This window comes from Dryobates pubescens, chromosome 36 (genome assembly GCF_014839835.1).
Source record: "Dryobates pubescens isolate bDryPub1 chromosome 36, bDryPub1.pri, whole genome shotgun sequence".
Taxonomy (NCBI): domain Eukaryota; kingdom Metazoa; phylum Chordata; class Aves; order Piciformes; family Picidae; genus Dryobates; species Dryobates pubescens.
In genome coordinates this window covers 893,852-1,158,015 of record NC_071647.1, presented here as the reverse complement: position 1 = coordinate 1,158,015, position 264,164 = coordinate 893,852, and the positions used below count along the sequence as shown (strand labels likewise).

Genomic DNA, 264,164 nt, shown 5'->3' with positions numbered 1-264,164 from the left:
CCTATTCAGAATGATCCCAGATCAGCTGATCTCCATTCAGAATGATCCCAGATCAGTTGATCCCTATTCAGAATGATCCCAGCTCAGCTGATCTCCATTCAGAATGAGCCCAGATTAGCTGATCTCCATTCAGAATGATCCCAGATCAGTTGATCCCTATTCAGAATGATCCCAGATCAGCTGATCTCCATTCAGAATGATCCCAGATCAGTTGATCCCTATTCAGAATGATCCCAGATCAGTTGATCTCCATTCAGAATGATCCCAGATCAGTTGATCCCTATTCAGAATGATCCCAGATCAGCTGATCTCCATTCAGAATGATCCCAGATCAGTTGATCCCTATTCAGAATGATCCCAGCTCAGCTGATCTCCATTCAGAATGAGCCCAGATCAGCTGATCCCTATTCAGAATGATCCCAGCTCAGCTGATCTCCATTCAGAATGAGCCCAGATCAGTTGATCTCCATTCAGAATGATCCCAGATGAGTTGATTTCTATTTCTCTCAGGTTCTGGATTTGAGGAGGGGCTTGGGAAGCAGCAGAGGCCTCTGGCCTGTGTGGTTGGTGGTTGTTTTCTTTCCCTCCCCCCAAGCAGCTTGCAGGTACTGAAGCTTAGCCACAGAGGTGCCACAGCTGGGCAGGGTTTTGTTGTTCTTACCAGTGAACTTCTGAGGCATTGAGCTTTTTCTCTTTGCCACGTTGCTTGCTAGCCTGTCCAGCACCAGGGCTCTTTCACTCCCCAGCTCTGCCTTGCTGTGCCTTGCCTCCACGCTGGCTGGGTTGGAAAAAGGTGGAAAAGAAAGGGGAAAAAACCCTAAAGCAAACCAAACCAAAGCAACAGAACAAACAAACAAACACACAGAGGAAGGAGCCAAACACACACAGCACAGCAGGGGGGGGGAGGGGGAGAGAGGGGCAGGGGGGAGGGAATAAAATGAAATTTAAAAGAGGGAATTAAAAACCCAAAAGAAGAAGAGCTGAATGGTTTCCTCCCACACTGAGTGGAAAGGAGCAGTTGGGAGGGCTGCACTCAGCTGCTTTTGCTTTCCCTCCTTGCTGGTTGTGGCTCTGCGCAGCTCGGGCAGGCAGCTGCGGTCAGCAGGAGCCAGCAGAGCGCAGCCCCCTGCTGCTCAAGCCCCGAGCTCGCTGCAAGGGGAGCACAAAAAAACCCCCTCCAAACCCCAGCAAGCTTCAGCAGGCAGAGGAAGTGTGAGACCAACCGGCTGGGAGGTTGGTTACAGAGCGAGGATGGGGACAGAGCCCCTGGGAGCTTTGCTCTCTGCTTCTGACTAAGAGTGTGACACCTGCAGCCCCAGAGGCCTCCGGCACAGGACCCTCCTGCTGTGCTCTTTGGAGATCAGTCACACCAAGGGGGCTCCTTGGGAACCTCTGAGGACCTGCAGTGCTCCACTACAAACCCTAGAGACCAATCCAGGCTGGGGGGTGATGAGAGCAGCCCTGCAGAGAAGGACTTGGGGGTGCTGGTGGAGAAGCTGGGCAGGAGCCAGCAGTGGGTTCCATCTGAGCACCCTTTGGTGTGAGGCTGCTGGAGCCCTGGAGCAGGCTGCCCAGAGAGGTTGTGGAGTCTCCTGCTGTGGAGACCTTCCAACCCCAGCTCCTGGGCAAGCTGCTGTGGGTGCCCTGCTGGAGCAGGAGGGCTTGGACTGGGGGATGCCCAGAGGTCATTTCCAACCCCAGCACGCTGGGATTCTCTCCTTGCCCTTCCTAAGGCAGTAAAGAAAGGTCAGAACTGCCCATGAGAGGCTCCTGACTGCTGTGCTGTTGTGCTCTTGCCCTGATCTCCCCAACACATGAAGCAGAACCCCTCTGAGAGGGAAGCAATGCCAGAGGGGAAGGAGATGAGCACCCTGGGGACCCTTCCAGCCCTGCCAAATGCAGCTTGGTGAAGCTATGGACTTGCAGAGTGCAGCAGGAGCTAAAACCTGCAGCCTCATCCTTCCACAGCTCTGCTCCCCACAGCTCCCTGCCACTCCTGCTTCGGTTCTTGCTGTTATTGATCTCATAAGGAGTTTCAGCCAGCAGCAGCCATGACTCACCAAAACCCCAGCCTCAGCTCAACCCTTTGGCTAAGGTCTGCTCAGCAGTTTGCAGAGGTAAAGCTGTGCTGCCTGAGTGCTCACTGCCACCAAACACCAGCTCTGGGTATGACTCAGGATGGGGTAAGAGGGCTGAGATGGGCAGGCACCTGGTGCCCTGGAGGTAGCACCACAGCTCCTCTAGGCTGCTTTTTGAGTCCCAGGTGACTGCAATAGGTTTAGAGACTCCAGAAATAGACTCAGCAGCTCCTAAAGTGCTTCCAGCAAGAAACACTGTGAGGCAAAACATCAATCAAGAGGGACAGGGAGCTGCTGGAGCAGGGCCAAGGGAGGCCACAGAGATGATGAGAGAGAGCCTCTGCTATGGGGACAGGCTGGGAGAGTTGGGGCTGTTCAGCCTGGAGAAGAGAAGGCTCCAGGGGGACCTTAGAGCTGCATTCCAATACCTGCAAGAGACCTCCAGGCAGGCTGGGGAGGGACTGTTCAGAAGGGGCTGTGGGGATAGGATCAGGGGCAATGGTTTGGAACTGGAGCAGGGCAGGGTCAGGTTGGACATCAGGAGGAAGTTCTGCACCATGAGGGTGAGGAGACACTGGCACAGGCTGCCCAGGGAGGTTGTGGATGCTCCCTCCCTGGAGGTGTTCAAAGCCAGGCTGGATGAGGCCCTGAGCAGCCTGGGCTGGTGGGAGGTGTCCCTGCCCATGGCAGGGGGTTGGAACTGGCTGATCTGGAAGGTCCCTTCCAACCCAAACCCATTCTGTGAATCTAGGACTCTGGCCAGAAGCTGAAGTTGGTTCTTGGGCATAGAGGGATGGGCTCCAAAGCCTGGCCCAGGCTTCCTGAGCTCGTTGGGTAACTGCAGTTCCAGCCTTGCTTTGGCTCCTCAGGAGGATCATTGCTCAGCTCATCAGGAGCAGTCATTTCCATTCTGAGCACCCCAACAACCCTCAGCTGCCCTGGGGAGAGGAGCTCCACAAACACTGCTTGAGAGGATCCCAGGATGGAAGGGCTTGCAAGGGACCTCCAGAGATCATTGAGTCCAACCCCCCCTGCCAGAGCAACAAAAAGACTCAAAGCCCAACTCAGCCCTGCCAGAGGAGCAGCTCCATGCTCCCCTCTGCCTCAGTTTCTTCTTCTAGCTCCTCCTTTCCTCCCTGCCTTGTGCTCATCCTTCCACTCCAACTTCAATTCCACATTTTCAGAGCCTTTTTCTCTCTCCCCTGACTGACCCCAAGAGGAAAGCTCCTGAGCAGCCCCGGGAGCTGCAGGCAGCAGCCCAGCAGCCACTTTACTGCTCCTGCCAAGGTTATTTATGTGCCACCAAGGGGACTTGGCTTCAATTAGTGTCCAGAGGGCAGGCAGGCAGCTTCCTGCAGAGGTCACAATGGCCTTCACTCAGCAGACACAACAACTATTGACCTCCACCACATCTTCTGGGCCACCTCTGAGCATCAATCTGCCAGCTTGAGGCCCCTCAGTGGCTTCGTTTGAAGGCTGAGGGTCTCTCCTCTCACAGGAAGATTTTTCTGCTCCTTGCCAGGGGCCAATTTTCACTTGCCTTTTGCTCCCCACCCCCCGAAAAAGAAGCCCAACCAGAAAACAAACAGACTATTTATGGCCCACAAAAGCTCTTTGGCAACATCTCTGGAAGATAGCCTGAGGGGCACCAGTGTCTGCTGCTACTGAGCCCCAGGTGGTTGTGCTGCTGGCCTCCCACAGTGCTGCTCTCTCTCTGTCTCTGTCTCTCCCTCCACAAAAGCTAACTTGGAATTATCTCATCCACCTCCTTTCTTCTGCAGCAGTTGTTAACTAAGCCAAGAATAATAGTTAGGGTTTAGGAAACAATCACTCAAAAGCCTTCTTCCACCAGAGACAACTGAGCCTGCCCTGGCTCCCTCCTCCCCTGGGGGACTCCACTGCACGTCAGGACAAGAGGTTCAGGAATTAATTATCTCACCCTAAAAGTGGAGCTGGAATAGAAGTCCCAGGCTGGAGGGGCAGGAATGGTCAATGGCTTTGGTTAAATCTAGGGCTGGTTGGGTTGGAAGAGACCTCTGAGGTCCTGGAGTCCGACCTGCAACCTACTCCTGGCCACCAAACCAAGGCAAAAGTTCTGGTGGCAACGAAAATCTTCTCCTCATGGAGTCCTGCAGTGGGTTTGGGTGGGAAGGGACCTGCAAGATCAGCCAGTTCCAGCTCCCTGCTGGGGGCTAGGACAACTCTCACCAGCCCAGGCTGCTCAAGAAGTTCTTCAGTGTGAGGCTGCTGAGCCTCTGGCACAGGCTGCCCAGGGAGGCTGTGGCTGCCTCCTGCCTGGGGATGCTCAAAGCCAGGCTGGATGAGGCCCTGAGCAGCTGAGTCTAGCTGAGAGCTGTCTCTGCCCATGGCAGGTTGGAGCAGATGAGCTCTGAGCTCCCTTCCACCCTGAGCCATTCCAGGCCTCCAGGATTTATCCATCCAGGGTGAACCCTGAGGTTTCCTTGCAATCACTTGCTGACAAGCCACCACCTCCCCAAGCCCTGCTGTCCCCTGCAGCCCTCACCTCACCCTGGGGGTGCAGAGAGAGCAGGCACTGCTCTTCCAGCCCAGGCTGTGACCACACAGAGCTGTTTCCATGCTGTGGTTTCTGCCCCACCAGCAGCCTGGGTTCATTTTTAGAAGGTGTGGGCATCCTTCACAAACCCAAAGCAGGGCTCAGGCTCGAGCCATTGCTTCCTGTAGCATCTCTGTGTGGTCACTAAATGATGGAGAGTGGAACAGGGAGGTGGCTTCTGGTGCAATGAGAACAATGTGGCCAGAGATTGCTATCAGGGACCCTGCAAGGCTCTGACCAAAAAACCTTTCAATGCAGAAATAATTCCACCCTGCTGCAGCTGGAACATGCAAACCCCCTGGGAAGGGGCAGCCAGGACCCCCTGGGAAGGGGCAGCCAGGACCCCCTGGGAAGGGGCAGCCAGGACCTTAAAGATCCTTAAGGCTCAGCCAGTTCCAACCCCCTGCCATGGGCAGGGACACCTCCCACCAGCCCAGGTTGCTCCAAGCCCTCATCCAGCCTGGCCTTGAACAGGACATCCACAGCCTCCCTGGGCAGCCTGCTCCACTGTCTCCCCACCCTCACTCTCAAGAATTTCTTCCTCATCTCCACTCTCAGTCTGCCCTCCTCCAGCTTCCATCCCTTCACTCTCATCCTATCACTCCAAGCCCTTGTAGAGGGTCCCTGTCTATCACAGGGCACCAACCCCCCCCCCCCCAGCCATCCACACCACTAAACCCTCCCCACATTCTAACCCATTCTGCCCAGCAGCTTCTTAGTCTGAAGAAAAGGAAGCAATAAATGGGCAGAGATGTGGCCAGCAGCTGCCCACAGCCAGGGGCAGCCACCCAAGCAGCTAAAGCAAAGCCACATCAGAGCTGTGACCTCCCCAGCCATGCAGGTGACTGAGTGGCACCTGCAGAAGCGCTGCCCACAGGCTGTGCCCCCAGATGCTTTGCTCACAGGGGCTGTGACAGCAGAGGTGGGGGAAATCAAAGCATGGCTGAGGGCTGGGTGAGGCCAGAGCCTGCTCTAAGTGCTGGGCGAAGGGTTGGAGACTCAGTGGTCTCCAAGGTCTCTTCCAGCCAAAGTGGTCCTGTGAGAAGGTGTTAGAGGAAAACAGAGAGCAGTGGAGTTGTTTGGGTTGGAAAAGCCCTCCAAGGATCAGAGAATTGCCAGGGTTGGAAGGGACCTCAAGGCTCAGCCAGTTCCAACCCCCCTGCCATGGGCCAGGGACACCTCACTCTAGATCAGGTTGCCCAGAGCCACATCCAGCCTAGCCTTAAAGAACCAAGCATCAACCCAACCCCACCATGGCCACCAAACCATGGCCCCAGGTGCCACGGCCACAGGGCTCTGGAGCACCTCCAGGGATGGGGACTCCACCACCTCCCTGGAGAGCCTCTGTAGGGACCTCTGATGATCATCCAGCCCAAGCCCCCTGCCAGGGCAGGGTCACCTAGGGCAGAGCACACAGGAACACATCCTGATGGGTCATGAAAGTCTCTAAAGAAGGAAGCTCCAGTACCTCCCTGGGCAGCCTGCTCCAGTCCCTGACCCCCCCCCAGGAAGAAAATTCTTCCTCATGTCCAACCTCAACCTCCCCCAGGTGCAGCCTGAGGCCATTTCCTCTGACACTGGGCAGAAGAGACCAATCCCCTCCTCCCTCCGTGCCTGCAGTAAACACCGAGTCAGCAGCTGAGGGGCACAGCCTGGTTTGCCCCCTGCCAGGCTCCAGACCCCCTCCCCAAGGCCCCCAGGAGGGGAGGGACTCACCAGGCTCAGCCCCGGCGGCGCCCTGCAGGTACGTGCGGCACCGCTCCTTGTGCTCCTCCAGGGAGCTCCTCTGCTTGTAGCTCCTGCCACAGAACTCACACTTGTAGGGCTTCTCCACTGGGGGAAGAACAGGAGGCTGCTGAGAGACAACCCCCGAGAGCCACAGGCTGCAGCAGGGGAGGTTGGGGATGGACAGGAGGGAGAATCTTCTTCCTGCAGCGGTGGTCAGGGCTTGGCACCGGCTGCCCGGGGCTTGGCACCGGCTGCCCGGGGCGGTGGTGGAGTCCCCATCCCTGGAGGGGCTGCACAGCCCCAGGGATGTGGTGCTGAGGGCCATGGCTTTGGCCCCAGCCCTGGTGGGCTTCAGGCTGCTTGGACCCAGGGACGTTTGTTCCAAGCCAAACAAATCTGTGCTCCTCTGAGCCCAGCCCCCTGCGAGGAGCCTTCGGAAGCCACTTACCAGAGTGTGTCCTCAGGTGACCTGTCAGGGCATCCCTCCTCTGGCAGGCATAGCTGCAAAGGTGGCACTTGAAAGGCTTTTCCCCCGTGTGGAGCTTAATGTGGCGCAGGAGGTTTCCCTTCTGGGTGAAGGAGGCTCCGCACTGCGTGCACTGGAAGGGACGCTCACCTTCAAAGGAGACAAGAGGAGGCAGTCAGAGGCTCCCCGAGCGCCCTGCTGGCCTCACAGCCTCCCTGGCTGGAGGAGAAAGAAGGCAGAGATCCATGGAATGGGTTTGGGTTGGAAGGGACCTTCAAGATCCTCCAGTTCCAAGCCCCTGCCGTGGGCAGGGACCCCTCCCACCGGCCCAGGTTGCTTCAGGCCTCATCCAGCCTGGTCCTGAACACCTCCAGGGAGGGGGCAGCCACAATCTTCCTGTGCCAGTCTCTCCCTACCCTCACTGCAAAGCCCCCTCAGCTACTGGAAGGTTGTTCTGAGGTCTCCCTGGAGCCTTCTCTTCTCCTGGGCAACCTGTTCCAGTGTCTCCCCACCCTCAGGCTGCCCTTGGCTTGGTCACAAGGACACATTGCTGGCTCCTGGGCATCCTTCTGGCTGCCAGGACCCCCCCAAATCCCTCTCCTCTGCACTGCCCTCCAAAGAGGAGCTCTCAGAAGAAGCAGAAGCTTCTAGAAGCAGCAGATTGGGATCTCCTTACCAGTGTGGCTCCGTTTGTGGACCATCAAGACATTGAGGCTGATGCAGGCCAGTCCACAGATGTCACAACTCATTTTCCCACTGGCTGGCCTGATGCTGTCATAGGAGCCAGGATGTCTCTCCAGTTTAATGCTTTCATAGTCAGGGTATTCCCTGGGGTAGCTGAAGGGCATCTCAGCTTCCTCTGGAGTCTCCACAGGCTCTGAGTTCAGAGCACTCTCCTCTCTCTCACTGTATTCACCTTTCACCTGAACCACTTCATCTGCAGGGGGAAAGAAACAACAAAGCACAGGAGTGGAAAATGCTCATCCTGGCCACCCCAGCACACAGCTCAGCAGGGCATCAGCAGGCCTCAGAGGTTGCCTTCAACACCCAAAGACTCAGAGACTCCAAGAATGGCTTGGGTTGGAAATGGACCTGAAAGCTCAGCCAGTCCCCAGCCCCTGCCATGGGCAGGGACCCCTCCCAGCAGCCCAGGCTGCTCCAAGGCTTCATCCAGCCTGGCCTTGGACACCTCCAGGCAGGGGGCAGCCACAGCCTCCCTGGGCAGCCTGTGCCAGAGTCTTCCCACCCTTACTGCCAAGAATTGCTTCCTCATCTCCAGCCTTAATCTGCCCTCCTCAAGCCTGAGTGATGCTCTCCTCAAGCTCAAGCCCAGGGAGTACAGCTGAGATGAGCTTGAATGATGCCCTCCTCAAGCTCAAGCTGCTGGAATGCAGCTGAGCTGAATCTCCATGGGTCATGGATGCTCAGAGCCACTCACAGTGAGACAGCTTAAAGGTGCTGAGCTGCCTGTAAAATCCCCTGGCTGGCTGATTGGAGCAGAGCTAGAAGTGGGGAGATTCAGATTGGATGTCAGGAGGAAGTTGTTCCCCAGGAGGGTGGTGAGAGCCTGGCACAGGCTGCCCAGGGAGGGAGGTGGTGGAAGCCTCATCCCTGGAGGTGTTTGCAGCCAGGCTGGAGGTGGCTGTGAGCAACCTGCTGCAGTGTGAGGTGTCCCTGCCCATGGCAGGGGGTTGGAGCTGGCTGAGCCTTGAGGTCCCTTCCAACCCTGACCATTCAGTGACTCTATGATTGCCTTCTCCAGATGCCAGCAGCTCTCAGAGGGTGCAGACTCCCCTTGCAAGTGCAGAGCAGCACCGAGAGAGCTTCCTGTATGAAAGCAGCGTTCCCCTGGCCACCTGCTCCTCTCTCAAAGCAAGGCTCAGAGAGCTCAGTAGGGCACTTGAGCACTTGTCCCTTCTCCAAGGCACAGGAGGTGGACTGCTGAGTACGAATTAGCTCTGGTTCTGAGTAAGGAACCACATCAAACAAGGGCTGAGAGCAGGGGGTGAGGTGGCAACATGAAAGCAGAGCTGGAAAAATAAAGATCTGGTGAGCCAGGCTCTCCTCAACTCAACATCTGCAGCTACACTGCAGTGATAAAATCACCCCTCTGCCCTCAGGGGCTGCACTGAGCCCAGCCAGGCTGTCTGGCTTGGGCTGGGAGGAACAGGTGGGTGATGGTTTCTTCATCCCAGGGAGGAACCCACATCAGTGGGAAAAAATTCCACAGGTCAGAGCATCACAGAATGGGTTGGGTTGGAAGGGACCTTCAAGAGCAGCCAGTTCCAAACCCCCCCTGCCACGGGCATGGACACCTCCCACCAGCCCAGGCTGCTCAAGGCCTCATCCAGCCTCGGCTTGAACACCTCCCTGAGCAGCCAGGTCCTCCTGCTGGTGTCCCTGGATGATGATCTCCACACAGCATCACCTTCCACCCCCACCCCCCATGCTGGGTGTGTTGATGCCCCCACCCCAGACATATTTTGGAGTCTGGGTTTTGGGGCAGGTTTGGAGGTTTGCTCAGGAGGTGGCAACCAGGTCTGGATTCACCTCCAAGTGGAATATTTCCCTCTTCAGCTCTGCCTCACAGCCTGAGGATTCCCTCTGCCACCAAAATGGCTTCTTCTGAGGTACCTTCAGCTGCCACCAGCACTTCAGGGGGCAGGGGACTGACCCTGCTGTTGAGAGCCCTCCAGAATTACTCCACCCACCCATCCATCCATCCATCCATCCACCCATCCATCCATCCATCCACCCATCCATCCATCCATGCCTCCACCCACCCCTCCCTCCCTCCCCACCACTCTGAGGAGCTGCTATTGCCAGTTGCTGGCAGCAGCTTTCAGCAGCAGCTTTTTCCCAAGCTAAAGGAAGGATTTTGGGGGGGCTGTGAGAGGTTGATTTGGGTTTTTCCCCTCCCCAAGAGCAGGCAGCTCCAAGCTGCTGTTCTGCATCCTGCCCAGGAGGGCCAGAGGAAGCCCAGGGCTGCAGCTGCACCTTGGGGCTGCTTTCAGAAGCGATTTCAATTCCCACTTTCTGCTCAACGTCTTCACCTTTGCCTCCCCCCCTGCCCCCCCAGCCGTGGTGGAGGACAAGTTGTAGCCTCCAAGTGAGAAGATTTCTCTGCTGTTTCTCACCACAAGTTCACAGCTCAAAGCTTGCTGCTCAGGCACAGAGCTCTGCCAGCCTGAAGCCGCTTCGAGTCCCCCGCGGCAGGCAGCTGCTGACTGGCACAAACTGGGCACAGCACCCTGTGGTCCCACCGTGGAAAATCAGCACCTCTGCACTTTCCATGGCTGTGCTGCCTGCTTCTTTCCTTGCACAGTAACAGAGAAGGCTGCACCAGGGCTCTGACCAAGGCTTTTCCACTGCTGCCTCCCCCAGAGGCATCACCTCCACTCCAGCTCTCACCAAGAGCCCACCGAAGCCTCGCAGAGTGCAGGCAGGCACTCGAAGAACCTCAAGGGGAAGAGAAAAGTCACCTTCTGTGGACAGAGAGCAGGCAGCAGAAGCCAAAGGGAATCACCAAATGGCAGGGGTTGGAAGGGACCTCTGGAGAGCATCCAGTCCAACCCCTCTGCCAGAGCAGGGCCACCCAGGGTAGGTCACACAGGAACACATCCAGGAAGGCTTTGAGTGACTCCAGAGCTGGAGGCTCCAGCACCTCTCTGGGCAGCCTGCTCCAGGCTCCAGCCCCTTTCAATTCAAGAAGTTCCTCCTCATGTTCAAATGGAACTTCTCAGGTTCCAGTCTGTGCCCACTGCCCCTTGGCCTGGCCCTGGGCACCGCTGAGAAGAGGCTTTTGAGAAGCCACTCAAGGTGAGGGGGGTTGGGATTCTGCTGTCCCAACACACTGGTTGCTGTCTAGGCTCCACTCTGTCTTCCTGCCAGAAGGAAGCTTTGGTGGGAGGGTGCCAGAGCCCTGCAGCAGGCTGCCCAGAGAGGTGCTGGAGCCTCCTTCTTTGGAGACTTTCAACCCCCCCTGGCTGTGTTCCTGTGTGACCTGCCCTGGGTCACCCTGCTCTGGCAGGGGGGCTCTGACTGGATGATCTCCAGAGGTCCCTTCCAACCCCTCCCACGCTGTGGTTCTCTGAAGCAGCCTCAGGCCAGGGCACCCCAAAATTCACCAAGGGCTGGCAGAGGTCTGAAGCAATCAGATTTCCTTTTGCAGCCCCCAACTCCTTGCTCCATGTCCTGGCAGGCAAGGGGAGCTGCATGGAAAGGGTTGGATATAGCACTCAGGGGGGATGGGTTGAAGCTTGAGGAGGGCAGATGGAGAGTGGAGATTAGGAAGAAATTGTTGCCAGTGGGGGTGAGGAGGCACTGGCACAGGCTGCCCAGGGGGGCTGTGGATGCCCCTTCCCTGGAGGTGTTCAGGGCCAGGCTGGATGAGCAGCCTGGGCTGGTGGGAGGGGTCCCTGCCCATGGCAGGGGGTTGGCACTGGCTGAGCTTGGAGGTCCCTTCCAACCTGAGCCCTTCTCTGCACCCATGAACTATTTTTCTCGAGGCAGCTGAAGAGAGGGCTGCAGCACAAAGTGTGGTTGGTTTTACACAAGCCAGTCCCAGGGTGCTGTGTGAAGGCTGATGCAGAGGGTTTCATTTCCTGGGGAGATGATTACCAGATGAAAGACCTGCTCCAGAGTCATATTTTTGTTTCACCTGAAAAACGTTGTAAAAACAAAGAGGTTCTGGAAAGCCTCCAAAACAAAGCTGTGGTGGCAGCTTCAGACTGAGTCACTGCACCAACAGAGCTGGGCATGTCCTGGGAGGTGCAGCACTGGCAGCAAACAACTGGGCACCCCCAGCTCGTCCCAGAGAGACTGGGAGCTGCTGCAGAGAGTCTAACAGAGGCTCCAAAGATGCTGAAGGGGCCTGGAGCAGATCTGTGAGGAGCAAAAGCTGAGAGCCTGGAGCAGAGCAGCCCCAGAGGGGAGCTGAGCAATGCTCAGCAAGAGCTAAAGGCTGGGGGGCAAGAGGCTGGGGCCAGACTCTGCTGAGGGGTGCCCAGGGACAGGACAAGGAGCAATAGGCATAAACTGGACCCCATCTGGGCAGGAGGAGAAAGTTGTTTGGTGTGAGGGTGCTGGAGGCCTGGAGCAGGCTGCCCAGGGAGGTTGTGAAGGCTCCTGCTGTGGAGAGCTCCCAACACCTCCTGGGCACTGTGCCCCTGGGCAAGCTGCTGTGGGGGCCCTGCTGGAGAAGGGGGGGTTGGGCTGGGTGAGCTCCAGAGGTTCCCTTCCAATCCCCTGGGATGCTGTAGCTGGACCAAGGCAGAGCATCATCTTAGCTTTTCTCTTCAGGCAGGAAGGAAAAGAGGGGGAAGGAAAACCCCCCAATCCCTAGGATTTAATCCAAGACCTTGGCAGCAAACCCAGAGGGGAAAGAAGACAACCTGGGAGCTGAATCTTCACTTTAATCCCTGCCAGCCCCAAGCAGCCCCTCCGAGCTGCCCACCTCAGCGACTCCCTTCCTCCCTCCTCCTCCTTCCCCTGCATCCCACCGACAGCTCTCAACCCCCTGCTAAAACTACTGCGCTGCTTTCCCCCTCGCTCCGGCTCTGAAGTTTTCCCACCAGCAGCAGCGCGGCGGAAGCAAAGGCAGAGAGAACAACAAGGAAACAAAAACCTTTCCCCCCTAATCCCCCCCCCCCCCCCCCAAGAAGCTATTAAGCAGAGAACAGCACCGAGGGGTGGATGTCGCTCAAGTGTTTTACAAGGAGCTGAGGTCATAACCATGAAAATCCTCAGCGCAGGCAAAAACAACAACAACGACGACGGCGGCGGCGGCGAAGCAGCCACAAAAGTCAACTGGATAACAAAGAGACTTAATCATCTTAATGTGGCGTTTTAACGACGCCGCTGATTTGCTGTGCCACTTCCAGCATAATGAGGCCCTAATGCTACAGATGTTCAGGCAGACTAAAGAGGGAAGGGAGGGGGGAAGGATAAAGATAAAGAAGAAGAAAACAACACAAGACACAAAAAAAAAAACAGAGGGGGAAAAGCGAAGCTTTTCCTGTCTGCCGTTTCCTAACTACCCAATTAACCACATCGGGAAAGCGTCGCAGGGGGCTGACAGCTGGAGGAGGAGAAGGGAGGGAGGGAGTCGCTGAGGTGGGCAGCTCGGAGGGACTCCCTGGAGCTGGCAGGGGTTAAAGTGAAGATTCGGCACCGGGCAGGGCGCCGCAGGATGCTTGTGGCGGGGGGAGGTCTTTCGGCGTTCCCTGACTCTGCCTCGCTCCAACCCCGCAGCGCCACAGCTCTGCCCCGTCAGCAGCTCCGGGCATGGGGATTCCATCGCCCCAAGGCCTGCTCCAGGCTTCGAGAATCTTTGAAGGGCAGCAATTTCTTCTGATGTCCAACCTAACCCCACCCTGGGGCAGCCTGAGGTCATCTCCCCTCCTCCTAACACTTGTTCCTCGGACATTCAACCCCCACCTGGCTCCAGCCTCCTCTCAGGGAGCTGTAGAGAGCAAGGAGGTCTCCCTCAGCCTCCTCTTCTCCAGGCGGAAGACCCCCAGGTCCCTCAGCTGCTCCTCACCAGATCTGTTCTCCAGACCCTTCACTGGGTTAAGACCAGCTTTGAGTTTATTTTCCCTTTGTGCCTTGCAGCATCTCCTCAGCACTGCTGCTCAGCACCCACTGCACAGAATCCCAGCATGGGAGGGGCTGGCAGGGACCTCTGGAGATCATTGAGTCCAAGCCCCCTGCCAAGGCAGAGTCACCTGGAGAGGGTCACTCAGGAACACATCCAGGTGGGGGTTGAATGTCTCCAGAGATGGAGACTCCACCACCTCAAGCCTTTAGGCACCTTCCAGGGCAACACAGGATGAGAGGGAAAGGATGGAAGCTTGAGGAGAGCAGATTAAGGCTGGAAATGAGGGAGAAATTCTTGCCAGTGAGGGTGGTGAGACTCTGGCACAGGCTGCCCAGCAAGGCTGTGGCTGCCTCCTCCCTCGAGGTGCTCAAGGCCAGGATGGATGAGGCCCTGAGCAACCTGGGCTGGTGGGAGGTGTCCCTGCCCATGACAGGGGCTTGGGACTGGCTGATCCTGAAGGTCCCTTCCAACCTGAGCCACTCTCTGCACCTCTGCACACTTGAGTGGCGATGCCTGAAGGAACCCAAGGCCCAGGTGGAAATTTCACTGCTGAAAAACAGAGGAGAGAGAACCTTTCCTGACTGCCCCTGGTGGTGCTGGGTGCTCTGTGCTAAATGAGGCTGCTCCCTTCCCACTGAAACAGAAATGGAAACAAATCAAATTGAAATGCAACAGAGAACTGGAAATGGAGCTGGGGAGGGTGGGAAGAACAAACCAAACCCCCAGCCCAGCCAGGCAGGCATTCATTTTCCAGGCACTTGGATGTGTATTTTCTACTTCATTAATAGCAGGGTGGCTCTCTCATTAAGGCACTGTGTCATTTGGCTCCTTGTGCAATTAATTACCAATAGCATCAACAGCAACAGAAAACCAGAAAGAAGCAAACAACACAAATCAGCTCCAAGCTGATGAGAGCCAAGAAGCCTGAATTACAGAGCAGCTTCCTCGAGCAGCTAACTCCCAGGCAAAGGTTTTCCTCCTAGAGGTGCTGGGTTCATCTCTCATTTCCTACCTGATATTCCCCCATCTGTTACCAAGCTCCCCAGGAGCCAGCAGTGGCCTCCTGCAGCCCAGCAGGCAGCTGTGTGCTGGGCTGCAGCCAGGGGAGTGTGGGCAGCAGGGCAGGGGGGGGCATCCTGCCCCTTGGCTCTGCTCAGGAGCACATCCAGGTGGGGTTGGAAGCTCTCTAGAGATGGAGGCTCCAGCACCTCCCTGGGCAGCCTGCTCCAGGGCTCTGCCACCCTTCAATTCAAGAAGTTCCTCCTCATCGTGTTCCACTTTGTGCCCATTGCCCCTTGGCCTGGCACTGGGTGCCACTGACAACAGCCTGGCCCCAGCCTCCTACCACCCACCCCTGAAGTATTGATCAGCATTGATCAGATTCCCTCCTGAGGCTTCTCCAGACCAAAGCAGCCCAATTCTCTCAGCCTTTCCTCCTCACACAGAGGTTCCAGGCCCCTCAGCATCCTTCTAGCCTCCACTGGCCACTCTCTGCCACATCCCTGCCCCTCCTCAACTGGGGAGCCCAGAACTGGTCCCAGTACTCCAGATGTGGCCTCCCCTGGGCAGAGCAGAGGGGGAGGAGAACCTCCCTGTGCCTGCTGCCCACACTCTTCTTAATGCCCCCCAGGATGCCATTTGCCTCCTTGGCCACCAGTACACATTGCTGTCCCGTGGAGAACTTATTGTCCACCAGGACTCCAAGCTCCCTCTCCATGGGGCAGGGCAGCCTTGCCTCAGATGCCAGTGGCAGGGGTCCCATGCCAACCAGGCTGCCCAGGGAGGTCCTGGCTGCCCCCTCCCTGGAGGTGTTGAGGTTGGCTGAGGCCTCGAGCAAGCTGGGCTGGTGGGAGGTGTCCCTGCCCGTGGCAGGAAGGGGCTGGAACTGGATGCTCTCACAGCTCCCTTCCAACCCAAACCATCCTCTGCATCTCTGAGCCACTTCCAGGCTGCGGTGCCACAGCCGCTGGCGCTGATGTCACCGAACGTGCTTGGCAGCATTCCTGCTTGTGACAGCACCGCGGCCGCTGCCAAGCAACAGCAAAGCCAGGCAGGATCTGCTGCTGATAAGGACACCACCGCTCCGAGGAGACTTTCAGTTCACCAAGAAGCCACCGAGGCAGAGACAGCCCCAGAGCGGCGGCGGCGCCGGCGGAGCCTCGCCTGGCTTGGAGAGGCTCAGAAATCCCCTCTCAAGTGAAGCTGCTCAGCCTGGCAGCTCTGATGTTGTGAGATAACCTCTGGGTCCCACGAGCAGCAGGGCTCCGAGCTGGGCTTGGGAGATGTAATAGTCTGATAAAAAACGGCACTTCCTCTGGCAGCTGATAAGGACCTGAGCTCGGCGGCAGCGCCGGGACCTCAGCGGAGCTTCCTCAGCCCTCTCCTGTCTCCCCCTCCAGCCTTTTAACCACCCCCTTGCAGACGCCTGAGAGGCAGCAGCAGCAGCAGCAATTAGCATCCATAAACCACCAGGGTGGCTTCGGGTGCTCTTTATTTCACAACCAGGAAAGCAGATCGCTGCCATTCACCACCAGCACCACCCCCTCCCCCGGAACGCTGCCTGCCTCCGGCAGGGCAGGGCAGGGAGAGGTAACCAACCCGGGCAGGGACTGGTGGAGAAGGGCTGCTGGTGAGGGGCAGGGGTTTGAAAGTGGAGCAGGGGAGATTTAGGTTGGACATCAGGAGGAAGTTCTGCACGGTGAGGGTGGTGCCTCCAGAGCCATCCAGGCTGGGGGTGATGAGATTGAGAGCAGCCCTGCAGAGAAGGACTTGGGGGTGCTGGTGGGGGAGAAGCTGGGCAGGAGCCAGCAATGGGCACTGGCAGCACAGAAGGCCAAGGGCAGCCCCAGAAGATGGAGAGAAGGGATCCTGCCCCTCTGCTCTGCCCTGGGGAGACCTCACCTGCACTGCTGGGTGCAGATGTGGAGCCCTCAACACAAGAGAAACAAGGACCTGATGGAGAGGGTCCAGAGGAGGCCACAAAGATGATCAGGGAGCTGGAGCCCCTCCCCTGTAGGGACAGGCTGGAAGAGTTGGTGCTGTTGAGCCTGGAGAAGGGAAGGCTCCAGGGAGACCTCAGATCTGCATTGCAATACCTGCAAGGGACCTCCAGGAAGGCTGAGGAGGAACTGTTCAGAAGGGCTTGGAGTGATAGGCTGAGGGGCAATGGTTTGGAACTGGAGCAGGGCAGAGTTTGGTTGGGCATCAGGAGGAAGCTCTGCACAGTGTGGGAGGGGAGACACCGGCACAGGCTGCCCAGGGAGGTGGCTGAGCTCAGCTCCATCCCTGGAGACATTCAGCCTGGAGGTGTCCCTGGGCAGCCTGCTGCAGCTGGAGGAGTCCCTGCTGAGTGCAGGAGGGTTGGACAAGATGAGCTTTGAGTTTCCCTTCCCACCCAAACCATTCTATGACTCTCTGGAGATGACCTTTGGGAGTCCCTTCAAACCTGCTGCCCTCTGGGAACCAAACTCCTCTGCCTGGCTCTGACTCCTGCAGGCCCAAAGTGGCTTTTATGCTCTTTTTAGTTCCTTTTCCAATGCAGGAGGCTTCACCTCTTGGCCACCAAAGGGCACTGGGGACCCATGCAGACACCAGGGCAGTGTTTGCTGCCCTCTCTGCCTCGCTGCTCAGCCGAGGCACAGGAAGCACCACGGGAGCAGGGGATTGGTATGGCTGCAGGCAAGCACAGCCCATGTGCACCACAGCATGCAGCCTCCATTCCCCTGAGGCAAAAACCAAGGTGGGGGTGAGGGGGAGGGGGAGTTGCTGTCTGTATTTCCCCCCCCCCCCCCCCCCCCCCCCCCCGTTCTCCTCCATCAAGCTTTTAATTAACACATTAACTCCAGCCTGCTGCCTGATGGTTTGCTCCACACATCCCAAACCTGGTGGCTGAAAAGGACTTTGGACAAGGGGTTGGAGTGGTGAGGTGAGAGGGGGTGAGGTGAGGCTGGGAGAGGAGAGATTGAGAGTGGAGATGAGGAAGAAAGTCTTGAGAGTGAGGTTGGGGGAGACCCTGGCACAGCTTGCCCAGGGAGGCTGTGGATGAGGCCAGGCTGGATGAGGCCTTGGAGCAACCTGGGCTGGTGGGAGGTGTCCCTGCCCATGGCAGGGGGTTGGAACTGCCTGACCTTGAAGGTCCCTTCCAACTTAAACCATTCCATGAACCTATGAAACTGGCCAGAAGCTGAGAGCTGTCCCTGGCCTGCGGCAGGGAGTTTGGGGCAGAGGATCTCTGAGGTCCTTTCCCACCTGAGCCATCCTTGGACTCCATGGAAGAAGAGCCATGATCCAGAATAGACTTTTGAATCCCTCTCACAGCATCATCAGTGAATGAAAAGAGAGAACTGAATGATTGCTTTTCAGAGTTAAACTTCACTTTACCTCCTGCTTCCTCACTGGGCTGATTGTGCTCCTTCACATCCTCCCCAGGAGCCACAGTCTCCATTTCCTGGGACTGGTTCAGGTCACCATCAGTCAAAACCTCCTGGCCCTCTGTAAAAAGAACCCAAACATCCCTCATTGACCCTTCATGCCCCGAGAATATTCCCTCAGAGTATCTGCTGCACCCCAGCACTGCTCACAACCCCCATCCAGGTCCTCCTACAGACCCAGCAGCTGCAGCCTGGGGAGGGGATTTGCTTCCCCAAGTCTGATGTAAACCCTCACACACAGCAGCCCAGCGAGGTGAGGGTTGGAAGGGAACCTCTGGAGCTCACCCAGTCCAACCCCCCCTGCTCCAGCAGGGCCCCCACAGCAGCTTGCCCAGCAGCACAATGCCCAGGGGAGGTTCAAAGCTCCACAGAGAAGGAGACTCCACCACCTCTCTGGGCAACCTGCTCCAGGCCTCCAGCACCCTCTCAACAAAGAAATTTCTCCTCCTGCTCAGATGGAGCCTCCTGGGGTCCAGTTTGCATCCCTTGCCTTGTCCCTGGGCACCCCTGAGCAGAGTCTGGCCCCAGCCTCTTTCCCCCCCAGCCTTTAGCCATTTAACAGCATCCTGAAGATCCCCTCTGGGGCTGCTCTGCTCCAGGCTCTCAGCCTTTGCTCCTAGCTCCTCAGCAGCTTTGTAGTCTCTGCTGGACTCCCTCCACCAGTTCCTTGAAGATCATCAGATCCAACCATTCTCCAGCCAAGCCTGGTGCTAAGCCCTGTCCCACAGCACCACATCCCTGCAGCTGCAACCTTTCAGGAGAGGTTGGAAGGACATAACTCAAAGAGCACAGCACCTGCAGCCACTGGCTGGTCCTGAGCACAGCTGAGGTCCATACCTGCCTGGGAACCTGCAAGAGAGAGAAGAGCTGTTGGGAGTCTTTGGAACCATTCACTCTGCAGCTGTTGCAGGATGATCAATTCCAATTTCCCTTGACTGAAAGCCAAGCTGAGAAATAAAAGCCCCAAAGTCTCCAAGGATCCCAGAGTGAGGAACTGCTCTGTGTGGTTGCACAACTTCCCTCTGCAGCTGCCCAAGAGGAGGCTGGAGGGAGACTGGAGGTGGCCTCTTCTCCCAGGCAGTTAACACCAGGACAGGAGGAAATGGCCTCGAGTTCCTCCAAGGGAGATTTCAAATGGGACAGGAGGAACAGTTTGTGCCCTGCCAAGGCAGGGTCAGGTACAGAAGGTCACTCAGGAACACATCCAGCTGGGGTTGGAATGTCTCCAGAGATGGAGACTCCACCACCTCTGTGGGTACCCAAAACTCAAGCACCTCAAGCCTTTAGGCACCTTCCAGAGCAGCACAGGAGGAGGAGAGGGAAGGGAAGCTTGAGGAAAGCAGATTGAGACTGGAGATGAGGAAGAAGTTCTTGCCAGTGAGGGTGGGGAGAGCCTGGCACAGGCTGCCCAGGGAGGCTGTGGCTGCCTTCTGCCTGGAGGTGCTCAGGACCAGGCTGATCTTGAAGGTCCCTTCCACCCCATTCCATGGCCCTGGCTCCCAGGAGCACTCAGCAGCCCTCTCTGAGGATCTCAGATGCTGCAGGGGTTTTCCACTCTCCTCTCCAGTGCCCAAACTCAGGCTGCTGACCCAGCCTGGGGGCACAGACCTGCAGAGTCCAAGTCCAGCCCAGGCTCTACTCCACTCTTTGGTGTCCTGAGACTCCCCCAGGGCAGGGTTGATTTGCTTAACCAGGTCACAGCTCCCTGCTTCCTTCCTCCTTTCTGCCCTCCAGGTTTTTTCCTATTTTTTTTTGTTTAATTCCTCTTTTTTATACTTTTTGGGGGGGGCAATTATTGTAATCTCCATCTGCAAGAAAAATCTTTCTCAATCTATAGATAGAAGGGGGAAAAAAATGCAAACAATAACAGCTCCAGGAGCTGTGAAATTCATTCCTGGCAGTTACATAACAGAACTGCTCCTGCCATGGCTGGGAGGTGTTAACCACCAGTGACATTTCCCCCCCAGCTCTCTCTCTCTCTCTTCACCACCACTGCACATGGAACATTTCTGTGGTCTCTGCAGCAACGTCAGAACACAAAGCTCCATGAACTCTGTGGCAAAGCCTCCAGCCAGACCAGAATCCCCAAATCCCAGCGTGCTGCAGGCTGGAAGGGACCTCTGGAGCTCACCCAGCCCAACCCCCCCCTGCTCCAGCAGGGCTCCCACAGCACCCTGCCCAGCAGCACAGTGCCCAGGGGGGGTTGGAAGCTCTCCACAGCAGGAGACTCCACAACCTCTCTGGGCAGCTCCAGGCCTCCAGCACCTTCACACCAAACTTTCTCCTCCTGCTCAGATGGAACCTTCTGGGGTCCAGTTTGTGTCTGTTTCCCCTTGTCCTGTCCCTGGGCACCACTCAGCAGAGTCTGGCCCCAGCCTCTTGCCCCCCAGCCTTTAGCTCTTGCTGAGCATTGCTCAGCTCCCCTCTGGGGCTGCTCTGCTCCAGGCTCTCAGCCCCAGAGGCTCTCAGCCTTTGCTCCTCACAGCAAAGAAGTTTCTCCTCCTGTTTAGAAAACCACAGAATCATTCAGGCTGGAAAAGACCTTTAAGGCCAAGAGCAAAGTGCAGGAGCAGCTGGGCTGAAGCTGCAGCAAAGGAAAGGCAAACTCTGAGAGAGCAAAACAGCATCAGAGAACCACTGAGGTTGGAAATGCTCTCTGGGGGCATCCAGCCCAACCAGCAACCCAACCCCACCAAACCATGGCCCCAAGTGCCATGGCCACACATTCCTTGAGCCCCTCCAGGGATGGAGACTCCACCAACCCCCTGGGCAGCCTGCTCCAGCCCCTGACCACTCTTGCAGCACAGAAATTCTTCCTAATCTCCAACCTGGACTAAAGCAGCAGAACTATTCCATTCCCCACCCCCAATCCTACAAAAGAGTTTTTTTCCCCGGGGTTTATTTCAAGGTTTGGTTCCTTTGTTCCCTAAAGGGAAAACATTCAGCTCCCATTTCTCACCCGGAGTTCCATTATCCAGGTAGTTGCCACAGCTCTGAGCTGGCTGCGAGCAAAGAGCAGCGAGAAAAAAATCCTCCCTGTTAAGGGCTGAAACCACCCAGGAGCAGCCTGAGCTCCCCCGGGGTGCAGCTCCTGACGGCAGAGTTGTTAAGCTGTCAGCACTTGGGAAATGATTCCTCAAATTAAAGCTGAGCTCCTTTCCCTCCCTGCAAATGCAGCAGGAATTCGAACACTTAAAGTGGCTTTGGTGAGAGCTGGGATGTGGCAAAGTCCCTGAGCTGAAGGGGGGCGAAAAGTGCAGCTGGCTGCGAAGTGAAAGACATCGAGAATCCTCAGGAAAGTAAAGAAAGAAGGGGAGAGAAAAGGAGATCAAGGGAAATAAAAGGGAAAATCAAAATGAAGTGAAAATCAAAACGAAGGAAAAATCAGACTCAAATAAAAATCAGATTAGGTCTCCCTGGAGCCTTCTCTTCTCCAGGCTGAACAACCCCAACCCTCTCAGCCTGTCCCCACAGGGGAGGTGCTCCTGAACACCCCCAGGGAGGGGACAGCCACAACCTCCCTGGGCAACCTGTGCCAGGGTCTCCCTACCCTCACTGCCAAGAATTTCTTCCTCATCTCCAGCCTCCCTCTCCCCTCTCCCATCCCATCTCCAGCCGCCCTCTCCTCTCTCCCATCCCATCTCCAGCCTCCCATCACTACTAACCCTTACAGAAAGTCCCTTCCCAGGCAGGAGAAGGTTTAGGAACCTCCCACCCTTGATTCTGGACAAAGAAAGCCACAATTCCTCCCTCCCCTTCAGGAGAGCAGGATGGGAGAAGTGACTTACAGATGCCCTTGGTCCTCCCAGAGCTGCAGTGCCCAAGCGTGTGGAGGGCCAGGGTCTGCCTGGGTGCCCTGCAGCCGCCACGCGCTGCTGGCTCCCAGAGCAGAAGTGTCACCTTTGGGTGCTTTTGAAGCCAATCCTTCCCCATCCCTTGTTCCACCCCAGCAGTCAAATTGAGAGAAAAAAAACCACCCAAACCCACCCAATATTCAAATCTATTGCTAAAAAAATCTATCCCAAGGGCTGTGGAGCTGCCAGGGCACAACTGCTGCTGCGTGGCCAGGCAGCAGAACCAACCAAGCCACCTCTGCCTTAACCCTCCCTACAGAATCAGAATTGGCAGGGTTGGAAGGGACCTCAAGGATCAGCCATGGGCAGGGACACCTCACACCACAGCAGGTTGCTCACAGCCACCTCCAGCCTGGCTGCAAACACCTCCAGGCAGGAGGCTTCCACCACCTCCCTGGGCAACCTGTGCCAGGCTCTCACCACCCTCATGGGGAGGAACTTCCTTACATCCAATCTCAACCTCCCCACTTCTAGTTTTGCTTCATCCCCCCCAGTCCTATCCCTCCCTGACACCCTCCAAAGTCCCTCCCCAGCTTTCTTGTAGCCCTCTCCAGACACTGGGAGGCCACAAGAAGGTCTCCTCAGAGCCTTCTCTTCTCCAGACTGAACAGCTCCGACTCTCTCAGTCTGTCCTCACAGCAGAGCAGCTCCAGCCCTGTGATGGATGTGCCTCAAATCAGCACTGCCTCTAACACCCTTTTTGCTCTCTGGTAGCCAGCAGGGCAGGAGGAACAACCTGAGTGAGCCACATCTCACCTTTTTGCCCCCAAAGCCAACAGCACAACATCACCTTTCCACTGCCAGCTTCACTTCCCAACCCTCCAGCACCACGACAGGGCTGGTCCCAAACGCTCCCAATCCTCCTGGCCCAGCACCCAGAGGTTGTCTCCTTCTCTCTGCACCTTCTCCAGAGGCACAGAATTACCCCAGAGTAACTCCACAGCAAGTGTGGCTCCTGCCCTTCTCCCTCAGCACTCACAGCACAGGCAGTGACCTTGTGTCCAACTTCTTCCCCCCCAACAGGCTGTCCACCTTCAGCTCTGCGTTGGGTTTGGGCTGAGCTGGAGTTAATTCTCCTCAAGTGATTAGCTCCAGCTGAGCCCAAACTCAATGCAAACTGAACCACAGCACCACAGAATGCCAGCTTGGAAGGGGCCCCAAGGATCCTCTGGGGTCCAACCCATGGAAAAGAAGGAAAGCCCAAATGATTTCCCCATGGAATGACCTCCACCAGCACCTGCAGTGCCAAGAAGAAGGCTGAAGGTACCTGGTCAAAGCCTCTCCGTGCAGGGTCTCAGGCACTCTGCTGCTCTGAAGCACCATGGAACATCTGAAGTGCCAGGGGCTGCTCCCTCCCTTTTGGGGAGGAGATTCTGATCTTGGGGCTCAGATCATAGCCTATGACCTTCTGACACCAGCAGAGCATCTTCCAGTAACTCAGCACCTCCATCCCAGTAGAGCAAATGGAAATGGCAGTGGGAGCTCAGCTCTTGCAAGACCAAACCAGTTAGAGACACAACCCGGGGCTGTCAGCTTTGCCTCCTCAGACATCTCTCAGCAGTGCTCATCTCCCACTCTGTGCCTGTGCTGAGCCTCCTCACACTGGACAGAGAACTGAGGCCAGGAATGTTCCTCTTGTCCTCAAATTCCCCACAGCCTGCAGTGGAACCAAGATTTTCCCATGGAAAGAGAGACTCTTGGCAGCTGCTGTACCCAGGAAAACTCTTCCACACCAACTTCATCCCCAGCCTGCCAAGCTCAGGGCATTAACCCTCAGAGCAATGAGTTAAGCTAAGAATGTTCAGCTCTGGGGTGATGCTCTGCCAGCCTTGCCCAGAACTCTGCTGATTTGGGGTTTCCCTTTCCCACTGAAGCCCAAATCTTGCCTGCAGTTTGCTGGCCCTGGAAGTTCCAAGCCCCTTCTAGGCTCCAGAAGAAGCCAAGGCGCTGCTTAACTCCTTATAGCCCGGGCCAGGAGCAGGTGCTGCCCCCAGCTCCCTGCCACGCGTGGGGATGTGTCAGGAACTGAACTCAGAGCAGGGGGGAAGCTCCGTTCGTTTCCCGTTTAATTGCCGCAGGCGAGTCGGTTCCCGTCGGTAAAACGCGGCCGCGGAAGCCGCCGGGAAGCAAAGGTGCGGAGCGCGGTGCGGGCACCCCGAGGGGCTCAGCGGGGATGGCGATTGAGGCGGAGGGCGACACACGACGGCGGCAGCAGCTTCCCCACCCCGGGCCCGGGGAAGAGCGGGGTCGTTCCTCACCTGCCATGCTCCGGCCGCGGCTCCGGCTCCGCCTGCGAGCCCCGCGGGGATCGTCCCGGAGGGGACCCGGCCCGGCCTCGCCTCCCTCCCGGGCTCCGCCACATCCGGGCCGGCGCTGGGCGGGCGGAGAGCGGCGCCGGGCGGCGGCAAACGGAGCTGACCCGGGGCTCGCCCCGGCCCGGGCACTGGCCGCCCCGGGGCTCGGCGGTGGTGCCCAGCGATGGGCACTCGGCAGAGACAGGGGCACCGACGGGGCCCCGGGGAGGGTACGGGGGGCTAGGGGAGGACAGCCTCTTCCAGGCTCCGAGAACCCTTTCACTGAACAAATTCCTCCTGACATCCAACCTGAGTGGCCAGGTGTCAGCATCCATAACCTGATCGAAACCATCACTGAGCTTTGTAGGGAGCCCTTCACCTTAAAGCCCACAACGAGATGGGAGCACCACGAGCTGGGTTAGCTCCCTCCAGGGTCAACAATGGCTCCCAGGGGGACAGCAACGGCTCCCAGGGTGACACAGAGCTGTTCCACACTGGCAGCCTCTTGACTCATCTCATGTCGTGCTGCAGAGCCAGGCTTGTGTGCCAGGGCTGGGGTGGCAATGGTGGGCTGCGGTGGCAGGTGGGAGGGTGACCTCTCCACACACTGAGTTTCCTTTACACACCACCTAAAGGTGGCCTCAGGGTGGGTTACCCTTTCAATGGTGTGTCCTTGACTACTAATCGCTCTCCTCAGGCTGCTCATTACCATTCAGTGACTAAAACAGGGGTAAAAGAGCAAACTTCAGTCAGCTCTCAGTCTGCTGCTTAGCAGAAAGCCAAGCTGTGAAATTCTTCCCTGAAAATAACTGGGATAGGGCAAGGAACAGCAGCCCCAGGCTGGAAGCCAGGAGGTGCCACCCTCAGCATGAGGAGAAATTCCCTTGAGGTGAGGGTGGCAGAGCCCAGGAGGCTGCCCAGAGAGGCTGTGAAGCCTCCATCTCTGGAGAGCTTCAAACCCCCCCTGGATGTGTTCCTGAGTGACCTGCCCTGGGTGACTGCTCTGGCAGGGGGCTTGGCCTCAGTCCTCAGAGGTCCCTTCCAGCCCCAACCATTCTGGGCAAAATTAAAGCAAATACAGAAGGCAAAGTGCTCAGGGGGGTGGTAAATGAGGATTTCTCTAGCAGAAGCTGGGTGGAGGCTCTGAGCAACCTGCCCAGGTCCAGGATGTCCCTGCCCACAGCAGGGGGGGGGTGGCACCGAGTGACCTTTACAGGTCCCTTCCCACCCAAAGCCTTGCGTGGCTGTTGGGGGGTGGGGGGGGGGAACTGTGAGCTGTGCCAGACCAAGGCAGCCTCAGCTTCATGTGCAAGCTAAGCACAACTCTCAGAGCTTCTGCTTCACCCAAAGCCCAGAGCTCTTTACCAAGAAATGGCCTAAAAAGGTACAAGTTGGCCTAGATCTCAGATCAGCAGAGAACATCAGCACGGAACATCTGTGAGGAGCAGCCTGTACCTGCTGTGCCTCAGAGCACAGAGCTGCTGGCTGCAGCTTCCCAGGCTGGTGAGACAGAGAGAGCAAAGAAACACAACCCCAAAACATCAACCCCACGGTGCTGAAGCTCTCCAGCACCACTGCAGCAGCCAGGAACATCTCCAGAGCCTTGGGGCTGTTGCTGCATCTCTTGAGTGCAGTTTCCTTCTTATTTTTCATCACACTGAGCTTTTGGGTTGGTTTTTTTGTGTCCCCACGACTCAGCAGTGCTGCAATGAGTGAGACATGAATGCTTGGGGGTGAGAGGATTGCTGGAGGCTTAGTGCATCACTGTGAGAGTTGGGGATGTCCAGCCTGGAGAAGAGAAAGTTTCAGGGAGATCTTAGAGCAGGTTTCCAGTACTGAAGGGGCTCCAGAAGAGCTGGGGAGGGACTTTTAGCAAGCTTGAGGAGGGCAGATTGAGGCTGGAGATGAGGAAGAAATTGTTGGCAGTGAGGGTGGGGAGACACTGGCACAGGGGGGCTGTGGATGCCCCCTCCATAGAGGTGTTCAAGGCCAGGCTGGATGAGGCTTTGAGCAGCCTGGGCTGGTGGGAGGGGTCCCTGCCCATGGCAGGGGGGTTGGAGCTGGATGATCTCTAAGGTCCCTTCCAATCCAAACCACAGGCTGTAAACATCCTTAGGAGGAGAATGTTCAGACTGAAACAGGATTGGGTGGCAGCAGCCACGTTACAAACTGAATCATTTTGCCCATGAAATGTTAGCCTTGAGTAAAACTGAAAGCCTGCAGCTCATGGGAGAGGTTGGATCCTCTGAGGTGGTCCTGATGACAAAGCCTCCCTGCAGCTGAAGGGGATGGAAACCCTGAGATGGTTCTGCTCTGCCTTTAAGCCACCACTTGAGAGTTAATAATCCCTCGGTCTGAGGAAGGAGGACGTGTGGCTGCCCCCCTGCGAGGAGGGAGGAGTGAAATGCTGAGGCAGGGCAGACCTGGGGGAGAGCAAGGAGCTCTGCAAGAGGGACACCACTTCGAAATGCCACCAGGCTCGAGGGCAGGCAGCTTCCACCCATGGCTTGAGACCTTCTCTTTCACACTCTATTAAACTCGGGACCTGAGGGCTTCTGAATTCAGCCTTCTACCAAAATAACTCAGCCCTGCGCTGCCTGGGCCCAGATTTGTTATGCAAATCCCACGACGTCACCTCGGGAGGCTGGCAGGGGCTGGGGCTGCACCAGAAAGATGATTTCCCTCACTAGCCCCAGCTCTGATCTCCTGATCTGGGGTCTGGGCAAAGGCAAGTCCTCTCCTGCCCTTCCTTGGCTGTTTCCTGAGCGATTTCTTTCATAGATTCCCAGAATAGGTTGGGGTTGGAAAGGACCTTCAGGATCACCCAGTTCCAACCCCCCTGCCACGGGCAGGGACAGCTCACACCAGCCCAGGGTGCTCAGGGTTTCATCCAGCCTGCCCTTGACCACCCCCAGGGAGGGGACAGCCGCAGCACTCACTCTGGAAACGAAATAGTTCTACTTTTAAGGGTTTAAGAAGGTCACAAAGAGGTCTTCCAGAACATGTAACTGACTTTAAAACCACCGAGGGCTTGGAGCGAGGTCGTGGTGTGCAGCTCTGCTTTTGAGCCAGCAGCTCTCTGAGCCCAGCTCTTGCTTTCAGTCTTTCTCACAGCCATGGCAGGAATGGTTTTGGTTTATAGCTGAGCAGACACATCCCAGAATGAGTCGCTCCAGAAACCTGCAGCTGGAGCACACCCAGGGCTGCCGAGCTGGGAGCCACCTCCCAGCGTGGAGGTGCAGATCCTGCCCTGAGCAGGCAGCTCCCAGCCCTGCTCCCATTCCCTCCTCTCCCAGGAGTTTCCCAGCCCTGCCTGCACACTGGAAATAGAATCCCCAGTCCCCAGAGTGGTCTGGGGGTTGGAAGGGAACCTTTGGAGCTCCCCCAGCCCAACCCCCCTGCTCCAGCAGGGCTCCCCCAGCAGCCTGCCCAGCAGCACAGTGCCCAGGGGGGGTTGGAAGCTCTCCACAGCCTCTCTGGGCAGCCTGCTCCAGGCCTCCAGCAGCCTCACACCAAACAACTTTCTCCTCCTGCCCAGATGGAGCCTCCTGGGCTCCACTTGGTGTCCTTTGCCACTGAGCACCACAGAGAAGAGTCTGGCTTCATCTTCTTGCCCCCCACCCTCTAGCTATTGATCAGCACTGATCAGATCCCCTCTCATCAATGGGGAAACACCATCCTGGAGTGCAGCCCAGCCCTCCCTAGGCTGTGGAAGAGCAGCGTGGTGGCTGCTGAGTGGGTGGCAGCACCAGGGACATCCTTCCCCTCCCAGCACCCCAAAGCTCTTAGGAACAAAGGAAAAAAAGAAGAAACCACAACAAACCAGCAGCAAAAAAATGCTCATTTTAGAGCAGAGAGTGTGGGTGAGGAGGAGCAAGAGGCCCACCTGCCCCCCCCAGGGGAGCCAAGGGCGGGAAGTGGCACTGGTGGCAGCGGCCGTTGGGGTGGTGGCAGGGATGGGGGGGGCAGGGATGGGGGGGGCAGGGTTAGGTGCTCAGCCCCAGGGCACAGCATGGTGCTGGGGGGGGCAGGGTTAAGTGCTCAGCCCCAGGGCACAGCACGGTGCTGGGGGGGGCAGGGTTAGGTGCTCAGCCCCAGGGCACAGCACGGTGCTGGGGGGGGCAGGGTTAGGTGCTCAGCCCCAGGGCACAGCACGGTGCTGGGGGTGGCTGTGGCAGGGCTGGCTGTGTAGGATGGAGGCAGTGGGGTGGGAGCAGCAAGAGGTGGCCCTGGGGCAGGTGAGGGCCCCACAGAGGGCAGCTCTGTGGGGAGCAGTTGGCCATCGGACCACAGAACGCATCGGGCTGGAAGGGTCCCTCGAAAGTCATCCTGTCCAACCCCCTGCAGTGAGCAGGGACAGAAACTGTTCCTCACGTCCAACCCAGACGCCCCCCGGGGCAAGTTCAGGCTCATCCCAAGCCAGCCCAAGCCAGGCTGCTCTGCAGCTCTCTGCTGCTTCACTGTTTCCTCTCTTGTTTGTTTGTTTGAGTCTCTGGGAGCAGAGCCTGGGCCACAAGCACAGAAATTCCTGGACGTTTCAAACCGAAGCATCTCTTCCTCTGAGTCAGCTCTGGCTGAGGGCTCTGTTTGTTCTCTTCGGGGGTAATGAATAACTTTATTTATTTGTTTACTTCTGCAGGGAGCCCTGGGCTCCAGAGACAAAGTGCACCGATGGAGGAGATAAGAGCTCCGTGCTGAGATGCAAGCTGCGATTGCAGCCCAGAGCTCACCCAGCAGCTCTCTGCTCGCAGCCTGCGGGGCAGCTGGCCGCATGCAGCAGGTGGCTGTGCCACAAAGGGATGAAAGGCAGCGGCCGGCAGCCACTTCTCCAGAGGAACTAAAGATCTTCAGCAGCAGCATCACCAGCCTGAGCTGCGGGAGGGTTGGGGCTGTTCAGCCCGGACAAGAGAAGGCTCCAGGGAGACCTCAGAGCAGCCTTCCAGGACCTGAAGAGGGCTGCAGGAGAGCTGGGGAGGGATTTTTTTACGTGGGTGATAGAGGCAATGGCTTTGAGCTGGGAGAGGGCAGATTGAGTCTGGAGGTGAGGAGGAGATTCTTGCCAGTGAGGGTGGGGAGACACTGGAACAGGAAGGTTGTGGATGCCCCTCCATGGAGGTGCTCAAGGCCAGGCTGGATGAGGCTTTGAGCAGCCTGGGCTGGAGGGAGGGGTCCCTGCCCAGGGCAGGGGCTTGGAACTGGAGGATCTTGAAGGTCCTTTCCAACCCAACTCTATGTGGAGTCATCCTGCAGCTCCCTGAGAGGAGGCTGCAGTGAGGTGAGGGTTGGGCTCTTCTCCTTCCTATCAGGTGATAGAGTGAGAGGAAGCAGCCTCAGGTTGCACCAGGGGAGGATTAGTTTGGCAATTAGGGGAGGGGAAATTGCTAAAAGAGTGGTGAGGATCTGGCACAGGCTGCCCAGGGAGGTGGTGGTGGAGTCCCCATCCCTGGAGGGGTTCAAGAAACCTGTGGCCATGGCACTGTGGGACACAGTTTGGTGGCCACAGTGGTGCTGGGTCCATGCTTGGACTGGGTGCTCTCAGAGAGCTTCTTCAGCTGACACAGCTCCACGGTTCTCTGCCACCCCCACTCCCTGCAGACTCCCATCCGAGGCCTCTGCAGTTTGCTAGTTTCAGGTAACAAATCTCAGCCTCTGCTTGGCAAAGGCTTCCTTTGTTTCCTAAACAGCCTGAGCGCTGCAAACAGCTCCTGCAGCCCAGCCGGGGCAGCGCAGCCTCGGCAGCTGCTTCCCTGCTTCCTCTCTCACTTGCCCACAGATGGAGCTAAGAATGCAGTTTTGGGCCGGGCTGGCAGCCTGGTGCCTCTGACAGCCTCAGGAGGAGTCCTCAAGGTGTGCAGGGTGGAGGAGATGATGAGAAAACCTTTTTCAGCTCCATTTTCAACTCTGGTTTTGGACTGTAGTGGAAAAAAAAAGGGAGGGGGGAGGGGGAAGGTTGGATTTGGGTTGAATTCTTTGGGGTTTCTGAGACCTCTGTGCTTTGGTTTAGCTTCATTCTAGGAGACTGCAGAGAGGTTAAAAGCTTCACAGTTCCCTCATGGCTGTGATCTCCTCAGCTTCTAAACCAGGTGCTCTGAACCTTGCTGGCTGCCCCCATTCTGAGATGGTTTATTGCTGAGGAAAGGAAATTGCTCCTGGATGCCCTGACCACATCCTCTCATCACACACCAGAGGGGAATCATCCTCCTGCAGCCCCCTTCAAACACTGGCAGGCAGCTCTAAGGTCTCCCTGGAGCCCTCTCCTCTCCAGGCTGCACAGCCCCAGCTCCCTCAGCAGAGCTGCTCCAGCCCTTGGATCATCTCTGTGGCCTCCTCTGGCCCCGCTCCAGAGGAGCAGCAGGGAGAGGCCAGCTCAGCTTCATCCCCCTGCAGTGTGGGAGAGGCCAAGGTGCTGTCTGAGGGTCCTGGCCAGGGCCAGCTGGCTGACACTGCTCTGCTCTCCTCCCCGTGGTCTGCAAGCCCAGAACTTGCAGTCCCAGCAGCGACCTGAGCTGGCAGCTCTGCAGGAGGCCTCGAGTCAGGGAGCAAGGAGCAGGCTCCTGCTCATGAGCTGACAGCACAACGTGGCAGACCACAGAGCAGCTGCCAGAGCAGGAGAGGCTTTGTGAGGCTCTTCTCATTTCCAACTGCCAGCAGCCACAGAACATCAGCACTCAGGCACCTCTGGAGCCCCTGCAGGCAGGGACCACTTGAACATGCTGCCTGAAGGAAGGTGTTGGGAGGAAAAGCCAAGGCCAAGTTTGTCACCTGGCTGTCAGGGCAAGGAGCCTGCTCCTTGCTGGTGACACCAGAGCCTGCCACAGCCTTGCTCAGGACCTGCAAATGCTTCAGGGATTGTCCTGCTGGAATTCCTGGCCACAGTGACAGGTGACAGAGGCTCTGGGAGCAGTTTCCAGCAGATATTAATGGGAGTGTTTCATCTTGGTGGTTTGAAAGCATTCAGGCTCTGCCCTTTGGGTTTCCCTCTCTCTCTCTGTGTCTGATGTGCTCCAGCCTGCCCTGTGCAAGCCTGCACCACTTAATGGAGCCCAACCAGCCCAGGGCTTCACAGCTGCACAGACTGCACAGGTTGGAAGGGATCCTCAGAGCTCATCTTGTCCAACCTCCCTGCCCTCAGCAGGGACTCCTCCAACCAGAGCAGGCTGCCCAAGGACACAGCCAGGCTGAGCTTAAATGTCTGCAGGGATGGGACCTCAACCACCTCCCTGGGCACCTGTCCCAGTGTCTCCCCAGCCTCCCTGTGCAGAACTTCCTCCTGATGTCCAACCCAACTCTGCCCTGCTCCAGCTTCAAACCATTGCCCCTGGCCCTGTCCCCACAGCCCCTTCTGAACAGTCCCTCCCCAGCCTGCCTGGAGGTCCCCTGCAGATATTGCAATGCAGCTCTGAGGTCTCCCTGGAGCCTTCTCTTCTGCATCCTGAACAGCCCCAACTCTCCCAGCCTGGCCCCACGGCAGAGGTGCTGCAGCCTCTGATCACCCTTGTGGCTTCCTCTGGACCCTCTCCAGCAGCTCTGTGTCCCTCTTGTGTTGGGGGTCCCAGAGCTGGCAGCAGCCCTGCAGGTAAGGTCTCACCAGAGCAGAGTGGCAGCTCTGGGGGGGATCTCGAGACCAGCAGAGGGTTAACAAATGTCACAGCCAGGGGAATTCAGGACCCGGCTCTCCTCTGCCGCTGCTCCCCAGGAAGAGGCTGAGCACATCCCAGGGGGAAGCAGAGAGGCTGCAGAGCTTTCTCCACCCACCTCCTGCTGCAGCTTCTCCTTCAGCTGCCTCAGCTCCTGGCGGCAGAGCCCTGCTGGCCCCAGGTGCTGCGCAGCAGATGAGCTTCTTACACCAGCTGGAGATTTCCCCCCCCGAGTTCAGCGGATGAGGAACAAGTCACGACACAAATTGCCAAAGCTCTGAGCTAATGGGAAAGCTTCCTGCCCAGAAAAGGCTCAGCTCTGAAGGGTAGCTGCTGGATCTGCGGCAGCAGCAGCTCCTTCTGCTCACCAAGCACCCAGCAAATGGCATTTTGCTGCTTTAAGAGCTTCTCAAGTGTCCAAGCTCCTCAGCAGCCCCACAGGGAGCTGGGAGAGCCTGCTGGAGCAGCCAGCCCCGGGTGCCACCACAATGCCAGCTTCCAGGACTTGGCTTCAAGCTGGGGGAGCTGTTCCCTGCCAGGAGCTGCTGCCTTCCAGCCTCACTTCGTGGAGGGACAATGGAGAGCTCTCATCCTCCTTCCCTTCAGAATCACAGAGTGGGAGGGGTTGGAAGGGACCCCCGGAGATCATCCAGTCCAACCCCCCTGCCAAGACAACTGCCTTGGCTGGATGGTGTGCAGAGGAGAGATCACCCAGGGAAGCTCACACAGGAACACATCCAGGTGGGGCTGAATGTCTCTGGAGATGGAGGCTCCAGCACCTCTCTGGGCAGCCTGCTCCAGGCTCCATCCCCCTTCAATGCAAGAAGTTCCTCCTCGTGTTTAGCTGGCACTTCGTGGCCAACGTGGACCCCGTGGAAGCCACAGCAGAGCTGTGACACAGACCCCCCCACCCCCCCGGCTGCCAGCAAAGGAGGCTCTGCTCTGCCCCCTCTGCACCGCGGCTGCCCTGCGCCCAGCCCTTCCTTCCCTCCCTCTCTGCACTCCGGGCACCAAGTCAAGCAAAAGAGCAGCTCCTCCTCAGTGACTGCAACTTCTTCTGGCATCCAGACCTTTCTTGGTGGCCATTCATCCAAAAATCGAGGAGATTCAACCCGGTTTAACTTATCCTTTTTGACAGGAACACAGCAGGAGCCGGCGCGGGCACAGACCCCGCTCCGAGCTCTGCAGGATCAGCACTTGGGAAAGGCTGAGGAGGGAACCACGGCGTAAGGAGCTCGGCAACTGCCCCTGGGCTGGGTGCCTGAGCTGCCAACTGGACACTTGCATGCGTGCAGAGCAAAGCAGAAGGGCTCCAGGAGAGCTCTGCCACGGAGGAACACCACAGGCAGCAATGATCACGGGGTGGAAACGCAGCGAGGAGTCACAGAAGGGGTTGGGGTGGAAGGGATCTTCCAGCTCAGCCACTTCCAACCCCCCCCTGCCACGGGCAGGGATACCTCCTGCTGGACCAGGGTGCTCAAGACCTCACCCAGCCTGGCCTTGAACACCTCCAGGGAGGGGGCAGCCACAACCTGTGCCAGGGTCTCACCACCCTCACTCCAGAGAGAAACGGATCCCTCCGGCAGGGGAGGCTCTGCAGGTCCTCCTCTTTCATTGCCAGGCACAAGCTCACCTTAAAACCATGGCAGTCAGAACAATGCCTGATGCCCAGCAAGGCCTGGGGATGCCCAGGGATGCCCAGGGATGCCCAGCTCACACAGGGGGCAGGGGGGAGAATCGAGAGCTAGTCAAGAGGGGAGCATGGGACCAGCTACACTGCTGAGCTCTTGACCACAGGCATGGGAAGAGGCTTTGTGGTTTTGTAGCTCTGCTTTGGCTTCACAGAATGCATCAGGTTGGAAGGGACACTCCAAGGTCTTCCTGTCCCTGCACTCAGCAGGGACTCCACCAGCCAGAGCAGGTTGCTCAGGGCCACATCAAGTTTGACCTTGAATGTCTCCAGGGATGGAGCCTCCACCACATCCCTGAGCAGCCTGTTCATGGAACCAGAGAAGGGCAGAGGTCGGCAGGGACCTGCAGAGATCATCCAGTCCAACCCTTCTGCCAGAGCAGCATCCCCCAGGGCAGGGCACACAGGAGCACACCCAGCCAGGGCCTGAAAGCCTCTGGAGAGGGAGACTCCAGCACCTCTCTGGGCAACCTTGGGAATGGGAAATGGGAATTTCCTTCCTCCCCAATCCAGTGGCCACATTTTTGGTGCAGCAGCAGCGCTCCCAGCAGCAGCAGCAGCCATGGATTAATGAATCCTTTGCAGCAGTGATTCCTTATGGGCAGCCATGCCCCCAGACGTGGATTTCTTTTGGGGGGGGTGGTTTTGGTGGTGGTTTTTTTTTTGTCGTGGTGAAAATCAATCAGGAAGGTTTCCATAACCCAAGGGCTGCTGCTGAAGGGTGAGGCCAAGCTTTAATCACAGCCCTAATTGCAGCCATCAGTTCTAATTACTGATAAATATTTTTTTCCTAATTGTGGAAATTAAACAATCAGACATCCTTCCTTCCCTCCTCCAAAATCTAATCAGCTCGAACAAAGTTCAGGATGCAGGCTGGGGGCCGCGGCTGCTGCCTTCAGAGCCGGGGAGGACCCAGCTCTGCCTTTCCTCTCCAGCGCAGAGCCCTGCGACAGCAACACAAAGCAAAGCGCTCAGCCCTGCCACGGAGCAGAGCTCCCAGCGCTGCTGCTGCTGCTGCTGGAGAGCCGGACCCGCGTCCAGGTCACCCCTCCCAGGGCAAATCATCTCCCCCGAGCTCGCTGCAGGGTCTTAGGAGGTTTCTTGAGGTCCATCCGTGCGGGCTGGGGGCTGCTCCACAGCCTGGAACGCAGCTCCTCGGCGCTGGCTCCAACGAGCCGCAGCCTGCTGCTTCCCACCCCTCGGGCAGGTCGCTGGGGCAGGCACCAGAGCAGGTGCTGGCCCTGGGGACTCGGCGTCACCCAGCTCCGTGGGGGGACACCGGCAGGCCCCTGAGGAGAGCCACAGCTCCACGGACAGGGTGGCAGCTGGGGCTTTGCCCATCCTGCTGCATCCCTTGGTCCTCCCCAGCTGCTCCTGGGCTGTGGCAGGAGGGTCCCCCGGGAGGCAAGTGGCACGGGGGGGGACAGCGGCCATCTGCTCAGGAGCCTGGGGTCCGGGGGGCTGTCACGGCCCTGCCGCGCCGCGTCTGGAGACAGCCGAGTGACAAAGGAGGTTAATGTCCCGCGAGCGAGAGCTGTCACTGCGCGTTAGGGCCCAGGTGGCATCGCTGCGGCAGGCAGCGTGCGGGCAGAGAGGTGCTGGCAAACCAGGACAGGGCTGCTCGTGGGCACTGGCACCAGGGAGGGATCGTCCCACACAATGCCTGGGTCCGGTCTGGTGGGCAGGAGAGCAGGGGGCAGAGCAGGGCCCCAGCAACCCTCCCAAGAGGGCAGCGGTGCAGCGTGGCTGAGGGACTGGCACGGTGCCAGTGACCTGAGCCCGGCTGGCAGGGGCCGAGCCGCTGGGTGTTCATTTACTGAAGGCAGAGGCAGAGTTACCAAGGGCCCTGGTGTCCTGTTTCTGAGAGCAGCAGCCCAGGAGCACCCAGCAGAGCCAGACCTGGCTCGGGGAAGCCATCGCCTGTCGCGGGCACCCTGTGTCCTCCCCTTGCGGCCAGGGTGTCACTGGGGACCCCTGGCACAGGGCGGGGATGCCACCCGCCTCAGCCCCCCAGGGACACACAGAGTGGGCACAGGCTCCAAAGTAAAAGCCAATTTATTGTTGTATAAAGTGAGAACATAAAAGGTCCCTTAAAGAAAACACAGCTGGGGGCAGGCGGTCCCGGGCACCGCCCCGGGCATGGGAGCGGCCGCCCCGGGGATGCCCACGAGCGGGCAGCACCTGGGGCCACGGTGCAGCCGCTGGCAGTGGCTTGGCCTGGTGCCCCCCAGCCCCTTTCCCTCCACAGCTGGTTGTGATGGTGGGGAGCTGCTGTGGGGCTGTGGGCCCAGGGGATGCCCAGGCCGGAGCTGGGGCGTTTGTGCGTGGCAGAGCCCCTGGTATGCCCTGGCAAAGAGGCACTTGTGGAAGGCCAGCCCTGTCCCACGGCTCCCACTGGCACAGGGGCACGGGGCCAGGGCCCTGCCTGCGCCGAGAGGCGCTGCCCACACCGGGGTCTGAGGCCAGACCTGGCAATAAGCTGTGCCAGGGCAGCCAGAGCCGGTTCTGGCCTGGCACAGAGGATGTTCAAGCAGCTTTGGTTGGTGCTCTTGGTGAATTAAGGCAACTTAGCTTCAGTTGGTTTAAAAACAATGGGCAAGACCCAGAGACCCCAGCGGGACCAGAGCAGCACCCCCAGGTACCACAGTGGGCAGAGGCCTGGTTGGAAGGGTCTGGGTCTGCCCTGGCTTTCCTCTGAGTCACTGCTTGGACCCTGCGTGCCCACAGGTGGGCACCAACCACAGATCCCCCACCAGCACCTGGCACCGCAGCCTTACCTCTACCTACCCACACCGGGAGCCTGCAGCCCGAGACCGGCAGCGCCAGGAAGGGACTTTGGGGCATTTTGGGGGAGATTCAGGCTCCTGCCAGCGGCGTGGGAGGGGGGAGAGGGTGGAGGAGCCCCCCCGGGTCCCTCCATCCCTGCTTCCTGTCACAGTGACCGGTCGGCAGCTTGTGAGTCCTTGGGGGCCAGGTGGGAGCTCTGCTCCGGAGCAGGCTGCAAACAGCCACCCGGGGAGCCCCGGGGGGAAACCTGCTCCCCCCAGCACCCCGGCAGGGCTGGACCCACGGCTGGACCCCCCCTCGGCTCTGCTCCGGCAGCACCGGCACCCACGGGTGGCCCTGGAGGGCTCAGCCCTGCTGGGGAAGGGAGGTGCTGGGGTCTGCCACAAGCTGCCCATCTCCCCCCACCCCTCTCACTTCAGCTGTCCTGGGGGAGCCAGGAAAGGAGCAGGGAGCAGCAGGGGGCTCAGGTGGGAGATGGGGCAGCACCACCTGGCACGAGTGCCAGAGCTGGGCACCCTCAGACCTGCCTCTTGCCTTTCCCAGCTGTGTCCCCACCTCCTGCCCCATCCTTTGGTCCCGGCAGGCTGTGGGCAGAGGCTGTGACCCTCCTGGGGCCGGCGACCCAGCAGGACACTGACCCCGTGGCCTTGCCGCTCCTCCCCACGGCCCAGCGCCGCCCACTGCCCGTCCAGGCAGGATGCCAGTCCCAGGCCGCCCGGGCTGCCGGCAACATCCCCCAGGCACCCGAGGCTGAGGCAGGGAGGGATGAAAACCCTGATGGATGCCCCAGGGGATCTCTGCAAAGGAAATGGAAAAGTTCTAAACCGAGTCTGAATGTCCAGGCCGGGCAGGTGCCAGGGTGGCACTCAGGGTCTCTCCATTACGCCAAGGCGGTGAGCAGCTGCCACAGCTGCTGAAAACCACTCCCCAGCCACAGCCACTTCACCCCTGGCTGCGCCAGAGCCAGGCACCCACCAGCTCCTGCTGCCAGATGCCAGCTCCCAAAGGAGAACAGCACAAACCCAGGACGGTCCCCGCGCAGCGCTCCTGGCAGCTCCCCCCGGGGAGCGGCCGATGCCCAGCGCCGCCGGTGCCCCGCGGGGTGCCGCTGCCTCACACCACGGTGCTGATGGTGGAGGACTCCTCCGACCTGCGCTGCTTGCTGGGCAGGGACTTGAGATACTCCAGGTGGCGCCGGGCGTCCTCCTGGTTCTGGCGCACGTAGTAGACCAGGTAGGAGATCACCATCGCGAACCAGCCGAACATGGTGACCAGCATGGCGATGTCCGTGGTCCTCTTGTAGGCGTTGCAGAAGTCGGTGTCGGCCATCACCTGCAGGAAGGCCTTGCCCACGTGCTCCTCCTGGGCCGAGGAGTGGCACAGGATGCCGGCCGAGGAGCCGGCCGCCAGCTCCACGGCGCGGAGCAGCTCCTGCAGCCGGCAGTCGCAGCGCCAGGGGTTGTCGGAGAGGTTGACCTTGGCCTTGAGGTGGCCGAAGGCCTCCTTGCCGAGCGACACCAACCTGTTGGAGGAGAGGTCCAGGGTGTGCAGGTGGTCTGCCAGGCCGCGGAAGGCTCCGCTCTCCACGCCGGCGATGGAGTTGTGGGACAGGTCCAGCTCCAGCAGCACGGGCAGGTCCCGGAAGGCGTCGCGGGGCAGGAAGGGGATGCGGTTGGAGTCCAGGTAGAGCTTGTTGGTGTCGTTGGGGATGTCCCTGGGCACCTCGGTCAGCCTGGCGTGGCTGCAGCGGAAGGTCTTCAGCCCCTCCTCTTCCGAGGGGTAGCAGCCCTTGGGGAAGGCGGAGGCGGAGCGGAGGCTGGAGGCCAGGAGGAGGCTGTGCAGGAGCAGCCACATGGTGGCCGAGCGGAGCAGGACCTGCTGGGCAGCAGGCATGGTGCCAAGTGGCCTTGGTCACAGGGCAGCCAACCTGGCAGCTCTCACCCTGGGCGGATTCAGCTGGGCTTGGCGCATCTGAGACAGAGACGGCAAAGGGGCAGCGTCAGACCAGGGGTGCCGAGGGGCAGAACCACCACTGTGCCAGCTGCCAGCATCAGACCTACCCCAGCACAGTGGGTTGGGGGCCGGGATGGGACCCAGGCCAACCAGCAGGGCTCTCACACCCCCGTCCCTGCCACCAGCAGCCTGGCTCAGGGCTCCTGCACAGCAGGATCAGGCCCTGAGTGGCCAAACAAAGCCTCAGCTCCTGCGTGGCAGCAGCTGGACCATAACAAACAGAGTCACTGAGGCTGAGCCAGAGGTGGGGGCGAGCTCCAGCCCTGCCAAGGTCACCACTGAAGGCTGAGATCCCACAGCAGCAGGCAGCAGGACACAGCAGCCAGCGAGCCCCAGCTCCGGGTGAGCCCCGGGGACCACAGTGGAGAGCACACAGGAAGAGGCCAAGCAGGCTCCCAGCAGTGCCAGGGGGGCACACGGGCACACACCAGGGATTCCCCTTTGGAGGGAATGGGCACAGGTGGGTGGCTGGGCACCGCTGTCCCCTGCCCGGTGCCATCCCAGCCTTGCCCACCTTGCCCTGTAGCCATGGTCCCCATCCAGCCCTTTTATTCCGGAGGGGAAAAACGTCAGCAGGAAAGAAACAAAAGCAGCCAAAGGAAATTCGCTGGAGCTGAGCGTGCAGAGAGTTCCCAGGGTGGCAGCAGCAGATAAGAGCCATGCCTGAGCCCTCTGAGCTCTGCCCGGCTCTGCCAGCCACAGGTCCCTCCACAGCCATGGGCCACAGCAGGTGCCCAGCAGGGCCACGGTGATGAAGCCACCGAGGCAGGATGCAGGAACTCTGCCACTTCCCCACCACTAAAGATCCCTGCGTCAAAGGGCACCCCCTTGGCACCCCACCAGGGAAAGCCCCATGCCGTGCCAGCCGGGCACCTCCTGGGCAAGACTGGCTGCTGGTCCCATCACCCCCTGCTCCCCAGAGCACCCTGCCCCTGGCAAACGTGCTTCGGGGCTGCCCAGTGAGGGGCAGAGGTGCCCATCCAAGGGTGGCACAGCCTAGACCAGCACCCCCGCTGCTGGGCACCGGAACGCAGCCCACCCGAGCCGCAGCACCCCAAGGTCACCCCGGTGCCGAGGCGACCCCTGCGCCGCCAGCCCCACCCCGGGCTCCGCGGGGTCCCTGAGCGGGGGCCGGGGCTCGGAGCAGCCGAAGGGCTCCGGGAACCCACGTTGGCACCTCCGCAGAGAGGGGGGGACCGCCCCCCAAGTCTGCAAAATGTGACCCGGGAGAACCTTGGGACCCTCTTACCGCCGCCCGCGGGAAATCCACCGGGCTGAGGCGGTAGCCGGTGCTCCGGGACCGGGGGTGCTTCGCCCATGGGACCCGGGGGACCCCCGCGGTTGGGACACTGCTCTCCGCGGTCCCACGGACCGGGGGCTAGGACGATACCCGGCCGCGGTTCTCGGCAGCGAGAACCGGCACTACCCGCCCACACCGCCACAGCGTCCCCCGCCCGCAGCCGAGCGCGGGGGTCCCCGGTCCGGCACCGGGACACGCTGCCAGCCTCGGGGAGGGCGGCTGAGGTGCCCGGGGGGTCGCGGAGCTTGCCCGGTTCTTCTTTACGAGAGAACCGCCATGCAGCCGGAGATGCCCGGGGTTCCCCCCGGCCCCGCTGGGCACCGGGGGCGTTGCGGGCGAGGGAAGCCCCGGTGCTTCCCCGGGGGAAGCTCAGCTCGGTGCTGCCGGGGACCTCCCCCACCGCTGCCTTCCGCCCTGCCCGTTCCCAGCGCCGTTGTCCCAGGGAGGAGGTAGAGGAGGGGGGATCCTGGTGAGGACTCACCTGCCGTGAGCAGCCCCGCGGCGGCGGAGCGGCCCCGCGCCCCGGGCCGGAGCGGCCGCGCCCCGCGCAGCGCGGCGGGCCCGGAGCCGGCGGCGGCGGGGCCAGTGGGCGGGATCCTTCGCCCGGGCCTCCCCGGGGCTCCCCGCCCCCGGACCGCCCCGCCGAGGGGGGGCCGGACAGCTCCGAGCACCCCTGGCCTCGCACCCGGGGCTCTTCCAGCTCCCCCTCCGCCCCGCGGGAGAGAGTCTGCCCCGAGTGCTCAGCACAGGGTTGGGGAAAGGGGGGAAGAACCGGGGAGACCGGAACAGGAGCTGCCGGGACCCCCGATCCCGGAGCAACCGGAGCCAGCTTCTCCCGGAGACCCCCGCCCCGCTGCGTGTCCCCTCCCCGGCCCCGAATCTTCGCGCAAGCATCCCTGGACCTCCGGACCCGCAGGTCCCCCGGTGCTCTGCGCCCCACGGCTCTGTCCCCGTCGCCCCCCAAAGCCCAGAACGCCCCCAGCTCCTCCACAGACCCCGGGGCGAGCAGGACCCCCCCACTCCGGTGGGATCAGGGTCCCCCCGCCCGCAGCCCCCGCCCGACACCGGCATCGCTTACTCGGGGAAACCTGAGATGGAGCAGGGCGGACCGGGGCGGGCGGAGCGGCCCCCCAGCCGAGCCCCGAGCTGCCCGGGACCGGGGGTCGCTGGACCGGGCAGGAGCTCCGTGTTACGTGGGGTCCCGGCGCCCCGGAGCACCGGCGGGGCCGGCTCAGGACCATGGAGAGCAGCCGCCGTTAACGGGCCCCGGTGTGCCCGGGGTCGCCGAGCTGGGCGACCCCCCCCCCGCTCTCGCTGCTGCCTAAGGCATCACCGGGGCTACAGCTCCGCCAGCACCGGGGGTCGACCCGGCGGGACCCCGAGTTACAGGGCCAGGGTCGGGCCCTCGCCGTGCTGCAGCAGCGGCTGCCAGCGCCCCGTCCCCGGTTCTCCCGGAGGGAGGGAGGGAGAGCCCAGCCCTGCGCGGCCACATTCTGCCGCTGCTCGGGGAGCATAACGCGGTTAGGAGGCGCCTGGCCTGGATCTCGGCTCCATTAGGAGAACAAAACCTGACAGGAGAGGTGCAGCCGGGCAGGGCCGGAGCCAGACTCTCCCCCGGGACTCCCCGCGCTCCCCGGGAGACTCCCGGGCTCCAGTCGCGGCCGGTGGAGGGGTCGGGGTCGAGCCGGTAGTGCAGCAGGAGCTGGGTCTGGTGCCATACCTCAGGGTGATGCAGCCAGCAAGGGTTTGTGGGGGGTGATGGTTTGGCACACACCAGGGTAAGCTGTGGGCACGGCTCCGAGGCTGCCAACGGGGCCGTGCCAGCGATGCCTCAATTGGTCACCACCGGGGCTGGGACGTGAGCCAGGCCTGACACCGGGCTGGGGGTCACTGGGGCAGGGCTGGCCTGGGACACGGTGGCTGTCAGGGAGCCACAGTCAATGCCCTGGGGCCCCTTGGCTGGCATCTGCCCATTTGGCAGGGAGCAGAGCAGCCACACACTGCCCATCAGCAGTGCCAGCACCACCGGGAGCTGTGCATAGGTCAGGATTGGAGCTGGGACCCGCTCTGGATCACACAGGGACAAGGCCTGTGGGGATCCGGGGGCCAGGCAGGGCCCTTTGGGGTGCTCAAGCTTTTGGGTCACCATAGCATCGAGCAAACACCCCGGGTCCCACCCCCCTCCCCCCCCTCAATGTGCCAGGACACAGCACCCCAAAGCCCTGCACCTGCAGTGCAGCACCACCCTGCACAGACCCTTCCCTGCTGCAGCTGCAGCAAGGATGGCTAAAAATAGCCACCCCTGGCACCGCGGCGCTAAATATAACCAGCATCGACCGGGCAGCGGCACCGGGGGAGCGGGAGGTGGGCACAGCCCAGCGGCACCAGGAGCAAGCAGGGCCTGGGAATCCGCACGGGCACAGAGCCCCCTCCCCACCCCCATCGAGCAGGGGGAGAACCCAGGGCCAGGCAGCTGGCGGCTGGCAGCTGGTGGCTGAATCCCCCCCGGCTCCCCCCCGCCCCGGGGAACCCCCTGCCCCCGGTGCTGGGGTTCCCTGAGCCCGGTGTGGGGAACCCAGGGAGTGGGTGTCCCCCTCCCGCCCCCGCGCTCTCCCCGGCAGCGAGAGGCTGCCGCTGCCGCTGCCGCTGCTGCATCACCGAGAGGGATTTAATATTGATGGGGGTTTAAAAATAGCTGCCGCATTCCGCTTCCCCCTCACGTGCGGAGCCGGCGGGGGGCAGGGAAGCTGCCAAATGCGATGGCACCGCGCTCGGGGGGGCAGGGAAGCTGCCAAATGCGATGGCACCGCGCTCGGGGGGGCAGGGAAGCTGCCAAATGCGATGGCACCGCGCTCGGGGGGGCAGGGGAAGGGATAAAAATAGAGGCTGCCGGGCGTGCCTGGCTCTCCTGCCGAGCAGGGCTGGATCCCGTGGGATCCCCTACCTTGGTATCTCCTCACCCCACTCACCTCCCCCCCCCACACACACACACTCCCGTGGGATCCCCCCCCTCCCCCGCCTTGGCACGCTGGCATCACCAACACCTCACCCCTCCTGCTCCCTCACCTTGGTACAGCAACATCCCCCACGCCTCACCCTGCCAGCGAGGGCACCCTGGAGAAGCTGGGCAGAGACTTGGTTCTCCTTGGCTGGTGCCCACGGTGCCCATCAGCAGCCCAACAGCTGCTTTAAGCACATGTGTGCCCCATGGTGCCCAGGGCCCACCAGGAACAGTTTACAGAGCTCTGGTTCCTGGAAGCACCCCTGGTGCCCTGCCAGCAGCTCGGTGCCAGCACGTCGCACACAGGCTGCCCCAGCCCTGGCAGCCAGTGGGGTTTCCATGCCCTTGCCATGCCCAGCGGGCACCCAGCCGCCTGCTGAGATGTCCTAAGCCTGCAGCTGGTGCTGGGACCAGGCGGGGACACACGGGGTCGGGATGCCCAGCTCGGCCTGGCACGGCGGCTCAGGGGCACCCGCCTCGGGGAATCCTCCATCTCTTCTGCACCCAGCAGCGCGGTGAACCCATCCTGGGCAAAGGGGCAGGCTGGGAGCAGCCGCGCAGGGCTGGGGGGGTGCTGCGAGCGGCACAGGCTGAGCTGCGGCGCGGGCAGCCGGGGGGGCACCACGCTGTGGGCACCACACCCAGGGCCAGGGACCGTGCCCAGCCCCAGCACCCGGGCACAGCTCCGGGCAGGGGGTTTGCAGCACAAAGCGCCGCAGCCGCTGCCGGCACAAAGCGAGGCACAGATGGCAGAGCGCACCCAGGGGCCGCGGCGGCGCCAGGGATGAGCTCTGATCGTCCTGCAAACAAAAGCCCAGCACAGATGGTGCCCCGCTGCGCCCCAGCACAGGAATCCTGCACCCCCAGACCCCCACCTTCGCCAGCCTGCCCGCGCTGAGCTGCCGACAGCCGGGGGCTGAGCCCCACAGGGTACAAGCCCTGAGCAGGGTGGATGCAGCCAGAGGGCTCAGAGCCCCCCAGGGTGCAGCGTGGGGCGGCCACAGCCCTGGAGAAAGGCGAAGGCGCCCGGAGGGGTCTGAGCCCCGCAGAATGCAGCCCCCGAACAGGCTGGAAGCTCCCGGGGGGGGGGGAATGTGTGAGCCCCCCGACGGTGAGGACTCTCCGGGGGCCGCAGCCCCGGCTCGGGGTTGGCCGAAATGCGGTGCCGTGGGCGGAGGAACCCCCGGCCCCGAGCACCGGACGGTACCGGAGGGACGGAAAGGCCTTCCCCCTCCTCCGCGGGCTTGCCCCGTCCCTAAAGCAGCGCCGTCCCCGGTGAGCGCAGCCTTGTCCCCGCCCCGGGGCCGGCCTCTGCCGCTGCTGCCGGGACTACAGCTCCCGGCGTGCCGCGGCGGAGGGTTGGGTCCTGCCGAGGTGGCCGCCGGGAGCGCACCGGGGCGGCGGGGAGCGCGACGGAGCGAGCCCCGGCCCCGCCGAACCGAGCCGAACCGAGCCGGGCTGGAACCGGACAGAGCAGCGGTGAGTGCGGACCGGGCGCGGCGGCTCCTCCCCGGCCTCTCCCGGGGCTACGGAGCCGGCCTGCAGGTCGGTGGGCCCGGGCTGGAGGCCGAGCCCCGGTCCGGACCCACGGGCGGGGGCGGCGGGAAAAGGAGTCTCGAGTGGGGCTGTCCCGGGAAAGAAAAGTACCCCCCAAGAAACGAACCGCGGCTGGGAGGAGTCCCCGTCGGGGCGGGGGCAGCCCGGGGGGCCGGGGGTGGGGAAGGGTCCTGCTCGGGGCTTTGGGGTGAGGGGCAGCAGGGTCCGGGCCCCCCACGTGCGCCCGGAGACCCCAAGGCGCCGCGCCCCCAAACTTTCCCTGGAAGTTGAGCAGGAAGGGCCCGGGGGGAGGCCAAGCTCCGGCTGCTCCCCCCCAGCCCCGGGGCCGCCTCAGCTTCTCCTCCGCCCCGTGTCCGGCGGCTGGGGCTGCGCAGCCCCCGGGGGCTGCTCGCAGACCTGCGCAGGTTGGAAGAGACCTTGCGGGCCGTGGAGTGCAGCCCTGCTCCCTGCCCTCCTGCCGGCTCCCCCAGCTCCAGGCCTGCTGGCTGGGGCTGCCCCATAGCTCTGCAGCCCCCCACGCTCCGCCTGTGGCGTTCCTGAGGTTGGAGGAGACCCTGAAGATCATCAGGTCCAGCCCTGCCTACTGCTGGGCTGCCAGCTCCAGGCCCTCCTGGCTTCCCAAGGAGGAACCCAGCAGCTTTGGGGTTCAGATGGGAGAAAGTTTAATGGCCAGGGTGGGCTTAGGTTAATGGTTGGACCCCGTGGTCACAGAGGTCTGCTCCCACCTAAACAGCTCCATGGTTCTAAGTCCAAACTCCCAGCAGCGACCAGGATGTGAGGTGGTGGTGCCTGGGCGAGCTCTGGCTCAGCTCTGGCTCCTCTGGCTGCCACCTTTGCCAGGGCCTTTGGTGTGCTCTGGCTGAAGCCATCCTGCAAGGAAGGGGTTGCAGTGTTCACTGGCTGTGGAGGTGGTGATTGCTGTGGTGCCAGAGACAGGGATCTGGGCTCCCCGGGGCAGGAGCACCAGGCTGGCACTCTGGGAACGCTCAGAGCCTGAGTCCTCCTTCCCTCTGCAAAGCTCCTGCCAGGGGATGAGCCAGAACAGGCTGCTGGGCCCAGGCTGTGAGCCTGCAGGAGGGCTGTGGGAACAGCAAGGCCCCTGTGAGGGGCTGGGCACAGACAGAGGGGAAGGGGCTGCCCCCTGGGCTGCTGGTGGCGTGGCTGTGGGTCCTCAGGAGCTGGCAAAGCCAGGGGGAAGCTGCTGGAGTCATTTTGCTCCCCCCTGCCTCACGAGTGGGGAGATGCTGCCAGAGCTCCAAGCCCCAGGATCTGTCCCAGCAGAGCTGTGGGCAGGCAGCAGGATGTGAAGGGTCAGAGGAAGGGCTCAGCTCCACCATCTGCTCGTTGCCTCTGACCACAGCCAGGACTTTTCCCCTCCTTGGATGGACACTGTCCAGTGGCAGCACAGCCCTGACCTTCCCTCTGGGTCTGGTGAATCATTAAAAGCTTTTCTGTCCCCAGCCCCCTGCAGTCCCTGTGGGAAAGCAGAGCCCTGCTGCCAGCCCTGCCAGGGGGGGCAGGGTTCCTCCTGCTGCCACGGTGCCTGCAGGTGAACCTTCCCAGTGGAAAACCAGGAGGCAGACAGGGTGGGATGGGGGCAGGGGGCAGAGCTCTGGGAGCCCCAGGGCCAGGCTTTTGCAACACCCTGTGGTGCTTGCAGCCTGCTGTGGGCACAGAGCTTGGGCAGGGGCTGTACCCCTGCCAGGGCAGATGCCCAGACCAAGGGGTTTAAGGTGGGGAAGGGGAGGACTGGAGGAGCAGAGAATTGTCCCTGCAGGGCTGAATGCTTGGTGTCTCCATGTGGCCCTGCTGCTGTTCCAGCATGGCACCCACCCCCCTCTGCTTTAGGAGAGGAGAGGCAGGAGGAGAATTCCTTCACAAACAGCTTCTGAGGTTGGCCCTTGGCAGCCTGCTGCAGGCTTGCCCCTGCCCAGGCCTGCAGCAGGGGCCAAGGAGCAGCTGCTCTTTACTCTGTGAGAATGCCACTGGTGGGTGTCCTCAGCTGGAAGTGCCACCTCCCTGCCAGGCAGCCCTGGGGCAGGGCTTGCCAGCTGCTGCAGCCTGTTGGTGCCACCACCTCCAAAGAAGAGAGGCCTGAAGAGGCCACCTGGCCAAGCCCCACCGGTGCACAGAGCAACCTTCGTTCTTCACCTTGCTGGGGAAGCCCCCAGGGAGGCTCCCAGTGGCTGCCCAGGAGCCTCCCCCCAACATCAGCCTCCTGCACTGTCCCCTCCGCTCCAAGCCTCAGCCCTGCAGTTGTCTCCCTCCCTCTGGGCAGCTCCCTCCAGGGCTTGAGGGCTTTCCTCAGCCCCTCTCTAGACTAAACAAAGCTCTTCCCTTCAGGCTGTCCTCACAGGTCATGTTTTTTCCTACACCTCTGCTCATTCTCACTGCTCTGCCCTGGATTCCCTCCAGCTCCTCCAGACCTGGACAGGCTCTGGCTGAGGCCTCACCAGTGTCCAGGAGGATTGTTCCCAGGGTCTGGCAGAGAGCACTGCTGTTTACACATTCCACAGGGCTCTTGGCCTTCTTCTCTTTGTTGCTGCAACAACTTGACTCCTTTGGACTCTGTTGTGCTTCACCACAAGCCCTCCACTTCCCTCCTCAAGCCCTTCAGAGCTGCCCCAGGCTCAGGATGGAGCCACTCTCCCTGCTGGGGCTGGAGGGCTGAACCCTGCCTCCAAGTCCTGCTCCCAAACCCAGCTTCAGGCTTCTCCCTGAGGTCCTCAGACCCAGGGGGCAAGAAAAGGAGCACCCTGCAGCCTCTCCTTCTCCAGGTGCAAGCCCTGTGACTGACCCCAGGTAGCCTCTGCTCTGCCCACCCAGCAGCTCTGCCTCACCACAGGCTGGGAAGAGGTTGGGAAGTGCCAGGGAGCATCTCAGGAGCCAGAGCTTGCTTTGTGTCCTGGCCCTGGGCAGGAGGAGGAGTGAGTGCCAGCTCCTGAGGGGAGCCAGGCCCAGAGCTCTGGCAGGACACAGAGTGTGAGGAGGGAGCTGGCTCCCACTCACCCCCTGAGATGGGAGAGCTGGAGAGGACAGCAGCACCTGCTCCCAGCTGTGGGAGCTGTGAGAGCAGGAAACAGCCCTCAGTGTGGGGTCCTCTGGCCAAGGAGGGGCTGACCCTGGGGCCTAGTGAAGCCTCCAGACAGAGATGGGTTTGTGCCAGAACATCTCTGCTCTGGGTGCAAAGATGTGCAGCTTCACAGCAGTTCTGAGCTCTGCTGCTTCCTGGAGCCCCTGGAACACAACAAACCAAAGCTCTCCTCCTCCCAGGAAGCCTCAGAGCTGCCCCAAGCCCTGCTGCTGCTGCTGCTCACAGTGCAGCAGCCCCAGAAGCTGCTCCCACACCTGCAGCATCCACAGGGCACCAGGCCAGAGCTGTCCTGCTTCCTGGTATTGTTCAGCTGCACATCCCTCTGTCCTCCTTGTGTGGCAGATGTTCCTCCCAGGTAGGGGAAAAGCCTCCTCCTGCAGTTCCTGCTGCTGGAACAGCCCAGCTTGGGCAGCTGCTCCAGAGGACTCTCATTCCTTCCCTGCAGGAAATTGGTTTTGTTGCAGGGGAATTATTTTTGTTGCCTTCTTTTTTTACCTCCACACCACCCCCTCCCCCCCCCCTCCCCACCCTCAGTCTTAAATTGGAATCAAACCATCTGAGGCAGCCCAGCAAGCCTCCAGAGCAGAGCCCTGCTAATTGAGCTGAGCTCATTAGGAGATCTGTTGATAGAGAGCTGCCTGCCCTCTGCAAACCCTCCTGCTCTGGGGCTGAGGTCTGGTGGAGCTGGCAGTGGGGAAGAGGCTTCAGGTGCTGTGTCCCAGCGCTGTGGTGGTGGTCTCAGCACTGGGTGTAGACTCATTTGAGCCTTGCCAGGTTGTGGTGGGGATCACACAGGATGTTAGGGGCTGGAAGGGAGCTCCTGAGAGCGAGTCCAACCCCCCCTGCCAGAGCAGGACCACAGAACCTATGGCAGGTGGCACAGGAGTGCACCCAGGTGGCTCTGGGAAGGCTCCAGAGGAGACTCCACAGCCGCTCTGGGCAGCCTGCTCCAGGGCTCTGGGACCCTCACGGTGCAGAAGTTCCTCCTCCTGTGCAGGTGGAACCTCCTGTGCTGCAGTTTCCACCCACTGCCCCTGGTGCTGTCCCAGGGAGCAGAGCCTGTCCCTGTCCCCTGACCCCCAGCCCTCAGCTATTGATAAACATTGATTAAATCCCCTCTCAGTCTTCTCTTTTCCAGGCTCCAGAGCCCCGGGGCTCTCAGCCTCTCCTGATGGGGCAGTGCTCCAGGCCAAGCTTTGGCACCTTGGCAGCTCACAAGGAGCTTCCCACCCCCCATCCCCACATCCCAGCTTCAGCCTCCCCTGGGGAGTGAGGCTGAGGAGGTGCAGGGAGGACTGAGCTCGGCTCAGGGGGGGTTGAAGGCCGCCAGGAGCTCTGCAGCAGGGCAGGGCTGGGGTCCCCCAGCCGGCCTGGAGCAGGGGGGGCTCCAAGCCCTGAGCCAAGTCTGCTTCAGTTGCAGGGGTGCCGGTGGCACGGGAGGAGGCACCATGAACGTGGGCACGGCCCACAGCGAGGTGAACCCCAACACCAGGGTGATGAACAGCAGGGGCATCTGGCTGGCCTACGTGCTGGGCATCGGGCTGCTGCACGTCGTGCTGCTCAGCATCCCCTTCTTCAGCGTCCCGGTGGTCTGGACCCTCACCAACATCATCCACAACATGGTAAGGGCAGGGCCCGGCCCGGGGCACCCCGGGCTCGGCTCAGCTCCCATCTGCTCGGGTCTCTGCTGACACAATTCCCTCCTCTGCCTTCCCACAGCCCGGCAGGGAGTTGCTCAACCTCCTCTCCTCAGCTGGCACCTTTGCCTCGGGGCTGTGCATTTAGCTCCTGCTGAGGCCGCTGGGGGAGGGGGGAAGACCGAAGCTGTTTGCCTGAGGGTTCAGTCCCTTTGTCATGTGCCCCCCCCCGGAGGAGGAGGAGCTGAGAAGGGCCCCGGAGGGAGGCTGCCCCCGGAGGCTGCCCCCGGGGGCTGGCCCCGCAGCTCTCACCCAGTGACGCAACCTGAGTTGGCCTCAGAGTTGAAACCATCCCAGGAGCCAGCCCCAAACTTTGCTCTGATTCAAGTCAAAAGGGACTCCAGGAATGGATCCTCCCCTCCTGTGGATCAGGTCCCTGAGTGAAGGGTGTCAGAGCCCTCTGCTGGGGGGCACGAGGTGGGCACAGCAGGCAGAGGTCCTGGGGGGCACTGGGCTGCCAGTGGGGGCAGAAGCTGCTGTGTTTGACTCCCTGCTGTGCCTCTGCTGCATGGGGCCTCGGGTCCTGGGCAGCCTCAGGCCCAGGGGACAAAGCCTCTCAGAGCTGCAGTGGTCACTGTGGTGTCCTTTATTTCAAGTATCTCAGCCCCAGAATATTGCAGAGCCAAAGCCAAGCCCTTGCTGGGTGCCAACCTCCAAACCCACCTGGAGCTGCAGCTCAGGAGCTGCCCAGGGCTCAGCTCAGGAGCTGCCCAAGCTGCTGCAGCTCCTCCTCAGTGGGCCCCAGTGCCAGCACAAGAGGTCATGGGCACCAGCTGGGGCATGAGAAGCTCCATCTGAGGAGAAACTTCTCTGTGTTGAGGGTGGCAGTGCCCTGGAGCAGGCTGCCCAGTGCTGGAGTCTCCACCTCTGGAGACTTCCAAGGTCCCCCTGGGTGTGTTCCTGTGTGACCTGCCCTGGGTCAACCTGCTCCAGAGCTCCTTTCCAACCCCTACCACGCTGTGATGCTCTGACTCCTTCCCCTTCTCTGGCAGCTCAAACCATTAGGTCCAGGGCACAGAAAGGACCTAAAGGTGGCTGGAGGTAAGGGCTGGGAGGCAGCCAGGCACCTGCTGTTTATCTGTGGCAGGAGGTGAACTCTAATCAGAGCAGGACCAGGCTGCTGCCCACAGCTCCCCCAGCGCTCTCTGGACAGCCTCTGCCCTGTGTTGCCCAGAGCCAGCCCAGCCTAATCTCCTGATCCACAGATCCCAGGGCCCCAATCTCCAACCACCTGCTTGGCTGACACCCAGGAGAGGCCTCACGTGTAGCAGCCGAGCTGAGCCGAGCCGAGCCGGCCGGAGTCCACCCTCCTCTGCCTGCTCTCCAGCAGCGCCCGGGCGTCCCTCTAGCGGAGCTCCAGGCTGCTGCAAGCACCTCTGGGCTGCTCTGCCTGCAGCTCAGCTGTAGAGCATCACAGAATGGTTTGGCTTGGAGGGGACCTCCAAGAGCACTCAGTTCAACATCAACCCAGCACCACCGTGGCCACCAAACCCTGTCCCCAGGGGCCATGGCCACAGGTTCCTTGAACACCTCCAGGGGTGGGGACTCCACCACCTCCCTGGGCAGCCTCTGCCAGTCCCTGACCACTCTTGCAGCAAAGGAATTGTTCCTCATCCCCAACCTAACCTTCCCCTGGGGCAATCTCAGGCCAGTTCCTCTCCATCCCCTGACATGGGGAGCAGAGCCCAACCCCCCCCCGGCTCCAGCCCCCTCCCGGGGAGCCGCAGAGAGCAGTGAGGTCTCCCTCAGCCTCTTCTTCCCCAGGCTGAGCGCCCCCAGCTCCCTCAGCTGTTCTCTGGAGCCCTGTGTGCTTCCTGCTGCCCCTGTCTCTCCCCAGAGCATGTACATCTTCCTCCACACCGTGAAGGGGACTCCTTTTGAGACGCCAGACCAGGGCAGGGCTCGGCTGCTGACGCACTGGGAGCAGATGGACTACGGGGTGCAGTTCACAGCCTCGCGCAAGTTCCTGACCATCATGCCCATCGTCCTGTGAGTGCTCCCCTCCCCCTCAGCTGGCAAAGACCTCCAGGCTGCCACCTGAAAAGCCATTTGAAGGCTGTTGGTGTGGGGGGGGGGGGGGTGAAGCACCTCTTCAGGCTGTGGTGGTGGTGGTGGGTCAGCGGTGAGGCTCAACGGCCACGGAATGGGTTGGGTTGGAAGGGACCTTCAGCGTCAGCCAGTTCCAACCCCCCTGCCCTGGGCAGGGACCCCTCCCACCAGCCCAGGCTGCTCAAGGCCTCATCCAGCCTGGCCTTGAAGACCTCCAGGGAGGGGACATCCACAGCCTCCCTGTGCCAGTGTCTCCCCATCCTCCCTGTCCAGAATGTCTTCCTCACCTCCAGTCTCGATCTGCCCTCTCCCAGCTCAGATCCATTGCCCCTTACCCTCTCACTGCAAATCCTTGCAGCAAGTCCCTCCCCAGCTCTCCTGTAGCCTCCTTGAGGTACTGGAAGGCTGCTCTAAGGTCTCCCTGGAGCCTTCTCCTCCCCAGGCTGAACAACCCCAACCTCTTCGAGGTCTTTTCCAGCCGAAACGCTTCCGATCCCTTTGGGCAGCTGCTGTGCAGCCCTCGCCGCTGCTGCCGTCCCAGCAAGCACAACACCCTGACCATTATTCCCCCCTGTGTCTTTCCCCCCCACCATCCCAGGTATTTCCTCACCAGCTTTTACACCAAGTATGACAGGATACACTTTGTCATCAACACCATCTCCCTGATGAGCGTCCTGATCCCCAAGCTGCCGCAGCTGCACGGCGTCCGCATCTTCGGCATCAACAAGTACTGAACCTGGAGCCCGAGGGAAGAGGAGCAGGGGAAGCTCCTTCTCTTCCCCCCACCCTGCCCTACCATCCTGGCTCCTCCTCAGCCCTGCACACACTGGGATTGAACCTCACAAGCAGCTGTTCCAGGCAGTACCTGACAGCCACACGCCGCATGCTGGCTCCTCCTGCCCAGCCGAGCCACGGCCAGCTCCGGGGTAGAGCTTAGCGCGGAGCAGGATGCGCCACGCTGGGTCTCCTCCTCCTCCCAGCCTCCATCACTAGATGCAGATAGCACTGAGACTTTGAGGTACAGCGAGGGGGAATCCATCTCAGAGCCTGAAGGAAGAGGAGAGGGATTGAGGTTGGGGGGGGGGAAGCTTTTCTTAGTGCTGGTACTATTGCTGTGGTAAATGCACTTTACAGTAGAGCTCCCGTGCCGAAGCTTGGTGCTTTAAAGCAGTTAGGTGAGGGGAAATCCAAAGGGATGCAGCCAGACTTGCCCCAGAACCTTGATTGGTTGGGGGGGAGGCTGAGTTCCTTTTCTTTTTATCCTTGTTTTCTGGGGTTTGGGGGGGGAAGAGAAGGACTGATTTGGACACCACCGAGGGAGGAAGTTCCTCCGCTCCAGGCAGCGCCGACCTGCGGCTGGGCAAAGCTTTCGGCTCCCGACGGTGCCGCTCATGGGGCTCGGGAAGGAGGGGAGCACAGCCCAGGACATCCTCCTCCTCCTTTTCAGCTTGCACCCAGATTTCTGGGGCAAAACCTTGCTCCCCACCCCCAACCCCCTCATTGTTGTGTTGTTTTTTAAGCACACTCCAAGCAGTGCAGTGCTTGGGTTAAGGGCTGCAGGTTGTGTTTGGTGATCGACCACAACCACCACCGAGCTCCTCGGGACGTGGAGCAGGGGAGGCCCTGAAGGCTCAGGGACTGTAACTGAGGGGTTGGGGTTTTTTTTTTCCCCCCCTCCTCAGTCCAGCTCCTTGGTTGCTTCAGTCTGCCTGCATGTTCCTGGCACTTGCCAGTGGGCTTCACTCTGGCTCCAGGCTCCATTGTTTTGGTGCCCCCTGGAGCCTGTCGCTGGGCTCCACGCACAAACCCTGCAGCAGCAGCAGCCCTGAGGGGGGAGCAGCGCCAGGCTGAGCTCCCAAGCAGAGATTCTTTTACTCTAGGAACACAATTCAGCCCTTCCCCACCCCCTGAAATTACCACCTGAATAAAGCAGGTTCAGCTCTCCTGGCTGAGGCAGCTTCCTGCTGTTCCTCCTCATGCCAGCTGTGGCTTTGTTGTCTTAGCGCTTCCATCGTCTTCCTTGGGCAGAGACACCTCCCAGGGGCTGGGGTTTTGGTCCTGCATTAGCCCCTTCTAGCTCTAGAGGCCGCAGGGGGCCGTTGCTGAGTTGCTTTGCTGGTCTGAGCACAGGCCATGGGTGGGGGCAGGTGAGGGCTGTGTGGATCTTGCGCTGCTCCAGGTGTCCTTCCCGGTGAGCTCAGGCTCCCCAGGGGCTGCTGCAGGGCTCAGCACACCTCAGAGGGCTGCTGGAAGGCAGAGAGTCAGAGTAACTGCTGGGAAAAGGGGCAACCCAAACCAGAAAGGGGGAGAAGGCAGCAAGGAGTCTGGCTGGCTGCTGAGGCTGTGCCCAGCAAGGGGCTCTGACAGTTTGCTTGCTGGGTGTGGGGAGGTTAAACCTTGCCAGCACCACACAAGGACTGCTGCTGAGTTCAGGGTCTAGGTGCCCTGAAGCTGAGGCAGCCTTTGGGCTACTGGACAATGACTTTGGCAATAAGTTTCTCTTGTTTTCAGAGCAGAGATACTTCAGCAATCAGCTTGGACAGGGACAGAGTCAGTCCCCAGAGTGCTGCCCTCCCAGGCGGAGCCCTGGGGACAGAGATTGATGTGGGCAGGAGAGGAGGGGGAAGCCAAACCCTGCTGCAAGAGAGAGCTGCTGCTGTGCCTGGAACCATCCCTCCTGCAGAGGCAGAGGCACAGTGCTGATCCCTTGCACTCAGAGCAGCTTTGGTGTTTTCAGTGGGAGCTGAAGGCCAAGGCCAGCTCAGCCCCATGGAGTCCAGCACTTCCCAGCTTCCTCCAAAGCCTGAGCTGGGGGTTGGAGGATGTCTGGGGTTTGGGTTTGGTTTCTCTCTGTGCTGTTAACTGACACTGGGGACACCTGATCCTGCTTGGCTGAATCAGAGAGCAGCTGTAAAGCAGACCAGGACCAGAAATGGCCCCAACAGGGCAGGCTGCAAAGCCTGGAGGGCTCAAAGCTGTTAGGCAAAGCCTTAATTCTAACAGGAAGCTTTTCTGCTGTAGCTTATTCACACTGAAATGATGACACAGAGCCACCAGACAGCTGGGGGTCCCATGGCAGAGGACAAGACTGCAACACAGCTTTGCCACCAGGGCTGAACTCAGAGTCACAAAGGTTCATCCAATCAAGGGAAACCTAAATGAAGAGGGGGAGAAGTTGGGAGAGGAGAGGGAGAGGTGAAGGAAGGTTCTGTGTTAAGGATGGAGGCTGACAGCTCCAGAAGGTTAACAATTACCTGAGCAACTCTGGGGCTGATGGCAATGGCACCTCCCCCCCCCCAGGACCTCCCCTCCCCCTGGGATCCCATCTTTGAGGTCAGCATCAGAACTACTCAAAAGCAGCCAAGAGCCCCCAGATAATGATCCTTAAACCACAGCTGCTGCTTGGGAGGAGGACCTGAGGCAGCTCTGGCTGCTGGGTGCTGCTGCTCTCAGTGTGGGTTTGGTGTCCCAGAGGCTGGGAGGTCTCAGCTCAGTTCCCAGCTGCCTGTGGTGGTGTGGAAGGAGCAGGCAGTGCTGAGTGTCCTGGTTTGGGTTTGTTAAATGCAGGTGGAAGTGAGTTCAGCACTGGAAGGCTGAGCTGGCCCAGAGTGCAGCCACAGCACCCTCCTGGGGTACCTCACTCCTGAGAAGGGCCAGCAGGACACCAGGGGCAGGAGGAGGGGGCCCAGATGTGGGCCTGCAGTGGTGTGAGGGAGATCCTCAGCAGGGAGAGGCAGAGCATGAGCAGAGACTGCTCAGCCCTTCTCTGGGGCTCTGGAAGCTTCTCTGGGTGCCTGTGGGAAGGAGACAGTTGGCTGTCACTGATTTTGGATCACACCTCAGAGGTTTTCCTCTCCAACTGTGAGCAACACCAGGAGGAGAATTAGAGGTGGGCTCCATCCTGGGAGCAAGAAACAATCAGTGGGTGGGGAGGGCACTGAAAAGGCTTTGCTCTATTGTCCTGCCAGGAGTGCTGAGGGAGGAGAAAAGCTTCTGCAAAGCACCACTGGAGCTGCTCACAGGCACTGGCAGAAGCCATCCCTCTGCCCCACACTCTCCTGGGCAAAGCCTCTTCCAAGCCACTGCCAGAGCAGGAAAGCCAGGACAGAGTGGAGCCCTGGCAGCCTGATGCCCCCAAAGCAGGGCTCCTGCCCCTGATCCCTTCCCCAGAGCCAGCAGGATGCCAGCCAGGAAAACAACCAAACCCCAGCAGAAAGCCTTCAAGCAGAGCAGAGCAGAAGGCTGAGGGCTGAGGCTGCTCCACTCCTGGGTACTTCTGGGGTGGGTTTTTATTTAACCATTCTGGAGTGAGTTTGTTTTTAATGGCACCACAGAGCTGGCCCCTTGGAGGGGAGCCAGCAGCTGCTTATCTTCTGTTGACACATTCATATTTCTGAGGGGGGCTCTTGGGTGCCCTTTCTCTTGGGCCTAAAGCCTCTCTGGAGCAGGCAGCAGTGCTGGAGCTGACCTGAGCTGGGGTTTTTGTTTGGGGTATTTGGGTTTGCTGCCCTCTTTTTATTGCCATTATTATCAGTGGGAGGTTCTGAGGGTGTGCAGAGTTTGAGGCTTGCTTGGTTGGTGTTCTGGTTTGGTTCCCCCTCCCCCCAGCAGCCCTTCTTTTGCTGTGTCTGCAGAAGTCTCACCTAGAGAACTTTCTACAAGAGAAGTGTGAATATTTTTATTACTCCTTTGTACAGTATTCTAAGAGAGAACTAATAAAGTATTCATGTACAAACTCTGTGAGGCCTCTGCCTTCCCCCGGGGGCTGCTCCCTGCTGGCAAAAGCAAGCTGCAGAAGGGCTGCACAAGGAGGCTGAGGGGATGGGAGCAGCTCTGGGAGGAGGAGAGGGTGGGAGAGGTGGAATCATGGAATCAAGAAGGCTGGAAAAGACCTCAAAGGTCAGGGGAGGCTAAAGAAGAGCAGCCTGAGGGGGGGGAACTGATCAATACTTCAAGGGTGGGTGGCAGGAGTAGGAGGGGGCCGGGCCTGGGCAAACAAAGTGGCACATGAGAGGCTCCATCTGAAGGTGAGGAGGAGCTTCTTGACCTGAAGGCTGCTGGAGCCTCCATCCCCTCACACAGAAGCAGCTTCTCCTCCTGCCCAGCTGGAAGCTCCTGGGCTGCAGTTTGTGCCCCCGGGCACCACTGAAGGAAAGCGAAACCCAGGGGGCAGGAAGGCCCCGGCTGAAGGCAGCCAGCCCTGCCAGCTCCCCCCTCCCCTGCCACAGGGCAGCGACAGCCACCCCGGGGCGAGCAGAGCTGCGCCAGGCTCTGCCTCCCGCAGCCGCTTCCGGCGGCAGGGGCCGGGCAGAGAGCACCTCCCGGCCGGCGCCGCTCCGAGGCCACCTCCCTGCGGAGCACGGAGCTGCACCGAGCCCTGTGCCGGCGCCCAGGGGAGCCCAGGCACTGCACACAGGCAAGTACAGCCCCAGGAGCTGCTGGGAGGCAATGAGAGGTGGGAGCAGGGGGGCTGCAAGGCGTTCTGGGGGGAGGTTTCTCTCTTTTGGAAGTCTTCCCCCAGAGTGAGTCCTGGAGGTGCTGCTGGCAGGATCCTGCTCCCCCTGCAGCTCTGCTGCCCGCAGCATGCCCTGGGCTGGGGCTGCCCCTGCAAGGGTCAGACCGAGTCAGACTGCTGGGGAGCTTCAGGGAGAGAGGAGATGCTGCCCTGCCTGCTCCTCTGAGCCCAAATGGGGAGCAGGCTGCCCAGAGAGGTTGTGGAGTCTCCTGGTGTGGAGCTTCCACCCCCCTGGGCACTGTGGCCCTGGGCAGGCTGCTGTGGGAGCCCTGCTGGGGCAGGGGTTGGAGTGGCTGAGCTCCAGGGCTCCCTCCCAGCCCCTCCACGCCGCGGGGCTGGGCTCAGCACCTCCTCTGTGGCCAGAGCTGGGGGAGGAGGGTGCAGAGCTGCAGTCTTTCCTCCCCCACAGTTCAGCTCAGGAAGGTTCTTCACCTGCAGCTCCAAGCTCCCCAGCACAGCTCCCAAAGGAGCAGCAAACCTGAGCTGCTGGGGCACAAACAGAGCCACAGGAGGAATCCCAACTGCAGTTTGCTTTCCTCTTCTTCCAGAGCCTGCTCTGCCCTGCAGGGGACACAGGCAGAGCCCACCAGGACACTCCCAGAGCCCAGCTGGGGGTGGGCTTGGGGGAGAAGTCTGTCATGGAATAAACTTTCTCACTTCCTCCCACCACCCACTGCTCAGCCTCAGCAGTTTCACTTCCCTTCAGCAAGGCCTGGACAAAGTCAGCTCCAAGTGAGTCCAAAATGCCCTCCTGCCTGCCAGGGGCAAGGGCACAGGAAGGGAGGGAGCAGCAGAAACCAGCAAGAAGCTGCTCAAGCTGTTTGGGTTTTAAACCTCCACCAGAGCAAGGTGTCCCTGGCAGAGCCTCTCAGCCCAGAGCCTCTCCTCAGCCCAGAGCCTCTCAGCCCAGAGCCTCTCCTCAGCCCAGGGCCTCTCCTCAGCCCAGAGCTGCTCCTGTCCCCCCTCCAGCACTTCCCTGAGGTCCTTCTTGACCTGGGGAGCCCAGAACTGGCCCCAGGACTCCAGATGTGGCCTCACCAGGGCAGAGCAGAGGATCAGGAGAACCTCCTTCAGCCTGCTGCCCACACTCCTCCTGATGCACCCCAGGATGGCCTTGGCCCCCAGGGCACACTGCTGGCTCCTGGGCATCCTGCTGTCCAGAGCTGCTCTCAGCCCCCAGCCTGCACTGAGCCCTGGGGCTGCTCCTCCCCAGATGCAGAAATTTCCACCTGCCCTTAGGGAATTCCCTTAGCTGCAGCCCTGCAGCCTCTCCAGGTCAGGCCTTGTGCTGCTGGGGCCTCTGGGGAGGTCACTCTCCACCTGGACAAGCTCTCCCTCACTCATGCCTCTTGCTCCAACCTTAGGATCATAATGAAGTCATTTTGCTTCTCTCAGCCTCTTTCCCTAAGGCACAGGCAGCCCCAGCAGGATGTTTAAGAAGGTCACCCAGTCCATAGTGAACCAGATGGATCCAGGGGGAGACCTGGTCCCAGTTCGCAGCATCTTGGACCAGGAGCACTTCCAACCCCTCTGCCTGGTGAGGAGAAAAAGGAAAGCCATGTTCCAGCCATCCCCCTGCTACAAACAGACCTGGTACAGGCTGGAGGATGTGCTGCTGCCTGCAGGAGCTGACAACAGCTCAGGTAGAGGCCTCAGGGGCCACCACCTCCCCAGCCACAGCCCTCTCTCTGGGTCACTTGGGCCTCACCTTCCACCACGGGGTCCTGTGCAGCTTGAGCTAACCCAGGGCACTGTTGCAGGGTCCCTGCTCCCCAGTGGAGCTGGTCAGGGCTCCCAGCAGTTCACAGTCCAAAGAACCACCAGTGACAAGGTGGATGGGAGCCTGAACATCAACATTGACTCCACCAACATGGAGATCAGAGGAGCTGCCTCCTCCTCCAAAGGGTGGACCATCAAGCTGCAGAAGAACCACATCCCAGTGCCACAGCTGGAGGCAGTGAAAGCAGAAAGGTAAGGCAGAGCCCCCTGTGCCCCCTGCTGCAGCCCAGGCCAGCTCCATGGCTCCCCAACAGCCAACCTGAGAGTCCAACAACAAGAGGGCAAGGGGCACAAAGCCCAGGGGGCTCCATCTGAGCAGGAGGAGAAAGTAGTTTGGTGTGAGGCTGCTGGAGGCCTGGAGCAGGCTGCCCAGAGAGGCTGTGGAGAGCTCCCAACACCCCCTGGGCACTGTGCTGCTGGGCAGGCTGCTGGGGGAGCCCTGCTGGGGCAGGGGGGGGAAGGACAGGAGAATCACAGCCCATTTTCTGCCCCCTCCCCCCAAAGCCCCTACTGCTGTGGTATTTATTGCTCAGGGCCATGGCTTAGTGGTGACCTTGCAGGGCTGGGTCACAGGTTGGGCTGGGTGAGCCTGGCCACATCCTGGGCTGTACCAGCAGGAAGGACACAAGCAAGAAGCAGCCTCAGGGGTCAGAACTCAGAGCCAGCACACTGCACCCTTCTCCCTTCCAGGAAGGTGAACATGCAGCACTCCTTCATCCAGCAGCTGCAGAGAGCAGGCCAGGACCTGTATGTGGTCCATGAGTCCATAGAGACCTCGGAGGAGGCCAACTGCGAGGAGTCCGCCGCGGCCCAGGGCAGCCTCCTGGCCCAGCTCTACGCCAAGTTCTGTGCCAAGGTTTGCCTCCTCCCCGGGCTCAGTGGTGCCCTCCTGGCACCCAGCCCTGGCAACAGCATCGCTGTCCTTCTGCAGGGCACCTGGGAGAGCAAGCAAAGCATCACCATCCCCAAGGGCTGCACCCTGGCTTTCAAGGCCATCCAGCTGGCCATCGCCGGCGGCCCGTGGAGTGAGTGCCCCGGCGGGGGGAACACATTGTGAGGCCTCCCCCAGGCTCATGGCCACCCTGAGGCCTTCTGCATGCAGTGCCAGGGGACAGGAGGAGAGGAAGTGGCCTGAAAGCACCAGGGGAGGGTCAGGCTGGAGATGAGGAAACCTCTCTTTGCCGCTGGAGTGGTCTGGGGCTGGAACAGGCTGCCCAGGGAGGGGCTGGGGGCTGCACCTCTGTCTGCAGGTGACCCTGCTCTGGCCTTGCTGGGAGATGTCACTGCAGGGGGGCTGGGCATACCTTGGAGGCCCCCTCCCAGCCTGCTGCATTCTGTGAGGTGTCCTTGGTCAGCAGTGCCCTCCTGCTCTCCCTGCAGACCTGAAGTATGTCCCAGGAGGAAAGGCCTCCACGTTTGTGTCTGACAGCACAGGATCAGCTCAGGACCACACCAGGCAGCACTCTCCCAGGAGGACAAAAACACCTTTCAGAGCCATCCCAAGCACCCAGGGCTGTGTGTCTGATGCAGAGCACTGGCTGACACCTGAGGAAGGACAACCATCCTGCCCTGACCTCCACTTTGCTCTTGGTATGCTCCAGAACCTAGGCTGAGAGAGCTCCTCCTGGGGCCACTCAGCCCAGGCTGATGCTTGGACTCCTCCTGCTGTTCAGCTCCAGCAGCAGGAAGATTTGAGGACCTGAAGGCAGAAGTCCAAAGGAGCTGTGGAGCTCTCCTGCCAGTGGCTCCTCATCTGCCTGCCATATTTCTGAAGGCCATCAAAGCTGTGATGAGAGACAGGAAGCTCTTTGAGGAGCTGAGCCACAAGGTAAGTCAGGTTCTCTTTACTGCCAGGAGCTGCAGAGGCATCCCTGCTCCTGCCCAGGGAGTCTCCTCTCCTGTGCCACAGCAGCCCCAGATTCCTCCCCTGGCCACATCTCTCTGGTCTCCAGCACCACACAGAGAAGAAGGTGCCCAGGACAGAGCCCAGCAGATGGACCTGGAGGTCAAAGCCACTTCCATTTGATGCTCTGACTGGAGCTGCTGTGGCTGCCAAAGCCTCCCTGGCAGCCAAAGGAGCACCTGAGGAAGGGGAACCACAGACTCCATGCCCAGAAGGGACCAGCAGCAGCCTCTCCTCTGGAATCCTGACACTTCTTTCTTACCCCCCTAGATGGATGCAGTTCTTGGTGGAGCTGACAGCAGTGTGCTGCAAACAGCAAGCTCAGACTTAGAGGAGCTGCTGAGCATCTTCCAGCACCCCTCAGGACAGCCCAGGCTGGCAGCAGCCCTTGCCTACACTCTGGATGCTTTGGAAGGTAAGGTTGGCCCTGTCCCTTGAGCACAGAACTCCAGCAGGAAGATTCCCACCAACAGGGCTGGCAGAGTAAGGCAGCTTCAGGAGCATGAGGCACTGGCAGAGGAGTGACAGAGATGGGGGGAGGGAAGGGCAGTTCAGTGCTCCCCAGGGGTCAGGACTGGGTCCAGCCTTGTGCAGCAGCATCAGTGACCTGCTGAAGGGACAGAGTGGAGCCTCAGCCAGTCTGCTGATGGTGTGAAGTGGGAGGAGTGGCTGCCAGCCCACCAGGCTGTGCCCTGGGCAGGCTGCAGGGTTGAGAGGGACCACACCAAGCTCAGTGAGGCCAAGGGCAGGGCCCTGCTCCTGGGGGTGGGGAATAACCTCCTGCACCAGGGCAGGGGGGGACTGATCCTCCCCTCAGCCTGCACTGGGCCCTCTGAAGAACTTCTGACCAAGCAGCTGTTCCCTGTGAGTCAGGCAGTGGGCAGCTCTCACATCCCACCAGCTGCCCCTGGGACACTGGAGAGTTCCTCTGGTCCAAAGCTGGTTTCATTTCACAGAGCTCACAGAGGATCAGCTGCTGCTGCTGCTGGAGTCCTTGGACAAGGAGATGGTGTCCCAGCAGCTCGAGATGGTGAGGGAGCACACATCACTGGGGCTCACACTGAGGGGGCAGGGGGGTGGGATGCCAAGTAAAGCAACATTTAGGTGGTGTTGAAGGTAGTGGAAGGGTTCAAGGCCAGGCTGGAGGAGGCCTTGAGCACCCTGTTTGAGTAGGAGGTGTCCCTGCCCATAGCAGGGGGGTTGGACTTGGATGATCTTCTGATCTTCCCTCCAACCCAAACCATTCTGTGACTTCTGGACACACCAAATCCACCAGAAACTGGGAAGAGGATGCACAGGAGCACAATAAGCCTTCAGGGAGAGAAGTCCCACATAGAAGTGTGGACTGTTTGATGCACTTGCAAAGCCACTGAAGCACCTCCCAAGTCCAAGAGGTCATTTCTTTAATGCCTTCCACAGCTGGGAGCATTAAGACACTGACTTGGCTTTGCTTCTTCTTGCTGGGAAGGTTTCAGGCACCCTGGCACAGGAGGGGACGTGGAGGCCTTTCAACATGGCCAACTTCTTGAGCTCCTTCTCCCAGGAGGAACAAGCACTGCTCACAGCCATGGCTGAGAAGAGTGGGGTGGCACTCCAGGAGGATGGCTCTGCTGTCTTGCCAGAAAAAGCCTTCCCAGCTGTGGCAGCCCTGTATGCATCTCTCTCTGTCCTTGACTTCCTGAGCAACTGAGCCCAGGCTGTGGCCTGATTTAAAGGCCACCAGCACAGCTGAAAGCCTCTGACTGCAATCCAGTTTCTCTACTCTTTACCCCTCCCCAGGTGACAGCCTCCTTGCTCGTGCCCAGTGCTGCTTTGTAATGAGTGAGGGAAACAGACTTGAGGCAAGACAGCTCCTTAGGGAAGGCAGAGGATAGAAACCAAACCTGAGTTTTCTCTCCCCCTGTGTGAATGCAGAGTGGCATTCACTCAGCCAGCAGCCCAAAGAGAGTGCAGCTGGCAGGCTGGGGACTGTGTGAGCCTGGATCTGCTCACAAGCATCAGCACAGAGCTGCTCCAGGGCTCAACAGGGCACAAAGAAATCCATCAGCAGGGATGCCCTCGGCCTGCTCCCCTCTGCCACTCACCTGGGGCTCAGGAAGCTGCTGACTGGCAGAAGTCTGAGGGCTCCCAGGAGCCTCTGTGAGGCACAGGGCATCTCCAGCACACACTAACACAGCCCCCGGGGAGGGAGGGACGTGCCACGCCTCAGGGTGAGCTGACAAACACCTCCATGACTGCCCTGTGAATAAAGAGAAGCGTTTCTTACCCAGCACGTTCTCATGTTTAACCAGGCCCTCAGTGCTGCCTGGAGGCCCCAGCGCCCCCTGGGCTCCAGTCCCGGATCCTCTCAGGCCCGAGGCCCCCAGCGCCCCCTTGGCAAGGGGCAGCGCTGCTCAGCTGGCCACTCACCAATGGCTCCGGGGGGCACCGTCAGGACGAGGGCCCTGGCCGTGCTGTGCCCCAGCAGTGAGGGCAGCCCAGAGGCGCTCGGGCCGGGGCCCCCCACAGGCGGCGGGGCCGGGGGCCGGGGCCGGGGCCGGGGCCCGGCGCAGCGCCAGGGCCTAGCGCCAGGGCCTCGCACCTCGGCCGAGCGCGGCGGGCGGGAAGCGACTGCGCATGCGCCACGCGAGGCCGGGCGGGAAGCGACTGCGCATGCGCCACGCGAGGCCGGGCGGGAAGCGCCGAGCGGCGGGCGGAAATCCCTGAGCGCCTGTCGGAAACGCCCGAGAGCCTGACGGAAATACCCGAGCGGGCGCGGCGGGAGGAGCCGACAGGTTGCGGTTCGCTCGGCGCTCGACTGCGCGGGCCTGGCGGCGAGGCCGGCCGGCCGGGCGCGGCTGGTCGTGCCTGCAGTCCCGGCGTGCCCCGCGCTTGTTGCAGTGTCACGGCCGGCCCGGCGCGCCCCGGCCATGAAGCAGGACGGCGCCTCCCGCCGCCGCGGCGACAAGGCCAAGGCTCCCCCCGAGGGGCCGCCGCCGGCACCTCCCGACGTAGAGATGCAGGAGGAGGCGGCGGCGACGACGACGACGGCGGCGGCCGAAACGGCTGGGGAAAAGCAGCCGCAGAGAGAGCTTGACGCCATCACGTTGGAGGGTGAGGAGGGGGGGGGCGGTGGAAGGGAATGGGAGGGCACCGGAGAGGGGTCCCTGTGGTGGGAGGTAGCGGGGAGGGGTCTGTGGGGTGGAGGTGCGAGATGGGGGAGCCCGGAGAGGAGTCTCTGGGACGGGAGGTGGCGAGGATCTGCTGAGGGCTCATGGCGGAGAGCGGGACCCAGACCGGCCCGGGGGGGTCTCCGGGAGAGGTCTCTGTAGGAGAGGGTCTGGGAAACAGGGGAGCCAAGGGAGCCCCGGAGTGTGGGGGGGAGGGGGTCTCTGTAGAGAAAGGGTAGCATGGAGCTGCCTGTTGAGGGGGAATACTGGAATGGGTGTTGGAAGGGGGGAGTTGGAGCTCGCTTTGAGAGAAGGGAGGTTGTGAGCTGCGTGTTTGGGGCAGCCTCTGGAGGGTCCCAGTGAGGGGCAGGGGGAACTGCAGACACCCTCTGGTGGGCCCTGCAGGGGAGGAAGTGACCTCTGGAGGGGGTTTTCTCCAGCCCCTTCCTCTGAGCAGGGCGCTTAGGACGCAGCCCCCCGAGCAGGCGGCAGGAGCAGGCAGCGGCAGGGCAGAGCAGCTGGAGGGATCCCAGCGCCGTGGCGCTGCTGCCGCGGGCAGGCAGCTGCTGATGGCCCCTGCCCTGTGCCGCTGCAGACATCAAGGAGCATGTGAAGCAGCTGGAGAAGGCTGTGGCAGGGAAGGAGCCTCGCTACGTGCTGCGGGCGCTGCGGGCGCTGCCCTCCACCTCGCGCCGCCTCAACTCCAACGTGCTGCACAAGGCCATCAATGGCTTCTTCACCTCCAACACCACCCTGAGGGACTTCCTCCTGGCCTTCCTGGAGGAGGTATGGAGACGAGAGGGTAGGCAGAGCTGGCCAGCTGCCGGGGGGACTCTCCTCCTGCCCCGTGGAGCCTCCAGAGCGCTGCTGTGCAGGGGCTGGGGGACACCCAAGCTGCTCAGGGCTGTGTGTGGCACTGCAGCTCTTGGCAGTGGGGTGCCTGTAGTGCCAGCAGCCTGGGCTGGCTCTGTTGTCACACCTCAAGCAGAGGTGTGGCTGGGGCCGGGCTGGGGGGGGGGCTCCAGCACATCTCTCTCGCCCCCAGGCCATGGACACAGAAGCTGAGCTGCAGTTTCGCCCCCGGACGGGGAAGGCAGCCTCAGCCCCTCTCTTGCCAGAGGTGGAGACCTACCTGCAGCTGCTCCTGGTCATCTACCTGATGAACAGCAAGCGGTACCCGGAGGTGAGGTGCCCTGAGCTGCCAGCTGAGCTCTCCACCTGCTGCTCCTGTGCCAGGCAGGGCGCTGGGGGCCTGCGGCCTCCCCTTGCCTTCGGCTGTCGGCAGCCTGGCTGCCCTCGCTGGGCAGCAGTTTCCTCCTCTGCTCTGAACCCTTTTGCCCCTCTGGCAGGCTCAGAAAGTCTCTGACGACCTGATGCAGAAGATCAGCTCCCAGAACCGCCGGGCCCTCGACCTGGTGGTGGCAAAGTGCTACTACTACCACTCCCGCATCTACGAGTTCCTCAACAAGCTCGACGTGGTCAGGAGGTAGGCTGGGCCCTGGCTCCTGGGCCCTCCCTCAGCTCGACCCTGTGTGCCCCAGCAGGCAGGGCAGGTCCTCTCCCCCTCCCTGATGTGCTAGCATAGAATTCTCAGGGTTGGAAGGGACCTCAAGGCTCAGCCAGCTCCAAGCCCCCTGCCATGGGCAGGGACACCTCACACCACAGCAGGCTGCTCACAGCCACCTCCAGCCTGGCCGCAAACACCTCCAGGCAGGAGGCTTCCACCACCTCCCTGGGCAGCCTGTGCCAGGCTCTCACCACCCTCATGGGGAAGAGCTTCTTCCTAACATCCAATCTCAATCTCCCCACTTCTAGCTTGGCTCCATTCTCCCCCAGTCCTGTCCCTCCCTGACACCCTCCAAAGTCCCTCCCCAGCTTTCTTGGAGCCCCCTTCAGATCCTGGAAGGCCACAAGAAGGTCTCCTGGGTGCCTCCTCTTCCCCATCCTGACCAGCTCCAACTCCCTCAGTCTGTGCTCAGAGCAGAGCAGCTCCAGCCCTCTGCTCCTCCTCGTGGCCCTGCTCTGGACACCTCCCAGCACCTCCAGCTCCTTCCTGGAACAGAGGCTCCAGGACTGGATGCAGTACTCCAGGAGGGGGTCTCAGCAGAGCAGAGGGGGAGCATCCCCTCCCTGCCCTGCTGGCCACACTGCTCCTGCTGCAGCCCTGCCCCTGCCTGTGTCCCTCCCTGGCAGCTTCCTGCACGCCCGGCTCCGCACGGCCACGCTGCGGCACGACGCCGACGGCCAGGCCACCCTCCTGAACCTGCTGCTCAGGAACTATCTCCACTACAACCTCTATGACCAAGCAGAGAAGTTGGTCTCCAAGTCTGTGTTCCCTGAGCAGGCCAACAACAACGAGTGGGCTCGGTACCTCTACTACACAGGTGAGCGCCGGCAGCTTGGCGCAGCGCTCTGGGGCTGCAGGGAGCCCCTGGCAGGCCTTGCAGGCAGGACTTGAAGGCCCAGGGAGGCTTGGCCTGGCTGGGTTCAGCCACCTTCTGCCCCCCCTGTGAGCGCAGGGCGCATCAAGGCCATCCAGCTGGAGTACTCCGAGGCGCGCAGGACCATGACCAACGCCCTGCGCAAGGCCCCGCAGCACACCGCCGTTGGCTTCAAGCAGACGGTGAGCAGGGGCAGCCTGGGGGCTCGGGTGCCCCCCAGGGAAGCTGCTTGGCCCTGGGGCTCGCTGGGGCTCACTGGGGCCCGGTGCTGCCTTTCCTCCCCAGGTGCACAAGCTGCTGATCGTGGTGGAGCTGCTGCTGGGGGAGATCCCGGACCGGCTGCAGTTCCGGCAGCCCTCGCTCAAGCGCTCCCTGATGCCCTACTTCCTCCTGACCCAGGGTAGGAGCCTGCCCCTGCCCAGCACCCCCTGCTGCAGGGCACCCCTGGGGGGGGTGGTGTGTCATGGATCCATTCAGAGGATGGCTTGGAAGGGACCTTCAAGATCAGCCATGGGCAGGGACCCCTCCCAGCAGCCCGGGCTGCTCCAGGCCTCATCCAGCCTGGCCCTGAGCCCCCTCCAGGGAGGTTTTTCCTCTCCCTTGGTGGGGCTGAGCTGCAGGCCCTGCTTGGGGAGGAGGCAGCTGCCAAGAGGAGCCTGGGGCTCAGCCCTGCCCCCCACTGACTCCCCAGTGTGCCGCTGGGAGCTGCAGCAGGGCTGAGGGCCGCTTGCCCCCCGCAGCTGTCAGGACTGGCAACCTGGCCAAGTTCAACCAGGTCCTGGATCAGTTCGGGGACAAGTTCCAGGCGGACGGCACCTACACCCTGATCATCCGCCTGAGGCACAACGTCATCAAGACAGGTGGGAGCCTGCCGCCGCCTGGGGGCCTCCCCACAGCCAGCCCCCGGGGCTGGGCAGCCCCGGGGCCGCCCGTCCCGGGGGGCTGCACACTGCTGCCGCCCCCCAGGTGTGCGCATGATCAGCCTCTCCTACTCCCGCATCTCCCTGGCCGACATCGCCCAGAAGCTGCAGCTGGACAGCCCTGAGGACGCGGAGTTCATCGTGGCCAAGGTAGCTCCCCGGGGGCCACTGCAGCTGGCAGAGCCCTCCCAGCGCCCCCAGCCCAACCCTCCCGGGGCAGGGGCCCGGCCCTGGCCCTCTGCAGCCTTGGAAGGGGCTGGGGGGATTCGGCCACCCCCCCGCAGGTGAAGTGTTGGAGGTTGGGAAGAGACCTTTTGAGGTCAGCTGCTGGGCAGGGCACAGCCCCCTGGCCAGCCTGGCCCTGCCCCCAGCCCGTGCCCCCCGGAGGGGAGTGCTCACAGCCCCAGCTCCCCTTCCTGTGTGCTGAGCCCAGCGCCCCCGGCCCGGGCACGCAGCGGGGGCACCCCGGGCACACAGCAGGGACCCCTGGGCACGCAGGGGGGGGCACCCCGGGCACGCAGCAGGGACCCCCGGGCACGCAGGGGCCGCCCTGAGCCTGCGGCCTGGGGCTTGCAGGCCATCCGGGACGGTGTGATCGAGGCCAGCATCAACCACGAGAAAGGCTACGTCCAGTCCAAGGAGATGATTGACATCTACTCCACGCGGGAGCCCCAGCTGGCCTTCCACCAGCGCATCTCCTTCTGCCTCGACATCCACAACATGTCAGTCAAGGTGAGGCCAGCAGCTGCGCGGGCGGGGCGGAGCCCGCGGCTCCTCCCCCCCGGCCCCGCCCATGGCTCCTGCCCGCGGCTCCGCCCACGCCCCGCCCACCCTCCGCTCCCCTCCCTCCTCACTGTTTTCCCTTCTCTCCTTCCCAGGCCATGAGGTTCCCACCCAAATCTTACAACAAGGACTTGGAGTCTGCCGAGGTGAGGCCTGAGCTGGCTCCAGAGCCTGTGGGGAAGGGCAGGGAGCCACAGCAGGGTTTGGGTTGGAAGGGAGCTTGAAGGTCATCTCGTCCCGGCCATGGGTGGGGGGACACCCTGTACTGCACCAGGACACAGAGCCCCCCCCCTGCTGCAGCCCCTCTGCTGCCCCCTGCCCCCCTGCAGCCCCTTGCCTGTGCCCTCAGGAGCGCCGGGAGCGCGAGCAGCAGGACCTGGAGTTCGCCAAGGAGATGGCAGAGGATGATGATGATGGCTTCCCCTGAGCCCCTGGCCTGCCTCCAGCGGTTTTTATTTGTCCTTAGGGAAGATCCTGCCTGGGGGGGGAGCCTCCCCCAGCCCAGCCCTGGCCTCCCCCAGCCCAGCCCTGGCCTCCCCCACCCTCTGTCTACCTTTCTTTTATAAAGCCTGCATGTCTGTCCTGTGGGAGGGGGAGACATCTGGGGGGCGGGGGGGGGGGAATGTTCCCTGGGCCTGCAGCCACCTGCCCCTCTCTCCTGGCCCCCTCCCCCCGTGCTGGGAACCTCTTTTTCCTCCCCTTCCCCCCCTTCCCCCCGCCCCCAACCACCATTCTTTTAAGGTTTGTTGTGGTCAGGGCTGGCTGAGCCCAGCCGAGGAGCCCCAGGGCCTGGGAGCTGCTGGGGAAGCAGGGCCAGGAGAGGTTGGGGGTGGGGTGGGGGTGGAAAGAAGAGAGGAGCTCAGCTCTGCAGGGCCCCCCAGGGTCCCCCCAGCTCTCACAACAATAATGGGGTCAAATTTTGTTAAGCTTCAATTATGACTTTTAAAATAAAAGTTGGAAAAACACTGCCCTGGCTCTGGGGGCTCGGGGGGGGGTTGGGGCTGGCAGCTCAGGGGGGCTGGGACTGCCTCTGGGGGCACGGGGAGGGGGGTGGGGGGGGTGCTCCAGGCCCTCAGGCATGAGCTGATGGGCACCCAGGGGTGCCCACCCCAGCAGGGCCCAGCTGTGGCTCCTGCCTCAGCCCTGCTGTGTTCTGCAGCCAGAGCTGGGGGCAGCAGGGGAGGGCTGGGGGCAGCCAGCCCGGGGGGGTCCTGCCGGCAGCTGGGAGCAGCTGGGAGCCTTCTCTGGGGCAATGTGGGAATCCCCCGGGCAGGACGGCGTGGGGCTGGGGGGCTGGGGGTCGGGCGTGGGGCTGCCCCATGCCGGCAGCCGCAGCCTGGCCCCGCTCCAGGGGCGTGGAGCAGGGAAGGCGAAAGCGCAGCCAGCCCCCGGGGGCGCCGGATCCGGAGCTGGGGACCCCCCCCCGGCCGCTGGGAGGGGGCCGGGGGCGCCCACTCGCGCCTCGCGCAGGGGAAGGATGCCCACGAGGCACAACCGCAGCGGGTGGGGGCCTGGGGCCGGTCCCGGGGGCCAGCCTGGGCAGCTCCAGCGCCGGGGGGGGGCTGTGCCGGGCCGGCCCCACCGCCCCCACCCCGCAGCCACGAGGTTTCGGCTCAGGTCACCACTTCCTTCCTTGGAAAGCCGGCAGGGGCCGGGGCGCTGATTCACCTCCCCCCGCCCCGACTCTAGAAAGCACCAAGCGGCTGAGGTGGCAGCAGCTGCCCTCCGGGAGCCAGGGACCCCGGACCTGCCCCCTCCCAGCCCCCTCCCAGCCCCCTCCCTGCCCCCTCCCTGCCCACCCGCTCGGGAAGGGCACCAGGGGGAGCGGGGGGCCCACGGTCCACTGCCTAGGACCTTCAGCCAGGCTGGGAGCAGACCCCTGGGCGCCCCCAGGGGCTGGGGAGGAGGCCATCGTTAGGCTTCAGGGTTAACAGCTGCCCGGTGCTGGGCCTGGCCCTGCGCTGCCCAGGGATTGGCCTCAGCTGCCTGCAGGGTTCCTCACCCCGGGGCGAGGGGGAGCAGCTCCTGGGGCTTGCTGCTGGTGCCCCACAGGCTGCATCCCGCTGGCTCCTGGGTCTGCCCTGCTGCGGTGTGCGAGGCTGGGGGGTCCCTGTGCCCACCCCTGTGCCCACCCCTGTGCCCAGGGCCCGCAGGGGGCGGTGCTGGACCCCAGGGGTCAATAGTGCAGCGAGACCCCTGGCTGAGCACCACCCCCAGGGTCCCCCCGCCTGGTCCCCTCCCAGCCCCGGGGGCCGTGGGTCAAGCCGGTGCCTCCTGAGCCGCGGCCAGCCCCGTGCCGGGCAGGAGCTGACCCAGCTGGCACCGGCCCAAGAGAGCCTCCTGGAAGTGCTTGCGGGAAGCAGCCACAGCCAACATTCCCAGCGGCAGTGCCGGGGGGGCAGGGAGCAGCCGGCCCCAGGCCTGGGGCTGCCCTGGCAGCCACTTCCCCGAAGGGCTAGGTGGGGATGGCACCTTGCCATGGGGAGGATGGCACCTTGCCAGGGTGGGGATCAGGCTCCCGATGCTGCCAGGTGCTCAGCGCCGCACACAGGGATGCTGGGCACGACCTGGCCCTCTGGCACCCAGCAGGGCAGGATCTGGCCCCACGGTGCTGAGCCAGGAAGCTGTCGCCCTGGGCAGGTGCCAGGAGAGGCTCTCACCCTGGCCACCTCCAGCTGATCTCACCAGGCTGGAGGTCACCCAGGTGGTGCCTGCCCTGACGCTGGGCTGAGGGGCTTGGGCAGCTGGCACAGGAGATGCCCACAGGGGCTGGGGATGGCAGCGGTGCCAGAGGGACACCACCCGTGAAATGCCACAGTGCCCTTGCCCAGTCCCCCACGGATGACCCTGGGCACCAGCCAGCGAGTGGGTTAATGAGTCACCAGCAGCAGCGACTCAGCACCCACTGCAGTACCAGGGCGCTGCTGGGCACCCAGGGCCACACCAAGGGGCTGCCGGCCCCGGGAAAGCCCCGTGGGCAGCGGGGAGTGGGCAGCGGCCGGAGCGCCCGGGGCTTGCAGGGTGGTGATTAAGACAATGAAGCAATCGGGGGGGGGTTGCCACATCGGTGAGAACCCCGCGGCCGCTATAAATGCCCTGATCGATGAGGCCGCCCCAGAGCCGGGGCAGGAGGGAGCCGAGCCGGGCCGTGCCGGGCCGCGCTTGCCGGGAGCTGGAGACGCCAACCATGTCCTGCCTCACCCGTGAGTACCCTCCCAGTGCCACCCCCAGCACCCACCTGTGGCACCCGCTGGCCCTGGCACCCTGCTGCCGGTGGGACGCGGGCAGCACCCAGTCCCTCTCCCCTCGTCCCGAGGGTCCCTGCCCCTTCCCCAGGCTGTGTTGGTGCCACCACCACAGAGTCATCCCTGGGGGGGGGGCATCCGGTCGCTGAGCCCAGCCCCCAGCGCTGGGTGTCCCCGGAGCGGATGTCCCCGCGGTGGGCACTGAGCCGCTGTCCCCACAGGAGCGCTGGTGCTGCTGCTGGGCACGCTGCTGTGGGCACCGTGGCGGGCACTGCACGGGGCACCGCTGGCAGAGCTCTCCGGGGACCAGGACTTCCAACTCTTCCTGCACAAGAACCTGGAGTTCACTCGCAAGATCAAGGGGGACGTGGCCGCGCTGCAGCGCGTGGTGGTGAGTGCCAGGTGCCCACGGGGGGCGGGGGGGGAGGGGGGATGGTGCCCACGGGCGCTGTGGGGTCGCAGATAAAGTGACCTTCCCCTCCCCAGCCTTAGCAGCAGCACAAGGCCAGGAGCCAGAGGAGTTCCCTCTGCTTCAGCCTCCCACTGCGCTGCTCAGCCCCTGGGGCACCCGTGGGGTCTGGGGGGCACCCGTGGGGTCTGGGGGTACCCGTGGGAGCTGTGACCACGGCCGTGTCCCTTGGTGACCTGTGGGGACCTCTACCGGGCACACCCCAGCCGCGGCTGCCACCCCGCGGGTTGCTGTTGTCACCTCGGCGGCTGGCATCCCGCCCGCGCCCTCCCTCCCCCTGGGTGGGCTGGGGGTGGTGGCACAGCTCGGGGCTGGGGTGGCAGAGGAGGGCAGCGGCCCCGCAGCCCCCCTGAGCCTGTGCCCCCCGCCGCAGTGTGACACATTCCAGCTGTGCGAGGAGGAGGAGCTGCTGCTGGTGCGGCAGCACCTGGGCATCGCGCAGGCAGCGCTGGAGCAGTGCCACGGCCGCACCTTCCAGGCGGTGAGTGCCAAGCCTGCCCCTGCCACCCGCTGCCCGCCCCCGGCCCCGCTCCTCGGGGCGGCCCGAAGCCCACCGCGGCTCGGGGGCCAGGCTGTGCCCAGCTGACCACGCTGTGCCCGCCCGCAGGAAGCCTGCTTCAGCCAGATCCGCGATGGGCTCCGCGTCTACCACGGCTCCCTTGCTGCCATCCTGGAGCTGCTGCCCGGCCATGCCAGCCTGGTGGAGACGCTGCAGCTGGATGCTGCCAACCTCTCCTCCAACATCCAGCAGCAGGTGAGGGAGGGACTGAAAGATATGGGGGGGACAGGGTGGGCACAGGCAGGGTCTGGCACGCACAGGGTCTGCACCCATGGGGAGTGGGGAGGGCACACAGGGGCACCGGGGCCGCACATGTGGGGAGAGGAGAAGGGCACAGGGCGGGCACAGGGCGGGCACAGGGCATCCTTGGCAAGATGAGAAGGGCACACGGGGGCAAGGGGTCCAGCACCTCGGGTAGCTGGGGAGGGCACACGGGGGCAAGGGGAGGACGCACAGGGGCACAGTGGGGAGGGCACAGAGGGGCACAGTGGGGAGGGCACAGAGGGGCACCACCGGGATGCTGCCACCCCCTTGGGGCATCTCTGCGCCTGGCACTGATCTGCTGCCTCTGACCATCCGCAGATGGAGGACCTGGGCCTGGCCACGGTGACATTCCCCACGGAGGCCCAGAGCCCCCTCCCCACCTTCTCCTCCCACTTCCACCACCAAGTTGGCAGCTTCTTCATCCTGGCCAACTTCCAGCGCTTCCTGGAGACAGCCTACCGGGCGCTGCGGCACCTTGCCCGCCTCTGATGCCCGGCCCTGGCACCGCTGCCCCCTATTTATTGATGCCCCCCCAGCAGCCCCCCCGGGAGCTGCCAGCTCTCTGCCTATTTAATATTTATGGCTATTTAATATTTATCTCCGCGGGGGGGGGGGGAGGGGAAATGCCTTCCCCCCCCTCCCCCCACACCTGGGCCCCCCCCACCCCGAGCAGGGTGCCCAGCCCTGCGGTGGCATCGGGGGGGGCGGGCAGCTGCCCGTGGGGCAGCATCAGCCTTGTTTAATATTTAAACAAAAGAGTATCTCTGCTAGGAGGTTTGGGAGCTGGGCACAGCCCCCCCCTGGGCACAGCCCCCCCTTGGGCACAGCCCCCCCTGGGCACAGCCCGCCCTGGGCACCGCCTCTGCCTTGCTTTCCCCTCTCGCCCTAGGCTGGCATTGAGGAGCTGTGGGCACCCCCTGCAGCCAGACCCCCTCCCTGGATGCCCTGCTCCAAGCCGGGGGGGGACCAGAGCAGCACCCCCCGCTGCCGGGGGGGGGTTAATTCCCTCAGGCATAATTACATTAATTAATGTTTATCAGCCAGGAGGGGAGGGAGGAGAGGCCGGGAGGTGCCAGGGGGCTGCAGCAGCCTCCCGGGGTGAGGCCTCAGTGCCAGCGGCTGTGCCACTTCCCCTCTGTACTCCAAGCTATTTATTGCAGTTTAACTTATTCGTGCCCGCTGCCTGCCCCGGGGGGGGGGGGGGGGGGTGCCAGCTGCTGCCCGCCCCCGGGGCTGGGTTGGCACCGCGTTTTGTATTGTATTTATTGCTGCGGCCGGGGCAGCCCCGGGCGCCCCTGGGCAGGGTTTGGGATTGGCCTTCCGAAACGTCGATGGAAATAAAGAAATCCTTCCAATGGGCTCCGGAGTCTCGAGCTGCCTGCGGGGGGGCACAGTTGGGGGGGGGGGGGGGGGCGGGGGGAACGGGCCCGCTGGGGGGGGGCACGGAGGAATGGGTTGGCATCGGCTCAGTGGTGCCCAGCCCCAGTACAAAGCAGCACCCCCCCAGCCCTCTTACCCCTGCGCTGTGGCACAAACCCCCCCCCGAGGGCTGGGAGGCACCCAGGGGGTGCCCGGATGTGGCTCTCTGGGGGTGGCAGCTTCCTCCCGCGCTTGGCATCGCCCCTTGGGCAAGAGCTGATTCCTAGAAAGCGCTGGAGCCTGCCGGGCTCAGCGGCCCTGGCACCAGCACCATGCCAGGACCCCTCCAGCGGCTGGCGTGGTGGGGGCTCGCCCCTGCCCTGGCACTGCAGAGCATCCCCATGCCACGCCGGGAGTGCCAGGGGGGGCAAGCAGAGGCGTGCTGAGGGCTCCACAGTGCTGGAGCTGATCTGGGCACGGTGCCCTCGCTGCGGGCTCCGGGCTTGGTGGCAGCTGTGGCATCTTTTGGGCGTCTGCCCCAGAGCTGCCCGGGGCAGGCCTGGAGCCCTCCCGGTGCCACCCTCCCGGTGCCACCCCCCCGGGGCTGGGGACTTCCAGCAGCGGGCAAAGGGCTGCGCCCAGGGGAAGCTGCAGGGTCAGGAGGCCTGGGCATCTCTCCCCGCCCTTGGCATCTCTCCCCGCCCTTGGCAAGCCCCAGAGCCCACCCGGGGCCTCTCCCCACTCCCTCGTGGGTGCTCGGCCACCCTGGGCTGCCCCAGCGGCTCCCGGCGTTGGGTCCTGCGGCCGCCGGCATCGCCGCTCCGCGCTCAGCCCAGCCGCGGCCGCGCTGCGCCGGGGGCCAGCAGGGTCCTGTCCCTGCCTTCTGCCAACTTGCCAGCCCTGGGCAGGGGCAGGAGCGCCCCAGGGGAGCCCCAGGGGAGCCGCCGGTGAGAGCCAAGGCTCCTTCCTGCCCCGGCGCTTACAGGAAGCCCCTCCGGCCCCAGCCCCTTCCTGGAAGGTGAAGCTCCGGGAGCCAAGCAGGGAGCTGCCGCCGGCAAATATTGACAGAGGGCTGGGTCCTGCTCTTTGCTCCGAGCTAACGGTAAAGAGCTGCCCCGGGCCAGCAGGAGCTGCCCACGGGCCCGGGCAGAGGGCAGTGCCAGCAGGATTCAGGCCCGGGGGGCACTCGGCCCCAGCGGTGGCACAGAGCGGGCACCGAGCCCAGGACCACAGGCAGCACAACACAACTGAAGGGAGGGGGCTGAAGGGGTCCTGGTGCTGCCCTCCCCTCAGGGTCAGGGTCTGGGCACAGATTCAGCCCCCTGGAGCAGCCTCTCCCAGCCTGGCACTGCCAAGGCCCTGCTTCCTCCCTGCTCCCTGGGGTGAACTCGCTCACAGGGAGGAGTTTCCAACAAGATTTTGCTCACAGCTTGCAGCAGGGCAGCAAAATCTCTTCCACAGCCCCAGCCCCACACTGCCAGCAGGAGCAGCAGGGGCAGCCTCCCCCCTCCTGGGCTCCTGCAGGGGCAGGGGGCAGTGTGATTGGCACCCCCTGCCCAGAGCAGCTCTTGGCCACCTGCTCTCCCCTCACCCCCAGCAGCAGCAGAGGCTCTGGGGAGCTCCCAAGCCCTGGGCTGCAGGCAGGAAGGCAAAAAGCAAGGAAGCAGAGCCTGAGGTCTAGGAAAGAGCTGAACTGATGATAGAAAACAAAGCAGGGGCAGGGGCTCAGTCTCTGGCAGCTCAGCAGGAGGGTGATGCCCCCCAGGCAGGGGCAGGCTGAGCCCACAGGGGCATCCAGGCTGTGCCAGGCTGCTCCAGGCTGTGCCAGGCTGCTCCAGGATGCTCCAGGCTGTGCCAGGCTGCTCCAGGCTGCTCCAGGCTGTGCCAGGATGCTCCAGGCTGTGCCAGGCTGTGCCAGGATGCTCCAGGATGCTCCAGGCTGTGCCAGGCTGTGCCAGGCAGCCCAGGCAGCTCAGAGGGCAGCGATGGCCTTGGCAGCCACCCTGCGGCCCAGGGGCAGGCTGAGGTCGGTGATTGCCAGGACGATTCTGGGACTGGACATGGTGGAAACCTTCACCAGCTCTGCAACCTGCCAAGAGAGAGCAGAAGCACAAAGTGAGGCCCAGCAGGGAGCCCCCAGAGCTGGCCCGGGGGGGGCTGCCTGTGCCCGGGGGGCTGCCTGTGCCCCGGGGCCGGCGGCTCAGAGCCACCTCCGGCCGGGGGGCGGCAGGGGTCGGCCTCAGGCCTCACCATGGTGAAGGGCATGAACTGCAGGATGCTGCCACGGCTGCCCTGCTCCAGGCAGTCCACACACTCCTCCATGAACCACTGCACAAACTGGGTGTGGGTGCCAGCAGTCTTGGCCCCCAGGATGGAGGAGATGAGCAGGAAGAGATTTGCTATGGAGGGAGAGAGAGAAATGCCTAAAGCTAGGCCAGGCTGGGGGGTGGGAGGGGGGCTGGGAGGCCCCAGCCTCCCACAGAGGGGACAGATGCCCAGCAGGGTCTCAGCATGGTTGGATCTGCCCCCAGTGCCAAGCCCCTGGTGCCCCCCCTTACCTAGCACCCTGTTGAGAGGGTCTCTCATGCTGACGCTGTGCAGCTGGGAGGCAGAGAGCGAAGTGCTCATGGAGCGGTCTGGGGGGAGGAGAGGAGGAGCCAGGCTGGGGGGGGGGAGGCTCCAACAGCCTCTTGCCCCCCCTGGCAGTGCCAGTGTGCCCACCATGGCCACCAGCAGCCATTCAAGCTTGCCCAGCCCTCGTGCTGCAGGAAGGGCTTTGCCATGAGCTACCCCCCGGAGCAGGAGGGGCTTGGGGCAGGGGCCCTTGGCACCCCCTGTGCCCTCTGTGGGCACATCAGTGCCACACAGCAGGCATCAGCCTCTGCCTCCACCACTGAGCCTCTCTGCCAGGCATGGCCCACACAAGCTTGAGGAGAGCAGACTGGGCACCAGTTAGGGATTGATTCTTGGCAGTGAGGCTGGGGAGAGCCTGGCACAGGCTGCCCAGGGGGGGCTGTGGCTGCCTCCTGCCTGGAGGTGTTCAAAGCCAGGCTGGATGAGGCCTGGGGCAGCCTGGGCTGGGGGGAGGGGGCAGGAGCTGGATGAGCTCTGAGGTCCCTTCCAACCCAACCCATTCCATGATTCCATGCCCCAGGCACGAGGGAGCCTGGGGAGGGCTCCAGATGCTGCTCCCAGGGTGTGACACTTGGCTCCTGCACCAGCCAGAGCTGCTCTGAGCCTGCCCAAGCCTGGTGGCCTCTCCAGAGCACGTGTGGGGCCAGCAGGGTGGCCCTGCCTGGCTGCCACTGGGGCTGTGACCTGTGCCTGCTGCCCAGCCTGGGCACGAGAGGTGTGCCCCCCAGCAGAGCAGCACTGCTCCTGCTGGCTGTGCAGCCAGCCAGATGTTCAGCAGCTGCACAGCAGCCCTCAAACATCACCCTCAGGGTACAATCAGCCCCCAGAGCTGAGGCAGCTCCAAGGGCCCAGCAGCAAAGCCTGGGACAGCCCACAGGGGGTTACAAAGGAGGAGAGGCAATGGCCTCAGGGAGGCTCAGCTTGGACATCAGAAGGAACTTCCTCCCTGGAAGGGTTCCCCAAGCCTGGCCCAGGCTGCCCAGGGAGGTGGCTGGATCCCAGCCCTGCAGGGGCTTCACAGGGGCAGAGCTGTGGTGCTGAGGGCCATGGCTTAGCCCCAGCCTTGGCAGAGGGCTTTGAGGAGCCCTAAGCTCTTCTCCAACCAAAACCCTTCTGTGACCTGACCCCAGCTGAGGCCCCTGCTGGCTGCTCCTGCAGGAGAAGAACTGAGGTCACCTCCAGTCCAACAGGCCAGGGAGCTCCTGGGCAAGGCTCCTGTGGAGCACACAGCCAGTGCCCAAGGCAGGAGCAGCCTCCCTGTGCTCACCAGTGCAAAGAAGATCCCTCCCACACTTTTCTCAGGGCACCACCAGCTCCCTGCCTGCTGCAGGAAGCAGCATTTCCACATCAGCACAGCCCCAGCAAGAAGAGAAACACAAAGTGAGTGTCAGAGTGGGAAGAGGTGGAACTGCCTCCAGGGTTCCAAGAAGATAAGGCAAGGAAGGGGAAAAGCCCAAATTGCACCAGCAGAGAAACAGAAAGCACAGCTGGAGGGGCAGCTGAGAGCTGGGGAGCAGCAGGGGAAGCCACGGCCCAGGGGCTGCCTGAGCCACTGCCCAGGAGCTCAGGCAGCACAGGTGGGGGCTGGGGGGGCACCAGGCCTCAGGCCCCCCCCTGCAGTGTCCTCCCAGAGCCGTCCCTGCCTGCGGCACTGTGCTGCGGGGACAGAGAGAGGGCAGCAGGGACTCAGCAGCTCCACTGGCTGCCTCCTCAGCAGCACTGCGATCCCAGAACGGCTTTGGGTGGGAAGGGACCTCAAAGCTCATCCTGCCCCAACCCCCTGCCATGGGCAGGGTCCCCTCCCCCCAGCCCAGGCTGCTCAGGGCCTCATCCAGCCTGGCCCTGAGCACCCCCAGGGAGGAGGCAGCCACAGCCTCCCCGCTCCAGCGTCTCCTGCCCTCACTGCAGAGCATTTCCTCCTCATCTCCAGCCCCAGGAGAAGCAGAGGGACATGCATTTCCCACCCCAAAAGGAGCAGGGAGCAAGGTGGTGCCTCCCCCAGGAGCCCCCTCCCCCAGGAGCCCCCTCCCCACCCCCACTCACTGGGGCTGGAGAGGATGTTGGCGTCCTCCTCGTTGGAGCTCAGCAGCCGCATCAGCTTGGAGGGCTGAGTGTCATCCAGGGGGAAGAGGCTGATGTAATCCTGGGGGGGAGCAGAAGGGCTGCAGCCCCACTGCTGCCTCTCTGAAAGGGGCAGCCCAGCCCCCTCCCCAAGGCTGAGGCCCACCCTGGGCTCCACACAGCCCCAGACTATGACCTCAGCTCAGCTCCAGCATCTCAGCCTGGGCCAAGCACACTCAGACCACCTCACCAGACCTCCCCTCCCCCAGGCAAGAGAAGGGAAAGGCTCTGGTTTAAGGTCTGAAGAGCTCAGGCAGCCCAGAGGAGGCAAACAGGGCTGGCTCTGGCCTCAGCTGCCCACCCCCCCTGCCACCAGCACCCCCTGCTCCCAAGCCCTCACCTCAATGTCCTCCCGGTGCCTCTTCTTCTGCCTGCTGGAGGCCTGCCCCTTGTTGTGAGAGGAGTAGGAGCTCAAGGCACACCAAACAGAGAGCCTGGGGACGGAGCAGGGACACTGCCAGCGCTGCCAGCCCACTCAGATGGCAGTGAGAGAGCAAGGGAAGCTGGCAGAGCCCAGAGTGTGCCCTGGGATGGGACACAGCAGGGAGCTCCCCAGGGAAAGGCAGCAGGGAACAGGCCCAGGCCAGCAGCCAGGGCCAGAGCAGGCACTGGGGCAGCTGGGACCCCTGGCCCAGCACAGAGCATCTCCCCACCTCCACCAAGAGGCCCCCAAGGAGAGGATGCTCACAGGCCTGGGGTCTTACTTGGCCAGGGCCTTGCCCGGGGGGTCCATCAGGACGTGCCACTTGGAGGAGTCTGTCAGCAGGTTGGGCAGGATGTGGCCCAGCAGGGTCAGTGTCAGCTGCTGCATGTCCAGGCAGAAGATGGCATAGAGCAGCTCCACAGCCCTCAGGGTGTGCTCCTTCCTGGTCTCCTTCAGCAGCTCCTGCCAGGCCACCAGGAGGGATGAGGGAGGCAGGGGGCACGGCCGGGGCCCGCCCCAGTCCCAGCTCCTGGGCACTGCCAGGCCCTCAGCCCCTCCCCTCAGCAGGGGGCTGGCAGCAGTGGGCAGCCCTTACCTTGACCAGGTTGTTGCAGAACCAGTAGACCCCTCCCATGTGCAGCAGGGTGTCGAAGATGTGGATGGAGTGGCTGTCGGCCCAGCCCTTCTCCAGCACCCTGCCGAACACCGTCACCAGCACCTCCTTGATCGGCTTCTTGGGGGGCAGCAGGTTCCAGTAGGGGATGGGGTCCATGCCCGTGGAGGGGAACTTGATCTGGGTGGCTGTCTGCTGCAGCACATCTGCACACATGTGCTCCAGGATGGAGCTCATGATCACCACCCTGCAGCGGGCACAGCAGCCTCGCACCCCGCAAGCCGGGCAGGAGGCCGGGCAGAAGCGAGGGAGGGAGGGAGGGAGGGAGGGAGGAAAGAAGGAAGGGAGGAAGGAAGGAAAGGAGGAAGGAAGGAAGGAAAGAAGGAAGGAAGGAGGGAAGGAAAGAAAGAAGGAAGGAAGGAAGGAAGGAAGGAAGGAAGGAAAGAAGGAAGGAAAGAAGGAAGGAAAGAAGGAAGGAAAGAAGGAAGGAAAGAAGGAAGGAAAGAAGGAAGGAAAGAAGGAAGGAAAGAAGGAAGGAAAGAAGGAAGGAAAGAAGGAAGGAAAGAAGGAAGGAAAGAAGGAAGGAAAGAAGGAAGGAAGCCAGGAAGCCAGGAGGGGGGAAGCAGAGCACCTCCCCTACAGGGACAGGCTGGGAGGGTTGGGGTTGTCCAGCCTAGAGAAGGCTCCAGGGAGACCTTCTGGTGGCCTTCCAGCACCTGAGGGCTCTCCAGGAGAGCTGGGGAGGGACCTTGGCCAAGGGCTGGCAGTGCCAGGCCGAGGGACAATGGCTTTGAGCTGGGAGAGGGGAGGCTGAGGCTGAAGGAAGAAATTCTTGGCAGTGAGGCTGGGGAGGCTCTGGCACAGGCTGCCCAGGGGGGCTGTGGCTGCCTCCTGCCTGGAGGTGCTCAGGACCAGGCTGGATGAGCAGCCTGGGCTGGGGGGAGGGGTCCGTGCCGAGGGCAGGGGGCTGGACGGAGCCGATGGTTGCAGCCCCTCCCCGGGGCCGGGCCGGGGCTCACCGCTCGTTGTAGAACTGCAGAGTGCTCTCCCCGTGCAGGGGGGTCGCCAGCTGCTGGATCATCTGCAGAGACTTCTCCCTCTCGTCCAGGCCCAGCATGCGGACGTGTGCCACCAGCCAGGCCACGGCGCACACGGCCATGCTGCACACCTTGCCCTTGATGCTGTCGGTGATTTTCTGGCGGCACAGGGGGGGGGGGAGGACCCCCGGGATTCACCTCGGTGTCGCCTCCCACCGCCGCAGGCTCCAAGCCCTCCTCTCCTCCAGGAGGTGAAGCTGCCCCTGGCAGCCCCGCGGCCACCAGCGGGGCGGCACCGAGGGGCCAGAGCCCTGCCAGCCCCCCACCCCCCTACCCCGAGCCAGGGAGGGGGCAGCAAGCTCCGCGGCGGCTGCAGGGCAGGGGCAGAGGGCTCCTTGGCCACTCCTCAGGCTCTGCCCCACACCACCCCCCCAGCAGTCTCACCTGGATGGACTCGAAGGTGAGGACTCCGTTCTCCCAGGCGTTGAGGATCTCCAGGATGGCAGCCGAGATGCTCAGGCAGGCCTCATGCCACTTCATCTGCCTGGCAGGGGGCAGAGGAGGGGGCTCAGGGGGGGCAGAAGCCGGGCAGGGTGGGCTGCGTGCTGCCCCCTGCCGGCCCGCCCCAGCTCTTACACCAGCTTCATCTCGGAGGAGTTGTTGAGGAGGGCAACCAGGGACTCCACCTTGGTGGAGTCGGGGCGGAAGCAGGGGTGGTCGGGGTTCAGGATCTTGCCCTCCTCGGGCATGCAGGTCAGCATCCAGGTCTCAAAGAAGGGCACCTCGCCAGGGGGGCTGGACTCCGACAGGATCACCTGCAGGGCAGGCACCGCGGGCTCTGCCAGGCAGCCAGCGCCACACCGAGCGCCTGCTGGGGCCCCCCCGGCAGCGGGGAACTCACCCCGGGGTCTGCTCTGCTCGCTGGGGTCTGCCCCGCACCCTGGGGTCCGCCCCGCACCCCTGGGGTCTGCCCTGCACCCTGGGGTCTGCCCCGCACCCCTGGGGGTCTGCCCCGCACCCCTGGGATCTGCCCCGCACCCCTAGGGTCCGCCCCGCACCCCTGGGGTCTGCCCTGCACCCCTAGGGTCCGCCCCGCACCCCTGGGGTCTGCTCCATTCCCTGGGGTCTGCCCCGCTCCCTGGGGTCTGCCCCGCACCCCTGGGGTCCGCCCCGCACCCCTGGGGTCCGCCCCGCACCCTGGGGTCCGCCCCGCACCCCTGGGGTTTGCTCCATTCCCTGGGGTCTGCCCCGCACCCTGGGGTCCGCCCCGCACCCCTGGGCAGTTCACGGCCACGGCCATGGGAACGGCGCCGCCTTGTGGCCTGCGCGGAGACTGCTCCCAGCCAGGCGCCGCTCAGCCCCCAGCCCGGCTCCGGTCCCAGGCTGTGCCCTGTGGGTTTCCCTCTCTGCCACAGGACTCCCCAGGGGGAACCACAGCAGCTCTTGGGGAGATGCAAGGCCAAGGCCTGTCCCGAGGGGCTGTGAGGTCACTGCAGCCTGCCCAGGGAGGGTCACTCGTCCCCTCCCCACCGAGCCGTGCTCGGGGGCCCCAGTGCCAGCTGGGACAGGGCTCTGCGGGGCTGGGGTGCTCAGCCCAGGCTTGGGGGGTGGGGTACAGCTCAGGATTGGGGCAGAGAGCCTGGGATCAAGGCACAGAATGCAGGATCAGGGTGCTGAGCCCAGGATGGGGGCTGCAGGGCCCAGCTGGCAGCCAGCTGGGAAGGCTCCCAGGCTGGGAGGGGACCCAAGGCTGGGAGGGGACCCAAGGCTGGGACTCCCGGAGCCTGCTCCCCGCTGGCACCCCAGGGACACTATTTTGGGCAAAAAAAGGCCCGTTTGGAGCAGCAGCTGCTCAGCAAAGTCGTCCTGGGCTGGGCTGGGCTGGGGGAATGAGACCTCCTCAGGCAGCGCTGGCCACATCTGCTGCGAGCTGCCTGCAGCCAGCCCCCACCCCCCCGCCCCCTCCCTGCGCCCCGGGGCTGGCCCCTGGCCCCCTGCCGGCCCTGCCGGTGCCGTTCCGGTGCCGTTCCGGTGCCGTTCCTCCTCCCACAGCAGACAAACAGATGGGGAAGCCTGGAACGTTTCTCATGCAACTCAAGCGCTGCTTCCGGAGCAGGGCTGCAAGTTCCTCCTCTCCAGGGGGGGAGGGGGCTGCTGCTGCTCAGCCTGGCTGCGTGTCCCACCCCCACCCCCCACCCCCCCCCGCCACAACCCAAACCGGAGAGGCAAGGCTGGGAAAAGCTCAACGAGCTCAGAGGCAGCCTGGGCAGGAGGCAGCGCTGGCACCGGTGCCAGGGGAGCATGAAGAGCCCAAGCAAAGCCCTCAGGAAGGCTGCAGCCATCCCTGCCCCAGCAGCTGGCACAGACTGCCCCTGCAGGGGCGGCCCCGGGGGCGGGCAGGGAGGGCTCTGGGGGCAGGGATGGCCCCGGGGGCGGGCAGGGGCGGCCCCGGGGGCGGGCAGGGGCGCTTGGCTCGGCCCCAGGTGCCAAGGTGGTTTCAGGGCCGATGGGCACAGGGCCGGCGGCAGCCTGGCCGCTAGAGGAGGCTGTCAGGCTGCAGAGCTGAGCCGGGAGGGACACAGCCCCAGCCCTTACCTCGGAGCCGTAGGTCTGGGCCACATGGCAGAGCATCAGGAAGGAGATGTCAAAGAGCAGGGCCCGGACCGGGGCGGATTTGGCTGAGGGGGGAGAGAGGAGGCGCTGGGAGAGCCCCAGGCTGGGCACGGGGAGGCAGGCAGGAGCTGGGGGAACAGGATCCTGCTTCCTCCAGGCAGCTTTCCTAACCCCCAGCTGCCTGTGTGTGAACCAGGGCTGCCAAGAGCCTCCCTGCAGCCCAGCTGCCTCCTCTCCAGCCCCCAGAGCAGCTTTGCCCCCCCCCGGCAGGCAGCCCCAGCCCTGAGCTCCCCCCAGACGAGGAAGGTCAGAGCACAGTTTCATCACTGCAGTCAGAGTCCTTATCTGGGCTCTGTGCTGACAACATCATCCCTTCCAGGCAGGGCAGGGCTGGCCTGAGGGGCCCCAGGGGCTGGGGAGAAGCAGCTGAGCCCCCCCTGGAGCAGGGAACAGCCCCAGTCAGGATGGCCACATGCGAGGGCAGCAGGTGCCCAGGTGCCCAGGTCCATGCTGGCACCCAGCCATGTTCCCCCTGTGCCAGGCTCCCCAGCTGGGCCTGGCAGGGCTCAGCTGACTCTGGCCCCACAGCTAGGCCCAGATGAAGCCAGCTGGGCCCCACAGCATCCCCCCCAAAGAGGGAGCAGTGTGGGGGGCACAGCTCCAGCCACCCCCCAGACACTCACAGCCTTCGCCGCCGATCTGCTTGGTGAACTCATTCAGCCTGGAGGGAGAGGAGAGGACACAGGGACATGGTGACACCAGGGGAGGTGGCAGGGGGCTGCCCTGACCCTGCAGACCCCCTCCTGCACCCCACCCCCATGGGCAGGGCCCAGCTCTGCAGACAGCCTCGGGGTGCAGCAGGGCCAAGCCACCTCCTCCCTCCCTGCCCCTGCAGCCAAACAGGTCCAGCAGCACTGCCTCTGCCCACAGCTCTGCCTGGCTGTGTGGGGCTCTGAGCCTGCCTCTTGCCAAGCTCCCCTGGCACCAAGGCTCCAAAGGGCCAGGCTGGGGTGGGCTGGAGCTGCCCTGGGCATCCCCCACTGGAGGAAGCTCTCACACTTGCCAGGGCGCTGCTCAGGCAGAGGGATGCCCTGGGTGCCAGGCTGTGCCAGTGCCCTTGGTTCTCTTCACACCCTGAAACCAACCTGCCCTGGTCAGGCAGAGAGGAAGGAGCAGAGGGCCTGGGGGGGGGTGCAGCCCCCCAAGATCAGACAGGTTTGGGTGGGAAGGGACCTTCAAAGGTCCAACCCCCTGCAGCCAGCAGGGACTGCCCCAAAGCAGAGCCCCAACCAACCTGGCCTGGAATGGCTCCAGGGGTGGAGCATCTCCCACCTCTCTGGGGACCCTGGGCCAGGGCCTCACCACCCCCAGCATCAAAAACTTCCTCCTGCTCTCCCTGCTGGAGCTCAAACCATCACCTGTGGCCCTGTCACGACAGGCCCTGCCCAACCCTCTGTCCCCAGCTTGCTCTGAGCACTGAGAGCTCTCCCTGGAGCCTTCTCCTCTCTCTCTCTGGGGCCCTGCTGGCCCGCGGGCTGCACAGCCAGCCCTGTCTGGGGGGGTGGGGAAGTCGTGGGGCTGCCCCCTCTGCCCAGCCCCCCCGTGGGCCAGCAGCACCCCCCGGGGGGGCACTCACTTGATGAACTTCCGCGCGAAGGACTTCAGCTTGCCGGTGGCTGCCGCCGCCGCCAGCAGCAGGTCCAAGCTCTTCCCGGACAGCATGTGACCCAGGACCCCCAGCAGGCCCTCGGGGGACTTGGAGTGATCTGCATCCATGGTCTGCCAACAAAGGGGAGGACAAAGAGGCCGTGGGGAGCAGTCACGGGGCAGGTGTGCTGCAGGGCCACGGGGCCGGGCGGGAGGCTGCCAGGGCTGTCCCGTGAGGCCCAGCAGGGCGCAGGGGGGAGCCCCCCCCGCGACCCCCAGGGCTCAGGGGGGTGGCAGAGCAGCGGGGCCGGCAGCCAGACGTCCTCTGGAGGCAAAGAGAACGATGCAGGGAGGGGAGGAGCCTGTGGGGAGCAGGGCAGATGCACGTGGGGAAGCAGGAGGGGCAGAGCTGGCTGGGCTCAGGCTGCTGGCACTCCGCCGTGTGCCACCTGACAGCTCCTCCAGCCTGCTGGGAGGGAGGGAGGGAGGAGGGAGGAGGGGAGCTCCTGGTCTCCATGGCAGAGCAGCAAGGCTGGGAGTGATTCCCCCATTCTCCACCCCAGTGCAGGGGCAGCTCAGGCACCTCCCGGGCGCCGCTGGCACAGGCTCCGTGCCAGGCCCCTGCCCAGGCTGGCACTCACCTTCAGGATGTTGGTGACCGTGGGCTCAGCCCTCAGGATGAGGCCAGGGTTGGGCTGGATGTTGGCATTCTCTGCTGATTTCAGGTGTGGAGCATGCTCCCTGTCTGCATCCCTGGGGGAGCCACCAGGAAGGGGCAGTGAGCAGGACCTGCCCAGCCTGCCCCCAGCCCCCCAACCACCCCCCCAGGGGAAGGCCACCCCCGGCTCAGGCCACCAGCAGCTGCAGGGGACAGACTTGGGCTGTGCTTGAGCTGCCCCTGACAGCACAGCTTCAGCCCTCCAGGCCACCCTGTGCCAGCTGCAGGGCAGAGGCAGCACAGCTGCCTCCTCACACCCCTGCACCCTTCCCAGAGGGACAAGCAAGAGGAGGGGCTCCAGGCCCCCTTGGCCCCCAGCCTTCTGAGGGGGGGAGCTGTACCTTTTGGCAGTCAGGTTGCTCATGTTGGCCTCTGACAGCAGCCCCTGCTTGTTGCACTCCTGCAGCAGCTGACACATGCAGTTGCAGCTGGAAGAGAGGGGAGAGCACTGCTGCAGGGGGACTCCTGGGCTGTGCTCCCAGCCCTGCTCCCACCCCCCCCAAGGATGCTGCAGGGCCTGAAGCAGCTGCAGGTTTCCCCCAGCCCCACTCAGCCATCAGCCTCTCACTGCCTTGCTCATTTGGCAGCAGCAGGGCCTCGAGGAGGAGGATTTGGCTCAGAAAGCAAACAAGCCTGGCCAGGAGCTGCCCCAGCAGCCCCCAGCACAGCAGCCAGGGGGGGAGATGGGGGTGGTGTGGCCCAGGCTGAGTGCAGGCCAGCCCTGGGCAGGCTGAGCACTCACTTGCATCGCTGATCCACCTTGTCCAGCAGGGGGGTGAGCTTCAGCAGGAACTCGAAGGCACAGTTGACATCCTCGGTGAAATCCTGCTGCTCACAAGGCTCAGAGCTCAGCCCACAGCAGCCTCCCTCTGCCCCTCCCCCACCACCACCCTGTCCATTAGAGGCAGGCTGTGAAGCATTTCCTACCCCCAGGCACCCCCAGCCGAGTGCTGCAGCTGACAGCCCCCCCCCAGGGCTCACCTTGTCCCCCTGGGGATACTTCTTGAGCTTGACCAGGACCTGGGGGATCTGAAAGGCACAAAGCAGGAAGTGAGAGACCAAGGCAGAGCCTGTGCTGCAGGCAGGACCCCCCCAAAGCAGCAGCCCCCACAAGAGACACTTGCAAACTGGCTGGGCCCAAAGGGTGGTGGGAGTGGAGCTGACTCCAGCTGGAGGCCAGGCCCAGGAGCTGCTCCCCAGGGCTCAGTGCTTGGCCACCTCCCTGGGATGTCTTTACCAACGACCTGGGTGAGGGCACCCAGGCACCCCTGGAGCAGCAGTGGTGTGGCCAGCAGCAGCAGGGCAGGGATTGGCCCCCTGGGCTGGGCACTGGTGAGGCCAACACCTTGGATGCTGGGTTCAGCTGTGGGCCCCTCGCTCCAGGAAGGCCACTGAGGGGCTCAGCAGGTCCAGAGAAGGGCAACAGAGCTGGGGAGGAGAGGCCCTGGACAGCAGTGCTGATGCTCAGCAGCTTGCAGAAGAGCCAAGGCAGGAGGGGACAGGAGAGGAAAACAAAGTCTGTGCCAGGAGTCAGGGCTCAGCAGGGGCTGAGCAGGCAGGGAAAAGGCAGCAGCAGTGCCAGGGCTTGGAGCTCTGTGCCCAGGGTGGGGCTGGGCTCCTGCCTTCAGGAAGGTGAAGGCTGTGGGGGGCTCTGTGCCCATGGTGGGGCTGGGCTCCTACCTTCAGGAAGGTGAAGGCTGTGGGGGGCTCTGTGCCCATGGTGGGGCTGGGCTCCTACCTTCAGGAAGGTGAAGGCTGTGGGGGGCTCTGTGCCCATGGTGGGGCTGGGCTCCTGCCTTCAGGAAGGTGAAGGCTGTGGGGCTCTGTGCCCATGGTGGGGCTGGGCTCCTGCCTTCAGGAAGGTGAAGGCTGTGGGGGGCTCTGTGCCCAGGGTGGGGCTGGGCTCCTACCTTCAGGAAGGTGAAGGCTGTCCACTTGAGCTCCTCTGTGCCCTCTGGGGACTCGATCAGGCCCACAAAGCAAGCCTTCCAGATCTCCAGCACGAAGAGGGGGGTGGGGATGCGCTGCAGGGCAGAAGGGAAAACCCACCCAGTGCTGGAAAGGCCACAAAGTGCCTCCCCCCCACCCCCAGCCAAGCCCTGACCCCCTGGGAAGGTGTGGATGAGCTCCTGCTGCTCCCAGCAGCTGCAGCCATGCCCTTGGAGCAGGATAAGCACCGGGAGGTCACACAGCTGAGAGCTGCAGCCAGGTCCTGGTGCCAGAGCCCAGCCCCAGCAGGACAAGATGCCACTTCCCTACCTGCATCCTCTTCACCATCATCAGCTGCTCCACCAGGGGCTGGGTCTCTCCTGTGAGGTTCATGGTGCCCTCCAGCAGCACCACAGCATGCACAGTGGGGAAGCCAGTCTTGTTCAGCTGCTCAGAGTGCACTGACAGCATGGTGGGGATGCTGGGGGGCAGAGGACAGCACAGGGTCACTGCAGCCCTGCAGGGATGGATCCTTGCTCCTCCTGCCACATCCTCCTTTCCCAGCCAGGCCCCTGACCCCTGCTGTGGGCTGTAGCTCCTCTGTCCCCCCACAGCCTGGGCTCTGGGAGCGGCTCCAGGGGGGTCTGGAGCGAGGATGGCAGCCCTGGTGTGGGCAGGGCAGCTGAGGGGCAGTGAGGGCCCCCAGGACCACCGCAGGAGCAGCCTCTGGACAAGACTCTGTCACAGCAAGTCAGCACTAGCCCTGCCCCCACTCCTGCCCCAGGGCCTTCTGTCAGCCCCAGCTCAGTGCTGAGCTGGGAAGGGGCAGGACAGCAGGGAGCCGGCGTGGAGGGGGCCAGGAGGCTCCTAGCCCCCACGCTAAGCAGCTCAGTCCCATTTTACCCTCCAAGCCCCCCGGGGACAGCAGCACAAAGCTACCTCTTGGTGAGGGAGATGCAGTCATCAGCCTGGCCGCGCAGGGGGGAGCCGCTGAGGCCGCTCAGACTCTCCCCCAGCTTGACAAGAGACTGCTCCACCACGCTCCAGGAGGCTGGGGAGGGAGGGCAGGCTGAGAGGCAGGCAGGCAGCACACCTCTGCTAGCCCAGGCCGAGGGCCTGCGTGCCCCCCAGCAGCTCCTGCCCCCGGCCCGGGGAGTGCAGGACGTGCCCCGCGCTCAGCAGGGGCTCCTGCGGCCTGCAGGTTCCCTCTGCTGCTCTGCCAAGGGCAGCAGGGAGGGGAGGGAGGGGGCAGAGGGTGGCACAGAGCCAGGGAGGAGACTGCTACAGCAAGAGGGCTGGAAGATGGATGGGCTTGGAGCTGCAGGGCCAATGCGGCAGGAGCCGGGCAGGGGGAAGGGAGAGGCGGCAGAACCCCCTCCCAGGGCAGGGACGTACAGGCCTCCTCCAGCTTGGCAATGTGGATCAGGGCACGGTTCTTGGTGCTGCTGAGCATCTTCTCCAGCCTCTCCAGGCACATCTTCAGCTGCCCCTCAGCCGCCCCCTGCTCCAGAGGCTCCTTCAGCCTCTCGCCGTAGAAGGTGGCGCAGCGCAGGAGCCAGGCGAGGGCACTGATCAGCGCCCGGCACAGCCCGATGCACTCCTCTGCCTTGCCATGGCAGCTGGGAAGGGGACAGCAACAAGCCTGGGCTGACCCCGAGCTCTGCAGGCACAGACACAGCTCAGGGATCCCAACCCCACACCTCCCAGCCCGGCCCAGCCCCGGCCTGGCAGCTCCTCCGCAGCCCCCTGGGCGTCCCCTGCTGTGCCAGGGGACATCGGAGCCTGCCCAGCGCCGCCTCCCCTCTGGCCACTCTCTGCCAGAGGGAAACCTTCCAAGCCCCTAATGAAATTATCTTGCTAAGAGAGGCTCAGCATCGATCAAGGCTCTGCGAGAGGTGAGCAAAGCCTTCCCCTGCCGGCGCACAAAGCGCCGGGGCCAGGAGTTCTGATCAAATTAAGCAGAGGATCAGATTAGGCAGGGCCTGGATTAAGTGCCTGGCTCTGCAGTTGGCCAGCAGCAGCTCCTTGTCAACATCTGTGACTGATGCATATTCATTGCTGCTGCTTCATTTCACCTCACTGAAGAGCTGCTACCTTCCTCCTCCTCTTTCCCTTCCTCCTCCTCCTCCTCCTCCCGTAGCCCTCCGTCGCTTGCTCTCTGCTCCAGCCTCCCAGCAAAGGCTCTCAGGGGTTAACAGGAAGATTTCTCAGAGCTTACTAAAAAAGTTTGGGGCCTTTTTTTTCCCTCTCCTTTCCTTGTGGCCTGAATTGTCTGCACTCCCCTGGGCCCTGCACCACCAGCGGAAGAGCACGGAGCAAAACAAGGCAGCTGCCTGGGGCAGCGCAGGCAGAGCTGCCAGGCAGGGCCCTGGGAAGCTGCAGAGGCCACACACGGGAAGGGGACAAACCTCTGTGCACCTCAGCTGGGCAGCAATGTGCCAGCAGAGAGGTTTCTTCCAGAGCAGCCTCCCCGAGAGCTGCTGGGCTCTGTTTGGGACTCCCTCTGCTCTCCCCAAGCTGGCAGCCAGAGCGGGGGCAGCAGCTCGGGAATGGAGGTGGAGCTGGAGGGGGCAACCTGCCCCTTGCTGCCAGGGTGAGTGGCCCAGGCTCAGCCAAGCCCCACTGGGGCCTGGGTGCTGCCCACCTGGGGCCAAGGGGAGAGAGCTGGAAGGGGCAGGGGGTACCTGAGGCGGTCACAGAACATGTCCATGATCTCCAGCAGGGACTGCACACACAGGTCCCGGGAGAAGTCATCGAACTAGAGCAGGAGAAGGAGGAAGGAGCTCAGATGGGGGCTGCTGGGCTTCAGCAGCTCCAAACCCTAACTCAGCTCCTTCCTGCAGGGGCTGGGCTGGGCTCTGCCGCCCGCCCTGGCAGCTGCCCAGCAGTCACTCCGACAAGAAGTAGGTCAGAGCCGTCCGACGGCTGGGTCGTGCCCTCCGCGCTGCCGCGGGAGGCAACCCGACCACGGCAGCAGGGTCGAGGCAGGGCTCTCGGCAGCCTCCACAAAGCAGCATCGGGGGCCCGAAGCTCTGACGCGGCAGCGGCTGGACGCCAGCCCGTGTGCCCAGCCCCGGCTCGGCGGGGCTGGCAGCCTGTGCCAGGAGCGCGGCCGCGGGGCTGGGAGGCCGGTGGGCAGCAGAAGCGCAGCTCCCCGCCCCCTCGCCGAGCAGATGGGGCCGCCCCGCCGGGCCGGAGCTAGCCCGCGGCTCTCTGCTCAGCCCATGCTGCTCTGAAGGAGGAGGACTCGGCTCTCAAGGTCAGCGCTGCCCAGCCTGCCGGAACGGGCAGCGACGGACAGCCGGGGCGAGGGCACCGAGCCCGCTACGCTGGGTGCCAGCCGGCCCCGCGCTCCCCGGGGCGGCGCCGGATGGGTGCTGAGCCCCGCTGGGGGGGTCCCCATCCCCACCAGGGCTTTGTGGGACGTTTATGGCACAGCTCTAAGCTGTGGCAGCCCCAAAACCAGGCTGGCATCACAGGGCTGTTAGCAGCTTGCCCCTCCTGTCCCCCACTAATCACAGGGAGGTGGGAGGAAAGAAATTGTTCCCCCCTTGAATTCTTCCTCTTCAAATTATCCTTCCCTCAAGTTCTGCTTCAAATCATCCTCCCCTCAAATCCTGCTTCAAATCATCCCCCCCTCAAATCCTGCTTCAAATCATCCCCCCCTCAAATCCTGCTTCAAATCATCCCCCCCTCAAATCCTGCTTCAAATCATCCCCCCCTCAAATCCTCCTGTAAGTTATTCCCCCTCAAATTCTTCTCCCTCGAATTCTTCCCCCCTGAATTATTCTCCTCCTAAATGACTCTTCCCTTAAATTAATCTCTCTTGAATTATTCTCCCTTCAATTACTCTCCCTTAAATAATTCTCCCTTCAGACCAGAGGTCAGCCTTGACAAAAGCTGCTGCCTGAGGAGGCTGGGGGTGGGGGGCCTGGGGCAGCCCGCAAGGGGCTACCGCTCCCCCCCAGAGCAGCCCCAGCCACCAAGCAGAGGCAACCACAGAGGGCTCATCCCCACCAAAGCATCACAGGGGCCACCAAACCCCCCCGTGGGAAGCCAGCTAGCCTCAGAGCCCGTGGCTGGGCGCTGGCAGCCCTCCCTGGCTGGTTGCTTTCCCATCTCCAGCTCCGGCTGCCCGGGGCAGTGCCAGCGCCGGCGGCGGGCAGGGAGGGCTGCGGCTTCCGGCAGCCCAGGCGTGGTTTGACACGCAGGGCGCTGCGGGGCAGGAGCCTGCCGGGCCCCACACGACGGAGGGAGGGATGCAGGAGGCTTCCACACCCGTGGCTGTGCCCCCTGGAAGCAGAGGAGGTGGCGGCAGCCCTGTGCCCAGCGGGCCCGGGGAGGGCCACGGTGCTGAGCGGCGCTGCTGACTCAGCAGAGGAGGTCCTGTTCCACTTGACCTATATTCGGTGAGAGCGGTGGGGAGGGAAGGGATCCGCGGGGCCAAGGAGAGCAACCTCAAAGGCAGCACCTGCCAGAGCCATACCTTGCTGATGGCCGTCAGGACGGTGGAATACGACACCATCTAGGAACAAAAACAGCGGCGGGCCAGCGGCGGCGCCCCGGCGGCGGAGCCCCGGCGGCGGCGCCCCGGCGGCGGAGCCCTGCCTGCCCGCGCAGCAACGGCAAGGTCGGGGGCACGGCCCCGCTGCCTGTCCCCGCACAGGCAGGGCTGGGGCCGGGCTGCTGACCCGGCACAAATCCGAAGAGACGTTTTTAGGTGACGGCTGATAGCTCTCACACAACCCCCCGGCGACGCTCCGCGGCTCGGGCGCCGGCAGGGCTGCGGGCTCCCACCCCGCCTGCAGCCCGGCGAGGGGCAGAGGCTGCTTCCAGCACCCAGCCCTGCCTGGGGCACACGTTGGGCCCTCTACCACCCGCCCCAGCCCGGGAGAGGCACGGATGGGAGACTGAAGGACTCAACGCCCCCCTCCCCCGTTTCCCCGGGGCGGCTGCCGAGCAGGGCTGGGGGAGGCGGCCGGCAGGGGGTGGGTACCGGGAGCCTGGCAGCCAGGGGCTGGGCGAGTACCTGGGAGCTGATGGCATACTTCAGGTAGGACAAGATGAGTGGGTTTGGCGAGGGCCCGATCATGGCCTGCTCCAGAAGAGCCTCTGCAAGCAAAGGAGAGGGGCCAGGAGGCCCCAGGTCAGCACATCCCCGGTGCAGGGACACTCACACACAGACCTGCTCTGCCCTCACGCCACAGGAGAGGTGGCAAGGACAGACTGTGCCAACCACAGCGCCCCTGTGCCGCCCTTCCCCGGGCTCAGCTGAATCCCACAGCTTCCCAGTCCCCCCCGTGGCAAAAGCCAGTGAACGATGCAGGCAGTGTGAGCAGCCTCCTGCTAACTCAGCTCTGCCCCAGGCACCCCGGCCCCAGAACGCTGCCTGCTGCTCTCCAGGCACGCTCCCCTCCCTCCCACCACCTGCCCAGGAGCTTCTCGCACCCTCCACCGAGTGATGTTTCAGCTCTGGCACCTGGGGCTGAACTCGGGGCAGACAGCGCCCTCCCCCCAGCCCCCCTCCCCCCGCCCCCAGCCAGGACCAGCCCGGCACGTCTGGGCCCTCCCTGCCGCCGGCTGCCTGCCAGCGCCGGGGCCGGCGCAGGCTGGAGGGGCTCTGCCCGTCCTATCTGCTCAGTCAAGCCTTTAATTGACCATTTGAACTATGGCAGAGCACAGGAACCACCTCCGGAAAGCAGGCCCCGGGCTGCTGCACGGCCTCTAAGTAGGTCAAAGCACCCAGATGCAAGAGGGGGCAGGAGCTGTTTGGGAAGTCGTTGCCCCAAAGACAACGAAGAGGAGGAGGAGGAGCTGTCACTGGATGCCAACCACGGGAGCAGGAGACTCCCTGGGTCTTGCTGGAAGGCTGAGGGCTCGGCCAAAAGCATCCCAGCTCGAGGACAGAAGGCTAATGGCAGCCTTCCCCTCCCCAGCCCGTCAGGGAGCGTCAACTCGAGCCAGCCACATGCTGCTCCCCACTGCAGAAGTGTCAGCACAGATTTGCTGGGCACTGCCGTGATCCTGGCAGCCTGTGCCAGCTTCTCCTCCTTTGTGCTTCCCATCTGAAAGGCAGAGCTTGGGAAAGGACAGCTCCAGGGCCTGGGCAGCAGCCTCCCTGCGTGCCCACAGCAAGGCTCCTGCTGCCCAGCGTGGCCTTGGTGCCAGGGTCCCTCCTTGGCCGTTCCCTTCTGCAGCCCCTTCGAGCCACTCTGCCACCTCCATCCCCACAGGGCCAAGCCCCACAGCTCCAGCCCAGCCCCACAGCTCCAGCCCAGCCCCTCCAGCCCCATAGCTCCAGCTCAGCTCCCCCACAGCGCCAGCTCAGCCCCTCCAGCCCCACAGCTCCAGCTCAGCTCACCCACAGCTCCACCTCATCCCCTCCAGCCGCTCAGCTCCTCCAGCCCCACAGCTCCAGCTCAGCCCCTCCAGCCCTATAGCTCCAGCTCAGCCCCTCCAGCCCCATAGCTCCAGCTCAGCCCCTCCAGCCCCACAGCTCCAGCCCAGCCCCTCCATCCCCACAGCTCCAGCTCAGCCCCTCCATCCCCACAGCTCCAGCCCAGCCCCACAGCTCCAGCCCAGCCCCTCCAGCCCCACAAGGCATGGGGCTGGGCACATCTATGCTGACACCAGCACAGGCAGTAGCAGGCAGGGGACAAAGCCAGTCTGAGGATGGAGTTTGACAAAACCCAACAGAGGGAAAAAGCCCTGATGGGATGGAGGGAGGGCAAAACCAAAGCCCCCAGTGGGGAAAGGTCCCTGCCTTGGTGTGGGGTGTGGAGCATCCCTGCCTGCAGCACAGCTGTTTCCCATCCCCTGGTGCAGCAAACCCTCTGCCTGTTTCTCCAGGGCTTGCACACACATGCTTGCTGCACCAGGGTGAGGAACAACAACAACAACAAAAAAGGAAGATTAAATGAAATAAATCCCTCCCCCCCAAACCCAAACCTAGCAACAAGTTTCTATAACTGGCACAGAAGCCCTGGCAGAGCTTTAAACCACAGAGCTCAGCAGGTACCAACGGTTGGCAGCAGCCATCTCGAACGCCCTTGAATAGGGACGGGAAAAGAAAGCTGGGGGTGGGAAGCAGCACCTGGCTCCTTCACAGAGCTCTTCACTCCCTTGGCTGGACACAGTGACAGGGCAGATGGGGTCCTCAGCCCCTCTGGAGGGGGGGAAGAAACTGAGGCAGCAAAGGGAAAGCGTGAGTGGGGAGGGAGCGGAGCAATCCGTTTCGAGGCCAGGCTGAGGGGGTTGGGGTTGTGCTGCCGGGAGGAGAGAAGGCTCCAGGGAGACCTCCTGATGGCCTTTCAGGGATTCAAGGGGGCTACAGGAGAGCTGGGGAGGGAACTTTCTCAGGGGGTGTGGGCACAGGATGAGGGGTGATGGTTTTAAACTGAAAGAGGGGAGATTCAGGTTAGGTGTTAGGAAGGGAATCTTGATGACGAGAGCAGTGAGGCACTGGAACAAAGGGCCCAGGGACGCTGCAGGGCTCTGGAAGTGCTCAAGGCCAAGGCTGGATGAGGCTTTGAGCAGCCTGGTTTAGTGGAAGGTGTCCCTGCCCACGGCAGGAGGGTTGGAACTGGATGATCAAGAAGTTCCCTTCCAACCCAAACCATCCCAACCCAAACTCTGGAAGAAGACACCCAGGGAGGTGGCCGAATCCCCATCCCTGGAGGTGATTCAAAGAGGCAGAGATGAGGTGCTGAGGACCAGGGGTTAGCACCAGACTTGGGAGTCCAACCACTCACAAAGGTCTCTTCCAACCAAACCAATTCCATGACTCTATGACCCCAGGCACCTCAGCAGCAGCACTTCAGCTCCCACCGCTGCACCCCAGCCCCCCGCCACAGGCTGAGCTTTAGGCCCTGCTTAAAGTCCAAGCAACGAGACCACCCTTAGGCAGTCACCCCAACCACCCCACTCCTTCCCACCTGCACTGCCCCCAACCCCACATTCCCTGAGGCTTCTTCCCCCAGCCCCACACCTCCCAGACCTGCCAGGTTGAGGATGTCCCAGGTAGCCCCACGAGGGAAGAACTTCTTCATGTTGATGGCCCACTGATAGTCGCTCCATCTCTCCTTCCAGGCCTGCAGGATGGCCTGCTTCAGGTTCACCACCTTCATGGCTCTGCAGAAGGGTGAGAGGGAGGGGTCAGGACAGGCTTTTTGAGGAGGGGGCTAAAGAGAGAGAGGTCTGGGGGCGGGGGGGGCAGCTCCCGAGGCCGCAGCCAGGCCGCAGCCAGCCCAGCGCGGGGTGAGAGCGCTCCCGAGGGGGTCCCCGCACCACAGGTAGGGAATCCGGCCCCGGAGGCGCCCCCAGCGCCTCCGGTTCGTCCCCTCCCCTCCCCGCCAGCCCTCACCTTGCCCCGGCACCGCAGCGAGCGGCCAAAGCTTCCCTTAGCGCCTGGGCACCGCCATTTTGGCACCCCGCAGCAAGGCGAGCGCTGATTGGACGAGAGCGGCGCGGAGGATGCTGGGAGATGTAGTTTAGGGGTTAGAGCTGCTGGGGCATCAGTATGGAGGGTGAGCTGCTGCGGGGGGGGGGCGGTGCGAGTGTTGGTGGCCAAGGCTGTGACTTTGGTGGCCAAGAGTGGGCTGCGGGAGGTTCCTCTCCCTCTCTGCTCTGCCTCAGCCGCAGCGCTGGGACCAGCTGTGGGTTCCCCAGCTCAAGAAGGAGCTACCAGGCAGAGTCTAGTGGAGGGTTGGGGAGATTGGAGGGGCCTGGAGCAGCTCCGTGAGGCAAAGGCTGAGAGCCCCTGGGGCTGAGAGCCTGGAGAAGAGCAGCCCCAGAGGGGAGCTGAGCAATGCTCGGCAAGAGATAAAGGCTGGGGGGCAAGAGGCTGGGGCCAGACTCTGCTCAGTGGTGTCCAGGGACAGGACAAGGGGCAACAAGAGGGCACAAAGTGGAGCCCAGGAGGTTCCATCTGAGCAGGAGAAGAAAGTTGTTTGGTGTGAGGCTGCTGGAGGCCTGGAGCAGGCTGCCCAGGGAGGTTGTGGAGTCTCCTGCTGCGGAGAGCTCCCAACACCCCCTGAGCACTGTGCTGCTGGGCAAGCTGCTGTGGGAGCCCTGCTGGGGCAGGGGGGGTTGGGCTGGGTGAGCTCTAGAGATCCCTTCCAGCCTCACCACGCTGGGAGGCTGTGAAATGCAGGGGGGGTGCAAAGGTGTGAGTGTGCAAACAAAGGGTGTGGAGGTTCAAAGATGCTGCGTGCAAAGAGCTGGGTGTGCAAACATGGGGGGGACAGGGGGTGTGCAAACACAGGGGGGTGCACACAGGCCATCTGTGCACGCAGCTGGGGGGGTGTGTGCTTGTGTCAGAGCTTGCACGTGGGTGTGCACGTGTGTGTGAGTGCACGTGTGTGTGAGTGTGCATGTATGTGAGTGTGCATGTATGTGAGTGTGCACGTGTGTGTGAGTGTGCATGTATGTGAGTGTGCACGTGTGTGTGAGTGTGCACGTGTGTGTGAGTGTGCACACGCATGGACACAGATGCACCCACGGGCACGTGAGTGTGAGCACGGCAGGCAGCGGCCGTGGGTGCACACGCAGGGGTGAGTGTGGGCAGGGGGGGTGCCCACGTGTGCCAGGCACGGGGGTGCACGGCTGCCTGGGGGCTGCCTGCACACGCGTGTGCCTGCTCCTGCACACGTGTGCGCCTGAGTCATCACCCGGTCACACGTCTGTGTGTGTGTGTGTGTGTGTGTGTGCAGAGACAGGTGCCCACGGGGGGGGCTCTGTGTGTGCAAGGAGCTGCCCGTGGGCGGACACACTCGTGGGTGTGCATGGGTGAGCCGCAGCCAGGCCGTGTGCGTGCACACGTGCAGCCCTGGGGCTGGTCTCCCCCCACCCCACCCCCAGGCAGTAGCAGCAGCTAAAAATACCCCCACGGCTGCTGCCAGCCATCACCATGGCAACGGGAGGATGGGGAGCAGGGACCCCCCCCCCCTTTCCTCCAGCACCCCCCACCCACGGGCAGGGGGTGAGCCCCACCAAGCTCAGGAAGGGGGTGAAAAGCGGAGTTGCTGCTGCGCAGTGGGGACCGCGGCGGGGGGAGGGGGCGGGGGGGTGGGGGTCTGCTGTCCCTCAGCCCTCTCGGGGGGGCCCCGAGGCCCCTTAATCTCCCCCCTGTGAATCATTCATGGGGCCGGGGCGCTGCAAATCCCCCCGCGCCGGGGCCGGGATTAGGCAGCAGCGGCTGCCTGGGTGCGGGGGGCCCTGGGGCCGGAGGTGGGGGGGGGGCTATTCATCAGGAGGGATTTCCTGTGCCGGGCGGGGGGGGGGATCCCGCTCCCCACAGATGGTGGGGGAGGACCCACCAGTCCCTGTCCTTTGGGTGACCGGAGGAGCCCCTCCAAACTCCCCCCTCCTCCGTGGCGAAGCACCCCCATGGGGGGAGGGGGGGCGTGGGATGCGCTAAGGGGGTCGCAGCCCCTCAGGCCAAGGCGGAGGGGGCCAGGGTCGGGGGGAAGGCTTCCAGACCTGGGCTCCGCGCCCCGGCCGTGGCCTTGGCCTTGGCTGGACGCCCCAGCCCAGCTGCCTCCAGCCGGGGAGGGGGGGGGCGCCGGAAGGGGCCGGGGGCAGGCGGGGGGCGGGCGGGGGCCAGCGCGGGGGGTTTCGCCTTCCCACGGGGGGGAACCGGCGCAGCCCGACCCCCAGTGCCAGTGGCTGCTGGGGTGGGGGGCGCAGGGCTGGTTCCCAGCCGCCTGTGCTGGTGGCTGGTGCGGTGTGAAGGGTTTGGTTCCCAGGAGGGGAGGGTGGGGGGGACACCCCCCCAAGCCTAAGGGGTGGGGGGAGACACAATCCACGGCGGGTGGGAGCACACAGCCTGCGGTTGGAAGATCCTTCCGCGGGGGCCAGCCAGACCCCCAGCCAGCAGCCAGCGCCGCCCCACGGGGACCTGCAGGGATGGGGGTGCAGTCAGTCGGCATCACCCCCTTTCCAGGGGGCCCCTGGGGGGCTCGGGGGGGCTCGGCTCGGCCGCGGCACTGCGCTCAGGCTATATATAGCTGCTCGGTGGAGCGGAGCGCTGGGATGAATTTTAATGAGCCTGTTCCGGCCGACCGCGCTGCGCCCCGAGAGTAGCGCAGCCCCTCCGCGGCCCTCGCCTCCCGACCCCCCCTCCCCCCCCCCCAGTCTGGGGGCTGCTGCAGAGCGTGGGGTCCCCACCCTGCAATGGGCGGGGGGCAGAAAGGCATTGGGGTGGCACTGGGGGGCAGCTGGCAGGCTCGGGGGGGTGGGAAAGGAGGCTGGCGATGGGTGGGAGAGGTGCCCGGGCGGTGACCCCCCAGCCCTGCCTCAGTTTCCCCCTCGGGGTGCAGGCGGCTGGTGGCCGCGGGTGGGGGGATTTGGGGACATGGTGTGGTGTGGAGGTGGCCGAGCCCGGTGGGCCAGGCCCGGCCACAGCCTTATCGCGGGCAGACGGCGCTGGGGGGGGGGGGCGGGGGGTGGCCGCAGACGTGCAGTGTTTGCCGAGGATAAAGTGTACGGTTCAGGCGGGGACCAGCCCGGGGGGGCCGCCACCCTGCCACGCTGGCACCCCCGCTGCCACCGGCCCCTGAGGATGGGGGGCCCTGGGGTGCCACAGGGACCGGGAGGGTCACGGGAATCTAGGGGACAGTGAGAAGCACAGGGCTCAGGGGAGCAGGGGGTGATGGGGACCTGGGGGCTAAGGGGACCATGGGGACCAAGGGGGCCGTGGGGATCATGAGGCCACCCACCAGCACCCGAGGCTGTCACTTTGCCCCTAGGCCTGGAGCAGAGCCTGGGGTCTCCCCTGTGCCACAGGGGTCCCTATCCCCCAGACACCTGCATCCCTCCGGGTGCCCCCATCCCCCGGTGCCCCCCTCCCCCGGGTAGCGCTGTCCCCTTGCTGTCCCCATCCTCCGAGCACCACCGTGCCCTGACAGTCGCTGTCCCCGGAGGATCTTCCTCCCCTGGGTGCTGCCGTGCCCCACTCATGCCCATCCCCTGGGTACCCCTTCTGGAAACACTCCTCTGGGGACCTCCCCCACCCCCCCGTGTCCTTGTCCCCGGCGGATCTCCGTCCCCCCGGGTGCCACCGCACCGCCTGTACAGCCCAGGAAGGGCTGAGCCCCCTCGAGGGTCGTAGAGCCGAGGCACAATGCCCAGGGCGTGGGGGGCACAGGACACGGAGCGGCCCTTTAAGGCCGGGCATGATGGGATGTGTAGTCCGGGGGGGGCTGCACGCACGGACTGCTGGGATGGTGGTGGGGTGGGACGGGAGGCTTGAGAGGACTCTTGGGGGGACCCCCAAGCTCCTCCCCAGCGCCCCGTCCCCGTCTCCGCTCCCCAGTGCACGCTGCTACCCCCATGGGGGGGGCCGGCCCCCCACCCTCCCGGGGCAGGGCCCACCGCCCGTGTGGGTGCCCCGTGGGGCGGGACCGTACCCGGGGAGGGGCCGGGTGGGGGAGGTGGGCACTCTTGTACCAGGCGTGTGCCATCCCGGAGTGCTGAGCTGCCCCCCGCCCCGTGGGCATCATCCTCGCTCGCTACGGGTGCCGACCTCAGCCCCCCGTGGGCACTGTCTCCACCCCACCATGGGCACTGTCCCAGCTGCCCTGTGAGCACCGTCCCCAGCTCCCCCTGGGTGCTGTCCCCAACCCCTGTGGGCATCGTCCTTTTCCATCCTTGGCACTGTCATGGCATCCTTGTGGGCGCTGTAGCCAGCTCCCTGTGGGCATCATTCTCACCCTGTGATGGGCACCATCCCCAGGCCTCTGTGGGCATCGTCTCCAGTTCAACTCAGATCCTGGGTACTGCCCTCCATCCTTGTGGGCACCATCCCCTGTCGCTGTTGTCACTGCCAAAGCACCCCTGTGGGCACCATCCCCACCCTCTGGTGGGCACCATCCTTGGGGCCCTGTGGATGTCTTCCCCAGGGTGCCATCCCCAGCCCTTGTGGGCACTCTGCTGTCACTGGCACGGAATCCCCGTGGGCATTGTTCCCTGTCCCCACTGCCACAGCATCCCTGTGGGTAGCATCTTCTGTCCCTGTGGGCACCACCTCCACTGTGCCATGGGAACCATTCCTGGGCCCCTGTGGGCACCATCCCCAACCGCCCTTGGGTACTGACCCCAACCCCGTGGGCATCGTCCCTACTGTCAGTTCTACGGCATCCCCGTGGGCACCCTGCCTTGTCCCCATTGTCACTGCCATGGCATCCCCGTGGGCACCATCCCGGTGTCTCTACACGTGCCATCCACCACCCAACCACGGGCACCGTCCCCAGGCCCTCACCCCCCCCGGTCCCGTGGGTGTGTCCGTCCCCTTTCTCCCGGTCCCCTCCGCTGCTTCCCGCGGGTCCCCCCACGCGGGTCCACGGGGCGGGCGCGGCGGGTGCAGGGAGCGGCAGCGGCCGGCGGAGGGGGCTGCGGCCGCGGCGGAGCGGGCGGGCGGGCGGCGCGGCGGGGCCGGGGGAGGAGCCACGCACCGTCCGCCGCCGCCGCCGCCGCTGCGCCCCGCTCCGGTCCCCGCTCCCGTGCCCGCTCCGGTTCCCGCTCCGCGCCCACCGCCCTCCAGGTACGGCCCGAGAAGGTCTCACCGTCGCCCCCCTCCCCTGCTCCCGGTCCCGCCGCCGCCCGGTTGTTTACCGACGGCCGCGGTTCCCCAACCCCCACCCCAAACCCCGGGCGCCCGCGGGCTGAGCCCGGGCGCAGCTCGGTGCGTGCAATGGGAGGGGGGTTGGGGCGGGGGGGGTGTCGGGGCGGGGGTCCGGGACAGGCGGGGAACGGCGTCGTTGGGGGGGGCCCGGCCCGAGCGCACCGGGAGGAAAAACCACGGGTAAATATTTTCCTTGAAAAATCCGGGCGCTGGGCGGGGGGGGCCGCGGCCCCCGGCGGGGCGGGAACCGGGGGGGCGCCGGGGGGGAGCCTTGTCCCTCGGTGGGGCGCTGGTGTGTGAGGGGAACCGGGTGAAAGTGTGTGTGTGTGTCCCCCCCCCCCCCGCCTTTCCCTCTCCGCCTCCGGTGCTGCAGCGCGGGGCCCGGCCGCTGCCCACCGCCAGCCACGGCACGGCACGGCACGGCACGGCACGGCCCGGCCCGTGGGGGAGTGTGTGTGTGTGGGGGGGGGGGCATTGCACGGCGGCCAGCTTCCCTCTCCCCCCCCCCCCCCTCCGCTTCCCCAACCCCAGGCCGGCCCCGCGTCGGCTGCGTGGCCGTGGCGGCGTGGCGGGGCCCGTGGGCCCGGCGTGGCTCTGCGGTGACGGGCGCGGGGCCGTGCCGTGGGCAGGCCGTGGTCGCGGTGCGGGGCGGGGGGGACACGCACGGACGGGACGCGGGAGCGGGGGGGGGGCCCGGGGCCGTTCCCGCCCGCTGCCGCTCGCGGCAGGAATGTCGGCGATTTTTTTTGTTAATTTTTTAATGATTATTATTTTTTTCCGCGCTGGAGCAGCCGGGGGGAGGCGCGGGGGGGGGGGGCGGTTCGGCCGCTCCCGGTTGGGGCGGGGGCAGCGCGGGGAGGGTATGGGGGGAGGGAGACGTCCTCGTTGTGGGGCGGGTCGGGGGGTCAGGTCCCGCACCCCCGGGCTGAGCGGGGCGTGGCGTCCCCCTCTCCCCACGGTCCTTCGTGTGAGGGGGGGACACACACACACGAGTCGTGTGTTCCCCCTCCCCCAGCTCAAGCCCGGGAGGGAAGGATTCTGCCCGGGCTGTGCGGCCGTCCCGGTGCCACCGCGCGGTGCGAGGGCTGCGGTCCCGGGCGGGCTCCGGTGCGAAGCGGGGAAACTGAGGCAGAGCGAGCGGGCACCGCGGCCAAGGTCACCCCGGGACCGACCGGCCCTGCCCGGGCCTCCGACTCGACCTCCTCGCCGCCACCGGCCGAGGCGGCGGCCCCGCGCCGACCTTCAGCCGCCGTGACCCCCCCCCCCAGCCCCCCGCGGGGCTGACACGGCTGGCACCGGTCACGGAGTGGGGGCCCAGGACCGCGCCTCACCCCGCCTGACCCCCGCCGGCACCGTGGACCCCCGGGGCTCCAGCGGGATGGGAGGGGGCCGGGGCAGGTCCCGGTGGAACCGGTTTGGGGGGGACTCTCCCGCCCGGGGGGTCTTGGCGCAGGGTGGGGGCGCGGCGCATCCCCCCCCTCCCCCGCGGCTGCCGTGCGGCTGCGTGAGCCCCCCCCGTGATGCCCGTGCAGCCCCGCACCCACGGGAGGATCCCGGGTGGGGATCCCCGCGTGACACCCCTAGGCTGGCTGCGGCCGTGACCTTCGGGGGCAGCTCCGCGGGCGGGGGTCCCGGTAGGGCGTGCTAAGGGCCTTGCCCCCCTGGTGCCTCGCACCCCCATCCTCGTTCCCTGCGGGGGGAGGCGCCTCCAGGAAGCGAGACCCCCACCCCCACCCCCGCTCCGCTCCTCGCCCCATAGGCAGAGGCTGGAGCAGGGGCCAGACCCACCCCGGGGCTCCCACCCCGTGTCCCCCGCCCCGGTCCCCCCGGACCCTGCGCAGCCGCCGGTGCTCGGTGAAGGGCGGGGTCGGGGCCGGACGCCCGGGACCCCTCTTCCAAGCCGGAGGAGAGCAGGAGAAGGGGGGCAGGGGGCTGCCGTGAAAGCGAAGGTGGGCGTGGGCAGGACGCCCGGGGACCCCGCGCAGGCTGGGTGCGACTGGCAGGGCGCGGCTGGCATCAGGGACCCCCAAGGGCAGGGTCACACGGAGGTGACCCTGGCACCGTGGAGCCCCGGCCAGGCAGGGGTCAGGTGGTCGTGGGGGCACCACTACGACTGTCCTCTGAATCCCTTTCCCGGGTGGAATGGGCACCCCCAGGCCAGGCTCGGGGCCGGGTTCAGCGTCCTGCCACCGGTGCCAACTGCGGGCACCTCGTGGCGAGGTGGAACCCAAGAGCCTCCCCCAGCCCCGGCGCACGTGAACCAGAGCCCCCGATTTAGAAACGTCGCCGTCCCCATGCCAGGCTCCAAGGGCTGAGAATAGCTTCCCAGCACCGTGGCACAGCAACAGGGGCACCCGCGGGGCTGGGCACCCACAGCTGCCCCGGTGAGCGGCACCCGTGGGCTCTCGGCGCACACCAGGTGCCCGCAGGTCGCCGTGGGGTGACCTCCACGGCCAGGAGGAGCCAGGCACAGGGACTGGCCACATCCTGGCGTGAGTGGCACGGTGCTGGGGAAGTGGCACTGGGGCTCTTCCTCTGCCAAGCAGCCGGTGGCCCCGGTGGGATGGCAAAACGCTGGCATGCCTGAAAGTAGTCAAGAGAGGGTGTGGGCAGCGGAGCTGAGGCTGCCACCTTGTCCTGGCTGCGTGCTTGGGCACCGTGGCCTTGCAGGTTGTGGTAGCCGCGGGGCCGTGGCACGGCTGGGGGCACGGCGCAGGTGCCTGCGGCGGTGGTGATGCAGGGCCGGGCCGGGCAGAGGCCGCAGCGGCCTGCAGGTGCCCGGTCAGTGCCAGGGCAGGTCAGTGTCCCCGCGGCCGCCTGCCCTCCCTGGGGTGGTGGCCCTGCCCGAGCTGCTGAGCTCCAGGGTGGACGTGGACTTGGGCTCAGCCAGCCTGTAGCGTGGCACAGACCCCGTGTGGGTAGCAAGGGGGCACCACACGGGTCCCCCGTGGCACAGGGTGGGCTGATGTCAGGCCCATGGCATCCCCCCGGCTTGGGCTGCCCAGCTGCTGCGCATGCCTGGGATTCCTGCAGCCTGCCGGCCCCACCGCAGGCTGCCAGGCGTGCCCCACAGCACCGGGCACTGCGCGGCACTGAGTGCGGGGTGCCATGCTCCAGCAGAGGTGTGAGCCGAGCATATGGCACCGGGCAGGGCCACACGTGTGGCACCGGGCGCAGCCGCACACATGGACGCCAGCGTGCTCCAGGTGCTGCCAGCTGTGCCACAGCAGGTGACCCCACGCCTGGCAGTGTTCCCGTGGCACAGCCATGCCAGCCGCTGCAGACAGAGTTTCTCTGGCTGGGGCAGAGCCGCCGCCGCTGCCCTGGTGCCCGCCGTGCTGCCGCTCTGGCCGTGCCAGCGCCCAGCCTGGCATCTCGTGCTGGTGTCCGCGGGTCTGCCCGCGGCGCCCTGCCCCCAGCCCGCACTAATCGCACTAATTGGCACCCTGGCTAAAGCGCTTAGGCCCTCACCTCCCTGACCCGGCTGGCAGCTGGGTGGGGGGAGGGGGCACCCGGGACCCCCGGAGCCCATCTGTCCCGGGGGGCAGGGACACTGAGCGCCGTCCCTGTAGGGCGCCACCGGTACCCAGCATCCGTCTCTGGCTCAATGGATGCAACCAGTGCCTGCGTGTGGGGGGAGGGGGTGTGTCCCTCGTGCCGTGGGCCCCATCCCAGGGGGGTCCCTGGCGGTGGCATCCACGGGGAGTGGGGTACTGGGTGCCCCCCGCGGGGCGTACGTGGCTCCCGCCGCCGGCCCAGCCCTGGACTTTGCCCCCAGGTTGTTTTCCCTCGGCTGCAACCACCGACTCAGCAGAAACGCTCCCCTGGGCGTGGGGCTGGGCTGGGGGGGGCTGCTGGGGGGGGGCACCCCCTGGCTGCCACCCAATTCCCACCCAGCCCCGGCACCTGGCCCCGCAGGGTGGGGATGCAGGGGGTGAGGTGCCACCGGGCACAGGGGAGGGCTGAGACCTGGCTGCGCTCATCACACGCGGGACACGCAGCAGGAGCAGCAGGAGGAGGAGGAGGAGGAGAGCCGCCTCCCGTGTCTGTCTGTCTGTCTGTCTGGGCCGCCCCAGCACACCCGGGATTCCTCGAGTGACGGTTCCTGGAGCGGCACCGCGGGCTCAGCCGGGCACCGGGTGCCGGCGGGGCCGGGGGTGTCTGCGGGGGCTGCCGGGGACGCTCCCTGGCGCGGCCGAGCCCCGACTTAGCGGCGCTGAGCCCTGGCTTTAGCCCTAAGCCCCTCTAATGCGGCAGCGCCCGCCGGCCCTGCTGCCCCGCCGGGGAAACTGAGGCAGCGGCGGCAGAGCCCACCCCGTGCCAGGCTTCAGAGCACGCCCCTGGCCTGGCCGATGCCAGCTTTGCCATGGTGGCGATGCAGCCACCCATGCACCGCGCGTGTCGGGGCTCGGCTGGCGCACGGGGTCCCGGGGAAGGGGGGTGGGGGGCTGCGGGGGGGCCGGTGCCCGGCGGGGCTGCACAGCCCTGGCACGCTGCCAGTGCCTATACTTGGAAGTCTCCGAGCGCCGTTCCCATATGGAACAAACATTTGCTGCAGCCCCCGGCCGCGCCGCCCCGGCTCGATGGGTCCCCGCTGGCAGCCGGCCCCCAAAAGCTCGGCCTGGAGCTGCAGTGGGGACCCCTCCCCTTCTCTGAGCCCCCTCCCCAAGGTGGGGAGCGGGACCGAAGGATGCTGAGTGCCCCTGTGGCGCTTTGGTTTCCCTCCGCACCGACCAGCCCCCGCACCTCACCAGGCATGTGGCTGGGGGAGGGGGGTGTCTGTGAGGACCCCTGCTCCAATTCCCCCCTCCCCGTGCATCACAGATGCTCACCCCCCAGCGGGGGGTGGGATGCCCGCAGGGTGTTGCCGGGCACCCATGGGTGCAGCATCTAGGCGGTGCCTGGGGATCCCCAGCTGGAGGGGGGCCAGGGGGCCGGGCTGGGGTGCCCCGTGGCGTGGCTGTGGGGGTGGGTGGGTGCCGGGGATGTGTGTGTGGAGGAGGGGGGGTGGGGTGGGGGGGGGGGCAGGCAGAGCCAAGCCTCGTCCGCTGCGTTTTAAATCCGCCGGAGGAATTTCTGCGGCGGCCAAGACAAACGTGACCTACTTTCTGCCTGTCCCCGCACGGAGCGGAGGAGCCCGAGGCCCCGGGCATGGCGCCCAGCGCAGCCCCCCCCGCTGCGTGTCCCACCCCCCCCCATCACCACCCTGCCCCCCGCTGCGGGCTGGGGGCCTCCCGCACCCCCATGCTGCGGCGGTTCACTGGGGGTTCACAATGGAGGAGGGGTGTGGCTTGGGATTGGGGGTGTGTCCCCCCCCAGTCCTACTCTGTGTGCTGGGCACCCGTGGGGGATGTAGAGCATGTTGGGGGGGGGTAGTTGCTGGGGGGGAGGGGGGTGTTGCAGCGGAGGGGGGCGCTAGGTGCCCCCAACCAATGCTGCCATGTTTTTGCTGCAGGAGAGCTCACAGGAGAGGCATCGCCCAGGCCCCCCCACCCCGGTGCCCCCAACCCCGTAAGTGTCGCCCCCTCCCTCCCCCCCCCCCCGGCACCTGTGGTGAATGCACTGGGACGGGCTCAGTCCCCCGGGGGTGGTGTCCCTGCGGGGGGCGCTCTCCACCCCTCCTGCTTCCCCCCAGCTCTTGGGGTCTCTCCCAGCCCTGCAGGCTGTGCTTCCCCACACACTCTTCCACACTCATGCTTGGTCCTGCACGCCTCACACACTCCCTCCTGCACAGCCTTGCACACCTGTGCACGCCCCCACCCAGCCCTGCCTGCTCTTGCACACCTGTGCACACCCCCACCCAGCCCTGCCTGCTCTTGCACACCTGTGCACGCCCCCACCCAGCCCTGCCTGCTCTTGCACACCTGTGCACACCCCCACCCAGCCCTGCCTGCTCTTGCACACCTGTGCACGCCCCCACCCAGCCCTGCCTGCTCGTGCACCCTCGGTCCAAGCCTTTGCTCGCTCCGTGTGCTCTTGCACGTCCCTCGTGCTCAGCCCTGTGTGCTCTGCACGGCATTGCACACTCCCCACAGCCTCACACTCGCCTGGCTCTGCTCACTCCTGCACCTTCTTGCACGCTCCTCCACACTCCATGTGTTCTTGCACCCCCAGCCTGTTCTCACCAGCCCCACTCCCTCCTGCATGCTCTGGCACACTCCACATGGCCTTGCACCCCCCTTGCACTCTTGCCAGCCCTGCTCACTGCCGCTCTCTGCCACACTCCAGGCGTTCTTCTGTGCCCTCACCCAGCCCCACTCTGTCCTGCACACCCCTGCCTGCTCCACACCTCCTTGCACACCCTGCCCCAGCGCTGCTCGCTCTTGCACACTCCAGGTGGTTTTGCCTCCCCCCCGAGCTCGCTCTTGCCCAGCCCTGCTGGCTGCGCCGTGCCCTCGCCCAGCCCCGCACCGCTGGGTGCCAGCTGCCCCGGGAGGTCTCCGAAGGGCTGCACCCCCAGGGGTGGTGCCCCTCGCCCGGGCTGTGGGCTCAGGCAGGGTTTGCCTCGGCAGGGTGCAGCCCGGGATGCTGCGCGGAGCTGGGCACTGAGGCGGGCGCCATGGGGCACGCGTCGTAGCCCCCCCCCCGCCGTGGCCCTCCCGCGCGTGGCACCGGTGGCGGAGCCCACTGGGTCGGTGCTGAGCCCACTGGGTCGGTGCTGAGCGCTCCTTGATGGAATTGCGGTGAATGGAACAGAAGCCCAGCACCCTGGACCCGCTGTCGGAGCCAGAGGACACCCGGTGAGCCCCCGCCCCGTGCCCACCCTGGCGCTGGCACCGCCGCGGCTCCCTCCGTGCCCCCCCGTGTCCCCTCATGCCCTTTGTGACCTGCTGCCTCCCTGCGTGGTCATGGCTGTGCCCTGTGCGTCCTGATGCCTCCTGTGTCCCCATGCCCTGTCTGTGCCCGTGCCCAGTGCGTGCCCCCGCCTCCCTGCCTTGCCATGTCTGTGTCCGTGCCCCCTGTGGCCCCGTGCCCCCATGCCCTGTGAATCCCAATGTCTTTTGTGTCCCCAAGTGTCCCCGTGCCCTCTGTGGCCTGGTGCCCAGTGTGTCCCCGTCCATCCCTGTGTGCCCATCCGCCCCGGGTGCCCCCATGCCCCAGGGGTCCCCATGCTTCGGGGGTGCCCGTGCGTGCCTGTGCCCAGCATGTCCCCGTGGGCTTTTGTGTAGCTGTGAACCTGTGTGCCACGTGTCCTTGTGCCCTGCGTGTCCCGTGTGTCCCCGTGCCCCGGCTGTGCCCGTGCCCTGCGTGTCCGTCCCCCTGTCCCGGGTGTCCCTATGCCCCGTGTGTCTCCTTGCCCTCGCCGTGTCCCCACTCGTGCCCGTGCGTGCCCCTCTCCTCCCCGCCCCCCCCCCTTCCCCAGCTGGGGCCCCTGGGGCCACCCTGTCCCGGGGCTATTTCGGGAGGGCCGCCCGCGCTCACGTGCCCCGGGGGGGAGCCAGCCCCGGGGGGGAGAGCCAGCCCCGGGGTCACCTTGCGCTGGAGCCCAGGACCACCACCCCCTTCCCCCTCCGGCTGCGCCGCGCCCCTGGGTGCGGGGACTCCCCGCTCCCCCCCGCAGCGGCCGCAGGTGCCCATCCCCGTGGCGCTCGGTGCCCTCCGCGGCCGTGCCAGGCGGCGCCGCCAATGCGCTGGAGCGGTGCGGGCGAGGCGCGGACCCCCGGCGCTCGCCATTGGCTCAGCCGCTCTGATGTCACTTCCCCGCTGAGCCAAAAGGACATTTTGTCTTTGACTGTAAATGAGCCCCTCCCCCCCTCCCCCCCCCAACCCCCTCCCCCAGCCTTTTCCCGCCCCTCCCCCCCTTTTCCCTTCCCTTCCCCCCCCCAACCTTTCCCTTCCCAACTTCCCCCCAGTCCTTAACTCGGCCCCACCCTGAGCGATGCCCCTGTCCCGACTTGGGGCTCCCCAGGGTCCCCACCCCTCCATGCACCCCTGGGGCTCTTGTGCCCTGGCACCCCAGTGCCAGACCCCAAATGTGGCATTTCCCTTGCCTGGACACTGCCCCCCCCCCCGCCCAGGACCCCGGAGTGAACGATGCCCACATGCCAGCCGCGAGCAAGTTGGGGGCCAGGGCGTGTGGTGGGGGGCTGTGGGGGGTCTTGGGGGGAGCATGGGGCTCTGTCCCAGCCTGCCCCCCTCCCGCAGGTGGCTGGATGGGAAGCGCAAAAGAAAGAGCAGCCAATGTTTGGTGAAGAGCAGCATGTCAGGTACGGGCACCCCCTGGCACCCCCTGGCACTGCAGGGCACCCCTGGGTACCCCACATCCTCACTGGGTTCCAAGGCCACCCTCTGCCCTGCCTGCATCCCACAGGATCCTCGTGTCCATGCTGAGTATCCTGGGGTCCACTGGGCACCCCATATCCCTACCGGGCATCCCTGGGCACCCCATATCCCTGCTGGGCACCTCTGGGCACCTCACGTCCTGCCTGCATCCCAGGGCCTCCCCACATCCCTGCTGAGCATCTTAGGGTTCACTGGGCACCCCATATCCCTGCTGGGCACCTCTGGGGCTCTTGGGCACCCCATGCCCTTGCTGGGTTCAGCGGGCACCACATCGTCCTGCTGGGCACCCCTGAGTGCCCCAGGCACCTCATGTCCTTTGCTGGGCACCTCAGTGTCCCCTGGACACCACAGGGTCCCCTCGGAACCCCTCTCTCCACCCCCAGCGCCCCAAATCCCCTCCGAGTTCCCCAGGGTCCTCAGCACCCGCGGTGCCCCCGCAGCCCCCCGGTGCCCCCGCACAGCCCCCGTCCCCGCGGCGTGCCCATCCCTCTGCGTGCCCCGGGCCGGTGCTATCGGGGCCGGCAGCGCCCTGGGGTGGGAGATAAGGGGGGCCCGGCCGGGCGCTGCCCCCCCAGCCCTGCCCCATTCCCCAGCGGGGAGCGGCCGGGCCGGCAGGATCCGGCCGGGCGGGAGGAGGGGCCGCTGCGGGGGCTCAGCCCAACCCCTGCCTTGGGAGGGGGGCAGCATCCGGGGCCCCCTGGCATCCCGCACCCGCAGGGCAGCAGGGTGGGCCCCTGGGGTCCCCCACGCCTGGGTTCCCTCCATTCCTGGGGGGCTGTGGGGATCGCGGGGTGCTGCGGGCCCCCTCCCCGCTCCGTGCCTCAGTTTCCCTGCGAGGCCACTGACTGGGGGAGGGGTCTCGGAGGGGCTTTTCCCCGGGGCTGCCGGGCTGGGGGACCCCGGACAATGGTGGGGACAGTGGTCCATTGTGTGCTGGGGGGACAGGGACACCCCCCCGCAGCCGGCGGGATAATGAGAGCTTTATTGCTGCGGGGGGCTCGGGCAGCCCCCCAGACCCCCTCCTCCCAGCCTTTAACCCTTCCCCTGCTGGGGCAGGAGGCAGTGACTGGGCAGGGGAAACTGAGGCACAGGGGAGGGGGCCCCTGAAGCGGGGGGAGGGGGGGGTGTCCCTGACAAGGGGCATGGCAGGGGTCCCCAGTGCAGTGTGTGGCAGGGGGGTCCTGATGCGGGGTGGGGGTCCCTGGTTTGGGCCGTGGTGAGGTCCCTAAGGCAGAATGGGGACACAGGATGTGAGAGGGGTCCTCGGATTTCAGGCATGGGGGGGGGGTGTCCTGATGCAGGCTGTGCCAGGGACACTAACTCTTGACTGCAGCAGAGGTCCCTGGGGGGGTGCAGGCTGTGGTGGGGGTCCCTGGGAGGGGGGCAGGGTGCAGTGGGGGTCCCTGGGGCGGTGCAGGGCGCGGTGTGGGTCCCTGGGGTAGTGCAGAGCGTGGTGTGGGTCCGCAGGGCAGGGCAGGGCCGGGGGGGTTGTCCGTGGGGCAGGGCAGGGTGTGTGGTGGGGGGGTCCCTGGGGCAGGGCAGGGTGTGGTGGGGGTCCCTGACGCCCCCCTCCCCGCAGGGTACATCCCTAGTTACCTGGACAAAGATGAGCAGTGCGTGGTGTGCGGGGACAAGGCCACCGGCTACCACTATCGCTGCATCACCTGCGAGGGCTGCAAGGTGAGAGGGCGGCAGGCGGGCAGGGGGTGCGGGCACGGGGCCGGCCGGGGGGGTCAGGGGCTCACCCACCCCTCCCTGCCCCTCCCCTCCCCCCTCCCCCCCCAGGGCTTCTTCCGTCGGACCATCCAGAAGAACCTGCACCCCACCTACTCCTGCAAGTACGATGGGTGCTGCGTCATCGACAAGATCACTCGCAACCAGTGCCAGCTGTGCCGCTTCAAGAAGTGCATCTCCGTGGGCATGGCCATGGACCGTGAGTGCTGGGGGGTGGGCACGGGCTGGGGGGCACCTTCTGGCTGCTGCGGGGGCAGGTGTGGGTCCCGGCGTGTTGGGGCGCTTGGGGTATCTGCGGTGTGCCATACGGGTAAGGGGTGCCTGGCACCTTGGGGGGGTTGGCAGCTGATTTGCAGCTGACTTTGGGGGGAAGTTGGCAGCTGACTTTGGGGGGGGTTGGCAGCTGATTTTGGGGGGGGTTGGAAGCTGATTTTGGGGGGGGTTGGAAGCTGATTTGCAGCTGGTTTGGGGAGGGCTGGCAGCTGAGTTTGGGGGGGTTGGCAGCTGATTTTTGGGGAGTGTGGCAGCTGATTTGCAGCTGGTTTTGGGGGGGTTGGCAGCTGATTTTGGGGGGGTTGGCAGCTGATTTTGGGGGGGTTAGCAGCTGATTTGCAGATGACTTTGGGAGGATGGCAGCTGATTTGCAGCTGATTTGCAGCTGGTTTTGGGGGGTCTGGCAGCTGATTTTGGGGGGGTTGGCAGCTGATTTTGGGGGTTTAGCAGCTGATTTGCAGATGACTTTGGGAGGACGGCAGCTGATTTGCAGCTGGTTTGGGGGGGTCTGGCAGCTGATTTTGGGGGGGTTAGCAGCCGATTTTGGGGAGTGTGGCAGCTGATTCGCAGCTGGTTTTGGGGGGTCTGGCAGCTGATCTGGGGGAGTGTGGGAGCTGAGCCGGGGGGGTCCCTGCTGGCAGTGGTGCTGGATGACTCCAAGCGGGTAGCGAAGCGGAAGCTGATCGAGGAGAACCGCGAGCGGCGGCGCAAGGAGGAGATGATCAAGTCCCTGCAGCACCGTCCCAACCCCAGCGCCGAGGAGTGGGAGCTGATCCACGTGGTGACCGAGGCTCACCGCAGCACCAACGCCCAGGGCAGCCACTGGAAGCAGAAGCGGAAATTCCTGGTGAGGGCAGAGGGGCAGCCCTGGCACCGCCACCGCGTCCCCCCGGGGTTACGGCGGAGTCGGCCGGGCTGGGAGAGACCTCTGAGATCGTCAAGCCCAACTGATCGCCCAGCCCTGACTGATCGCCCAGCCCTGACTGATCGCCCAGCCCTGACTGATCGCCCAGCCCTGACTGATCGCTCAGCCCTGACTGATCGCCCAGCCCTGACTGATCGCCCAGCCCTGTGGCACCAAGTGCCTGCTCCAGGCCTTGCTTAAACACCTCCGGGGACCTGGAGCCCACCCCCTGCCTGGGCAGCCCATCCCGGGGGGCAATCTCTCTGTCCCTGGGCGGTGTTGGCCGAGCTCCCCCGAGCTCGGTGCTGGTGTGGCAGGCGGTGTCGCTAGCACCGTGGGGGCCGGGGGGTTGAGATGTCACCCAGTGTCCTTGTCACCCCTCCCGGAGAGGTTAAAGGGATGAGTGGTGACCGAAGGGGACAGCTGTGCCCTGCGGCAGGGTGGCTCTGGCCCTGGCACACAGCTCCCTCTCCTGGCTGCTGCCCCGCGCCCGGCCCCGCCGCTGCTTCCCTTCGCCGCAGGGGGCAGGGCTGGGAGGTGGCTGGGGGGGGGGGGTCCCGGCGCGGCGAGGGCGGTGACACCACACCCCCCCGACGCCGCCGTGTGTCGCCGCAGCCCGAGGACATCGGCCAGTCGCCCATGGCCTCCATGCCTGACGGGGACAAAGTCGACCTGGAGGCGTTCAGCGAGTTTACAAAGATCATCACCCCGGCGATCACCCGCGTGGTCGACTTTGCCAAAAAACTGCCCATGTTCTCGGAGGTAGGAGGGGGCCCCGGGCGGGGGGCGGCAGGGAGGGGGGCACGGGGGTCCCCCCCAGCACCGGCAGCAGCAGCAGCATGTGCCCAAGAGGGCAGGTGGTGTCCTGGGCTGCGGGCAGAGGAGTGTGGCCGAGCAGGTCAAGGGAGGTTCTGCTTCACCTCTGCCCTTGCCCTGCTGAGGCCACATCTGGAGTGCTGGGACCAGTGTGGGGCTCCCCAGTTCCAGAGGGACAGCGAAGTGCTGGGGAGAGTCCAACAGAGGCTCTGAGGATGATGAAGGGACTGGAAGAGCTCTGCTGGGAAGAAAGGCCGAGAGCCCTGGGGCTGCTGAGCCTGGAGAAGAGCAGCCTGAGGGAGAACCTGATCAATGCCTATCAATAGCTGAGGGGTGGGGGTCAGGAGGCAGGGGCCAGGCTCTGTTTGGTGGTGCCCAGTGACAGGACAGGGCACAGTGGGTACAAGCTGGAACCCAGGAGGTTCCACTTCAACAGGAGGAGAAACTTCCTCGCTGTGAGGGTGGCAGAGCCCTGGAGCAGGCTGCCCAGGGAGGCTGTGGAGAGCTTCCAACCCCCCCTGGATGCGCCCTCGGGTGCCCTGCTCTGGCCGCGGGGCTCGGACCGGGGGTGCCTTAACCAGCTGTGGCCGTGCCCACAGCTGCCTTGCGAGGATCAGATCATCCTGCTGAAGGGCTGCTGCATGGAGATCATGTCCCTGCGGGCGGCCGTGCGCTACGACCCCGAGAGCGAGACGCTGACGCTGAGCGGGGAGATGGCCGTCAAGCGCGAGCAGCTCAAGAACGGCGGCCTGGGCGTCGTCTCCGATGCCATCTTCGACCTGGGCAAGTCCCTCTCTGCCTTCAACCTGGATGACACCGAGGTGGCCCTGCTCCAGGCCGTGCTGCTCATGTCCTCAGGTACTGCCGCCCTCGGGGGACGCTGAGGGAGGGGCAACGGGCTGGGCACAGAGGGGAGGGGAGGGGAGGGTGCAGGAGGTGGGCATCCCGGTGCCCAGAGTCCTCAGTGTCCTGTGGGGGTGTGTGTTGGGTGGGCACCTCAGTGCCCAGAGGCCTCACAGAATCACAGAGCTGTCAGGGTTGGAAGGAAGCTCCAAGCCCCTGCCATGGGCAGGGACACCTCACACCGCAGCAGGTTGCTCACAGCCACCTCCAGCCTGGCTGCAAACACCTCCAGGGATGAGGCTGCCACCACCTCCCTGGGCAACCTGTGCCAGGCTCTCACCACCCTCCTGGGGAAGAGCTTCTTCCTGACATCTAATCTAAACCTGTCCTCCTGTAGCTTGGATCCATGGGCACCTTGATGCCCAGAGCCCTCATGTGCTGGGGGTGTGTTGGGTGGGCACCTCGATGCCCAGAGCCCTTATGTGCTGGGGGTGTATTGGTTGGGCACCTCGATGCCCAGAGCCCTCATGTGCTGGGGGTGTGTTGGGTGGGCACCTCAATGCCCAGAGCTCTCATGTGCTGGGGGTGTGTTGGGTGGGCACCTCAATGCCCAGAGCCCTCATGTGCTGGGGGTGTGTTGGGTGGGCATCTCGATGCCCAGAGCCCTCATGTGCTGGGGGTGTGTTGGGTGGGCACCTCGATGCCCAGAGCCTTCACAGAATCACAGCAGCAAAGGGTGCATGGGGTGAAGACCTCCATGTCCTAGGGAGCTGTGCCAGGCTGAAGGGACTCTCTAGAGTGGGCATCCTAATCTATAGTGCCCAGCAGTGCAGGGTGCATGGGGTGAAGACTTGGATGCCCTGTGAAGCTGTGCCAGGCTGGAGGAGCTATGCCAGGCTGAAGGGGGTCTGCAGGGTGGGCACTGTAATCCCTAGTGCCCGGCAGTGCAGGGTGCATGGGGTGAAGGCTTGGATGTCCTGAGGAGCTGTGCCAGGCTGGAGGGGGCCTGCAGGGTGGGCACTGTAATCCCTAGTGCCCAGCAGTGCAGGGTGTGTGGGGTGAAGACTTGGATGTCCTGAGGAGCTGTGCCAGGCTGGAGGGGGCCTGCAGGGTGGGCACTGTAATCCCTAGTGCCCAGCAGTGCAGGGTGTGTGGGGTGAAGACTTGGATGTCCTGGGGAGCTGTGCCAGGCTGGAGGGGGCCTGCAGGGTGGGCACCCTGCTCCCCGCTGCAGCTCCCATGCAGCGCACCCCCGGGGCAGCCTCCTTAGGCCGCAGAGGGTCTCTGCGCGCAGCTCGGCGCCGCGGGGCGGGGCGGGGCGGGGGGCGTGGCAAGGCGGGGCACGCCCTCTCTGGACGCCCTCCCGGCTGTGCCCACAGACCGGACGGGGCTGATCTGCGTGGAGAAGATCGAGAAGTGCCAGGAGACCTACCTGCTGGCCTTCGAGCACTACATCAACTACCGCAAACACAACATTCCCCACTTCTGGCCCAAGCTGCTGATGAAGGTCACAGACCTGCGGATGATCGGCGCCTGCCACGCCAGCCGCTTCCTGCACATGAAGGTGGAGTGTCCCACCGAGCTCTTCCCCCCCCTCTTCCTCGAGGTCTTCGAGGACCAGGAGGTGTAGGGCTGCCACCTCTCCCCGCCCCGCGCCCGCCCCTCTCCCCACCCCCATCTCCTCCTCCTCCTCCTCCTCCTCCTCTTTGCTCTGCCCTCCCCTCCCTCCCCGGCTCCACCTTCCCCCTTCCTCCCCGCCTTCAATTTTTATCTTCTCCCCCGCCGAGGGTGAGGGCAAAGGGGATGCTGCGCCCAGGGCAGGAGGGGGCGATGGTGGTGGTGGTGGTGTGGGGGGTGTCCCACCGCGCCCCCCCACACGCATACCCCCAAAATGGCTGCCCGCCCCCCATTCCCCGCTCCCCAAACCCCCCCAGAGCCCCCCAGGACTTGATGACTTTTGTTTGTTTGCACAGGGAAGGGCCCCGACGGTCGAACGTTTCCTTTATTGTCCTTCTCTTCTTAGATTATTATTTTTTAAGCATTTATTTCCCTCCCTGAGAGGCTAAAATATTAAACTAACTGCACTTTGGAAGGAGAGGAGGAGGAGGAGGAGGAGGAGGAGGAAGAGCAGAGGAGAGGAGGGGGCTCTTGGGCTGCACAGGGAGAGGTTTGCCCCAGCCAGGGTTAGGGGGAGGCCACCAGGGCCACCATGCACTTTGGGCCAGGCAGCAACGCAGGGGCTGGGGCTGGGGAGTGGTCACAACCCCTCCCCCCCCCCCAGACCCACCACCACCACCCTGGGGTGCAGGGGGGAGTGGGTGGGCACTGCGGTGGGGAGGGGGCAGCCCCAGCCCGTGGTGTGGGGCCGCAGGGCTTTTGGGCTTGCCCCGGAGGGGGTTAAGCCCCTCCCTCCCTGCCACCCCCCCCCCAGCCCTGCGCTCCCCCCCCCGGCTCGGGGCCAGGTTCGGGGCTTTGGGTTTTCCCTTTGGTGTTTTTTGGGCTGAGGATCTTGTGCCAAGCGCCGGCGGGGGGCGGGGGGGCGCTGCGGGATGCCATTGGAGGGGGGAGGGGGGGCCGTAAGGACCTGCTGCGGCCGCCCCCTACCCCCCTCACCACCACACGACCCCCCCCCGACCCCCCTTGTTCTTTTTTTGGTTGTTTCCCCCACACCCCCCCTGTCCTCGTGGGTTTCTGTCTGTCTGTCAGGAGTTGCAATGGCCCCGGAGGTGCTGGCGAGGGGAGGGGGCGCACAGCAGGTGCCCCCACCCCCTAACCCCCCCCCAGCCCCCACTGCACTACTGCCCCAACCCCCCCACCTCCCCCAGCAGCAGCACTTCGGGGCGCGGGGGGGGGGGGGGTGGGGAGGGGAGCTGCACCCCACCTCCCCCCACCCCAACCACCCCCTTCACCCCCCCCCACCTCCCTGCTCCTGGAGCTGGGGGGGGGCTAAGCTGCAGCAGGGGCTGGTGGGGGCCTAGGGGGGAGCCCGAGCAAGCCGGGGTGGGGGGCGGGGAGCGGGGGGGGCAGGGCTGTGGCAGGGGGCACCTGGGAATGGTTTTTTTTTCCACCTTCCCCCCCCCCCCCCCCCCCAGCCCCCAGTTAGGGTTTGTGAATTTTTTCTTACCTCAGGCAGAGGCCGAGGGGGGGGGGGGGGGGGTGTGCGGGGGGCACGGGGCGGGGGAGGGGGCGGGGCGGGGAGGAGGGGGGGGCAGCGGGCGAGGCGGGCAGCCCGCCGTGCCCCCCCAAGCTAATATATATATATATATATAAATATCTATAAAATATATAATTTTTGTAATTAAAAACAAAAAAAACTCTTTTTACGGGTCCTTGGCAAGCAGCAACCCCCCCGGACACGCCCCCCCCCCGCCCCGGGCACAGAGGGCCGGGCTGGGCACCCTGGCACCCCTCGGCACCACCCCCCTCCCCACCACCACCCCCCTGCTCAGCACGGGGGGGGTCGGTGCCTGGGGGGGCTCTGCCGGGCCCCCTGCAGCCGGGGCCGGGGGTGCGGTGGGGCCCCGGCCTGGGCAGGGCTGTGCCGCTCGAGGGTGCCCCTTGTGGCCGGGGGGGGGTAGTGCCCGCAGCCCTCTGCCCCCCCCCGAGCAGGGCCAGCGCTGGTGCAAAAATGTCTTAAACTCTCACCCCGGGTGCCTGGCACGGGGGGGGTGGTCCTGGCGTGGCACCAGCCCTGGGTTGTGCAATAGGAGCCGGTGCCAGGAAACACTAATGCCCGTGCTGGGGGGGGCACGGGGCTTGGGCGTTCGGCCCCCTGGCAGCACTGGTCCCCGCTGAGCCCTGCCCTGTGTGTGCCACCCAGTGCCAGCCTTTACATGTGCCTTCGGGCTGCAGGCAGGGAGGGTGGCACCGCACGCGGGCAGTGCCTGTGCCATGCCACACCAGTGCGGTGCCCATGGTATGGCCATACGGTGCCAGTACCGGTGCCATGGCCATGCCATGCTGGAGCAGCACCCACGCTATGGCCATATCGTGCTGTGCCAGTACCGGTGCCATGGCCATGCCATGCTGGAGCAGTGCCCACGCTATGGCCATACCGTGCTGTGCCAGTACCGGTGCCATGGCCATGCCATGCTGGAGCAGTGCCCACGCTATGGCCATATCGTGCTGTGCCAGTACCGGTGCCATGGCCATGCCATGCTGGAGCAGTGCCCACGCTATGGCCATACCGTGCTGTGCCAGTACCGGTGCCACGGCCATGCCATGCTGGAGCAGTGCCCACGCTATGGCCATATCGTGCTGTGCTAGTACCGGTGCCATGGCCATGCCATGCTGGAGCAGTGCCCACGCTATGGCCATATCGTGCTGTGCCAGTACCGGTGCCATGGCCATGCCATGCTGGAGCAGTGCCCACGCTATGGCCATATCGTGCTGTGCCAGTACTGGTGCCATGGCCATGCCATGCTGGAGCAGTGTCTGTGCCGTGCCCACATGGTGGCCATGCTGTTGCCAGTGCCGTGGCCACGCACGGTGGCACAGCGCTGGTGCCATGGCCATGCCCCCGTGTCCCTAGGCACAGTGTGTGGTGCCAGGTGCTGCCCGCTCCCTGCCCCCCCGCCAGGGCAGAGCTGTTGCAGGATGTGTCTCAAGCAGCAAACGTGACCCCCACCCCACCCCCAAACTCTGTAGCCAGGGCATGTGCCCCCCCAGCTGGCAGCACGATGCCCTGGGGTGGCACAGCCCCTGTCCCCCTGCCCCATGGCCAGCACCCCCTTGCCCTCACACTGCCCTGTGCCCCCCGGGCCGTGCCCTCCTGTCTCGCGTCGCCATCGCACGTCCAGCGTCGGCCCCAGCTTCACCTAGAGGTGGCACAACCGGTGCCCCCCTGCCCCCCTCTCTCTGCCACCTCCCCCGGGCCACCCCCCTGTCGCCCATCCCCACATACCCTCTCTCCTCACCCCCCCCCCCCTCCCAGCCCCCTCCCCCCCCAAGCACATACCTCATGGCTCCCGGAGCTGCCCCTGCTTGGGGCCGCGTCGAGCCCAGCTGGCACAGCTTGGCACGCCCTGGCACGGCCTGGCGCGGGGTCCCCCCGACTATGCATGGTGCCGCGGGGGGGTGGGGTGGTGGTGGGGGCAAGGGGGGGGGTGGGGATAGGGGGGAGGGGGAGTTGGATGGGGGTAAAGGGGGCGGGGGGATGTCCGCGGCCGGCGTCGCTGAATGTAGGGCGCGGGATGGGGAGGGAGCGGTGCGGGGAGGGGGCCGGGGGGGGATGCGGGGGGAGGGGGGGGGGGTGCGGGGGGGTGGGGGTGGGGGGTCGGGGCGGGGGGGGAGCCGCTGAGCTCCGTGACAATCACAAGTCTGTGACGTGCGAATTTCAACCCTTTTGTGTTTTGGTCAGGATTTTAAAGAAAGATATTTTTATGGTAATTGTTGCTGGTCTATTTTACTACATATTTATGTAATAAATATATGATGAAAAAAAAATAATCATCATCCTCATCCGGACCCCCCCCCGGCCCCCCCACACCCCCCCCCGCCCCTCACCCCCCACCCCCAGCTGGGCTGGAGCCGGCCTCTTGCCTTCCTCTGCTGGCTGCCGGAGTCGGGGGGAGGGGGGGGCGGGGAGAGGAGGGGGGCAGGGCACTGCCAGCGGAGCCACGGGGGCTGGCACCCCACTTGGGAAGGGAGGTCCTGGCATCTCGGTGCCCACTTTTGGGGGGGTGCAGGTGTCCCCCCACTATCTATCCCCCCCGCTGCAGGAGTCCGGTGGGCACCGTGGGGTTCGTGCTGTCCCTTGGATTTGGTGGGGGTGGGGGGGGTCGTGTGTGTCCCCCACCCGCGGTGCTATGTACAGGGGTGGCGGTGGGTGCGGGGCGGGCGGGAGGGGGGGGTGGGCTGGGGTCCGTGGGGGCCCTACTGGGCGTCGATGCGGAAGGAGAGCAACTTCTCGGAGTGGAGGTTGTTGAGGGTGCGCAGGTCCGGCAGCTTCAGCAGCAGCTTGGTGAACCTGGAGGTCTCGGCCGGGTGAGTCTTCAGCACCAGCGCCCGCAGGGCACGGATCAGGGTCTCCTGCAGCTGCTCCACCGACGCCGTGTCCTCCATCCCCGAGCGGTCTGCGGGCACCGGGGGGAGGGCATCAGCAGGCAGGTCGTAACCCACCCCCCAGCCCCCAGAGTCAGCCTCTGCTCCTCAGCGCCTTCGATCTCCACATCGGCGCCGATCTCCACCCCGACTCTCCACATCCCCCCGCCTAGTCTCCAGCCCCAACCTCCACATCCCCCCCAGCCTCCAGCCCCAACCTCCACCCCCGGCCCGACCCCGGCTCCCACCTGCCGACACCAGCACGACGGCGGTGAAGAGCCCCAGCTCCTCGTCGCTGAGCTGCAGGGCGCTGAGCTTCTCGCTGAACTCGAACATGGAGCTGAGCAGGTCGCCCATGCCCATGCCCCACAGCTCCTCCAGGCTGTACTTCGTCCTGCTCATGAAGGTCACTGTCTGCTCCTTCACGTCGAAGAGCGAAGCGAAGCGAACCATCAGCACCTGTGGCACAGGTGGCATCAGTGCCACGCCGAGGGGCACCGTGCCACGGGGGGCATCCTGCAACGCTGAGCTCCCATGCAAAGCCAAGGGGCACCGTGCCACGGGGGGCATCCTGCAACGCTGAGCTCCCATGCAAAGCCAAGGGGCACAGTGCCACGGGGGGCATCCTGCAATGCTGCTGGCCACTGTACCATGCCAAGGGTCATCCTGCAACCCTGTGTTCTACAGTGTGATGCCAAAGGGCACTGTGCCACGAGGGGCATCCTGCAACGCTGAGGTACCACACAAAGCCAAGGGGCACTGTGCCACGAGGGGCATCCTGCAATGCCGTGGGCTACCATGCCATGCCAAGGGGCATTCTGTAACGCTGTGGGCTACCATGCCATGGGGCACAGTGCTGAGCCATGCAGCGCCCTGCAATGCCATTCTCGTTGCCATGCCTCCTCTGCTGTGGGGCACTGCAATGCCATGATGCACCACACAGTGCCACGCTCTATGCCACAGCTCCATGCCATGGGTCACTGTGCAATGCCATGGGGCTCTATGTCAGACCAGGGGGCACTGTGCCAGGCTGCAGGGCGTTACGCAGCGCTGTTGGTCACTGTACAATGCCCCTGGGGCTCCATGTTGTGCTCTGGGGCACTGTGCAATGCCACCAGGAAGGGTGCAGTGCTGAAGGGGCACCGTGCCCATGCTCTGGGGCTCCATGCCAGCAGCCAGGAATCGCACAGCGTTACAAAGCTCCACACTGATCCGTGGGGCACCAGGCAATGCCGTGGGGGTTTGTGCCGGCCCGCAGGGCCCTCTGTTGAGCCTTTGCTGGCCCAGGACATACCTCGAAGGTGCCAGCCTTGAGCAGGGTGACCTGGTCGTGCTGGGAGAGGGCCTGGAAGCCGGGAATGTGCTTGGCGAACTCAACGACCTCTCGGACGGCAGGGGTGAAGCTGAGGGAGAAATCCTCCCAGATCTCCTGCACCGAGCGCCCGCTGCGGCCGGGCAGGTGGCTGTTCATGGGGCAGGCCTGCGGGCGATGGCACGGCTCAGCCGGGCACCGCGGGGCTCCCCCGGCCCCGCCACCGCGGCACGGCCAAGGCGATTACTGCGATTAGCGGCTAAAAATAGCCGGGAACGGGGAGCGGGAGCCCCCGGGGCGCTCACCGGCAGGACGTCCTTGCTGCCGCGGGGCCAGGGGCAGCCCCGCACCGGGGGCTCGGGGTAGGTGGGGGGACAGAGCCGGGGTTCAGGGGGGCCGGGGGCCCAAGCGGGGGTCGCGTCCCAGCGCAGGAGGCCGCCGTCGCAGGCCGGGGGGGGTCCCAGCTTGTCGTGCGCGTAGACGAAGATCTCCTTGTGCGCCTTGGCCACCTGCGCGATGACGTCCTCGGTGGCCCCCCCGGGGCTGGGCGAGCGGGGGGGCGTCAGCTGCTGGGGGAACTGCGAGAAGCAGGCAGCGGGGGCGAGCGGTGCGGGGCCGGGGGGCGGTGGCGGTGCGCGGCCCCCGCCCGGGGCTGGACCTTCGCCGGGGCTGGGCATGGCCGGTGGGACGCTGCCCATGCTCATGGCGCTCTGCATCTCCGCCAGCATTCGCTGCTTCTCCCGCTTGGGGATGCGCCCGAAGCGCACCGCTGTGGGGACACTGCTGTTAGTGGGGAGCCTGGGGGCAAGCTGACAGCCCCCTCCTCCCCCCAGTCGTGCAGGATGAGGGGCTGGGGGCCGCGGGGAACGTGGCTGCATCCCTACGACCCCTGCTGGGAGGGGATTACAGCCCTGAGCACGGGGAGACTGCGTCCTAGGAGGGGACAACGAGCACGGAGGGGACCCAGACCTGGAGGGGACAAAACGCCTCAAGCATCAAGGGGGGATCCATACCAGGAAGGGACAGTGAGCCCTGAGCATGGGCGGGGGGACACAGTCCTGGATGCGAAAAAGATCCCTGAGCGCCGAGGGACCAATCCCGAGAGGGCACAAAGAGCCCTGAGCAAGAGGGGGACCCATCCCAGGAGGGAACATCAGAGCTTCGAGCGCGGCCGGGGACCTGTCCCGGGGGAGCTGGGCGCAGGATCGCGCCCCCTGAGGGGCTGCAGAGCACTGGAGGCGCGTTCCCTGGCTCTGGGGGGGTCGGCGGGGTGCGTGGCCGGGCTCACCGTCGCGGGACATGCCAACCAGCAGGCACTTCTTGAAGCGGCACTGCTGGCAGCGGTTGCGGTTGATGCGGACGATGGAGCAGTTCTCGTTCTTGAGGCACTTCTTGTACTGAATGTTCTGCTGGATGCTGCGGCGGAAGAAGCCCTGCAGGGGTGGGATAGGAGGCGTCACTTGGGTGTGTCCCCCCCACACACACACAAATGCACTTGCGGGGAGGGGCTCAGGGTCACCCCAGCCCCCGGTACCTTGCAGCCTTCGCACGCGTGGACGCCGTAGTGGAAGCCGGAGGCGACGTCCCCGCAGACCTTGCAGAGCAGCACCATCCCGTTCAGCTCTGCGGAGGGACAGGGCTGAGCAGGGCCCTGGGGTGCCCCCCACCAGAGGCAAGGGACCACCTGCCGCCCCCTCGCCCACCCCACTCACTGGTGACGGTGCTGCCGGCTTTGCTGGGAGAGGTGCGGCGCCGCTCATCTGCGGGGACCTGCTGCACCCCAGGGAAGTTCACTGAGGCGCCGTATGACGACGAGGAGGAGGAGGAGGAGGAAGAAGGGGAAGCATCCTCATGGGGGGCCAGCGAGCCCCCGCCGTAGGCACGGGAATCCTGAAGGGAGCCGGTGGGCGATGGGGGAAAGTAGGTAGGGAAGGGCTGGGAGCCGGACTGGGAGCTGCTGTTGGAGCTGTCGCTGCAGAGCGAGACAGGGCTGGTGCGGCTGGGCGAGGTGCCACTGGAGCCCACGTAGCTGATCACACCGCCTGTGGGCACAGCAGCGAGGCCACGCATGCACCGAGCTGCACGGGGCTCGGCTCCCCCTGCCAGAGAGGGCACCCCTGGGGTTGGCACAGCGGCCCCGGGTGCGGTGTGCTCAGGGAAGCAGCCCGGATGCATCCCGCACCCAGGGGTGTCCCGCGGCCGTGGCCACACATGCACCCTGAGTCAGGCGCCACACCCCGCCGGCTGCCACGGGTGCCAGCTCCACGTGGGACAGGGACAGGCGGGTTGCTGGGGTGCGTGCCGGCTGGGGACACGGGCACAGCACCCCGGAAACACCCGTGGGAGGAATGTGGGCTGGGAACGCACCGGAGGCGTAAGCAGGAGGTCACGGCAGCTACACCTGCCGGCTCCAGCCCCGTGCCCGTGGCACGGCCCCGCTCCCAGCCCCACAAATCCGGACGGAACCCCACAGCCCTCCCGCCCCCAGCACTAGGCGGAGTCACAGTGCAGCCCCCTCAGTTAGGGGGATCTGGAGCAAAGAGCAGAGCCTGGGGGAGCTCTGTGCGTAGGAACCCCACAAAAATGGGGAGCACCCCCCGGTGCTGAGCCCACAGGCAGCGCTGTCAGAGGTCACAGCCCCCTCCCCCAGTTGCCCCCCGCCTTCACCACACGGGGCAGCAGCAGCGGGACACGTGGGAGGGGAGGCTGGGGACACACAGGATCGCCGGGGCCATGTGTCTCCCGCCGCACACGGTACCGCTGGCACAGATGCTGCGCGCCGGAGCCAGCCTGCTGCCAACCCCCCCTCACCCAGCCACCGCCAAAGGGGGTCACCGAATCGGGGACAGTGGGCCTGGGATCTCCAGCTGTTGAGATACCATAACGCTGGGAGGCTCCCCCCTGCCCAAGCCCCATCTTGGAGGGGGAGATCTGGAGATACCAAGAGGGACACTAAGAGGTCTGGGAGGGTTTTGGGGGGGGTTTGAGGTGGATCTAGAGGGGGGCCGAGCAGTTTTAGTAATGATCTGGGGAGGGGGGGAGGGGGGGGCTGAGGGACCTGAAGGGTCCAGAGATTAGAGGCATCCTACAGGGGATACCCCACAGTGGGTCTGAAGCTCCTGAGTGGGAGTCTGGCGGTTCGGGTCTGGAGGGTCCTAGAGGGAGGATGGGTTTCTTGGGGGGGGGCTTGGGGTACCCTGGGGTTAGTCTGGGGGCCCAGTGGGGGTCCTGGGAGTTTTGAGGGGGTGGGAATCCCCCCAGGGGATTGCACCAAGACACAGGGACCAGCCTCGACCGCACAGCACCCGAAATCCTGGAGGGGAACCCCCTCAAAACAGCCGCCCGGCAGCTCCCCCCCTCCCAACAACAAGCTCAGGCGGCCTCACGCCGCCGCCCCACGTGCTCCATCCGCACGTGGCCTGGCTCGGCCCCGCCCCTTCACGCTTTGCTCCGCCCCCTTGGCAGCCCATTGGTTCTCCCACGAGGCTCCGCCCCTTCGCGTTACCCCGGAGATAGCGCGCGCTGCGCCCCCCCGACCACCCTCCCCACCCGTTAGACAGGAGCGCGCGCGCTTCCGGGTGTGACGTCACAAGGGGGGGAACGATGACGTCATCTGGCGGCCAATGGGCGGGGGCGGGGCGGGGCTGCGGGGAAAACAAACCCCGCACGTGGCAGCGGCGGGGAGGGGGACACGTGCCGGGGGGGACACGGGGACACCGCCCCCGTTCACACACACCCCCCCCCCCCGGCCCTGCCCGGTGCGCGTCCCCGCGCGGGGCGCCCCGGAATGCGCGTTCCCGCCCCTGCCGCCCACGGAATGCCCGGTCCCCGCTGCGCCGCTCCTGGTGCGCGTCCCTCCCGTCCCGCTGCCCCGGGACACCCCGGGACAGGGGCGTTCCGCTCCGGTGCTGGTGCCCGGGACACCCCAGGGCGCCGATACCAGTTCTCCCCCTTCGTCCCCCCGGGGACACCCCGGTGCCCGTGTCCAGGACATTCCGGTGCACCGATCTCGGTCCCCATTCTTCTTCGCCCCATGAACATCCCGGTTACGGTGTCTCGGACACTCCGGTCCCAGTGCTGAGGACATTTCGGTGCACCGATCTCTGTCCTCATCCTTCCTACCCCTAGGGACACTCCGGTCCCGGTGTCTCTGACACTGCAGTCCCTCCGTCCCGGCCGCCCCGGTGCACTGCTCCCAATCCTCACTCTTTCTACTCCCGGGGACAACTCGGTCTCGCCGTCCGGGACACCGCGGTGCAGCGCCCCCGGTTCCTACTCCCGGCGTTCAGGACTCCCCGGTTCCCCATTTCCATCCTTCCCACCCCGGCGACCGGAGCTCCCCGGTACCGGTGTCGAGGTCGCCCCGATGCCAGCGCGTATCCCACCCCGGCCCCGCTGCCCGGTCCTTACCCCGCTATGCAGGACCGCCCGGTCCCGGTAGGAAGGAGCCCCGTTCCGGGATGCGGTCCCGGCGCGCATCCTGCCCGGTGGGGTGTGCAGGACCCTCCGGTCCCGATGTCCGGACCCCTCCAACTCGCGGTCTCTGCGCGCAGCCCCCTTCGCTGCTGTCCCCGGTGCACTGACCCCCGTCTCCGGTCGCTCGGGATCGCTCCCGGTGCCGCGGGGATTGGGAAGGGAGGGGTGTCTCCAGCGGGGCACTGACCTGTGCTGCCGGTCTCGGGGGCGGCCATCCTTTGGGGGGACCGGGGAGGGGGGGGGGGTTACGGGAAACGGCTCCACCGAGCCTCCCGCAGCCAGAGCCGGAGCCGCGCCGAGCCGTGCCGCGCCGCCGCCCGGTGAGTGCTGTTGTGCGTCCGCCGCCCGCCCCGCCGCCCGCCCGGCACCGGCCGCGGCTGCGCACTGGGCCGCACGCGGCGCCGCCGCCTCCCCCATGTGATTCCCGGGGAGAGCCTCGTGCCCCAGTGACACACTTTCCGCCGGCGGAGAGTCCGGGCACAACGGGGACCCCCGCGGCGGGGCCGCCTGGCACCCGCGGGAACCGGCGCTGGGACCTGCCGCTGCAGCGGGACCAGTCCCCGCGCTGCGGACCCCCTGCACGGGCAGCTGTCACCCAACTCGGTGCCATCCCTTAGGGACGCTTGGGCACCGCTGGCACCCAGCACGGCATCGTCCCTGCGGGTGGCACAGCGAAGCAGGGCACTGTCCCCTGAGCTGGGGGCACTGGGGGGCATCTGTCACCCGGCTCAGCGTGGTCCCTGCGCTGGGAACACTTCAGCAGGGCACTGTCCCCTGCGCTGGGGACGACCCGGCACGACAGCTGGCACCCCAACCACCCGCGTGGCACTGTCCCCTGTGCCAGCGACACTGGGCACCCCTGTCACCTTGCACAGCGGAGTCTCTGCACCGGGAGCACCCAAGTATAGCACTGTCCCCTGGGTGCAGTGCTTGGCATCCCTGGCACCTTTCACAGCTCTGTCTCCTGCCCTAGGGATACTTGGGTGCAGCCCTGGCATCACTGTCACCCTGCACTGTCCCTTGCGCTAGGGACTCCTGAGCATGGCACTGTCTCCTGCCCTGGGGACACCCAGGCACAGCCCTGGCATGCCTGGCATGCTGCACAACACTGTTCCCTGGGGACATCTTGTCACCCATGCCACCCAGCACAGCACGGTCCCCAAGTACCCCTGGCACCCTGCATGGCACTACCCCTTCCCCGGGGGACACCCAGACACAGCGTGGCACCAGCACCACAAGCCCCTCAGGGATGCCCGCGCACAGCACAGCCCCAGCACACAGCATGGCACAGCCAGACCACCTGCACACCCCCGTGCCCCCTGTCCCTAGTGCCACCGTGGAAACGAGCTGCCCATGGCGGGTACCCGGAGTGGCACGTGCCTGGCAGCCACTGCCAGCCTGGCCCCGCTCCCGGCTGCCGCAGGGGCTGCGGTGATGTGCTGTGCCCGGTGTCGTGGTGCCAGGGCAGAGCTAGCGAGCAGATCTGGGTCGCGGCAGCGGGGCAGGAGAGGAAGGTTTCTGGGGTGCCAGCACCCTCCTGGGTGCCACGTGCCGGATGCTGCCCTGGCTCCCCGCCAGGAGAAGGTGCAGAGCACGGAGATGCCAGCGCCGGGAAACCCTGGCAGCTAATCCCACGGGAGGGGAGATCTCGGGCATCGCGATCGTGTCAGGAGCCTGCGGGGTGCCCGGCGGGGGGGCACACTGCAGCTCTGCACCCTGAACACTCCCCAGTGCCAGCCCCCGCGGGTATGTGAGGCTGTCCCTCAGCTGGGACCCCCCCAGAGAGCCCTGCTGGGTGCTGTTTGTGGGATGCCCTATGGCACTGGGGTAGGCACCCCGCAGGATGTGCCCCCAGCCTGAGTCACCGTGTGGTTGAGCAGTGCCATGGCCATGCTGCAGCTGGCACCTCCAGCAGGGAGAAACCCCAGAGGCTCCCGGAAGGATGTGTGGGGCCAGGCTGGCATCGGAGCCAGGGGATCCGTGGAGATGATGGCCCCGGGGCAAGGGGCCCTCGCTGATGCCACTTGCCAGCAGCGCAGCCGTGCCCAGCCGTGCCCAGGCTGTCCCAAGTGTGCAGGTGGCACCAGCCCCTGGTGGTGCCTCGTTCCACTGCTGGCACGTTCCTGGGCAGCAGCAATTTGCTGTGACTCAATCACTCATCTTGGTACGGAAAACAACCCCGCACCTGGCACACGGCAGGCAGCTGGCACCGCACAGGGATGCTCAGCTGGACCCTGCTGCTCCAAGATGCCCGGGGAGGGCACAGGGCTGGGAGAGGCACTGCAAATCCTGTGGCATCCCACCACGGGCTCCTGCTGTGGGACTGGGACCCTGGCACAGCAGGTTGTTCTGAGGGGGCTGTGAACAGGGTCCCCAGGCTGGGCACTGCCAGGACACCCTGGCATCAGGATGGTAACACTGTCTGGGGACAGTCTGTGGGCAGAGGGTTGGGGGTGAGGGTGCCACCAAAGCCACTAGGACAGTGGGGTGCTGAAGCTGGGCATGTACCCACTGTGCCCAGTGCAGGACCCTCACAGCCCCGTGACTGTGCCCTGGGGGACACCCCGTGGTTCCCTATGCCCCCCAGACATGGCAGTCCCCATGCCAACCAGTCCATGGCACAGATGGGACACCTCGACACTCCCCCCAAGGTCATCAAGTGCCAGGCGAACCCTGCCCGGCAGCAGTGGGGGCACACTCGTGTCCTGTCACCAGCGCCGCCCCTGCAACCCGCTGCGCCCACGCCCTGTGCCATACCCCCCCCGACCGCCCCCTCCCTTTGCCATCCCCTGGCCCCCCCTACTTCCACGCCGACCCAGAGGGGGCTGTGCCCCGGCAGCGGCGACCCTGCCGCCCGCGGGGGGTCAAGGGGGCAGCCGAAGCCTCAGCTCGGCGGTGCCAGGCGAGGGCCGGCGGCCGCGTGCCCCGGTGCCCGGGGTGCCAGCGGCGCTGTGCGGCGGTGCCACGTGATGGGCGCTCCGCTGCCACCGAGCGCCTGCGTGAGAGGATTTATTTTTACCCGGGGCTGGCAGCGCTGTTTACCTTGCTGCACCTTTTCCAGGAAAAAAAGGGGGGGCTGGGGGTTTGCTCCTGCCTGGCACCCACCCCCACCCCGCCCCTCCTCAAACTCAGGCTGGGCACGGGGGGCTCCGGCAGGGCACAGACCCCCACCCCAGCAGTGCAACCCCGGCACCCCCCACCCTCTCCCCGGCTCGGCCGCCCCCCCAGAACCCTCTGTGGGGCTGCAGCATCCCCGCGGGGTGAGGACGCTGGCACAGGGTCCCGGTGCCACCCCGGGGGGGACATCGTGCCTCAGTTTCTCCACCCACTGATGTGATGCTTTTGGGGGAGCAACCAGAGATGCCACCCTGCTTGGGGGGGGTTAGACACCCCCGAGTCCCCTTTGTACCCCCAGTGGGTTGTAGTGATGGTGGGTCGGGGGGAGGGTCGGGGGGCAGGAGCCCCGGGGTGGGTTCGGGGATGATTCCCTGATCCGCGCTGAAGCGCCAGGAGCAGCCTTGGCTCACCCGCGGCTCCCGGCCCGGGCTGGGCGCTGCCAGGGCCTGGCCTCGCCTTGGCCCTCCCCACGGAACGGGAGGAAAATGAAAAACCAGGTAAACAAGAGAGGCTTTGGGGGGGGCCGGGGGCACCCCACGCGGCGTGGGGGCTGCCCACAATCCCCCCTGCACCCTGGGATGGGCTGGACTTTGGCTGGGGGTAGGAGATGCCAGGGAGGCGCAGGGTCTGGGGAGCAGGGGGAGGATGCAGGGGAGCAGGGAAGAGCAGGATCTGGGGGTGCAGAGATCTGGGGGGGTGCAGGGCATAAAGAATTTAGGGGTGAATGCACCTCGGGAGGGGGCAAGGTGCTCACAGGGGGCAAGAGTGCAAGGTATAGGGGTGCTGGGACCCCAGGAGAGTGCAGGGGTGCAGGGTCTTGGGGTGCAAGGACCCCAAGGGAGCTGCAGGGTCTGGAGGTTCAGGGACCCCAAGGAGGGGGCAGGGACCCAGAGCTCAGGGGTGCAGGAGGGGTGCAGGGGAGCCCTGGGGCGCCCACCGCGGGGGGTGGTCTGGGAAACCCCAGGACGGGTGAGGCTGCAGGGTGGGGCTGCAGCAGCTCTGCCCCCCACCTCGCTGCACCCCACTTGGCCGCAGCCCCACAGCCCTCAGGGGCCGCTGTTTGTGTTCCTGCTGCAGCGTCACGGCCCCCCCCCCGGCCCCTCCCTCCCCCCGGATTCCTGGAGCACGCAGCGGGCAGGGGCACCCCCGGGGGGGTCACAGAGCTTCCTTCAGCCCCTCCAGCCGCCCTACCCCAGCCATGCCCAGCGGGGATCCCCCTCCCCTCCCGCACATCTCCCCACTCCCAGATTTCAACCTCCCCAAACCGCAGCTGGGGAGGGACGCGGGACCCCACCCCCCCCCCGCGGCCCCGACCCACTGCACCCGAAAAAACCTCTACAAGGGGCACACAGGGCGGGCTAGGGGGCACGGGGCAGGTTGGCCTCTGCGTTAACCCATGTGAGGGGTGCCCCCCGCCCCCCCAACTGCTGCAGGCTGCTGGGCTGGGTGCAGGGAGCCCTTCCTGCATCCCGGGAGCTGGCAGCGGCGTCACGTGGCGCTGGCATGTGAGCGCTGCTCCATTTTTAGCCCTGGCAGCCTCCGTGCCCTGCTGCAGAGCCATGTGCGGGCGGCCGCCCGGCTGGCACGTGGGCCCTGCCGCAGCGGGGACGCGCCACCGGGAACCCCCCCCCCCTCCCCGAGACCCCGACACCCCCCTCTCTACCCCCCCTCCCCCCCCCTTGCTGCCCGCCCAGCCCACCCGTGGCCGAGCGTCCGTTCTTTCCCACGCCTGTCCCGGGTGGCGTGGGAAGGTTGTCCCCCTAAGGCTCGGCGTGAACAAACGGCGCGGAGGGGCTTCCCCCCTCCCCTCCACCCGTGCCACGCTGGCAGTGCTACCACCCCACAGCGCGGGGGAGCCTGCCACTCGTGGGTGCAGGGGTGTTTCCCTTCCCTCCCCTCCCCTCCCCCCCCCAGTGCGGGCTCTGCGCTGAGGCACGTCCCCCACGTGTCCCCTGCGCGGCCCCGGCACGTGCCACGCGTGAACCCTCTGTGGCCCCGTGTGCTGCGGGGGGGGTGGGGAGCAATGCTGCGAGCAGGGCTGCAGGGGGGGTGGTCATACATGTGCATGCATGTGCATGTTGTGTGCATGCATGGGCATGTGTGTGCGCCGGGGCTGCAGGAAGCGGGGGGGGGGCATGCAGGGGTCGCAATAGTTCGCTGCAGGGGGATGTTCACGTGTGCATGTGTGTGCATGCATTGCATACATGTGTGCTCGCGTGCCTGCGTGCCTGCATGTGCTTATGTGTGCATTAAGGCTGCAGCACAGGCAAGCATATGCAGGGCTGCTGCAGTGCCTTGCTGCAGGGGGTGTGTGTTCGTGCATGTGCACGCAGGTGTGCACCAGGGGCTTGTGTGCAGGGCTGCTGCAGTGCCTTGCTGCAGGGGGTGTGTGTTCATGTGTGTTTGTGCATGTGCACTTATACATGTGTGTGTGCATGCTGAAGCTGCAGCAGGGTGGGGATGTGCACGGGGGAGGGGCTGCAGTGCCTTGCTGCAGGGGTGTGTGTGCATGCGCGGGTGTGTCCACATGTACATGCATGTCCGTATGCATACATGTCCGTGTGCATGCATGTGCATGCTGCAGCTGAAGCACAGGGCAGGGGTGTGCAGCGGGGCTGCAGTGCCTTGCTGCAGGGATGTGTACACGCGTGTGCATTGCATGCGTGTGCATTGCATGCGTGTGCATGCTGGGGCTGCAGCCCCGGGGGAGGCCCCACGCGAGGGCTGTGTGCAAGGGCTTGCAGGAACTGCAGAACTCTGTCAGTATGGGGGGGGCTATGGCCCCCGTGGGAAGGGCGTACACACGGGAAAGGGGTGCAGACCCCACGGGGGGTGTGCCTGTACGCGGGTGGGGGGCTGCAGCCCCGCGGGAGCACTGCCGAAGCCAGGCCCACGAAGGACAAACCCGCCCCGCGGCCTCCCCACAGCGTGGGGGCATCGTGGCCGTGGGTCACAGCTCTGCCTTCCTTCGGGGCAGGGGCTCCCGGCTGGGTTCCCCGCAAAGCGTGGGGCAGGGCCGAGACCAGAGCGACCCCGGAGGGCGGCGGGACGCGGCGTGGGGCGTGGGGGACACCACGGGACCCGGGCGCGCTCCGGGCGGAGCCGCCGCGCTCGGGAGCCACCGGGCGGCTGCGCCTCGGTACTGCCGGCGCGGGAGCGGCCTCGGCCTCGGCTCCACGCAGGACCGGCGTGTCCAGCTCACCCCACGTCCCGGGTGGGTAAGCTACCCCCCGGTGCGTCCCGTCCGCAGACCGGCCCCGCCGCTCACCCCCGGGGTCCCGGCTCCCCCACCAGACGCCGCTGCCGGCGCATGCGCACCGAGCCCGGTTTAAAGGTAACCGGGGGCCGCCGCGCGGCCTCGGCCTCGACCTGCCCCCGGTACCGACCCCGCACCCCCCGCGTGGATCGGTCCCGCGTGGGTCCCGTCTCGGGGGCGGCGGGAGGGGAGGGGGTAGCCCCTGCCCGGCGTGTCCCGGGGCGGGGGGATGCGCGGCGCTGATGGCGGCGAGGCCCCACCGCCGCTCCCCCCCCCGCCCTCCGCCTCCCCTCCCGCTCCGCGCAGCCGGTGGCGGCGGCCGCCGCCGCTGCGGTAACGGTGCGGTAACGGTGCGGCGCGGTAACGGTGGGCCGCGGCCATGAGGTCTACCGCCTTCCGGGCGGCCGAACCGCCACGGGGGGGGGTGCAGGAGGAAGAGGAGGAGGAGGAGGAGGAGGAGGGCACCACCGCCCCGCACCGCCCGCCGCCCCGCCGGCCCCGGGAGCCGCCGCCGCTGGGGGCACACAAGGGCCGCGGCGGCGGCGGGGTGGTGGCGGCGGCGGCGGCCCCGGAGCAGCAGCAGCAGCAGCACCGGCAGCAACAACAGCAGCAGCAGCAGCGCTGGGCCGGGCCGGTGCCGGTGCCGCTGGCCGGGGGCAAGCAGGCTGGGCCGGGGGATGCCGGCGCTCGGCCGCGCTTCCAAACGGGGCTACCCCTGCGAGGCGGCGGGGAAGGAGCGGCGGGGCCGCGGCACACCGAAGCGGGGCCGCGGCACACCGAAGCGGGGCCTCCTCTCCCTCTTCTTCCTCCTCCGCCGGTGTCCGCCGAGAGCAAGTGGAAGAGCGGCCCGCGGCGAGGCGGCATGGGGGCCGGCGGCGGCTCGCCGGGGCAGGCGGCCTGCCTGCGGCAGATCCTGCTGCTGCAGCTGGACCTCATCGAGCAGCAGCAGCAGCAGCTGCAGGCCAAGGAGCGGCAGATCGAGGAGCTCAAGGCCGAGCGGGACACGGTACGGCGGGGGGCAGCGGGGAGGGTGGGGGGAAGGAAGGCGGCACGGAAGGGGTTAACCTCCCGCCCCGGGACCGTGTGTGGTTCCCTACCCCACTCGGGGGCTAGGTCCCACCCCCCTCTCCCCCATCAGGGGGGAGTGCCCCCACCGTGGGCAGTGTGCCCCCCCTCAACCCAACCCATGGGGTTACCCCCCCCAAGTGCTGGTGACACCCCCTAGGGTCAGAGTGTGGTACCCTACCCCCCCCCTTGGGGTTGGTCCCCCCCATCAAGACCGGTGACCCCCACACACAAACCATGGGGTTCCCCCCCCCCCAGTGCTGGTGACACCCCCCTAGGGTCAGAGTGTGTCCCCCCCCGCGGTTACCTCCACCCAGGGTCAGTGCGCCCCACGCACACATCCAGGGGTCCCCCCCCGCGGTGTTTCTGACCCCCAACAGGTAAGCAGTGCCCTCCACCCACCCCCCAGCTTCCCCATGGCACCCAAGGGGTTAACGACCCCCCGTGTAGGGGTTAACGCCCCCCCGCCACGTGGGTTCCCCCCTCCTTGTGGCTAACGGCCTCCCCCCGTGGCACCCCAGGGGTTAATGCTTCTCCTTGGCGGTTAATTCCCCCCCCCAGCACCCCAGAAGTTAATGCTCCCCCCCCCAGCTCTGGGGGGCTGTAAAGATCCCCTTGAGGGGGCATCGGTGCCCTTCCCAAGACACTCAGGGGCTTTATACTCCCCCCCCCCTCCCCAGATTAACTTCTTAGGGGGGGCAATAACTGCCCCCCCCCCCCCCCCCGACACCGCAGGGGGGTTTGATACCCCCCAGGCAGTGATGCCCGGGAGGGGGCTTGGTGGTCGGTGCCTCCCCCCCCAGACAAAGGCCGGCGGGGGGCAGGGTGCCTGGCGGGGGCACAAAGCCCCGGGGCGGGGCGGGCCGGTGGGGGTTAACGGGCCGCCGCCCGTCGCCATGGCAGCCGGCCCGGGGGGGGCCCTTAAAGAGCCCGCGGCCCCTGCGCGCCCCGACGCGCGGGGGTTAACTTAAAGGGGCCGCGGCCCCGGCAGGGCGGGGGTGGGCACGGCCACGCGTGGGGACCCTCCCCGCGCCCCCCCGAGAGGGGACTGTCCCTCCTGCCGGAGTTGGGGCTTCCCCCCCCCCCCCCCCCGGCCAGCGAACCCCAGGTCTGCCTGCCCTGCACCCCCTGAGTTTTGGGGCCCCCACTCCCCATAGCCGCTCCAAGGCTGCTTCCCTTCAGCTTTGGGGGACTCCCCCCCCCCCAGTCCCACCTAGCCCCCCCACGGTTGACTCCTTTGCCCCATGCATATCGGGGGGGCCCAGCCCGGGCACCGCATTGTGCCCCTCGGGCATGGGGCAGTGCCCTGCCTGCGCTGCAGCCTCTCCGTGCCCTGCCTGCATTGTGACCCAGTGCCGTGCCCGCGCTGCCCCACGCCCTGGCACACGCTTGCCTGCCAGCCTGTGTGCCCGCCGTCCCCACAGAGCGTGCCAAGGGCCGCGCTGGCACTGCCCAGCGGTGGTCCCGGGGGCAGCCCCGGGGGGCGGCCCCGGTAGTGGCCCCGGTAGTGGCCCCGGTGGCGGAGGGCAGGCCTGGCCCACGTGGTGCCGCCAGCGGGGCTGCGTCCCTGCGGTGTGCGGAGGCCTCCAACAGGGAGGAGCTGCAGCGGGGAAGCTGCAACCCTGCTGCACCCCCCCGGCGCCCTCCCGGGCGGCTGCAGCTGCAGGGCTGCACCAGGGACCAGCCGGGACCCCAGGCAGGCAAACAGGGAGTGGGAGCTGCTCCCAGCTCTTGTGTGTGCCCCCCCCCCCCCCGCCTCCAGCCATGTCCCTGGGTGCTGCTGGGACCCCCCCCCCGTGGCTCTTTGCCAAGCAGACCCCCCCCAAACGGCTGCAGCTCACCGGTGCTGGGGACGGCAGGGGGGGCACCGAGGGCAGGAGTCACTGAGCTGGGGGCTGGATCCCAACCCTGATTACAAACCCTCCCTGCCCCCTCTCCCTGCATGTCTGGGGACGATGCAGCAGAGGTGGAGACCCCCAGACTGCTCCCCAGAACGTGGAGCTTGCAGCTGGCTGCAGCCCTGCAGCCGTGGGGCCAAGTGGCCATTTTGTGCTGCTTGGACATCTTGGCTCCTGCCTGCTGCTGCTGTGCTTCAGGTGTCCAGGCTGTGATGCCCACAGCGCCCAGCGCTGGCTCCTGGCCCTGCCCTCACTCTCCTGTCCCCTCTGGGAGGGCTGGCATCAGCCATGGCACTGCTGGCATGAGCCATGGCACCCTGGCATGCCAGCAAGCCTGCTGAGCTGGAGTGTCAACAGCTCAGGCACTGTTTGAGGGCTCCTCACAAACCTTCTCCTGCACCCCAAGCCAAGAGGTTGCCAGCTTAATGCCAGGATGGGCACAGTTTGCTGCAGGCAGGGCACTGTAGCAGGGTGGCACTGATCCTGCACCTTGTGTGACAGCTGTGCCACAGTGCTTGTGCCAGTGGGTGGTGGCTCAGCTGTGGGTGCTGCCAGTCAGCTCTTTCCTGGGGTGTAGCCTTGCTGCCAAAGGGATGTGCAGGCTGGGCACCATGAGGGCACTGCACAGGCAGGGCAGTGCATGGGCTGGGCACCATGAGGGCACTGCACAGGCAGGGCAGTGCATGGGCTGGGCACCATGAGGGCACTGCACAGGCAGGGCAGTGCACGGGCTGGGCACCATGAGGGCACTGCACAGGCAGGGCACCATGCAGGCAGGGCAGTGCATGGGCTGGGCACCATGAGGGCACTGCACAGGCAGGGCAGTGCACAGGCTGGGCACCATGAGGGCACTGCACAGGCAGGGCAGTGCATGGGCTGGGCACCATGAGGGCACTGCACAGGCAGGGCACCATGCAGGCAGGGCAGTGCACGGGCTGGGCACCATGAGGGCACTGCACAGGCAGGGCACCATGCAGGCAGGGCAGTGCACGGGCTGGGCACCATGAGGGCACTGCACAGGCAGGGCACCATGCAGGCAGGGCAGTGCACGGGCTGGGCACCATGAGGGCACTGCACAGGCAGGGCAGTGCACAGGCTGGGCACCATGAGGGCACTGCACAGGCAGGGCAGTGCACAGGCTGGGCACCATGAGGGCACTGCACAGGCAGGGCACTGCACAGGCTGGGCACCATGAGGGCACTGCACAGGCAGGGCACTGCACAGGCTGGGCACCATGAGGGCACTGCACAGGCAGGGCAGTGCACGGGCTGGGCACCATGCAGGCAGCTGCCCATGGAGCAGGGGTGCCTGTGGGGGTTGCCCCCCAGGGGCGTACCCCAGGGGTGAGCCCTGCCCGCTGGGTTGGCAGCTGCTGGCACGCATCGAGCGCATGGAGAGGAGAGTGCAGCTGGTGAAGAAGGACAGCGAGCGGGAGAAGCACCGAATCTACCAGGCCTTCGAGGTGGACGAGAAGCCAGAGGTGGAGGCCTGCGAGAAGCTGCCCCTGGAGTGCCCCCAGGACCTGCTGGAGCCCCCCCCGACCCTGCAGCCCAAGCACTTCCCCTACGGCAGGAACGGCAAAGGGCATAAAAGGTAGGGAGGGTGCCCGGGGGGTGAGGAGGGCACTGCGCCCATGGCTTCAGCTCCTCCATCCATGGGGCTGCCAGGGCCATGGGGCTGCCAGGGCCATGGGGCTGCCAGGGCCATAGGGCTGCCAGGGCCAGGGGCACAGAGCTGCCAGGGCCATAGGGCTGTCAGGGCCAGGGGCTGCCAGGGCCATGGGGCTGCCAGGGCCAGGGGCACAGAGCTGCCAGCTCAACCCAGTGAGCCTTGAGCTGCTTGGAGAGGCTGCCTGGCACTGGCAGCACATCCTCTGGGGCACTGTTCTGGGGAGGCCTTGTGGAAGCCTGGCTGAGCAGGGAGGGGGTCCCCAGGATGCCAGGGAGCCCTTCTGTCCGCCTGCCCTGCGGCCGGGCCCCGGCGCTGGCAGCCAGCAGCCGCAGGGCAGGGTGAGGGCTCAGCTCCTCGTCCTCCCGCAGGAAGCCAACGTTTGGGAGCGGGGAGAGGAAGACTCCTGTCAAGAAGTTGGTCTCTGAGTTCTCCAAAGTGAAGAGCAAAACCCCAAAGCACTCCCCGGGGAAGGAGGACTCCGGCGGCTCCCTGGCCGACAGCGTCTGCAAGCGAGAGCTGCGCAGCCAGGAGCCCCCCGAGAAGCCCAGGCCGCTGCTGGAGACCCCCCTGCGAGCCTCGGCCCTGCCCAAGGGCCCCGGTGCCCACCCCAAGGAGAAAGGCTTCTTGGGCAGCAGCGAGGCGGACGACCTGCCCTACCTGGCCACCACCGAGATGTACCTCTGCCGCTGGCACCAGCCGCCCCCCTCGCCCCTGCCCCTGCGGGAGCCCTCCCCCAAGAAGGAGGAGACTGTAGCAAGTGAGTGATGGAGAGACTCCCCCCACGGTGTGCCAGGGGAGTGCCCCCCACGGTGTGCCAGGGGAGCCCCTTGCAGTGTGCCAGGCACTGGGGCACAGCTGGAAGGGGGCTCCCGCAGCTAGGGAAGGAGGTTTGGCAGCCTCCCCCCAGAGCTGGCAGCGTGGTGGTGGGAGAGGTGCAGCCGGTTGTGCCATGCTGGAGCCTCCTCTCCTGACGGGGGGCAGCAGCTCTGGTGCCCGCCGTGGGCTGTCCCAAAGCACATCGCTGGCTTAACCCTGCTCTGGCATGTGCCAGGCTGCCACACTGGGCAAGGCTACCGGTTGTGCCCTGCTTTAGCCACCTGTTTTGCCCAGCAGCCTGCAGACCCAACCCAGCAGGGGGTGAAGCAACTTCCTGTTGGCAGTTGGGAAATGTGCCCTCGGTCTGTGCCGCCATGGCACAGCACAGCTTCCTCTGGGGGCTCACCCACTGCCCCAGGCCTGGTGCCCTTCCTGCTGGCCACCCAATGCTGGGCAGTCTGCTGGGGTCCTGCAGCGTGGGGAGCGGCAGCAGTGGGTGTGCCAATCACTGGTGCCACTGCTGGAGGCTGTGCTGGGCCCAGAGGGATCCTGGCACATCCCTCAGAGTGGCTCAGGTTTGCTGGGCTGGGTGGTGATGAGCTCTGTGCCCCCTGAGGCCCCCTCCTCACCACCTCCCACTGCCCTCAGCTGGCAGCATTGCCCAGCCTGGCTCAGGATGGGGCTTTGAGGGGGCTGAGCTGTGCTGCCCAGGGCAGGGCTGGGCTGGCAGGGAGCTGGCAGGGCTGGGGCAGATGCCACCGTGGGGTAACAGCTTGGCCTCTGCTCCTGCAGTTCCATCTTGGAGGGACCATGTCGTGGAGCCCCTGAGAGACCCCAACCCCTCAGACATCCTGGAGGTAGGTTTGGCATCCTGGTGGGCACAGCAGCTGTGCCCAGGGCTGGTGGTGGTGGTGCTGGCACCGTCCTGGCTGCTTTGCTGCCGCAGGAGTGCAGCTCCCGGCGTCGGCTGTGCCGTGAGGCTGCCGCAGGCCTTCAACACAGACAGCCTGGCACAGCCTGGCCGTGGGTGGGGAGGGCTAGGGTGGGGGTGAAGGACCAACCCCTCTGCGCCACGGGGGCTCTGGGTGCCAGGGCAGGGCCATGCCAGTGCCAGGTGGGCGACGCTCAACCCTCTGTGTCCTTGCAGAACCTGGATGACAGCGTCTTTGCCAAGCGGCATGCCAAGCTGGAGCTGGATGAGAAACGAAGGAAAAGGTGGGAGCAGAGGGGGTGCTGGTGGCATGGGGTGCCTGGCAGAGGGGGACCTGCACCCCACTCCCCCAGGGAAGGGCCCTGGGGTGCCACCCGTGGGGGATACACACACACACACAACGAGTTCTGATCATCCGAGGCACAGAAACGCTGCTGGAGGAGGGATGCTCTGGCACCGCTGCCAGCCTGGTGCCACCGGCACGGGCACAGCCCCCTGAGCTGCCCAGCAGGCTCCAGGCTCTGCCTGCTGCTCCTCACTGCCTGCATCTCCTCTTTCCCAGGTGGGACATCCAGCGGATCAGGGAGCAGAGAATCCTGCAGCGGCTGCAGCTCCGAATGTACAAAAGGAAAGGGATTCAGGAGTCGGAGCCTGAAGTTACCTCATTCTTCCCTGAGCCAGATGATGGTGAGGGGCTGGGGGGGCGGGCAGGGGGGCTGGGGGGGCGGGCAGGGTGCTGGGGGGTCGGGGGTCGGCAGGAGGGGTGCTGGGGGGTCGGGCAGGGGTCGTGTAACCCTCTGGTGTCTGCCTGCAGTGGAAAGTTTGCTCATCACCCCCTACCTGCCTGTGGTTGCCTTCGGCAGGCCCTTACCAAAACTGACCCCGCAGTGAGTACCGCGGGCAGGGGGGGCACAGGGCGGGGCGGTGCCAGGCGCCGCTCCCCTCGCTGGCACCCTCGGTGCCGCCCAGCGGGGCGGTGCCGGGCGCTGATGCCGGCTGTGCCCGCAGGAACTTCGAGCTGCCCTGGCTGGACGAGCGCAGCCGCTGCCGGCTGGAGATGCAGAAGAAGCAGACCCCGCACCGGACCTGCCGGAAGTAGCTGCGGCTGGCACCGGGCGGCGCCGACGGCCGCGGCCCTCCCCTGCCTTCTCCAGGGGTGGTTTCGTTCCCCTGCGCCCCTGGTTTGGTTCCGTTGGGTTTTGCCACACGTTACTCGGACTCGCCCCCTGCCCGTGCCGGCAGCCGTGCCCGCGGCGGGCGCCGGGCAGCTGCCGCCGGAGGCTTCCCACCGGTGGGCACGGGGGGAGGGGGGGGGGGCAGCGGGCAGACCTCAGCCTGCCTGCCCATCCTGCCACTCCCTCGCTGCCCCCTGCCCCTCCAGCAGCCACCCTTGGGTTCGGTTTGGACATTTGGCTCGGAGCCAGGAGCGGGAGGGAGGAGAGCAGCAGAGCCAGGGCTGCGGAGTGCCACATTTGCCAGCCAAGGAGGCTGCGTCCTGCCAGGACTCTGCCAGCTGCTGCCACCTCATTGAGTAGGAAAGGAGGACAAAGAGTTTGTGTCTGAGCAGCGTGGGAGGTGCCAGCGGGCACTGCCAGCCGGCCCCCCCTGTGGCTGGTGCCCTTGCTGCAGTGGGGAGCGGAGCAGGGCCCCAGAAAGTGCCAGGAAGCCTCTTTTGGGTTGTGGAGGTTTTTTTGCCCCTCTTGGGTTGGCTGCGAAGGAGGCAGAGGAGAGCCCGAACACAAACCTCTTTATTTTGTGAACTAGAAATGCTGAACGCACAACGGGGGGGGAGGGGGGGCGGGGGAGGAGCTTTGGTTCTCTTTTCTTCCTTGTTTTTTTAAAATAATTTAAATATTCTGGGGATGGCAAATTGTGCCCTAAGCAGTTGAGGTGGTGAGAGAGAGCTGGCCGCGCCTCTGCTTCCCTCTGCTGTCCCTCGCCTGCCTCTGGGTGCCCCCAGCCTTGCCCCCCGGGTGCCCCCCAGCCTCACCCTGCTGCAGTCGGTGCTGGATGTGGACGCCGATGGTGCTGGTGCTGCCGGACGGGTGGGGAGGGAGCTCCCTGGGGTTAGAGGGACCCCACTCCAGCTAGGTTCTCCTCGGCCTGCCCTTCTGCCGGGATTAAAGGGGGAGATGGCCACAGGAAACGCTTTTTTGGTTTTATTTTGTATTTTACCCCCCTCCCCCCCCCCCGTCCCTGCCCGCGGCCTGCGCCCTCCTCACGGCTCCGTTTCCCTGTTCCTGCTGCTTCCCCCAGCTGCTCTCTGGCACCAGGGTTAAGGAGCGGGAGGAAACTCGGGGTTAGAGAGTTAAAACTCAAGGAACTTGGTTTAAACAAGAACCGAGGGCGGGAGCAGGCCGGCGGCAGGGCCTGCCCGGGGCGGGGGGGGGGGTTGGTGTGGGCGCCGCCGGGGAGGGCGCCGGGCGCGGGCGAGCCGCCGTTCCCTTTTGTTTCGGTGTGGGGGGGGGGGAGGGGGTGTGTGTTTGGTTTGTTTATTGGTTTGGTTTTGGTTTTGTTTCTCTTTCTGTTGGTTTGGTTTCGGTTGGTCGGGTGTTTTTTTTACAATAAAGGAAGCTAAACGGCCGCTGCCTCCCGCCCGCTGCCCGCCCGCCCCGCGCGTGACGTCACTTCCGCCGGCGCGACGCCGCCCGCCTTGTGACGTCAGGCGCGGTGCCCTTCCGCGCGCCTGCCCTCTGCCGGTGGAGAGGCAGAGAGAGAGAGGGAGGGAGGGAGGGAAGCAGGGCGAGGCCCTGCCGCAAGGGCTGCCGGGACGGTGGCGGCGCCGCGAGGCGCCGCGGGGGCCGCCGGGAGGTGTAGTCTGTCCCGTCGTGCCCCGCGCCGCCGCCTGCCCCTGCGCCTGGCCAAGATGGCGGACCGGCGGCGGCAGCGCGCCTCGCAGGACAGCGAGGACGACTCGGACTCGGCCGCCTCTGATAGCGCCGACTCGGCCGCCAGCGCTGCCCGCTCCCGCTCCGCATCCGGCTCCGCATCGGGATCCGGCTCACCCCGCCCGTCGCACCGCACGTCCCGGGGGGCCACCGGGGCCCTCAGCGCTGGGCCGCGGGGCCGCGGAGCCGAAAGCGCTGCCGGGGGTGCGGCCAAGAGCGCTCCGGAGTCGGAGTGTGTGAGTGCGGGGGGGGGGGCTCGGGAGTGGGAGGTGCAAGGGGGTGAAGGAGCTGGGGGTCTGGCGTCGGGGGGGGCCCGGGGGGGGGCGGTCTGGAGTGTTGCTGGGACCCGGGGACAGTCCCAGGGCTCGGAGCCGGGGTGGCGGTGAGACCCGGGGGGGTTGGGAGGGACTTCTGGGGGGCACCAGGCTGTGGGGGTACCAGGGCTGGAAAGCTGAGGGGGCAGCAGGCTGAGGAATTGGACTGGGACCCCAAGGCCAGCGGGGGAGCAGGGCCGGGGGCTGCTGGGCTCTGCGGCCCCCCAGCACCCAGGGCCTCGCTTCTGTCCCTTGTCCTGGCTCCTCCCTGGGGAGTCAGGGGGGGGTCTCTGTCTGGTCAGGCTCTCTTTGATCTGTGTCGACTTTGAGCAGCTTCAGTTGATGTGAGTGAGAGCATTCAAAGCCTTTAGGAGGGGTTTGGGGTGCTGCAGCCCTCCACCTTTGCAGGGTCGCTCTGCTGTGGGGTGCTGGTGCATCCTCCTCCTTCAGGGCACAGCTGGCTGTGCTGTTGTCCTGTCCTGGTTAGTTCAGGATCCTCTGCAGCTGCAGTGTCTCTGCTGGGCTGTTTGGGTGCTTGGCCTTATCTCACTAACACTGCTTTTGGGGTTTTAGTTTGGATCTGAGCTTGTTTCACTGCCCAGCTGGATCAGCTTGCTCCTTTCCCAGAAGCTTGCTGTGCTCTGAGCTGTTCAGCTTCATCCAGCATCTTCTCCCAGGCACAGGGTTGTGCTTCTGTCACCAGAGGCTCTAGCAGATGGCTGCATGAGCTTGGTTCTGCTCAGCTTCTGTTCATGAGCCCTGGGCCTCTGCTTTAAGTAACCCTCTTGCCCTTCCCCACTGAGCTGCCTGGCTCTGTCTGATCAAGGGAAGGCAGCCTGGCTTCTCCCTTTGCTCTTTTCCCTCCACCCCACAGCACTTAAGGCCATTTGTGCCTTTTCCCCTCGTGCTTCATTCCCCCAGCTCTGGAATGATGCCAGGAGTTTGTTTCTTGAGTCACTGAAGCTGAGCATCCCAGGGTGGATGTGATGGGGCTGGTGCCAGTGTGGTGCCCAGCCTTGCCAGTGTGGTGCCCAGCCTTGCCAGTGTGGTGCCCAGCCTTGCCAGTGTGGTGCCCAGCCTTGTCACTGTGTCTGGGGCTGCAGGGGGCTGCAGGGAGCCGGTGACCTCCCTGCTGCTAACTCCCTTTCTGCTTCTCTCTGCAGGAGAGTGAGGATGGCATTGAAGGAGATGGTGAGTGACAACCCCCTGGCACTGCAGGTGCTGTCTGTGTGCCAAAAACACCTGGGCAGAATGGTTTGGTAGCCACAGTGGTCTTGGGCTGGTGGTTGGCCTGGGTGATCTGGGAGGTGTGTTCCAAGCCCCCCCTGCTGCAGGCTGGGAATGGGCTCTGTGTAACCCCCTGATGCCCCCAGCAAGGGCAGGGCAGGGAAATGGCCTGAAATGGATGGGAGCATCAAAATACTCCCTGAGAGATGGGTTCCTGATGTAGTGCAGGGCAGGTTTGTCCTGTGTGCCCTTGGAAGGTAAAAGCTGCTCTGCAAATGCCTCCTGCAGCAGCCCTGCCCTTGCTGGCACCCCAAGTCCTCACGCAGAGGGGGCGCAGGGACAGCACCCCCCAAACCCACGCTGGTTTCCTCCTGTGTGTGCTGGCAGCGGTGCCAGGCAGGGTGCTGGCCTCCAGGCTGCCCTCAGAGGGGGGGTAGGGGGCGGGGGGGGCTGCCAGGGGAGCTGCTGCCCTGACCCCAGGCTGCTCTCTGCCCCCAGCCGTGCTCTCGGACTACGAAAGCGCCGAAGACTCGGAGGTAAGGGCAGCCCCTGGCTGCTGGCAGCTGCTGCCTGCTGCCTGCCCCCCGTGGAATCTTAGCACAGAAACCCAGTTTGTGTCCTTGCTTCTGTGCCCTGCCCCTGCCTGCAGGCTGCTGCCAGCCCCCAGGCACCAGCTCACGTGCCAGCCCCCGGCGAGCCGCAGGGGGGATGTGGCCTGGGCCAGGCTGGGCCCCACGCTGCCCAGCCCCCCTCCTGCCCAGCCCCCCTCCTGCCCAGCCCCCCTCCTGCCCAGCTCCCCCCCTGCCCAGCTCCCCCCCTGCCCAGCCCCCCCCTCCTGCCCAGCCCCCCCCCCCGCCCTGCCCCCCCCCCCGCCCTGCCCCCCCCCCCGCCCTGCCCCCCCCCCCCGCCCTGCCCCCCTCCTGCCCAGCCCCCCTCCTGCCCAGCCCCCCCCCTGCCCAGCCCCCCCCCTGCCCAGCCCCCCCCCTGCCCGGCCCCCCCCCTGCCCAGCCCCCGGGTGTAGGAGCAGGTCCTGGGTGTAGGAGCAGGGTGCAAGGGGAGGGGAGGACTCCTGGAGCCCAGAGTGGGGGTCCTGGGAGCAGGGTTTGCCCTGGCCAGCCAGGCTGTGCAGGCTGCTCCTCAGCTTTCCAGCAGCTGGAGTTAAAAGCCTAAATGCTGGCTTGGGAGCATCCCAGGCAGCTTCTGGAGCTGGAGGGGTGACCCAGCCCTTGGGTGCTGGCAGCTCTGCACTGGGGCTGTGAGGTGAAGCCCCCAGCCCTTGGGTGGGCTGAGACACTCTGCCTGGCCTGGGCAGCAGCTCCTGGCTGTGGCTTTCCCTGGGTTCTCAGTTGAGGAATGGAAGCTGAGGGAGGTTCTGGTTTCTAATGATAGCTGCAAAGGTTTTCCTAGTGGAAACTCTTCACTGGAGGCAGCTGCTGGGGGAGCTTCAGCAGGGGGGCAGTGGGAGAAAGCCCAGAACAATGAGGCAGATGAGCTGGAAGCTCCTAGGGGCTGTGAATTGGTGACTTAGAGCAGGCCCAGAGGAGGCCAAGAAGATGATCTGAGGGCTGGAGCAGCTCTGCAGTGAGGCCAGGCTGAGAGAGTTGCCTTAGAGCAGCCTTCCAGGGGCTGCAGGGGAGCTGGGGAGGGCCTTGTTAGAGAGGCTTGCAGTGGCAGGAGGAGGGCTGGTGGCTTGAGAGTAGCAGAAGATGGATTTAGGGTGGACATTAGGAACAAATTCTTCTCCAGGAGGCTGCTGAGGCACTGGGAGAGTTTGCCCAGAGAAGCTGTGGAGGCTCCAAGCCTGGGAGTGCTCCAAGCCAGGCTGGATGGGGCCTTGAGCAAGCTGATGCCACAGGAGGTGTCCCAGGAGATGTCACAGGAGGGTTTGCAGCTGGATGATCATAGAATCTTTGGGGCTGGAGAAGACCTTTAAGAGCATCTGGTCCAGCCTTCTGCCCAGCTCCCCCCTGACCAGCTGATCCTTAGCCAGGTCCCTTGCAAGCCAAACCAGCTTAGGCTTCGATGAGTGAATGAAAGCAAAGCTCCCAGGAGCTGTGAGCTGCCTCAGCTTCTCCTCACTGCCAGGAGCCAGGAAGGAGCAGAGCAGCAGGCAGGTGAGAGGCAGCTCCTCACCTTCCCCGCGGCTGGCAGGCTGCAGGGCAGGGCCCGGAGCCGCAGGGCAGGGCCCGGAGCCGCAGGGCAGGGCCCGGAGCCGCAGGGCAGGGCCCGGAGCCGCAGGGCAGGGCCCGGAGCCGCAGGGCCATTGCATCACTGCCCTGCCGGGATGACTCTTCCCGTGCCTAAAAATAATGCCCGGCTGGGCTTCCCCGGCGGCAACAAAGGCAGCAGTTGATGTGCAAATGGGCTGCGTTGAAAGGCAGCAAGGGAGCAGCGTTTTGTTAATCACCCACAGCTATTTTTAGGGCCGGTCCCGAGGCTTGCAGGCTCCTGGAGGGTGAAACGAGGTCAGGCTCCTGCGGGCAGAGTGCTGCGAGTGAGTCAGCCCAGGCGCTGCGGGGAGCCTGCAGCCCGGCCCTCGCTGGGGCAAGGAGCTGAGGGCTCTTCGCTGCTCCAGCTGAGCTTGTGCTGAGCTCTGTGCTTGGGGAGCAGGCAGAGGGGAGCTGGGGCTGGCTCTGCAGAGCCTCAGCGTTGGAGCTGCTGTCGCCGGTGGGGAGAGCTGCTGGGCTTGGGCTTTATCTCTGTGTTTTTGTGGACCTTGAGAGCTAAGGCTCTGCCTGGAGAGATTCAGGCCCAGCAGCTGGGACAGGGATCTGCCTCCAGGGCTGCTTGGATGAGATAGGATGAGAGGGAGTGGATGGAAGCTCGGGGAGGGCAGATTGAGAGTGGAGATGAGGAAGGAATTCTTGGCAGGGAGGGTTGGGAGACTCTGGCACAGGCTGCCCAGGGAGGCTGTGGCTGCCCCCTCCCTGGAGGCGTTCAAGGCCAGGCTGGATGAGGCCTGGAGCAGCCTGGGCTGGGGGGAGGGGTCCCTGCCCCTGGCAGGGGCTCGGAGCCGGCTGGTCCCCGAGGTCCCTTCCCACCCAACCCCTTCCCCGGGTCCGGGGAGCGGTGTGGGGAGGTCCCCGGGGGAGCTGCTGCTAAGGCCGCGGGGCTCCTCCAGGCAGAGGAGGAGGATTACAGCGAGGAAGAGAGCGCCAAGGCGGAGCTGAAGCAGGACAGCAACGGCTCCTGCGAGTCAGCCGCGAAGGCAGGGAAGGCAGAGGAGAAAGCCGAGCCCCGGGGGGCGGTGACCGGCGAGCGGCAGAGCGGCGACGGGCAGGTAGGAGCCGGAGCTGCGCCGCGCGGGCGGGGGCCGGCGGCAGGGGGCGCTGCCGCAGGGGGCACAGCTGCCTGATGCCCACAGGAGAGCACCGAGCCCCTGGAGAACAAGGCCGGCAAGAAGGTGCCCAGGCACCTGGACGACGACGAGGACAGGAAGAACCCGGCCTACATCCCCCGCAAGGGGCTCTTCTTCGAGCACGACCTGCGGGGGCAGACGCAGGAGGAGGAGGTCAGGTAGGTGCCCAGCCCCCTGCCCGGCCCCCTGCCCCCTGCCCGGCCCCCTGCCCGGCCCCCAGCCCCTGCCCAGCCCCTGCCCGCCAGGGGCAGGCTGAGCCCCAGGCCCCTCTCTGCTCTCTCGCTCCCGGTGCCCTCCCAGGGCATCGCAGCTGTTCCGTAGGAGAGGCTGTGGGGAGTGCAGGCCCAGAGCCTGCCCTTGCTGAGCTCTGAGCTGTGAAGCAGGGCTGAGGGTGGTGCAGGCCAAGCCTGCTGCTGCTGCCTCTCTTTGCTGCCTTTCAGAGGCTGCTGTGGGCAGAGCAGCAGCTGCGGGGCAGGGGCGGCCGGGGGGGAGGGGGAGATGCTGCCTGCCCTGGGGCCTCTGGGCTTTGCCTCCAGCCCCCTGGTCCCTGTGGCAGGCCCAAGGGGCGCCAGAGGAAGCTGTGGAAGGATGAAGGGCGCTGGGAGCACGACAAGTTCCGGGAGGACGAGCAGGCCCCCAAGACCAGGCAGGAGCTGATCGCTCTCTACGGCTACGACATCCGAGCCGCCCACAGCCCCGAGGACATCAAGCCCCGGAGGATGCGCAAGCCCAGGTGGGCAGCAGGGCCCCAGCCTGGCCCAGGGACCCCCAGAGAGCAGGCCCCACCCCCTGCCAGAGCAGGGGCACCCAGGGGCGCATCCAGGTGGGGCTGGAAGGGCTCCACAGAAGGAGGCTCCGCAGCCCCTGCCCCAGGCCCCCAGCAGCCTCCCACCACAGCTTCTGCTCACGTTGGAGTGGAGCTTCCTGTGCCCCAGTTTGTGTCTGCTGCTCCTTGCCCTGTGCCAGGACCCACAGGGAGGAGCCTGGCCCCTTGCCCCCCACCCCCCAGCTGTTCACAAACATCCCAGAGGGAGAGGGCTCCGAGGGGAAAAGCTCTGAGCTCTGGGGTTGGCTTTGGCCCTGGGCTGGGACCTTGGTGCTGGCAGCCGGGGGTGCAGTGCCCCCTGGCACAGCAGCACCTCTCTCTCTCTCTCTCCCTCAGGGAGCTCCTTGCAGCCTTTGCTCTGCTTCCCTCCCTCAGGTTCGGGAGCCCTCCCCAGCGAGACCCAAACTGGGCCGGCGAGAGGCCCAGCAAGCCCCCGAGGCACCAAGGTGCAGACAGCACTTCAGCTCCCCCCAGAACCTTCACCAGCAGGAGCTCTGCAGGCACAGGGAGGATGCCCCCTCCTAGGAGCTACCCAAGGCTGGGGGGCTACAAGGAGAGCCGCGGCAGCCACCGCGCCGCCGAGGCGCCGGCGCAGGACGGCAGCGCCCGGGCCCAGCGCGGCCGGCAGAGCCCGGCCAGGGACAAGTCCCCCGAGGCGCAGGCAGCCCACGGCCAGGGCAGCCCTGGCAAGGAGGAGGCTGCTTTGGACAGCCAGGCAGCAGCTGCTGAGGCTGCGCAGCCCCCCCCAGACAGGCCAGTGGAGAAGAAGTCCTACTCCCGGGCGAGGAGGACCAGGGCCAAGGCCGGGGACGCGGGGAAGCCGGCGGACGACGCGGCCGCCCCCGAGGCGCCGGCTCCTGCGCCCCCAAAGCCGCTGCAGGCCGAGGCGGCCTCCCCACCAGCCAAGAGCAACAGCTGGGAGGCTCCAGAGGAAGCCAGCCTGGATGGACTGGAGCCAGAGATGAGCCAAATGAACCTGGCTGAGCAGAACTGGGCCCCGGGGCAGTCGCAGTTCATCCAGCCCCGGGAGCTGAGGGGTAAGTGGCTGCAGCAGCTCAGGGCAGCCCCCAGGCTCTGAGTGCTTGGCCAGGCCTCAGCTGCCTCAGGCCAGGCTCAGGCTGGCAGTGGTGGGTGCTGCTGGGGAGGCACAGTGGAGGCAGGCACAAAACAGAGGAGAAAAGGGAAGAGGAAACATCCTGGATCAGAGCTGGGGAGGAGCTAAGAGGAGATCCTTTCCCCCTCTCTCTGCCCTGTGGTGAGGGTGAGGAAGCTTCACTGGAGCTGAAGTCCTCTGTGTGGGGTGACTCAGGGTGAGACAAGGGCTTGGACTGATGAGGGGGAATGGACTGAGGCTTGAGGAGGGCAGGTTCAGACTGGAGAGGAGGAAGAAGGTCTTGGCAGTGAGGCTGGGGAGAGCCTGGCACAGGCTGCCCAGGGAGGCTGTGGCTGCCCCCTCCCTGGAGGTGTTCAGGACCAGGCTGGATGAGGCCTGGAGCAGCCTGGGCTGGGGGGAGGGGTCCCTGCCCATGGCAGGGGCTTGGAACTGGCTGATCCTGAAGGTCCCTTCCAACCCAGCCCATTCTGTGCTGCTTTGAGCTGGAGTCTGGGTGCTCAGCTGGCAGGGCAGGGAGCAAGGGCAGGGCAGGGAGTGAGTAATGCAGCTCCTGCTGGGGAGGGAGGCAGCTTCCCTGTGGTTATCAGCTCCCAGCACTGAGGTTTGCCACTGGCTAAGGCCTGGCTGAGACTGGAGGATCCTTTTGTGGCTGGCTGAAGGAAGCTGCTGTGCTGGCAGCTGAGGGAGGGGGCAGTGGCTCAGCTGCCCCCTGCCAGCAGGGGCCTGAGCTCCAGCTGAGCATCCATGTGAGAGGTCCTTGGGGGGCAATTATCTCTTGGCAGCACCAGAGGCTTTTCTGGGGAGTGTCAGACTTCTTCCTGAGGGAAATGGAAGTGGAGCAAGGAGAAGGCAGAGACTGAGCTGCTTTCTGAAGTGTCTCTGGAGGCTTAGGTCATGAAAGCAGAAAGTCATCTTGAGTGGGAAAGTCTCTGTGAGCAGAGCCTGGGGCTGGGCTGGGAGGGGGCAGCAGGAGGGGAGGGAGAGTCCAGAGGTGCTGTGGTTGGCAGCTGAGGTTAGGAACTCCTTTGGGTTTGGTTTGGGGGTTTAATAAAGCAGCTTCCTGAAGTTAGCCTGAGGGAGCTCTGGGCTGCAGGCAGGAGGGCACTGGGTGGCTGTGGGAGGGATGTGGCACTGCCCTGGCACACAGGCACAGTGTGGCAGGGCTTGGAGGGCACCTCTGGGGATCAGCAAGTCCAGCCCTGTGCCAGGGCAGGGCACACAGGAACAGCTCCAGAGGGGCCTTGAATGCCTCCAGAGGTGGAGGCTGCAGCACCTCCCTGGGCTGCCTGCTCCAGGGCTCTGCCACCCTCAAAGCAAGGAAGTTCCTCCTCAGGTGGAACAACTTCTGCTCCACTTTCCCCCCCTGGCAGGAGTGGATTCTGGGTGAGCCACCAGGCTGTGCATCAGTGAGCCATGGGCTGGCTGCTTTGCCCCCTGGCAGTGCCCTGCAGCCCTTGGCCCCCTGTGCCCTGCAGCCCTTGGCCCCCTGTGCCCTGCTGCCCTTGGCCCCCTGTGCCCTGCTGCCCTTGGCCCCCTGTGCCCTGCAGCCCTTGGCCCCCTGTGCCCTGCTGCCCTTGGCCCCCTGTGCCCTGCAGCCCTTGGCCCCCTGTGCCCTGCAGCCCTTGGCCCCCTGTGCCCTGCAGCCCTTGGCCCCCTGTGCCCTGCTGCCCTTGGCCCCCTGTGCCCTGCAGCCCTTGGCCCCCTGTGCCCTGCTGCCCTTGGCCCCCTGTGCCCTGCAGCCCTTGGCCCCCTGTGCCCTGCAGCCCTTGGCCCCCTGTGCCCTGCAGCCCTTGGCCCCCTGTGCCCTGCAGCCCTTGGCCCCCTGTGCCCTGCTGCCCTTGGCACCCTGCTGTTGTAGGTTGATGGCATGGATTGGCTTGGCAGGGACCTGCAGGGTCACCCATTGCAAGCCCCTGCCCTGGGCAGGGACCCCTCCTGCAGCTGGGCCTTGAGCAGCTGCAGGCCGAGGGCAGCCGCAGCCTCCCTGGCAGCCTGGGCCAGGCCCTCCCTGCCCAGGACTTCCTCACCTGCAGCCTGAGTTGTGCACCATGGCTGTGGAGCCTGAGTTGAAGGAGCCTGTGCCAGGGGCAGCCCCACCCCAGAGAGGGCTCAGAGTGCAGCCTGCCCATGCCCAGCCCATGCCCTGCTGTGGGCAGATGCTGTGCCAGGGGGCAGGGCCTGGCTTCCCGGCGGGGGGCTGGGGCTGGCGTTGAGCAAAGGTGGAAGGTGTGGAGCAGCCTGGATGGTTGCAGGGGCACAGCAGCTCCTGAGCCTTGTCTCCAGACCTCTCAGATTGCAGGCTGGGAGGTGGAGCTGCCAGCTCCCTGCTCCCAAAAGGCAGAGCTGAGCCTGTTGGCAGCTGCCAGCCCCCAGGCTGCCAGGCTCGCGCTCGCCCACCGCCTCCTGCCGGTGCCCTGGGGGGGGCTGAGGGGGCTCCCTGCCCAGGATGCAGCCCATAATAAGCAGTTGGTTTCTTCCACAGGTATTCCTAACCATATGCACGTGGGAACTGGGCCACCACCTCAGTTCAACAGGATGGAGGAGATGGTAAAGCTCTGTGTGTGTGTGCAGGGCAGCAGCTGCTGCCGGCCCGGCCCTGCCTCGGGGCTGCCTGGCACGCCCCAGCCTTTCCCTTTCCTGGCTGCTGGGGCTGCCTGACCCACATAAGAGGATTTAGGGGCTGGTGTGGGGGCAGAGGGAGGGCCCCTGCCCCACCCCCTGCCCCTTCCTGACCTCCCTGGGCTCTTGCAGGCGGTGCAGGGCGGCCGAGTCAAGCGCTACTCGTCGCAGCGCCAGAGAGCGCCGGTGCCGGAGCCTGCGCCCCCCATGCACATCAGCATCGTGGAGGGGCACTACTATGACCCATGTGAGTGCTGCCCTCCTGCTCCCCCAGGGCTCACCCCCCAGCAGCTGCAGCAGGAGGCCTCCCCCAGCTCCTCTTGCTGGGGAGGAGCTTTGTTTGCTCCTTCCCTTCGCCGGCGGCGTCGCTGCCTGCCCCTGGGAGAAGCCAAAGGCTGCTCTGAGCCTCCCTGGGGTGGTGGTGAAGCCACTGCAGGGACAGCAGAGCTCCCAGCACCCCTCCCTGGGCCCCTTAGGCCACTGCTGCTCTGGGAGAGCTGGGGCTGGAATGAGCTGGAAATCAGAGCAATGTCTTTGACATTCACAGGCAGAGAAGATGGCAGAACAAGGCAGAGGGATGGGCCAGGAGCTGGGGCCAGGGTGGGCCAGGAGCTGGGGCCAGGGTGGGCCAGGAGCTGGGGCCAGGAGCTGGGGCCAGGGTGGGCCAGGAGCTGGGGCCAGGGTGGGCCAGGAGCTGGGGCCAGGGTGGGCCAGGAGCTGGCGCCAGGGTGGGCCAGGAGCTGGGGCCAGAGTGGGCCAGGAGCTGGCCCCAGGGTGGGCCAGGAGCTGGCCCCAGGGTGGGCCAGGAGCTGGCCCCAGGAGGGGTCAGGATTTCACTGCAGCACTTGAAGAGTTGGAGCAGCAATTCCCCAAGCAGCCTCCTGCCTCACCCAGCAGTGGGAGGCTCTGCAGTGGCATCTGGGAGCCTGGCAGACTCTGCTGGTGGGAGCAGTGCTGCCAGCTCCCTGCTCCTCTCGTGGAGCTGTGTGCTGGCTGCAGCAGGAGGGGGAAACCAACCCCTTGGAGCCTCTCCTGACCAGGTCTTGTCTCTTGCAGTACAATTCCAGGGACCAATCTACACCCACAGTGAGAACCCAGCCCCAATGCCCCCCCAGGGGATGATTGTCCAGCCAGAAATGCATCTCCCTCCTCATCCAGGTGAGGATCCAGCTGCCTGCTGGGCACTGATGCTGTGGTGGTGCCCTGGGGCAGCTCAGCCTGTGCTGGGGAGCAGACAGCTCTGGGTTTGCACAGCCTCCTCCCTGGGGGGATCCATTTCCCTTCTTGCTGCAGCATGGGAGAGATGAGGAAACCCTTGGCAGTGAGGGTGGGGAGGCTCTGGCACAGGCTGCCCAGGGAGGCTGCAGGTGGTCCAGGCCAGGCTGGATGAGGCCTGGAGCAGCCTGGGCTGGTGGGAGGGGTCCCATGGCTGTGTGGAGCAGCTCTGCTTCCCTCAGCTCCCCTCAGGCAGGAGCCTGCCCCAGGGTGGATTTCAGGGGAGGGAGGAAGGACTCTCCTGGCCTCTGCAGCCAGCACAGCACCAAGGGGAGGGGAAGGGTTTGGCAGCCTGCAGCTGGATGTCTGCAGGTCCTGCACAGCCCCTCCTGGCTGAGTCACTTCCCCTTCAGTGGGGTGCTTGGCTCTGCCAGCTGCTGTGCCAGGCTGGCTCTGCAGCCCCTGCTGCTCCTGGATCAGAGGCAGGGCTGAGAGCTGTGGCACTGGCACAGCCTCCATCTTCCCCACCAGGAGGCATTGCCTGGAGGGGGTGTGCTGGGCAGGGCAGTGTCTGGTCCCAGGGAACAGAGCCCAGCCCTGGGCAGGGGCTGAGGGCTGGGGGCTGCCTCTGAGCCCAGCCCTGCTTCTCCCTGCTGCCATCACAGCTGCCCCAGCAGCCCCCAGGACACCCTGGCCTCACTCAGCTGCTTCCCAGCTCCCCCCCAGATGTCAAACTCAGCTTCTCCCTCTCTCTCCCCCAGGTTTGCATCCCCACCAGCCCCCAGCCCCCCTGGCAAACCCTGGCCTCTACCCTCCACCAGTCTCCATGCCCCCAGGCCAGCCCCCCCCGCAGCAGCTGCTGGCTCCAACTTACTTCTCCCCTCCTGGAGTGATGAATTTTGGCAATCCTGGCTACCCCTACCCCCCAGGAGCTCTTCCTCCTCCACCCCCTCCTCATCTCTATTCCAACACACAGGTGAGCTGCAGCAGATGGCTCCTGGGCTGGGGGGAGGCTGGGGAGCTCTGCAGGGGGAGGGCAACAGCAAAGGGACTGCTCCCATGGCTGCTGGGGGTAGGGTCTGTGCTGGTGGAGATCTTCCCCTGCAGAGCAGGGAGGCAGCCCAGCAGCAGCCTGTGAGCTGTGGCATCCCCTGCAGCTCCATGCTGAGCCCAGGACACCTCAGAAATGGCTTTGGAAGCCCCTGGGGAGGGAGGGAGGGAGGCTGGGAAGTGGCTGGGGCTGTGCTCTGGCCAGGGGGTCCATGAGCAGCACTGGGCTGGGAGGGGGCAGGGGGCAGAGGGAGGGAGGGAGGGGGCAGGAGGCAGTTCTCTGTGGGTGCCCTGCTGGGGAAGCCTCCTGGCCTGGGTTGGAGCAGCCCACGGCTGACACGCAGCGGCAGGCAGGAGCTGTGCACACTGCCTGAGCCCTGCAGCCTCCCTGCCCTGCCCTGCAGCCTCCCTGCCCTGCCCAGCAGCCTCCCTGCCCTGCCCTGCAGCCTCCCTGCCCATCCCAGCAAGCACTCAGCCTGCTCCTGGGGCAGACCCTGAGCCCCTGGGCAGCTGGAGGGCCTCTTGGTGCCGAGGGAAGCTCTCTGCTGCCTTGCTGCTGCTGCTGCAGGGCACAGCTCTTCTGTGGGGGTTGGGAACTGCTGGGGGCTGAAGGAAGCTCTCCTGCTGGGAGCTGCAGAGCTTCTGTCTGGGCAGGAGGAGAAGCTTCTTTGCTGTGAGGGTGGCAGGGCCCTGGAGCAGGCTGCCCAGAGAGGCTGTGGAGCCTGCCCTGGAGAGCTTCCAGCCCCCCCCCCCAGGCCGTCGTGCTGCTGGGCAAGCTGCTGTGGGTGCCCTGCTGGGGCAGGGAGGTTGGGGGTGGACTGGGTGAGCTGCAGGGGTCCCTGCCAGCAGCCTGGAACTGTGGGATGCTGACCTCCTGCTCTCTGGGGACCGCAGGCCCAGTCCCAGGTGTATGGAGGGGTCACCTACTACAACACTGTCCAGCAGCAAGTGCAGCCCAAGCCGTCGCCGCCCCGCCGCGCCTCCCAGCCGGTCACCATCAAGCCTCCACCTCCCGAGGTACTGTCCCCTCCCCCCCCCGAGCCTCTGCTGTGCCCTGGGGGGGGCTTGGTGCTGCTCCCTCCCCTCCAGCCCACAAAGCAAATCCCCAGCTTGAACCTGTCTGACCTGTGCCAAACCTCAGCTTCTCGTTGCAGGTGGGGAGCAGGGCTCCACTGAGCCTGAGTTGCCAGACACCTGTAAGCTAAACCCTCAGAAGGAAGTGCAGAGCTGGCTCTCACTTTGTCCTGCTGTGGTGGTCACTCAGGGCAGGGACCAGAGGAGTGTGGAGAGCAGAGAGAGGAAAGTCCCCTCCTGAGCCCCCGGGAGGCAGTGACTGCCCTGCAGGAAGAGCTGTGCAGACCCCAGCAGGTGATCAGCCCCAGCAGCCTTCGAGGCTCTCCAGAGCTGGGAGCTGTTCCTCTGGGCTGGGTTTGCTTCCCCTGCCCCTCGCCTGGAGCAGTGCCCCCTGTGCCCACGCTGCAGTGCCCACGCTGCAGTGCCCCCTGTGCCCACACTGCAGTGCCCCCTGTGCCCACACTGCAGTGCCCCCTGTGCCCACACTGCAGTGCCCACGCTGCAGTGCCCCTGCTGTGCCCCCCCTGTGCCTCTGGGTTCCTTTGCCACGAGTGAGGCTGAGCCGTGGCAGGCCCAGGCCCAGGCCCAGGCTGCTGCTCCCCCTCTGTGTGCTGAGGGCTGGGAGCCTGCATTTGGAGGGAGGGGGCCCAGGGTGAGGGGCCCTGTGGAAGGGGCTGATCCAGGAGCAGAGTTGGGCTGCAGGGAGCTGGTTGTGCCTAGAGTGGGCACAGAGGCAGCCAGAGGCAGGGGTGGGAGCTGGTTGTGTTTGGCACCCAAGCAGCACCTCTGGGCACAGGCTGGGAGACCTCAGAGCAGCCTTCCAGTACCTGAAGAGGCTCCAGGAGAGCTGGGGGGGGACTGGTGACAAGGGCTGGGGGTGCCAGGGTGAGGACAATGACTTTGAGCTGGCAGAGGAGAGATTGGGACTGGAGAGGAGGAAGAAATTGTTGGCAGTGAGGGTGGGGAGAGCCTGGCACAGGCTGCCCAGGGAGGCTGTGGCTGCCCCCTGCCTGGAGGTGCTCAGGGCCAGGCTGGATGAGGCCCTGAGCAGCCTGGGCTGGGGGGAGGGGTCCCTGCCCACGGCAGGGGGCTGGCACTGGCTGAGCTTCAGGGTCCCTCCCAACCCCTCCCAGGACATCCCAGGGGACAGCAGCACGACCCCCACAGGGTGCTGGCAGCAGGGCAGCCTCAACCTCTGCTTCTCTCTGCTCTTCCCCAGCAGGACAGCAAAGGGGAGAAGGCCAAGGAGAGGACCAACACGTAGGGCAGTGCCAGTGCCAGTGCCAGTGCCAGACTCAGCTCCTCAGCAGGGAGGAAGCTCCTCGGGAGAGGCTGCTGCCCTGCGCCTGGGGGAGGCAGCAGGATGCCACCGGCTGCACCGTCCTGTGCCCAGGGCTGGGCACTTCCCTCCCTGGCTTTCCTGGTGCCCTCCCAAAGACCACCTGGCTGCTGCTGCTCTGCCCTCCCCCCTCCTGCACTGGGGCACTGAGGTCACCGAGGAACCAGCCCCCAGCGTCGGCCCTCTGGCCACGACCTCCCTCAGCGTCTCCCCCTGCGCCGCTGCCCTCTCCCCTCCCCCGGCTTGGTTGTGCTCTCTCCCCCTTTGTATTTAAGAGCTGGAGCAGCTCCCTCAGTAAAGCTGATTTGTTTCTTTTGGGTACTTCTGGACTCGTTTGTCTGGTGGAGAGCTGTCAGGGACCCCCTGTGCCCCCTGCAGCCAGCTGGGCGGTTCGCTCCTGGTCCCAAGGCTGGCTTGGAATGAGCCAGGCTCAGGTCTGCTGTGCCTGGAGCTCAGGAGGGGCAGCTGAGGGACAGGACGGGCAGGAGGAAGCTGCTGGCTCTGCAGGCTCCACTTGGACTTAGCAGCTCCTCCTGCTTGGTTGTTTCTCCCCTCCAAACAAGCCCTGCTGGCCCCTGGTGCCCTTGGCAGTGTCTGCCCCTGCCTGGGAGCTCTCTGCTCCCCTCAGATGGGAATCTGGGGACCCCCTCCCCTGCTGCCCCCAGCACGCCCTGCAGGGCAGGGCCAGACCTCCCCCTCTGCCCGACCTGTGGTGGAGAGGAGGGAGGTTTGTGGGCGTCTGGGCACCTCGGTGCTGCCGCAGCAGCCGAACCAGCTCGGCAGGGCGAGCAGAGGAGGGGTTTGCTCCTGGGGCTGGGCTGTTGCTGCCGCGGAAGTGGCAGAGGCGGAGGGAGGTGTTGCGGCCAGCCCGGGCTGCGGCCTCGGCCCCGCGCCTGGCACCTTGGCACCTTGGCAGCCCTGCTGCCCGCGCAGGGATCGGCAGCCTGCCGCGCCGCGGTGCCGTGCCGTGCCGTGCCGCGCCGGGGTGCCGTGCCGTGCCGCGCCGGGGTGCCGTGCCGGGGTGCCGTGCCGTGCCGCGCCGTGCCGTGCCGTGCCGTGCCGTGCCGGGGTGCCGTGCCGGGGTGCTGTGCCGTGCCGGGGTGCCGTGCCGTGCCGTGCCGTGCCGTGCCGTGCCGCAGCGCTGCAGCACTCCTCCCGCCGGCCCCGCGGCTCCGGCTCGGTCGCTGCGGCCCCGCGGCCCTTGGCTTGGCAAACCTGGCAGGGCAGGAGCTGGGCGGCGCGGGGCTGGTGCCAGCTGCTGGCACAGGCTGCTCGGCCAGGCAGGGAACGTCGCTGCTGCTCCCAGCAAGCTGCAGCTCAGCGCCACCCCCTCCTCCCCGCCCCCCCCGGTCCCCATCTGCGGGGGGGGGGGGGGGGGGGCTGCCCAGCAGCCACCTGCCCGCCCTGGGGGAGCTCTCCCCACGCGTGCCCAGCCCCTGGGCGCCTGCTTGTGACTCGATGCTGACCTCTTTGTACCCAGGTTCAGGGGGCCTGGGATGTTTCAGAGCAGAGTTCTTCCGTCGGCCCTGTAGCTGTTCCTCTGCCTTAAGGCTCTCCCCTCCTCCCCTCCCCTCCTCCCCTTCTCTCCCCTCCCCTCTCCCCGCAGCCTCTCGCTGGCACTGGGAGGCACAACTGCTGTGGAGGTGGTGTGGGAGCTGCCTCCTGCACGCTTCTGTGCCACTCTGCCTCCCTCCACCTCAGCTCTGCCTCCTCTGGCCCAGGGCCCAGCTTCCCACAGCCAGCTGGGGTGTGGGGGCTGTGCCCCCTGCTCCTGCACCCTCCCTGGGCACCCTGGTGCCAGAGGTGTCACACGATGAGCACCTGGGGTGAGGGCTGCCCCGTGGCTGGGGGAACCAGCAGGCAGGGCCTGGCAGTGCCATGGGGGTTGGGGGGCTTGGAGGGCAGCAGCCCTTCAGCTGCCCACCTTTGGCACCTCCCCCAGCCCCTTTCCAGCAGTCCCTCAGCAGCAGGGTCGGGGGCCCAGAGCCCACCCAGCAGCCAGGGCAGGAGCCTCCCACCCCCTGCTCCCTCTGCCACGCTGCTCCTTCCCTCGCCAGCAGCCTGCCTCAGTTTCCCTCCCTGGCAGGGGGCTGAGGGCAGAGCCAGCTCCCGGGGCCAGCTCAGACCTGGCTGAGAAGCTGCCAGCTGCAAAGCCACCGGCTCGGGGTGGGGGGGACACAGCAGCTCCCCTCCCCCCAGCGCCGCAGCTGGGAAGTGGGTTAAGGCTCTGGCTCCAGGAGGGATTTTTCTCGCGGTAGAATTTTTCCCTCCTACTCAAGGTCTGTTTTGAGCAGAGCCTGGAGGCTTCGCCCCCCCCGAGCCCTCCCCCCGCTCGCTGCCGGGGCGGGGGAAGGCGAGGCTGGAGCAGGATGGAGGCGCAGCTTTGGGAGGGAAGAGCCTCCCAGCTCCGGCTCCCGGCTCGTTAGCGGCGATAACAGCATCGTTAATTAAGCTAACAGCCCCCCCCGCGGTGCCCCCCCTGCCCCCGCGGTGCCCCCTCTGCCCCCGCGGTGCCCTGTCCACGCCGAGCTGGGGGACTGGAGCTGGGCTGAGCCCCCTGGCATGGATCTGGGACATCTTTTTGGCCCTCGCTGCTCTGGGTCCCTCCTGCCTCTGTAACCCCACTGCCACGCGTGAGCGTGGCCTCTCCGTGCCTCAGTTTCCCTTCCTGACTCTGTGCCCAAGATCTGGCCCTTGGGCACCACTGACACCCAAACCTGGGCACCCCTGTCCTGCCAGCCTGGGCGGAGGGGATGGAGGGAGGAGCTCAGCTGGGTGGGAGCACTTGGGGGTCCTGGGGGGGGGTGGGGTGGGTGTGAGCCCTGGGCCCGGGGGGGGGCAGGTGGAAGTGCCGCGGGGCGTGCTGTGCCAGGCTGTGCCAACCCCTGGTCCCCGTGCCGCCAGGGATGGGACTCGTTCGCCGCTTTCCCTCGGCTGCGCGGATGGAGTTGCCAAGCAACTGCCGGGCGGAGGCGAAGCTGGAACAAAGCAGGAGCGCCCGGGACCCCCCCAGCCCCCTCCCCAAAACCCGGGCACGGCAGCGGCTGTGGAGCCACCCACGGCGTCCCCCTGGCCGATGGCACTGTGCCACCCTGGGGCTGCCACAGAGCCGGTAGGGAGTGACCCCTGGAAGGTGGTGACCGGGGGGCACCAGGGCAGTGCCCATGCTGCTGTCACCACCGCTGCCGTGCCCGGAGTGGTGCAGAGATGCAGCCCTGGCACCTCCCCAGCCACTCACGGCGGGGCCGGGAGCAGCGGGGCCCGGGGCAGGGCGGGTGCTGGGTACCCAGCGGGCAGGGGGCACGACGGCTCTGCCCCGGGCAGGCGCCAGGTCCCACCCTGCCCTGCCCCAGCGCCTGCCCCAGCTTGCCAGCCTGGCAGGGCCTGTTCCTGGCCTGGCAGGCGGCACGGGGTGGAGGGGCAAGCAGCTGCCCCAACCTGCCCGGCCCTGCCCGCGGGGCAGCCCCAGAGGGTGCCTGTGCCAGGGTGGGGGGTCCCGCACCCACCCCCGTCCCGTTCCCACGCTGCGACAGGGGGCAGAGAGCTGGGTCGGGGAGGGGCAAAGGCGGGGGACGGGGACACCGCAGAGGGCACACCAGGGAGGGAGACAATGAATGGGGGGCACAGACCCTGTGCCCCGGGGCTGGCACGGAGGACTGGGATGGCACGGGGAGGGGAGGTGTCGGTGTGCCAGGGAGAGAGTCTCCGGTTGTGCCAGGGGTGTGAGACAGACCGGGGGGGGTGACACTGTGCCACTCGTTCCGGGTGTGCGACGCTGCGGTGGCGCGGGGGGGGGGGGGGTGTGACAAAGGGTTCGCTGTGCGCCCCCCCGCCAGCACCGGGGGGGCTCTGCTGCTGTGTCCCCCGCGTGTGACTGAGCACGCGTGGGTGCGCGGCCGCGTCCGGTGCTGCGGGGGGCGGCGATGGGGGGGGTGTGAACCGCATCACCTGCGCGGGGCTGCGGCGGGGACGGGGCGGGGGCAGCGACACGACCGTGCCCCGGTGTGTGCCCGTCCCGGCCGCACGCCGCTGGCACCGCATCCCCGCTGCCGCTCCGGCTCCGGTGCCGTTCCCGGTGCGGCGGGCGGAGGCGGGCAGGTGCCGGTGGCGGAGCCGGGGGCGGCGGCGGGGCGGGGCGGCGGGGCGGGCGCTGGCGGCGGCTCCGTGAGCCGCGCAGCGCGGGGCGGGCCGGTGAACGGCGCAGGGGCCCGAGCCCAACCGGAGCCGAGCGGAGCCGCCGGCCGCCGCCGCCGCCCATGGCCCCCTAAGCCGCCGCCGCCGCCGCGCCCGGGCGGCCATGAAGCCGCTGGAGAAGTTGCTGAAGAAGCCGGGCTCGCACCTGCCCGCCCGCCCCACCGCCGCGCCGGGACCGGGACCGGGGCAGGGATCAGGACCGGGACAGCGGCGGCAGAGCCTGTCGCGTCCGCCCGCCTCCCCCGAGGAACCGGCGGGGCCGGCGGGGCCGCAGCCGGGGGGCGAGGGCCGCTGGCTGGAACTGCGGCCGCCTGAGCTGCCGCTCCGCTCCCCGGAGGATCCATCCCCGGGTGGCGACCGGGACCGGGAGCCACCGAGCCCCGAGCCGCCGCCCGCCGCCCGGTGCTGCTGCGGCTGCGGCCCCGCCGCGCCCGTTCCCCCGGAGCGGCTCCTGGCCGCGCTCCTGGAGCGGCTGCCTGCGGGCGGCGGGCACGGCCGCGGCTGCGGAGCAGGTACCGGCGCTTGGGGCTGGCGAGGCGGCCGCGGCGGGACCCGCGAGGGGGTGGAGGGGCTGCGGGGGGCAGCCGGTGGCGGAGAGCTTCGGCGGGGGGTGCTGGGAGGGGGATGCGGCAATCAGGGGGGCGGGTTGGAGGGGTCTGATGGGCACCGGATCGTTGCCAGGAGGGTGCGCTGGTGGATGCCGGAGTGGGAGATGCCGCACAGGTGGGAGACGCCAGGTGCCCGGTGGTGCGGGTGGCACCGCGGGTGCCCGGTTGGGTTGGCAAGGTCAACGCTGGGTCCTCAGCGAGCCGGGTCGTCCGTGCCAGCGGGGTGGGCAGAGGTGTTGTGCCGTGGGCAGGGATCCCACGGGCATCGCTGCCGGGCACGATGCTGCGGTGAGGGACCTGGCAGGGGCACGGCAGGGGCTTGGCCTGGCAGCGAGCTCGGTGGCGGTGCCAGGCCTGGTGGGGGCCGGGCCGGCCGGGCACCGGCTGCCGCCGCACCGCACGGAGCTGGCAGCCTCCTGGTTTGTTAATCTTTAACATTTTCGTGGAGCTAAAATTAGCCCTGACAGGAGCTGCAGTGGGGGGGAGGGGGCTGAGCAGAGCCCCCCCCCCCCGCTCTGGAACGGGCATCCCAGTGCCCTGGTGCCATCCAACCGCGGTTCTCGAGGTTCTTGTTGTGCCAGGGTGGGTTTGGGTGCAAGGAGCTGGGTGGAAGCCAAGCTGGGTTCTGCAGCCAGCCCCATGCTGGGACATAGGGCAGGGGGGGCACCTGGGGGGGCATCAAGCAGCCCCAGCTCGCTGCCAGCCTCTCACTCCAGGGATGCCCAGAGCCAGGGTGGTGTCGCCCACAGGGACGAGGGAGCCCTTTGGGTAGGAGCAAGATGGAACTGGCAGCACCAGGCCCTGCCTGCACCAACACGCTGCCAGGCCTGGCTCTGCAGTGCCCTGGCTGGCAGGGAAGGGGGGGGTCAGGATCCAGCGTGGGGGGCTGGGGGATCCCCCCAGCCACCCTCTGCCGGTGTGGGAAGCTCTCCCCGCGGTGCCAGGGGTGATGTGGGTGCTGCAGAGGGATGGGAAACTGAGGCAGAGCTGCAGGGGGCTGCAGGGGAGGGGGCGTGAGCAGCTCTGCCGCCTCTGCCCTTCAGGTAGAGCCGGGGGGGGCTGCACCCAGGCCGGGGGGGGGGTCGTGGGGGGCTCGCGGGGCCAGCCTGCGTGCCAGGCTGCTGTGTCCTGCTTTTGGTGGCAGTGTGTCCCCTGTGGGTGCTGTGCCCTGGCACGGTGGTGCCAAGGGAGCCTCAGCCCTCACTTGGCACAGATCCATGGCCGAGTTTATGGCCGGGGCTGGGGGGGTGCTCTGCGAGACCCCTCCCACAGGGGCAGTCCTTGTGCCTCACAAGGGCCCTGTGGGGGCGCTGGGATCCTGCCAGGGTATCCCCGGGGCACGTGGGCACAGCCTGCAGGGCAACCCCCTGGCCGGGGACCAGCTCAGGCTGCAGGGTCGAGGGTTGCCGCGGGGCTGGGCGAGGGAGCGGTGCCCGGACCAAAGGTCGTGGCAGTGCTGGGTGCTGGCACCGCCGGGAACTGCTGCCTGTATCGGCCCCTCGGCTCGCCAGGCCGTGCCAAAACGGCCTCCCCAGAGCTGGTGCCATCTGTACCGACCCAGAGAGTCCAGTCGCGGGCACCAGCTCCCCTGGCACCACGTGCCCCGCGCACGCCTGCCCAGACAGTTGCTGCTGCCACCTGCCCTGGCTGCCAGCCTCGGGGTTTCCCCCTTGTCCCGACCGTGTCCCGGTTTGCCCCCAGCCGGGCACTCACCGGGGTGCCGTGGGCGTGCCAAGGTGTCCCGGGCGTGCCAAGGTGTCCCGGGTGTGCCAAGGTGTCCCGGGTGTGCCGAGGCGTCGCGGCTCAGGTCCCGCCCTGCTGGCGCCGCTGCCCCCGCGCCGGGACCCGGCGGCCCCGCGGGGCTGGGAGCAGGTCCCTGAGTCAGCACCGAGCTCAGCACCAGGCTCAGCACCAGGCTGGGCGTGGGGCTCAGCCCCGGGCTCAGCACAGGTTTGGTGCAGGGCTCAGCACCGGGCTAGGTGTGGGGCTCAGCCCCGGGCTCAGCACAGGTTTGGTGTAGGGCTCAGCACCGGGCTGGGTGTGGGGCTCAGCACCAGGCTCAGCACCGGGCTGGGTGTGGGGCTCAGCACCAGGCTCAGCACCGGGCTGGGTGTGGGGCTCAGCACCGGGCTCAGCGTGGGGCTTGGCACGGTCTGTTCAGTGTGGTGCCAGTGCCACCCCAAGAACTAGCATGGCTCCCATCAGCTGCCCGCTCCACCTGGCACGGGGCCCCTGGGGGTGCTGGCAGGAGCTGCGTGGGGCTCCGTGCCCACGTGTGCCCCTCCTCCTCTCCCCAGAGTCGCTGCTGGACGATGTGGTCCTCACCCACTCACTCTTCCTGCCCACCGAGCGCTTCCTGCAGCAGCTGCACCAGCAATATCCTTGGGGGGCACGGAGGGGCAGCGGGGGGGGGTCCGGGGCGGGCATTGGGGTGCCGTGAGGGTGTGCAGCGAGGAGGGGTGCAACGCTGGGCATGAGGAGGGCACGGGGGTGCAATGAAGGTGGGCACAAGGGTACCGTGAAGGAGGCAGGAGAAGGAGCACGGTAGGGAGGGGTCTGAGGTTGGGCACAGGGAGAGCATGAGGGTGGTACTTGGGTGAACGTGAGGGTGCCACCGGGAGGGCATCAGGGCGGGCATGAGGCTGCCCAAAGCGTGGGCCTGAGGGTGGCACAAGATGGGTATGGGACTGGAAAGAGGATAGACCGTGAGGGGTCAGCGAGGTGCCACGGGATGGGCACATGGGAGCAGGAAGGAGGGAACTGGGGTGCCCGGCGGAGGGGCATGTGGGTGCCACAGGAATGGGGATGTAGGCTGGGTGCAAGGCAGGCAGCGGGGTGCCACCAGGGTGGGGACAAAGACACAAGGGGTGCTGGTGGGTGGCGAGGATCCCTTCTTGCTGTGGCACCTCCTTGACGGTGCCACCTTCGTGCTGGCAGTGGGCAGCCCCCCGGCGCGCTGGGAGGAGGGGGCTGGGCTGCGGCGCAAGCGAGCGGTGCTGGCCGTGCTGCTGCACTTCCTGGAGACCTACAAGGGGCTGCTGCAGGAGGAGGAGAGCGCGGGGAAGGTGATCAAGGTTGGTGTCACCACCCCATGGCCCCCCCCAGGCCCCCGCAGCCCCTCACGCGGAGCCCCTCTCTCCCACCCCCAGGAGCTCTACCTGCTCATCATGAAGGACACTTCGCTCTACCACGACCTGGAGGATGAGATCCTCAAGCTGCACCAGCTCGTGGAGACCGTGGAGCTCAAGTGAGTGGGGGGCCAGGGGGGCCCTGGGGGCCAGGGGACCCTTGGAGTTTCGATGCTCGGAGCGGGGGGGAGGTCTTTAGCAGCCCGCTGGGAGTGGGCAAGGACCCAGCGCGGGGCTCCGGTAGCGCTGCAGGGTGAGGCAGCCAGGGGCACGCCGAGAGCCCTCTGCCTGACCCCGGGCTGGTGCTGCAGGGTGGCCGACGAGACCCCCCCCCCGAACAAGCAGGTGAAGCCTCTCTTCAGGCACTTCCGACGCATCGACTCCTGCCTGCAGACCCGGGTGGCCTTCCGGGGCTCGGACGAGAGTGAGTGCCCTCGGCTGGGGGCTGGGCTGGGTGCCAGGACGCCTTCCGAGTCCGGGAATAGCTGCTGGGTGCCAGGATGGGCGCTGGGTGCCAGAGTCCCCTCCCCGTCCCCCCAGCGGCTGCCCGTTGCTGTGCCAGCTCTGTGCCTCAGTTTCCCCCGCTGGGGAAGGGGGGAGGGGAGTCTGGAGCGCCCCGGGAAGGTGTGAGGGGTGCAGAGCGCCCCTGACGCCCCCCTCCTGCCCCCAGTTTTCTGCCGTGTCTACATGCCCGACCACTCCTACGTCACCATCCGGAGCCGGCTCTCGGCCTCGGTGCAGGACATCCTGGCCTCGGTCACCGAGAAGCTGCAGTACTCGGAGGAGCAGAGCGCCCGGGAGGATGCCCTCATCCTGGTCACCATGGCATCCTCGGGAGGTGCCCGCGGGGCCACGGGGGCGTCGCGGGGGGGGCTTGGTGGGGGGCAGGGTGGGCTCCGCCCAGCGCTGACCCCCCGCCCGCGCTGTGCCCGCAGAGAAAGCTGTGCTGCAGCCCAGCGAGGAGTGCGTCTTCACCACCCTGGGCATCAACAGCCACCTCTTCGCCTGCACCAGGGACACCTTCGACTCGCTGGTGGGCACCACGGAGGGCACATATCCCCCCCCCCCCCCGCTCCTTCCCCGGGGGCTGCGCTGACCCCCGGGGGCGGGAGAGAGAGGCCCCCCCGGGTCGGTCCCCGCGCTGCGGCCCCCTCCTCAGTGCCGCCGCATCCCCGCGCAGGTCCCGCTGCCCGAGGAGATCCAGGTGGTCCCCGGGGACACCGAGATCCACCGCGCCGAGCCGGAGGAGATCGCCAACCACCTCACTGCCTTCCACTGGGAGCTCTTCCGCTGCATCCACGAGGTGGGGGAGGGCCGCGGGGGGGGGGGGGGTCCGAGGGGCTGTGCCGCGGCGGAGGGACCCTGACCCGTCCGCGCGTGTCTGTGTGCCGCCCCCCGCAGCTGGAATTCGTGGATTATGTGTTCCACGGGGAGCGCGGCCGGCGGGAGACAGCCAACCTGGAGCTGCTGCTGCAGCGCTGCAGCGAGGTGCAGCACTGGGTGGGCACCGAGCTGCTGCTCTGCGAGTCGCTGGGCAAGCGTGCCCACCTGCTCAAGAAGCTCATCAAGATCGCTGCCATGTGAGCGCGGGGAGGGGCGGGGGGCTGGCCCCTGCTCGAGGTGGGGGTCCCCTGCTCGAGGTTGGGGTCCCCTGCTCAAGGTGGGGTCCCCTGCTCGAGGTGGGGGTCCCCTGCTCAAGATTAGGGTCCCCTGCTCAAGGTGGGGTCCCCTGCTCGAGGTTGGGGTCCCCTGCTCAAGGTGGGGGTCCCCTGCTCAAGTTTGGGGTCCCCTGCTCGAGGTTGGGGTCCCCTGCTCAAGGTGGGAGTTCCCTTCTCGAAGCTGGGGTCCCCTGCTCGAGGTTGGGGTCCCCTGCCAGCCCCTCACCCTCTGCTCCCTGCAGCTGCAAGCAGAACCAGGACCTGCTCTCCTTCTACGCCATCATCATCGGGCTCAACAACGCTGCCATCAGCCGCCTGCGCCTCACCTGGGAGGTAAGGGGCTCTGGGGTGCTCCTGGACCCCCCCCCGGGTGGCTCTTGGATCCCCCTCAGCTGCTCCTGGCCGCCCCCACCCCCCCTGCGTGTGCTCACCCCGGGCTTGCCTTGCAGAAGCTGCCAGGGAAGTTCAAGAATCTGTTTCGGAAGTTTGAGAACCTGACGGTGAGAGATGCCCTGGCACCCCCTGGGCACCCCCTGGGCACCCCTGGGCCCCCCCTGGGCCCCCCCTGGGCACCCCCTGGGCCCCCCCTGGGCACTGGTGGGCAGGAGGAGTTCTTGTGCCGTCCCAGGGTGTCCTTGCCTCCTCACTCCTGCGGTGGGCACAGTCCCTGTGCCCGTGGCAGCCAGCGTGGTGGGAGGGTCTCCAGGGCAGGCTGGGCAGAGTGCTGGCTCCCATGGGAAGCTGACCCCCACCCCCTGCCCCCTCTGCCCCTCCCCCCCCTCCAGGACCCCTGCAGGAACCACAAAACCTACCGGGAGGTGCTGGCCAAGATGAAGCCTCCTCTCATCCCTTTTGTGCCACTCATCCTCAAAGGTGAGGGGGGGCTGGGGGCTGCCCATACCCCACGTGGGCTGGGGTCTTTCTGCTGCCCCATGGGGGCTCCCCTCACCCCCTGCTCGCCCCCAGATCTGACCTTCCTGCACGAAGGCAGCAAGACCCTCCTGGATGGGCTGGTCAACGTGGAGAAACTGGTGGGTGCCTCTCACAGGGGGGGGAAATGGCCAAGGGACCCCCAGGGGGAGGCCAGGGAGGGGGCTGGGGCCCTCCTGTCCCTGCGGTGAGCTGGGGCAGCCTGGGGTGTGAAGGGTCCCCGGGATGCATTAGAGCCCTAGGGGAGGTCTGTGGTGGTGGAGGTGCAGCAGGGTCCCAGAGGGGACAGTCTTTGGGGCACTGTGGGTCAGGGGGTGCCTGGGGGGCTGGGCAGGGTTTGGGGGGGCTGGGGCTGACATGGAGCTGCTCTGTGCCCCAGCACTGCATCGCTGAGAAGGTGAGGACCATCCGCAAGTACCGGAGCCGCCCCCTCTGTGAGTACCCCGGGGGCTGGGGCAGCTGAGCTCCTGGCTGGGCTGCATCCCTGCACCCCCATCCCCGCACCCCCATCCCCATCCCTGCACCCCCATCCCCATCCCTGCACCCCCACCCCCATCCCTGCATCCCTGCATCCCCACCCCCATCCCTGCACCCCCATCCCCGCACCCCCATCCCCATCCCTGCACCCCCATCCCCATCCCTGCACCCCCATCCCCATCCCTGCATCCCTGCAACCCTGCACCCCCATCCCTGCACCCCCATCCCTGCACCCCCATCCCTGCACCCCCATCCCCATCCCTGCACCCCCATCCCCATCCCTGCATCCCTGCACCCCCAGCCCCATCCCTGCATCTCTGCATCCCTGCATCCCTGCATCCCTTCATCACTCATTCCATTTACCACTGGATCCCTGTTCCTCCATCCCCACATCCCCATCCCTGCATCCCTCCATCTTCATCCCTGCATCATTCCATCCTTTCATCCCTGCATCCCCCTCCCCATAATCCCTTCCTCCATCTCTCGATTCATTGCTGCATCCCCATCTCCCTATCCCTCCATCCCCATCTCCCTATCCCTCCCCCCCCATCTCCCTATCCCTCCATCCCCATCTCCCTATCCCTCCATCCCCATCTCCCTATCCCTCCCCCCCCCCATCCCTCCATCCTCATCCCCATCCCGGGGTCTCGGTGCTGCTGCCCCCCCGGCTGTGCCCCCCAGGCCTGGAGCTGGAGGCGTCCCCGAGCCAGCTGCAGACCAAGGCCTACGTGCGGCAGCTGCGAGTCATCGACAACCAGAACCTGCTCTTTGAGCTCTCCTACAAACTGGAGCCTGGGGGCCAGTGAGGGCCGGGGGGGCCCCCGCCCTGGGGACCCCCAACTCTGCCCGGGGGGCCCGGCCCCCCCCAGCACTGACGCACTTTGGCCAGGGGTCCTGGCCCCCGGGGGGGGGGAGGGTTTGAGGACCCCGGGCACATCACCCTCCCCACCCCCCCCCCCCCCCAGTTCCCCCCTGGCACCCCATTGCCCCCCCCCCAGTCCCTACCCCTGGCTGGGGTGCAGGGACCCCCCCGCCGGGGGTCCATCCCTCTCTTCGCCCCTTCTCTATTTTTGTATGTGCCCCTCTGCCCGCCCCCCTCGCCCCCCGCCCCAGACGTGTATATTTTGTACCGCGCCGTGGCCAGAATTGTACATTTATTTTTTAAGAAAAAGGAGGGAAAAAGGACAAAAAAAAAAGAAAAAAAGAAAGAAATCCCCAAAGAGCTCCAAAAATGCGCGCGGGGGGCGCGGGGGGCGCCGACCCCCAATAAAAGGCTGTCCTGTCGCCGGTGTCCTGCCTGGGAGTGATGTCAGAGCCCTGCGGCTGAGCTCACGGCGGGGCGGGGGGCGGAGGCTCGGGGACCCCCGCGTCCGACCGCGGCGGCGGAGGGTTCGACCCTCCCAAGGTGGCGGCAGAGCGGGCTCACGCCTTGGACCTCTTCAACATGGCGGCCGCCAGGCTTCCACCCGACCTTCCCAACATGGCGACGGGGTGTGGAGCTGGCGACGGCAGCCGGGCTCGGCCGCGGCACTTCCCGCCCGCCGCGGCTGCTTGGCTTTCATCGGGGAATGCCTCCTCGGTAACTCCGCGGTCCCTGCACCCCTCGGGGCGGCCGCCGAGCCGGGCCTTCCCATCGCAGCCGTGACCTTCCCAAAATGGCGGTCCCGCGCCGCTCCTCCCCATTATGGCCGCTCGACCTCCTCAACATGGCGCCGTGCCCGGCCCACATCCGGCCGGGGCGGCGCAGGCGCAGCAGGGGCGGCGGCCGCCATTTTGTTTGGCGGCGGCTGGAGGCCGGACGGGGCCGCGGGGCCGCGCTTCCGGGTGCGGCGGGAGGAGGCCGCGGGCGGCGGTGAGCGCGGGGGCGCCGGGCCGGGGGCTGCGGGGCCAGGGAGGCCTGGGGCGCTGACGCCGGGGCCTCTGCGTGCGGTACGGGGGGACGAGGTGGGCGTGGAGGGCGCAGGGGGCTGCGCGGGGCCCGTGGGCAGCCCGGGGCACGGCGGGGCCAGGGGCCCGGAGCCGCTCCGGGGTCCGTGTGAGGCCTTCGTGGGGAAGGAAGGTCTGTGCTGGGCTCCTGCGGGGTGCGGGAGGGCGGCCGGGCGTGCGCCGGGCTCCGTGCGGGCCGAGGCAGGGTCTGCGGGGCCGGGGGTCCCGGGCCGCGGGGGGGGGGGTCCCGGGCCGCGGCGGGGAGGGGGCCCGGGCCGCGGGGGGCGGCCGCACCGGTGCTGGCAGAGGGCCCTGCGGCAGGCCCGGGCGGAGCCGCTCTCCCCTCTGCTCCTGGCCGCGTCCCGGGACGGTGCCGGTCGCGTTCCGCCCGCGCCCCGCTGCGGCGGCGCCGCCCGGGGGGAGCAGGGAGGGCTCCGGTGGGCGGCTCCGGGGGCGGCCCGGGCCGGGCGGCGGCATCCGGCCGGGCGGCGAAGCGCTGCGGGGGCCGCCGAGCCCTGCCGCCCGCTCCCGGTGAGCGCCGCGGCGGCTGCGCTCCGGGGCCCTCCCCGCTCCGGCGCCGCCTGCCCCGCGCCGCCCCGGCCCTGGGCTCCCGCCTGCCGCGGCGGATCGCTGGGCACGGCCCCGCCGAGCCCCCCCGAGCCGCCCCGAGCCCCGCCGAGCCCCGGGGGGGGCAGGGGCAGAGCTGGGCGCCGCCAGCCGCAGCCTTCGCCGCCCCCCCGGGAGGAGTCAGCAGAACCGGAGCGGCTCAGGGCCTGCCCTTGGAGCCGCTGGGGAGCAGCTCTGTGCCCCCCCCCGCAGCTTGGTGCCCCCAGCTGTGCCCTGAGCTGCCCCCCCCGGCCCTGCCCAGCTGGCACTTGCTGCGGTGCTTGCCCCGGGGGGGTTGGGGCTCTGCAGAGCAAAGCTCAGAGCCAGCCCAGGGTCCCCTGGCAGGGTTCAGCCTGGGAGGCCTCTGCCCTGAGCTGCTCCCTGGGGGGGTCCAGGCCGTGTTGTGCTCCCCCCTCCCCCCCCATCGCCTGCCTGGGCTTGGACCCCGGGGGGGTCTGTGGCTGCCTCCTGCCTGCCCTGCTGCAGGCTGCCCAGCCCCGGGGGCTGCTGTGCAGGGGAGGCACTGGGGTGGCAGCATCCCCAGCCCAGCCAGGGAGGAGGCTTGGCATGGAAGCCACCGTGCTGGGTGCCAGGCTGGGCACAGGCACACCTTTGGCACACTTGGCTGAGGGCAGGACCCTGCCCAGGCCTGGCCTCGGCCCTGCTCTGTCCCTGCCAGGGGGCAGCTGATCCCAGCTGGCTCTGGGCATGCAGCTGAGTGCCCCCAGCTGGCACCTGCCCTGCAGGGCACAGCCAGCCCTGCCCTCCACAGCTCCCTGCTGTGCCCCCCAGGGCTTTGGGCACTGCTGCTGTGGCTGAGCCCTCCCCTCCCCCACCCTGAGAGGCTCTGCAGCCCTGTGTGGCAGTGGCTGTGGGCAGGGGGCTGGCACAGGGCTGGCACAGCCACATTCCCCTGCTGGAAGGCAGAGGCAGAGCCTTCCCCCATGGCTGCTGTGGGGCTGGCAGCAGAGGCTGCTGTGTGTGCCCTGGGGGTGAGGGGGGGCTGGGTGCAGCAGGTGGCAGTGCCCTGCCCGGTGCCCTCCGGAGCCAGCCTGGCTGCCACCTGTGCCACCCTCCCCCCACCCCCTCTGCTGCCCTCCTCAGTGGGTTGGCTCCAGCTGAGTGCCACAGGCAGCAGCCCTGCGCTGTGCCAGGCTGCCAGGGCCCTGCAGAGTGCCACCCTGCAGAGTGCCACCCTGCTGCTGGTGGCTTTGCTGCCCTGGCTGAGCCAGGTGATGCATGCCAGCCCCCCCCCCATGAGCAGTGCCAAGGTGCCAGGCCATGTGCCAGGGCAGGGTTTGTTTTCAGGGGGTGCTGCTGAGCAGTTGTGGTCCTTGCCTGCCCTGGCACCTGGCTGCTGGGCAGGCAGGGAGGGAGGCAGAGCTGCTGTGCCAGGGCAGTGGAAGCAGAGGTGGCAGGAGGGAAGGGGCAAGGTGCCCTCCTCAGCAGGGGCAGCCCCAGGGGGTGCCAGGAGCTCGGCTGGGGCCTTGCTGCCAGTGCTGAGATGGTTTCCTCATGCCTGGGTTTGAGGAGGGGGAAGCTGAAGCCTGGTGTGGGGATGGGGCAAAGGCAGCAGGAGGGCACCTGGGCCTTGGCATGGTGCTGGGGCTCAGCTGCCACCCTGCTTCCTTGGCTGGGTGCTTGGGGGGGAGGCCTCAGCCTGGGCCCCTGCCTCCCCCCTGCCCAGCTGCCTCCTGCTGCCCAGCCTGGCTCTGCCCTTCCCCTCCCCAGCCATCCCCTGCATGCCCACAGCTCCCTTCAGGGGCTGCAGAGCTGCCCTGGAGCCTTCTGCAGCTGAGCAGCCTCAGCTGCTGCTCCCAGGGAGAGGCTCTGCAGCCCTCTGCTCATCCTCTGTGGCCTCCTCTGGACCCACAGCTGGGCCCAGGGCTGCAGCTGAGGCCTCAGCAGAGCAGAGGGGGCTGGGGGGAGGCTGGTGCCTGGAGGCTGGCAGTGCCAGAGGCCCTCTGCAAGGCTGCTGAGCCTCTGTGCCAGCTCCCATCTGAGGCAGCTGCTCCTGGCCCTCTGTGCCAGCTGGGGCTCTGCAGCCAGCCCTTGGCACCTCCCCACCTGAGAGCAGCTGAGTGTGGATCTGACCCTGCAGAGAGCTCACCCTGCCTGGGCTGGGCTTGGCTGCCTTCCCCCTGGCACTGCCTTGGGCACTTCCCTGGGGCTCTGCCCCCTCCCACGGCTGTGGCTGCCACCAGGCCCTTGCCACCTGCTGCCCCAGGAGGCCTCTGCTGGCCCTGGGCTGTGCCAGGCAGCCTGCAGCTGGCTCAGGGAGGCTTCTGCAGCTTTAGGCTCTAGCAGGAGCCCCAGGGGGAGATGCCCCCCAGGGGGAGATGCCCCCCAGGTGCTGGGCATCCTGTGGCAGCTTGGGACCCTGAGCAGGCAGGGCAGGCAGGGCAGCAGGCAGGGCAGGCTGGGCAGCAGGCAGGGCAGGCAGGGCAGCAGGCTGGGCAGCAGGCAGGGCAGCAGGCTGGGCAGGCAGGGCAGCAGGCAGGGCAGCAGGGCTGGGCAGCAGGGCTGGGCAGGCAGGGCAGCAGGCAGGGCAGCAGGCTGGGCAGCAGGGCTGGGCAGGCAGGGCAGCAGGCAGGGCAGCAGGCAGGGCAGGCAGAGCCCTGCTGCCAGCAGCAGAGGGGTGGCAAAGGGCAGCAGGCAGGGCAGGCAGGGCAGCAGGCAGGGCAGCAGGCAGGGCAGCAGGCAGGGGGGCAGGCAGGGCGGCAGGCAGGGCAGGCTGGGCAGCAGGCAGGGCAGGCAGGGCAGCAGGCTGGGCAGCAGGCTGGGCAGGCAGGGCAGCAGGCAGGGCAGCAGGCAGGGGGGCAGGCAGGGCGGCAGGCAGGGCAGGCTGGGCAGCAGGCAGGGCAGCAGGCAGGGCAGCAGGGCTGGGCAGGCTGGGCAGCAGGCAGGGCAGCAGGCAGGGCAGCAGGGCTGGGCAGGCTGGGCAGCAGGCAGGGCAGCAGGCAGGGGGGCAGGCTGGGCAGCAGGCAGGGCAGGCAGGGCAGCAGGGCTGGGCAGCCTCAGCAGCACAGGGAGGATTCCTGCCAGGAGCCATGGAATGATTTGGGCCGGGAAGGGCCTTGGAAGGTCCAAGCCCCCTGCAGCCAGCAGGCACAGCCCCGACCAGAGCAGGCTGCTCAGAGCCCCAAACCCCCTGGGCTGGGCTGGGGCAGCCCTGGGGCAGCTCCTGCCCCTCGGGGCAGCCTGGGCCGGGCTCTCCCCACCCTCGGTGTCAGAAGTTCCTTCCTCACCTGCCCTGGGTCTCTGCGGCTCAGCCTCCCCGAGGCCCTGCTGGGAAGTGTCCCCAGCTGCCTGCTTGGCCTCCAGGCCCTGGGGGGCCCCCAGAGGGTCTCCCCGGAGCCCTCTCCTCTGCAGGCAGAGGGGGCAGACCCCAGCCGCGGGCAGGGCAGACCCCAGCCGCGGGCAGGGCAGACCCCAGCCGCGGGCAGGGCAGACCCCAGCCGCGGGCAGGGCTGACCCTCCTGGAGGCCCCTGGCCCGGGCAGCGCAGCAGGGGCTCAGGGACCTTAGAGCTGAGCGTTTAGGCCCAGGCAGAGGCTGGCACTGGGTTTAAGCTGGAGCTGGGCCCACAGCCCCTTAAAGGCACAGTCCTCAGGCTGCAGAGCTGCGGGCAGGGGCCGTGGGGCTCCGCCAAGGCTCCGGGTGGGGGCTGGGGGACCCTCGGAGTGTTCTCAAGCACCAACCCCGCCCCCGGAGAGCCCCCGAGGCTGGGGAGAGCCTCCGAGGTCATCGAGGACTTGGAGACCTCTGGTGGCGCCGCCGCCCGTGGGTCCCAGGCAGCAGGGCAGGGAGTGGGCAGAGGAGGAAGAGCCAGAGATGCTCAACCTTCCTCCCCTCCGCCGGCAGGGTCGGGGCCGGCTGCCGGCCGAGCCCTCGGGCTGGCTCTGGGCGAGCAGGGTCGGGCTTGGGAGCCCGGCCTGGGCCCCCTCCGGCTCCGGAGGTTTGTTCCTTGGCAGAGCTCCCTCGGGAAGGCTCTGTCCCGGCCCCGGGACTCGGAGCTGCTCCTGCGGCAGCCGCCGCTGCCGGCCGCGGGTGGCAGCGTGGAGCTGGGCACCGGTGCCCTGCGGAGCCGCGGGCCGGGGCTGGGCACCGCTGCCCCTCTGCAGCCCCGGGCCGGGGCCGGGCACCGCTGCCCTGCGGAGCCCCGGGCCGGGGCCGGGCACCGCTGCCCCTGCGGAACCCCAGGCCGGGGCTGGGCACCGCTGCCCCTCTGCAGCCCCGGGCCGGGGCTGGGCACCGCTGCCCTGCGGAGCCCCGGGCCGGGCACCGCTGCCCTGCGGAGCTGCAGGCTGGAGCTGGGGACCGGCCCCGGCCTCCTGCCCTGCCCCTGGCAGCATCCCGGCTGCAGCCGCCCCGGTTCGCTGTGCGCAGCCTCGGATGTGGCTTGCCGGTGCCTGCCCCTGGGCGAGCCTGGTGTGAGCGCTGCTGGGGAGGGGCTTGCAGAGGCTCCTGGAGCCCTTTCCTGCTCCCCATCCTGCTCAGGGCACCCTGAGCCCCGCCGCAGTTCCTGCGCTTGCCCCCGGGGCAGCTCCCGGCTGGGCTGGCTGCGGTGTGCAGCGCAGCGCCTGGGCTGCGGGGCCGGGGCGCCGCCGGGGGGGTCCTGAGAGGGGCTTTAAGCGGAGCGCTGACCCCAGCGGGCTCAGGAGCTGCTTCCCCTCAGTGCTGCATTGTTCCCTGCCAGGCGGGGGCCGTGCTCTGCCTTGTGCCCGGCGCTGGAAGCAGCTCCTGCGCCTCCCGCCGCAGCCAGCGGGAGGTGTCCGTCCGAGAGCGGCTCGGAGCTGTTCCTGCCCCCTCCCCTCCCTCTGCCACCTCTCCCTTCCCAGCTTCCTTTCCCTCCTGGCTCGGCACGGGGGGAGGCAGGGAAGCCTGGGGGCTCTCCTGGGATGAGCTCTTCCTCGCTGCTGAGGGAAAGGTCTCCTCCGGCCCGAAGCTGCTGAAGGCTGCAGTGGCTCTGGGGCTCCCGTGTCGGGGGGGGGTTGTGTGTGTGTGTGTGTGGAGCTCATCCCCGGGGCGCTCTGGTGTTCCAACTGCATTGTCGGTGCCCGTGGGTCGTGAATAATGCAGAGTGAACGCCTGAGTCCCGCGGGGCTGCGCCGTGGCTGTCTGTCTGTCTGTCTGTCTGCACGCAGGGCTGCACCGGCTCCCCCAGACGCTGCAAATGGAGCTGGCAGCTTCCTTCTCCTAAAGCATGCTGATATGATTTTAAAAGCCTGAGTGACCTTAAATCCTGCCCCGGCTGTCTCGCAGCATAAATTATTGATGTGGCCTCTTCGGCGCTGCCGAAAGCTCCTCGGGAGGGCAGCGCGAACGGCAGGCTCGGCGGGGCCGGGGCCGAGCCGAGCCGAGCCGAGCCGGCAGCGGCGGCCGAGGGCTCGGATGGGAAGAGGTTGGGGAGATAAAGGCAGCCTGCGAGGCGGGGGCGGGAGGGGAGGGCGTTCGAGAGGTCCGGCCTTGGGAAGCCGTCCCCAAACCGGTGCGGCCGCATTCTGCAGCCGACATCAGAGGGCTGGAAATTCCTCTTGATCTGCAGTTCAAAGCCGCTGCCTCCCCGAGGACTGAAGCTCTTCATCTCGGGCTTGCAAATGCGGGCTCGCCGCGGCAGCCCCAGCCCGGCGACGCGCAGGTCCCCCCCCGGCAGCCAGGCAGCCGCGGGCGCTGAAGGTCACTGCTGCCTGTCCTGCTCAGCAGCCAGCAAACCAAGGGCAGAGCCCGGGCAGGGCTGAGCAGAGCCCGGGGAGGGCTGAGCAGAGCCCGGGGAGGGCTGAGCAGGACCCCGGGCAGGGCTGAGCAGGACCCCGGGCAGGGCTGAGCAGGGCCCGGGCAGGGCTGAGCAGGACCCCGGGCAGGGCTGAGCAGGGCCCGGGGAGGGCTGAGCAGAGCTCGGGGAGGGCTGAGCAGAGCCCGGGCAGGGCTGAGCAGGACCCCGGGCAGGGCTGAGCAGGACCCGGGCAGGGCTGAGCAGGACCCCGGGCAGGGCTGAGCAGGGCCCGGGGAGGGCTGAGCAGGACCCCGGGCAGGGCTGAGCAGGACCCGGGGAGGGCTGAGCAGAGCCCGGGGAGGGCTGAGCAGGACCCCGGGCAGGGCTGAGCAGAGCCCGGGGAGGGCTGAGCAGGACCCCGGGCAGGGCTGCGCAGAGCCCGGGGAGGGCTGAGCAGGACCCCGGGGAGGGCTGAGCAGGACCCGGGGAGGGCTGAGCAGGACCCCGGGGAGGGCTGAGCAGGACCCCGGGCAGGGCTGAGCAGGACCCGGGGAGGGCTGAGCAGGACCCCGGGCAGGGCTGGGCAGAGCCCGGGGAGGGCTGAGCAGAGCCCCGGGGAGGGCTGAGCAGGACCCCGGGCAGGGCTGAGCAGAGCCCGGGCAGGGCTGAGCAGGACCCCGGGCAGGGCTGAGCAGGACCCCGGGCAGGGCTGAGCAGAGCCCGGGGAGGGCTGAGCAGGACCCGGGGAGGGCTGAGCAGGACCCGGGCAGGGCTGAGCAGAGCCCGGGGAGGGCTGAGCAGGACCCCGGGCAGGGCTGAGCAGAGCCCGGGCAGGGCTGAGCAGACCCCGAGCAGGGCTGAGCAGGACCCCGGGCAGGGCTGAGCAGGACCCGGGCAGGGCTGAGCAGACCCCGGGCAGGGCTGAGCAGACCCCGGGCTGCTGGCTGGCTGCAGCAGGCTTCTCGTTTCCCCTTGTGGCAAACGGGGACTTGAGAAATGCCTGGAAAAGGGGGGAGGGGGTGCGTGTAGCTGTGTCCTGGCTGACTCGGGTGGCTTGTGGCAGAGCTGGGGGTGCTGAGTGGGACGGCCTCGGGGCTGCACAGGGTTTGCAGCCCGGGACCGGCAGCGCCGGCTGGAAGGGCCGCAGGAGCGCCCCGCGGTGCTGCGGAGCTGGTGGAGCAGCAGCAGCTTCCCGCAGCATCACCTCGGCTCCAGTGACCTCTATCTCTCGCTCTCTCTCCCCTCCAGAGCGAGAGCTTTTCACACGTTGCCTTCCTCCCGGGTTTCTCACAGCTTCCTCGGGGCTTGGTTTGGGTTTCTCAGGGCGCGGAGCAGCCGCGGTGCGGAGCTGCCCCTGCCGGCGCCGCCGCCGCTTTGATCCGGCCAGGGCGGCTCCGGCGGCTCCGCTCAGCTCTTCCCGAGCCCTCCTCCCTGTGCCGCGGCCCGGGGAGCTCCCCGGGGCTCAGATCCGGCTGGGTGGAAGGATCCCTGGTAACCAGGCACAAAGGGGAGGGAGCCGGGGGGGGGGAGCAGCGTTGTTTCCACGGGCAGGGTTTCCGCCAGGCATGCCCCAGACACCAGGGGCTGGGAGAGCCCTCCGGGGGGGTTACTTCCTGGAGGATTTAGTTTGTGTCTCCCTAACCTCTCTCAGCAGCATGAAAGATGTGGGCTGTGAGCTTTGTTGCAGGGACAGCCTTGGAGCCCTCCCAGCCGGGGCTCCCCCAGCTGCCCTGCTGCTGGGAGCTGCTCAGCAGGCACCGTGTGCTGGCTTGGCTGCTCCTCCACTTGGGTTGGGGTTTTCTGTTTCCCCCCTTCTTTCAATGTGACCTTTGCTGTTAATCCCCACCCTGAGCAGGGCCCTGTGCCTGCAAGGCAGTGAGCTGTTTGTGGGGAGTTCAGCTCTGCTTTATCCCCAAGCTGCTTTAGCTTAAACTCTTCTCTCCCCTCCTCTTGGCTCTTCTAGGTCAGAGCCTTCCCCTGGCTGCAGGTCTGGGTGCAGTGCTGGCTGGAGTGCAGTGTGAGCTGTGGGCAGAGGGTGGCTCATGGCTTGCTTGGTAGCAGTGCCCCTCTCCTGCCCTGCTCTGCTGGCAGCAGGGAGGGTTGGCAGCGCTGCCAGGGGACTGTCCCAGGCTGCTCTGCCTGGTGCAGGGCTTACGTGGGGGGGGGGACACCCAGGGACCTGCTTGCCCTGCACATGGCACTGACTCCTTGCTGGCAGCCTGCAACCCTCTGTCTGACTGTCTGTCTGTCTGTGTGCCAGCCAGGCAGCAGGACCCTGTGGGAGGATGAAAAAGGGCTCCTCTGACCCCCCCCCCAAGTGCTGTCGAGGTGCAGAGCTGGGTGAGAAGCATCCCCCAAGGAGTGAGCAGCTGGAGCAGCAGGGTGGCAGGGAGGTGAAGTGGCAGGGAGCAGAGGTGGTGCCAGGGAGGTGAGGGGGTGGCAGGGAGCAGAGGGGGTGGCAGGGAGGTGATGTGGGTGGCAGGGAGCAGAGGGGGTGGCAGGGAGGTGATGTAGGTGGCAGGGAGCAGAGGGGGTGGCAGGGAGCAGAGGGGGTGGCAGGGAGGCGATGTGGGTGCCAGGGAGCAGAGGGGGTGCCAGGGAGCAGAGGGGGTGCCAGGGAGGCGATGTGAGTGGCAGGGAGCAGAGGGGGTGGCAGGGAGGTGATGTGGGTGCCAGGGAGCAGAGGGGGTGGCAGGGAGCAGAGGGGGTGGCAGGGAGCAGAGGGGGTGCCAGGGAGCAGAGGGGGTGCCAGGGAGGCGATGTGAGTGGCAGGGAGCAGAGGGGGTGGCAGGGAGGCGATATGGGTGGCAGGGAGCAGAGGGGGTGGCAGGGAGCAGAGGGGGTGCCAGGGAGCAGAGGGGGTGGCAGGGAGCAGAGGGGGTGGCAGGGAGGTGATGTGGGTGCCAGGGAGCAGAGGGGGTGGCAGGGAGCAGAGGGGGTGCCAGGGACGCGATGTGAGTGGCAGGGAGCAGAGGTGGCAGCGCTGGCACCGCTCCTGTGCTGGCTCAGGCTGTGACAGGAGAGCCAGGCTGGAGTCTCATTACCTGGCACGTTTCTGGGCTCTCTCTCTGCTAATTCCCTCCTGCTGCTGCTGTTGAGACAGGGTCAGGGCTGTCCTGCCAGGACAGCCTCACGCCGCCCCCCGCGCTGCCCCGGCCCCGCTGCGGGGTGGGAAGGAGTGCAGGGAGCCAGGCTCCTGCTCCAGCAGGTCCTGGCAGCCCAGCCCCTCAGCAGCCCTCTCTGATCTGCCTTTGGTGGGAAGGCTGCAGGCCAGATGGGTTTGCTGGGCTGGGTTCCAGGCTGCAGAGCGTCCTGGGCTGGTGGGGCTGGAGGAGAAGCCGCCAGGCCCTGGCTCTGCTGTGAGGGGGCCCCGAGCTCCATCCGGAGCCAAGCAGCACCACAGGTGTCGGGGGAGGGTGCAGGTGGCACCAGGGGGCTGGAGGTCTCCAGTGGCTTGGAGGACACCAGAGGAGAGAGGAGGGGGCTGCCTTCCCCACCAGGCTGTCTGCAGCTGAGGAGTTTCTTGCTGGGGAGCAGAGCTGCTTTTAATTAAAAGGAGCTGAGCTCTTTCTTCTGCTGAGCCACAGAGGGCTGTGGGTTGCTGGAGGGCAGAGGAGCTGCTGGCACGGCAGGGATGCTGCTGGTCCACTTGTCCTGTTCTCACACCTCTGCCCTGGCTGGCAGGGGGATGGCTGACACCTGGGGACAGACCTGGCCTTGTGCTGGCCTCCACGGGCCACAGCTCAGGAGGTTGTAGCTGGGCCTGCAGGAGGGGGGAGGCCCAGAGGGGGTCTGGGGGTCAGTGCCTGGCACAAACGGTTTCAGAGGCTGTGGGCACCTGGGGGCCAGGGCTGGGTCACAGAGGGACTTTCCCTGCCCTGGTGGGTGGCTCTGTGACCTCTCTGGTCGCCTGCCCTGGAGCTCAGGGATGGGAAGCTGGAAGCTTGAGGTGTGAGGCTGCCCTCTTGGTGTCTTCACCTCTTGGGTGGGGAAGGAAAAGGTTTTCCTGGGGGAGAAGCCCTCCGTGGCCTGCCCCACAGCTGAGCGAGGCCTGCAGTCACCACATTGCTATCCCCTGAGCCAGGAGGGCTCTACCTGTGCTGTCAGAGCCACGAGCCGGCCAGGGCCCTGTGCTGTCCCCTCCCAGTGATTCAGGTTCCTCTTCCTGTCCCTGCTTCCTCTGGGCTCAGTCTCCGGTGCCAGCCGGTGCCAGCCGGTGCTGCCAGGCTCTGCCGAGCCCCACTGGGAGCTGTTGTAGGTGAGCCCTGCCGTGGGGAGCCCTGCCGAGGGGAGCCCTGCCGAGGGGAGCCCTGCCGGGGGGAGCCCTGCCGTGGGGAGCCCTGCCGGGGCTGAGCCCTGCCGAGGCTGAGCCCTGCCGAGGGGAGCCCTGCCGGGGGGAGCCCTGCCGTGGGGAGCCCTGCCGGGGCTGAGCCCTGCCGAGGGGAGCCCTGCCGAGGGGAGCCCTGCCGGGGGGAGCCCTGCCGTGGGGAGCCCTGCCGGGGCTGAGCCCTGCCGAGGGGAGCCCTGCCGAGGGGGAGCCCTGCCGAGGCTGAGCCCTGCCGGGGGGAGCCCTGCCGAGGGGGAGCCCTGCCGAGGGGGAGCCCTGCCGAGGGGGAGCCCTGCCGAGGGGAGCCCTGCCGAGGGGGAGCCCTGCCGAGGGGAGCCCTGCCGGGGCTGAGCCCTGCCGGGGGGAGCCCTGCCGGGGCTGAGCCCTGCCGAGGGGAGCCCTGCCGGGGCTGAGCCCTGCCGGGGCTGAGCCCTGCCGAGGCTGAGCCCTGCCGGGGCTGAGCCCTGCCGAGGCTGAGCCCTGCCGGGGCTGAGCCCTGCCGTGGGGGAGCCCTGCCGGGGCTGAGCCCTGCCGTGGGGAGCCCTGCCGAGGGGAGCCCTGCCGAGGGGAGCCCTGCCGGGGCTGAGCCCTGCCGGGGGGAGCCCTGCCGTGGGGAGCCCTGCCGGGGCTGAGCCCTGCCGTGGGGAGCCCTGCCGGGGCTGAGCCCTGCCGAGGCTGAGCCCTGCCGAGGGGGAGCCCTGCCGGGGGGAGCCCTGCCGTGGGGAGCCCTGCCGGGGCTGAGCCCTGCCGTGGGCTGAGCCCTGCCGAGGGGAGCCCTGCCGGGGCTGAGCCCTGCCGGGGGGAGCCCTGCCGAGGCTGAGCCCTGCCGGGGGGAGCCCTGCCGAGGCTGAGCCCTGCCGAGGGGAGCCCTGCCGGGGCTGAGCCCTGCCGGGGGGAGCCCTGCCGAGGCTGAGCCCTGCCGGGGGGAGCCCTGCCGAGGCTGAGCCCTGCCGAGGGGAGCCCTGCCGAGGGGAGCCCTGCCGGGGCTGAGCCCTGCCGAGGGGAGCCCTGCCGAGGCTGAGCCCTGCCGGGGCTGAGCCCTGCCGAGGCTGAGCCCTGCCGGGGGGAGCCCTGCCGAGGCTGAGCCCTGCCGAGGGGAGCCCTGCCGGGGCTGAGCCCTGCCGGGGCTGAGCCCTGCCGGGGGGAGCCCTGCCGGGGCTGAGCCCTGCCGAGGCTGAGCCCTGCCGAGGGGAGCCCTTCCGGGGCTGAGCCCTGCCGGGGGGAGCCCTGCCGGGGCTGAGCGCTGCCGAGGCTGAGCCCTGCCGGGGCTGAGCCCTGCCGGGGGGAGCCCTGCCGAGGGGGAGCCCTGCCGAGGGGAGCCCTGCCGGGGCTGAGCCCTGCCGAGGGTGAGCCCTGCCGAGGGGGAGCCCTGCCGAGGGGGAGCCCTGCCGAGGGGAGCCCTGCCGGGGCTGAGCCCTGCCGAGGCTGAGCCCTGCCGAGGCTGAGCCCTGCCGGGGGGAGCCCTGCCGTGGGGGAGCCCTGCCGGGGCTGAGCCCTGCCGAGGGGGAGCCCTGCCGTGGGGGAGCCCTGCCGAGGCTGAGCCCTGCCGTGGGGGAGCCCTGCCGAGGCTGAGCCCTGCCGGGGCTGAGCCCTGCCGTGGGGGAGCCCTGCCGAGGCTGAGCCCTGCCGTGGGGGAGCCCTGCCGTGGGGGAGCCCTGCCGTGGGGGAGCCCTGCCGGGGCTGAGCCCTGCCGAGGCTGAGCCCTGCCGAGGCTGAGCCCTGCCGTGGGCCACGATTCCTTCTGGCTTTGTGCTGTGGGGGGTGGAGATCAGTGGTGGGAAACCTTGGTGGGTGCCTGCTTGGACAGCTTCCAGGGGGGCTCTGGGGCTGTGGAGCGGGGCATGGGCATCCTGCAGCGTGTCAGGAGCTGGAGGCAGGACCCCAGTGGCTGGGGGAATCCGCTCCCTGCGCGGCAGGGCTGCTGCAGGGCTGCTGCAGGGCTGCTGCAGGGCAGGAGCCACCCCTGCTGGTGCCAGCCGCAGGGCAGCTCCCTGCCGCCCAGGCTGCCTCCCCTCGGCCGTGGCCTGGCAGGTTCCGCGGGGTGGTGGCAGGAGGGGCCTGCCAGGGCTGCGTGCCAGGGCTGGCCGCGGTGCCTGCTGGCAGGCTGCGGGCTCCTGTCGCACTTCCACGTGAGCAGCCCCTGGCTGCAGCTGGAGGAAGCTGGATTGATGGTGCGGGATTAGCCGGGCCGGGCGGCGCCGCCAGAGCGGCCTCGGCTCCGGCTGCTGGGGGGGAGCCCTGCCGGCTGGGGGCAGGGGGCAGGGGGCTCCCCTTGGCTCCCACCGCAGCCTCCTGCCGCTCTGGGGTGTGGAGAGAACCTGGCAGCCCTTCCCAGGGACCTGCAGGCGCAGGGCGGCAGCGCAGTAGCCCGGGGCCGAGTTTCTCTGTGGTCAGCTTTCCCCTGCAGTCCCTGACCGCTTCCTTCCTTCCCACAGGCAATGAGTGACCAGGCCTGCACCCAGCACTGAGCACTGGAGCCACCAGGAGCTGGGCCAGGATGCCAATCCCTCCTCCCCCGCCGCCGCCGCCAGGCCCCCCGCCGCCTCCCACCCTCAGCCAGGTAGGGGCTGCCCGCTGCCCTGGATGGTTGCCCGAGGGGGAGGTGGCCTCTCTGCACGTGGGGCTGCTTGCCAGGGCCCCTGTGCTGTCTCTGGACCTCCTTGGGTGCAGCCTGGGAGGGCTTCAGGTGACCCATGGGCCTCAGAGAGCAGCAGAGCCTGGATGTGGTGGGGGCAGAAGTGGCTTCTTTGCATTGGTGTCCTCTGCCCCACCGTGGCCTGGGAGGGGGAGCAGGGGATCTTGGCTGTGGCTGGAACTGAGCTGTGCCTTGGGTCTAGGTAGGACAGGGTCTGAGCCTTGCCCAAAGGAACAGCAGCAGGGTCACCTGGGCCAGCCTGGTCACTGCAGATGGATGAGAGCCCAGGAGAGGGCTGTGCCTGCCATGGGGCTGTGCCTGCCGCAGGGCTGTGCCTGTGGGGCTGTGCCCACCGCAGGGCTGTCCCTGTGGGGCTGTGCCTGCCGCAGGGCTGTGCCTGTGGGGCTGTGCCTGTGGGGCTGTGCCCACCGCAGGGCTGTGCCTGTGGGGCTGTGCCTGTGGGGCTGTGCCCACCGCAGGGCTGTGCCTGTGGGGCTGTGCCTGTGGGGCTGTGCCCACCGCAGGGCTGTGCCTGTGGGGCTGTGCCTGTGGGGCTGTGCCCTCCGCAGGGCTGTGCCTGTGGGGCTCTGCCTGCCGCGGGGCTGTGCCTGCGGGGCTGTGCCTGCGGGGCTGTCCCTGTGGGGCTGTGCCTGTGGGGCTGTGCCCACCGCAGGGCTGTGCCTGTGGGGCTGTCCCTGTGGGGCTGTGCCTGTGGGGCTGTCCCTGTGGGGCTGTGCCCACCGCAGGGCTGTCCCTATGGGGCTGTGCCTGTGGGGCTGTGCCTGTGGGGCTGTACCTGTGGGGCTGTGCCTGTGGGGCTGTGCCTGTGGGGCTGTGCCCACCGCAGGGCTGTCCCTGTGGGGCTGTGCCTGTGGGGCTGTGCCTGTGGGGCTGTCCCCGTGCTGCTGCTGAGCTGTTCCTGGCCTGCAGGCGAACACTGAGCCGCCCAAGCTGAGCCGGGAGGAGCAGCGAGGCCGCGGAGCGCTCCTGCAGGACATCTGCAAAGGCACCAAGCTGAGGAAGGTGACACAGATCAACGACCGCAGCGCACCCGTGCTGGAGAGTGAGTTCCCTCCCTGGGCACAGCTCCCGGGCTCCCCCCAGCCTGCTTCCCAGCAGCTCCTGGTTGGAGCCGCTGCTGAGCCCTCCCTGCCTCTCTCCTTGCAGAGCCCAAGGGCGGCGGCGGCTACGGCTGCGGCTCCGCCGCCCTGCAGCCCAAGGGTGGCCTCTTCCAGGGCGGTGTGCCCAAGCTCAGGCCCGTGGGAGCCAAGGAGAGCTCAGGTAATGGCTGCCTGCCCGTGGCTTCGGTGGGGCTTCCCTGGGGAGGGCCCCAGCGGGAGGCAGCTGAGGATCTTGGCCGGGGGGATTCCAGCTGGTTAGAGGCAGCGACCCCAAGTCAGCACCCCGCGTGTGGCCGCAGCGTCCCCCTGCGCAGAGCTGCTCCTGGGGCTGGGAGCTGAGGGCTCCTCTGGTGTTTTCCGTGGCAGGCTGCCTTCAGCAGGCCAGAGAGCGGGGAGCTGTGTGGCTGAGCGCGGTGCCAGCGCCCTGCCCGTGCCAGACAGGCTGCTCCTGTGCCACACAGGCTCAGGGACCGGGCAGGTCGCTCCCGCTGCCTCCTGGCCCTCTCCGTGCCTGGCTGCTCACTCAGCCTTCCCTGCCCACAGACAGCGCCGGTAAGCAAACCCTGCAAGTGCCCGGTGCCAGAGGAGCCGCCCCCAGGCCCCCGGTGCCGGCCAGCAACAGCCGACCTCAGGATGACGCCGACGGCAGCCGGGGCTCTCCGCCGGAGCTGCCGCGCACGCAGAGGCCTTCCCTGCCGGACCTCTCCCGGCCCAACACGGCCGGCGGCACCGGCATGAAGCACAGCTCCTCCGCGCCGCCGCCGCCCGGCCGCCGAGCCGCCGCCCCTCCCGCACCCCCTCCGGCGCACGGCGCCAAGGTCGCCGCCTACAACCGGGAGAAGCCCCTGCCGCCCACCCCGGGACAGCGACCGCCCGCCGGCAGGGACGGGCCCCCCGCCCCGCCCCCCATCAAACCCCCTCCCTCCCCAGTCAGTATCCGAACGGCGTCGGGAGCTCAGGGCCAGTCTCTCGCCCCCCCGCCCCCCCCCTTATCGGCAACCCCCCGGTGTCCCCAACGGCCCTTCCAGCCCCATCAACGAGTCGGCCCCGGAGCTGCCGCAGAGACACAACTCCCTGCACAGGAAGACGCCGGGCCCCCTGCGGGGGCTGGCCCCGCCGCCGCCCGCCGCCTCCCCCTCCCTGCAGAGCAGCCGCCCACCGCCGCCGGCCAGAGACCCCCCGAGCCGCGGAGCAGGTGAGAGCCCTCCCCTCTGCCGGGCCCCGGGAGCAGCCCTGCTGGCTCAGGATGCGGCCACCTGCCCGGGGGGTGCTGGGGGAGATGCCAGGGGCAGAGTCGGCGCCGGGGCACAGGGAGGCTTCGCCCAGTCCTGGCGGTCGGGGTTGAGCCAGGGGCAGGGGCTGCACTGTGCCCTTCAGTCCCTGTCCCTGGCCTCCCCCTCCCCAGCTCCTTCCACGCCTGATGGTGCTGGGCTGTGGCTGCCTGTGAGGTGGTTGTGTCCTGGGGTGGGAGGTGAGAACATGGTGGAGCCAGAGCTGTGGGCACTGCGGTTGCTTCCCAAATGTCACCGGGGAGAGGTGACCGAAAGCAGCGGCAGAGCAGGGAGAAGCCTTCCCCTGGGCACCATCCTGCCCCTCCCCGGGCTGCTGCTGGCGCTGTGTGGCTCAGAGTGCAGCTCTGTGGCTGCGGGTGCAGGGTGTTGGTGTCAGACCCCCTCTGGAGGGGGTGGCTGGGTGGAAGCTGCTGGCCCTTCCCACCCTTCCCTCGCTGGGTGTGAGGCTGCCCCGGCCTGGCAGCGGTGGCTGTGCCCTCCCCGCGCGCTCCTGGGCTCCGCGTCCAGACCGCAGCTCCCGCCTGGGCCCCTGCCAAGCCGCTCTGTCCTTCCGGCCCTGCCAGAATCCCTCCTTTGAGTTATGGCTGGGGATCTGCTCTGTTAAGTCTGGCTGTAATTAGCCTAATGAGGAGCATGAGCTGCCACTGTGCGTCCGTGGGAGGCTGGGCGAGAGCCAGAGGTGGGTCGGAGGGGACCTGGCTCCTGTCACCGCCTCGGCGGCGCTGCGGACGTGGCTGCCCAGCCCCGGCAGGCAGCGTCCTGCCTCCACCTGCAGCTGCTGCCCTCAAGCCCTGGAGCGTGCAAGCTCAGGGCTGCTCCTTGGGTCCCCTCTTGCGCAGAGGGTGACCTCAGCCCGGCTGTGTGGGGGTCTGGAGCAGCGCCGGGGGGGCGGGCAGCGAGCGGCGGGGGCGCAGGCTGGGCCGTCCCCGCAGCTGGCAGCAGGAACGAGCTGTGAGCAGCCAGCAGGAAATCTCCTCTGGGTGTGTGCAGGAGCATCCCCGGGCCGGCTGCGCTGGCCGCCGGCCTGGCCTGGCTCAGCAGCCGGCCTGGCTCAGCAGCCGGCCTGGAAAGCTCCCTCGGAGCACGTCCCTGGCCCCGCTGCCGAGGGGAGGGTTTGCCCCGGGGACGCCGGGCCCCGGCGGGCAGCGGCGCTGAGCCAGCTTCCCTTGCAGCCCCTCCGCCCCCGCCGCCGATGCTGCGCAACGGGGGGCGTGACGCCCCCCCGCCCCCGCCCCCCTACAGGCTGCACCCCTCTGCCGAGCCCCCCAGCCGAGGGAAGCCTCCCCCGCCGCCCACCAGGACCCCGGCCGGGCCGCCGCCGCCGCCGCCTCCCGTGCGCAACGGGCACCGGGACTCCATCTCCACTGTCAGAGCGTTCCTGGGTGAGTGGGTGCCAGGCTGCCAGGCCAGGCTCCTGGGGCAGGCCGGAGCTGGGGTGCAGAAGGTCCTGGTGCAGAACCAAGGCCTTCAGCTGCGCTCGTCCAGAGCTGCCCACCCTGACCTGCCCCTTCTCCCCCCTCCCTGCAGATGACTTCGAATCCAAGTACTCCTTCCATCCTGTCGAGGACTTCCCAGCCCCTGAGGAATTCAAGTACTTCCAGAGAATCTACCCCAGCAAAACAAACAGAGGTAAGGGGGGAGGGGGAGGAGGAGGAGGAGGAGGAGGAGGAAGAGGAGGAGGAGGAGGTGTTTTGCTGTCCTGCATGGCCTGGCCTGGTAGCTGCCAGGAGGTGCCAGCAGTGTAGCCATGGCCACCCACTGTCCTGTTTGTCCCTGAGCAGAGGCTGGTGTGAGCCACCCTGAGTCCCAGGCTCCCAATCCCTGTCCCTCCCTCTGCAGCAGCATCGCCCTGGGGTCTGCACATGCTCCCTGTGCTGCTGGGCTCGGGGTGGGGGCTGAGGCTTTGGGCCGTGGGGGTGTCCCAACCCCACCTGTCCCCTCTTTTGCCCCCTGGCCTGTGGCAGAGAAGCAGCACAGGGCCTGTTCCTTCCTGCCCTAAGGGGCTGGGGTGGTTAGACAGCGACCCGAGGCGTGAGGCAGGAGCCCCGGGGGGTGCCAGGAGGGGCCCTGAGCGGTGGCACCGGGGCCCGGGGCCGCCCAGAGCGCCCCTGCCCGGCGCGGTGCCGCGGCAGCCCTGCGGCTCCCGGAGGAGACTCCGGGGAGCAGGGGAAGCTTCGTTTATTTTTAGAGCCATGAATGTTTAATGTGGATTTGAAAGGCCCTGAGCCCCCGGTGCCTGCTGCAGCGGCTGCTGCGCCGCGCAGCTCCCCGGCTCTGCGGGGAGCATGCGGTGGGGGGGGGGCGGCTGCTGTGGGGGTGTGGAGGAGGGAAAGGAGCTGGAGCCAGCGCTGCAGAGCAGCAGGGCTGGCAGGGCTGGCAGGGCTGGCAGGGCTGGCAGCGCTGGCAGCGCAGGGCACCCTGTGCCAGCCCTCCCCGTGCCGCTGCTGCTCTCTCTAATGGGTTTTCTTCTCTCGCAGCTATGCGTGGAGCCCCCCCCCTGCCCCCCATCCCCAGGTGAGAGCAGGCCACAGGGGCAGCTTGTTCCTGAGCAGAGAGATGAGCTCCTTCCCCTTCCTGCGCCGGGGCCTTCCCCACCTCCCAGCCCCCCAGGACCCTGCATGAGACGCTCCCAGCAGCCTCGGCTCTCCCAGCGGCGCCAGGACGAGCAGATCCCCCCCGGCCCAGCTCTCTCCACCAGCCCACCCTCACCTGCAGGTCTCCCCCGGGGACTCCTTGACCTCGCTGCTGAGCCTGGCTGGGTCCTTCCCTCCTCACCGATCCCAGGCCCAGCCGCAGCGCCAGGACTTGAGGCAGAGGCCGAGCTGTGCCCAGCTGGTTGATGGGACCAGAAGTGGTGGCTCAGGGCCCAGTTCCTTGGGCATGGAGAGGAGCTGGGGTAGGTCAGGACAGAGATGCTCTGCGTGACCACCGGCGGCGGAGCCAGGGGGGCCAGGAGGGGCTGGCAGAGCCCTGCTGCCCCGCCCCAGCCCATTGCTATTTTGCACAGGAGCCAGTGGAGGAGTGGGGGGTGGGGGAGTTGGACCATCTGGGGAGACCCCAACAATGCTGGGGGTGGGCTGGGGACATCCTCAGTGCCACCCAGCGCTGGGGTAAGAGCATTGCTGGTGGTGGCCTCCTGGCTTTTAACACTAAGTTACCAAACCCCAGCATTTTAAGGGGGGGAACACTAATGCTCCATGGAGGAGGCCGGGGGGGGAGGGGGGCTTTGGTTGTTCCGGTTCTTCGGTGGTGGGGGGCACGGGGAGGGAGCTGGGGCCGCGGCCCCCGTGCCGGGGGGGTGGGCTGACGCGTTGCCTTACACTGCCCTGTCCGGCTGCCGGTACCGGGCGGCTGTCTCTGTACTCACGGTTCGGGGGGGGCTGGACATTAACTGTAGTTACTGATCTCTTTTGTACGTTGTAAACTGCTTGTACTGTAGGAGGGCAGTGGGCTCGCTGTGGGGGGTGCTGACCCCCTCCCCTCCCTGACTGTTGTGGGGGTTGGGTTTGGGTTGGGTTTGTTCTCTTTTGTTGTTTTGGTTTGGTTTTCTTTTCTATGAAGATGGAAAACTCTCCCAGTTTGGACTGGAGCGCAGCAGTGCAGGGCAAAGGCTGCTCATGGAGGAGGGGAGGGGGTCCCTGGAGGATGAGGACCCCTCAGCCCCACCAGTGCTGCTGTTTGGTTCAAATAAAGGTCAAAAAAGGTTCTCCCCAAGCGCTGGGTGCCCCCCCCGGGGAGTGGGGGCTGTTTTAAGAGGGAACAATAAAAACCCAGGAGCTTGAAACTGCATTTAAATAAAAGTAATAAAGATACCGAGTGATGCTGGCTCCTGTCTGGGGGGTGGGCAAAGGGAAGAGGGACACTGCAGGGGGGCTCTGGACCTCCCTGGGGACCCCTCCTCTCCTCTGGCGGGAGGGGGCTGTTGTTCCAGGGCCTGTCAGGGCTGTGGGAGAAACTAGGAAGGGAGGATGGGGGAAGTGCTGGGGAGGTGGGAATGGAGGTACTGAAAGCATGGGAAGGCAGGGCTGGGGATGCTGGGGGCACTGGCGAGTCAGGACTGGGGACGCTGGGAAGGCTGAGCTGGGGGCGCGATAGGGTCCCGCTCCGGCAGACCACAGCTCCCAGCATGCCCTGCGCACCTTCGCTGATTGGCTGCTGGGCGACCGCCCCTCCCCTCGGCCGCGGCTCTTTGGCGCGATACTTTGCGATTGGCGGAGGTAGCCGGCGGAGCAGCCAATGGGGCGGTGGGGGCGGGCCCGGGCCGGCCTGGTGGCGGGAAGTGCGGAGCCGGAGCTGAATTGGCGCGAGAAGGTCGGTGGCAGCGGAGCGGGGTCAGGGACGGGAGCGGGGAGATGGGGGGCTCCGGGGGCACGGGAGGCTTGGGGGAACTCCGGAGAGAGCAGGGAGCTCAGGCGGGTAGGGCTGCGCCGGTGTGGCGGTGATTGGGAGCGGAGGTTCGGAGTGGGGCTGGGGCGAGCGAGCAGGACGATATGGCAGGGGAGAAGCAGAGGCGGGTGGGAGCTGCGGCCTGGGGGACTTCTCTTCTGACCTACGTCTCACCTCTGTCCGCAGACCCCCACTATGGCCAGCAAGAGCCCGCAGCAGCAGCAACCCACCATCGGCTTTCCCCGCAGGAGGAGCTCCCGCTGCCTCGCCACCCCCACGGCCAAGAGCGGCCCTGGCTCCTCCACCCCGCGGCTGTCGCCATGCCCCGCAGCTTCGGGTCCTGCGGAGCCCGGCCGGGCGGCCTCCAGCACATGCTCGGCTAGGCCCAACCTGCTTCCCCTGAGCCCCCGCAAGCGCCTGGGTAAGCCTCACTTCTACTGCTCCCTCCCCTGGGACCCCCTAAGAAAGGTTTTTTTCCGGGGGCCACCCTTTTCCTGAGAGCTGCTGTGGGGCGAAGACTTCACCCTGCTGGTGCTGGGGCAGGTGAACCGACCCAGCTCCATCCTGTCCCTTGCACAGCTGCGTTTGTGGCTTCCATTCAGTTTCAGGAGGATAAAGCTGCTCCTGGGGGGCTGAAGCGTGAAGCCTCCTCTGGGGAGAGCCACACCGGGTTGCAGACCTCTCTTTGCACACAAGCTCACCGGGAGGGCACCGGGCTCTGGCCCCGGGCTCTTGGCCACTCCACTGACCCTTCTGCTTCCTCCCCAGGCGATGACAACCTCTGCAACATCCCCCACGCCCAGCCCTGCTCCCCGGCCAAGCGCAGCAAGGAGAACCAGGGGCGCCGCCTGCTCTTCGGGGACCCCTCAGCCTCCCCTGAGAAGCTCAGCAGCCCGGGGCCAGCCCTGCGGCGTGGAGGGCAGGAGACCCCCGAGAGCTCGGGGCCCGGGGGGCAGCCTGCCCGCAGCCAGCTCTTCAGGCAGGAAGGTGACTGTGGTTGGGAAGGGGCACAGGGTCCTGGGGGGTGGCACAGCCCCCACTGAGCCTTCTCTGTCCTCGACACAGGCACCTGCTACCAGCAGGCCAAGCGGGCGCTGCACGCGGCGGTGCCCGAGCGCCTCCATGCCAGGGAGAGGGAGACTGGCATCATCCGGCAGTTCCTGCGGGACCACCTCTGCGGGCGCCGGCCAGGCAGCCTCTACATCAGCGGTGCCCCTGGCACGGGGAAGACAGCCTGCCTGAGCCGGGTGCTGCTCGACTGCAAGGTGGGCTGGGGGGGTCCCCTCCTGGGGTGCTGGTGGCGCAGGCTGGTTGGCAAGGAGAGGGGGTGGCAAGTGGCCGGGGGGCAGGGATGCCGCGGGGGCAGCGGGCGGCGCGTGGTGTAACGCTCACCCCCCTGGCAGGCTGAGCTCACCGGCAGCAAAACCATCGTCCTGAACTGCATGGCACTGAGCGGCCCAGCGGGCATCTTCCCTGCCCTGGCACAGGAGCTGGGCCTGCCCGGTGCCACCGGCCGGGAGGGCGTGCGGCGGCTGGAGAAGCAGCTGACAGCCCAGGGGCCCATGGTGTGAGTTGCCTGCCCTGGGGGAGGGGGGGGGGGGGGGGGGGGTCCCTCCTCGGCAGCCTGGCAGCAGCTCTCCCTGCTCAGGGTGGTGCAAGCAGGCTGGGGGGCGCTGGGCAGAGCCAGGCTGACTTGGGCTCCCCCTCTGCCTGCAGCCTGCTGGTGCTGGACGAGCTGGACCAGCTGGAGAGCAAAGGGCAGGATGTGCTCTATACCCTCTTCGAGTGGCCACGGCTGCCAGGCTCCAGGCTCGTCCTCGTGGGTGAGTGCGTGGCAGCGTGGTGCTGCCCACCCTGGGGACCTTCTCTGTTCTGGGGGCTCGAGGTGGGGGGTTTGTCTTTGGACAACTCCATCCTCAGGATACAAATCCACTTCCCCTCCCTTCCCTCCTCACCCTGCTGTGCCCACAGGCTTGGCCAACGCCTTGGACCTGACTGACCGCAGCCTGGCCAGGCTCAGTGCCCACCCAGCTGGCAGCCCTCAGCTGCTGCACTTCCCGCCCTACACCCGGGAGCAGCTCACTGCCATCCTGACAGAGCGGCTGGGACAGGTGGGGACACGGAAGGGACACGCAGAGGGTGGCCTGGGCTCTGTGCCCATGGCAGCAGTGCTGATGGGCACTGTGTGGTGCCTTGGCAGGTGCCCGGTGCCCCTGTCCTGGATGCTGCTGCGCTCCAGTTCTGTGCCCGCAAGGTCTCCGCCGTCTCCGGTGACGCTCGCAAGGCCCTGGACGTCTGCAGGTCAGTGCCAGCTGCAAAACCCCACGGTGCCAGGACTGGTGTGAGCCCTGCCCGGCTCCCTGGCACTGGGGGTGCCCGCAGCAGGGTGGCAGCTCTGCCTGGCACTTAAGGCTGTCCCTCCCCAGGCGCGCAGTGGAGGTGCTGGAGCTGGAGGTGCGGAGCCAGACCCTGCTCAAGCCTCTGCCTGGTGGTGAGTGGCTGCTGGAGCAGACCCCAAACCCCACAAGGGGCTGCCTCATGGAGGGGTCTGGGGTCCCTCTCTGGGGTCCCAGCTCTGTGCTTCCCCCCTCCCCCTGTCTCCTTTCCCTGATGTCCCCTCCTGCCCCACAGGAGCCTCCTCGCCGCCCCCAGCCCCACGGCGTGTGGGGCTCCTGCACGTCTCCCGCGTCCTCTCGGAGGTGTTTGGGGACCGGCTGGCAGGGGGGGGCCGGGGGGCCCAGGACAGCTTCCCCCTGCAGCAGAAGCTGCTGCTCTGCTCCATGCTGCTGCTCGCCCGGCGCCTGCACACCCGGGAGGTGACGCTGGGGAAGGTGAGGGACTGAGAGACCACCTTGGAGCGGGTGGGGGTGGGGAGTGGGTGGGTGTTGTGGGGGGGTGTGGTGCGTCTCCCTTGGGTGCAGTGCAGTGATGTGACCCCCACCCTGCCTTCCCCAGCTGCATGACACCTACAGCCAGGTCTGCCGGCAGCAGCAGCTCCCCGCCGTGGACCAGGCCGAGTGCCTGTCCCTGGTCACCCTGCTGGAGTCCCGCGGCGTCCTCGAGCTGAAGAAGGCCAAGGAGGTTCGGCTGGCCAAGGTACCTGGTGGGGCTGGGGGCTGGCAGCGGGGCTGGGGGCTGGCAGCGTGGTGCTGAGCACCTCTCCTCTCCCCCTTCCCCCCCAGGTGTCTCTGAAGATGGAGGAGGCAGCAGTGGAGCACACGCTGCGGGACGTGACGCTGGTGGGCAGCATCCTGGCCCAGGGCCTGCACTAGCCCCTTGGCAGCCCCCTGGCAGCCCCCTCCCCGTGTGTGAGCCTGGCAGGCTCTGCTCTGGGGCATGGTTTGGGCTGCTCTGGGGGCTGGGGGCACGTTTTGGCCAGGCAGGAGCAGGGGAATGGCTCCTGCAGGCTCCTGTGTCGGTTGAGTCCTGCCCTGTTTTAAGCGTTGTTAATATCAAGTTTGTTGTTACTTCTGTGTGGCTTTAGCAGAGGCAGGAGCCTGGCACCCACAAGAGCCAGGGGCTGTGGGTGCCCCTGGCCCCACTCCACCCCTGGCACACTCAACCCTGGTGTCACTCCTGCTGTCACCCAGGGATGTGTCCCCTCCTGGCTCCTTCAGAACCTCTGGGGTCCCCTTCCCCAGACTCTGCCTGCACTGCTCCTGGTGCCAGCCCCCCTCTGCCTGCTGCTGCTGCCAGGGGGGTGCCCAATGTGCCTGGCTCCAGGCTGTGCCCAGCTGGAGGGCAGGGGGGCAGTGGGGCTCTATCTTCTCCTTCAATAAAATGGTACCAGTGCAGCCCTGGCTCTTGGTTCTGCCTCTCCCCAGGGTGGGGGGTCCCAGCCCTTCTCCCCCAAGCCTGCAGTGCCCCCCCCAGCCCTGGCCCCAGCTCCTCTGCTCCTGACACAGAATGGAAGCTTTGACCTAATTTTGCAGCTTCCCTGGCTGGGGCTGGGGGGGGCAGGCGGGGAGGGGGCTGGGGCTGCCCCACATCCACTCATTGCCACTCAGCTCCTGGCCACAGGGGAGGCCACCACTGAACTGGGTGTCCTGGGGTGGCCTCTCCTTCCTACCCCCTGCTTTGGCACACTGGCACTGCCCATCAGTGCTGTGCCAGGGGGCACCTTGGGGCCAGGTCAGGCCCTGGCTGCTGCGTCCTATCCTCTTCGCCATGGGAAACTGAGGCAGGGGCAGCGTGGCAGGGCTGGGGGCGGCAGGGCTGGGGGCAGGTGCTGGCACCGGCTGGGCCCCAAGCGTGGCTCAGCCGCTGGCTGCCGTGGGGCTATTTATAGCCAGGGCTGCCATGTGGCAGACGTGCGGTGGCACAGGGAGGGGGCAGCGGGTTCGAGCCAGGCTCTGCCCGCCCTGCTCCACGTCCCTGTCCCCACCTCCCCGTGCCAGGGAGCAAGGGGGGGTCCCTGTCCCCACACCCCAGGGCTGAGTGGGGATTGGCATTCCCAAACCCATGGGCAGCTGTGTAGGAGGGCACAGACAGGGCACTGGGGCCATCCGCCACGCCTGGGCAGGTCTGGGTTGTGCTGGGCACCCCGGGGTGAGGTTAGAGGTTCCCTGCTCCTGGCACTGCCCCCTGGGTGTCCTGGCGAGGTGGACAGCAGGGTGACAGGGAGGGTGTGGCGACAGATGTCCTCGCCGTGCCAGGCTGCCGCTGTGCCCGCGGCTGTGCCGGGCCTGGCTCTGCTCTCTGCCGCAGTGGATGAAAAATCGATGGCGCAGACGGCTCCAGCCGCGCGGGGCCGGGGCCGGGGCCGGGGCCGGGGCCGGGGCCGGGGCCGTTCGTCAGCGCTCGGCGAGGGGCAGGGGCAGCGCCGGGGCAGGGGCAGCGCAGCTCGGGGGCATCTCTGCTGCCACCAGGACACGCCGGAGCCCGCGCCGTGCCCAGGGCAGCAGCAGCAGCGTCAGGGAGAGACCGAGGTGCCACCGGGACCCTGTCCCCCCCCGCCCGACGCTGGCACACGTGTGCCCACGTCGCCTGGCTCCCGCACGCACGTGCCGTGCCCACGGGGCCGGGCAGTGCCCAGCCGTGCCGCGGCCGGCCTCGGGTGTGCGTGTCCGGCTGCGCGGCCGCCCGCCTGTGCGTGGCGGGGCCCGGTGCCCCCTCGGCGGTGTCCCCGGTGCCCCCTCGGCGGTGTCCCCGGTGCCCCCTCGGCGGTGTCCCCGGTGCCCCGGCCGTCTCCCTGTCCTCCCTTGCACTCTCCTTACATAAGCGGCCACGTGGCGGGCACGGCCCCCTCCTGCCGCTCCGTCACCGCCGGCACCCAGATTCCATCTGACAGCCCCGTTCCGCTCGGCTGCGCTCCTGCCGGGCACCGGGGCCGGGGGTGCGGGGCAGGACCCCGCGCAACCCCGCCACGCTGGCACCGGGCCCCGCGAGGGCTGCAGGCCTCGGTGGGATGGGGACGGCGGGCGCCCAGCCCTGCCCCGGCGGCACCTCCTCTGCGCACCCTGGCACCCCAACAATCCTGCCGCTGCCCTGCCGGCCTTCGGCATCGCCAGGCTGCAGGACAGGCTGGGGATGGGCACCAGGCAGCCAGGCAGGATCCGGCCGGGGATGGGTCTGGGGTGGGGAAGGGTCCCCGGTGCCCAGCGGCCACCCCGGTGGGCCGCAGAGGGGGCGGTGGGTTGGCCTCGGTGCACATCTGGGAGTGATTTGGCACATTCCTCTGGGCTGAGCACATGCCGGCGGCTGGGCCTCGCCAGCCCTGGCGCTGCCGAGGGGACCGCGGCCGCCGCAGGCCGCCTGTGCCAGGCCTGGCTGCCCGCGGCTGGGCCCTCCTGCTGGGCGCCCAGGGGAAACTGAGGCACAGGAGCGGCCTGGTGGGCGCCCAGCCCTCCTGGTAGAGGGTGCTGCAGGGTCCGGGGGCGGCGAAGGAAGCAATGCACCCCAGAACGCTCCTGGCTTGCTTGAATGAATGAATGAATGAACGAACTGATGGTGTATTGAGGAGGGGGCAGTCAGCAGGTCAGGGGAGGGTCTCAAGGGAGGTTGCTCTGCTGCTGCTATGCTTTGCCCAAGGGAGGCCACGGTTGGGAGGCCAGAGTTCAGAGCTGAGATCCCCAGTGCAAGAGACAAGGAGCGACTGGAGAGAGGCCAGCGGAGGCCAGGAGGGCCTGGAGCCTCTCCACGAGGAGCAAAGGCTGAGAGCCTGGAGCAGAGCAGCCCCAGAGGGGATCTGAGCAATGCTCAGCAAGAGCTAAATGGTGGGGGGCAAGAGGCTGGGGCCAGGCTCTGCTGAGTGGTGCCCAGGGACAGGACAAGGGGCACAAAGTGGTACCCAGGAGGCTCCATCTGAGCAGGAGGAGAAAGTTGTTTGTTGTGAGGCTGCTGGAGGCCTGGAGCAGGCTGCCCAGAGAGGTGGTGGAGTCTCCTGCTGTGGAGAGCTTCCAGCCTTCCCCGGCCATTGTGCTGCTGGGCAAGCTGCTGTGGGTGCCCTGCTGGGGCGGGGGGGGGTTGGGCTGGGTGAGCTCCAGCCAAAAAAACCCCCCGCAACCCAAGCGCTTGCGCGGCCCCTTTAAGAGCCCCCTCCCCAGCCTCCCCGCGGCGCGCGCACCCGCTCGCGCTCCTTCCGCCTTCTCGAGACTTCAAAGAGTTGCTGGCCCCGCCCGCGCTCCGCCCCGCCAGCCGCAGGGGCACCGCCCCTGGGGGCGTGCTATTGGCTGGCGGGACGGAGCGTGGGCGGGGCCTGCACAAGGAGGGGCGGAGCTTCCTCGCCTCTCTCCCCCCTCCCACCTCCGCCGCCGCTGCCGCCGCCGCCGCCCCGCCCGGCCCAGCCCCGGGTAAAGTTTCCCCGCGAGCACATGACTCGCAATGGCCGCGGCCGCCGCTCGTTAAGCCCCCCCCTCCTTCTCTTTCTCCTCCTCCCTCCGTTAACCCCCCCTCCCCACCTTCCTCCTCCTTCTCTCTCCTTAGGCCGGGTTGTTTCCCACCCCCACCCCACCCCCCTCCAGCCCCCCCTCCGTTTCCCGATCCCCGCCGCCGCCATGCAACCGCCACCGGGAGCTTCCCGGTTTTAAGGATCTCGGTGTGAAGTCGCCGTGATCAGGTAATGAGTGGGGCCTGTGGTCTCCCGTGGGTCCGATTTTGGGGGGGGGCGGGGGAATTAGTCGTTGTTTCGGTGAAACGGTTGCGGGGGGTGATCGCCGTGATTTGATTACGGGAGTGCCGGGACCGGGTGAGGGTGGTGGGTGCTTGTCCTGCAGTGTATCCAGGAACTCCCGCACTTCGCCCCCGGTGGGGTGTCCTCGAATTGGGAGGGGCTGTTGGGGGTCTTGTTTGGCGGGGGGGTGGTCCCAGGAAGTTGGGGACCCCCTCTCCGGGAGGCGGCGCTGGGGTTTCCCCCCGGTAAGACGGGATCCTGGGGATCCCCCCCTCGCTCCGTCCGATCCCCGCGGCGGGTTGAGGGCCCCTGCCTGGCGGAGGCTGCCGTGAGCCCCAGAGGGGCAACGTTCCTCCCCGCCCCAGTTCCGGATCCAGGCTTTTCCTCGGGCTTGGCGGTGCTGGGCCCCCCCACCTCTGCCGTTTACCGGTGCTGGAGTCCCCCCTCCCGGGATCGGTTGGCTGGACGCTCCCGAGCGGCAGCGCTGCCCCCCTTCACCACCTCCGGGGCACCTCCAACGCTCTGGTTTCCCCCCCGGCCGTCTCCGGAGGGCCGGGACACCGCTACGGAGCACGGTACTGGGGGTGCCCCCCCCCGGAATGACCGGGCCCCTCGGCTCCGAGCCTCCGGTGCGCACAGACCCGTTCGCCCACCCCCGGCGGGGGGGGCGAAGTGGAGGGTGGGGGGGAGCCGGGGCCGCTTCCCTTTTTCGGGGTGCGGAGCTGGCGGGGGCCGGGGCACAGGCGGTGAGGCTCGGCGGGGGAGCGGGGCCGGGGGCGCGGGGGGCGGCGGGGGCCGGGGCCGGGGTCCGGGGGGGCGGGAGCGGCGTCTGCGCCGTTTCCTGGCCGGCGGGCGGAGGAAGCCATCGCTCTCCGCGGCTGACAGGGCGCTGGCGCGGCGGCGGGGCCGGGCAGGGGGGGAGCCGGGCCGGGGCCGCCGGTCGCCGCCTTTCCCTTCGCCGCAGCAGATGCCCAGGGGCTGCGGAGCGCCCGCGGGGTCCTGGCAGCAGTGGAGGGGTGGGGAAAAGCTTCCCCGGTGAGGGCTCCCCCGGTGGGTGGTGGTGGGGAACCCCTGGGGGCGGGCAGCAGCACCTCAGGCTGAGAGGGGGCCGAGGCACAGCCCCCCTGGCGCTGGAGCTGGGATGTCCCCAAATCCGTGCCGCTGACCTTTGACCCCGTTGGGTGGCAGGGATTGTCCCGGTGGGTGCGGGGGGGAGCGTGGGAGCTTCCCTGTGGTGCCCACGCGGGTCCCCACTGTGGGGGTGCCCGCCCTGGCTCGAGGGGTGCTGGGCAGCACCGGCCGGCGGCTGTGGGTGCAGCACCCTGAGCACCGGCCCCGTGCCGGGATTAGCGGCTGACGGCTCGGTGGCTTAGCGGCCCCGCGGGCTGCTCCCGGGCCATATGTCACCCGTGGGCCCCACACCCTGCCCTTGGGGGTGACCTTGCTGCGGTGCGGGGATACGAGCGGCCCCAGGAGTGCTTGTGCTGGGGATGCCGATGGGTGCCCAGCCCCCTTCATCCAACACCCACGGACCCCCGGGGTGGCACGGCTGGCGCCAGTGGGCACCAGGACATTGTGGCAGAGGGCAGCGTGCTCCATCCCTCACTGGCCGCTGGTACCCGATGCCAGGCAGGCTGCCTGGCTTTGCCTGGTTGTCCTTGCGCACCGGACGTGTCCCCGGTGCTCCGTCGCCGTGCCGGGAGCTGCGTCGCAGCGGCCGAGCCTGGGGAGGGCCCTTGCCGCCGCCTGCCCTGCGGCGCTGGGATTCACCAGCTCGGCGACTCCGGCTCTATTTATAACCGGGAGGCTCTGGCGTGCCAACGTGCCACACTCTGCTGCGCTGGCCATGGGCAGAGCGTGTCCTGGGCCACCCGCGCTGATGCCAGCGCTGCCACCAAGGAGGTAGCTGAGCTGTGGGGGTCCCCCAGCCCTTTTTGGGATCCCCCGGCCCCTTTTGTGGGGGGTTGCTGCAGCACCGTGTGGGTGTCCTCGGCTGGCAGAGCTGCGGATCCCTCACAACGTGTCCCCAGAGGCCCCCGGGCGCTCGGTGCCACGAGATGCCCCTATGGTGCAGGGCCCCCCATGGCGGTGCCAGGCTCGGGGGGGGGAGGACTGCGGTGCCGGCAGGCGCGGGGGGGGGGGGCTGCGATCATATCTGCGGTGCCACATGTGCTGATCACGGAAAATAGGTTAATCTCCCTGCGGCTGGAGCCGGCTTAGCGGGGGGCGGCTCATGGCAGGGCCCGGCGAGGGGCCGCGTGCGCCCGGTCCGGCCTCCGCTGGCCCCGGCAGAGCCACGGCTGCCAGCCTGCCACGGGGGACGTGACGGTGGCAGGGGGCTGCGCCGGCCGGCTTGCGAACGCGGTGGTGCCCACATCCCCCATGTGGGTTTTGGCCCTCCCCAAGGTGTGCCAGACCCGCCCCCCCCCCGCGTAGCTTGATTCCGGGGCTCTAAAATCCAAGCCAGGGGCACGGTGCCACCGAATCCCAGCGTCTGGGGGGGGGGTGTCGTGCAGCTGCCCGCCCGCTGCCGTCCACCCACGCCGGCCGCGGGCGCCGTGTCCCGAGCGGCCCTGTGCGGCGGCCGTCGGTGCAAGCCAGCTGCACTTGTCCGCCGGCTGTCGCCGAGCCAGAAAGGGCTGTCTGGGGCTGTGCTGTTCCCGGCACGGCGTTCCCAGGGCGCCGGCTGCGCGCCACAACCAGGGCTAAAAACAACCTAGCGGCTGCCATCCCGCTGCTTCCCGGGAGCCCGCAGGGAACCGGCTGCGGGGGTACCCCGGCACCGGGACGTTCCCCAGCAGCGGGCAGGGCTGCGGGACCTGCTGTTCTCTGCGCTCATCCTGAGAGTCAGGCTGGGTCTGGGGTCCCCTCCGGGAGCCGGCAGTGCCGGGGTGTGGGTGGGGGTCCCCAGAGCGCTGTGGGGCTGGCGGGTACCCAGGCATGGCTGGGTTGGGCTGCTCCTGCCGGGGTCCATCTGACTGGAACCCATGGCGTAGCCAGGCTGGGGCAGTGCTGGCGGTAGTGGCGGCGTGGCACAGCCGTGCCCGTGGCGGGGGCCGTGGCGGGGGCCGGGGCACCTGTTCCCGCAGAAGAATGGCGTTGTCTGGCGGCGGGTGCGGGAGGTGTAACCGGAGCGGCGCCTTCCCGGCGTAACCGGAGCTGGCCCGGCCACGACAGGTGGAATTTCAGTTTGTGGCTCCCACCCGGCAGGGGGATGCGGAGGTGCCGGAGTGAGGACCCACCCGGTGGGGTTGACAGCCGCTCCCTGGGCTGTCCTTGTGCCCCTGCGGGGTGGGGAGGCCTGCGTGGGCACCATCCCCACCAGCAAGGACGCTGTACCCGCTGGGCACTGGGGCGTCACTGGCCCCAGGTCCGTGCTGGGGGTAGTGGCAGCGGCCAGGTGTGAGTTGGTGCTAGGGCGCAGGGACACTGGTGCTGCCCAGGGGCCTGCGGTGGGGCTGAGCAAGCCCCTGGGTGTGCCACTGGCCCCTGGGAGCAGGGTGAAGGTTCTGGGGTCCACATCAGTCCCCGCACCCCCAGATTCCCTCGAAGAGGGGCTGTGGGCAGCCTTGGCTCTGGCACATGCAGCCTGTGCCAAACGTGTGCCGCCGGCCCCGGCCGTGCTGCCGGGGCTGGGCCGTGATTCACGGCTGCCCGGGGACGTGAGAAACGTGACGGTGACTCACGGCCGAGATGCTTCGGGGGTACGGGGAGGGGGTCTCGCTCGGTGGCTCTGCCAGGGGGGCACTTCACACCTCCTGTGCAGTGCTGGCCAGCCCGGGGAGAGCCAAGGCTGCCGGGAGGGGAATAAAGGGGGGGGCTGGTGGCATCGAGGGGCAGCCGAGCACTTGGCCTCGCGTGTGAGGCTGCTCCGGGTCGGGCGCTGACAGCAGCGAGGAAACCGCAGGCTGTGACCGCAGCGGCTCCGCGGGCGCTTCCTGCCCTGCCCGGGAGGCTGCCAGCGGAGCGGGGCCACCCTGCTGCCCCCGCACCGGGGGGCATGGCACTGCCTCCGGCTGCACACATGCTGTGCGGGTGGCCTGGCACCGGGGTGTCCCCAGGACCGCGGGCAGTGAGGTGTGGGCAGCAGCCCCCCGTGCCGGATTGGAGAGCAGAGTCAGATGGAAGAGCATTGGGGCAGTGGGCATTGGGGTGGCAGTGGTGCCAGGGCAGGCAACTGACGTGATAGGGGAGCAGGGTGGCAGGGTCTAGGGTGGTAGGGGAGCAAGGTGAGAGGGTCCTGGGTGGCAGGGGCCCATGGCAGCGGGGCTGGTGCTGAACTGAAACCCAGCTGCCCGGGAATCGAGAGCGGAGAGGGGAAGCTGCGGCCAGGAGCGTGGTGCCCGCAGGCATGACAGGAAGGGCTCGGTCACTGCCCGCCTCCCCCCTGGGCACCCCAGAGCAACCCTGGCCCTGCTTGCCCCTGTGGTGCCAGGAGGGGGGCCAGGGCGGTGCCCCCACTCACCGGCGTGTCACATCCGGGCGCTGGCACTGCCATCGCTGTGTGCCCCGGCAGGAAGCACAGCTGGCTTTGGTGGTACGGCAGCGGGCACGGGGGCTGGGGGTACTGCTTGCACTGGGGACTTGGGGGGAGCCCACGGGGTGCTGCCTGCTCCCCTTGGTGGGGAGGCTGGGGCTGGCTGCTGGGGGGAGGTGGGTGTCGTGGTGCCACCATGCCGGTGCAGTCCCTGCCACTCTGCGGTTAGCCTTGGCTGTGCCAGGCACGGGGAGCAGGATGTGACCCTGCAGGGGTGTAGGCAGTGAACCCAGCCTGGGGTCACGGCTGGGGGCTGGTTTTGGGAGGGATCTTTGAGGCTGGGGGCTGGTGCCAGTGCTGGCTGCGTGGAGTGGGCTTCGTGCCCCGGGTTGGGGTCGTGGGTGGGCAGGGCGGCCCGGGCCCCTCCCCAGCCACACTGCCGTCAGCCCTGGGCACGGCTCCGGGCTGCGTGTCCGTGCGTCTGTCCGCTCCCGGGGGCCACCCCTGGCTCGGGCGGGAGGTTCCTCGTGGCTGGGGTTTGGCCCGGGCCCCGTGGCTGTGTTTTCTGCGGGGCTGGAACGAGGAGCTGGATTCCAGGAAGCTCCAGGCCTCGGCCAGCTCCTGCCCTGCGCTGGAGGAAACGGCGCCGGCAGGGCGAGCGTGGACCCCCCCGAGGGGCTGCGTGGCCCCCAGCTGGCATAGGCTGCTCTGGGAGCAGGGTCTGCCCGGGACATCCGGGACCCCGATTTGGGAGGCTCAGGGCTCCCGTTTGAGATGCCAGAGACCCTCGTTTGGATGCCCAGAGCTCCTTGGTGAGGAAGCAGCCATGTGCCAGGGGCTGTGCTGGCACAGGATGCCCATCAGGACTCCTCTGGGCCGTAGCTGCTTCTGCTCGTGGGCACCCGTGGGAGTGGAGCTGAGTGGAGTCCCTGGAGCCTCCTGGCTGCTGCTGGTCCCATGGGCGTTGGAAGGGGCATTGGGAAGGGTCTGGCTGCTGCCTGGCAGGATTGGGGTGCCCGGTGGCCTGGGTGGCAGTGCTGGCCTCACTCGGTCCCAGGCCTTGTGGGGAGGGGGGGCAGAAGTGGGTTGAGTAATTGGGCCCCAGTGTGGCTGGCACAGTGCCCAGCGTGCACTTGGCACAAGCAAACATAAACAGTTCTCCCCTTGCCTCTGTCCCCTCTGCTCCCCCTGGCCAGGGTGACTCGGGGGGGGCTGTGGCTTGGCTGAGGGCCCCACAAGCAGCCCCCCGCCCTGGGCAGTGCCACACCCATGCAAGCGCCATCAGCTGCCTGGTGCTGAGCCCTGGCCCCTGTGCCCGGGCGGACGCTGACCTGGCATCCGGCACCGTGCCCAGGCGGTGCCCATGGGAATCCTGCACGTGCTGCAGCGCCCAGCAGCGTGCCCTGTGCCAGGGAGGGGTGTGACCTCCCACCCCAGCCATTGCTGGGTGCCCACCTCAGGGGGCAGCTTGACCACGGCTCTCTCTGTGGGTGCTCCTGGGGGTCCCCGTAGGCTGGGGGGGGGGGGGGCAGCGCTGCAGCTGGGGGTGCTGGTGTGAGCTGGGGGTCCTGCTTCGGGAGGGTGCACCCAGCTGGGCGCTGGGGGGAGCGGGCAGGGCTCTGCCCAGCCCAGCCCCTCCCCAGTGCCTCGCCGGGCGGCCCAGCCTTGTTCCTCTGGATCCTTTTCCGCCTCCGCGGGGCCGGGAGCCAGCACTCGGCAAATAAACAGCCCCCGCCGGGCACGGTGCCAGCACTTAAATAAACAGCCAGCCCGGGATTGTGAAAGCCCCGTGCCCCCCTTCCCACCGCTGCCCCCCGCCCCGGCCCGGCCTGCAGGGCCTGTGCCCCGCTGGGTTGGCATGGGAGCTGCCAGCGCAGCCCAGCACATGGCATGGGGCGGGGGCTGCGTCCCGACGGGCACAGCCCAGCCCTGCGGCGGGCAGCCAGGCTGAGCCCCTGGGTGCTGGGCTCGGGTGGGGGTGAGCCCCTCCTGCCCCGGGCCGGGTGGCTGAGCCCCTCTGAGTGTGGGCACGGGGCGGGCACGGCGGGTGAGGGCGCGCGGCCGTGACGGCAGAGCCAGGCTGGAACAGAGCTGCTGTCCTCAGGGGACCCTGCTGTGCCAGTCTCCCCTGCCAGCTGCCTCACAGGCCCCCGGGCTGGAGCAGGGGGTGCTGCCCCCCTGGCACCCCTGGGGCCCCCCGAGGCCAGGGTGAGCCTGGGGGAGCAGGTTTGGGGCTGTCTCATGGCCGCTGTCCCGGGTGGGTGCCCCCTGGGGCTGTGCTGTCCCCATGCCACGGCCACGCCGTGCCCTGCCCCCCCGCCGCTAAGCCAGGATCTGTGCCCCGCGCCTGCCGGCCCCGGTGGTGTTAATCTGGGGGATTGGCATTAATCTGGCCGGGGGGCACCAGGCCTGGCCGGCTGCGCCCTCCCGGGGCCGGCAGGGGATGTGCCCTTGGGCTGGGGGCGGGGGGAGGGGGTTTGGGGAAGCTGAGGCGCAGCTGGTGGGTGCCACATTGGGGTGGGGGCCAGGCCAGTAACCCCCTCCACTAACCCCTATCTCTGCTCCCCCCACAGGAGCCAGCGTCGGCAGCCAGGACAGTGCCGGGCATCGGGGTGCCCGCGGGCCCCATGCTCTGCTCGGCCCCCGCGCCCCGCGCCTGAGAGCCCCCTCCCCCCCTGCACTGGAGACCCCCCCCACCATGGCCAGCAACAGCAGCTCCTGCCCCACGCCTGGAGGTGGGCACCTCAATGGCTACCCCGTGCCCCCCTATGCCTTCTTCTTCCCCCACATGCTGGGGGGGCTCTCGCCGCCCAGCACCCTGGCTGGCATCCAGCACCAGCTGCCCGTCAGCGGATACAGCACCCCCTCACCTGCCAGTGAGTACCACAGCGCCGTGGGGGGGGTGGGGAGGGGGACCCCTCTGTGCCAGGGTCGGTGCCCAGCGTGGGATGCAGGTGCCAGCCTCAGCCTGCTGCTCTGGCACAGCTCTGTAACGTGCCCTGGGGCGGTGGCACCGATGGGGGGGAGGCTTCTCTCTGTCCCCAGCCACCATGTAGCCCACCCTTGGGGAACTGGTTTTTGGGGGGCACCAACTCCTTGCCCGGTGGGAGGTGAATGCCAGGCACTTCCCCCCAGTGTCTCTGTTAGCGCTGCTGGGGAAACCGAGGCTGGGAGCGGGCAGCGGTGCCCGGGGGGGGGGGGGGGGGGTGGTGCCACTTCATTGCCGTGCCTTAGTGGTTGTCTTTGTGCCCGGCTGTGAAGGGCCCGGCCGGCCCTGCTTAGGTGCCGTTGGCTGGCACCGACACTGGCACCAACGCCGGCACCCACCGGGGGCCGGTACCGCGCCGCGTCCCCGCGGCAGCTCTTTGTTCACCGGCGGCGTGGGGGAGGCGATGAAGGCAATCATCGCGTCTGCTCCTGATTCAATTTCCCCCTGACAGCATCGTCCATCACGGCCCCGGTAATCACCACCCCTCCGCCGCGGCAGCTGGGAGCCCGCGGGAGGTGGGCGACCGGCCGCGGGCCTGCCTGCCGCGGTACCGGCAGCGGCGCCCCAGCCCTGGGCTCGGGGCGTGCCTCAGTTTCCCCACGCCCTGGCTGGCTGCCGTGGGGGTCGTCCGCCAGGCCCCTTTCCCATCCCCGGCACGGCCGCGGATGTGTGCCCTTGCCCGTTCCCGTGCCGTGCTGGCACGGGTGCCCCGTGGCAGTTGCCGTCGGGAAGTCCCCTGTGGGTTGGGGTGTGGCGGGACCCCCTCCTGTCCCGTCCCTGGCCCCGGGGGCCGGTGCAGGTCCGGGCAGGGCCGGCCCCGGGCGCTGTCCCCCGCCGGAGCCGCCCCGGCGGCGGTGGGACCCAGCGGGACCAGTTCAGCGGCTGGGTGGCGGCGGGCGGGGCCCCTCCCCCGCGCGGGCTCCGGGGCCATTCCCGGCGCGCGGGGTTGTGGGAACGGGCTGGGGGGGGGGGGTCGGGGGAGGACCCTATCCTGTGCCCCCCCATCTGGGACGCTGGGGCTGGTAATAGCCGGGGAGACCGTCCCTCAGTTGCCCCTTCCCCTGGGGAGCGCAGGGGGGCGCTGGGGGCACGCAGAGGGTGGGGGCACCATGTCTGCCCCCCCCCCCAGCCCCGGTGCAGCCCCGGTGGGTGCCCTGTTCGTGGGGGTCCGGCAGTGTTGGGTGTGTGCCCATGGGGGAGCCCCCTGCCCTCCCCATGGCGCTGCGGCTGGCAGGGACCCGCTGGGGGCCGTCGCCTCGCTCGGGGGGACTTGGGGCTGGGGGGCCACGGAGGGGCCCGGTGCAGCCCCCCCACCCCCGCAGCTGCTCACGCACGTCTGGCCCCGCCGCCAGCCCTCCCGCGCCAGATGTGCCGCAGCTGCGCGGCCCCGGGGCCGATCCGGCTGGGACCTCCTGGGGCTGCAGATGCCTCCCCCCGGGGTTCAGCTGGGCCGGGGGTGTTGGCACCGGGGGTCTGGTGGTGTGGCAGCTGCCCTGCAGCTGCCCTGCAGCGGTGCCAGCTCTGGACCCGGGGGTGCTGTGTGCTTTGCCCCTCCAGATGCGGGGAGATGAGATGAGCCCTATCCTGTGCATGGTGCTGGGGGCTGCTTTGGGTACAGAGGGGGCCTGTGGCACCTCTGGCACGAGGAGGGTGTCCCTGAGTGCCCTGGGAGCCACTGTCCTGCCAAAGCCCTGTGCCAGGGCCCTTTGTGCCATGAGGTGAATGCGCTTGGCAAAGGGGAAGTGAGTGGAGGTGCTGGGCACAGCTCTGGGGACCCTGGCACGGCCCCCTGGTACAAGCCCTGCAGCCTGGGAGGAGGGCACAGGATCCCCTGCCCCACGCTGGCACCCTGGGGTGTGCAAGGGACAGTGGAGGTGGGGGGCACCTAGGGCTGGATTGAGTCCTGCCCACACTTAGAGCTGCATGTGGGCACACGTGTGCCTGCACAGTGCCCGTGTGTGCCCGCTGCAGGGGGCAGGGGGGGTGTGTGCACATCTGTGTGTGCGTGGGGCCAGCTGCCTGGGGGTGCCCATGCCCCTGTGTGCTGCCAGCTATGCACGTGTGTGCCCTCCTGCCTGCTCACAGCTGTGCACGCGTGTGGCAAGCATGTGCAGGGCCGGGAGGCCCTGTGCCCGGTGCCCACCCTGCTGTGCATGTGCCCATGCCTGTGTGTGCATGTGGAACGTGCTGTGGGGCCGCCTGTGTCCCCGTGCCAGGTGTGTGCACGCATGGCAATGTGTGTGGCAGTGCCAGGGCTGTGCCTCTGCCCCTCCTCCCCCCTCCCCAGGAGCTCCGCGGTGGCCCTTGTGCCACGGGGCTTGGCTGTCCCTGGGGGACCCCTCGCCCAGTGCAGGGTCTTAGCGGGGGGGGGGGGAGCACAAGGGATTCCCGCCCACCCCTCGGGGGGGGCTCTCTGGGCTGCCGCCCCCACGGGGACCCTCCCTCCGCCCTGGTTCCCAGGCTGCTGGAAATGGGACCCTCCGCGGCCCCCTCCCCCTGCAGGCGGGGCCCCCCTTGGCCCCTCTGCGGGCTGCCGGGCCGGGGGGCCCTGGCCCTGTCACCCTACCCTCTGGCTCTGGTTTCCTCCGCGCCGCAGCCTCTCCCCCGCAGCGCTCCCTAATTAATTAATTTTTAAAAATTAATGAGCAAAACGTGCTCCCTGCAGGCCGGGAGCGGGGGGGCTTGGGGGGGGAGGTGACGGGGCGGGGGGGGGGCCGAGGGGGGAGTGGTGTGATGGGGCTGGGGGGCCCTGCTTGGGGCAGAGAAGCTGGGGGGAGAGCTCATGGGGTGCGGTGTTGGGGGGGGGGGGGGACACCCCCAGCCCCCCTCTCCTCGGCCGGGGAAGATTGATGAGGCTGGGCCCCCGCGCCTGGGAAAGGCCATTAGGGAGGAGGTTTTCTATCACTGTCACGGGGGGCCGGGGGGGAGCCGCCCGCGCCCGGCCCGGAATTCGCTGCGCTGAAAAGCCGCTGAAGGGGATAAATGGGGGATCAATGGGGGCTTTAGAAGTGGGCGGGCGGGCGCGGGGGGCTGCGGGGCCCCCGAGGTGCCAGGATGAGGGGCTGGGGGGAAGGGGCTGGGGACAAGCACCCACCCACCCCAGACCCCACGGCTTGGCGTGGGGGGGGGGGTGGGGGGTGGTCTCTGCCCGCGTCCCGTTGTCTGTCCCTGGCTTTGCGCTCCCCAAGCAGCCTGCTCCGGGCATAGCAGGGTCCCCCCCGTGGCGTCCCCCTGAGTGTGTGGGCTGCGTCTCCTTCATGCTTTTGGGGTCACCTTGTGTCCCCCCGCCCCCGGCAACAGCCACCCCCGAGAAATGAGGCCAGGAGGAAGCAGGGAGGCGGGAGGCTGGGGGGGGCCCTTCTGGTGTCTCCAGAGGTGACCGGGGGGGGGGGGGGCGTGGGACGTGTCGCGTCGGCGGACCACGGCCCATGGCAGGGTACCCCCACGGCAAGCTGCCCCCCATGACCCTCACGCCGCGGGGGCTGCGGGGGGGGGGGGCGCTCCCCTCGCCCAGTTCCTCTTGGCTGCAGCATTAAAGCTTTGGGGTTGTTGGGGTTTGGTTTTCAACCTCTCTGGTTCCTTCCTTGTTGCTGCTGGGGGGGGAAGGGGGGGGGGCGGGGGGGTGGCAGCGGTGCCCCAACGGGGGCCAGGCAGCGTGTGCCACGGCTCGGCCCTGCCACGGCCCAGCCGCGCGGTGCCACCGGCCCGCGTCCCCTCTTGTTGTCGCCGCCGTCACAGCCACATTCTTTCCAGCGCTGGTAAATGACTCAGAGCAGACATTTGTCATGTTCGCTGCAGGAAGTTGGAGCAGCGCTGGGGCTTTTGTTCGGAAACCTGCTGGCTAAGCAAAGCCTTTGACTTTCTATTATTATTTAAACAGGCGCTGCCGAGCGGCCGGGCGCGCGCGCGCACGCCCGGGGAACGCGCGGGCGCGCGCACACGTGCTCACGCGCGGGCGCGCGCACACGCACACACACATACATGCGTGCACACGCATGCACGCACACGTGCACACACATGCACACACACACGCACACACACACGTGCACACACATGCACACACACACATGCACACGCACACGTGCACACACATGCACACACACACATGCACACGCACACGTGCACACACATGCACACACACACATGCACACGCACACGTGCACACACATGCACACACACACATGCACACGCACACGTGCACACACATGCACACACACACATGCACACGCACACGTGCACACACATGCACACACACACATGCACACGCACACGTGCACACACATGCACACACACACATGCACACACACGTACACAACATGCACACACATGCACGCACACGTGCTCACATGCACGAACACACGCATGCACGCACACACACGCACACAGCATGCACACACATGCACGCACACGTGCACACACACATGCACACACACATGCACACACACACATACATGCGTGCACACGCATGCACGCACACGTGCTCACATGCACGAACACACGCATGCACACACACGTGCTCACTGACATGCATGCATATATGCACACACACATGCACACACGTGCACACACGTGCACACACACATGTACACGCACGTACTCACATGCATGCACATATGGATACACATGCACACACAAACACATACACGTGCACACAACCATGCACACACACACATGCACACCCCCATGCACACCCCCCCATGCCCCCCCCCCACATGCACACACACACCCCTGTGCACACACACACGTGCACACACATGCACACACACACACGTGCACACACACACGTGCTCCTCTTGGCCTTTTTCTTCCCTGTTGCTTTTCCCTCCCCTTTCAGCTGTCTCTGGGGAGGGCAGGTTGGAAATCCAGGCAGGCTGCTTCGCCCTGGCTCTCACTCCGGGGGTGGGTGCAGGGGCTGGAGTGTGGGGTGGCTGTGAGGAGGGTGCCCATGCCAGCGGGAGGGTGCCCACAGCCTTGGGGGGGTGTGTGTGTGCACGCTGCCATGCGTGTGCATGCTGCCATGCATGTGCACATAGGCACACCCAGCAGCTCATGCAGCCTCCCTGCACGCTCCATGTGCCCACCCAGCGCTGGCATCGGTGGCAGTGCCTGCATCTTCCCACCAGTGTCCAGCTGTGCACACTGTGCTGCTCCAGCCCTTGCCAGGAGCTGGGCAGGGGCTTTGGGTGGGCCCTGCAGCACCCTGAGCTCTCCCTCTGCGGGCACCTCTGTGGTGGGCAGTGCAGAGGCCATCGTGTGCCAGAGTCTGTGTGCTCACTGTGGCTGTGCCAGCGGTGCCATGCTGCAGGAAGCGAGGGCTGGTGGGTGAGACTGTGTGGCAAGGAGGTTACCTGCGTGTCTGGGCAGTGGCACTGCTGGAGCCCAGCCTGTGGCCACCATCCTTGTCGTGGGTCCACCCCTGTCTGGGTGCAGGCAGCAAGGCTGATGCCAGTCTGTGTGGGCAGTGCTGTCACCACAGAAAGGGCCTGTGGCTGGGGATGCCACCTGCCGTGGGGGTACAGTGGGGAGGGGCAGTGTGCTGTGTACTACGTGGGACACACGTGTGCAGAGGGGGTGTGCACACCGAGGACATGCGCCCACACGTGTGCCCTGCTGCTCCCGTGCCAGCTGGGCACATGCCACACGCGTGGAGGTGTGTGCAGGAGGGGTGCACACGCGTGTGCATGCACACGGCCTGCCCCCTCCCCACGCGCGGGTGCAGTGGGGATGCAAACAAGCACATAGTCTGCCATGCAGCGGGGACACGCGTGAACACACGCGCGCGTGTGCACACGCGCACGCATACACCCCTTGTGCGGTGGCACCCGCACCCCCGGGGGGGCAGCCGGGGGTCAGGCCGAGGTGAGCCCTTCCCCGCCGGGTTCAGCCGCAGTTCACCCGCATCCCATTAGGCAAATGAGCCACGGCCCCGGGCAGCCCCCGGCCGCCGGTAGACCCCGGCTCAGGGCACCCCTGGGCATCCCCCCCGGCCTTGGGCACCCCCTGGCCTCGGGCACTCCCCCCCGGCAGCCCCTCGGTCCCCTAGCAGCACCTCCAACGCCTTCCCGCTTGGCGCTGGCCCCGCGTGTTGCTGTGCCCTCCGCGCGTCCGTGTCCGGTGCCGTCCCGGGGAGGGGAGGAGGCAGGGGGCGGCCCCGCGGCGCGGAGCGGGTTAAGGCTGTGGGGAGGCGGCTGGTGTCGGGAGGGACCGGGGCTGCCGGAGCCGCAGAGCCGGCGGGGCTGCGCCTTCCTCCCCTCCCCCCGTCCTCCTCCTCCTCCTCCGCCTTCTCCTGCCGCCGCCGCCTGCCCGGGCGCGGAGCGGAGCGGCGGGGCCCCGCTCCCCCGGCTGAGCCGCGGCGGGGCCATGGCAGCGCGGCGCGGGGCGCCCCGGTGACCCGGTTCCCGGGGGGGGGGGCACTGACCGCCTCGGGGCCGGCCCCCCCCACGACGAACCGGGGAGAGCCGCCCCCGAGGGGAAGGGGGGACTCCCGGGCCATGTACGAGGGAGCGGCGGTGGCGGGGCTGCCCCCCGGCCCCTTCCTCCGGATGGATTTCTACGGGCCGGGCCCGGGCTGTTTGCTACCGGAGCGTGGCCCCCCCGCGCCCCGCGGGGCTCCCCGGCGCCCCCCGCCCTGGAGCAGCTCCGGCCGCTGTAGGTACCGCGTCCCGGGGCCGGCCGAGCCTCTCACCGCGGCCTCAGGCCGGTGCAAGAGCCTCGGTCCGGCGAGGGGAGGGGGAGAGCGGCCAAAAAAAACCCGGGGCGGGGGCGGGGGGTGCGGGGATGGTGCGGAGCGGTGGGTGTGGGGTGCTGGGTGCTGCGCTGGTTGCAGGCGGTGGGTGCTGGCGGCTTGGCTACGGGCGGGGGGGGGGAGTGGGATCGGGGTGGGTGCTGATCCCCGGGGGGGTATCAGGCTCTATTCACCCCTCCCGCTCCCGGCCCCGCACCCTCCCCGCGGGCTCCATCGCTCCCTCCGCTCTCCTTGCGCAGAAGCCGCGGGCTCGGCCATGAGCAACCCTTGTCCTATTTCGGCAAGAGCCGGGCCGGGGCCGGGGCTGGGGCCGGGGCTGGGGCCGGGGCCGGGGCTGAGGCTGAGTCTGGCGGCCCCCCACCCCCTTCCGCACCCTCTTCCCGCCCGCGGGGTCGGCGGCAGCTCCAGCCCCGCCGGGAATTTCGCTCGCTCCCGATAAGGGCTCCGAGAAAATCCCATTAAGTGCGGAGCGGCTGCGGCCGCTGCTGCTGCGCGGGGGGGGAGCCGGCGTGGAGCACCCCCCGCAGGCCCTGCCGGGGAGCAGGGGGTCCCCCTGTGCTGGGGTGTCCCCTGGCTTGCGCTGCCCCCCTCATCCAGGGGGTCCCTGGTGCCGATGTGGAGGTCCCGCTGGTGGGATCCTGCCCTGTGGCCCTGGGAGGGTCACAGCCTGGGTGCCCCCCGTGGGTCCTTGGGCACGGGCAGGCCCCGTGCCCCATGCAAACGCGGGGGGGCACGGAGGCTGTGTGGACACCTCTGTGCCAGGGTGGGCAGTGGGAGCAGGGCATGGGCAGTGCACTGCCAGCTGCCCCCCAACCCTGAGGGCTGCCACCCCATGGGAGACGCGAGGACCTGCTGTGCTTTGTGCCCAGGGCCTGGGTGGGCTGGAGGGGGTCCTGTGCCACCCACCCCCCTCAGCAGGCAGCTGTCCTGCCTGGCATGGTGCCCAGGGGCCACGGGCAGCGATAACAGCCCGGGGAAAGTCCTGCCGGGCTCCGTAGGACTTTCACCTCGATAAGAGCTGTGGGGCCCTTTCGTGGGGCGCAGCCGGGCTGGGGGGGCCGTTCCTTCCCGGGGGGCTGGCGAGCCCCTCTCCCGGTTTGCCCTTGCCGCGGTGATGCCCGCTGCAGCGCCCGTGGCCGGTGCTGTCCCGGGGGCGTGTGGCCGTGGCCCCCGCGGTCTCGCTCCCCTTATTGTCTCGACCTTTCCGCTGGCACCGAGCGCGGCGCCAGGGCCCTTTGTCTGCAGCCGGGGACGGTGCGGGGCTGGGGGCTGCCTGGGGAGCCATGCAGCAGGCGGGGGCCGCCTGTGCCAGGCTGCAGTGCCATCCCCTTAGCGCAGAACACCCCAGACCCCCACGGAGGCCATGCTGTCCCGAGTGGGGTGGCTGGGGGCTGTCATAGCCACCCTGTACCCCCAGTCCTGCAGGAGAGGGAGCTCCTGGCCAGGGCCCCCTCCCTGTGGGCTGCAGCTCTGGCTGCACTGTGGCAGTGGTGCTGCCCGTGGCCCCTGCTCAGGCCAGGGGCACCTCTGGGCTCTGGTCACTGTGACCATGACCCAGCAGCGGGTGTGTGGGCAGCGGGTGCTGGCAGGGCTCCCTGGCACGGTGCCCTGTTCCCTACGTCATGCCGAGGTGCTGTGTCTCCCCAGGCCAGGGGTGCCAGCCCAGGGGTGTCAGCCCATGGCACGCCTCAGTACTGCTGGTGTTGGAGCTGCCGTGCCTCAGTTTCCCCAGAGACAGCTCTGGCTGTGACTGTGCCCAGCAGGGCTGGCCCCAAGGTGCTGGCTGCTGGCCCAGTACTGGCACTGCCTTGCCTGGCAGGACATCATCTCGCTGGCACAGGGGTGGGGGAAAGAGCTCAGGGTTTGGGGAGGCTTCCCTGGAGCCTGGGCATGTCCCACGCTGCCGATGGGGAAACTGAGGCACGAGTGCACTCCCGGGGGCGGCTTGCAGAAGCTCACCGAGGCAGTTGGCATTCCGTGCCGGTGTGGGTCCGTGTGCTGCAGGGGGTTTTGCGGGGGGTCTCGGAGGGTCGGTGGGGTTGGGTTGTGCACAAGCACCGCCCCAGTGAGCTCGGGGGGGGGCCCTGCCGTCGCCTCGCGTTAGCTGTGCTCTGTCACCCCGGGCCGGCCGGGGACGTGCAGCCGGCGCAGCGCTGCGGCACGGGGTGGTGGCGGCGGCGCGGCGGGTGGCAGATGGGTGAGTCGGGGTGCTGAGGACCCCAGGCTCCGGCGCTGGCGGCGGGCAGGACCTGTGGGTCCACTGGGCAGGGTGTCCTGTGGGGAACAGGCGGGGTGGAGGTGCCCAGCGGGCTGAGCACCGTGCCCAGTGGCACATGGGCAGGACTCCTTGTCCTGGGGCACCTCAGGTCTCCCGGGACCCTCCTTCCTGCCCCTCCCTGGCCCCCTCCGAGGTGCAGGAATTTGGGGCACGTGGGATCCTCATCCTCAGGAAAGCTCTGGGTTGGGCCCCCTGGCACAGGTGTGGGGCTGTCCTGCCTGGCACCACGCTGCCTGGCACACCAGCCCTGCCCCGTCAGAGCCGCTGGCTGCCCAACACCAGAGGCCTGAGTGCTGGCCCCGGCTGCGGCCCGGGAGCCATGCCCGGCGTGGGTGCCGGCAGCGCGGACTCTCGCTTGTGCCGCGGGCCCTGGCGCACGGCGTGGCCCCGCGGGCGCTTTCCCACGGCGGGGCGGGGGTGCCGGGTGTCGGGGTGCCCTGGGGTCCCCTCGGTGCGAGCAGGAAGCGGGCGGCGGGGCCGCGGGCGGGGGCGTTCGCCCGGGGACGCTGCTGGAGCCGCAGCATCTGGTCTGCAGCTGGGCCCCGCTCCCGGCGAACGGGGGTGGGGGCAGGACGAGGCCCCTCCCGCTCCAGGGGGAGGTGTGGCTGAAGGAGGGAGCCCCACACCGTGGATCCCGGGTGTCCCCAGCTGCCCCCTCCTGCCCCCAGCCCTGCGGGAGCGAGGGAGCTTTGCACCCATCCTGCGCGCTCGGCACCGCCGGGCGCTGCTCTGTGCCCTCCCCTCGCTCTGCAGGGGCACCCCCGGCCCGGTGCCACCGCCATGTGCTGCTGTGGGGGCCGGCCGCGCCGCTGCCCCGGCGGTGCCCTCCTCGGTGGCACAGCGGTCCCTGCGGTGGCAGGGGATTCCCGCGGCACTGGCACAGCCGTCCCTGCCTGGGGATGGAGCGTCGGGGCGGGGGAGAGAGGGAGCCGGCTCCCCTCCCCCTCCTTCCGCACCCAGCACATCAAAATCTTGTCAAATCTGCATTTTGTGAGTGCAGCTCTCCACGAGGAAGTTCTTAAATTATATAAAAGAGGAGATAAATTATAGACGACGTCGGCTCCGGCGCTTTAATGGCTCCGCTCCCGCGAGTGCCAGCGGAGATTTATTCACTGCCGCCCGGGAAGCTCTGCCCGGCGCTCGCCCCCGCGCCCTGCGCGCTCCCCTCCCACCCTGCCGCCGCGGAGCCCGCCCCACACCGCCCCCATCTCCCACCCTGCCCCCTCACAGCCCGCTCCTCGTGCTCGGAGCCCACCCTGCATATTCCCTTCCTACCCTGTATCCTCCTACCCCACCCCCACCCTCCCACCCCACCCCCCACGCTCCAACCCCACCCCTCACCCTCCTACCCCGTCCCTCACTCTCCCCTCTCCTCGCTGCCTCCTCGCTGTCCCTCTCCCTTCCCACTCACCCATCCCCCCCTATGTGTTGGGGGTGACCTTGTCCCCATTGTCCCCCTCCCTGGCCTCGTCTGCACCCCAGACCTTCGGCAAGTGGCAGAAGGCGCAGCCAGGCTGGGGACCCCCTCCTCCCCCCCCAGCCCTCATCCATCCCCACCAGCAGCGGGACCCCTCCTCAGCTCAGCTGAGCTGCAGGGTGGATGCCCCTGAGCAGGGTCTCCTTGCGGCACTGCCGACTCCAGAGCCGTTTCTGGGGGCCCTTTTCTGGGGTGCAGGGGCCCGGGGGGTGAGGGGGGGCTGTGCTCCCCCCGCGTCGGGCCGGGCCTTTCATATCCTGCTCGACTGGTTCTGGCTCCTGCAGAAAACATTCACAAACATCCCGGGGCCGGGGAGCACTTAACCCCTGCCTGCCTGCACCCCACTGCTCTGCCCCCCCGGGGGACGCAAACCTTGCCCGGGGCGGGGGGCTCAGGCACCTCCCGGACGGTCCAGTGGGCAGTGGGAGTCAGGGGAGGTGGGAGGCATCCCGTGGGATTTTGGGGTGCAGGAGGGGAGCAGGCACATCCCACGAGGTTTTGGGGTGTGGGGGACACCCTGGGGCGTGTCTGCCCCCGGGCTGGTGAGGCTGTGCCAGCAGGGGGTGGCAGGGGGCTGCCTGCTGCGGGCAGGGGGCTGCTGGGGTCCTGCCTTTGCTTCTTTCCTGCTGGTTGGTGTTTGGGTGGTTTTTGTCTGCCTGCATTCTGCGGCGGCTCCGTGGCCTGGAAATGTCAACTTGCATCTTCCCAGCTCGGGTCCCCTCCCCACCGGCCGGCAGGGCCCCGGGGCCGGGCAGGGCTCGGGGTGGGCAGCACAAGGAGGGGCCGGGCAGGGCCGCCGGGAGCGGCAGGACCACCGGGACTGGGCACCACCAGCCCTGGTGGCAGCGTCAGGAGTGCGTGTGTGTGTGTGTGGGGGGGGTGGTCCTGCCCGGGGGTCTCCGTGCCCTGAGTGCCCTCCTGCCGTCCCCGCAGCCGTCGAGACGCAGAGCACCAGCTCGGAGGAGATTGTGCCCAGCCCACCCTCGCCCCCGCCCCTGCCCCGCATCTACAAGCCCTGCTTCGTGTGCCAGGACAAGTCCTCCGGGTACCACTACGGGGTGAGCGCCTGCGAGGGCTGCAAGGTGAGAGCTGCCAGCGCCCCCTGCCAGGGCCAGCGGCCCCCGTGGCTTCAGGGGCTGGGGGAGGGGGTGGGGGCGCCCCGGCCGGGCGCTGACCGGCCCGGGGGGGGTCCGCAGGGCTTCTTCCGGCGCAGCATCCAGAAGAACATGGTGTACACCTGCCACCGCGACAAGAACTGCATCATCAACAAGGTGACCCGCAACCGCTGCCAGTACTGCCGCCTCCAGAAGTGCTTCGAAGTTGGCATGTCCAAGGAGTGTGAGTGTGGGCACAGGGCTGGGGCACGGACAAAGGAGGGCACGGCGATGGGGCTGGGATGAAGGTGGGCACAGGGATGGGCCTGGACAAAAGTGGGCACAGGGATGAGGCAGGGATGGAGGAGGGCACAGGGATGGGCCTGGGATGAAGGTGGGCACAGGGATGGGCCTGGACAAAAGTGGGCACAGGGATGAGGCAGGGATGAAAGTGGGCACAGGCATGGGGCTGAGATGAAGGTGGGCATAGGGATGGGGCTGGGACAAAGGTGGTCAGGGGATGGGACAAAGATGGGCACAGGGATGGGGCAGGGATGAAGGTGGGCACAGGGATGAGGCAGGGATGAAAGTGGGCACAGGGCTGGGGCAGGGGCAAAGGTGGGCACAGGGATGAGGCAGAGACGAAGTTGGGCACAGAGATGAGGCCGAAACAAATGTGGGCACAGGGCTGGGATGGTAACAGGGACAGAAATGGGTGATGAGGACACCCTGCCCAGGTGCAGCCAAGGGGCCCAGGCGTGGGGGCCCCATCCCAGCAGCCCCTAGGACATGCCCAGTGAGGCCCTGGAGGGGGGGGGGGGAGGTGGAGAGGGGGCCCCCAGGGTTTGTGTCACAGCTTGGCCGTTGCCAGGGCAACACGTGATTGATGATGTCAGAGATAAATGACGCTGAGGAGGCCTCCTGGTGCCAGTTGTCATGGTGCCCAGGCTGTACCCCCCGCGCCGGGCGGCATCGCGGGGGTGGGTGCCGGGGGGCGATGGCTGCTGGGGCGCAGCTGCCTCCCTCAGCCCTGCCCCATCTGCTGCCCCCGTGGGGGCTGTGACCCCCCCCCACCCCGGGAGGGGGCTGGCAGATGCTTGGGGTGGGGGTGCAGGGCATGGTTCAGCATCCCAGGGGCTCAGCCTGCACCCAAAGGGGGTCCTGCCCCCCACCCCAGCCCGCAGAGGCTGAGCCTTGTGAGGTGTGGGGCTGTGCCCAGCTGGTCCCCCGGGGCTGCTGCCTGTCCCCACGGTGGCTCAGCTGCCATTTCCTCCCTGCCTGGGGTCTCTCTGCACGCTGCTGGCTTTGCAGGGCGCAGCTGAGCGCTGCCCCCGCGGCCGGGGGGGTGCTGTGTCCCCCCCCAGGCTCTGAGGTCACCTCCTGACTGCCTCCCAGCGGCCCGGGGGGGCTCGGTGGCAGGAAAGCCGCCCGGGGCCGGGGGCTCCCCTGGCCGTGCGTCACCGCAGCCGGTGCCGTCGGCGGGGCCGGAGGGCAGAGCGTGGCGGTGCCAAGCCCCAGCCTGGGCAGGGTGGGGGTGGCAGGAGGAGGGGGCGGCACCGACCCTGCTGTGCCCGCAGCCGTCCGCAACGACCGGAACAAGAAGAAGAAGGACGTGCCCAAGCCGGAGTGCTCGGAGAGCTACATCATCACCCCCGAGGTGGAGGAGCTCATCGAGAAGGTGCGGAAAGCACACCAGGAGACCTTCCCTGCCCTCTGCCAGCTGGGCAAATACACTACGGTGAGTGCCAGGGGGGTGCCCGGGGGGCGCCCGGGGAGCCTGGCAGCCTTGCGCCCTTACACCGCCCCCCGCCCCCCCGGCTCCCCCTGCAGAACAACAGCTCGGAGCAGAGGGTGTCCCTGGACATCGACCTGTGGGACAAGTTCAGCGAGCTCTCCACCAAGTGCATCATCAAGACCGTGGAGTTCGCCAAGCAGCTGCCCGGCTTCACCACGCTCACCATCGCCGACCAGATCACGCTGCTGAAAGCCGCCTGCCTCGACATCCTGGTGAGGGGCACGGGGCAAGGGGAGGGGCGGGGGGCAGCGGGGGGCACGGTGCTGAGCGCCCCGGCCTGGCCCCCCGCCCAGATCCTGCGGATCTGCACTCGCTACACGCCGGAGCAGGACACGATGACCTTCTCGGACGGGCTGACCCTCAACCGCACCCAGATGCACAACGCCGGCTTCGGGCCCCTCACCGACCTGGTGTTCGCCTTCGCCAACCAGCTGCTGCCGCTGGAGATGGACGACGCCGAGACCGGGCTGCTCAGTGCCATCTGCCTCATCTGCGGAGGTGTGTGCTGCCACGGGCACCCTGCCCAGCGCCCGGGCACCTGTGCAGCACCCGGGCTCCTGCCCAGCACCTGGGCACCTGGGCAGCACCCGGGCTCCTGCCCAGCACCCGGGCTCCTGCCCAGCACCTGGGCACCTGGGCAGCACCCAGGCTCCTGCCCAGCACCCAGGCTCCTGCCCAGCACCTGGGCACCTGGGCAGCACCTGGGCACCTGGGCAGCACCCGGGCACCTGCCCAGCACCTGGGCACCTGGGCAGCACCCGGGCTCCTGCCCAGCACCCAGGCTCCTGCCCAGCACCTGGGCACCTGGGCAACACCTGGGCACCTGTGCAGCACCCGGGCTCCTGCCCAGCACCTGGGCACCTGGGCAGCACCTGGGCACCTGTGCAGCACCCGGGCTCCTGCCCAGCACCTGGGCACCTGTGCAGCACCCGGGCTCCTGCCCAGCACCTGGGCACCTGGGCAGCACCTAGGCACCTGCCCAGCACCCAGGCTCCTGCCCAGCACCTAGGCACCTGCCCAGCACCCAGGCTCCTGCCCAGCACTGGGCACCTGGGCAGCATTTGGGCACCTGCCCAGCGCCCGGGCACCTGTGCAGCATTCAGGCACCTGTGCAGCACCCGGGCACCTAGGCAGCATTTGGGCACCTGCTCAGCATTTGGGCACCTGCCCAGCACCCAGGCTCCTGCCCAGTGCCCGGGCACCTGTGCAGCACCTGGGCAGCACCCAGGCACCTGTGCAGCATTCGGGCACCTGCCCAGCACCTGGGCACCTGCCCAGCTCTCCTCCCATGGCTGACCAAGGAGACCCCGACCGGTGCCCTTGGCTGTGGCACAGCCATGCTGGTGTCACCCCACGGGGCCCTGTGCAGGGAGCTGGGCTGTATCTGCACCCACAGAGGGCAAGGGGGGTGGACAGGATGTGTGTGACCCCCGCTTTGACCCCTGTGTGCCCCCTGCCCAGACCGCCAGGACCTGGAGCAGCCGGACCGCGTGGATAAGCTGCAGGAGCCACTGCTGGAGGCGCTGAAGATCTACGTGAGGAAGAGGAGGCCCAACAGGCCCCACATGTTCCCCAAGATGCTGATGAAGATCACAGACCTCCGCAGCATCAGCGCCAAGGGTGAGCCCTGGGGAGGGGGCAGCTGCCCTCCTGCGGCACCCCGTGTGCCAGGGCGGGGGCCCAGGGCACAGCTTCCTCCGGAGGGCACAGGGAGAGGATGCCCTCAGCACTGCACCCTCCAGGGATGCTGGGAGCATGGCTGTGCCCCTTGTCCTTGGCACCCAGGGATAAGCAGGGCCAGGGGTGCTGGTTCGGGGTGCCAGTTTAAATGTGCCAGTTTAGGTGTGCCAGTTTAGGGGTGCTGGTTTGGAGGTGCCATTTCGGGGGTGCCAGTTCAGGGGTGCCAGTCTGGGGGTACCAGTTCAGGGGTGCCATTTGGGGGTGCCATTCCGGGGTGCCATTCGGGGGTGCCATTCCGGGGTGCCATTCTGGGGTGCCATTTGGGGGTGCCATTCCGGGGTGCCATTCGGGGGTGCCAGTCTGGGGGTGCCATTCGGGGGTGCCAGTTCAGGGGTGCCATTCAGGGGTGCCATTCAGGGGTGCCAGTTCAGGGGTGCCATTCGGGGGTGCCATTCTGGGGTGCCATTCCGGGGTGCCATTCGGGGGTGCCAGTCTGGGGGTGCCATTCGGGGCTGCCATTCGGGGGTGCCAGTCTGGGGGTGCCATTCGGGGGTGCCAGTTCAGGGGTGCCAGTTCGGGGGTGCCATTCGGGGGTGCCATTCGGGGGTGCCAGTTCGGGGGTGCCATTTGGGGGTGCCATTCGGGGGTGCCAGTTCAGGGGTGCCAGTTCGGGGGTGCCATTCGGGGGTGCCATTCGGGGGTGCCAGTCTCGGGGTGCCATTCCGGGGTGCCATTCGGGGGTGCCAGTCTCGGGGTGCCAGTCTGGGGGTGCCATTCGGGGGTGCTGACCCCGGCCCTTCCTGCAGGCGCCGAGAGGGTGATCACGCTGAAGATGGAGATCCCAGGCTCGATGCCGCCTCTCATCCAGGAGATGCTGGAGAACTCGGAGGGCATGGACACGCTGGGGGGGCAGCCAGGGGGTCCCCGCGCCGGCAGCCTGGGCCCCCCCCCGGGCAGCTGCAGCCCCAGCCTCTCGCCCAGCTCCAACCGCAGCAGCCCTGCCACGCACTCGCCGTGAGCCGCGCCCGGCCCGCACCAGGACGGAGCCCCGCGCGCCCCGGGGGGGGGCGCTCACGGGACACGACCCCCGGGCCTCGGCCCCGGCTGCAGCCCCCTCCCGGGGCGGACTCCTCGCAGCCCTTCGCCGGGACCCCCGCGGGGAGCCCCCCCCGGCCGGAGCGAGTCGGTTGAGTCACATTTCAGGGGCGTGGGGGCCCTGGGCCGCCCCCCCCCCAGCCCCACCAGCACCAGCACACGCGGGACCGACACCACCGAGCCCCCTCCCCCTCCCCTGCCCCGGCCCCAGCCGCCTGGCGGGGGGGAGGGGGAGGAGGGGGGGGGGTAACCCGGGCAGCCCCCCCCCCGCCCGCCGAGGGAGCAGCAGAGTCCTTTAGAGAGCAGAGAAAGCAAAGTTATATATATATAAATATCTATAAATATCTATAAATACCTTTTAAAACCTTTGTAAAAGTTTGGAGGGGTTTTTAGGCCTGTGCAGGTGGAGGGGGGGGCACGGAGGGTGCTGCCAGGGGGTGGGGGTGGGGGGAAGGGAGGCAGGGGGAGGGCGGGGGGGGGGGGGGGAGGAGGGGTTGGGGGCCACACAGTTTATTATTATTATTATTATTATTATTATTATTAAATTGTTTTGGTTTTGTTTTGGGTTTGGTTTTTTTTTGTTTGGTTTTTTTTTTGGGGGGGGGGGAGGAGGATTTTGGATTTTTTGTTGTTGTTGGGTGGTTTTTTGTTTTGTTTTGTTTTCTGTTGTTGTTGAGATTTTAGTGGGGTTAGAGTCGGGGGGCACTGGGCAGGCCCTGCCCTGGCTCCCCCCCCCACCCCCCCAAGCGGGGTAGGGGCTGCAGGGGGGGTGCCCGGCGGTGCCAGCCCTGGCTTCGTGGGGCCAGGCCCTGCGGCTGGGGGGGGTGGGGGGAGGGGGGGGACCGGGGGGGGGCTGGCTCCAGAATAAAGTTTATTTATTCTAGTGCCTGACTCGTTCTTGCTGGGGGGCAGGGGGCATGGGGAGGGGGGGGGTGCATGGGCAGTGTCCTGGGGGGCTCTTTGCTGCAGGGGGGAGCACCCCAAGGCTTCCCAGTCTGCCCTCGTGGCTCTGGCCGCCCCCAAGGGCTGGGGCAGAATCCTGTGGGGGTGTTCCCTGCCCAGCACCTCCAAAGCTTTGCCCTTGCTGGCACCGCTGTGCTCATGTCCCTAACCCCCATCCGGGGCCAGCCCTGGCCTGCAGAGCCCTGGCCCACTCGTGACACGCCCGGCACAGGATGCGGGGGCAGCCCTGGGCCCTCCTGTTGCACCGGGGGGCAGTGGGGAGGGGCCGGGGCGGCCCTGCTGCAGCGCAGGGCTGGGACCTGTTTGCTTTCCTTTTGTCCACAGTTTTTTCCCAGCAGCTGCGGGGTGAGGTTCGGACACCGCCCACAACAGGAACCGGGGGGCACCGGGGCGCAGCCCGGCCCTGCGCCCCCCGGCGCGGCGAGGGGCAGGGCAGGGAGAGCTTCAATTCCGCCCCCCCGCGCTGGGCACCGGCCAGGCTGAGCCCGGCCACGGCTCCTGGCAGCAGTGCCAGCCCCAGGCCAGCTACACGGTGAGGTCCCCACGCGGCGGGGAGGCACCGGCGTGGCACAGCGGCTCCTCCACGGGCCCCGACGGCTGCCCGGGGGCCGGCGCCCGCTCCTGCGGCCGGTGGCAGCAGCCGGCCCGGGGCCGGGGGCCCTTGCGCAGCAGGTGGGCGAGTTCCGCCAGGCTGAGCAGCGCCGAGACCAGCCCCACCACGAAGTAGAAGTGGATGAAGATGGTTTTCTCCGTGGGGCGGGACACGAAGCAGTCGACGCGGTGCGGGCAAGGCCGGCGGCGGCAGACGAAGAGAGGCTGCACCCTGAAGCCGTAGAGCAGCGCCTGGCCCAGCAGGAAGCCCAGCTCGGCCGCGATGCGAGCCACCACGCTGCCCACGTAGAAGGGCTGCAGGCGGCGGGCACGCTGCCCGGGGGCACCCCCGCGCCCCGGTTTGGCCGCCTGGTGCACGGCGAAGATGACGAAGAGGGCGGCGGGAGCCGAGAGGACGACGATGTGGAAGACGAGGAAGCGGTAGTGGGAGATGGGGAAGGCGGCGTCGTAGCAGACAGGTTTGCAGCCTGGCTGCTGCGTGTTGCAGACGAACTCCTCCTGCTCGTCCTCGAAGACGTCGCTGCCCACCGTGGCCAGGACCAGGATGCGGAAGAGCAGCATCACCACCAGCCAGAACCTGCCCACCATGGGCGAGTGCTCCTGCACGGCGTCCAGCAGCGAGCTGAGGAATCCCCACTCGCCCATGGCCACGCTGTGGGAGTGGGGTCAGTGCATCGTGCCCACGAGGATGGACCCCAGCGGGCCAGCACGGCCCCTCCAGCTCATCATCCGTGCCAGTCCCCAGCGTGCTGTGCCATCCCCATTCACAGGAGGGTGTCCCGGCAGTGCCAGCCCAGTTTGTCCCCGTCTTGAGCGTCCCCAGGCATCTGCTGTGCCCTAGGACTTGCTCCCTCAGAGGTGGGTGCGGGGCCACCAGCTGGGGCAGGACTAGCAGGTTCCCCAGCCACAGTCACCCCCCGACCCCTCCAGCCACCCCCAACCCCAGCCCAGGGGGTTCAGCCCCGGTACCTGCGGCGGCTGCGGTCCACGGTGTGCCAGCACGGCTGGCGCCGGCGGTCCGGGGCTGTCCGGGGCTGTCCGGGGCTGTCCGGTCCCTTGTCCGGCCGGGCTGGGCTGACAGCCCCACAGCCACGCCTGGAGTGCTTTTAAAGAGACAGAGCAGCCCCGGGGGGCCGGGAGGGGAGGGAAGGGCTCAGCCCTGCTGGGGCGGGGGGTGTCAGGGACAAAAGCTGCCCCTGCCCCTGGCCCAGCAGCTGCCCAGGGGACAGGTTGGGACAGGGGGCAGCTGCCCTTGCCATGCAGAAATGCCCCTGTGCCTCAGCCCCCCCCAAATCCTCAGGGCCTCTGGGCACCAAGCCACAGCACTCAGCCCCCCAAAGGGCCCCCCCCAGCGCTGGCATTGCCTCCCGGGCCCAGGAAGAGCCTGAGGACATCAGCTGCACTCAGCCGTGCAGAGACAGCTCCTGCCCTGCAGCCCTGCCTGGGGCCAGGCTCCCCCATGGGCACGGGCACGGGCATGGTGCCCGGGGGAATGCTCAGGACTTCAGCCTGGGCTGCTGGGGCCATGGAGGGTCCCAAGGACCACCCTGAGCTGCCCCTGGCTCCAGCAGGGGCTGGCAGATGGAGCTGCAGGAGGTTGCTGCCAGGCAGCTGCTTTCCAAAGCTCTGTGATGTTCTGCAAGACTCCTCCATGGCACTGCCAGGGCTCCTGCCAGTCCCTGCCAGGTCAGGACAAGTGCCAACAGCCTTTGCCTGAGCCTCAGCTTCCCTTCTGATGAGGGAGCAGAGCCCTGGCCAGTGCTGGTCACCCTCAGACCCTCCTCGCCCCTTGGGGGACCTGCGGTGCCCACAGTGGGTTGCTGCCCGATGCCCCACAGCTCAGCTGCCCCTGCGGGGGGGGGAACCCCTGGTGCTGAGCCTGGGCTGCACCCCCTGAGTGTCTGTGCACACAGCTCTGTGCATCCAGCTGGGGGGGTGCCAGGGCTGTGGCAGCAGCTACAGAACCAGCCTGGAGCAGCCTGGGCACCGCGTCCTGGCCATTTGCTGTGCCAGCGGTGCCAAGCGACCCTTGCAGCAGGGAGAGCTGTAAATAGCTCAGCCCCTCGGCAGGGACGCGCCGGAGACGATCTCCAGAGCCCAGCAGCGGAAAATCTGACAGCGCCCTCCAGAGCTGGCTGGCTGCCAGCCCAGCACCTCGGTGGCACCGATAGTGCCCGCGCCCGGCCGCCACGCCACGGCTGCTGCGACGGGGAGGCCCCGGGGGTTGCCAGCCGGTCCTGCAGTTCCCTGTCGGGTGGCACAGCTGGGTTCTGCTTGTCCCCCAGTGCCGGCCCAGGAGCCGCCAACGTCTCCTTGTGCCTGCCAGCAGGATGGCAGCCCCGTGCCAACCCTGCACGGTGTGGTTCAGCCGCGGGCACGGTGCTTTGGGGTGCTGAGCACCCAGAGGTGGGGGCGTGAGACACCACAGCTCATCCCCCATGGCTTAAGCAGTGACCTCGGACCCTCCCCGCTGCAGGGACCTCTCACGACCCCTCCCCATTTCTGCCAGGAGCAGCCCCCCCCGGGCTGTGCCTCCAGCCCAGCAGCACCACCCGAGCGGAGTTCCCCAGCCTGGCACTGCGGGCACGTTGGCAGCTTCAGCCCCTGCCCACCTGTGGGCACGGAAGCAGAAGCTGGGGCAGCTGGGCTGCAGCGGGCAGGCAGCGGGGGCCGCAGGAGCCTTCAGAGGAATTCGGAAGCCTCTGGCCGCGGCAGAGCTTCTCGAAGGCCATTTCCATAACAATGGCACCGAAGCAGCGCTGGAAGCGCCCCGGGAGCTGAGCAGCCCCCGGCCAAGGGCTGTGACCCATTTAGCCCGGGCTGGGGGGGCGCCGATGGCCTCCCGCTCCCGAGAACGGCAGAGCTCGGCCTGAACAAAGCCAAGCCCTGGGGAGGCGGCGTGAGGGGGAGAGCAAGAAACAGGCAGCTGAGGCTAACCTCTTTTATTGAAGAAACTCGAGTGAAAACACTTTTCTTGCATAAATATTTAAAAGGACAGAAACTGAGGACAAGAGGAAACAGAAAACACTTAAACCAAGGACAGGCAAGAGGCAGAGCTGGAGGGGAGGCTCCCGGGGCACAGCGAGACAAAGAGCCCAGGGAAGGACCTCCAAAGGGATGACCACAGCTCCCTGCTCCTGCTGAGGCACCTGAGCGCTGGGAGCTCTGCCCAGCAGGGGCAGCAGCCGGGGGGAAGCTCTTGGTCTGCAGGAACAGGCAGGCAGGAGGAGGCCGAGGCTGCCGAGGAGCCACAGGGGCAGGGTGATGAAGGTCTGTCCTGCTGTCCTCTCCTCTCCCTCAGCCAGCTGCAGAGGCTCTGCAGCACCAGGCATGGCAGCCACAAGTGGCTCTTAGCCAGAGGTGACCCCTGGGCTGCAGCAGCTCAGCCTGGGTTGCTTGGCAGGCAGACAGGAGATAAAGCTGCCAGCGCCGTCAGGAGACATCTGCACAGCCCTGCCCTGGAACCTGGGGTCAGCAACCAGAGGGGAAGCTCAGAGGCTGAGGGAGAGGGCCTGAGGGAAGCAAACCTCCAAGGTGGAGTCCTGGGAAGCTGGGGGCCTAAGAGCTGCTTCTTTCTTTCTCTATTGCTTTGAAAGCTGACTAAAAGGGGAAGGCACCACCCGGGGGGGGTCAATGAACTGGGCTTGCTGTAAACCTTGCCTGAACGTTAAAATGACCACAAAGTGTCAGAAGAGCTCAGCTGGCTGGGGCTGAGGGCAGCCCAGCAGCAGCAGCTGGGCACAGGGCTCAGGGAGCTGCAGGGATTCTTCCTACTTCACCAAATCTGAAGTGGTTTCCAGCCTTGGCTGTGCTCAACAAGGGATTCCTGGACTAAGCTAAACTCAACAAAAGGATTTGCCCAGCCTGAGAATTTGGTGAGAGCTCCTGGAGAGCTCTGCTGGAGGCCCTGGTGAGGGCAGGCTGGATGCAGCAGGCTGAGCTCAGCCTCGAGGCTCAGAAGAAGTCATCCTCGTCGGACTCCTCCAGGTACTGGACAGGCTTCTTGGTGCGGCCAGGCCTGGCGCGGGCAGTGCTGACCACGGGCTGGCTGCCACCACCCGAGCTGCTGCTGTCCTCATCTGGCCTGGACTTCTGGAGGAGAAGCAGAGGCAGGAGGTGAGCTGTGAACCTGAGCCCTCTCTTAGGAGCACAAAACACCAGCAGGTCCCCCAGGAGCTCTGGCCTTGATGAGACCAAAGCAGCAGCGGGGGGTCAGGAGGTGTGCCCAGCCCCCTGCCCACAGCCAGCTCTGCTCCAGGCTGGGGCACAGTGGCTGCAAACTGCCCAGCAGAAAGACCTGAGGGTGCTGGTCAGCAGCAGGTGAAGATGAGCCAGGGGTGCCCAGGTGGCCAAGGCCAACCAGTGTCCTGGTTTGGAGCAGCAATGGTGTGGGCAGCAGGGCAGGGCAGGGATGGTGCCCCTGGACTGGGCACTGGGGAGGCCACACCTTGAGTGCTGGGTTTGGTTTTGGGCCACCAAGGACACTGAGGGGCTGGAAGGGGTCCAGAGAAGGGCAATGAAGCTGGGGAAGGGTCTGGAGAAGAGGTCTGGGGAGGATCAGCTGAGGGAGCTGGGGGCACTGAGGCTGGAGGAGGCTGAGGGAGACCTCCTTGCTCTCTGCAGCTCCCTGGAAGGAGGCTGGAGCCAGGTGGGGCTCTGCTCCCAAGGAACAAGGGAGAGGGTGAGAGGAAATGGCCTCAAGCTGCCCCAGGGGAGGTTTAGGTTGGACATGAGCAGAATTTTCCTCTCTGGAGGGGAGATGTGGTGCTGAGGGCTGTGGTGCTGAGGGCTGTGGTTCAGCCCCAGCCTTGGCACAGTTAGATACTGGTTGGACTCAAAGATCCTGAAGGTCTTTTCCAACCAAAACAATTCCATGATCCTTCCTCCTGCCAGAACCAGCACCAGGAGCAGCAGGAGCAGAGCACAAACCTTTACTGCAGTGGGAGCTGAAGGCCCAAAGTCTGAGTCTGAGTCTGAGTGGCAGCCCTTGGGCTGCCTCTTGGTGACCTTGCGGCCCCTGCTCGGCCCAGGCCTCTCGTCACCCTGTGGGCCCAGCTCCAAGGGCTCAGACTTCTCCTTTGCTGAGGTCTTGCCAGCCTTGGGCACCTTCCTCCTGGCCAGGATCTCCATGATGGATGGCTGGTGCTCTGCAACAGAACCTGCTGTCAGGCCCTGGCTGCACTGCCTCTCCTCACCCAGGCAGCAGCACTGCCAGGGCAGCACCCAGGGCCTCTCTCTCTCAGCACCCAGGGCCTCTCTCTCTCAGCACCCAGGGCCTCTCTCTCCCCTTCCCAAGCCTGGGCTGTCCTCAGCAGCTGATGAGAAATGAGGTTGTTCATCTGCTTAGTTCCACTGCTCTGAGAGGATCAAATTAAACTGTACCCAAAGCAATCTGCAGACTATTTCAGAGCTGAGCTCTCAAGGCCAGGTAACCCATCTGACACCTCCCCAGCTGCTCCTGGGGAAGGATTGACCATGGCTGCTGAGCAGGGACCTGGGCAGCTCCTCAGCTCCATTCTGACTTTCTGTGGTGCTGGCTTTTCATCCAACAGCTTCTTGGAGCACCTCTCCAGGTGAAGCTTCAGCTCACTCCAGAATGCTAAGAGGCTTTCTCCCTTCAGGAGTGGAGGGAGCAGGAGCAGAGCACTGCAGAGCTGGGCTCAGCCCCCCCAGCAGAGCTGGGCTCAGCCCCCCAGCAGAGCTGGGCTCAGCCCCCCCAGCAGAGCTGGGCTCAGCCCCCCCAGCAGAGCTGGGCTCAGCCCCCCAGCAGAGCTGGGCTCAGCCCCCCAGCAGAGCTGGGCTCAGCCCCCCAGCAGAGCTGGGCTCAGCCCCCCCAGCAGAGCCTGACTCTAGGCAGTGAAGTTGCAAACCAGCCTGAGGCTGCTGTTGGACATTCACAAGGTTGAGGCAGCAGTAAATAGCTCCAAGTGCCCCGAGAGCAGCTCTCCTCCTTGCTGGGAAGCAGCCACCAAGGGCTTTCTTCCCAAGGAGATGTGAAGTGGAACAAGGCACAAATTCCACTCAGACTGCTCCTGCCAAGGATCACAGAGCCCTGCAGGAAGCTTTCACTTCTCCTGTTCCCCAGTGAAAATTCCCTCCCTGCAAACATGTCTGAGATGAAGTCCAACACAATCTGCTTGGACACAGACTGCCTCCAACCAGGCAGCCTCTGCCACAAGCCTCAGACCTCTGCTGCACTGCAGGCTTCATTCCCTGAGTGCCCAGCAGCAACCCTCAGCTGCTCTCCCACAGGAATAACAACTGTGAGCTAAAACTGCTCCTGCTGCAGCTCCCTCACCCTTGGTGGCTGCAACCTTCTCAGCTGCTGCAGGTTTTTTGGACACAGTCTTCTTCTTCTGAGGCACAAAGGGAGGAGGATCTGCAGCAGCTTCACTCAGGCTCTGCTCAGCAGCATCTTGGGCTGCATGAAGAAAGCAGGAAGTGAGTCTGGAATAGTGCAGTGATCTGCTCTGGCTGCAGGCAGCAGGGCAGGAAGCAATCCTCTGGGTCCACTTGGGAGGATCTCCTCAAGCTGGGATCATGGCAGACCCAACTCAGGCAGAAAGCCTGGGGAGCACTGGAGCCTGCTCCTGCCCCAGCAGAGCAGATCAAAGGGGCAGGATCCCCTCCTGGCCCCATGGCAGTGTTAGACACAGATCAAGAGCCCAGGGCACTGCTGTGGGCTTTGGGGAACACCAACCAGCTTCTTGTACTCACCAGGGGCTGCACTTGGCAGGGCCTTCTGCTTGGGAGCTTTGGCTGCTTTCTCAGTGGTCTCCCTGGAACACAAACCCCAGGTGCCAGGTGAGCTCAGGAGGCACTCAGGAGGTGCAGTGAGGAGGGTGAGCTGCCAGCTCCCACAGCAGCAGCACAGCCCCCTGCCAGTGGAGGGAAACTCACTTTGGAGCAGCTCTGGGCTTGGGCAAAGGTTTTGCTTTGGTGCCTGAGTCTGATTCGGTGCTGCCATCGCTGCTGGCCTGGAATTCTGACTCCTCATCCGAGCTGGAGAGATCTTCATCCGAGTCCAGGCTGCTGATGGGCTTGGCTTTGGCTGGGGAAGGAGGCAGATGCAGCACTTTACACACTTGGCAGGGAGCAGCTGGCTTTGTTGTCAAATATTGTGGCTGCAGTTATTAGAAACTAAAGATGGGAACAAACCCCAAGCAGACACTGAGGCTGCCAGGCACAGGGCTCCAGACTGTGGAGCAGCCTGAGCTCCCCAAGGCAGAGAGGTCACAAAGCTCCTCCCTCCCCCCTCCTGCTGTGCTCTTCCTCCCAAAGCCTGCTGAGAATCTGCTCAGCTGGTACCAAGATTTGGTTGTCACAAACTGTCAGCCCTGCCCAGGAGCTGCCTCAAGAGTCATGGAATGGGTTGGGTAGGAAGGGACCTTCAGGATCAGCCAGTTCCAGCCCCCTGCCACAGGCAGAGACCCCTCCCACCAGCACAGGCTGCTCAGGGCCTCATCCAGCCTGGCCCTGAACACCTCCAGGGAGGAAGCAGCCACAGCCTCCCTGGGCAACCTGTGCCAGGCTCTCCCCAGCTTCACTGGCAAGAATTTCCTCCTTATCTCCAGACTCAATCTGCCCTCTCCCAGCTCCAAGCCATCACCTCTCATCCTGTCACTCCCAGCCCTTGTCACAAGGCCCTCCCCAGCTCTCCTGAAGCTCCTTCAGGTACTGGAAGGTTGCTGTAAGGCCACCCTGCAGCCTCCTCCAAGCCAAACAGCCCCAGCTCCCTCAGCCTGTCCCCACAGGGGAGGTTCTCCAGCCCTCTGCTCATCTCTGTGGCCTCCTCTGGCCCCACCCCAGCAGCTCCACATGCCTCTGCTGCTGGGGGCTCCAGGCAGAGCCTGTGGAAGGTTGTGCCCCAGGAGCTGTGCCTGCTGCTGTGGCTGTGCTGCCACTCACCTGCTGCCTGGCGAACGACTTTCTCTCTCTGAGGAAGAGCTTCAAAGTCAGGCTCAGAATCAGACTCTGAGTCAGACCAAGGGTTTCTTTTCTTCTTCTTCAGGGGCCTGAATGGCAGGGTGGCCTGCCTCTTCACACCTGAAACACACCAGCAGGCAGCTGAGCCCCAGGCTCAGCACCTCAGGCTCAGCACAGAACTGCAGCACTGAACTCAGAGGATTCTGCCTTCAAGCCTCCAGCTGGCTTCTGCCTGCCAGCCAGGAGCACTTCCACTTTGGGTTTGGATCCTGGATGTTTCTCCTCCCCTTCAGGAAGAGGTCAGCTAACTTCTTTACACCATTCCCCTCCCTTCCCAGCCATGGAATAAATCTTCTCAGCCTTTTTACCTTTCTCAGTGTTAAGCTTCTTTGCCAGCCTCTGCTTCAGGCCTGAAGGTTCTTTGTCTCCTTCTTGATTCTCATCAGATTCGTTTTTCTCACTCTGCAGAGAGGAGCAGAAGGCTCTGCTGAGCCAGCTGGGCCATGGGGCACAAGGAGTGACCCAGGAGGGAGCTGCTTGCCTCAGAGGTATGGAAGTCAGTGAGGGGAGAGCTCTGTTTGTGAAAGCAGCTGCCCGTGGAAAGGAGCAGCCAGGGCAACCAGGCAGGACCCAGCCCCAGGGCAGCTGCTGTGGGATGCAAAATCCAACCTGAACCACAACAGGAACTTTGCCCCTGCTGCTAGGAGCCCTTTGGTGCAGCCTTTGTGTGCTGATGGGCTGGCCCTGGGGGTGTGGAGGATGCTGAACTCAACAGGGTGGGTTAAAAAACAACAGGGCCAGGTTGCTCTGACAGGAAAGAGACTCAGCTGGAACCACCTGCAGGAAAGGAGCCCCAGCTCTGCCCCACAGCTCCCAGCAGCTGAGGGCAGAGTTGGGTTTCCTGTGCTGCAAATGGCTGAAAGGCATCACTGCAACCACAGAAAGAGTTAACTCTTCTTCATCTCCTCGAGATCAAGAGCAATCATTGCATGGAGTGGCTGAGAGCATGACTGGAAATGCCAAGGCTGCTCTGGAGAAGGGAATTTACTGCCTGTGCCTCCTGCCTGCTGGATGCATAAAATCCCCAGGACATCCACAGCAACCTTCTGCCTTTTCACTCCTGAGCCAGCAGCCCAGCCCTGCCACTGTGATCTGTGCTGTGCCAGAAGATTTCCCTCCAAGCCATCTCCTGCTACACTCAGACTCTGCTCTTGAGCCTCAGCAACATCCACTGCCAGCGCTCCCCAGGCCCTCTCCCTGAGCAGCTGCCTCAGCAGGACAGCTTCAGCCAGCACCACCTTGGATGGCTTCAGCACTGCACTGAAGGGGTTGTGAAGGAAGACTTGGAATGGTCCTTGCTTACCTTCACTTTCTTTCTGGTTTTCTTCTCTGCCTCTGCCTTCATCTCTGCAGTGATCTGAGGCACAACCCTTACACCATGAGGGGATGGCATCACTTCTGCTACCTGCAGCTTCTTCACCTTGGTTTTCCCTCCTTTCACCTTCAGGGGTTTCCCCACACAGCCTTCCAGCTCATCCTGCCTCTGCTTGGCTTCCACCACCTGCACAGCAGAGCAGAGAGCACAGCCATGAGAGTCCCTCTGCTGGAAGCCCACCACACAGCCCCTGGCCCTGCTGAGCCCACCAGCTGTCCCCCCTCTGGCACACATCTGCAGGTCTGCAAGCACTGAGGGAAGGCACAGCTGCAGTTTGGTGGCCTGGGGAGCAGGAGCAGACACAGGCAGTGCCCAGGGGTGATGGTGCCCAGGGGTGATGGTGCCCACAGGCTGGGCTCTGTTCAGCACAGCCCAGCTCTTCCCTCAGCTCTTCAGTGTCCCCAGAGCCCTCTGATCTACATCCCAGCACTGCTTTTCTCTCCAGCCCCCCTCTTCACTCCTCAGACTGGCAACTGACCACCTCCCAGAGGCCACTTTGGTGTTGGGCCTCCCTGGCCCCAAGCTAGGAGGGAGCAGAAAGCTTTTGCTCTCCTCAGGCAGGAGTTAGCTTTTGCAGTTCCCTTGCTACAGCAACCAAGAGCTGCTGGCTAAGCCAACCCAAGAGCCAATCCTCTGCACTGAGCACTGCCATACATCAAGCTCCTCCACAAAGACAGCCAGGTCCTCCTTCCACAGGTCAGAGGCACTCTTGCTCTTCAGGTTTTCCAGCTCCTTTACCTAGGGGAAGGAGAGGGAGAGTGCTGAGGGCCTGTCTGGAGCCAGGGAGCTGCCCCAGCCTGGCTAAGGAGAGGGAGGCACAAACTTTGTTGTTTTTCTGCTTGCAGAGCTCCTCTTTCTTCTCCTTGGTCAGGTACCACAGGGGCATGTTCAGCAGGTAGTTGAAGTCTGGGCCAGCAGCAGCTTCCTTGTCACCCTCCTCTTCCTCCCCTTTCTCTTCTTCCTGAGTGTGGATTTAAAGCAAACTTTGTCAACAGATTCCCTGCAGGGTGAGGCCAGTGATGCAATCAGCTCAGGGTGTCCCAGACCCCTCTAGCACAGCCATGGGAGTTCTGCAGGCCTCAGCTGGTAGCACAGAGAGGGATCCAGCTGCAGCAACAGTCCCCAAGTCTCTTCTGCTGAGTTCTCTTTGGCCTCTCTGGCTTCATAGCCCAGATTCTCTCCTCAAGTTTTGCCACCTTCCCCAGAGCCCTCCCCAGAGCTGTGCCCCACAGCTGGGAGCAGACCCTGAGGGAAGAGCAGGAATTGCTGAGCCACCAGCCTCAAGCCCCAGTGTCTGGGGCTCAGCACCTTCTGCACAGGAGGTGTTTTGTGTTCCTGAGCACAGCCACAGCAGACACAGCTCCTGAACCCTACCAAAGCAGCTTGGGCTGCTCCATCCACATGGAGCTTCAGAGAGAGAGAGGGCAGCCTGGATCTGCCTGGAGGGGATGACCCCAGCATTACCTCATTCTGTGACTCCTTCCAGGCCTTCACTGGGTCTGATTCATATCCCCTCTGCACCAGCAGCTGAATCAGCTCCTTCTTGGGTTTGTTTTCTGGAAGAAGACATTTCAGGGTTGGTGCTGGTGCCCACTACCAGCTGAGCTTTAAATGCTGGACCCATGGTTGCAGCAGCTCAGCATCCTGCCAGCCTCTGGAGCAGCTGTGCCTCACCAGAGGGACACAAGGAGGAGCCTGAAGCTCAAATGTTTCTGTTTCAGGGGTGGTTTGTCAGGGCAGCATCACTCCTACAGCCAGCAGCAGCAGCTGCCAGAGCCCTGCCAGGGTTTCCCTTCTTCCTTTCCACACTTCCCCTGCCACAGGGAGTTTGGGGTAAAGGGAATTAAAGGTGTGATGGCATCAAAAGGGCTCAGTGACAATAGGCAAGCAGGTGGGTGGAGGAAAACCCCTGCCAGCACTCAGAGGGCTTGGTACTGCTGGCACCTCTGTGGGCATCACCTGGGAAATCCACACTGAGTGCCCCAGCCAGAGGAAATGCTGCAGCTGGGATCTGCTGCTTTGGAGATTATCAGAGGCAACCAACCATGAGACACAAACAGATCCCAGCCTGTCAGCCTTGCAGCTGCTTAGCACAAGCAGGCAAGCAAAGGCCTTCCAGGGGCATGCTCTCTTCCTGAGCCCAGTCAGATGGACACAGGCTGCTGGCAGTGCTGGGCTGCCCCTCAGACACAAACCACAGAGCAGCTCACAGCCCTCTGCTGAGCTGTGTCCTCTGGGAGCGCAGTGCAGCACAGGCTGCCTTGGAGAGGGAGGTGGGAAAGCTGCCTGGAAAATGCCAGAGCTGGGAACAAAGATCTGCTGCTCTCTTCCCCAGCTCATGATCCTCAGATGCTGCTAACTTGAGGATCTTCTGTGCTGGAAGCCTCAGGCCTCTGAGGACATGATCTGGAACAGTTCTTTCAGGGGCTCACAAAGAGAGCAGAGGTTTGAGCGCCTCAGAAGTGTGCACTCGACAGAAACCACTCCCCCCACGTTGCAGCCCCGCTGCAGGCTTGTCCCTGCAGTCAGGGCCAGAGAGGAGTTGGTGCTAGAGTGGCAAAAACCCCACCTGTGCCCTCAAGAGGCTGCCAGGCAGACAGCAGGAGGGCTGTGGGCTCCCTGCCTCGCTCTGGGCATCGTGCTGGGCAGCAGGGAAGCTCTGCTGGAGCAGGAAGCTAAGCTCCAGAGCAGATTGCCGAGAGGCAGGCTGAGGCTGAGGGGCTGCTGGCAGGCCTGCAGGGCACAGCTCCTCCCCCCAGCAGCGCCCCCTACCGATGACGAGCTGGCCATCGATCTTCTCCAGGATGAAGCGAGCCTGGTTGCTGAGCTTGCTGGCCTCGGCAGTCAGCAGCCCCCGCAGCCACTCCTTCCGCAGGCCGTAGTAGCGCAGCCGCAGCTCGAAGAACTCCTTCAGGATGTCCTGGGGGGAGTCGTACTTCTTGAGAAAGCCAACGTGGTCAAACAGGACCTGGGGGCAAGGAGGAAGCCAGGCATTAGGGTGGCAGAAGCGGTCTGCAGAGCCACTGAGGTGCCCCCAGAGCACAGGTGAGAGTGCAGCTGCAGTGGTGGCCAGCAGGTGACCAGCGCTCAGTGGTGGTTCAGAAGTGGCTTCAGTTGGGGCAGAGGCTTCTGGACTCCCAGAGCCGGCTGCAGGACGTCTGGCATCAAGCTTCCCACCCTGTCAGAGCACTGGATGCTGCTGCTGCTGCTGTCACAACAGAGGCCTCTGAACTGTGATTTCAGACCACTCTGACTCCTTCAGGCAAAACCACCCCACTCAGGCCCACTCCCAAGCTGCTCTCTTGACCTTCTGAAGGCTGTTCAGGAAGGAGCTCTAACTCCAACCACAGCAGAACCACCCAAGCTGAACAGATCACTGCCCCATGCTAAACCAAGGGCTCTGCTCAGCAGCCCCTCTCACATACCATGGAGTTGCAAGTTAAGCTGGTTTGGAGTTTGAAGACCTTGTGCAGCCCCACTGCTTGAGCCTCAGCCAGTTTGGATTCAGTCATCTTCACCACAAACCTGACTGTGGTGTCAGTGTGGTACTCCTTGTAGTCTGTGATCAGGGGGGGAGTCTTCTCAGTCCCATTCAGCATGGGCTCCAGAACTTGCTCTTTGTAAGTCTGAGAAGAGAATCAGAGTCAGAGCCACGGAGGTGCAAAGCTCCCAAGGCCACTGAGCCTTCCTGAGGGCAGAGGAGCTGCTTGTTACCTGTGTCCAGGTCCTGACAGGCAGCTCTGTGATCTCAATGGTTGTAGAGTCAATGATGGACACCTCCCCACTGATGATGTACTGGTTAGGCCCCAGCTCATCTATGGTGCCTTTGAAATTCTTGTAGCTGGGCAGCTAAGGAGAAAGCAGAGGGTCAGCTCCTGGGTTTAAGCACTTGCACGAAATGCTCCAACACTGTGCTGAATAAACCAAGGAGCAAGATGGAGCAGCTCTGCTGTGAGCACAGGCTGGGGGAGCTGGGGGTGCTCAGCCTGGAGAAGGCTCCAGGGGGACCTCAGAGCTGCCCTCCAGCACCTGAAGGGATCCTGCAGGAAGGCTGCAGAGAGACTTTTCCTGAGGTTATCTAGAGACAGCCCAAGGGGGAAGGGTTTGGAGCTGAGGCAGAGCAGGGTTAGAGTGGAGCTGAGGAAGAAGCTGTTGAGTGTGAGGCTGCTGAGGCTCTGGCCCAGGCTGCCCAGGGAGGCTGTGGCTGAGGCCCTGAGCAGCTGAGTGCAGCTGGGAGCTGTCCCTGCCCGGGTGGGGAGGCTGGAGCTCCCTTCCTCCCCCCTGAGGGCTGTGCTGGTACCATGGGCAGGGGCTCCTCTCCGTCCAGCAGCCGCCGGATGTTGTTCACCACCTCGCGGACGTCGAAGTTGGGGATCTTGCAGGACCAGCCGGTGCCGATGCCCTCGGCGCCGTTCAGCAGCACCATGGGCACGATGGGGATGTACCACTCGGGCTCCACCCGCTGGTTGTCGTCGTACAGGAAGTTGAGGACGCTGTCATCCACGGCTGGGAACAGCAGCCGCGCCAGGGGGCTGCGGGGGGGGCACGGGGCCGGCCCAGGCTCTTACCGCGGGGCTGGGAGAGCCCTCCCAGCGCCACCCGCCGGCCCCGCGCCCCCGGCCTCGCACTGCAGCTGCTGCTGCCTCCCAGTACTCCCAAGGTGTAGAAGGGAGAAGTGAACTCGCTCTGCCCTCCAGCCTCTCCCTGCACCCCTCTGAGGTGCCACCAGAAGCCTTCAGTGCTGACCTGAGCATGGTGAAGATGTATCGAGGGCTGGCGGAGTCCTTCCCACCGTGCAGCCTGGTGCCGAACTGCCCAATGGGCTGCAGCAAGTTGAGGTTGTTGCTGCCCACGAAGTTCTGAGCCAAGTTGATGATGGTCATCATCAGTGAGGCCTGCAAGGCAAGCAAGGGTCAGGGCTGCAGGGGCAGAGCTCTGCGCCAGAAGCACAAAGTTTAAGGCAAAGGAGGTTGGAGCAGATGAGCTCTGAGCTCCCTTCCAGCCTGAGCTGTTCCAGGGTTCTAGGAAAAGCCTTGGGCAGGGCAGGGCAGGGCAGGGCAGGGCAGGGCAGGGCAGGGCAGGGCAGGGCAGGGCAGGGCCTCACCTCCCCATGGTGGTAAGAGGACATCTCAGCCACAGAGCCAGCCAGCTGAGCAACCTTCACCTCCCGCTTGTCGTTCCGCTTGAAGCAAGTGAACAGAACCTTCCTCTGCCCTGGCTTCAAACCTGAGCAGCACAGACAGGACCTTGGGGTCAGAGTGCACAGAGTGGCTCTGCTCTCTCTGTGTGCACCTCCAGGCTGCCCCAGGGGCCTGGTACTTGCAGTGATACAACACAAAATTCAGCTTGAGGAGGGGAGATTGAGACTGGAGACGAGGAAGAAAGTCTTAGCAGTGAGGGTGGTGAGACTCTGGCACAGGCTGCCCAGGGAGGCTGTGGCTGTCCCCTCCCTGGAGGTGTTCAAGGCCAGGCTGGATGAGGCCCTGAGCAGCCTGGGCTGGTGGGAGGTGTCCCTGCCCATGGCAGGGGCTTGGGACTGGCTGATCCTGAAGGTCCCTTCCAACCCAGCCCATTCCATGAAAATGGAGCAGACATTTGATGCCAAGAGTGAAAAGCCTGGGAGCAGAGAAGAGGCTTCAGGAGCCTGCCCCTGCAGGCAGCAGGTTCCCTGGTGGTGCTGAGCTGGCAAACACTGATTTTATCGTGGGCAGTGCTCTGAGCAGGATCAGGCCCTTGCAGTAACTCACCATCAACCAGGGATGGGATGGACCTCTCGTTGTCTGAGTTGGAGAACAGCACCAGCTCCTTGTTGATGAAGTCATTGTAGGTCAGGAAATCCCTGTCCTTCCCATACAGGTATTCCTAAGGAAGAGAGGTGCAAGGCTGCCTTAGTTTTAACAGGGTCTGACCTGTTCCTTACCCAGGTTGGATGAAGCCTTGAGCAGCCAAGTCTAGCTGAGAGGTGGTCCCTGCCCAGAGCAGGGAGGTTAGATCTGGGTGATCTTGAAGGTCCCTTCCAGCCCAACCCATTCTATCAGTCAGTGAAAAGGGAAGAGAGAAATGCAAGGAGCTGCTGGGGACCTGCCAGTGAGGCTCCACTGGTGAGAGAGCAAAGCCTCCCCTGCCAAATCCTGAGCTGTCCTGTCAGGAGGTGAGTGCCTGGCTGACTGGGAGCTGGGTGCAGCCCTGGCATGGCAGAGAGCAGCTGAGCAGAGCCCTGGGGCAGCAGGGAACCCTTGGCCTCAGCTGCAGAGAGCTTACCTCGGGCAGGCCGTGGAGCTTCCGTTCCCGTCTGTCCTGCATGAAGTTAGTCAGCCACTCCTTCCTCTCATCTACCTTCTTCTTGCTAAAGGCCTGGGTGTTACAAAGTGAACAGGTCAGGGATGCTCTAGGGGGGCTGTGGGCCTGGTGGATCACACCAGCAAAACAAAGCTTGCAGCAGGCTGCCTGCAGGAGACTCCCCCACTGAGCAGGGTGGCTGAACAGCCCGGGGAGGGCAGTCACAGCTTCCAGCAGCTCAACACTGAGAGCTTCATTACCCCCCCAGGCTTTAGGAGCTGTGGAAGGTTTAAATGTGAGGATTTTGAACACAATACCAGAAAAGTAAAGTAGGGTTTTTGGGGGGAAGTTAACATTTTGAGGAAAAAACAACCCTTGGGGCTTTTGGCCTTGCCCAAGAGCTCAGAATGCTGAAGTTCACAGAGGGCTGTTCCAACCCACTGCTGAAGCACTTTGCAAGGGGAAGATCTGGGGGGGGGGAGAAAGGGGAAGGTCTGACCTGGGGGAAAGTGCAGCAGAACATGCAGAAACATGTGAAGGAATATTTCCTATTGTGGCTGCAAATGTCAATTGGGTTGCAGGGATTAGTTTGTTCCCAGCCACATCTCAAAGCCATCATTAAAAGGGTACTCTTGGCCTGAGGTCCAGGGGCAGGTTTGCTCCTACTGGTCAGACTGAAGCTGTAGCCTTGGTAACCAGGAGATTGTCTCAAGCCCAAAGGCCTTTAAGAGCATTTTAAGAGAAAACACAAAGCACTCCAAGCAGTGGAGTAGCAAAGGTACCAGGTCAGCAATTAAATCAAGGGTGAGTTACCAGGGTGATCGCAGCATCGTCTGCAGGCCCGGAGTATTTGAAGCCGATTCGATGCTTTGCCATATCTGCAAAGTACTCCTTGGCCTCCTTGGATGTGCTGGTACCCAGACCTGCAGAGACAGTGCCAGCCAGCCTCACTCACCTCTGCCTGCCTGCCAGCTCCTCTGCTCTGCCTGCTTGGGATGCATCATCTCAGTGTCCAGCACCGAGACTGACTTCCTGCAGACGCTCTGAAAGGCATCACCAAAGCCCAGCAGGGTCAGAGGAGTGAGCAGCTGCTGGCTGTGCTGGTCTGAGGAAAGGATTCCTCCTTCATCCAGCCCTTGTCCTGCAGGGGGCAACTCTCTGACCTGCGAGTAAGTGCTCAGTGCTAGGAGTAAACACTTAGTGCTAAGTACTTAGCATTAAGAGCAAGTACTCGGCGCCAGCACAGGAGGAGCTGTGGGAGCAGCTCACAGCTGAGCAGAGCTGCTCCTGAGCTGCCACTTTGTAGCCTGGGCTGCAGCCAGAGGGCTGAGGCCAGCAGGGCAGGAGAGAGGATTCTGCACCTTTGCTCAGCTCTGCTGAGAGCCAACCTCTGTGGCCAGGCTCAGGGAGCTGGGGAGGTTTTGTTTAGTCTGGAGAGAAGGCTCCAGGGGGACTTCAGAGCTGCCTGCCAGGACTGGAAGGATCCTGCAGGGAGGCTGCAGAGAGACTTTTGCTAAGGGTGTCTGGAGCCAGGCCCAGGGGGAATGGTTTGGAGCTGAGGCAGAGCAGGGTCAGAGTGGAGCTGAGGCAGAAGTTGCTGAGTGTGAGGCTGCTGAGGCTCTGGCCCAGGCTGCCCAGGCAGGCTGTGGCTGCCTCCTGCCTGGGGGTGCTCCAGGCCAGGCTGGATGAGGCCTTGAGCAGCTGAGTCTAGCTGAGAGGTGTCCCTGGGCATGGAGGGAAGATTGGAGGAGATGAGCTCTGAGCTCCCTTCCACCCTGAGCCATTCTGTGATGGTGAATATTGGAGTTGCATGTGGGCAGAGTTTACTGAGGTTATTGTTTCCTTGTTTCCTTGTTTCTGTCACATGCATTTGTAATCAGAATCTCCTGGGAGGGAAGAGGCTTGGGATCACCTGCTCCTAGCCTCTTCTGCAGAAGCAGGCCTCACTGATTTCAGCCACAGATGCTCTTCCTTGCACCATTTCATTTCAGACAAACCTTTGTAGTACTTGATTTTCCAGGAGTTGTAGTTCCTTGTGTTGCTTTTCCATTCCTCAAACTCAGGGATGCTGTAGAAGGCAATTTCCTCTTTGTTTTTAGAGGCCTGCAGCAAACAGACATTGCAAGTGTGAAATGAGAGGCAGGCTGGGACCAGTGGGTCTCTGCTTGTTCATCTTTCCCAACCCTTCTCCCCTTGTTCACCCTCCCAACCCTTACCTTTATGATGGGGGTAATGAACTCCTCCAAGAAGTTGTGTTTCAGAAGAGATGGCCAGTTGTGATGGATGAAGTTAATCAGCAAACCTTTGATGTGGGATCCATCCTGGTCCTGATTGAGAAAGCCATTTCATCAGGGACATGATGGAACTGACCACTGCTGGGTCACAGCAACTGCCTAATCCCAGCTACCTGACCTTATTGACTCCCACATCTAAACATGGTGATCCTGTGGTGTTTGAACTACTGGAAATGAACCAGAAAAGGCAGACCCTTGGTGCAAAGGTAGCAAGGACAGGTCAGGAAGCTTGGAGCAGCAAGCAGACAGCATTCAGGTGGTGCTGCTGCTCCCCCCTCTACCTGCTGTGCTTTGTGGCTGGAAGTTCTGGGGCTCACTAAAATACAGGAATGAACAGAGCACTGGGCAGAAGAAGGGCAGTGGGAGGAAGGTATTTTCTTCTATCCTTTGTGGTCAGATGTCATTTTGCCCCCCTCTCCCTGCCTGCAGTGGGAGCTGAGTGACCCTCACCTGATCTGTCATGATCATAATCTTCCCGTAGCGAAGAGTCTTCAGCGACTCCTGGTCCTCGTAGGCCTTCTTGTACTGCAGCCCCACAATCTTGATGATGTTGTTGATCTCAGCGTTCTCCATGATCTGGAAGAGGTCACAGCTTGTCAAGCCCTTGTCTTGCAGACCTGAAGTGCAGCTCAGCAGAGCCTCAAACGATCCAGAAGCGTCATGCTGACCGAGTTTGCCTTCTCAGTGCTTGGGGTTGGTTAGGAGCAGCACTTCCAACCTGCAGCCTGCTGCTGCCATGGCTCTGGAGCATCCTAAACACTCATGGCCCACTCAACACAAACTGAGCCATCCCTGCAGGCTGCTGCTGCCATGGCTCTGGAGCATCCTAAACACTCATGGCCCACTCAACACAAACTCAGCCATCCCTGCAGGCTGCTGCTGCCATGGCTCTGGAGCATCCTCAACACTCATGGCCCACTCAACACAAACTGAGCCATCCCTGCAGCCTGCTGCTGCCATGGCTCTGGAGCATCCTAAACACTCATGGCCCACTCAACACAAACTGAGCCATCCCTGCAGGCTGCTGCTGCCATGGCTCTGGAGCATCCTAAACACTCATGGCCCACTCAACACAAACTGAGCCATCCCTGCAGGCTGCTGCTGCCATGGCTCTGGAGCATCCTAAACACTCATGGCCCACTCAACACAAACTCAGCCATCCCTGCAGGCTGCTGCTGCCATGGCTCTGGAGCATCCTCAACACTCATGGCCCACTCAACACAAACTCAGCCATCCCTGCAGGCAGAACACCCAACAGGGCTTAACCAAGCAACATTCCCACTGCACCAGCAGGGCAGACTGGGGCACTGAAGACACTCTGCTCAGCTGTCCCAGCCCAGTCAGAGCATCACAGGAAGCATTCCTCACCTCCTACCAGGCAGCCCAGGAGCAGTTCCCAACTCACCTGCTTGTGAGAAGCTTCCCTGACGTTGAGGATTTTCCCCCGCAGAGGGAAAACTCCAAACTTGTCTCTCCCAACCACTCCCAGGCCAGACACAGCCAAAGTCTTGGCTGAGTCCCCCTCAGTCAGGATCAGAGTACAGTCTAGAGAATTCTTGCTGCCTACAGAGGGGAGGAAAATCAAATCAGTTTCCTAACTCACAAGTGAAATCAAAGGCTGCTCAGGAAGAAGGGGAGAAGGGCAGGAGAAGGGCAGACCTCTGCTACAAGGGCAGGCTGAGGGAGCTGGGAGAAGACTCCAGCGGAACCTTGGAGCTGAAGGGATCCTACAGGAAGGCTGCAGAGAGACTTCCTGAGGGTGTGTAGGGACAGGGCAAGGGGCAATGGTTTGAAGCTGAGGAAGAAGTTGTTCAGTGTGAGGGAGCTGAGGCTCTGGCCCAGGCTGCCCAGGGAGGCTGTGGCTGCCTCCTGCCTGGGGGTGCTGAAGGCCAGGCTGGATGAGGCCCTGAGCAGCTGAGTCCAGCTGAGAGGAGTCCCTGGGCATGGAGGGGGGGTTGGAGCAGCTGAGCTCTGAGCTCCTTCCACCCTGAGCCATGCCAGGATTCTCTGACTCAGTGCAGTATCCTTCAGCACATGCAGGGTTTGTTGCACTGCACAGGGGAAATGGATGGCAAAGGAGGCTAAGCTCTGACTAGAGGTTTCCTCATCTTTCCAGAGGAGACTTCTTGGCTTTGCCTAACACCAGTGTTGTCTGTGCATGGATTGGCTCCAGAAGGATGCCAGCCACTCACCAGCATCGTTGGCATCATCCAGTTTAGGAACACCTTTAATCTTGGTGTGTTTGACAGCTGAACATTTCTTATTCAGCTGGCTCTGAGCTTTGAATTTCACCCAGTTTAGGATACTTTCCACAATGCCACAGGAAACTGCCTGCAACACAAACCAAACCCAGCCCCAAATCAGCCATGGTGACAGGATTGAAGTTGCCTCTGCTTTGGCTCGTGACAAGACTTCAAAGAGAAAGGCTCTGCCGGGGTAAGCAGCAGCAGCCTCCCAGCTCTGGGGCTCATCACTTACCCCCTTGATGAATTTTTCACTCAGTTTGCAGGTTGAGCCAAAGCTCTTGGCCTGCAGGGTCATGTTCTCCTTCGTCTGAGAGTCAAAGGTTGGGTTTTCAATCAAGCAGTTCACAAAGATCCACATGTGGTTCTTCACCTGGAGTCAGAGACAAGCAGCAGCACACATGAAAAGCCTCAGCCTGGTGGCAGCTGCCTGCTGGAGGCACACAGCAGGGGAAAGGTCTCTGCTGGCTCCTGAAGGAATCTGGGAGCAATGTGCTGTGAGGTTGGCTGTCAGGGCCTCAGCAGCTCTCAGCATAAAGAGCTTTTATCTGAGAGACTGAGCTGGAGTGCACCTGGAGTGGCTTCTGGTGTCTGATCACAAAATCAGAGGGGGTTGGGTTGGAAGAGACCTCCTGAGGGCCTTTAGTCCAACCCCCTGCACTCAGCAGGGACATCTCCACCAGGGCAGGTTGCTCAGAACCTTGTGGCCTTGAACATTTCCAGGGATGGGACCTCAACCCCCTCCCTGGGCAACCTGGTGCAGAGCTTGTTCCTCACACCCAATCTCAGTCTGCTCTGCTCTCAGATCAAACCATTGCCCCTGGTCCTCTCCCTGCAGGCCTCTGGGAACAGTCCCTCTGCAGCCTTCTTGTAGCCCCTTCAGGTTTTAGAAGGCTGCTCTAAGGTCTGCCTGGAGCCTTCTCTTCTCCAGGCTGACCAACCCCAGCTCCCTCAGCTGAAGCAAGAGATGGTTATTGGGTTAGCCTGGCCAAGGAGACTTCTTTAATTAGCAGTTTCATATCTGTGGCCTACAGAATGGAAGCCTCTGTTCTGAATTGCTGTAGGAATGCAGGAAGCTGTAGTGAGCCTGCAGCAGAGCTTGAGTTGCATTTGCCCCTGGGGAATCCTGACACTTTACCTGGAAAGGCTTCACTCCAACTCCATTTTTGTTCTTCTTTTTCACCACATCAATGAGTTTTGTCACCAGCTGGTCAGCTACATAATCAACATGTCTGCCACCCTGAGGAAGAGAGCAGAGAGCTGGGGGTGACTCCATGCCTGGGGATCCCCTGCAGGCTGCAAGCATGAAGCAGTGTGAAGCAACTGAGGGTTTGCCACTGGCATCTGAAAACAGCTAAGGGTACCAAGGATGGAGAACAGAGCTCCTGGAAGAGTTAAGCAATTTGCCAGAGCAGTGGGATGTGATTTTAGCTGAAACATGCTTGCAACAAAGCTTAGGAATAGCCCTAGGTAGGGTAGGGATGGAATGGGGCAGGATCCCCTCTGCTGCCCACCCTGCTCTGGCTGCAGCCCAGCACCCAGCTGCCTGAGGGCTGCAGGAGGCACTGCTGGCTCCTGGGGAGCTGCTCAGCACCCAGCACCCCCAAGGCTCTTTCTTCAGGGCTGCTCCCAGCCCACTCTGCACCCAGCCTGGATTTGTGCCTGGACACAAAAGCCCAAAGCCCCAGGGGCTGACTGCTTAGAGCAAGCTGACATTTCCTTTGGGTGGTTTTTTTTTTTGCCTCTGTTCTCCAATTCAGACTTTAAATGTTCCCTTCCTTGATTCCTGCCTCATCAGGTTCTGAATTCTGCATTTCAGTGATGAAATTGAGGAGGTTTTAGCTGTGCTTTGTAAAACTCAAGGCTAGAAGTAGTCCAGAAGAGTTAAGCAACAGAGCAGCACAGGAATGGGTGATTTAGCCAAGTGCTGGCTCCACTGAGGCAAGCCAGGAGTTACCTTGGTGGTGGCAATGCTGTTGACAAAGCTGACTTGCTGGAAGCCTTTTTCACTCAAAGTCAAACACACTTCCCATCGAGAATTCACCTCCTCATGGATGACCTTAAGTGCATTCCCAGTCTCATCTACTTTGTCCTTCAGGTAGAGGTCCACATAGCTGCGGAATCCCTTCACCTGCAGGCAGAGAGCAGACAGCAGCCTCAGAGCAGCTCCCATGAGCAATTCCCCACCCTGAGGAGGCACTCAGGCAGAGTTTTCTCTTTCCTGTCTGCAGTGACAGCAATGGCTCTGACAAGGGCTGGCTGTGTGCAGGGGGGAGGTGAGCAAGCCAGGGGGGTGCCTGCTGCTTTGCCAGCCTGACTCACAGGCAGCCTCTGCCCGTTGAGGAACACTCTGACATCCCTGGTGGAGCCGGCAATGTCGTAGGCCCTGCGAGACATCAGGGCCACGATGTCCTTGTCCAGAATCTTCATCTTGAACTTGGACAGATCAGGCTGGAAGGTGACACAGGTGAAATCTTCTCCATCATAGTGCTTCAGCTTCATCTCACCAGCGTTCCCCATGTTGTTTGTCCAGGTCTGGGGGAAAGGAAGGGTGGTTGGGAGTTGCAGGAGCTTTGGGGGGTTGAGTTGTGAACACTTTCAGAGGTGGCATTAGCTTGGAAGGGACCCTCAGAGGTCATCTTGGCCAGCCCCCTGCAGGCAGCAGGGACACCTCCAACTAGAGCAGGCTGCCCAGGGCCACCTAAAGACTCATCTTGAATGTCTCCAGGGATGGGTCCTCAACCACATCCCTGGACAGCCTGGGTCCAGTGTCACCACCCTCACAACACAGAACTTCCTCCTGGTGTCCAACCTAAACCTCCCCTGCTCCAGCTCCAACCACTGCCCCCCAGCCTACCCCCACAGTCCCTCCCCAGCCTGCCTGCAGGATCCCTCCAGATATGGAAAGCAGCTCTAAGGTGCAAAAGCTCAGAGTTTCACCTGAAGGTCTCAGGTACGCCCTGGCTGACCTGGGCAGTGCCCATACCTGCTTGAACAGCTTCTTGTATTCACGACATGCAGTCTCCACAGTGAACTTGGTGCTAAATATGTTGCACAGTTTGGCTCCATAACCATTTCGCCCACCTGGAATTAGGAGGAGAGCAGCCTGGGGTCAATTCCCTTTGTCCACTTGAGTGCCACCAAAGCACAACTGTCAACAAGCAACAAGCTCTGCCCCCCTCAGCACGTGGCTGCAAAGCCAGGGCTGCCTGCGATTCGAGGAGGATTATTTCCTCCTCCTCTCTGAACCATTGTCACTGCAAACCAGAGCATGGAGACTTCTCTCTGCTGGACTCAGATGCTGTGCTGCATCAAGGAGCACCTTCCCCTCTCTCTCACTCCAGGCTGCTCAGCAATGTTAGTGAACATCTGAGTGTTTCCTACCTGTGACTTTCTTCTCGTTGTCGTCATAGTTGCTGGATGTGAGCAGCTGCCCGAAGATGAGAGCAGGCACGTAGACCTTCTCCACTTTGTGCTCCACCACTGGAATACCTTTGCCATTGTTCCACACGCTGATGGTGTTGTTCTCTCTGGGGGGGGAAACATCAAAAGAAGGCTGTTCTGAAGGCTGCAAAGCCAGTGAGCTGTGAAGCAAGGCTCAGACAAAAGCTCTGGGGAGAGGCCATTTCCTCAGCAGCGGAGCTCTGCTGGGCGAGTGCAGCAGCAGCCGGCAGAGGGAGGACAAGGCAACAGCAAAAGGCTCAGCCCTGCGGAGAGGGAAAGAGACCACCACAGGGAAAAGTCCTCCCTCTGTGCTCAGCTACACCATCAGGAGGTCGGCAGGGAGAAAAGAGGGAAGTGGCCCCAACGGCAAGCAGCTGTTTCACAGGGCAGCACTCGGTAAGACACCAGGGCACGGCAGAGAGCTTTCACAACTGCTTCAAGCTGGACTGGCCATGAGCCCCCTCCAGCACTGCAGCAGCTGAGGGAACAGCTCAAGCAGGGACATCTAAGCTGGGAAAGCAAGGAGCCAAAACATAATCCACTTACACATCAATGGTGACCCTGATGCAGGACATGTTTTTATCCCTCTGCTTGTTGTCTGCAGCGTTGACTGGAAGGGAAGGATCACTGCTGTTAGGGCAGGGTCTCAAGCAAGACCAAGCTATTAGCTGTGAAGTGTCTTCCAGCAGAATGAATGCCAAATGTCCACGAGTTGCTAACAACCACCCTGGGGTGCAAATACCTTGCAAGCTACAAAGGGGAGCCCCACAGTTTAACACAAAAGGGAGAGTGTGGGGCTGCATGAAACTGGGTTTGTAACAGAGTGTTGCCAGCATGCCGTGGCTGGGTATTAAATAGAGCTACTGGAAGGCCAGCAGCAGCCAAGATGTCCAAGCCCACATGCTGTGTGAGCACTCATCCACTGTTTGATGGGTGATGATGATGAAGGTGCATGCAGGGGACCTTACTTGGCCAGCAGTGCAGCTGGATATCAGCGCACCTGGGAGGTTCTTGCACCGAGTTTACATTTCTTAAGACATTCTTAGAGCCATTGTTAACCTCCTCGACTCAGCAGGGGTCTCCTTACCTAGAATCTCATCAAAGATTTTGTACAAGCCAGGCACAAAGGTCACATCCCTGCAGTTCAGCCCCACGTCCTCGTCAAAGACCCACATTTGCTGGAGACAAAAAGCCAGGCAGGATACACATCAGGCCCCAGGTCCACCTCCTCCTCTGGGCCATCTGCTTGTACGGCAGATGTTCTGTGCGTTAGAACCAGATGTTCACAACCCCCCCGGCTGCTTGCTCCCGTACCTGGGTGACCAGCTCCACGGAGCCGATGTAGGTGTCGGGCCGGAGCAGGATGTGCTCCAGCTGCGTCTTCTTCTGGTAGATGTGCTCCACCGAGAGCTGCTTCTTGGGGCCATCGCCCTTGGGCAACCGGAGGTTCTCATCCGCCGGCTGCTCGGGGAGGGGACAGCGGCAGTGAGGGACCGGGAGGGGAGCCGGGACGGGAGCCGGGAGCGGAGCTGGCAGGGGAACCGGGACAGGGGCCGGGAGCGGAGCCGGGAAGGGAACCGGGACGGGAGCCGGGAGCGGAGCCGGCAGGCCCCAGAGGGATCAAGCCAGGGAGGGAGGAATCGGAGTGGGCCTGGGCGACACGGGGGCCAGCGGAGAGGGGATCAGTCCCGGGGTAGGTCAAGAAGGTGCATGGAGAAAGCCCCCGGGGAACGGAGGAGGCTGGGGGCGCACACTGGGGGCCATCCCAGAGGATCAGGGCACCAGAGGCCGTGGGGAGGACCACGGGAGGAGGCCTTGAGGGTCTTGGGGAGACCCCGAAGGGGCCCGGAGCAGCGAGGGGAGGGGGCGGCGGAACCGAAGCCCTGCAGGGACGGAGTGGACGCACTCGGAGGGGCGCGGGGGTCTCCTGGAGCTCCATGGCGGCGACGTGAGGGCTGCTGAGAGAAGCGATGGCGGCGGCAACGGCGCGGGGCCTTTCAAACCTCTGCTCAGCCCGCCGAAACCCTCCGCCAATCGCAGCGGGAGGGCGGGGACACGCCCGCCCCCTGCCCTCCGTCCCGCCACTCAGGAGCTGCTCACATTCAAACCAGCCACTCAGAAGGGGCGCTTGCGGGACGGGCAGCGAAATTGACCAATAGAAGAGCGAAGAGGGAGGGCGCTGGGAGGCGGAGCCCAACGCCTGGCCGGGGGCCGTTTGTGTGCTTGGGTAGGCTGGGCAGTGCCCGGGGTACACTGGGTGGGTTTAGGGGGCACGCTGGGGACACTAAGGCACAGTTCTACCTCTTCAACAGGTGCCAGCCCCCGGGGTGTGCCCGGATTCCAACCCTAGAGCCACCACCTGAGCAGGGGGCTGCTGCCTTGGCAGGCAGAGCCCCAAACTCTGCTGCTGCCCAGACCCCTCTGCAGTGCCCAACCCCCGTGCCCAACCCCCGTGCCCGTGCCCTGCCCTTGCCTTCCCACTGCCCGCGGAGGAGGAGGATGGGTTCCACGCCTTGTACATTCTGCCTCTGTCTGCTGTCTGTGCACCAGGAGAGGCAAATTCTGCTGCCTGCACTCTGGAAGGGGCAACCCCCCCGCTGCCTGCAGCCCGAGAGGAGCGAAGCCCTGCCCGGTCTCCAGCCGAAGCAAACCCTGCCGCTGGCACTCTGGCACAGGCTGCTGTGGTGCCTGGCTGCCTGGCAACGGTGGCATCGCCCTGGCTCCGTGGTATCCCCTCTCCACCCAGCCCCACTGTTAGCAGCGAGCCCAACCGGGCTGAAGCCCACCGAGGCTCCAGACCCTCTCCCAGTCCCTGGGCTGGCTGCAGTGTGTCCCCCGCTGTGCCCCTTGCTGCCCAGGCAGGGCCAGCCGTAACTGAGCACCGAGGGGCATCCAAAATACCAACTTTTTAGTGTCTTTATTTGTTGGGCAGTGACATTTACTTTGATGAAAACACAGGGAGGCAGCTGTGCACAGCCTGGCATCACCCTGCTGCCCCGTGGCATGGGCATCGGTGGGGATGGCACAGGGGCAAGCACAGGGCAGCCTGGCTGCAGGGTCGGCATCCTCTCGGTGCTCTCACATGGCTGCCACGCTGCAGCTGTTGCCTTCGTGCTGCTCCTGGGCTCCCAGGGCTGTTTCCCCAGCTCTGCAGGACCGGGGGTGCTGCCTGGGGCATGCAGCTGGGGGGCACTGCTGCCGAGGTCACCACATGTGCCGGTAGGGGAAGGCCACCTCCACGCAGAGCACTGCCAGCGCCTCGGAGCAGTTGTGCCGGTGCCCAGCCAGCAGCCTGCCCTCTCCCAGGGGGGTGGCCAGGCCCTCCCCGGGGCCGGAGCTGCGCCAGCCCTGGCAATCCCTCCTGCGGGCATGGCTGCCCCGTGGGGTGGATCCGTGCCAGGCCAGCCGTCGTGGCCTGCAGATGGGGATGGGACTGAGAGGGGCTGGGGGACACCATCCAGGGCACCTCCAGCTCTTTGCACCAGTTCCTGTGTCCGTGCAAGTGCCAGGGGCGGGGGGGCCCCGCTGCAGCCCCCCACCCTGGTTCCCAGAGAGGGTGAATTGTTCAGGTATGCCCTGCCAGTGCCCACCCCGTGGCCAGACTCACCAGAGGGCATCTGCCAGGACGTTGCGCCCGTTGAAGGAATAGATGGGGGCCCGTGGGGTGGCACCGGCTGAGCCCTCGAAGAGGGAGCTCCAGGACTTGGCCAGCAGCTGGCCCTGTGGGGCAAGCACTGGTGCTGAGCTGGAGGCTGGGGAGATGCCCTTGTGCCCCCTACCTGTGAGCTGTGACTGCCTCTGGGTTCCTCTCTGCTGCCCAGAACACCAGCGAGGAGCACAGCCGGGGTGCAGCAGCCCCAGCACAGGACTGGGCAAGGATCCTCCTGCCGAGGCTCACCGGGGGCTGCAGGGCATTGCCACCGGCGGCCCCCACGGGGGGCGGGGGGGTACCTGCCTTCAGGTTGACGATGGGGAGGTTTCTGTCTGTCCTCTTGACGATGGAGGCCAGGTCCTGGGTGGGGGCCGAGAGGAATGCCCGGAAGGTGCCATAGAGCTGAGCCTCCTGGGACTGCCGGTAGCACTGCAGGTCGGCCCCGCGGATCCCGCTGGTGTCGCCGGCCAGGGGCACGTTGAGGGCGGCCAGGCGGAGCTGGGGAGGGCGGGCAGGGCAGCAGGGAGGTTTGGGCATGGCCAGGTGTGGAGGGCTCTGCCTCCTCCTTCCCAGGAGGGTGTGAGCCTCCGGCAGTGCCAGCCGGGCATGGGGAGGTTCCCTGGGCACCTCTCCCCTGTCTCCCGTGGCTGGGCCACTCATCTCCCACCCCCGGGGCTGGGCATTGCTTACTGATGGGATCCGTGGGGCGATGGTGGTTGGCAGGAGCTGGGGCAGCCCTTGTCCTTCCTTCTGGACCTGGAGTAATGTGACCCAGGTCAGCCATGGGCACCCATCCCTGTGCCATGAGTGCTACTGGTGCAGCACCCACTCCAGCCCCAGGATCTGTGTGTGCCAGGCTGGTGCTGCCCTGCCAACCTCTCCTCTCCACAGCATGTCCCTCCTGGCACGGCCAGAGCCACGGCAAAGCTCACCATTGAGTCTGTCAGGGCTGGCATGGGCTGTGCCATATCAGGACCTCTGGTCTGCACCCTCTTTGCCTCCTGGATGGACAGGAGAGGACAGTCCTGTGGGGTCTGCCTCCCTCCAGCTGGCAGAGGGCTCTGTCCCCTGGCTGGGACATGAGAGGACCCGGTAGGTGCCCGCCCCCCTCACCTGGTACTGGGGGGTGGAGGCAGAGGGGTCGTCACCGGCCAAGAAGGACTCTGAGCCCTCCACCTGCACAAGGCAAGGAGCAGAGGATGGCTTAGGGGGAAACCAGCTCCTTCCCAGGGCTACATCCGGCCCGGGGCCAGCTGCCAGGGCTGGAGCCTGGTGCCCTGCTCTGTGCAAGGCACCCCGAGGGGCATCCTCGGTGCGCGGTACCAGGAGGCGGCTCCAGCCGGCGGGGGTCCGGAGGTAGGCGCTGCCCCCTTGCCGCACGTAGCCCAAGCTGCCCTCGGGCATGGCGCTGCCCAGCTTCAGCATCTCCTCCTTGGAGCTGAAGACCCACGTCTGGCGCTGGGGGGGAGGCAGAGGTTCGCGGCCTGGCTGTGGGGCGCGGGGGGGGCGGGCAGCCTGGGGGGCTCGCCCCTGGCCACAGCCAGGACGCACCCGGGGGTCAGAGTCGGGGTCTGGCAGCTCCGTCCGAGGGGTGTCAGCATCTGGAGAGCCTGAAGGGGGGTGGGGGGAGGTGTCACGAGGTGCCCTGCTGCAGGGGCTTGGTGCTCCCGTGGGAACCGGCCCCGCAGGGATGTGGTGGTGGCAGTGCCAGGGGACCCGTGCAGGGTGGCACAGCCCCGGTGCCCACGAAGGGATGTGGCATGGGCACAGGCAGGAAGCTGGAGCTCAGAACGCCTGGGACCTGCCCTTACCTGCGGCCCAGCCTGCGCTGCTGGCTGCCTGTGAAGGCAAAGGGGAGCCCCTTACTGCCACCGGGCACAGGGACCCCCTCCCTGGCACACAGGGAGGGCACAGGTCCCTCCGGGGGGCAGTGTGGCCATGGCTTACCGGCTGCTTGCAGGGGGGCTGGGCACGGACTGGGTAAACCCTCTGGAAGCACAGATGGGGGGGTGTGGGCAGCCCCTCGTGCCATGCACTCACACACGTGGGTGCCCTGGCACGGGTGGGTGCCCTGGCACGGGTGGGTGCACAGCCTCTGCTGGGACTTACATTGAGGTAGAGGAAACCTGGTGCTCCAGGGGGGCCAGGGAGCCCGGGGGGGCCGGGGGGGCCAGGGGGACCTCGAGGGCCCTGCAGTAGAACAGTGTGGAGATTGGACTGGGGTACTTTGATGCTGCCTTTTGGGGGGGCAGCTGTAAGACACCCCATCATTGTCCCCTCCCCCTGCCACTCCATTCCCCTCCTGGGGCTCAACCCCCCAGGACAGGGCAGAGCGTGGGGGGCAGCCTGGTGCCAGGTCTCACGTGGGGGATGATTGCTCCATAGATCTCTGCATCCTCTTTGCTGCCCTGCAGAGAAGGTTGAGGCTGATCTCCATCCTCCTGCTCTCCATCCTCCATCCACCCCTCCATCCTTCATCCCTCCATCCTCCCCCTCTCCATCCTCCCCCTCTCCATCCTCCCCCTCTCCATCCTCCCCCTCTCCATCCTCCCCCCTCCATCCTTCATCCCTCCATCCTCCCCCTCTCCATCCTCCCCCTCTCCATCCTCCCCCTCTCCATCCTCCCCCTCTCCATCCTTCATCCCTCCATCCTCCCCCTCTCCATCCTTCATCCCTCCATCCTCCCCCTCTCCATTCTTCATCCCTCCATCCTCCCCCTCTCCATCCTTCACCCCACATGCCATCTGGGGCCCCACGAGCTCTGAGCACTCACGGTTTGGTACCCACTGATGGGCACCCAGGAGCTGGGCTGGCTGCCAGTGCTGGGGAAGGGCTTCTGGCCTGGTTTGCACTCCTGTTCCCCATAGCAGCACCCCTGGGGGAGGCAGGGTTAGAGCCTGGGGGGGGTGGGGGGCACGGGGTGTGCCCTGTGTGTGTGCATGGGGGCTCACACACAGGGCACTGTGTAGGAAGGGCACCCCCCAGCCAGCTCCCCCCGTGCCAGTGCAGTGCCCGTGGCTACCAACCCTCTCTCCAGGGTCTCCCTTTTCTCCCTGGAAGGGAAGCAGAGAGGTTCCTGTCAGTGCCATGGCTCCGGGGGTCCCTGGGCACAGCACTGTGGCAGCTGCCGTGGGGCTGTTTGGTTCTGGGGCGCAGCCATGGGTGGTGCTGCCCCCCATGCCCTCGCTGCCAGCGCCTGGTGCCCGCAGTGCCCCTGCCCTGGCTCACCTTGGGGCCGGGGGGCCCGGCCGGCCCGCGGTGCCCTGCGTGGCGTGAGTCACACTGCGAGGAGAGGATGTCTGGGGTGAGCGTGGGACTGCCCCCCAGCCCTCACCACCCCCAGCCCGGAGACCCCTACTCACCCTGTAGTCCCCCGGTGGCCCTGGTGGCCCCACGGGCCCGGGCATGCCCGGGGATCCTGTCTCTCCTGTCCTGCCAGGGCTCCCTGGCATGCCTGGCAGTCCATGTTCACCCTTCTCGCCCTGCCAGACCACACGTGTGGGTGGTGAGCTCGGGGGCTCAGCCCCCCACGACCCCCAGGTCCTGCAGCAGCAGGGCTGGGGCAGCCCTGGAGCCCTGCAATGGGCTGGGCTGGCACCCCCTTACCTTCGGTCCGGGGTACCCTGGCTCCCCCCGGAGCCCTGGTTTGCCAGGCAGTGATGCAGGTCCTGTGGCACCAGGGGGTCCTTCGTGCCCAGGCAGCCCGGGGGGACCTTGTGGCCCTGGGAGCCCTGGTGGCCCTGGGGGTCCGTCTGGCCCGGCCGAGCCTGGAGATCCTTGAGGTCCTTCGGTCCCCGGGAACCCAGGTGGTCCCAGAGCCCCGGGTGGGCCGGGGGGTCCTGGCTGCCCATCCCGCCCAGGGACCCCCGGGGGGCCATCGTGTCCTGGGTATCCTGGGGGTCCGGGCAGGCCGGGAACGCCGGGGGGGCCTGGGGGTCCTGGGTTCCTTGCAGACCCTCCCAGCTGCTTCTTGAGTTGAAGGGAGAGAGGAAGCAGAGAGCAGAGTCAGTGAAATGTTCCTGACCCATCTCCTGCCCCTCCCCCGAGCTGCCCCCTCCCATGGCCCCACGCCCCAGCCCTCCCCATCCCAGACCCTGCAGCCAGCACTGGCATCATCCACGTGCCCTGGCATTGCCAGCCTGTGCCCCCCATGCCATCACTCACCTCGTTCTCCAACCCCCTGGGGAGTGCAGAGAGTGCAGCTGGGCTCCTGGCTCCCCAGGTTCCTGGGGGTCCTGGGGGTCCTGGTGGTCCTGGAGGACCTGGAGGGCCGCGGGGCCCCTGGTGACCTGGCTGCCCCGGGCTGCCGGACTTCCCTCTGTCCCCGGAGGATCCGGGCTGGCCTCTCTCCCCCGGGAACCCTCGGTCACCTTTCTCTCCCTGCGAGGCAAAGACAGAGCCTGGCTCCTGGCTCTTTCCTCGGCCGTGCCCCCTGCGGGGGACTCCCTGCCCCCCTGCCCGGGGACGCCTCAGCCTCCCCCAGCCCTGATCCCGGACTGAGAGTTCCAACTCTGAGCAGAAAAGGCTTTGCCTGGCCAGCAAAGCTGCAGCATTTCTCCCCCTGAGACCTTGTGCCCCCGTGGGTCCCCGTGCCCCCGAGCCTCTGCCCACCTCACCTTCGGGCCAGGGGGGCCAGGGGGGCCAGGACGTGCGGGGCAGACGCAGCTGGAGCTGTTGTGCACCTGGAGGAGACAGAGAGGAGCTGTGGGGATGGCAGCCCTGGCTGCAGGGTCTGGCACGGCTGTCCTGTGCCCACCTCGCACCTGGGGAGCAGGGTCCACCTCCGGGGGCGGGGGCACCCTTCGGGGCAGCTCCTTCGCTGTTGTCTGTGCAGAGGAGAGGAGAGGCTGAGTGTGAGACCCCTGAATCCCCTTCCCATCTCACCCACCCTGCCAGCCCACATGCCCCAGAGCCCCTCAGGTGGGTGCCCATCGCAGGCTGCCCCTTGCAGCCCCCGTGGGGAGCAGGACCCCTGCACCACCTTGATCTGCAGGAACTCCTCTTCCTCAGCACTGCCCTCGAAGATCTCCGGGGTGGCCGTGGGTTGGTGCTGCTGGGGTGGACAGGAGAGCTCAGTGCAGGGCATGGCAGTGGGGGGGGGGGGTCCCGGGGGGCACGTGGGACCCTCCCGCAGCCATTGCTGCCCACAGAGCTGCTCTGTGTCGGGGGGGACACTGAGAGCTGCTGTGGCACCGTTCCGAGGGGGCAGAGGCAGCTGAGCCAGGGCTTGGGGCCAGAGCAGGGCACAGGTACAGGGGGGAGGTGAGGAGGAGCCCAGCAGCAGCTGGGGAGTTTTGGGAGGGCACGGGGGGGGCAGGGAGGGGATGCTGCCCAGGGAATGGCACCTGGCCTCGTGTGCGTGGTGGGGCATGGCCCGGGCCCCTCACTGCCCCCCTGGCGAGGGGCTCCCGGCGCCTGGGGGCTGTGGCCAGGGGAGGTTTGTTCAGTGGCACCTTCCGCATGGGCTCCACACCGAGAGGGTCTCCGTCTGCAGGAGCAAAGGGGCGATGGGGCAGGAGGTGCCAGGGCTGGGGGGGGGGGGGGGGGCGCGGGGTGGCACAGCACTGCCAGTCCCAGCACTCTCTGTGGCTGCAGTGGTGCCACCAAGCTGCCCCACACCCTGGCGCCCCGTGAGTCACCCTCCAGCCTTACGCTGGAGATGCCTCCTCCCTGCCGGGGTGCAGGAGCTGGGGGTGCCAGGGAAGCTGTGCCCCCGACCCACCGTGCCTACCTTCATCGCTGTCCTGTCCGGGGGCCGCGGGGGCCGCGGGGCTGGTGCCCGGGTCCGCTGTGGTATCCTCCGAGACCAGGTTAAACCACTGGGCCGTGGCGGGGGGCAGGTGCCCGGCCAGCACCAAGAGGATGCAGAGCGTGCAGAGGAGGTGCTGGGGGCTGCTGGACCCCATGGCACTGCCCCGGGGCCGGGCTGCCCAGGGCAGGGGTGTTTGGCTCCTGCCACTCGCCCGCCCTCTGCTCCTCTGGCCCTGGTCCGGCTCCCGCTGTTATCACCGCGGCCCCCGCACCGCCCGACACGCCCCCCGGGCCGCATCCGGCGGGGGCTGAGCACCCATACAGCCAAGTCACCCTCTGCCCTGCTGGCGAGGGGCGAGGAGGGCAGCCGGGAAGGGTCGGGAGGGAGCCAAGGCCAGGAGGAGCTACTGGGACTGAGGCGTGGGAGGGCAGGGGAGAGATGCTGCCTGGAAATGGGGAATAAAAGCAGGGAGGAGGGCAGGGGAGGAAGGGGCTGGCTGCCAGCAGGGGTGGTCGGCTGCGGTGACAGCAGCTGGGTGCCCTGAAGGGTCTGCCCGGCCGCCAGTGCCCAGTGCCAGGAGAGGACAGAGCCTGGGGAGGGGGCTGTGAGACCCTGGGCGACGTCCTGCAGTGGGTGCCACGCCTGTGCCCTGTGCACTCACCGTGTGCCACTGTGGGTACAGACCACCCTGAGTATCCCCAGCTCCTCAGGGACACCCTTGGCTGGGGGTCTGCAGCCATCTCTAGCCCCCAGCCCCAGTTCTGTCCCTGCCCTGTGTGACCTGAAGCCTCTCCCCAGGGCTGGGGATTACCTCAGAGCCTGCTGGGGGAGTTTCAGGGAAACATCCTGAGCCCCCCCCCGTCCCTCCCCCCTGCCATCAGCCTCAGGAGGTTCAGAAGGAGGTGCTGGGGGCCCACAGAGCCCCGGGCTGGGGGCACAGGTCTGCCCTGTCACAGGGCACCGAGAACTGAGCTCTGTGTGCCAAGCACTGAACCCCATGCCAGAGGATGGGGGTGGCACAGCTGTGGGGTGCAGCAGCCCAGCCCCTCCCCATGGTGCAGGATGGTGCTGGGACAGGGAGCTGGGGCTGTGTGCCCTGCAGGCCTCGCCAGCCGCTGGCACTGCCCTGCTGCCTCTGCCTGCAGACACAACAGCCTCCCCGGCGGGCACGCGGCGCTGCCAAGGCCTGATAAGGAGCTGCCACCCGGGCAGGGCTGGGCACCTGTTTGGGTTTGGTCCCCCCTTGGACGCCATGCCAAGGCTGGCGCCTCTGCCCCAAGTCATGGCCACTCTGTGCAGCAGTGCCAGGCGGGGCAGGGGCTCCCGAGCAGCGCTGGGTGCTGATGCCTTGCTGGGCCCTGTGCCAGCTGGGAGGGGAGCTGTGGACCACAGGGCACATGGACTCTGCCTGCCTGTGTCCTGCCTGCATGCTTGGCACTGCCCGGCTCACTGGCACAGGAGAGAGGTTGCTGGGAGCCCCTGCAGCCAGTGCTGGCACCTGAGACTCAAACTGCCACTCGAGCACTAGATGCACTCACCCATGAGATGAGTTTGGGGTTCTCAGACCAGCACCTGGATGTGCCAGGGCCTGTGGGACAAAGTTCCTCATCCCATGGCACGAGATCGTTGTGCCAGTCCTGCTGCAGCCTGTCCTGCCCTTGGGTAGCATGAGGGAGTCTCTGCCCCCCTGCCACTCCCAGCAGTGAGCCTGGTGCGTGTGGCACAGGCCTGCCAGGGCACCGTGGCAGCTCACACAGGGCAGGGGTAGTGAGGCCGTGCTGGTGCATCCGGGCAGGTCCCCCCTGGCTGCCCCCTGCCTGGCGCTGGCTGAGATGCCCCTGGGGGTAGCTCAGGGCTCATCAGGCCCCCGGGGGATGCTCGGCAAAATGTCGCCCATCGGGCACAGAGCCTGGTCCCTGCCCTCTGCCGAGCCTGCCACCTCCCGCCGTGGTGCCCGGTAGCCCTTGCCCAGGCGCTGCGGGGACCGGCGGGGCCGGCGTGCCGGGGAAGGCAGCTCGGGCTCCCAGCCCGCTCCCGGTTTTCCTGAATAGCCACTAGATGCCGGCACCTTTCAACTTATCCCGGGACAGTGCGGGGCCGGGCAGGGCAAGCGGGGAGCCAGCGGCCGCGGGGCCGGGGTGGGGCGGCTCAGGGAAACGGAGGGTGCCCTGGAGCGTCGCTGGCAGCCGGGGCTGAGCTGCCAGGGATGCTGCTGCCGGCAGCGCTTTTGCTCCTGCCGGGGACCCCGAAGCCCCCAGCCCACCCCGAGGCTGCCCAACGCTGGGGGGCTCGGGCACAGTCCCCGCCGTGTGTCCCCGTGCGGTGTGTCCCCTCTCCCAGGTCATCCCAGTTGCTCTCAGAACCGGGATGGGCGTCGGTGCGGCCGCCGGTCTGCGGGGCAGGGGGCTCAGGAGGACGCAGGGCCGGGGGTCTCCGCGCTCTCCGGCATCGGAGCTGCCCCGCCGGCAGCCCCGGTACTGAATCCTCCCTCCCCGGTGCCGAAGCCGCCGTCGGCGGGCAGCGTCTCTCCCCTATGGCTTCCCGGTGGCGGCGGGGGCGGCCCCGCCGGTGGCCCCGGTGCCGGCGGCGGGAGGTGTGGCCAGGGGCCGCATAAAGCCGCCGCCGCCGCTGCCGCCGCCCCGCGCCCGCCGCCAGCCCAGCGCCGCCCGCAGCGGGCCCGGAGCGGGGGCCGGGGAAGCGGTGGCCGCCGCCATGCGCGGGGGCACCGGTCGGGCTCTGCCGCTGCTGCTGCTGTTGCTGGCGGCGGCGGCGGGGCCGGGAGGCGGGGAGGAGGCGATTCAGTGCCCGCCGTGCTCGGAGGAGCGGCTGGCTCGCTGCAAAGCACCGCAGGGCTGCGCGGAGCTGGTGCGGGAACCGGGCTGCGGCTGCTGCGCGACCTGCGCCCTCGGCCGCGGCACCGCCTGCGGGGTCTACACCGCCCGCTGCGGGGCCGGGCTGCGCTGCTACCCCCCCCGCGGCGTGCCGCGGCCCCTCCACACTCTCATGCACGGCCAGGGCGTCTGCACCGACCTGGCCGACGTCGAGGCCATCCAGGAGAGCCTCCACCCACCAGGTAAGGCCGGTCCCGGGGCGCTGGGTGGGTGCCCGTGGGGCCTCGACCCCCGCCGGGTTGGTGGCATTGCTCCCCCGTTGGCACCAACCTGCCCTCTGCTTGCTTGGCAAGAGGTAGGGATGTGGGGCTGGGAGTGGGGTGGGGGTTCGAGAGGGATCCAGCGGCAGGCTGGGATGGAGTGGGACAGCCAGGGATGGGCATATGTGTCCTGGGGAGAGCGGTGATGAGCTGTGTGGGTCACACTTGTGCCATCCTTACCCACTGTGGGCACAGGCAGTGGCATGGCACATGCTGGAGTGGTTCACAGGGACTTGTCACCCGCCATGGCCTGGCTGCAGAGTGCCCCTGGATGGCAGAACAGCCCAGGGTCCCTGGGGACAGGTTTCAGCTGCTGGGGAAACTCTTGGTGACCTCTGTGCTGCCCCTTCCCTGGGATGCTCCTGGCTGCTGCTGGGAGGAAATGGGAGGGAGGCCTCAGGGCACCTGCGTCCCTCGCAGACAGCTTGGCCTGGGCGCTGCTCTGGGTGCTGCCAAGGGCTCTGTCCTGCCTGCAGCTGGACAGGGCAGCAGGGTGCCAGCAGCCAGCAGGGCCAGGCCAGAGAAACCAGGCTCTGCCTGCAAGTATCTGCCCCAGGAACCTCTTGTAGGTGTTGACTGTGGTCCCAGTGCCACCCTCATGATACTCCAACAGGGTCTAAGGGCCAGGAACTGAGCTGGTGGAGGGAGCCCAGCCCCAGAGCTGTGCAGGTCTCACCATGACTTTGGCAGTGGGAGTGGAGCTGCTCACAGGGGTTGAATGTGAGACCCGTCCTGTGGGACTGGATGCTGTGCTCCCCCTTCCCTGTCCTGCAGGATGTGATGGGGACCATGTCCCCTGGAGCTGGGGAGCAGCATCCCACCATGGGACAGTCCAGAGCTGGCCTGGCCCCGTGTCCACGCAGCCACCTGGGGCAGACGGGGCTGGAGCAGGGTCTGTCCCTGTCTGCCTGAGGGCTGGATCCCAGCTCCATTCCCTCCTCCACGGCTGCTCCCTGGCGGCTCTGCTGATGTCCCCGTGGTGAGGAGGACCCTTTGAGGCTGGGCCCCTCTGCCTGCCCCTCTCCATGGGCAGGAGTTGGCTGGGAGTGCTCAGCGTGGGCTCTGCCGCGGAGCCCCCTGCCCTGCCTGTCTCTCCTTATCCCACATCCTGCAGGAGCTGTCTGGGCTGCCTGGCCCGGGGCTGTGTGGAGCTGCCAAGGGCTGTTGGTTTTGGCTGTGCCCTGTAACGCAGCATTTTTTCCCAGAGCCTTTAGGAAACAGAGTTGCAGTTTTTTCCCTTCCTTCCCGCTGTGTTTTGGCCTTGCTGGGGTTGGGTGGGTGGCCGTGGGAGCCGGGCTTGCCCGCTGGGCACTGTGCCCACCTGTAGCATCACAGGTGGCAGGACAGGGGAGCAGGCAGCAGGGAGCCTCTTCACCTGGGACAGCCCAGCAGGACACAGCACTCACTGCTCCGTGCAGCCCTGCTGGGATGTCCAAGCTGCAGGTTCCTGCTCTGGCAGCCTGGAGCCAGTGGGAATGTGGAGCTGAGTTCCATCTCTGTCAGCATAGCCATGCCTGGCACAGCCAGGGCACCCTGGCATGGGCACTGCATCTGTTGTGTGCCCTCTGCATAAGCAGAAGGGAATTAGATGCCTGGTTAGGGGCAGGGGTGTATGGAGGAGTTGCCCTTGGGGCTCAGTGGGTGTCCAGTGGGAGAGGGCTGGGATCAGCAGGGGCTGGATGATGCCTCCTTGCCCCAGGTCAGGGCAAACCCTCTCTGCTTGCTGCCTGGACCCTCTCGAAGCGAGGCAGTGGCTGCCCACTCTCCTGACTCAAGACCCTCTCCTGTGGCTGGGGGTCTGCGTACCTTGAGCAGGACCCTGCCAGCCGTGCCAGCTCTGGGCTGGCTCCTGGGTCATCCCAGTGCTCAACTGGAGCCCTGCAACAGGAGCCTCCAGCCCGCGAGTGCCCCGGGGAGGCGGTGTCTGAAGCCCGGCGTGGCGGCCGGGAAGAGGTGAGGACACTTCCCCCCAGCACGCATGATGAGTGATTTAATGCTGGGTAATTAATTATGTCTGGGAAGGACTGACCCCGCGGGAGTTGCGCTCATCCCTCCTGCCTGCCGTAGCAGGAACGGATCCTGTTACAGCGCTGCGCAGCGGCTGGCAGGCACTGCGCTGTCCCGGCCCCAGCTGCGCAGGCAGCAGCGACAGGCTGGCTTCAGCCTCTGCTGGCAGCCACCCCCCGTGCCTTCCTCACTGCCCCTTTTTTGCCCTGTCGGGGGGGGGGGGGCAGGCAAGGCTGTTGCCCTGCCCCATCTGTCCCCTGGGATGAGGATGCCCACACTCGGGTCACTCTGGGGTGAGTGCAGCTCCCAGCAAGGTCCTGGTCCCTGCAGGAAAGGTTCTGTATCTGCATCCTGACTCCCTGTCCTGCACCCTGACTTCTCCCTCGGGCTCACACCAGGTGCCAGGCTGGAGGTGCAGATGCATTCGGCCGCCTTTGGGCACGGCAGGGCTCAGCAGCGTGCCCTGCAGGATGGAATGGGCCAGGTTTGCCAGCCGGTGCCCAGCCACCCCCCGAGCCCTGGCTCTGCCGGGGCCAGTGCTTGGCAGGACAGCAGAGACTTCCCTGTGCTGCTGCCTGCCAAATCGAGGCTGCCAAGAGATCCGGTGCTGTGCCTTGGCACTGCCAGGGCCACCCACAGGTGACACCAGGGGTGTCAGACAGGGAAGCAGATGGTGCTGGCACCCACCGTGGCTCATGTGCTGAGTCGGCCACAGACACTTGGATGTGTCCCCTCTGGCCCATGGGGCATGGGTCTGGTTGGTCGCTGGGGACTGGGGCTGTGGCGGCCCTGACACTTGTCCCTGTCTCACACAGAGCCCCAGGGCCTTGCCCACTGCCGCTGGGCTCTCCTCCCACGGGAGCCGCGCGGTGGAGCCGGAGCCCTGTGGTGCTCCTTGGGAGCTCAGCCTGCGGCCAGCCTCGTTTGCTGCTGCTGCTAATTGAAGGCGACGCTGAATGACTCATTTGTGTCTCCTGTCCGCAGCCCGGGCAGAAACCCTCCTCCTGCCAAGACGAGGTGGCCAGACTGTGCTGCCAGTGAGGGCAGCACCCGTGCCCAACCCCTTGGCACCTGCTTCCATCCCCAACCCAGCAGAGGGGAGGCTTTCCCCAGCCCTCTGCCAAGCAGGGACTCCCCCTCTGCTCTGCCTGTCCTCCTCTGCTGCCCGGGCACCTCTCTGCTGGCACAACCTCTCTCATGCCCAGCAGCACCAGGGTGCTGGTGGCTGCTGCATGGGTGCCCTGCACAGCCGAGGCTGCCACACAGAGCAGGAGAGGGGAAAGAGGTGCAGGAGGACTCGAGGGCACCACAGTGGCATCAGTGCTGCTGGGCTGGCATCCAGCTGGTGCTTGCCAAGGGGCTGGGGCAGAGTGGGCTGCACTGGGAGCTGGGGGGAGGCTCCAGGCTCCACAGAAGTTGCCTTGTCCGTGGCTTTGTGCTCACTGTGAGGAGCTTCCTTCTCCAGCCAGTGCCGGAGGATTGCCAGGGGAGGTCAGAGCCCCCCCGAGCTGCTGCGTGTCACTTGGGGGTGGGTGGGAAAATCACCCCAAGGACTGCAGCGATCCCTGCTGCGGGAAGGGGTCCTGAAGCTGGCATGTCCCGGGTCCCAGAGCCCTGTCCCCAGAGCTGAGCGCTGGCAGGAGCTGCCTGGCTGCCCGCAGGCACCGGCGCTTCATGTGACCTTACGGAGACGTCAGCCGCATCTGGTTTTGCTTAAGCCGGGATTGGACTCTCTGGAGGCGGCTGGCGGGGGGAGGAGGGGTCCCGGGCTGGGCCGGGGCAGAGCGGGCAGCGGCTGGTGCCTCCTGGTCCTGCCTTCCCGTGGCACAGGAGCAGCTCACGGAGGTGCCAAGACTTCGGCATGGTGGTCCCCAGCGGTGCCAAATCTCCCTCCCGGATCTTCCTTGCGTGCAGGGGGGAGGCAGGGGAGGGAAGGAGTCCCCCAAGCCCCTGCCTGGGCTCTGCTGCCAGCGCCCGCGTTGCGCCACGGCCCCCCGGTTAGTGCCGCCGGGGCTGGCATCGCTCTGCGCGGGGTCCTGGAGTCTTTGGGTTTGTGTTTCAAATTTCAAGGGCATGAGCCATTTCCTGGAAAAAAACTGACAGATTAAGCAAAAAGCAAATAAAGTGAACCAAGGAGAAGCTTTGATCAGGGCTTCGCCGTGAACTTTAACCAGGCTGCTGGGAGCTGCTCCAGGAGCCCTCTGCTGAGGTGCCGGTGGGAGACCGGGGCCGGGATTCCGTGGGGCTGCTGCGGGCAGCAGACTGTGGATCCGACCCCACTCCCTGCGTGCTGCCTGCCCGTGGGAAGGGCTGGCGCTGGGCATCATCCTGGCAGCCTCCATCCCCGGTGCTGTGAGCCCCTGGGTGCTTCCATCCGTGCTGCGTCAAGACCACCCCCGGCCCCAGCTGGGAAGGTTTTTCCCAGTGCAGTCCCAGCCCTGGGATGAGCTCGGGCAGGGATGAGCTCGGGCAGGGATGCGCTCGGGCAGGGAGCCCTGGCTGCTCTCCTCCTACAGCCCAGGCAGGCTGGGAGTCAAACTGCTCCTCGGGCTGTGCCTGACGTGGCTCCAAACACAGGCAGGACCCCAGCCCCCGGCTGTCCGCTCTCCACAGAGCTTTCCTGGGCCCCAAACCGGAGGGACTGGCAGCCGCCTAAGCACTAAAGCCGCGCCGAGAGCTCGGGTCTCATGACGCTGCGTCCAGCTGCCAACATCTGGGATCGCAGTTTGGCCGCGCTCCTGGCGCGGCGAGGCTGCCAAGCTCCTCCTTTTCAGATCGGCCCCGCGGGAGATTAACTTTTCTTATTCCAGGAATTTCTTTCATGTCTTTGCGGGGGCTGTGCCCCACGGCAGAGCGCTGCTCCGCTCCTGGCTGCGGTGCCCGGCGCTGCCCCGGGAGCTCAGCACCACGCCGGTGCCGTCCCGGTGCCCCTGTTCCCACTGTGGCTCCTCGGAGGCAGCTGTTGGAGGGGGGCACTGAGGTCTGCCTGGGTGTGCATCCCAGGGTCACCTTCCAGCCCAGTGGGTCCGGTGCCATGTGGCTGGCGAGGGGCACAGCCGGACCCGTGTGCCCTGTAGCACCCTGGTGCCATTTGCCCACTGCTCTGGCAGCCCTGCAGTAGCAGACACGTGGCAAGGGGCCTGTGAGTTGTGGCTGATGGTGGCAAGGGCTCCCAGGAGCCTTTCCCAGTGCTCGGCCTGGGGCCCGGGGCTGGGGGTGACACCCGTGGGGACTGAGGAGGGCAATGTGGGGTCTGGCAGTACCAGCTGCACCAGGGCATTACGGGGGCACTGCAGCTGTGGCACTGACACCCCCCCCGACCCCCGCCGTGTGTCCTTGCAGAGAAGGAGGAGATCGACCACCCCAACAACAGCTTCAGCCCCTGCAGCATCCACGACCGCAAGTGCCTGCAGAAGCAGCAGGCGAAGAGAGTCAACAACGGCAACAAGATGCGCAGCAGCGGCAGCCCCCAGCACCGCGAGGAGGCGCGGCCCATCGTGAGCACCGCGGGGCACGGCGGCGGGCACCGGGCTGGGGAGGGCAGGATTGGTGCTTCCGGGGTGCGCTGCAGAGCTGGGGGACCCGTGGTGCTGGGGGACCCAGGGTGCTGGGTGGATGCAGCCCTGCTGCCGGCTCAACCCCTCCTTTCCTGCAGGCACAGGGTTCGTGCCAGAGCGAGCTGCACCGGGCGCTGGAGAGGTTGGCAGCCTCCCAGACCCGCACCCATGAGGACCTCTACGTTATCCCCATCCCCAACTGCGACCGCAACGGCAACTTCCACCCCAAGCAGGTAGGAGAGGGCCTGGGGGCGCTGCTCAAGTTGGGGCATTTTGCAGTGCCAGTGTGAGGCTGGGAGGGGGCACAGACGGATGGTGCCAGTGCCGGGACGTGGCAAAGCCCATCCCGGGCTCCTGCCGTGGGTGGGAATCATCCTCTGGATGTTGTGAGGCCTTCTGCAAGAGCCCTGGGGTGGGACTGGGGTGGCAAAGGTGCCAGGGAGAGCTCCTGAGTGCCCCGAGCGGGCAGGCTGCGGGGGCCAGGCTGGGTGTCCCTCACCAAGGCTGTGCCCTCAGTGTCACCCAGCGCTGGACGGGCAGCGGGGCAAGTGCTGGTGCGTGGACCGCAAGACCGGCGTGAAGCTGCCAGGCTTCCTGGAGCTGAAGGGGGACCTGGACTGTCACCAGCTGGCAGACAGCATGTGAGCGCCACCCCGGTGCCCCCCGCCGTGCCCAGGACACCCAGGGGCGCCGCACAGGCCGGGAGGAGAGGAGGGGAGGTGGCTGCGGAGCGGCTCCCCGCTGCCGCAGGACCCTTGGCACGCTCCCCGCGCCGCCGCCGTGCTCTGCGCCACAGGCTGCCCCTGGCACGGGGCATGGCACCGCTGCCCGCGCCCTGACCACTAACTGCCACTGCTGAGGGGCCCCTGGCACGCCCCAGCGGCTCCTCCACCCGCACGGACACTTTCTTGGACAGATGCTGCCCTGGGGCTGGTGCCAGGCTGCCCAGGTGCAGTGGGGGAACAGCACCCATGATGCCACTGCTCGCCTGCCCTGAGGTGACCCCCCCTCACCTTGTGCCCTGGACCCTCCATGCTGTGGCACAGCTGGGGCACCTGGAGCCTGGCAGCTGTGGCAGAGGCTTGCCTGCTGCCTCAGCCCAGCCTGGCCCAGCAGGCAGCCATGGACACATTGGCACCTCATGAGGTGCCAGGCTGGCACCCCTGCCCACAGTGCATTGCCGTCCACGCCGGAGCTCAGCGTGTGGCAGCAGGAGAAGTGCCTCATCCTGCCCTCCCTGGCTGTCCTGGCAAGGACTTGGGAGGCTCAGAGAGACCCCTCCCCACTACCTGCCTGGGGCCCTCCTACCACCCCCCTCCCCCAGAGCGTGTGTGTGCCACGGGCATCACAGCCACACGGAGCAATAAGAGACCTTCCCCCTGCCCGCTGCTGCCCCCGGCCCAGCTGCTGCCTGCCCCATGGCCCAGCCCCAGCCTGCTGCCCCGCAGGGACACAGCTGCTGGCCGCAGCATTCCTCAGCCCCTTCCCTCCCTGCCTTATCCCCAAGGAGGTTGGCACCCCACGGCCCTCGGGCACTGAAGGTCCAAAGGGGAGGGCCGGGGGGGGTGAAGGCTGCCCAGGAATCTCTTCCCAGCAGGAAGAGGCTTCTTTTACTGCCTTTCCCCCCTTCTATCCCCCAAAGATGTGTAATATTTACAGCAGTGTCCTTGGTGGGGCTCTCAGGAGTGGCCTCGAGGCTGAGCTCCTGCAGCCTCAGCGCTCTGGGCACCGCCAGCTCCGGGTTCTGTTTGCTCTGCTTCCAACTTGGCCAAGGTGCCCAAAGCAGGATGAGTTTCTGGAACATCTCGGTGAAGGGCTCTGTGGATTTGGCCAGCACCAAGTTCTCAGCTGGGAAATTCTCTCTGGCTTTGTAGCTGTTGCTTTTTGCCTTTTTTTCCCCTTTTCCCCTTTGGTTCTTTTGGTTTTGGTTTTCTTTTTTCTTTTTTCGAACCTGAGCTGGAAATTTTTCACCTAAAAAAAGGCCTTTTGGGTGAGAAGTGTCCATGCTGGCTGCCCTGGCCAGCGTGCCAAAGAAGGGGGCATTTGTGCTGGT

The 264,164-nt window shown here is 65.9% G+C and overlaps 18 protein-coding genes across 20 annotated transcripts in view; 12 read left to right on the top strand and 6 right to left on the bottom strand.

The window, feature by feature from the left end:
- Positions 1 to 24,090, bottom strand: part of IKZF3 (IKAROS family zinc finger 3) — a 28,681-nt gene extending 4,591 nt beyond the window's left edge. The window contains exons 1-8 of the mRNA XM_054176746.1: positions 23,988 to 24,090; positions 18,671 to 18,724; positions 17,826 to 17,936; positions 7,524 to 7,784; positions 6,830 to 6,997; positions 6,370 to 6,486; positions 5,256 to 5,277; positions 662 to 774 (exon numbers count right to left, since the gene is read on the bottom strand). Of these exons, the coding sequence (XP_054032721.1) occupies positions 662 to 774; positions 5,256 to 5,277; positions 6,370 to 6,486; positions 6,830 to 6,997; positions 7,524 to 7,784; positions 17,826 to 17,936; positions 18,671 to 18,724; positions 23,988 to 23,994 (853 nt within the window). The 5' untranslated portion in view covers positions 23,995 to 24,090. The remainder of the gene's footprint in view (positions 1 to 661; positions 775 to 5,255; positions 5,278 to 6,369; positions 6,487 to 6,829; positions 6,998 to 7,523; positions 7,785 to 17,825; positions 17,937 to 18,670; positions 18,725 to 23,987) is intronic.
- Positions 24,091 to 37,185: 13,095 nt separating this feature from the next.
- LRRC3C (leucine rich repeat containing 3C) lies at positions 37,186 to 40,020 on the bottom strand. Its single transcript, XM_054176772.1, has 2 exons — positions 39,932 to 40,020; positions 37,186 to 38,108 (listed from the first exon to the last, which is right to left on the bottom strand). Exon 2 carries the CDS (start codon positions 38,028 to 38,030, stop codon positions 37,251 to 37,253), a length of 780 nt encoding a protein of 259 aa, XP_054032747.1. The 5' UTR covers positions 38,031 to 38,108; positions 39,932 to 40,020; the 3' UTR covers positions 37,186 to 37,250.
- Positions 40,021 to 43,909: 3,889 nt separating this feature from the next.
- Positions 43,910 to 51,921, top strand: ORMDL3 (ORMDL sphingolipid biosynthesis regulator 3). 2 transcript variants are annotated; one of them, XM_054176781.1, is made up of 4 exons: positions 43,910 to 43,930; positions 48,517 to 48,724; positions 50,637 to 50,788; positions 51,447 to 51,921. In XM_054176781.1, exons 2-4 carry the CDS (start codon positions 48,551 to 48,553, stop codon positions 51,580 to 51,582), a joined length of 462 nt encoding a protein of 153 aa, XP_054032756.1. In that variant the 5' UTR covers positions 43,910 to 43,930; positions 48,517 to 48,550; the 3' UTR covers positions 51,583 to 51,921. The 2 variants fall into 2 exon arrangements, with proteins under 2 accessions (XP_054032756.1, XP_054032758.1); XM_054176783.1 differs by having other exon boundaries at positions 43,914 to 43,930; positions 48,523 to 48,724.
- Positions 51,922 to 57,759: 5,838 nt separating this feature from the next.
- Positions 57,760 to 61,830, top strand: LOC104296157 (gasdermin-A). Its single transcript, XM_054176601.1, has 8 exons — positions 57,760 to 58,000; positions 58,124 to 58,334; positions 58,833 to 58,998; positions 59,074 to 59,167; positions 59,852 to 59,970; positions 60,316 to 60,460; positions 61,002 to 61,075; positions 61,514 to 61,830. Exons 1-8 carry the CDS (start codon positions 57,793 to 57,795, stop codon positions 61,733 to 61,735), a joined length of 1,239 nt encoding a protein of 412 aa, XP_054032576.1. The 5' UTR covers positions 57,760 to 57,792; the 3' UTR covers positions 61,736 to 61,830.
- Positions 61,831 to 62,906: 1,076 nt separating this feature from the next.
- PSMD3 (proteasome 26S subunit, non-ATPase 3) lies at positions 62,907 to 67,933 on the top strand. Its single transcript, XM_054176804.1, has 12 exons — positions 62,907 to 63,138; positions 63,790 to 63,980; positions 64,240 to 64,377; positions 64,544 to 64,680; positions 65,388 to 65,578; positions 65,714 to 65,817; positions 65,921 to 66,035; positions 66,376 to 66,495; positions 66,602 to 66,705; positions 67,132 to 67,287; positions 67,434 to 67,484; positions 67,688 to 67,933. The coding sequence occupies exons 1-12, from the start codon at positions 62,955 to 62,957 to the stop codon at positions 67,763 to 67,765; spliced, it is 1,569 nt and encodes a 522-aa protein (XP_054032779.1). The 5' UTR covers positions 62,907 to 62,954; the 3' UTR covers positions 67,766 to 67,933.
- Positions 67,934 to 70,441: 2,508 nt separating this feature from the next.
- CSF3 (colony stimulating factor 3) lies at positions 70,442 to 72,384 on the top strand. The gene is made up of 5 exons (XM_054176600.1): positions 70,442 to 70,541; positions 70,805 to 70,974; positions 71,426 to 71,533; positions 71,660 to 71,806; positions 72,194 to 72,384. The coding sequence occupies exons 1-5, from the start codon at positions 70,442 to 70,444 to the stop codon at positions 72,362 to 72,364; spliced, it is 696 nt and encodes a 231-aa protein (XP_054032575.1). The 3' UTR covers positions 72,365 to 72,384.
- Positions 72,385 to 75,199: 2,815 nt separating this feature from the next.
- MED24 (mediator complex subunit 24) lies at positions 75,200 to 95,398 on the bottom strand. 2 transcript variants are annotated; one of them, XM_054176705.1, is made up of 26 exons: positions 95,333 to 95,398; positions 94,967 to 95,100; positions 92,000 to 92,082; positions 91,457 to 91,495; positions 89,655 to 89,728; positions 88,366 to 88,589; positions 87,910 to 88,021; positions 87,301 to 87,451; positions 86,952 to 87,065; positions 86,023 to 86,070; positions 85,784 to 85,869; positions 85,383 to 85,469; positions 84,965 to 85,076; positions 84,313 to 84,455; positions 83,360 to 83,397; positions 82,659 to 82,741; positions 80,700 to 80,878; positions 80,508 to 80,607; positions 80,046 to 80,221; positions 79,009 to 79,273; positions 78,694 to 78,875; positions 78,330 to 78,423; positions 77,912 to 78,011; positions 75,793 to 75,870; positions 75,485 to 75,633; positions 75,200 to 75,323 (listed from the first exon to the last, which is right to left on the bottom strand). In XM_054176705.1, exons 2-26 carry the CDS (start codon positions 95,094 to 95,096, stop codon positions 75,207 to 75,209), a joined length of 2,964 nt encoding a protein of 987 aa, XP_054032680.1. In that variant the 5' UTR covers positions 95,097 to 95,100; positions 95,333 to 95,398; the 3' UTR covers positions 75,200 to 75,206. The 2 variants fall into 2 exon arrangements, with proteins under 2 accessions (XP_054032680.1, XP_054032681.1); XM_054176706.1 differs by having other exon boundaries at positions 85,784 to 85,866.
- A 10,626-nt stretch (positions 95,399 to 106,024) lies between these two features.
- THRA (thyroid hormone receptor alpha) lies at positions 106,025 to 115,168 on the top strand. The gene is made up of 9 exons (XM_054176757.1): positions 106,025 to 106,102; positions 107,104 to 107,331; positions 108,737 to 108,798; positions 110,454 to 110,554; positions 110,660 to 110,807; positions 111,523 to 111,728; positions 112,401 to 112,547; positions 113,201 to 113,459; positions 114,824 to 115,168. The coding sequence occupies exons 2-9, from the start codon at positions 107,279 to 107,281 to the stop codon at positions 115,072 to 115,074; spliced, it is 1,227 nt and encodes a 408-aa protein (XP_054032732.1). The 5' UTR covers positions 106,025 to 106,102; positions 107,104 to 107,278; the 3' UTR covers positions 115,075 to 115,168.
- A 4,054-nt stretch (positions 115,169 to 119,222) lies between these two features.
- Positions 119,223 to 125,629, bottom strand: NR1D1 (nuclear receptor subfamily 1 group D member 1). The gene is made up of 8 exons (XM_054176742.1): positions 125,462 to 125,629; positions 122,511 to 122,840; positions 122,333 to 122,421; positions 122,087 to 122,231; positions 121,104 to 121,567; positions 120,781 to 120,966; positions 119,735 to 119,945; positions 119,223 to 119,518 (listed from the first exon to the last, which is right to left on the bottom strand). The coding sequence occupies exons 1-8, from the start codon at positions 125,487 to 125,489 to the stop codon at positions 119,319 to 119,321; spliced, it is 1,653 nt and encodes a 550-aa protein (XP_054032717.1). The 5' UTR covers positions 125,490 to 125,629; the 3' UTR covers positions 119,223 to 119,318.
- Positions 125,630 to 132,413: 6,784 nt separating this feature from the next.
- MSL1 (MSL complex subunit 1) lies at positions 132,414 to 139,164 on the top strand. The gene is made up of 8 exons (XM_054176759.1): positions 132,414 to 132,653; positions 135,980 to 136,203; positions 136,650 to 137,038; positions 137,890 to 137,954; positions 138,245 to 138,312; positions 138,591 to 138,715; positions 138,843 to 138,915; positions 139,037 to 139,164. The coding sequence occupies exons 1-8, from the start codon at positions 132,510 to 132,512 to the stop codon at positions 139,125 to 139,127; spliced, it is 1,179 nt and encodes a 392-aa protein (XP_054032734.1). The 5' UTR covers positions 132,414 to 132,509; the 3' UTR covers positions 139,128 to 139,164.
- A 1,704-nt stretch (positions 139,165 to 140,868) lies between these two features.
- CASC3 (CASC3 exon junction complex subunit) lies at positions 140,869 to 155,365 on the top strand. Its single transcript, XM_054176798.1, has 13 exons — positions 140,869 to 141,152; positions 142,394 to 142,421; positions 142,956 to 142,993; positions 145,579 to 145,737; positions 145,822 to 145,973; positions 146,372 to 146,548; positions 147,017 to 147,678; positions 150,238 to 150,302; positions 150,507 to 150,621; positions 151,431 to 151,532; positions 152,351 to 152,565; positions 153,534 to 153,656; positions 154,936 to 155,365. Exons 1-13 carry the CDS (start codon positions 140,895 to 140,897, stop codon positions 154,975 to 154,977), a joined length of 2,136 nt encoding a protein of 711 aa, XP_054032773.1. The 5' UTR covers positions 140,869 to 140,894; the 3' UTR covers positions 154,978 to 155,365.
- Positions 155,366 to 159,275: 3,910 nt separating this feature from the next.
- Positions 159,276 to 167,003, top strand: RAPGEFL1 (Rap guanine nucleotide exchange factor like 1). Its single transcript, XM_054176740.1, has 15 exons — positions 159,276 to 159,758; positions 162,152 to 162,230; positions 162,778 to 162,928; positions 163,004 to 163,101; positions 163,294 to 163,406; positions 163,653 to 163,820; positions 163,918 to 164,015; positions 164,163 to 164,285; positions 164,384 to 164,562; positions 164,883 to 164,973; positions 165,090 to 165,140; positions 165,426 to 165,513; positions 165,607 to 165,671; positions 165,950 to 166,004; positions 166,729 to 167,003. Exons 1-15 carry the CDS (start codon positions 159,350 to 159,352, stop codon positions 166,851 to 166,853), a joined length of 1,893 nt encoding a protein of 630 aa, XP_054032715.1. The 5' UTR covers positions 159,276 to 159,349; the 3' UTR covers positions 166,854 to 167,003.
- A 14,046-nt stretch (positions 167,004 to 181,049) lies between these two features.
- On the top strand, positions 181,050 to 186,872 carry WIPF2 (WAS/WASL interacting protein family member 2). The gene is given in 8 exon segments (XM_054176750.1): positions 181,050 to 181,181; positions 182,187 to 182,319; positions 182,424 to 182,537; positions 182,921 to 183,357; positions 183,359 to 183,572; positions 184,842 to 185,051; positions 185,197 to 185,298; positions 186,147 to 186,872. Coding segments are annotated over 8 exon segments (1,314 nt in total). The 5' UTR covers positions 181,050 to 181,118; the 3' UTR covers positions 186,188 to 186,872.
- CDC6 (cell division cycle 6) lies at positions 186,288 to 191,335 on the top strand. The gene is made up of 13 exons (XM_054176599.1): positions 186,288 to 186,384; positions 187,891 to 187,980; positions 188,243 to 188,476; positions 188,824 to 189,042; positions 189,121 to 189,320; positions 189,459 to 189,622; positions 189,772 to 189,878; positions 190,027 to 190,166; positions 190,256 to 190,356; positions 190,482 to 190,546; positions 190,687 to 190,886; positions 191,011 to 191,151; positions 191,238 to 191,335. The coding sequence occupies exons 1-13, from the start codon at positions 186,288 to 186,290 to the stop codon at positions 191,325 to 191,327; spliced, it is 1,848 nt and encodes a 615-aa protein (XP_054032574.1). The 3' UTR covers positions 191,328 to 191,335.
- A 10,881-nt stretch (positions 191,336 to 202,216) lies between these two features.
- Positions 202,217 to 219,023, top strand: RARA (retinoic acid receptor alpha). Its single transcript, XM_054176743.1, is given in 9 exon segments — positions 202,217 to 202,519; positions 214,066 to 214,214; positions 214,329 to 214,470; positions 215,804 to 215,964; positions 216,057 to 216,233; positions 216,315 to 216,519; positions 217,483 to 217,641; positions 218,508 to 218,636; positions 218,639 to 219,023. Coding segments are annotated over 9 exon segments (1,554 nt in total). The 5' UTR covers positions 202,217 to 202,341; the 3' UTR covers positions 218,893 to 219,023.
- A 1,261-nt stretch (positions 219,024 to 220,284) lies between these two features.
- GJD3 (gap junction protein delta 3) lies at positions 220,285 to 221,016 on the bottom strand. Its single transcript, XM_054176597.1, has one exon. It carries the CDS (start codon positions 221,014 to 221,016, stop codon positions 220,285 to 220,287), a length of 732 nt encoding a protein of 243 aa, XP_054032572.1.
- Positions 221,017 to 224,312: 3,296 nt separating this feature from the next.
- Positions 224,313 to 246,513, bottom strand: TOP2A (DNA topoisomerase II alpha). The gene is made up of 36 exons (XM_054176596.1): positions 246,466 to 246,513; positions 245,899 to 246,084; positions 245,307 to 245,453; positions 245,080 to 245,170; positions 244,539 to 244,602; positions 243,933 to 244,078; positions 243,535 to 243,632; positions 242,871 to 243,083; positions 242,506 to 242,679; positions 241,687 to 241,788; positions 240,784 to 240,921; positions 240,498 to 240,636; positions 239,711 to 239,868; positions 238,756 to 238,881; positions 238,228 to 238,338; positions 238,009 to 238,114; positions 236,825 to 236,934; positions 235,994 to 236,086; positions 235,480 to 235,594; positions 234,837 to 234,958; positions 234,479 to 234,627; positions 234,033 to 234,264; positions 233,447 to 233,581; positions 233,158 to 233,358; positions 232,505 to 232,700; positions 231,197 to 231,288; positions 230,556 to 230,693; positions 230,387 to 230,470; positions 229,661 to 229,858; positions 228,666 to 228,759; positions 228,280 to 228,417; positions 227,272 to 227,422; positions 227,089 to 227,150; positions 226,670 to 226,792; positions 225,301 to 225,518; positions 224,313 to 224,463 (listed from the first exon to the last, which is right to left on the bottom strand). The coding sequence occupies exons 1-36, from the start codon at positions 246,511 to 246,513 to the stop codon at positions 224,326 to 224,328; spliced, it is 4,836 nt and encodes a 1,611-aa protein (XP_054032571.1). The 3' UTR covers positions 224,313 to 224,325.
- A 9,580-nt stretch (positions 246,514 to 256,093) lies between these two features.
- On the top strand, positions 256,094 to 263,119 carry IGFBP4 (insulin like growth factor binding protein 4). The gene is made up of 4 exons (XM_054176771.1): positions 256,094 to 256,469; positions 261,897 to 262,051; positions 262,210 to 262,344; positions 262,628 to 263,119. The coding sequence occupies exons 1-4, from the start codon at positions 256,109 to 256,111 to the stop codon at positions 262,754 to 262,756; spliced, it is 780 nt and encodes a 259-aa protein (XP_054032746.1). The 5' UTR covers positions 256,094 to 256,108; the 3' UTR covers positions 262,757 to 263,119.
- The last annotated feature ends 1,045 nt before the right edge of the window (positions 263,120 to 264,164 follow it).

Excerpts from the sequence above, each read along its gene's own strand:
- LRRC3C (XM_054176772.1), bottom strand. The coding sequence starts at position 38,030 with ATGCCTGCTGCCCAGCAGGTCCTGCTCCGCTCGGCCACCATGTGGCTG.
- ORMDL3 (XM_054176781.1), top strand. The coding sequence starts at position 48,551 with ATGAACGTGGGCACGGCCCACAGCGAGGTGAACCCCAACACCAGGGTG. Across the intron at positions 48,725-50,636 it reads CCAACATCATCCACAACATG|AGCATGTACATCTTCCTCCA; the intron begins GTAAGGGCAGGG and ends GTCTCTCCCCAG. Across the intron at positions 50,789-51,446 it reads ACCATCATGCCCATCGTCCT|GTATTTCCTCACCAGCTTTT; the intron begins GTGAGTGCTCCC and ends CCACCATCCCAG.
- LOC104296157 (XM_054176601.1), top strand. The coding sequence starts at position 57,793 with ATGTTTAAGAAGGTCACCCAGTCCATAGTGAACCAGATGGATCCAGGG. Across the intron at positions 58,999-59,073 it reads ACGCCAAGTTCTGTGCCAAG|GGCACCTGGGAGAGCAAGCA; the intron begins GTTTGCCTCCTC and ends GTCCTTCTGCAG. Across the intron at positions 61,076-61,513 it reads TGTCCCAGCAGCTCGAGATG|GTTTCAGGCACCCTGGCACA; the intron begins GTGAGGGAGCAC and ends CTTGCTGGGAAG.
- PSMD3 (XM_054176804.1), top strand. The coding sequence starts at position 62,955 with ATGAAGCAGGACGGCGCCTCCCGCCGCCGCGGCGACAAGGCCAAGGCT. Across the intron at positions 64,681-65,387 it reads AAGCTCGACGTGGTCAGGAG|CTTCCTGCACGCCCGGCTCC; the intron begins GTAGGCTGGGCC and ends CCTCCCTGGCAG. Across the intron at positions 65,818-65,920 it reads CCGTTGGCTTCAAGCAGACG|GTGCACAAGCTGCTGATCGT; the intron begins GTGAGCAGGGGC and ends TTTCCTCCCCAG.
- CSF3 (XM_054176600.1), top strand. The coding sequence starts at position 70,442 with ATGAGGCCGCCCCAGAGCCGGGGCAGGAGGGAGCCGAGCCGGGCCGTG. Across the intron at positions 71,534-71,659 it reads ACGGCCGCACCTTCCAGGCG|GAAGCCTGCTTCAGCCAGAT; the intron begins GTGAGTGCCAAG and ends GCCCGCCCGCAG. Across the intron at positions 71,807-72,193 it reads CCTCCAACATCCAGCAGCAG|ATGGAGGACCTGGGCCTGGC; the intron begins GTGAGGGAGGGA and ends GACCATCCGCAG.
- MED24 (XM_054176705.1), bottom strand. The coding sequence starts at position 95,096 with ATGAAGGTGGTGAACCTGAAGCAGGCCATCCTGCAGGCCTGGAAGGAG. Across the intron at positions 82,742-83,359 it reads GCAGATCGGCGGCGAAGGCT|CCAAATCCGCCCCGGTCCGG; the intron begins GTGAGTGTCTGG and ends CTCCCCCCTCAG. Across the intron at positions 78,424-78,693 it reads CCGGGCAAGGCCCTGGCCAA|GCTCTCTGTTTGGTGTGCCT; the intron begins GTAAGACCCCAG and ends CTCCGTCCCCAG.
- THRA (XM_054176757.1), top strand. The coding sequence starts at position 107,279 with ATGGAACAGAAGCCCAGCACCCTGGACCCGCTGTCGGAGCCAGAGGAC. Across the intron at positions 111,729-112,400 it reads AGCAGAAGCGGAAATTCCTG|CCCGAGGACATCGGCCAGTC; the intron begins GTGAGGGCAGAG and ends GTGTCGCCGCAG. Across the intron at positions 113,460-114,823 it reads CGTGCTGCTCATGTCCTCAG|ACCGGACGGGGCTGATCTGC; the intron begins GTACTGCCGCCC and ends CTGTGCCCACAG.
- NR1D1 (XM_054176742.1), bottom strand. The coding sequence starts at position 125,489 with ATGGCCGCCCCCGAGACCGGCAGCACAG. Across the intron at positions 121,568-122,086 it reads GGTTGGCATGTCCCGCGACG|CGGTGCGCTTCGGGCGCATC; the intron begins GTGAGCCCGGCC and ends GTGTCCCCACAG. Across the intron at positions 119,519-119,734 it reads CGTCGTGCTGGTGTCGGCAG|ACCGCTCGGGGATGGAGGAC; the intron begins GTGGGAGCCGGG and ends CGGTGCCCGCAG.
- MSL1 (XM_054176759.1), top strand. The coding sequence starts at position 132,510 with ATGGGGGCCGGCGGCGGCTCGCCGGGGCAGGCGGCCTGCCTGCGGCAG. Across the intron at positions 136,204-136,649 it reads AACGGCAAAGGGCATAAAAG|GAAGCCAACGTTTGGGAGCG; the intron begins GTAGGGAGGGTG and ends GTCCTCCCGCAG. Across the intron at positions 137,955-138,244 it reads ACCCCTCAGACATCCTGGAG|AACCTGGATGACAGCGTCTT; the intron begins GTAGGTTTGGCA and ends GTGTCCTTGCAG.
- CASC3 (XM_054176798.1), top strand. The coding sequence starts at position 140,895 with ATGGCGGACCGGCGGCGGCAGCGCGCCTCGCAGGACAGCGAGGACGAC. Across the intron at positions 145,738-145,821 it reads GGCAGAGCGGCGACGGGCAG|GAGAGCACCGAGCCCCTGGA; the intron begins GTAGGAGCCGGA and ends TGATGCCCACAG. Across the intron at positions 150,303-150,506 it reads TCAACAGGATGGAGGAGATG|GCGGTGCAGGGCGGCCGAGT; the intron begins GTAAAGCTCTGT and ends GGGCTCTTGCAG.
- RAPGEFL1 (XM_054176740.1), top strand. The coding sequence starts at position 159,350 with ATGAAGCCGCTGGAGAAGTTGCTGAAGAAGCCGGGCTCGCACCTGCCC. Across the intron at positions 163,407-163,652 it reads CTTCCGGGGCTCGGACGAGA|TTTTCTGCCGTGTCTACATG; the intron begins GTGAGTGCCCTC and ends TCCTGCCCCCAG. Across the intron at positions 164,974-165,089 it reads GCCTGCGCCTCACCTGGGAG|AAGCTGCCAGGGAAGTTCAA; the intron begins GTAAGGGGCTCT and ends CTTGCCTTGCAG.
- CDC6 (XM_054176599.1), top strand. The coding sequence starts at position 186,288 with ATGAGACGCTCCCAGCAGCCTCGGCTCTCCCAGCGGCGCCAGGACGAG. Across the intron at positions 190,547-190,686 it reads GCTCAAGCCTCTGCCTGGTG|GAGCCTCCTCGCCGCCCCCA; the intron begins GTGAGTGGCTGC and ends CCTGCCCCACAG. Across the intron at positions 191,152-191,237 it reads AGGAGGTTCGGCTGGCCAAG|GTGTCTCTGAAGATGGAGGA; the intron begins GTACCTGGTGGG and ends CTTCCCCCCCAG.
- GJD3 (XM_054176597.1), bottom strand. The coding sequence starts at position 221,016 with ATGGGCGAGTGGGGATTCCTCAGCTCGCTGCTGGACGCCGTGCAGGAG.
- TOP2A (XM_054176596.1), bottom strand. The coding sequence starts at position 246,513 with ATGTACAAGGCGTGGAACCCATCCTCCTCCTCCGCGGGCAGTGGGAAG. Across the intron at positions 244,603-245,079 it reads AATCTTTGATGAGATTCTAG|TCAACGCTGCAGACAACAAG; the intron begins GTAAGGAGACCC and ends CTTCCCTTCCAG. Across the intron at positions 230,471-230,555 it reads GCAAGCAGAAAAACAACAAA|GTAAAGGAGCTGGAAAACCT; the intron begins GTTTGTGCCTCC and ends TCCTTCCCCTAG.
- IGFBP4 (XM_054176771.1), top strand. The coding sequence starts at position 256,109 with ATGCGCGGGGGCACCGGTCGGGCTCTGCCGCTGCTGCTGCTGTTGCTG. Across the intron at positions 256,470-261,896 it reads GGAGAGCCTCCACCCACCAG|AGAAGGAGGAGATCGACCAC; the intron begins GTAAGGCCGGTC and ends GTGTCCTTGCAG. Across the intron at positions 262,345-262,627 it reads GCAACTTCCACCCCAAGCAG|TGTCACCCAGCGCTGGACGG; the intron begins GTAGGAGAGGGC and ends CTGTGCCCTCAG.